The sequence below is a fragment of the Idiotropiscis lumnitzeri genome, chromosome 2 (genome assembly GCF_059441095.1).
Source record: "Idiotropiscis lumnitzeri isolate Australia: NSW breed Sydney's pygmy pipehorse chromosome 2, RoL_Ilum_1.0, whole genome shotgun sequence".
Lineage (NCBI taxonomy): Eukaryota > Metazoa > Chordata > Actinopteri > Syngnathiformes > Syngnathidae > Idiotropiscis > Idiotropiscis lumnitzeri.
Window position 1 is genome coordinate 31,612,267 of NC_142392.1, and position 288,358 is coordinate 31,900,624.

The 288,358-nt window shown below is 42.1% G+C and overlaps 7 protein-coding genes and 2 long non-coding RNA genes across 9 annotated transcripts; 5 read left to right on the plus strand and 4 right to left on the minus strand.

Annotated features, from left to right (window-relative positions):
• Nucleotides 1–2,524: 2,524 nt before the first annotated feature.
• Nucleotides 2,525–233,496, minus strand: LOC148342311 (uncharacterized). Its single transcript, XM_088288132.1, has 3 exons — nt 233,472–233,496; nt 232,449–232,628; nt 2,525–3,813 (listed from the first exon to the last, which is right to left on the minus strand). The coding sequence occupies exons 1-3, from the start codon at nt 233,494–233,496 to the stop codon at nt 2,945–2,947; spliced, it is 1,074 nt and encodes a 357-aa protein (XP_088144258.1). The 3' UTR covers nt 2,525–2,944.
• Nucleotides 20,704–160,164, minus strand: LOC148342312 (uncharacterized). Its single transcript, XM_088285934.1, has 4 exons — nt 160,124–160,164; nt 25,426–25,584; nt 25,206–25,346; nt 20,704–20,855 (listed from the first exon to the last, which is right to left on the minus strand). Exons 1-4 carry the CDS (start codon nt 160,137–160,139, stop codon nt 20,704–20,706), a joined length of 468 nt encoding a protein of 155 aa, XP_088142060.1. The 5' UTR covers nt 160,140–160,164.
• LOC148342313 (uncharacterized) lies at nt 32,559–34,630 on the plus strand. The gene is made up of 2 exons (XR_015842365.1): nt 32,559–32,626; nt 32,846–34,630. It is a non-coding gene; the product is annotated as an uncharacterized LOC148342313 (long non-coding RNA).
• Nucleotides 110,320–113,594, minus strand: LOC148342314 (uncharacterized). Its single transcript, XM_088285957.1, has 2 exons — nt 113,471–113,594; nt 110,320–112,021 (listed from the first exon to the last, which is right to left on the minus strand). Exons 1-2 carry the CDS (start codon nt 113,592–113,594, stop codon nt 110,373–110,375), a joined length of 1,773 nt encoding a protein of 590 aa, XP_088142083.1. The 3' UTR covers nt 110,320–110,372.
• LOC148342315 (uncharacterized) lies at nt 181,941–182,632 on the plus strand. Its single transcript, XR_015842310.1, has 2 exons — nt 181,941–182,183; nt 182,276–182,632. It is a non-coding gene; the product is annotated as an uncharacterized LOC148342315 (long non-coding RNA).
• LOC148342316 (uncharacterized) lies at nt 187,682–189,368 on the plus strand. The gene is made up of 2 exons (XM_088288365.1): nt 187,682–189,180; nt 189,273–189,368. The coding sequence occupies exon 1, from the start codon at nt 187,797–187,799 to the stop codon at nt 188,778–188,780; it is 984 nt and encodes a 327-aa protein (XP_088144491.1). The 5' UTR covers nt 187,682–187,796; the 3' UTR covers nt 188,781–189,180; nt 189,273–189,368.
• Nucleotides 207,055–220,952, minus strand: LOC148342317 (uncharacterized). Its single transcript, XM_088285982.1, has 3 exons — nt 220,942–220,952; nt 208,732–208,832; nt 207,055–208,646 (listed from the first exon to the last, which is right to left on the minus strand). The coding sequence occupies exons 1-3, from the start codon at nt 220,950–220,952 to the stop codon at nt 207,355–207,357; spliced, it is 1,404 nt and encodes a 467-aa protein (XP_088142108.1). The 3' UTR covers nt 207,055–207,354.
• Nucleotides 233,497–238,324: 4,828 nt separating the features above from the next.
• On the plus strand, nt 238,325–243,680 carry LOC148342318 (uncharacterized). Its single transcript, XM_088288133.1, has 2 exons — nt 238,325–238,448; nt 241,472–243,680. The coding sequence occupies exons 1-2, from the start codon at nt 238,325–238,327 to the stop codon at nt 243,472–243,474; spliced, it is 2,127 nt and encodes a 708-aa protein (XP_088144259.1). The 3' UTR covers nt 243,475–243,680.
• A 10,687-nt stretch (nt 243,681–254,367) lies between these two features.
• Nucleotides 254,368–271,975, plus strand: LOC148342319 (uncharacterized). Its single transcript, XM_088288135.1, has 3 exons — nt 254,368–254,404; nt 254,868–256,701; nt 271,144–271,975. The coding sequence occupies exons 1-3, from the start codon at nt 254,368–254,370 to the stop codon at nt 271,865–271,867; spliced, it is 2,595 nt and encodes an 864-aa protein (XP_088144261.1). The 3' UTR covers nt 271,868–271,975.
• The last annotated feature ends 16,383 nt before the right edge of the window (nt 271,976–288,358 follow it).

The following is a 288,358-nucleotide window of genomic DNA, read 5'->3' on the forward strand; positions in this document are numbered from 1 at the left end:
ACTATGTCTTTTCAAATGCACATTAAAAATATTACTCGAACTGCGTTTTTTCATCTGCGTATCATTGCTAAAATTCGCCCAATTCTATCAACGTGTGACGCGGAAATCTTAATCCATGCGTTTGTTACGTCTCGCCTCGACTATTGTAACGCTTTGCTCTCGGGTCTCCCCATGTCGAGTATTAAAAGTCTGCAGTTAGTTCAAAATGCAGCAGCTAGACTCTTAACTAAGACGAGAAAGTTTGATCATATTACCCCGATACTAGCCAATTTGCATTGGCTTCTGGTCCTCGGAAGTTGTGATTTTAAAGTTCTGCTACTTACTTTTAAAATATTGCACGGCTTAGCACCTTCCTATCTCGTTGACCTCGTGGTACCATATGTTCCGTCCCGAAACCTTCGCTCACAAAATGCTGGTCTTTTAGTGATACCGCGAGCCAAAAAGAAGTCCGCAGGTTCTAGAGCGTTCTCTATTCGGGCACCAATGCTTTGGAATGCACTACCCTCAGATATTAGAGGCGCCACCTCAGTAGAAATGTTCAAAACACTATTAAAGACGCATTTATACTCTTGTGCATTTAGCTGAAATATTTGTTGGCCTGTTTACTGCCGCTTTTTTTTCTTTTGTTTTCTTTTCTGCCCCCTTTTCCCCCGGCTGGGGGATTAGGTGACGGTGACCCACTAGGAAGTTTAAGGCATTGACCAACTGGGCATGCACCTGTTCCAGTGATGTCGTCTTCCTGCAGCGCGACATTTGATCCATTTATTTATATACTTTAGCATCTAATTTAATTATTTGTTGGCCTGTTTACTGCCGCTTCTTCTCTTTTCTGCCCCCTCCATCCCCTGCTTGGGAATTAGGTGATGGGGACATGCTTTGAAGATTACGGCACTGACGAACCGGGAAGGGACCTGCTCTGACGAAGTCGTCTTCATGCAGCGCCTTTTCTGATTTCCTTATATTTCAGCACTTCATTGAACTACTTGTTGGCCTGTTTACTATTTCTGTTCTTTCTTTTCTGTTCCCAATTCCCCGAATTAGGTGATGGCGATTCACTTGGAAGTGGCTGTACTGAATTTACACCAACTGACCGGTACAAGATCGAAGGCTCATCTTCGGATATGCTGCCATGGATATTACGGCCCTGGATGAGGACCCACTCCACTGAAGTCATCTTCCTGCAGCACTTCATTCAATTGACTCTTATATTATCTCATCTATTATTGCATAGCATCATTGTATGTGTCAAATGTTGCCCAGTTGGCATCCATTGCAGCCTGGTCATCCTGGAAGGGGGATTCCCCCATCTGTGGTCCCTTCTCAAGGTTTCTCACTTTTCCCCGAATGAGGTCTTGTGAGTTTTTCCTTGCCCTCCTGGGGGTTAAGATCAGTGGATGTCGATTGTGGTTATCTAAAGCCCTTTGAGACTGTCTGTGATTAAGAGCTATGCAAATAAAATTGACTTGACTTGTTGCATATGCATTCCCATCCCGCTAGTCTTCAGGATTTCCCTCCAAAAGTCCCCCAGAGGGAGAGCAGATGCGTCTCCCCGTTGATACGACCAGTCTACTCGTGACCACCTTAAAATACTTCCATCCCCTGGAAGGTCACTGACCCGGCGAGAGAATTGCCCCCACCATAAACAATGCTCAGGCCTATTTTCTCTCAGGGCAGTATCTGGTTACATCTGAACTTCAGAACCAAGACTGGTCACTTCTGTGAGCTCCAGTCCCTTCATAGTTTCATAAAGAGAATTACTTCCTATATCTATATTAGGCCATTTAAAAATACACTATTTAAAAAAATATATTTCAATGTATATTTAAGCTTGCTTCTGTAATAATACAATATTTATTCAATTATTTTAATATGCAAAATTATATCAATATAAATTTAAACCTTTTTATTTCACTCTTGATCATTTCTTAACATATTTGTTCATTTGAATATGTGTGCAATTTAAATTATTCCATCCATCCAGGCATTTTGTGCCGCTCATCCGGGGTCGGGTTATTGAATTAATTTAATACATGAGTATTTTTTATATTTCAATATTTATTTCAAGATTAGGACTCTTCTCAATGAGTTCAATATTTATAAAATGTTTCTATATTTCTTATGAATTGAACTAAGTCTGTGGTTGCCAATTTTAATATTTCCCCATTTCATTATATAACTAATCCAACGTATAAAAAATATAATATAGCATGAAAAAAAAATTTGGGTATATTTGACAAAATGATATTTTCTTTCGAAGTGAGATTCTGCTTAGCAACAAACCCCAAACGCTTGATAGAGCTCAACCTAGAAAGTGTATTTGGGCAGTCAGAAATTTATTCAGAAACCGTAATTATTAAATGTATCTGAGGGGATATTTGAAGAGTTTGAGTTTTGTTCAATGGACCATACATATACGAGCCAGCCAAACACAGCGAGAAAACCAGCGCTGACTCCAGTCGCCATCAAGTTGCCAACTCCTGACATTCCAAAACCTTTGAGAGAAACTGAGACTATTTGCGTTTCTTTCTTGTTCTTTTTATAGTTCAACTTCTACATCTGTTTTTCACCTTTTCACACAGCATAATGAAGGCCAGTTGAGCAAGTGGAACAAGTGATTTTATTGATGATTGTGGAAGGCACCGATTGCATAAGCACCGTTTCTCCTCACACCTTTTCCATTAGGTACGATTAAAAAGACAACTGAAAAGCATAACGTTAACAAATGTTGTTCCAGGCAAAGGCAATTAATTTCATTTATAATGTTTGATGTCAACACAAAAAAAACATCACTCAGACACATTGCTTCTTCTGGCACTGATCACATTGGCTTAGTGTCAATAACAAAGCTTTGCAAAATTCAATACATCATAATTTATTCAAAATCACATTTACATCTTACCACAAAGAGTCAGTTCCTTCAGTTTTTTTTGTCCTTTTTTAAGCTTCAAGGATCGCTGCTTTTCTCACCAGCACAATTGTGTCTCTCAGCTCCCTGTTTAGTGAAGAATTTTTTAGCACAAACGCTGCAACTGAATGGCTTGTCTCCATTGTGTGTTCTGGTGTGGCTTTGTAAATGCCACTTTTGAGAGAAACTCTTGGCACAAACTGAGCAAGAAAAAGGGTTTTCTCCAGTGTGTGTTCTTGTGTGACAAGTTAAATTTGACTTTACAGAGAAGCGTCTACCACAAACTGAACAGGAAAAAGGTTTTTCTTGACTGTGTGTTCTTGTGTGGATCGTTAAATGAAACTTTCGAGAGAAGCATTTTCCACAAACTGAGCATGAATAAGGTTTTTCTCCACTGTGCGTTCTTGTGTGGATCGTTAAATCAAACTTTCCAGAGAAGCTTTTGCCACAAACCGAGCAAGAAAAAGGTTTTTCTCCACTGTGGGTTCTTGTGTGCCTTACTAAATGAGACTTTCGAGAGAAGCATTTGCCACAAACTGAGCATGAAAAGGGTTTCTCTCCACTGTGTGTTCTTGTGTGCCTTACTAAATGAGTCTTTTGAGAGAAGCTTTTGCCACAAACTGAGCAGGAAAAAGGTTTTTCTCCACTGTGCGTTCTTGTGTGATATGTTAAACTTGGCTTTTGAGAGAAACTCTTGTCACAAACTGAGCAGGAAAAAGGTTTTTCTCCACTGTGTGTTCTTGTGTGGATTTGCAAATGTGACTTTTCAGAGAAGCATTTTCCACAAACTGAGCATGAAAAAGGTTTTTCTCCGTGTGTTCTTGTGTGCCGTTTCAAAGACAACTTTGAAGTTGTTGATTTCCCACACTGAGAACATACCCAACTGTCAGTGTGACATGCCCTTTCACCTTTGGCTTGCCCATCATCATCATCATCATCATCATCATCGTCATGAGCGTCTGATAATGTGTCCTCATTATGTGCTTGTGATGGCCCCCAGTGGTCTTTATCACCTTCTGTTGTTACGTGATGACTTGAGCTGCTGCTTGGAGGCTCCGCCCCTCTGTTGTCCTCACTCTCATCCTTGTTTTCATCTGCAGTCTTTATAGGGAGAACGTTCACTGGTGACTTGTTGATCTCCTCCTCCTCCTCCTCCTTTTTGATGTGAGTCAAGTCTGGCTCCTCTTTCACAGAACGGAGATCATTTTGTCTGACGTCTGCAGGACACAAAAAGACAAATTTGGTTTGTTCAAGTCAAAGCTCAGGCGGCGACTTTGTCTTATATTGTTTCTACCGTGCTACCTTGACTTGTGCCTGCCGCATACGGAGCAATGCGTGTGACCCCGATTTGGACCAGACCATGGGGGCATTTCACAAAATTACGTCCTACGATGTAAACCTCCCTTTCCTCGCAGCACAACAGTGATAAAAGAGCATTTAAAAAGGAAGCACGTTGCGGCTGATGCCCGATTTCATTCCTGAATTAGTCACAGACGTTTCTGGAAGCGAGCTGAAGTTAGCACACACAGGCTATTGTGTGCGTCTGATGGAACACCTGTTGTGGGACCCTAACTTATTGATGCAGACCACTGGGGGCCATCGCAACATAATGTCATCGATAATATAGGAATCCTTCAAGTGAAATATGTTTTCAAGTATTTCATTTTGCATTTAGAGATAGAACTAAATGTTCCCAGGCTTGTGGGTAGAAAAGGGGGTTGTGACGTTCTCCCTTTTTAAGCCAATTGTAAGCCAGTACAAAGTTCATAAATAAGACCAATACGTACTTGGTTTTTTTAAAAACTTAACCCTTTGGTTTTATCCACTAAAATTCAACCGCCATTGATACTTTTGCCGCAGTGTGCACAGTGTTTAGAGTCAGGTTGAATCATTCCATAAGGAATTGCTTGAACATGATGTGTCAGATATTTTTTGGTAAAAAATCAAGACAAGCCTGCACAAATGAATCACCCAGCCAAGATTGTCTTTGTCACTTGCGAGGAGCAGTCCGCCAAAGAGAAAAGCTTTCCCGCTGCTGTGCGGCGTTTTATTGAAGCACAGCAAAGCATTTTGAATATGCAAACTCATTAAGAACGGAAAAACATGAACACTTCGACTTTATCACACCCGTCCACACACTTCCTGTTGTTCGAACGGTTGCAGCTTACAAGACATGTTTGGGTCACACTTCTGTTCAATGCGAGCTAAACGGTTTCCTGTCAAACACGGTTCAAGACGTGCATCTGTTTTTGTGGCTTCCTGCTAAACTGCCAGCATAGACACAACTCTTTTACCACTGAACTCACGTTTTCCTGTTTAAGAACTCCATGTTTTTGTGACCTTCTATTAACCTGTGTGGTATATTTTGTTGTTGATGTGTGGGTCTGGCTCAGCTTCCCTCCGGACAGGTCGCCAAGCATGACAGATTTGGTGATGGAAAGAACCTCCCTGACACCGCCATTTTGGTTCGAAAGAGATTTTATTCTCGTCACATGCTGATGTCAAAAGAAGTCTCCCCAAAAAAGAGAAAGGGAAAGGGTGTCTCCTCCCTTTCCTTCTTATTGGGAATGGCCACACCGGACATGAATGTCTAACTTTACTTTGTTGCATATGCATTGTCATTGTACGATTTTGCCCCCAAATCCCCCTACGGCGAGAGCAGATGTGGTTGCTATTTCAAGTGACCTTCTGGTGCCATCCTGACTGCTTCTATCACCTCGAGTGCTCCACACCTAGAGCTTTTCAAGCCTTTTGGACAGTATCTCGTTTACAATGGAATTTCAACACAAAGACTGGTCACTTCTTTAGTCTCCAATTCCCTCATAGTTATTTAAGAGAATTAATAAAATGTTCATCAGAGTGAATATAAAAATACACTACATATTTCCCCCCTCGAGGCAATCTTGTCCTGATAAAGCAAAAACGACGCCAGCATGTCACCAAAAATCCCATTCCAACCTTTTATATGAATCCATTGTCTAAAATTTGGGAAACCTAATTGTCTAAAACCTACATCATGCTCAAGGCATGCTACATAAGGGTACTTTAACTTGGAAAACTAAGTATAATAAGGTCAAATTGCTCCCTGGCGTCACTCTAACACCTCCTGCAGGACCACACATAAATCCAGCTGTAAGAGCCATATTGAGGATTGTTTCTAATTTGGAATTCATTATTATTATTTAAACATTATTGATATTGATTGCCTAACAAGCCACACGTGAGAGGGTGGTCATGTGACATGCCGTATAAATTGTAGTCATGTGACGTGTCTAAAACGGACATTCAGAAGGTCGGGTTTAAGGTGACAAAGTTTTCTGACCGACGACAACCAGCGACATCAATGCACGACAACCAACAACGACGCTGATCAGCGAACTGTGACAGCCACACCACCGACGCTGGTCGATTGGAAGTTTCGTCGCGTCAGGCTAGTCATTACTCACCTGCTCCTACAGTGGCAAGTAAACCCCAAAGAGTTGCCACTACAGTGTGCGTCTGATGGAACACCTGTTGTGGGACCCTAACTTATTTATGGTGGCCACTGGGGGCCATCGCAACATAATGTCATTGATAAAATAGGAATCCTTCAAGCGAAATATGTTTACAAGTATTTCATTTTGCATTTGGAGATAGTTTCATCGTGGGTATTTTTGCTTCCATTATAATCTGGATCCCTAAAAGAATTAAAGGGGCCCTGGAATCAGATTCACTATTTATTGTATGATTTACGTTTGGGTTTTTTTTTACCCAAAATGACATTTATCCTGCGAGTAAGTTCCGACATTAGCCTTTATATTTTTATAAAATTTCTGTTTTGAAATAAATTTTAAAACAAAATTACGTTTGAAGAGTAAAAGTTCTTACACATAAGCATTAAGCAACAACACTTTCACTCTGACTTTCGTGTTGACATATTTGAATAATGACTGTATATTTTAAAGTTATCCGATATGTATTCAAATTTGACGAAGATACACCAAAATATTATGAGTTCACTGAATTATTTTGTACCTGCAATGATGTATAACAGCCAGACGGTGTCAGTAATGAGTAACAAAGTAACACAACACCTCCCATTGTTCCGTCATCATTGTCATTTGCAAAATGAGTTGCGGGGGAGATGCAAACCACCTGGGCCACAGGAACTTTATTACCAGGAACTAAATGTTCCTGGCCTTGTTGGTAGAAAAGGGGGTTGTGACGTTCTCCCTTTTTCAGCCCATAGTAAGCCAAAGATGCAGATGCATTCCTTAGAGCATGCGCTTGTTCACTGATGAGATCCGTGCAACTCTGGATGGATGCATTAAATGTATTTTAAATGTTTGGATGGGGTGAAACTACGCACATGTGCACAAAACAGTGCAGAGCCACCGGAGGTTCATTGACCGAGCCAGTAAAAATTTCATAAATAAGACCAATACGTACTTGATTTATTAAAAAAAAATAATCCTTTGTGCTTTATCCACTAAAATTCAACAACCGCCATTGATCTTTTTGCCGCAGTGTGCACAGTTTTTAGAGTCAGTTTGAATCATTCCAGAAGGAATTGCTTGAACAAGATATGTCAGAGAAGTTATTGTCAAAAACGAGACAAGCCTTCATAAATGAATCACCCAACCAAGATTGTCTTTGTCACTTGCAAGGAGCAGTCCGCCAAAGAGAAAAGCTTTCCCGCTGCTGTGCGGCGTTTTATTGAAGCACAGCATAGCAATTTGTATATGTCAACTCATAAATAATGGAAAAACATGAACACTTTGACTTTATACCACCCGTCCACACTCTTCCTGTTGTTCGAACGGTTTCAGCTTACAAGACATGTTAGGGTCACACTTCTGTTCAATGCGAGCTAAACGGTTTCCTGTCAAACACGGTTCAAGGCGTGCATCTGTTTTTGTGGCTTCCTGCTAAACTGCCAGCATAGACACAACCCTGTTACCACTGAACTAACGTTTTCCTGTTTAAGAGGTCCATGTTTTTGTGACCTTCTATTAACCTGTAAGCATAGTTTTGAAACATGATGACATGACAAACTTAATTTCTTTCACAATAATATAAAAACTTTCGCAGATATCGCAAAAACAAATTGGAGAAGCAGTGGAGCAGAGCACAACATCAGTCAGACCCCGGGTCCACAACCCCTCTGGCAGAGACGCAAACAGATTTCGCTTCAGAGTGACCCATTCACTGTCTACCATACTGTCAAGAAATTCGGAAAATGTTCCGTCACAGAAGAATTCGGAATGGGTGCTGAAACACCACACCCTGCTCGTGACATGGGGTATTTTACATCTGAAATTAACTCTGCCAAAAGTCTTCACCAATGGGCCGAAATCTTTAGTATGATGATGCGCACCGATAGTTAATGTGATTTGTGGCTCCGCGAACAGAGACAATTCATAGCGTTTCCTCTGCTCTGGGGCAAGGCACACATGCGAGGCAGCACCGGTAGACATCACAAATACACAATCCTAATGCAAGATGCACTTCTGACCCTCGGAATTGGGTGAATGCATCCTGACAAACCAAATAATCAGAACTCAGTGTTCAATGCAAAGGACCAATTGGTAGTTTGAATGGGTGGAGGCGGCTGCACCGCGCAGACCAGAGCAGGAACAGGACGTACCAGCTGCGGGAGGATGGAGACCCTGGTCTCAGAGCTGCCCAGTCGACTGGAACGGAGGACAACATATGCTTCCCCCGGCGGAAGCGCACAGTCATATTCAGTCCCTTCTGGAAATTCAGTCCCACTCGAATTCCAGTGTTTCACAGGTGCGGGTTCGGTCCTTGGCAGTGACTCAGCCAATCTCAAGAGTTCTACAAGCCTGACAGTATTGTTGCTCATTGGGATATGCAGAAGAAGCTTGCAAAGCGTGGAATATCTTGTTCCACCATCATAAACTGTTGTCCATCAATCGTGCGTCAAGTGTGCGTTTGGAAGCCATAGAAGCGTTGTCGGAGGAGGGGCTAGCGATGGCGCCCCTGTGCTAGTGGACCTCTTTGTGACTGGCGTGGCGCTGGACCACAGGATGGCACATTTCAGGAAGTGGCTCGGTTTGGACCGCTCATCACCCAGTGACCCCACAGCAAGAGCACGTCCCACTCACAACCCATGTCTATAACCACCCTACTTCTGTTACGTGACCTTGTTGACCGGCAGGTGCGGACAACAATCCTGCTGTGGCACTGCGTCACCAGAACCTGGCCAAGGAGCAGCGGAAACGGAAAGAGCAGACGCAATGGGAGCTGCATGCGTCGGATGCTGCATTAGCTGCTTCCCCCCGCTTTTATTTTATTTTTTTTCCCATATTCTTTTTTCCTTTCCCTGTGAATTAGCACTCTTGGCCCCTTGAACCCGCGAGTGTAACAATTCGTTTTCTACATCCAATACAATATTTTCTTTCATCGATGCAAAAACGGGGGTTCTACTCATTCTGATTAGCAGTTTCTCATTGACGGACTGTTACGCTTGATGTCAGTAACTGGGAGGCGCACGCCCTCGAGGACGGCCACTCGGCACAGCTGTGTGGTGGTGACACTATTGGACGGGTCACTGGCGGAAGCTTCAATCCATTCACGTCTCGCCCCGTCTCCCATAAGAGCTCACAAACTTAATATTTTACATATATTTTACAAATGCCAATTGGTTTTGTCTTCTGTTTATGATTCATATTCAATCCCCATGAACACGTCAACTATAATTTAGCTCCTCTTTTTTAACCAACTAATACAGTGATTCTCAAATAGTGGGGCGCGGTGCGATGCTGAGGGGGGCGCGTGGGACCCTGGGGAACATGATTTGCATGGTTTTGGGACCAAAAAATTCGATCTCAGGCAACAAGTTTGAGCTCGTCAATTTTGTTTGTGCCCCGAGTTCACGCAGTACTGGTTTTTAAAAAAATGTGTTGCCCTGTCACGCAGTACTGATTAAAAAAAAAAAAACGTCGCCCCATCGCTCGTTGACCCGGAAGTGATTTCTTTCGCCGCTCCTTAAATGCCCCGCGCCAAGCTATCTTGCGCCGCAGCAGAGCGAGCAAGGAGGCGCTAAGCGCGCTAATCGCTAAAATGAATTGCTTCGATGGACGCTCGACTTTGAAAAGAAGTCTGACTCAAACCGCGTTCGGGCGGAGAGCCAGCAGCTATGAACAGAAATGTTGTATTGCAACCATTACGTATCCAAACAAAATAAGACGATGGCTACGTGAGCAATTTAGCAGACGCTCTCAGGCTGGAACACGGAAATGGCTGACGTCATCACAACGAAGCCGTTTGACGTCAAACGGATTATAAAAATAAAAAAAAATGTATAGTCAACATATTCAAACTGGTGCTTTATGTTATTTATATAGAATTTTTGTTTGAAATCCCCCTGGCTCTTTTTGTCTTTTCTATATTATGTACGTATTAATAACTGTTTGGTTTGTTCATGTTAATAAAGTAAAAAAAACTAAACAAAAACGTATAGTAAATATTTATCATCCCATCAATATTCGCACCACAGAGTGCTGAGTTTCGAGAGCCTCACAATAGTCGTTCTCAAAATGATATTTTTTTTAATCAATTTATCTTTGTTAAGGGATATTTTATTGACAATCCAACATTAATATACAAAGAACATGTACATGAGTACGAAATGTAAAAAAACTGTAGTGGGGGGGGCGCAAATTTATTTTCTTCTTGGTATGGGGGGGCGTGACAGGAAATAATCGAGAACCACTGAACTAATATAACCCCGTTTTCCTCAACCAATGAGTCAGTATAATTTGAAGTGGAATATCCGCAGACTAAAAATTTCTAATTTAATTTATATTAATTAACTGTATATGAAAAGTCCCCTCATAACATGATAATTCATCATATTCCTGTCATTTCCATCTCAAAATGTCGTTTCATTAATTGAATTACCCTTGTACATCCGTCGCCAAACTGAAGTACGGAACATTAGATGTTTTTTTTTTTCGTTTTGCATGACCTTTAACCTTGCATGTTCTGTTTCAACAAAATTGTATCTTTTATCAGTTTCCCTGTTTCATGAGTTGCTGCCGGGGGCACAAAGGAGGAGTTCAGAGAGGAATTTCACCCTCAGGGGCAATCCCAAACTTTTGTTTCCAGGACATTGTAACACTCTGGGCTGGTTTATTGTTCTTCTTATTGCAATTTTACTGCGTTCAGTCTTCCTCGAGACTGAATACGTTCTCGTGTTTGCCAAAGAGTTAATCCTAGTTTCTCACTTTAGCTTTGCACAGTCAATATATGAACTTTTTCAACTGCACAATCACTTCATTGAGGTCTAATTATCAATTGTTTACCATAGTCAGACTTTTGCCGTCAAAGAGACCTGTTCCTTAACCATAAGTTCACGTTTTCATCACTCAGGGTTTTTCCGTGTTGACAAATCAGATTCCACGGAACATGCATTCATTCTTTTATGATCTTAGATTTCGCTATTTAAATGGTGACAAAATTATAATTATTTTTAACAGAATTTAATAAAAACGTCCACAAGCATAGAATGGATGTTTGGTTGGTGTTAGATGAACGGATATTAGGTGAGTTAATTTTTGAGACAAACATCTATTATGAATGAACATGTCCTTTCAATGTATTTAACTTTGCCACGTCTTACCTTCACCCTCACTGTTCATAACAAAAAATATTTTCTTGTCAAATAAATATGCTTCTATAAACTCAAGAAATTCCAAGTTTTGTTTTGAATTAAGTCACAAAATTATACATGCATGGTTTGACACATGTTGTTCATATGTAGTGTTGGGGCCGCAACTAATGATTGCCTGTTTGTCCTTTACAAAAATAGTTTATAATTTAATTGTTACCAATTATTTGATTAATCAGTTGTTGGAATTCATTCATAGTCATGTTGACCCTTGGCCTTGGAAACATATTTTGAGTGATCAGTGGATGATTGCCCAACAGGTGACACATACTTAATATTTAAAGTAGACCCAGCATGACACAAAATGGTGTGCTTGATCTACTTACTAAATGTAAGGTAACTTTTTGCATCACATTTTTATGTAGATAGTGCAAGGATTGTTTTGTAAAGGCTACTTCATTTCTTGTGTGGAAGAAATTAGATTTGCAAGTAAAATCCACTTAACTTTGCAAGTCAGGTTAGTTTTATTTTCGCAAGTAAAGTCTACTTAACTTTGCAAGCAAGTTAACTTGAATAGTTAGGTTGCATTTACTGAAGTAATGTAGTTAACAAACTTGCAGAATTAAGTTGACTTCACTTGCAAAATTTAAACTAACTTGACTTGTAAAATTAAGTAGACTTTACAAAACCGATTTCTTATGCACAAGAAATTAAGTAGATGAAACAAGCACTGTCCTTGCTTTATAAACATAAATGTGTGATGCAAAAGGTTACCTTACATTTTCTAAGTAGATCAGCCCCAAAATTTTTATCAGTGTGGATATAAAAATACACGACATCTGTCAGCATAGTTTTGAAACATGATGACATGACAAACTTAATTTCTTTAACAACATATAAATACCGGAATATGTAAAATGTTAAACAATCAGTTCGAATTTTAAAATGGGGAAAAAAAACACGGAGTTTACCCCCCCACTATTGGTTATTCTTTGGCATCCATTTTCTGCACTGATTTCGTTTGGCATAAACAAATGTTCAGCAGACCTGCAGGTAAAAGGCAATAATTAAAAATAAAACGGCAATAACCTTGAACGCATTCCCCCAAACAACTTAATGTTGTGATGCATATTTTTAACGATAGAAAGTCGTTCTTTACAAAGCAAATGAGAGTAAAACGTGTACAAACCTGCTTTGTGTGGCACAACACGAAGCTGGTTGCAAACTTCGTCCAGCAGTTGAAGATGTTGCTCGTTCTCTTCTTTTATTTCACAAAGTTCCTCTTTGTACTTGGGTGTCGTTCTAGCACACATTTTCAAACGCCAATCTCAACAAATCCGCACTTGGTCTTTGCTTGGCGATAACTCGTGAGCTTCTCTTTGTTCGACGAGACGAATGAAAGATGGCGTCGTTTTTTTCCTTCGAGAAAATGGCAGTCTGTTCGTCACGAAAGCGGAAGAACAGGACACACCCCGCTGTGATATGATTGGCTGCTGGCTGTGTGGAGCACTGTCACCAACTCACCGACAGATGTCGCCATTTGCGATGCAAATCATTGTTATCTTCTTCTAAACATAGAGAAAAACCTAAGATGCACATGAACAAACATTTTAGTTCCCAAATATGAACTTGAGAGATGTATTGAATTTTACTTTTGTTGCTGGTTTTGTTTTCACATCTGACACCATGTTGTTGGTTGGACAGTATTCCAAATGTATTTCTCTATTATTAACAGTTGACATGATAAAGTGATACTTTATGTCAACATATTTGCCTCTTTACAGGGTTTTTCGCCAGCGACGTGGTTGCGAATTTTAAATTAAAATACATCACTGTTTTATTCTCTAAATGTTAGAGTCTTAAAAAATGATTTCAATGTTTATAACTTAAATAACTTAAATATTTCATTATTCGTTTCAGTATTCATTAAACTACGGTGATTCATTATTTATTTCAAGATTCATTGAACTGTTTTAGTAATAATTTAGTATTCAATGTTTACTCGTGACTGTATTTACTTTTTCAATATTTGTGTCACTATTTTGTTCAATCTTAATATTATGGAAAATTATTTAGCAAGTAAGGTTTTTGCTATTTATTGTGGCCACCTGCTTTTGAAGAAAGTGCCTTTCGCTTCTTGTACGAGAGGATTCTTTGTGAAGCCAAAACAACACGACCTTGACTGATAAGTAGGCTCAACGCAGAAAAAGTATCTTTTTGTTTTAAGATTACACAGTTCCTGTCAAATAAATCTTCATCTTCCTGTGTGCATCAGTATCTTCCCACGCACTTCTCCCACTGAGATCACTCTGCAGACTGACTCAAAAGACAATTTATTTTCCAGACTATCTCATTGATCTTCCCTAACTGCTGAAAATTCCACAACAATTTGGGGTCAGACGTGGGATAGCTGAATATCCGCCGGTGAAATTCAGGGATGCTGGCAGGTGACCTCCAGGGTCCAATTCAGACAGCAGCAGCAACAAACAGCGTGATGCGAATCATCTCGTCCGTGGTGACAAATAAACGCTGACTCCAGTCGCCATCAAGTTGCCAACTCCTGACATACCAAAACCTTTGAGAGAAACTGAGACTATTTGCGTTTCTCTTTTTGTTCTTTTTATAGTTCAACTTTGAGTTCAGTTTTTCACCTTTTCACACAGCGTAATGAAGGCCAGTTGAGCAAGTGGAACAAGTGTTTTTATTGATGATTGTGGAAGATACCGATTTCATAAGCACCGTTTCTTCTCACACCTTTTCCATTAGGTACGATTTAAAAGACAACTGAAAAGCATAACGTTAACAAATGTTGTTCCAGGCAAAGGCAATTAATTTCATTTAAATGTTTGATGTAAACACAAAAAAATCATCATCACTCAGACACAATGCACTGATCACATTGGCCTTGTGTCAATAAAAGAGCTTTGAAAATTCAATATATCATATTTTCTAAATCACATTTACATCTTACCACGAAGAGTCGGTTCCTGGAGGTTTTTTTTTTGTCTTTTTTTAAGCTTCAAGGATCGCTGCTATTCTCGTAGGGCTGGGCAATAAACCGAAAATTTACCGTGATCGAAATTTAATAAAATCATTTTGCCCATGTCGGTTAATTCGGTGTTTTAAAAAAAAAAAAGAAGTCCTTTCTGTCTGCAGCTATGTTCATGCCCCTGAAAGACGGCTTGAGCGGCTGTAGTCACGTGACTCCACCCAGCTGAACAAGAAAGAAAACTGACGACGCGGTCGTAGCTGTCGATTCAAATCTAGAAGCAGCTGACACGGCTGAAGACGACGTAATGTTCGTTGAAATTGTTCCTGACTCGCTTGTCCCGAAAAGAAATTCCGACATCTGTCGTTAAGAAATGTTTTGGGTTCCAAAAAGACGATGTTTGAGCAAAAGAACACGAACTACAAAGTGCGTCGTCAGCACCTGAAACAGCGCGTCCAACCTTTTCTTTTTCACCACCCACAACACAACCATGCCGTTGACTTGGAGCTTGTGCTAAAAGTTCAAAGTGAGAAGCAAGGTTCGACAAGTGACAACAGCCCATAACGGAGGCGACACCATTCGAGAGAATGTCTCGGTGGTGGACGCGATAGCCTAGCACATAGCTAAAGATAGAGCTCCTCTTGTTACAGTGGAGCGCACAGGATTTAAACGCCTCATGAAAGTAGCCGACGAGAGGTACGAAAATATTTGTTGCAAACCGTACTTCCCGATCTGGACAACATCGGGACGGGAGCGGACACATGTCAAGCATTTTGCATCCACATCCGACTTATGGTCGGGTCACAACATGGATCCCTGTTTGAGCCTGAATGTGCATTACATAGATGACAAGTGACGACTGCGCACCGGAGTACTCGAGACGGCATTTTCCTAATGAAGCACACTTGTTTATTTGGCACTGGCATTGCATTGACATTTTTTTCCATTCTAATGAGCATTTTGTTTACGGGCGACTAGCTCCTTTGCACATGGCATTATTTATATTGTTTTCAACATACCTTTACATAAATCTAGGCCTTTGCAAATGGCATGACAGCATCTCGGCACAATCGATTTGCAGAAAAAGATTTTGTGAGAGTTACCCTTTTTCTCCTGTTCTTTGTGACATTGTTCAAATCATGCAAAGCAAGATATTTGGAATGTTTATACAAATGGTTTTTGTACTATTATTTTTCATTGAAAGTAATGTGTACCAGTTGGTTAAAAAAAAAAAAAAACAGTTAATATGCATTTCCTGCATTTATTTTGATTTTGGGGGGAATTTATCGTGCATCGATCATTACCAAGGTGAAATTGCTCAATTTATCGCAATATTGATTTTAGGTCATATCGCCCAGCCCTATATTCTCACCATCACAATCGTGTCTCGCAGCATGCTGTTTAGTGGCGAATTTTTTAGCACAAACGCTGCAACTGAATGGCTTGTCTCCATTGTGTGTTCTTGTGTGGCTTTGTAAATGTGACTTTTCAGAGAAGCATTTTCCACAAACTGAGCAGGAAAAAGGTTTTTCTCCACTGTGTGTTCTTGTGTGATTTCTTAAATAAGACTTTTGAGAGAAGCATTTTCCACAAAATGAGCAGGAAAAAGGTTTTTCTCCACTGTGAGTTCTTGTGTGCCTTGTTAAAGTTGACTTATGAGAGAAGCTTCTGCCACAAACTGAGCAGGAAAAAGATTTTTCCCCACTGTGTGTTCTTGTGTGGCTTGTTAAATGAGCCTTTTGGGAGAAGCTTTTACCACAAACTAAGCAAGAAGGAGGTTCTGCAGTGTGTGTTCTTGTATGTTCTGTGAATCGGGACTTTAGAGAAAATCTTTTACCACAAACTGAGCAAGAAAAAGGTTTTTCTCCACTATGTGTTGTTGCGTGTTTTCTTAAATTAGACTTTCCAGAGAAGCTTTTGCCACAAACTGAGCAGGAAAAGGGTTTTTCTCCAGTGTGTGTGCTTGTGTGTTCTGTTAAATTTCCCCTTTCAGAGAAGCATTTTCCACAAACTGAGCAGGAAAAAGGTTTTTCTCCAGTGTGTGTTCTTGTGTGGATTGTAAACGTTGACTTATGCATGAAGCTTTTGCCACAAACCGAGCAAGAAAACTGTTTTTCACCACTGTGTGTTTTTCTGTGCCCTTTTAAAGACGGCTTTGAAGTGAATGAGTCAGTGTGACATGCCCTTTCACCTTGAGCTTGCCCATCATCATCATCATCATCATCATCATCATTGTCATGAGCGTCTGATAATGTGTCCTCATTATGTGCTTGTGATGGTCCCCAGTGGTCTTCATCACCTTCTGTTGTCACGTGATGACTTGAGCTGCTGCTTGTCGGCTCCGCCCCTTTGTTGTCCTCACTCTCATCCTTGTTTACATCTTCGGTCTTTGTTGGGACAACTTTCACTGGTGACTTGTTGATCTCCTCCTCCTCTTCCTCCTTTTTTATGTGAGTCAAGTCTGGCTCCTCTTTCACAAAACGGAGATAGTTTTCACTGACCTCTGTCGGACACAAAAAGACAAACATACATTTGGTTTGGTCAAGTCAAACCTCGTGCATCGACTTTGTCTTCTTTTGTTTCTACCGTGCTACCTTGACTTGTGCCTGCCGCATTAATGTTGTGATGCATGCAATGCGTGTGACCCCGATTTGGACCAGACCATGGGGGCATTTCACAAAATTACGGCCAACGATGTTAACCTCCCTTTCCTAGCAGCACAACAGTGATAAACGAGCATTTAAAAAGGAAGCACTTTGCGGCCGATGCCCGATTTCATTCCTGACATAGTCACAGACGTTTCTGGAAGCGAGCTGAGGTTAGCACACACAGGCTATTGTGTGCGTCTGATGGAACACCTGTTGTGGGACCCTAACATATTGATGGGGGCCACTGGGGGCCATCGCAACATAATGTCATTGATAGAATAGAAATCCTTCAAGCGAAATATGTTACCAAGTATTTCATTTTGCATTTATGGATAGTTTCATCGTGGGTACTTTTTGCTTTCATTATAATCTGGATCCCTAAAAGAATTAAAGGGGCCCTGGCATCATAGTCGCTATTTATTGCATGATTTACGTTTGGTTTTTTTTTTGTTTGTTTTTTTTTTTGCCCAAAATGAAATTTAGCCTGCTAGTACGTTCCAACATTCCCCTTTTTACTTTTTTATAAAATTTTTGTTTCTAAATAAATTTTAAAACAAAATTAACGTTTGAAGAGTCAAAATCCCTACACATAAATTAAGCAACAACACTTTCACTTTGACATATTTGAATAACGTATATTTTAAAGTTATCCAATATGTATTAAAATTAGACTAAGATACACCATAATATTTTAAGAGTTCACTGAATTATTTTGTAACTGCAATGACGCTTAACAGCCATAGGGTGTCAGTAATGAGTAACAAAGTAACAACAACTCCCATTGTTCCGTCATCATTTTCATTTGCAAAAATTACCAGGAACTATGAGTTGCGGTGGAGATGCAAACCACCTGGGCCACAGGAACTTTATTACCAGGAACTAAATGCTCCTGGACTTGTTGGTAGAAAAGGGGGTTGTGACATTCTCCCTTTTTAAGCCCATTGTAAGCCAAAGATGCAGATGCATTCCTTGCAGCATGCGCTTGTTCACCGATGAGATCCGTGCAACCTTGGATGGATGCCTTAAACGTATTTTAAATGTTTGGATGAGGTGAAACGACGCACATGTGTACAAAACTGTGCAGGGCCACCCGAGGTTCTTTGACTCTCACCCGACCAAGCCAGTACAAAGTTCATAAACAAATAAGACCAATATGTACTTGATTTTTTTTTTAAAAACTTAATATTTTGTGTTTTATCCACTAAAATTGATCAACCGCCATTGATGTTTTCGCCGCAGTGTGCCCATTTTGTAGAGTTAGGCAGAATTCCTTCCGTAAGGAATTGCTTGAACAAGATATAAAAACCAGAAAATTGAAAATGTAAAATAATCAGTTCAAATTTTATTTTAAAAAAACATGGAGTTTACCCCCCACTATTGGTTATTCTTTGGCATTTATTTTCTGCACTGATTTTATTAGGAATAAACAAATGTTTAGCAAACCGACAAGCAATATTTAAAAATAAAACGGCAATAACCTTGAACGCATTTCCCCAAACAACTTAATGTTGTGATGCATATTTTTAACGATAGAAAGTCGTTCTTTACAAAGCAAATGAGAGTAAGACGTGTACAAACCTGCTTTGAGTGGCACAACACGAGGCAAGTTGCAAACTTCGTCCAGCAGTTGAAGATGTTGCTCGTTCTCTTCTTTTATTCCACAAAGTTCCTCTTTGTACTTGGGTGTCGTTCTTGCACACATTTTCAAATGATAATTCCAAAAAATCCGCACTTGATCTCTGCTTGGCGATGAGTCATGTGCCTCTTTTCGTTAGCGGCTAGCTAGCTAACAAGCTAAGCTAACTACGCCGAAAAGCATCAACGCGCGAAGATGAGGTTATCGGGACACAAAGACTTAATGAATTATGTCGTAGTCCTTTAGAGCAGCACTGGAAATCCTGTGAGAAAATTACAGTCAGTTCCACACTAAATCAGAAGAATTTAGCGGTGTTTGTTTTTATTTCGGCGTGGACGGGTCGGTGCATGTGGTCGAAGTCCTTTTTTTTTTTTTTAACTTTATTGAACACTTTGAATAGACAGTACTACAGTATCACAAGATCAGTTCAGGTATTGAACGAACATATACATTTTTCATCCTTAAATAGAATTCACAACAAAGGATAATGAATGTAGAAAAAAATTATATTATAAAATAAAAATACACAGTAAAACAGGAACAATGTCTCTGGATATGTAATTAAGGCTTTTAAAGGAAAAAGGCATTCAAAAATGTCAATATCTTGTTGCTTTTCTTGTTGTTAATTAATTTAATCGAATTAAATATGGATTTCAACTCTATCAGGAAAGGCATAAATCTGGGAGAGGATCTTGAGAATTTCTGTTTGTGGATAAAAAAAATTTGCATCAACAATGATTAAATTAATTAAGTATGCAAAATTGTTATCGTTTGGATTACTATAATCGCAAACAATATCCTTCAGATTAAGAACACAGGGGGTTTCAGATGGTTTAAAGAAATGAAACGTTAAATCAGCCCAAAATTGCTTTGTGATCATACAGTCAAAGAATAAATGAGATATTGTTTCAGTTTCATTCCCACAGAAAGAGCAAATATTGCTAATATCAATAAATTTGGAAATTAAGGAATTAACCGGATATATATTATGTAAGATATTAAAATGTATCAACTTGGCTTTATTAGTAATACAGTGGTCGAAGTCCTTCGGAAGCTGCGCGCTTGCTAATGACGTCATGCTTTAAGCACGTATTTTTTAAATATATTTCTTTGCCTCTGTGTTTTTTTTTAACCCTGGCTGGTCTATTTTAATATATATTTTATATAATATTTTAATTCGGTTGATTAAAAAAAACTAAATTAACGCCACATTGGCGAGTCAGCTCCGACGTCACTTCCGCCTATGCCCCGAGAAGCCGCTGCTGGAACAGCAGTGGGAAGGTTACGTTTCTCCTACCGAACTTGCAACAATGCTGTGGTTCAATTGGGCTGCAAGATAGTATGAATATAATGTCTGCATATACTAGCAGTGCTTCTCAAATATTTCACGCCCGCCCCTACCAAGAAAAAAAAGATTCGCGCCACCCCACCACCATTTTTTTCTGTCTTTTTATATTGATGTTAGATTGTCAATAAAATATCCCTTAACTAAGCTAAATTGACAAGAAATACAATTTTGAGAACGTTTATCGCAAGCATCTCGAAACTCAGTACTCTGTTGTCCAAATATTGATGAGATGATAAATATTTACGAATATTTGTTTATGTTAAAAAAACTTTATTAACATTAACAAACCAAACACAGTTATTAATACGTATAAAATAGAGAAAAGACAAAAAGAAGAGCAAGGGCGATTTTAAACAAAAATTCTACATAAATTACAAAGCAACAGCTTTAGTATGTGTACGCGACATTTTTATTTTTTTTTCATTTATGGTTACTATGTGGCAGTCGGATGAACACACACGTCTGACTGGAAACTCGCATTTATTTGAAGACTAGCAACAACAGAATAATGCACAATCATAAATTTGCACCAAAAAACATTTTCATGAACACGCCCCCAAGAACTATGCCTGCTGGGTGAGAGGCATAGTCCTAATGTCTGCCACACAGAGGACAGCAGGGCCGCCGCCACGCATCACTACTTCAAGTTTAAGAGCCATACTCACCGTCTTGAGGTTGCGGGTGTCATGATCATCGGACTGGTCGGCAGCCATTTCTGAAAAATCAACCCCGAGCTGGACTGGACATACGATCGCGCGCGATAGACAATCAGCTACAGGGTTACATTTACCAGCCATGTGCCCAATGTCTGTCGTAAACTCAGAAATGGCCGATAAGTGCTGTTGCTGGCGGGCCGACCATGGTTCAGTGACCTTCGACATTGCCAATGTAAGTGGCTTATGAGCCACATAAGCCTTGAAACGGCATCCCTCAAGAAGGAAACGAAAGCGGCGCGTCATAAGGTACAATAGCAACAACTTTCGGTCAAAAACGCTATACATATATATATATTTGTATATTGATGTTAGATTGTCAATAAAATATCCCTTAACTAAGCTAAATTCATAAGAAATAATATGATTTTGAGAACTACTATTGTGAGGATCTCGAAACTCAGTACACTGTTGTGCAAATATTGATGAGATGATAAATATTTACTCATACGTTTTTTTGTCAAAAAAAAACATTATTCACATTAGCAAACCAAACACAGTTATTAATACGTACATAATATAGAAATGACAAAAAGAAGAGCGAGGGGGATTTTAAACAAAAATTCTTTGTAAATACCATAAAGCAACAGCTTTAGTATGTTGACGATACGTTTTTTTAATATAATTTTATGGTTACTTTACGTTTTTTTAATGGTTACTGTAATGTTCCGTCTTCTATCTTAAGAAGTCATGCAGACAACGTGACGCTGCAAGCTTGTGTCTATTTATTGACTTGCATTCTCGTCTATGTGCGTACACACTTGTTCGTCTGGTAACCAAAACACACGTCAGGCAATACTGCTAACTAGTGGCCAATGATATAACTGCTATCATTACATCTCCCTTTCAAACGTTAAAGAATGCCTATGCCTTTTTTTTAATTATTATTATTGTTTATTATTATTATTTTGTTTTGTTATAAATTATTTTCACTTCTTATCAATATCCACACATTTTTATGACAACAAGCAGCTCTACAACAATTTTAGCAACAATCACACAACATTAAACATTTTCAATCAGCCTGTCCGGTTGTCGTCTAACTCTTGTTGATCTTCGAGGAGGTTCAGTAATCCCAGAAATTGCTGGTGGTTGAGGTCTGTGCTCCTTCGATGTATCCACCTGCTTTGCAGCCTCAGCCGCATCAGAAGATTTCTTCCAGTCCTCGGGAACCTTCAGAAGACTCCTGTTCCTCCTCACTCTTTGTCCATGCTTTGTTTCCACAATGTAAGATCTCGGTCCGGCTTCGATAAGGCAAAAGATGTATGCAGATTGTGCTCGATTGGACTTCATTATCATCACATTTCTCTCTTATTGGTGACCTATTATTATACTTCCTGCTTCCGCGACTTCCGATTTGATGACGTCATTTCCGGGTGCGAACTACGCTGCTTCATAACGAAACTAAAGTTGCGTTGTACAAAAAACATTTAGAAAAATATTTAACGTTACACTTAACAGTAATTTGAATGCAATAACAGGATTTAAATGAACTACAAATTGAAAATAGAACAGCAATACGTTTCTTGCCACTCAAAAGGTAAACAGTTTGCACACTAGTATTATGCAAAAACATTAACAGTAGGGACCCATATTGCTATTATTAAGGTTATTTCGTTAGAGCAGGGGTGTCAAACTCATTTTTGTGGACGGGCCACATCGTAGTTGTGGTTTCCCTCAGAGGGCCGGTATGACTGTGAACCCATATAAATTGAATGGAAAGCCAGTTTTGAAATCAGAAGCTCCTAAGTAATTGTTCAACAATTTTTCCATTTGTTTTAAAAGGGGAGGACTGCTAACAAATAAATGGCAATATCTCATATCTCAGTGTTGTTAAAAGTGAAGAAAATATGGTAGAAACAGGAAGTTGATGCAGATGATTTGCCCTTTGCGGGCCACATAAAATGAGGTTGCGGGCCAGATCTGGCCCCCCGGGCCTTGAATTTGACATGTGCGTTAGAGTGAATTGTATGTACCTTGTTGCTTTTCATGTGCAGAATGTCACCGTGAGGGACATCTCTTGACCGCAAGAAACGTTCCAAGTCACCCTCTAAGATTATTGCCGCATCTGACGTACTGTCGTCTCTCAAACAGCCGCGCAACAGAGGCTAGGCGAGCCAAACTGACTCGGAAGTACATAAACACGTATTAAAAAAATAAATAAACGAACATTCACTCAAAAAAAACAACTTTGCGTTTGCGAGGGAACGCAATCTTTGCAAGGGAAAGCAAAGATTTGTTGTTGTTGTTTTTTCTTCCATGTCCCCTAAGGGGCTCCGGAATTTCCGAACGCCGTCAGAGGAAAAGGAGAAATAAAAAAGGAAAATCTGGATATCAGTCTGAATCGTGGCCTTTTTGCTGGACTACACTCCTGCCATTCCAAAAACTTTGAGAGAAACTGAGACTACTTGCGTTTCTCTTTCTTGTTCTTTTTATAGTTCAACTTCTAGTTCTGTTTTTCACCTTTTCACACAGCGTAATGAAGGCCAGTTGAGCAAGTGGAACAAGTGATTTTATTAATAATTGTGGAAGGCACCGATTTCATAAGCACCGTTTCTTCTCACACCTTTTCCATTAACTACGATTAAAAAGACAACTGAAAAGCATAACGTTAACAAATGTTGTTCTAGGCAAAGGCAATTGATTTTATTTACATGTTTGATGTAAACACCAAATCAAATCATCATCACTCAGACACATTGCTTCTTCTGGCACTGATCACATTGGCCTAGTGTCAATAAAAGAGCTTTGCAAAATTAAATTTATCATATTTTATTCAAAATCACATTTACATCTTACCACAAAGAGTCGGTTCTTTCAATTTTTTTCCTTTTTTTAATCTTCAAGGATCGCTGCAATTCTCGCCAGCACAATTGTGTCTCTCAGCTCCCTGTTTAGTGAAGAATTTTTTAGAACAAACGCTGCAACTGAATGGCTTGTCTCCACTGTGTGTTCTTGTGTGGTTTCGTAAATGTGACTTTTGAGAGAAACTCTTGGCACAAACTGAGCAGGAAAAAGGTTTTTCTCCAGTGTGTGTTCTTGTGTGATCTTTTAAAATTGACTTTACATTAAAATTTTTGCCACAAACTGAGCAGGAAAAAGGTTTTTCACCACTGTGTGTTCTTGTGTGTTCTGTTAAATATGTCTTTTTCGAGAAGCATTTTCCACAAACTGAGCAGGAAAAAGATTTTTCACCACTGTGTGTTCTTGTGTGGCTTGTTAAATTAGACTTGTCAGAGAAACTCTTGCCACAAACTGAGCATGAAAAAGGTTTTTCTCCACTGTGCTTTCTTGTGTGATATGTTAAACCTGTCAGTTTCTTCAGTTTTTTTGTAGTCTATCTTTAAAGCTTCAAGGATCGCTGCTATTCTCACCAGCACAATTGTGACTCTCCGCATACTGTTTAGTGGAGAATTTTTTAGCACAAATGCTGCAACTGAATGGCTTGTCTCCACTGTGTGTTCTTGTATGGCTTGTTAAATGCGACTTTTGAGAGAAACTCTTGTCACAAACTAAGCAGGAAAAAGGTTTTTCTCCACTGTGTGTTCTTCTGTTTTGTTAAAGTTGATTTTAGAGAGAATCCTTTGGCACAAACTGAGCAGGCGAAGGTTTTTTCTCCACAGTGCGTTCTTATATGTTTTGTTAAACTTGACTTTTGAGAGAAACTCTTGCCACAAACTGAGCATGAAAAATGTTTTTCTCCAGTGTGTATTTTTATGTGACTTGTTAAATTTGACTTTACAGAAAAGCTTTTGCCACAAACTGAGCAGGAAAAGTTTTTTTCTCCAGTGTGTGTTTTTATGTGACTTGTTAAATTTGACTTTCCAGAAAAGCTTTTGCCACAAACTGAGCAGGAAAAAGGTTTTTCGCCACTGTGTGTTCTTGTGTGTGCTATTAAACTTGTCTTTTGAGAGAAGCATTTTCCACAAACTGAGCATGAAAAAGGTTTTTCTCCAGTGTGTAATCGTGTATGTGTTTTTAAATTTGCCTTTAAAGAAAAGCTTTTGCCACAAACTGACATCGAAAAGATGTTTCTCCACTGTGTGTTCTTGTGTGAATTGTCAAGTGAAACTTTCGAGGGAAAATTTTGCCACAAATAGAGCAAAATATAGTTTTTTCTTTACCGTGGTTTCTTGTGTGCCGTTTTAAAGACAGCTTTGAAGTTAATGATTCAGTGTGACATGCCCTTTCACCTTTAGCTTGCCCATTATCATCATCATCATCATCAGGAGAGTGTGATAATGTGTCCTCATTATGTGCTTGTGATGGCCCCCAATGGTCTTCATCACCATCTGTTGTCACGTGATGACTTGAACTGCTGCTTGGAGGCTCCGCCCCTCTCTTGTCCGCACTCTCATCCTTATTTTCATCTTCAGTCTTTATAGGGACAAAGTTCAGTGGTGACTTGTTGATCTCCTCCTCCTCCTCCTCCTTTTTGATGTGAGTCAAGTCTGGCTCCTCTTTCACAAAACGGAGATAGTTTTCACTGACGTCTGTAGGACACAAAAAGACAAACACACATTTGGTTTGGTCAAGTCATTCTGATTCAGATCAACCCACTCGTGTACAAACCTTCTTTGAGTGGCACAACACGAGGCTGGTTGCAAACTTCGTCCAGCAGTTGAAGATGTTGCACGTTCTCTTCTTTTATTCCACAAAGTTCCTCTTTGTACTTGGGTGTCGTTCTTTCACGCATTTTCAAATTCTTCAAAGTCGCACAGAAAGGATTTCCTGTTCGTCACGAAGGCGGAAGAACAGGACACACCCCGCTGTGATTTGATTGGCTGCTGGCTTTGTGGAGCACTGTCACCAACTCACCGACAGATGTCGCCATTGCGATGCAAATCATCGTTATCTTCTTCTAAACATTGGAAAAACGTCCGATTTGAACCGTATGCACATGAAGTAACATTTTAGTTCCCAAATATGAACTTGAGAGATGTATTGAATTTGACTTTTGTTGCTGGTTTTGTTTTCACATCTGACACCATGTTGTTGGTTGGATAGTATTCCAAATCTATTTCCCTATTATTAACAGTTGACATGATAAAGTGATACTTGATGTCAACATATTTGCCTTTTTACAGGGTTTTTCACCAGGTTGTGATGTGATTGCGAATTTTAAATTAAAATATGTCACTGTTCTATGACTTAACTGTTATTGTGTTCGAAAATGATTTCGGTATTTAAGTACTTTAATGTTTCATTATTCGTTTTAGTATTCATTAAACTACAATAATTCACAATTAATTATAAGATTTATTGAACTGTTTTAGGAATAATTTAGTATTCAAAGTTTAATTGTTACAAAATTTACTTTTAAAATTTTTGTTTCACCATTTTGTTCAATCTTAATCTTATGGAAAATTATTTAAGAAGCACCAACACAAGGTTTTTAAAGATAAAGATAAATATAAAGATGTCCTTTCATATTCCCACAATGGGGACATTTGCAGTGTTACAGCAGCAAAGGTATAGATCACACAGAGGCGGTGGTGCAATGCGGCCGTTAATGTATAACATTAGCAGCAGACATTCATAAAAATCATGCAAATATATACTGTATATACGTATATACACAATCCCCATGTATATACACGCTTACATCCCACAAAATATACAAGTGTAAGGAAACTCTCCGAATGTCTGTCTATGGTACAGAGGGGAAATTAATAAAAATGCTGCAATGATAAAAAATTCTGCAATGATAGAAAATACTGCAATGATAAAAGTGCTGTAATGGTAAAAGTACTGCAATGATAAGACGACTGCAATGGTAAATGAAGGATTGTATTATGATTTCTGGCATTATTTTAAACACTTACAGGACAGAAGGTCAATTATTTAATTTAGCAGGTTCATTTTTACTGAATATGTTAAACATTGATTAAACAAAAAGCATTTATCAAAAGAAACTAGAAGCACGGGTCACAAGAATGACTGGGATTGTAGTCATGATGTTTACTGATTTATTATATTATTCTCATATGCTAAATTTAGAGTAATTAGTTTAAATGTGTGAACTTTATTGAAATTCTCAATCGTGAGAATAGATTTGCGCACATAGCATTTCCATGACTTGCATTCACATTCACAGCACTTCATGGACAAATACGATGAAGCACATTCTCTACATTGGCTGTAGAAGATGCAAACATACCAAATTGGGCACTGGAGGACTCACACAGACGCTATCGCAAAAACACATTCCGAAAGACAGAACAATTGGAGATCGGAGCACACGCACAGACACACTTGCACATACACGTATACCTGCACACACATGCACTCCGACAAGATTCCAGCGAGGCGAGCGACGGAGAGACTGCCCGCCAGGGAAGGCCAGCCTTGGCGTGCCAGTCTTGGGGACCAGACGGGAATCAACTTATCCAGACGATGACTAACCTGGGAAGGACCATCCCTTGGACGTGGACCCGTGCCGTGGGAGGGAGCGAGGACGACCGATTCAACCGATTCAACCTACATGACCCTTGACATAAAAAACTCCTCTAAAAACTGAAGCTGGGCTGAAAGATGGTGCGCATTTGTCGACTGTGCTCGCCCAAGTGCAGTTTTCTCGTGAGATGAAGAAAAAGCCGCTCAGATATCTTTGTACTATTTCCTGAACGCCAGAAATTGAAGAAACTAAATATTGGAACTCTATTCAGTTGTTGTTGAGTCTTTATTTGACCCTATTCTTCTTGAGTACAAAAAACAAACACGCGTTGGAGTAAGTTTGGCTTTTAAAGGTTGATTTACTAACTACTTCTCATTTCCACGGTGACCCAACTCCATCAATGACATGACAAATATTTGTCCTCTCATCAATATTTGCAAAACAGAGTACTGAGTTTCGAGATCCTTACTATAATAGTTCTCAACATGATATTTCTTATCAATTTAGCTTAGTTAAGGGATATTTTATTGACAATCTAACATCAATATACAAAGACAGAAAAAAATTGGTGGTGGGGGGGCGCGAATCTTTTTCTTCTTGGTAGGGACGGGCGTGAAATAATTGAGAAGCACTGCTAGTATATGCAGACATTACCACAGCATTGTTGCAAGTTCGGTCGGAGAAACGTAAACGTCCCACTGCTGTTGCAGCAGCGGCTTCTCGGGGCAAAGGCGGAAGTGACGTAGGAGTTGACTCGCCAATGTGGCGTTAATTTAGTTATTTTGTTTTGTTTTTTTATCAACCGAATTTAAATATGATATAAAATATATATTAAAATAGAACAGCCAGGGGTAAAAAGAAAGACAGAGGCAAAGAAATATATTTGAAAAATACGCGCTTAAAGCATGACGTCATAAGCAAGCGCGCAGCTTGCGAAGGGCCTCGACCACATCCACCGACCCGTCCACACCGAAACAAAAACAACCACCGCTAAATTCTTCTGATTTAGTGTGATACTGACTGTAATTTTTTCACAGGATGTCCAGTGCTACTCTAAAGGACGTCAACATAATTCATTAAGTCTTTGTGTCCCGATAACCTCATTTTCGCGCGTTGATGCTTTTCGGCGTAGTTAGCTTACCTTGTTAGCTAGCTAGCCGCTAACGAAAAGAGGCACATGACTCATCGTCAAGCAGAGATCAAGTGCGGATTTTTTGCAATTATCATTTGAAAATGTGTGAAAAAACGACACCCAAGTACAAAGAGGAACTTTGTGGAAAAAAAAGAAGAGAACGAGCAACATCTTCAACTGCTGGACGAAGTTTGCAACCAGCCTCGTGTTGTGCCACACAAAGCAGGTTTATACCCGTTTTACTCTCATTTGCTTTGTAAAGAACGACTTTCTATCGTTAAAAATATGCATCACAACATTAAGTTGTTTGGGGAAATCGTTCAAGGTTATTGCCGCTTTATTTTTAAATATTACCTTTTACTTGCAGGTCTGCTGAGCAATTGTTTATGTCAAATGTAATCAGTGCAGAAAATAAATGCCAAAGAATAACCAATAGTGGGGGGTAAAATCCGTGTTTTTCCCGGTATAAACTTTGAACTGATTATTTAACATTTTACATTTTCTGTTTTTTATATCTTGTTCAAGCAATTCCTTACGGAAGGAATTCTGTTTGAATCTAAAATATGTGCACACTGCGGCGAAAACATTAATGGCGGTTGATCAATTTTAGTGGATAAAACACAAAATATTAAGTTTTTAAAAAAAAAAATCAAGTACGTAATGGTTTTATTTATTTATTTATTAACTTTGTACTGGCTTCGTCGGGTGAGAGTCAATGAACCTCGGGTGGCCCTGCACTGTTTTGTGCACATGTGCGTAGTTTCACCCCATCCAAACATTTAAAATACATTTAATGCATCCATCCAGGGTTGCACGGATCTCATCAGTGAAAAAGCGCATGCTGCAAGGAATGCATCTGCATCTTTGGCTTACTATGGGCTTAAAAAGGGAGAACGTCACAACCCCCTTTTCTACCAACAAGGCCAGGAACATTTTGTTCCTGGTAATAAAGTTCCTGTGGCCCAGGTGGTTTGCATCTCCCCCGCAACTCAAAGTTCTTGATAATTTATGCAAATGATAATGATGATGTATCAATGGGAGGTGTTGTGTTACTTTGTTACTCATTACTGACACCCTATGGCTGTTATACATCATTACGGTTACAAAATAATTCAGTGAACTCATAATATTTTGGTGTATCTTCGTCGAATTTGAATACATATTGGATAACTTTAAAATATACAGTCATTATTCAAATATGTCAACATGAAAGTCAGAGAGAAAGTGCTGTTGCTTAATGCTTATGTGTAAGAACTTTTACTCTTCAAACGTAATTTTGTTTTAAAATTTATTTCAAAACAGAAATTTTATAAAAATAAAAAGGGTAATGTCGGAACTTACTCGCAGGATAAATGTCATTTGGGGTAAAAAAAACAAACAAACGTAAATCATACAATAAATAGCGACTCCTTGAATTCTTTTAGGTATCCAGATTATCATGAAAGCAAAAAGTACCCACGATCAAACTATCTCTAAATGCAAAAACAAATACTTGTAAACATATTTCGCTTGAACGATTCCTATTCTATCAATGATATTATGTTGCGATGGCCCCCATCAATGTTAGGGTCACACAACAGGTGTTCCATCAGACGCACACAATAGCCTGTGTGTGCTAACTTCAGCTCGCTTCCAGAAACGTCTGTGACTATGTCAGGAATGAAATAGGGCATCGGCCGCAACGTGCTTCCTTTTTAAATGCCCGTTTATCACTGTTGTGCTGCTAGAAAATGGAGGTTTACATCGTAGGACGTAATTTTGTGAAATGCCCCCATGGTCCGGTCCAAATCGGGGTCGCACGCATTGATTCGTGTTCGGCAGGCACAAGTCAAGGTAGCACGGTAGAAACAATATAAGACAAAGTCGCCGCCTGACCTTTGACTTGGCCAAACCAAATTTGTCTTTTTGTGTCCTGCAGACGTCAGACAAAATGATCTCTGTTCTGTAAAAGAGGAGCCAGACTTGACTCACATCAAAAAGGAGGAGGAGGAAGAGATCAACAAGTCACCAGTGAACGTTCTCCCTATAAAGACTGAAGATGAAAACAAGGATGAGAGTGAGGACAACAGAGGGGCGGAGCCTACAAGCAGCAGCTCAAGTCATCACGTGACAACAGAAGGTGATGCAGACCACTGGGGGCCATCACAAGCACATAATGAGGACACATTATCAGATGCTCATGACGATGATGATGATACTAATGATGATGATAATGGGCAAGCTAAAGCTGAAAGGGCATGTCACACTGACTCAATAACTTCAAAGTTGTCTTTAAAAGGGCACAAAAAAACACACAGTGGTGAAAAACCTTTTTCCTGCTCGGTTTGTGGCAAAAGCTTCTCTCGAAAGACTAATTTAGTAAGGCACACAAGAACGCACAGTGGAGAAAAACCTTTTTCTTGCTCAGTTTGTGGAAAATGCTTCTCTCGAAAGGCAAATTTAACACAACATACAAGAACACACAGTGGAGAAAAACCTTTTTCCTGCTCAGTTTGTGGCAAAGGATTCTCTCTAAAATCAACTTTAACAAAACATAGAAGAATACACAGTGGAGAAAAACCTTTTTCCTGCTCAGTTTGTGGCAAGAGTTTCTCTCAAAGGTCTCATTTAATAATTCACACAAGAACACTCTGTTTGTGGAAAATGCTTCTCTCAAAAGACAGGTTTAACATATCACACAAGAAAGCACAGTGGAGAAAAACCTTTTTCATGCTCAGTTTGTGGCAAGAGTTTCTCTGACAAGTCTAATTTAACAAGCCACACAAGAACACACAGTGGTGAAAAACCTTTTTCTTGCTCGGTTTGTGGCAAAAGCTTCCTGCGTAAGTCGCATTTAACAAGCCACACAACAACACACAGTGGTGAAAAATCTTTTTCCTGCTCAGTTTGTGGAAAATGCTTCTCGAAAAAGACATATTTAACAGAACACACAAGAACACACAGTGGTGAAAAACCTTTTTCCTGCTCAGTTTGTGGCAAAAGCTTTAATGTAAAGTCAATTTTAAAAGATCACACAAGAACACACACTGGAGAAAAACCTTTTTCCTGCTCAGTTTGTGCCAAGAGTTTCTCTCAAAAGTCACATTTACGAAACCACACAAGAACACACAGTGGAGACAAGCCATTCAGTTGCAGCGTTTGTTCTAAAAAATTCTTCACTAAACAGGGAGCTGAGAGACACAATTGTGCTGGCGAGAATTGCAGCGATCCTTGAAGATTAAAAAAAGGAAAAAAATTGAAAGAACCGACTCTTTGTGGTAAGATGTAAATGTGATTTTCAATAAAATATGATGAAATTTAATTTTGCAAAGCTCTTTTATTGACACAAAGCCAATGTGATCAGTGCCAGAAGAACCATTGTGTCTGAGTGATGATTTGTTTTGGTGTTTACATCCAACATGTAAATAAAAAAATTAATTGCCTTTGCCTGGAATAACATTTGTTAACATTATGCTTTTCAGTTGTCGTTTTAATCGTACTTCATGGAAAAAGTGTGAGAAGAAACGGTGCTTATGAAATCTGTGCGTTCCACAATCATCAATAAAATCACTTGTTCCACTTGCTCACCTGGCCTTCATTACGCTGTGAAAAGGTGAAAAACTGAACTAGAAGTTGAACTATAAAAAGAACAAGAAAGAGAAACGCAAATAGTCTCAGTTTCTCTCAAAGGTTTTTGTATGTCAGGAGTTGGCAACTTGATGGCGACTGGAGTCAGCGCTGGTTTTCTCGTTGTTTGGCTGGCTCGTATATATATGGTCCATTGAACAAAACTCAAACTCTTCAAATATCCCCTCAGATACATTTAATATTTCGCTTTCTGAATAAATTTCTGACTAGCTAAAACCTCTTTCTAGGTTGAGCTCTATCAAGTGTTTGGGATGTGTTGCTAAGCAGAATCTCACTTCGGAAAAAAATATAATTTTGTCAAATATACCAAATATTTTTTTTCATGCTATATTATATTTTTTATACTTTGGATTGCTTATATAATGAAATCGGGAAATATTAATGTTCTGTTACGCAGTAAAAGTTGTGTTTGTTTCTGTGTGTCGGTGTTCTGAGACTGTTTGAAAATATTCAAATGCCTTTGGTGCTCTCTAGAGGAAATTACGGGTAACTACAACTAGTGTGCCTTTTTTTTTACAATGCGGAAGTGACGTGCCGTATTGCAAATAGACGACAACGACGCACGTTTCTCTGCGGTCCTGAGAGATCGCACATGTCTTTATTTCGAGGCATCGCCGGTGCGTATAATTCATTTGTGTTTAAAAGCGGAATTGTTTGGTTTGATGTATATTTGCCGGCTGTAATTTTCAAATGGCCCGTAGCAGTGTTGTTTGTAGCTTGCTACTCACGAACATGAGAGTGCTTAAGATGGTGTCTAGGATGCTTATATACAGCATAATGTGATGTACAATTTGTTTATACATTTTGTAATTGTATTTCATTTCTGATTTTCACAGTTTTACCCTTTTGAGTATCAGTAAACCTGCTTTGACAACAGCCACGTCTGCAGAGTCATTGATATAAGAAAGGTGTTCCTCGCTATAACGGCACAACGATGTTGAGAGCCCTTCTGAGGTACCGGGCGGTGTAGATGTCCGACAGTGAGGGGCGTTGGTAGAGACTCGGCAGTGGTTGCCTGTGGGGCTGCCGTTGCAGCCGTAGCAAGACACCGAACCTGCAGCCCCGCTTCTGCTTCCTCTCCCTGCGTCGCCTGCGCCGCCTCCCGGTCCCGATGACAAACCACAGTGAGCCGGGCGGCCTCGCCAGTTCGTCCGGAATTTTGCGATCATATAGCAACATTCCTCTGTGATGGTTATTTCGCATCGATATGCAATGTCCACGATGTCCTGGCGGGTTCAATCTTAATGTTATGGAAAAATATTGAGCAAGTAAGGTTTTTATTTATTGTGGCCACCTGCTTTTGAAGAAAGTGACTTTCGCTTCTTGTACTCGAGGATTCTTTGTGAAGCCAAAAGAACACGACCTTGACTGATAAGTAGGCTCAACGCAGAAAAAGTATCTGTAAGGAATTGCTTGAACAAGATATAAAAACCAGAAAATGTAAAATGTTAAATAATCAGTTCCAATTTTATCCTGGGAAAAACATGGAGTTCACCCCCCACTATTGGTTTTTCTTTGGCGTTTATTTTCTGCACTGATATCATTTGGCATAAACAAATGTTCAGCAAAAGGTGAAGGATTGTATTACAGTTACTGATATTATTTTGAACACATACGGGACAGAATGTCGATTATTAAAGTTAGCAGGTTCATATTTACTGAATATTTTTAACATGGATGAAACAAGAAGCATTTATCAAATGAAACTAGAAGCACTGGTCACAAGAAAGACTGGGATTTTAGGCCTGATGTTTACTGATTTCTTATATTATTCTCATATGCTAAATTTATTCTACTTAGTGTGTGAACTTTATTGAAATTCTCAGTCGTGGGAACAACTTTGCGCACATAGCATTTCCATGACTTGCATTCACATTCACAGCACTTCATGGTCAAATACGACGAAGCACATTCTCCACATTGGCTGTCGAGATGCAAACATACCAAATTGGGCACTGCAGGACTCACACAGACGCTATAAAAAAAACACATTCCGAAAGACGGAACAATTGGAGATTAGAGCACATGCACATACACACGCGCACACACAGACATATAATTACACCTGCACATACACTTGCATTTACACATACACGCACACACCGACAAGATTACAGAAGAATGCCAGCGGAGAGAGAGACGGAGGGACGGCCCGCCGGAGAAGGCCAGCCTTGGCGTGTCAGTCTTGGGGACCAGACGGGAATCAACTATCCAGACGATGACTAACCTGGGGAGGACCTTCCCTCGGACGTGGACCCGTGCCGTGGGAGGGAGCGAGGACGACCAATTCAACCTACATTACCCTTGACATAAAAAAACTCCTATAAAAACTGAAGCTGGGCTGAAAGATGGCGCGCATTTTTCGACTGTGCTCGCCCGAGTGCAGTTTCTCGTGAGATTAAGAAAAAGCCCCCCAGATATCTGTCATTGTACTATTTCCTGAACTCCAGAAATTGAAGAAACTAAATATCGGAACTCTAATTGTTATGTATTTGTGGTCTGTGTTGAATCACGTGGTTATGCGTGACGTCATCAAGCAGCGCGTGCGGTTGAGCAATGTAAATGAGAGCTCTTCAAGTCTTCCTGTTTTGCTTCGTTGTAATTAAAAAGTCATCCGTCTACACCTGAGCCTCCATTCATCCTTACCCGAATTAATAGTAGAGGATACAACAAAAGTGGCGACGAGGACGTCTGAACCTGCGACGTTTTTTTTTTTTCTCTCTCGGGGTGGACTTTGCGCTGAGTGCGGAGGAGAAGTGGCGGCACAAGGTTTTTGGAAGCCGCGGACATTAAAAGTTTTGAGGAAGACAGTCAAGTAAGTGGCAGGCTGATTAACCAGGCGCAGAATGGCGGGAGTTATCGGCTGTATTGGCCCCTTTGATGAGGACGTTGAGCAGTGGAGCTCGTACACGGAACGTTTTGGCTATTTCGTTCAAGCTAATGCTATTGAGGACGAAAGGAAAGTACCAACGTTTTTGAGTGTGATGGGCCCGAAGACATTTACTTTGCTTCGTAGTCTGGTACAACCAGCTGCTCCGGGGAGTAAAACATATGAAGAGATAGTGGGTGTTCTCACTGGACATTTTTCACCAAAACCTCTTGTAATTGCCGAGAGATATAGATTTCACAAGCGCTGTCAAGAGGAGGGGGAGTCCGTAACCATGTTTGTGGCAGCTTTGAGAAAGCTAGCTGAACATTGTGAGTTCAAAGAGGTGCTAAATGACACACTAAGGGACAGACTAGTGTGTGGATTAAGGAATGAAGCAGCACAGAAAAAGTTGCTGACTGAAAGTGACCTGACCCTGGAAAAGGCTATCAACATCAGTGTTACAATGGAAATGGCGTCCAGAGAGAGGCTCAGCAACTAAATGCTACAGGAAGAGTGCACAACGTTGCCGGCAGTCAGAGCAGCTCTCCGGGACCGTGCTATAGGTGTGGTAACACAGGTCATCTTGCATCTACCTGCTGGTGTAAAGAAATGGACTGTCGTCAATGTGGCAAGAAAGGACATGTGGAAAGAGCATGTCGGAACAGAAAAACTATGGAAAAGAGTAAGAAACGGGATTTAAAAGACAAATTCAGAAATAAAAAAAAAGTGTACACTGTAAAAAATGACAAAAGCTCATCTTCTGATGAAGAAATGAACGTCAACACAGTGCGTATAATGAATGCAGATGAAAGCTCAGATTGCTATTGGGCTCAGACTAACCTAGAAGGGCATCCAGTTAAAATGCAGATAGACACAGGGTCCAAGGCATCACTAGTGTCATATCAGATCTACAAACGGTGCATGAAACATGTTCCTTTACGCCCCTCTGACACTGTTTTCAAGGCATATACAGGACACAAAGTGCACATTAAAGGAATGACCGATATAACGGTTGAGTGTAACAGTCAAACTGCTAAGCTACCAGTGTATGTTACGAGAGGAAACTTTGCACCAATCATGGGGCGTGTGTGGCTGAAAGCATTACGTCTTGATTGGCAAGAAGTCAGACAGTTGTCAAACGAGAATTTACAACTGCAAACCATCCTTGACAAGAATGAGGAGGTTTTCCGACCAGAGTTGGGCAGCATGAAAAATATCACAGTGAAACTCCACATTAAGCAAGGAAGCAAACCAGTGTTTATGAAGGCTAGAACAGTGCCTTATGCCATTCGTGACAAAGTCGAGGCAGACTTGGAAGCATTGGTCAAAAGTGGAGTGCTGGAACCTGTTTCAACAAGTGAATGGGCAACTCCCATTGTGCCAGTACCCAAAAAGAATGGAGGAATACGCACATGTGGAGATTTTAAAGTGACTGTCAATCCGGTGTTGAGTGCGGAGCAATATCCACTCCCACTGATTGATGATTTGTTTGCTGGACTGAGCGGTGGACAAAAGTTCAGTAAGATTGACTTAAACCAAGCATATCTGCAAATGCATGTGGAGGAAGAGTCACGTGAAATACTAACCATAAACACTCAAAAAGGACTGTTTAGGTATTGCAGACTGCCATTTGGTATTACATCGGCTCCAGCAATATTTCAGCGTGCCATGGATCAAATTCTCAGTGGATTACGTGGTGTACAGTGTTATTTGGATGACATACTGTGCACCGGAGCAACCGATGAAGAACATCTTCAAAATTTGGATGCCACACTGCAAAGATTACGTGATTATGGACTCAGAGTTCGCAAGGAGAAATGTGACTTCCTGAAACCATCTGTGGAGTATCTAGGGCACGTCATCGATGGGAAAGGCCTGCATACGTCACCTTCAAAGATCACAGCCATTGTGGACGCCCCGCCACCTGAGAACGTGAGTCAGCTGCGATCTTTTCTCGGATTGTTGAATTATTATGGAAGGTTCATACCGAATTTAGCTTCACTGCTACGACCGCTACATGAACTGTTATGTCAAGACAAGAAATGGAAATGTACTAGTGAATGTCAACAAGCATTTCATGATGCTAAAAATGCATTAACCACGTCTAAGGTGTTAACACATTTCAATCCGTCATTACCAATCCAACTGGCATGCGACGCGTCACCCTATGGAGTGGGTGCTGTCATCTCTCATGTGTTTCCAAATGGTGAGGACAGACCTATTGCGTTTGCCTCCAGGACATTGAACAAGGCAGAGTCAAACTATGCTCAACTGGAACGAGAAGCACTGGGCATTGTTTTTGGCGTGAGAAAATTTCACCAATACTTATATGGAAGGAAGTTTACTCTGCTCACAGATCATCGACCTCTGACAACTATCTTGGGACCACGCACAGGAATACCATCTCTGGCAGCTTCGCGTCTCCAGCGATGGGCTTTACTGTTGTCGGCTCACTCCTACGACATTAAGTATCGGAAATCAGTCTCTCATGGCAACGCAGATGGACTTTCAAGGTTGCCACTCCCTGTCACGAAACATGAGTCGAACACCGTGGACATCTTCTACTTCAGGAGCGTTGAAAGAGCGCCTATAACTGCATCCCAAGTGAAAAAGGCGACACATACTGACCCTGACTTGTCAGTGGTTATGGACATGGTCATGAATGGACGTTCAGTAGGTGATAGTGCTACACTGAAACCTTACAGTAATAGGAGGTGGGAACTTACTGTCCAGTCCGGGTGTCTGCTGTGGGGAAGGAGGGTCATCATTCCACAGTCACTGCGTGCTAAAATGTTGGAGCAGCTTCATGCGGGACACAGTGGAATAGTGAAAATGAAGGAGATGGCCAGAAGCTACTTTTGGTGGCCAGGGCTAAACAAGGAAGTCGAGCATATGGCCATGAGTTGCCCATCCTGTCACAAAACCCGTAACAATCCTCCAGCAGCACCACTCCATCCATGGGATTTTCCTCAGGACCCTTGGTATCGGATTCATATCGATTTTGCGGGTCCATTTGAAGACAGAATGTTCCTGATTGCTGTTGATGCACACAGTAAGTGGCCAGAGGTGGCTATAATGAAATCCACAACTGCCGAAAAGACAGTTGAGGAATTGGGAGAAATCTTTAGTAGATTTGGTGCTCCTGCCCAACTTGTTTCAGATAATGGCCCTCAACTTGTGTCAAAAGAAATGTCAGACTTTCTGCATGTCAATGGAGTACAGCACATCAAGTCAGCTCCATACCACCCTGCAACGAATGGGTTAGCAGAGAGGTTCGTGCAAACACTAAAAAATGCACTTAAAACATCACAAGGACAAGGAACGCTCCACCAGAGACTACATGAGTTTCTTCTCAAATACCGGACCACTCCACATTCAACTACCAAGACATCACCCGCCAGCCTGATGTTCAACAGAGAACTACGGACCAACTTGGATCTCCTTAAGCCTGCAGCAGTGAAAGACATTGTTCGGGCAAGTCAAAGGAAACAAATAATGCAACGGGACATTCACGCAAAAGACAGAGTTTTCACACCAGGAGAGAAAGTGCTCGCAAGGAATTATCAAGGCAAAACTAAGTGGATTCCTGCTACTGTGATTGCCCAAACAGGACCTGTCTCCTACACAGTTCAGTCAGCTGATGGTGTTTGGCGCCGCCATGTGGACCAACTTTTAAGGGCGTCTCCAAGCACCCCTGAATTGTCTGTGATATCGATTGTGACAAAAATGTTGAGGAATGTTTACCTGAACCCTGTAATGTACCTTTACCTGTGGCAAATTCCGTTAGCCCTGCTGTTGTTCATGGTTCAGATAAATCTGTGGAAGAGAGCGCACCAGTACTAGAACCTAGTCATATGGAAAAGACTGCTGTAGCGCTAGAACGTCGCTATCCTACTCGGGAAAGGAAGGCACCTGATCGTTTGAATTTGTAGGTCAGAAAGGTGTTGGAAAAAAAAAAAAAATGTTCTGAGTTGTTGGTGTTTTCTTACCTAGTTAAAGAGTCTAAAGAAAAAAAACTGAAAAAGGGAATTTACTGCTTCTGATGTAAGAGGGGAGGAGATGTTATGTATTTGTGGTCTGTGTTGAATCACGTGGTTATGCGTGACGTCATCAAGCAGCGCGTGCGGTTGAGCAATGTAAATGAGAGCTCTTCAAGTCTTCCTGTTTTGCTTCCTTGTAATTAAAAAGTCATCCGTCTACACCTGAGCCTTCATTCATCCTTACCCGAATTAATAGTAGAGGATACAACACCGTGCGTCACCATTAACGTGAAAGGCTTATATTTTTCCGGTAGCCCTCTCATAATCATTGCCATCATCAACCCTTCGCTCGGCGCTTCACCCGCGCGTCTCAGTGCCGTGATAATCTGTTCAGCTCTGATGACATGTTCAGTCACGGTCTCTGTGTCCGCTTTCTTCAGCGCCGTCATCAATGTATAGGGAGACAATGCGGGGCCTACCTTTGCCGATATAGTGTTCTCTCAACACTGAGGGTTTCCGGGCCCTTGTCTTTTGTGTCTCTGAATATGAGTTGTTAGCGCCATTTCACAAATGTTTATATTTTTATGGATAATGATTGCAAATATTTGTTTTTTGCCATTTATATGTTTGTGAGAAGAAATTATACATTTCTTTGTCTTTTGTAATTATTTTGATTTGTGGAGTGAAATGTGTCAACGTTAGAGGGCGCAATTCTTTATTTACTGTAATGCACGAAGAAGAAAGTGTTTTTTGGTTGAAGAAGAAATAAAGATGATGGTGAAGGAGCAACACTGTCTTTTTGCCGTGCTTCGACCATCAGTGTTTGTTCACGCGTAAAAAGTTGTTTTTATTCGCCACCAAACGAAGAGGTTGAACAACGAAAATAAGAAGAAACTAATGGAATCTAAAATAACCTCTACACATAGCATTTCCATGAGCTGCCCTCACATTCACAGCACTTCATGGACAAATACGACGAAGCACATTCTCCACATGGGCTGTAGAGGGAAATATACCAAATTGGGCACTGGAGGACTCACACAGACGCGATCAAAAGAAAAACACATTCCAAAAGACAGAACAATTGGAGATCAGAGCACATGCACATACACATACACACACACAGACATATACATACACGCACATACACGCGCACACACCGACAAGATTACAGAAGAATGCCAGCGGAGAGAGAGACGGAGGGACTGCCCGCCGGAGAAGGCCAGCCTTGGCGTGTCAGTCTTGGGGACCAGACGGGAATCAACTTATCCAGACGATGACTAACCTGGGGAGGACCTTCCCTTGGACGTGGACCCGTGCCGTGGGAGGTAGCGAGGACGACTGATTCAACCTACATTACCCTTGACATAAAAAAACTCCTCTAAAAACTGAAGCTGGGCTGAAAGATGGCGCGCATTTTTCGACTGTGCTCGCCCGAGTGCAGTTTTCTCGTGAGATTAAGAAAAAGACGCCCAGATATCTATCTTTGTACTTCCTGAACTCCAGAAATGGAAGAAACTAAATATCGGACCTCTAATCAGTTGTTGAGTCTTTATTTGACCCTTTTCTTCTTGAGTACAAAAAAACGAAGACGCGTTGGAGGAAGTTTGGCTTTTAAAGGTTGATTTACTAACTACTTCTTATTTCCACGGTGACCCAACTCCAACAATAACATGACAAATATTTGTCATCTCATCAATATTTGCACAACAGAGTACTGAGTTTCGAGATCCTCACTATAATAGTTCTCAAAATTATATTTCTTGTCAATTTAGCTTAGTTAAGGGATATTTTATTGACAATCTAATCTCAATCTACAAAGACAGAAAAACAATTGGTGTTGGGGGGGCGCGAATCTTTTTCTTCTTGGTAGGGGCGGGCGTGAAATAATTGAGAAGCACTGCTATTATATGCAGACATTATATTCATACGATCTTGCAGCCCGAGTGAACCACAGCATTGTTGCCAATTCGGTAGGAGAAACGTAAACGTCCCACTGCTGTTCCAGCAGCGGCTTCTCGGGAAATAGGCGGAAGTGACGTCAGAGCTGACTCGCGAATGCGGCGTTAATTTAGTTATTTTGTTACATTTTTTCATCAACCGAATTAAAATGTTATATAAAATATATATCAAAACAGAACAAACACAGAGGCAAAGAAATATATTTGAAAAATACGTGCTTAAAGCATGACGTCATTAGCAAGCGCGCAGCTTCCGAAGGACCTCGACCACATCCACCGACCCGTCAACACCGGAACAAAAACACCCACCGCTAAATTCTTCTGATTTAGTGTGAAACTGACTGTAATTTTTTCACAGGATGTTCAGTGCTACTCTAAAGGACGTCGATATAATTCATTAAGTCTTTGTGTCCCGATAATCTCATTTTCGCGCGTTGATGCTTTTCGGCGTAGTTAGCATAGCTTGTTAGCTAGCTAGCCGCGAACGAAAAGAGGCACATGACTCATCGCCAAGCAGAGATCAAGTACGGATTTGTTGAGATTGGCGTTTGAAAATGTGTGAAAGAACGACACCCAAGTACAAAGAGGAACTTTGTGGAATAAAAGAAGAGAACGAGCAACATCTTCAATCGCTGGGCGAAGTTTGCAACCAACCTCGTGTTGTGCAACACAAAGCAGGTTTGTACCCGTCTTACTCTCATTTGCTTTGGAAAGAACGACTTTCTTTCATTAGAAATATGCATCACAACATTAAGTTGTTTGGGGAAATGCGTTCAAGGTTATTGCCGTTTTATTTTTAAATATTGACTTTTACTTGCAGGTCTGCTGAACATTTGTTTATGCCAAATTAAATCAGTGCACAAAATAATTGCCAAAGAATAACCAATAGTGGGGGGTGAACTCCATGTTTTTCCCAGTATAAAATTTGAACTGATTATTTAACATTTTACATTTTCTGTTTTTTATATCTTGTTCAAGCAATTCCTTACGGAAGGAATTCTGCTTGAATCTAAAATATGTGCACACTGCGGCGAAAACATTAATGGCGGTTGATCAATTTTAGTGGATAAAACACAAAATATTGTTTTTAAAAAAAAAATCAAGTACGTATTGGTCTTATTAATTTATTTATTAACTTTGTACTGGCTTCGTCGGGTGTAAGTCAAGTTTTGTGCACATGTGCGTAGATTCACCCCATCCAAACAATTAAAATACATTGAATGCATCCATCCAGGGTTGCACGGATCTCATCAGTGAACAAGCGCATGCTGCAAGGAATGCATCTGCATCTTTGGCTTACTATGGGCTTAAAAAGGGAGAACGTCACAATGCCCTTTTCTACCAACAAGCCCAGGAACATTTAGTTTGTGGTAATAAAGTTCCTGTGGCCCAGGTGGTTTGCATCTCCCCCACAACTCATAGTTCCTGGTAATTTATCCAAATGACAATGATGATGTATCAGTGGGAGGTCTTGTGTTACTTTGTTACTCATTACTGACACCCTATGGCTGTTAAGCATCATTGCAGTTCCAAAATAATTCATTGAACTCTAAAAAAATATTATGGTGTATCTTAGTTGAATTTGAATTCATATTCCAGAAACGTCTGTGACGATGTCAGGAATGAAATCGGGCATCAGCCGCAACGTGCTTCCTTTTTAAATGCTCGTTTATCACTGTTGTGCTGCTAGGAAAGGGAGGTTTACATCGTAGGATGTAATTTTGTGAAATGCCCGCATGGTCCGGTCCAAGTTGGGGTCCACGCATTGCTCCGTGTGCGGCAGGCACAAGTCAAGGTAGCACAGTAGAAACAATATAAGACAAAGTCACCGCATGAGCTTTGACGTGACCAAACCAAATTTGTCTTTTTGTGTCCTGCAGACGTCAATGAAAACGATCTCCGTTCTGTGAAAGAGGAGCCAGACTGGACTCACATCAAAAAGGAGGAGGAGGAGGAGGAGATCAACAAGTCACCACTGAACGTTGTCCCTATAAAGACTGAAGATGAAAACAAGGGTGAGGGTGAGGACAACAGAGGGGCGGAGCCGACAAGCATCAGCTCAAGTCATCACTTGACAACAGAAGGTGATGAAGACCACTGGGGGCCATCACAAGCACAAAATGAGGGCACATCAGACGCTCATGACGATGATGATGATACTAATGATGATGATGATGATGGGCAAGCCAAAGGTGAAAGGGCATGTCACACTGACTCATTAACTTCAAAGCTGTCGTTAAAACCGCACACGAGAACACAGAGTGGAGAAAAACCTTTATCCTGCTTGGTTTGTGGTAAAAGCTTTTCTCTAAAATCAAATTTAACATACCACACAAGAACACACAGTGGTGAAAAACCCTTTTCGTGCTCAGTTTGTGGTAAAAGCTTCTCTCGAAAGACTCATTTAGTAAGGCACACAAGAACACACAGTGGAGAAAAACCTTTTTCTTGCTCAATTTGTGGCAAGAGTTTCTCTCAAAATTCTCATTTAACAATCCACTCAAGAACACACAGTGGTGAAAAACCGTTTTCGTGCTCAGATTGTGGGAAAAGCTTCTCCCATAATTCTAATTTCACAAGGCACGCAAGAACACACAATGGAGAAAACCCTTTTTCCTGCTCAGTTTGTGCCAAGAGTTTCTCTCAAAAGTTGCATTTAACAAACCACATAAGAAAGCACAGTGGTGAAAAACCTTTTTCCTGCTCAGTTTGTGGCAAAAGCTTTAATGTAAAGTCATTTTTAACAAATCACACAAGAACACACACTGGAGAAAAACCTTTTTCCTGCTCAGTTTGTGCAAAGAGTTTCTCCCAAAAGTCGCATTTCACAAGCCACACAAGAACGCACACTGGAGAAAAACCTTTTTCCTGCCCAGTTTGTGCCAAGAGTTTCTCTCAAAAGTCGCATTTCACAAGCCACACAAGAACACACACTGGAGAAAAACCTTTTTCCTGCTCAGTTTGTGCCAAGAGTTTCTCTCAAAGGTCACATTTACGAAGCCACACAAGAACACACAGTGGAGACAAGCCATTCAGTTGCAGCGTTTGTGCAAAAACATTCTTCACTAAACAGCAAGCTGAGAGACACAATTGTGCTGGTGAGAATTGCAGCGATACTTGAAGATTAAAAAAAGAAATAAAAAATGAAAGAACCGACTCTTTGTGGTAAGATGTAAATGTGATTTTCAATATAATATGATGAAATTGAATTTTGCAAAGCTCTTTTATTGACACAAAGCCAATGTGATCAGTGCCAGAAGAACCATTGTGTCTGAGTGATGATGAGTTTTTTTGTGTGTTAACGTCAAACATGTAAATCAAATTTATTGCCTTTGCCTGGAATAACATTTGTTAACGTTATGCTTTTCAGTTGTCTGTTTAATCGTACTTAATGGAAAAGGTGTGAGAAGAAACGGTGCTTATGAAATCGTTGCCTTCCACAATCATCAATGAAATCACTTGTTCCACTTGCTCAACTGGCCTTCATTACGCTGTGTGAAAAGGTGAAAAACTGATCTCGAAGTTGAACTATAAAAAGAACCAGAAAGAGAAACGCAAATAGTCTCAATTTCTCTCAAAGGTTTTGGAATGTCAGGAGTTGGCGACTGGAGTCAGCGCTGGTTTTCTCGCTGTGTTTGGCTGGCTCGTATATGTATGGTCCATTGAACATAACTCAAACTCTTCAAATATCCCCTCACATACATTTAATATTTCGCTTTCTGAATAAATTTCTGACTAGCTAAAACCACTTTCTAGGTTGAGCTCTATCAAGTGTTTGGGGTTTGTTGCTCAGCAGAATATCACTTTGGAAAAACTATAATTTTGTCAAATATACCAAATATTTTTTTTTCATGCTATATTATATTTTTTATACATTGAATTATTTATATAATGAAATCGGGAAATAATAAAATGGGAAACGACATCCAGACTTAATGCAATTAATAAGAAATATAGAAACATTTTATAAATATTGAACTCATTGAGAAGAGTCCTAATCTCGAAATAAATATTGAAATATAAAAAATACTTATGTATTAAATTAATTCAATAACCCGACCCCGGATGAGCGGCACAAAATGGCTGGATGGATGGAATAATTTAAATTGCACACATATTCAAATGAACAAATATGTTAAGAAATAATCAAGAGTGAAATAAAAAGGTTTAAATTAATATTGATATAATTTTTCATATTAAAATAATTGAATAAATATTGTATTATTACATAAGCAAGCTTAAATATAAATGAAAAAAAAAGTCGTGTATTTTTAAATGGCCTAATATAGATATGGGAAGTAATTCTCTTTATAAGATAAGATAAGATGTCCTTTATTAGTCCCACAATGGGGAAATCTGAAGTGTTACAGCAGCAAAGATATAGATCACACAGAGTCGGCGGCGTAATGTAGCCGTTAATGTATAACATTAGCAGCAGACATTCATAAAAAGCATGCAAATATACACAGTATAAATGTATAGAAGTGTAAGGAAACACTCCTAATGCCTGTCTGTTAGAAAGGTTCCGAAGTTGAGTGTCGTCATTGTTTGTGTGCTTGTTGTGTGATTGAAGTCGCGTCGGTGCCAAGCTCTCGCGAGAAGCGCCCGCATACGGGTTACTGGCAAAAGCCTGTAGCGCAGCAATTGTCAGCCGACCACCACTAGTATGTGACGTGTTCGATGCCTCAGTGTCTGTGTGCGTTCCTGACCGCAAAACCACACACACACACACATACACGTGACCACTGCTTGGCACACACGTGCTCACTGCTTGCCACCCGCTCATTGCTTCATGAGCTCACTGCCACAAGCTCACTACCCCATGTGCGCTTGCACACTAGCCCACACGCTCGCGAGCTCACATGCATTCCTGCATGCCTGAGCCCATCACCTCATTCCCATCTGTGCCTATGTTTTGTCCGCCTGTTGCCTGTGCTGTTACATGTTATGTGAAGATACACTTATAAAGCTGCCAACCCACATCTTGGACTCATCCTTGTGTTCTGACCGACACCCAGGGGTGAAAAGAGCATACCCCCATTGAACCAAATCACCTATACAGTCCACCCCCTAGGCTCTCCAACACTGTCTATTATACAGAGGGGGAAACGCTGTAATGATAAAAACTACTGAATGATTGAAAATACTGCAATCATAAAAATATTGCAATGATAAAAGTACTGTAATGGTAAGAGTACTGACATGATAGAAAAGTACTGCATGATAGAAAATACTGCAATGATAAAAGTACTGTAATGTTAAAAAGTACTGCAATGATAAAATATACTGCAATGGTAAAAGTACTGTAATAGTAAAAGTACTGCAACGATAGAAAAATACTGCAATGATAAAAGTACTGCAATGATAAAAGTACTGTAATAGTGAACGTCCTGCAATGGTAGAAATGCTGCAGTGATAGAAGTACTGTTATAAGAATACTGTAATGGGAAAGAAAATACATCATTGGTCAATATTTAAGTACACCATTGGCTGAAAGTACAGTCGTAGTATATATTGCATCCTAGGACTGCACAATTGCACTAATGCCCTCCCGTTTGTAGGCCTGACCGAATGTTCTTGTTAAAAAGTCTGACAGCAGTCGGCAGGAAGGGTCGGCGAAATCTCTCTTTGGTACAGCGAGGGTGTAAAAGTCTATCACTGAAGAGGCTGTGGCGTGCTCCAATAGTGCCATTGAGTGGGTGGGCTGGGTTGTCCAGCATTTATGCCAGTTTCACCGTCATCCTCCTGCCCCCCACTGAGTCCACAGAGTCCAGGGAGCAGCCCAGGACAGAGCTGGCCCTCCTCACTAGTTTTTCCAGTCTCTTTTTGTCCCGGCCCGAGATGCCTCCTGCCCAGGAGACCACTCCATAGAAGATGACCGGTGAAACCACAGAGTCATAGAAGTTCCTGAGGAGTGTTCCCCGAACGCCAAAGGACCTCAGCCTCCTGAGTTGGAAGAGTCTGCTCTGACCCTTCCGATGGAGAGCGTCTGTGTTGTCGCTCCAGTCCAGTTTATTGTTCAGATGAACATCCAGGTACTCTTAAGTTGAGACCCTCTCAACGTCTGTTCCCAGGATATTCACTGGTGCAGGTGGAGAGTGCCGACGATTGCGGAAATCCACCACCAGCTCTTTGGATTTCCCAGCGTTGATTTGGAGGCGGTTCTGCTGACACCAGTCCACGAACCCCTGCGTAACCCCTCTGTACTCCAGATCGTCATTGTCAGTGATGAGGCAGACAATCGCAGAGTCATCAGAGAACTTCTGCAGGTGACAGGTTGTGGAATTGTATTTGTAGTCCTAGGTGTAGGGGGTGAACAGGAAGGGAGCCAGCACAGTTCCCTGCGGCGCTCCCGTGCTGCAGAGGAGCACGTCAGACACACAGTATTGTGTCCTCACGTACTGTGGCCGGTTTTTGAGGTAGTCGTAAATCCATGTGATGAGGTGGTGGGCCACTCCCGCCTTCTCCAGCTTGTCTCCCAATAAGGCGGGCTGGATGGTGTTGAAAGCACTTGAGAAATCAAAGAACATGATGCTCACCGTGCCCCCCGCCTTCTCCAGGTGGGAGAATGAAGTGTGGAGCAGGTAGATGATAGCATCATCCACACTGATGCCAGGCTGGTATGCAAACTGGAGTGGGTCCATTGAGGAGCTGACCAGAGGGCGCAGATGGACGAGGACCAGTCTCTCCAGGGTCTTCATCAGATGAGACGTCAGCGCCACTGGTCTGAAGTTGTTGAGCTCCTTCGGATGGGGGGTCTTTGGATCCGGAACCAGGAAGGATGTTTTCCACAGCTGGGGGACTCTGCCCAGCTTCAAGCTCAGGTTGAACATGTGCTGGACGATTCCACACAGCTGGTCTGCGCAGGATTTGAGGAGCTGGGAGCTGATCCCATCTGGGCCTGCTGCCTTCCTCGCCTTCATCTTCCTCAGCTGGTTCTTCACCTGAGACGTAGTGAGGAACAAGGCTGAGCAGGAGGAAGCGGTGGATGTCTGATGAGGCTGGGAACTGGAGCCTGTGGAGAGAGAGGGTGAAGAGAGGAGAGAGAGGGTCTCGTTCGCAGTGGCAGGAGGGGTTGGTGGGGGCTGCAGCAGGGAAGCCTGAGCAGGGTCAGGCATCTGATCAAACCTATTGAAAAATAGGTTCAACTCATTTGCCCACTGAAGCCCCCCCCACCCTTCTGGGTCTGACCTGGTTGTCCGTGGCCTGAGATGGTCTTCAGGCCCCTCCAGACATCCCTGGCATTGTTCCGCTGCAGTTGTTCTTCCATCCGCATCCTGTAAGACTTTTTCCCCCTCTCGGATCCTCCTTCTCAGCTGACGCTGCACTCTCTTCAGCTCGTCCTTGTCGCCTGAAACAAAAGCCCTCTTTTTCTCCTTCAGGAGAGCTTTAATGTCCCGTGTGATCCAGGGTTTGTTGTTGGAGAAACATCTTACAGTCCTGGTGGGAATGGTGTTCTCCATGCAGAAGTTAATATAGTCTGTAACTGTGTCTGTTAGACCATTAATGTCCTCACCGTGAGCTTCGCTGAATACCTCCCACACAGTTGTGTTGAAACAGTCCTTCAAGGCCTCCTCGGCTTCTCCGGACCATCTCTGAACTGTGCCTGTCACAGCTGGCTGCCTGCGGACGAGAGGTTTGTACACAGGCAGGAGAGCCACCAAGTTGTGATCATCTGTGCCCAGCGAGGGGAGGGGCAGTGACGTGTACGCCTCCTTGGTGTTGGCATAGAAAAGGTCCAATATTTTATTGTCTCTGGTGTGGCAGGTTACATATTGTGTGAATGAAGGCAGAGAGGAGGAAGGAGAAGCATGATTGAAGTCACCAGAGATAAGGAACAAGGCATTTGGGTGCTGTGTTTGTAGCCTGCTCACAGCTGCATTCAGTACATCACAGGCTGTCTCACCGTTAGCAGAGGGAGGCACGTACGCCGCCACCGCGATCACATGACTGAACTCTCGCGGTAAATAGAGCGGACGCATGCTAACAGCTATCATCTCAATGTCCCGACTGCAAAGTTGATCCTTAACAGTTATATGCCCAGGGTTACACCATCTATCATTAACAAACACAGCCAGCCCTCCCCCTTTTCTCTTACCGCTCTCCAGTGTCCTGTCCGCGCGTAGTATTTGGAAGCCGTCCAATTCCACGACGGCGTCCGGCGTTAGCTCTGTTAGCCACGACTCCGTGAACACCAGCAAGCTAGCCTCCCGGACAATCCTCTCGTGCCGGGTTAGCGCTGTTAGCTCGTCCATTTTGTTGGAGAGGGATCGAACATTCCCCATAATAACGGACGGGAGGACGGGGTGATATCGTCTCCTCCTTGCCTGGCGTTTAGCCCCCGCACGACATCCCCGTCTCTTCCTCCTCAGCTCGCGGGGAATATCGGGTCTCGCTCCGGGAGCCCACGCGGGGTTAGCACGGAGTGCTAACAGCTGATCTCTTGTGTACACGATCGATCCGAAACTCCGAGTTTCGTCTCCGGACACGATCGCGCAAAAAACAGCCCCCAACAGTAGTAAAACCACCGCAAGTTGGATGTCCATTGCTGAGGTGAGGTAAAAATAAAATAAAAAAGGGTAAAGGGAAAAAACACACGAAAAAGGCTCAATAGTGAGCCACGCTGCTGTAAACAGGCAGCCACTCGCGCGGCGCCGGAACCGGAAGATTTTACATTTTCTGGTTTTTATATCTTGTTCAAGCAATGACTTAGGGAAGGAATTCTGCCTGACTCTAAAAAATGTGCACACTGCGGCGAAAACATCAATGGCGGTTGATCAATTTTAGTTGATAAAACGCAAAATATTACGTTAAAAAAAAACTAGTACGTATTGGTCTTATTTATTTATTAACTTTTTACTGGATTGGTCGGGTGACAGTCAATGGACCTCGGGTGTGTAGTTTCACCCCATCCAAACATTTAAAATACATTTCATGCATCCATCCAGGGTTGCACGGATCTCATCAATGAACAAGCGCATGCTGCAAGGAATGCATCTGCATCTTTGGCTTACTATGGGCTTATAAAGGGAGTACGTCACAAACCCCTTTTCCACCAACAAGTCCAGGAACATTTAGTTCCTGGTAATAAAGTTCCTGTGGCCCAGGTGGTTTGCATCTCCCCCACAACTCATAGTTCTTGATAATTTATGCAAATGACAATGATGATGTATCAGTGCGAGGTCTTGTGTTACTTTGTTACTCATTATTGACATTCTATGGCTGTTCAGCATCATTGCAGTTACAAAATAATTCAGTGAACTCTAATAATATTATGGTGTATCTTAGTCTAATTTTAATTCATATTGGATAACTTTTAAATATACATTATTCAAATATGTCAACATGAAAGTCAGAGTGAAAGTGTTGTTGCTTAATTTATGTGTAGGGATTTTGATTCTTCACACGTAATTTTGTTTAAAAATGTATTTAGAAACAGAAATTTAACAAAAAATCAAAAGGGGAATGTTGGAACGTACTAGCAGGCTAAATGTCATTTTGGGAAAAAACAAAAAAAACAAAAAAACAAACATAAATCATGCAATAAATAGCGACTATGATGCCAGGGCCCCTTTAATTCTTTTAGGCATACAGATTAGAATGGAAGCAAAAAGTACCCACGATGAAACTATCTCTAAATGCAAAATGAAAAATTTGTAAACATATTTCACTTGAAGGATTTCTATTCTATTAATGACATAATGTTGCGATGGCCCCCAGTGGTCTCCATCAATATGTTAGGGTCCCACAACAGGTGTTCCATCAGACGCACACAATAGCCTGTGTGTGCTAACTTCAGCTCGCTTCCAGAAATGTCTGTGACTATGTCAGGAATTAAATCGGGCATCAGCCGCAATGTGCTTCCTTTTTAAATGCTCGTTTATCACTGTTGTGCTGCAAAAAGGAGGTTTACATCGTAGGACGTAATTTTGTGAAATGCCCCCATGGTCCGGTCCAAGTTGGGGTCGCACACATTGCTCTGTATGCGGCAGGAACAAGTCAAGGTAGCACGTTAGAAAATAGGACAGTCGCCGCATGAGCTTTGACATGACCAAACCAAATTTGTCTTTTTGTGTCCTGCAGACGTCAGTGAAAACGATCTCCGTTCTGTGAAAGAGGAGCCAGACTTGACTCACATCAAAAAGGAGGAGGAGGAGGAGATCAACAAGTCACCAGTGAACGTTGTCCCTATAAAGACTGAAGATGAAAACAAGGATGAGAGTGAGGACAAGAGAGGGGCGGAGCCTACAAGCATCAGCTCAAGTCATCACGTGACAACAGAAGGTGATGAAGACCACTGGGGGCCATCACAAGCACAAAATGAGGACACATTATCAGACGCTCATGACAATGATGATGATACTAATGATGATGATAATGGGCAAGCTAAAGGTGAAAGGGCATGTCACACTGACTCATTAACTTCAAAGCTGTCTTTAAAACCGCACACAAGAACACACAGTGGAGAAAAACAGTTTTCTTGCTCGGTTTGTGGCAAAAGCTTCCTGCATAAGTCAATGTTAACAATCCACACAAGAACACACAGTGGAGATAAACCTTTTTCATGCTCAGTTTGTGGAAAATGCTTCTCCCAAAAGGGAAATTTACCAGAACACACACGAACACACACTGGAGAAAAACCTTTTTCCTGCTCAGTTTGTGGCAAAAGCTTCTCTGGAAAGTCTAATTTAAGAAAACACACAACAACACATAGTGGAGAAAAACCTTTTTCATGCTCAGTTTGTGGAAAATGCTTCTCCCAAAAGGGAAATTTACCAGAACACACACGAACACACACTGGAGAAAAACCTTTTTCCTGCTCAGTTTGTGGCAAAAGCTTCTCTGGAAAGTCTAATTTAAGAAAACACACAACAACACATAGTGGAGAAAAACCTTTTTCCTGCTCAGTTTGTGGCAAAAGCTTCTCTGGAAAGTCTAATTTAAGAAAACACACAACAACACATAGTGGAGAAAAACCTTTTTCCTGCTCAGTTTGTGGAAAATGCTTCTCTGAAAGGGGAAATTTAACAGAACACACAAGAACACACACTGGAGAAAAACCCTTTTCCTGCTCAGTTTGTGGCAAAAGCTTCTCTGGAAAGTCTAATTTAAGAAAACACGCAACAACACATAGTGGAGAAAAACCTTTTTCTTGCTCAGTTTGTGGTAAAAGCTTTTCTCTAAAGTCACGATTAACAGAACATACAAAAACACACACTGCACCTCTTTCTTGCTTAGTTTGTGGTAAAAGCTTCTCCCAAAAGCCGCATGTAACAAGCCACACAAGAACACACAGTGGAGAAAAACCTTTTTCCTGCTCAGTTTGTGGAAAATGCTTCTCTGAAAAGTCTACTTTAATTAAACACATAACAACACATAGTGGTGGCAAGCCATTCAGTTGCAGCGTTTGTGCTAAAAAATTCGCCACTAAACGGCTTGCTGAGAGACACGATTGTGATGGCGAGAATATAGGGCTGGGCGATATGACCTAAAATCAATATCGCGATAAATTGGGCAATTTTACCTTGATAACGATAAATGCACGATAAATTCCCCCTGAGGACCAAAATCAAAATAAATGCAGGAAATGCATATTAACTGATTTTTTTATTGGCCAACTAGTTCACATTACTTTCAATGAAAAATAAAAGTACAAAAATCATTTGTATAAACATTCCAAATAGCTTGCTTTGCATGATTTGATCAATGTCACAAAGAACAGGGGAAAAAGGGTACCTCTCACAAAATCTTTTTCTGCAAATATATTGTGCCGAGATGCTGTAATGCCATTTGCAAAGGCCTAGATTTGTGTCAAGGTATCTTGTAAACAATATAAATAATGCCATGTGCAAAGGAGCTAGTCGCCTATAAACAAAATGCTAAATAGAATGAAAAAAATGTCAATGGAATGCTAGTGCCAAATAAACAAGTGTGCTTCATCAGGAAAATGCCGTCTCGAGTACTCCGGTGCGCAGTCGCCACTTGTCATCTATGTAATGCACATTCAGGCTCAAACAGGGATCCATGTTGTGACTCGACCACAAGTCGGATGTGGATGCAAAATGCTTGACATGTCTCCCGTCCCGATGTTGTCCATATTGGGAAGTGCTGTTTGCGGCAAATATTTTCGTACCTCTTGTCGGCTACGTTCCTGAGGCGTTTAAATCCTGTGCGCTCCACTGTAACTTCAGGAGCTCTATCTTTAGCTATGTGCTAGGCTATCGCGTCCAACACTGAGACGTTCTCTCGTATGGTGTCGCCTCCGTTATGAGCTGTTGTCACTTGTCCAACCTTGCTTCTCACTTTGAACTTTTAGCACAAGCTCCAAGTCAACAGCATGGTTGTGTTGTGGGTGGTGAAAAAGAAAAGGTTGGACGCGCTGTTTCAAGTGCTTACGACGCACTTTGTAGTTCATGTTCTTTTGCGCAAACATCGTCTTTATGGAACCCAAAACATTTCCAAACGACAGATGTCGAATTTCTTTTTGGGACAAGCGCGACAAGACCAATTTCAACTAACGTTACTTCGTCTTTAGCCGTGTCAGCCTCTTCTGAATTTGAATCGCCAGCTACGAACGCGTCTTGTTTACATTCTTCTACAGCGCCTGAGTCACGTGACTACATGCGCTGGAGCAGACTTAAAGAGGCATGAACATTGCCGCAGACAGAAAAGACTTTCCTTTTTCTTTTTTTTTTTTAGACACCGAATTTACCGACATGGGCAAAATGATGTCGGTCATTCTAATAAATTTCGGTAACGGTAAATTTTCGGTTAATCGCCCAGCCCTACTCAGAGCCTTCCCATGTAGCTTGGATGGTTTCTCTCGTGAGCTCCTCAGTGCATTCCCTGACATAGGAGTCGATGTTAAGCGGGATGCGAGAGAGGGCGTCTGCATCGATATTCACTTTTCCCGGCCTGTACTTTACTTCAAATCGGAAGTCTGCCAGCTCACCCACCCACCTATGGCCCACTCCATTCAATTTAGCTGTTCCATTTATATATGTGAGGGGATTATTGTCAGTATATACCGTGAAATGTGGTGCATAAAACAAATAATCCCGAAACATGTCTCACGTTGCCCACTTTAGAGCAAGGCACTCTAGGTTCCCAGAGTGTAAATTGTAATTTTTCTCAGCGGGAGACAGAGTTCTTGATGCATAAGCTATCACCCTTAGGTTTCCATGCTGTTGCTGATAGAACACGGCACCAAGTCCATTCTCAGAGGCACCAGTGTGAAGCACAAAGGGTAGTTCAAAGTCTGGACTGCACTTCATCTCCTATGACTGCTGTTACACTGAGATCTTCTTCCAAGAGCTCACAAAGAGGGAAAATATCTTGTCCCGGTAAATATTTTTCCTTCCAAGCACGGTCGACAATGCTGACAGTGGCTCCAGTATCTAATAGAGCAGTTATAGCGTGACCGTTCATACTACATTTTAAGAGGGATTTTCGCCCGATTAGTGGGGCTAACCTTTGAGGGGTTTGGTGTGTCTGAATAGCTGTGGCACTCATGTCCCATTTTTCTGCTGCAACACCTTCATGATGGGACGTATCATTTGGGGCGATCAGTGGATGTCCCGTTCCTCTGAGCGGCGTCCGTTTCCCGACTGCTTCTGTCTTTTCAATCAACTTATGGCACGATGACCCTCCTGCCCGCAAGGGAAGCAATGAGGACAATCTGGAAGGGCCTTGGCAATGCATTATGGGCATCCATACCGTCGAGCTGTCTTGCTCACTGGTCTGGTTTTGTCTGAGTCATCTCGGTAGGTTGTTTGACAGGGCCCTTTTGGTGCTTCAGCTGGTGTAACCATTCGTTTATGCGTCTCCATGGCTTGCGTCAAAGCCTCAACTTGAAAACTTAATTCTTGTATAACATTATCCTTACTTTTAACTTTAGTCTCTTCCACAGTGTGGAGTGCCTCAGCTGGTACAGCAGTCGTGCTGTGGGCTTGGTCACCTTGCGTTTGAAATTGGGTCCAAGTCTCCGTTTCCTTTCACTTTCCTCCATCGTGGTCTTGAGCACTTGTCTTCGGAGCGCGTCATCAGAGACAGTGGGGTAAGCGAGCAATGGTTTTAGCTCTCGCCTGACATCTTCGTGTTTCTCCCCAATGCCCTGATAGACTGCGTTCAAGAACACGCCCTGGAGTGTAGCCGCATCATATTTGATAAGTGTATTTGGCTGTTTTGACGCAAACATTTTTGTTTGTTCCAACCCATCAAACGGTAGAGGAATTGTTGTGGAACTTCACTTTCCAACTGTCTAGCACACATCAATTCTTGGAAGAGCTCAGTGCTGCCCTTCTCACCAAGGTGGGATTGTAGGAACCTTTTTAGCTCTATAAGAGTAAGATCTTCCTTATTGGTTAACATGTCTTTATAGTTTCCACTTTTTGTTACTCAAAGTATTCCCCGAATGATCTCTTCGTCAGTGTGCTGTTCTTTGGGTTCCCCCATCAATCTGTTTACATAAACTGTGATAGCTAATGTCTAATGTTGTAGCAGTTATTTGCCCTCCATGTATCTTAAAATCTTGTCTCTGTAGCAAAGAAAGATCTCTGAGGGAAATCATACCTTCTGGTAAGATAGCTCCTGTAGACGTGAAAGGTGAGTTGGAAATTGGTTGTGGAGTTGTGATGGTAAGAGTTGGGTGGGGCCTATCAGGCTGGCTCTGGATAGGCCGTAACCTAGACTAGATGTAGAAGCGCTCTGTCTAAATGTGTTCTGCACCTCTTCTAAGCTCCTGAGGAGTTGACGCATTTCAGTATCAGTATCATGAACCGCCGTCTCAATAGCAGCATCTAATGATTCATGTCTTCGACAAATTTTTGCAGCATCACCTGACGTGTGGTGACTTAACTGAAATATCGGTTCCAGTTTCTGGATCATTTTGTGTCCACAATACACCCCTACCCCAGTTTTCAAAGGTCATATCAACAATAGCTTGTAGGCACAACAAGTCCTGCGTGTTTTAAATTGTACATATAATCAGAAATATACTCAACACAAGCCTCCTCGTCGCCACTGCTCAGCTTGGTTGAGTCAAGTCCTTCCATCAGCTCGAGCTTGAGGGCGGTCCCATAGGCTTCTTCAGCTGTTAACAAGTGCAGTTTCCTCCTTATGGACCAGCTTAGTCCCTTCCTGGCGTCGTCAGACATCGTGTGTGTGTTGTGGTCGGCCTGGGCAAACAGTCCTGCTCTCTCTTGAGTCGTTCACTGGAAACCTCTCCACTCCAACAACACGCTGTCACGGTCTAAGTCCTCGGGTCCAATAGTCACTGGATCAGCATACAGTTGTTCATCAAGCGATGCAGATCCCGGACGAGCCCCCAAAAATCTGTTACAGGCCCCCAATGAACCAAACTGTGTCCACATATTTAGTGGGTCACACTTTGCTGTGCTTCAAATAAACACCGCACAGGAGTGGGAAAGCTTTTCTCTGGGCCTTCTCACTGAGAGGTTTGGCGGACCGCTCCTCGCAAGTGACCAAGACAATCTTGGCTGGGTGATTCATTTGTGCAGGCTTGTCTAGTTTTTTTACAAAAACATATCTGACATATATTGTTGAAGCAATTTCTGATGGAATGATTTAACCTGACGCTAAAAACCGTGCACACTGCGGCATTAACATCAATGGCGGTTGATCAATTTTAGTGGATAAAACACAAATTATTAAGTTTTTCCAAAAATCAAGTACGTATCGGTCTTATTTATTGATGAACTTTGTACTGTCTTGGTCGGGTGAGAGTCAAAGAACCTTGGGTTGGCCCTGCACTGTTTTGTGCACATGTGCATAGTTTCACCTCATCCAAACATTTAAAATACATTTAATGCATCCATCCAAGGGTGCACGGATCTCATCGGTGAACAAGCGCATGCTGCAAGGAATACATCTGCATCTTTGGCTTACTATGGGCTTAAAAAGGGAGAACGTCACAACCCCCTTTTCCACCAACAAGTCCAGGAACATTTAGTTCTATCTCTTAATGCAAAATGAAATACTTGTAAACATATTTCACTTGAAGGACTCCTATTTTATCAATGACATTATGTTGCGATGCCCCCCAGTGGTCTGCATCAATATTTTAGGGTCCCACAACAGGTGTTCCATCAGACGCACACAATAGCCTGTGTGTGCTAACTTCAGCTCGCTTCCAGAAACGTCTGTGACTATGTCAGGAATTAAATCGGGCATCAGCCGCAACATGCTTCCTTTTTAAATGCTCGTTTATCACTGTTGTGCTGCTAGGAAAGGGAGGTTTACATCGTAGGACGTAATTTTGTGAAATACCCCCCATGGTCCGGTCCAAATTGGGGTCGCACGCATTGCTCAGTGTGCGGCAGGCACAAGTCAAGGTAGCACTGTAGAAACAATATAAGACAAAGTCGCCGCATGAGCTTTGACTTGACCAAACCAAATGTGTGCTTGTCTTTTTGTGTCCTCCAGACGTCAGTGAAAACGATCTCCGTTCTGTGAAAGAGGAGCCAGACTTGACTCACATCAAAAAGGAGGAGGAGGAGGAGGAGATCAACAAGACACCAGTGAACGTTGTCCCTTTTAAGACTGAAGATGAAAACAAGGATGACGGTCAGGACAACAGAGGGGCGGAGCCTGCAAGCAGCAGTTCAAGTCATCACGTGACAACAGAAGGTGATGAAGACCACTGGGGGCCATCACAAGCACATAATGAGGACACATTATCACGCTCTCCTCCTGACGATGATGATGGGCAAGCCAAAGGTGAAAGGGAATGTCACACTGACAGTTGGGTATGTTCTCAGTGTGGGAAATCATTAACTTCAAAGTTGTCTTTAAAACGACACACAAGAACACACAGTGGAGAAAAAACTTTTGCTTGCTCAATTTCTGGCAAAAGCTTCTCTGATAAGTCAACTTTAACAAAACATAGAAGAACACATAGTGGAGAAAACCGCTTTTCCTGCCCAGTTTGTGGCAAGAGTTTCTCTCAAAAGTCACATTTAACAGGGCACACAAGAACACACAGTGGAGAAAAACCTTTTTCCTGCTCGGTTTGTGGCAAAAGTTTCTCTCAAAAGACTAATTTAGCAAGCCACACAAGAAAGCACAGTGGAGAAAAACCTTTTTCCGGCTCATTTTGTAGCAAAAGCTACTCTCAAAAGTCACATTTAACAACTCACACAAGAACACACAGTGGAGAAAAACCTTTTTCCTGCTCGGTTTGCGGTAAATGTTTCTCTCGAAAGCCAAATTTAACAATCCACACAAGAATACACAGTGGAGAAAAACCTTTTTCCTGCTCCGTTTGTGGAAAATGCTTCTCGCTAAATGCACCGTTAACAGAACATATAAGAACACACAGTGGAGAAAAAACTTTTTCCTGCTCCGTTTGTGGCAAAAGCTTCTCTCATAAGTCAACTTTAACAAGTCACACAAGAACACACAGTGGAGAAAAACCTTTTGCCTGCTCAGTTTGTGGCAAGAGTTTCTCTCTAAAGTCAAGTTTCATGAAACACACAAGAACACACACTGGAGAAAAACCTTTTTCCTGCTCCGTTTGTGGCAAAAGCTTCTCTCATAAGTCAACTTTAACAAAACATAGAAGAACACACAGTGGAGAAAAACCTTTTTCATGCCCAGTTTGTGGCAAGAGTTTCTCTCAAAAGTCTTATTTCACAAAACACACAAGAACACACAGTGGAGAAAAAACTTTTTCCTGCTCAGTTTGTGGAAAATGCTTCTCTGAAAAGTCACATTTCCGAAGCCACACAAGAACACACAGTGGAGACAAGCCATTCAGTTGCAGTGTTTGTGCTAAGAAATTCTCCACTATACAGAGTGCTGAAATACACAATTGTGCTGGTGACAATAGCAGTGATCCTTGAAGCTTAAAAAAAACTGAAGGAACTGACTCTTTGTGGTCAGATGTAGAATTAGAATTAGAAATCCCTTTATTGTCATTGTACTCAAGTGTGCAACGAGATTAGAGAAATGTGTAAATGTGATTTTGAATGAAATATGATAAATTGAATTTTGCAAAACTCTTTTATATACATTAAGCCAATGTAATCAGTGTCAGAAGAAGCAACGTGTCTGAGTGATGATCATTTTTTTTTGTGATTTTACATCAAGATGTAAATAAAATTAATTGCCTTTGCCTGGAACAACATTTGTTAACGTTATGCTTTTCAGTTGTCTTTTTAATCGTACCTAATGGAAAAGGTGTGAGAAGAAACTGTGCTTATGAAATCGGTGCCTTCCACAATCATCAATAAAAACACTTGTTCCACTTGCTCAAATGGCCTTCATTACGCTGTGTGAAAAGGTGAAAAACTGAACGAGAAGTTGAACTCTAAAAAGAACAAGAGAGAGAAACGCAAATAGTCTCAGTTTCTCTTAAGGTTTTGGTATGTCAGGAGTTGGCAACTTGATGGTGACTGGAGTCAGCGTTTATTTGTCACCACGGAGGAGATGATCCCCATCACGCAGTTCGTTGCTGCTGCTGTCTGAATTACCATAGTTTAATGAATACTGAAATGAATAATGAAATATTTAAGTCATTAAATAAACACTGAAATAATTTTTTAACACTCTAACATTTAAACAATAAAATAGTGAACATTTTCAATTTAAAATTCGCAACCATACAGAGTTAATTAAATTAAAAATATAGAATTATTTACTAAATCATGGACAAATTAAAGGCTTCAAATTTTGAAAGATAAAAAATAATGAATCAAATTTTATGTATTAATTAATTAAAAAAATAAATAAAATAATTCCACACATATTTAAATGAACAAATATGAAGACAAATATTCAAGATTGAAATAAAAAGTATTTAAAAATATTAAATATATTAATATATTAAAATCTTTGAATACATATTATAGTAATACATAAGCAAGCTTAAATAATTACATGAAAATCGAATTAAATACTGAAAGAGGTAAAAAAAAACTGAAAGAAAAAATACTTAAATATTGAAGTGGGTATACAATTAAATGAATAAACAACAAACAAATACCTCATGGAAAAGATAATTTATCAACACTTGTCAAACCACAATGTGAAATTTTGATCTGGGATATTTCTTTTTTGCATATTCTTAATCTTAATTATTTTTATGTAAAGCTCTTTGAGACTGTCTGTGATTAAGGGCTATACAAATAAAATTGACTTGACTTGACTTCAACAGCTCAATCTATGTGAAATATCCCCGTGGGCGAAAAAAAATATCTCATGCAAAAAATAAAGCAAGGCACCATAGCGCTGGCGAAAAAGCCTGTAAAAAGGCAAAGGTGCAAACTTGTTGACATAAATTATCACTTTATCACGTCAACTGTTAATAATGGGAAAATAGATTTGGGATAGTCACTGATGGTGTAGTGCAGAGGTATTCAATTAAAAGTTACAGAGGTCCACGACTAAAATTTCTTCCAATTAAAAGGTCCGAACCAAAGTCCAACTTCCCTTAATGTCTAGCCTATGTTTACATTTTTAGTTTCAATATTTAGTCATTTTCAACAGAGCGCACTTATATACTAAATATTTAGCAATGTTCACATTAAACACCTTTTCCAGTCAAACAAATATAAGGCGTGCATTTCACATTCAAGAAAATGTGGCTCCAGGAAGTTAAGTTTGCCACTTCCAGAAAGAAAATATCAAATATCTCCTGCAGAAATATATCAAGTGCTTAGCATTGAGTTAACATCTTTTACCTTTTTTTCCTCTCAAATCAAAGAGTTATCAGCCTAGAAAAAAACGGAAAGCCTAATTATCCAAGTAAAACAGGTCAACATGTTCAGTACACAATCAATAAAAATGGCTGTCCTCATGAAAAACTAATTCAAAATGAGCTTTGACACCACCTTTTCTTTTGAATATTTTTTTAACATCTCTTAATGAGAAAAATTAGTTTGTGACTGCCCTGCCAGTCATTTAAAATCTGGGTTGGAACGGAGTCAGGGCCATTGGGATTTGGTAGATTATTTCACACATCTGGCCTTTGTCTTTTCCTTTAAATAATGTTTGTGCAACCACATTTAAGCACTCCTTCACAACTTCCCCATCACTTGAACGTTTTTTATGTTTCCCCAAAATCCATGATACCTTTACTGAATATTCGTTTGCATGCTGGGATGTAAACGAAAATGTAAAAATCTGTTGTACTGCACTCGAAATTCGATGTTTTTGCCGGCGCTCACCTCAAACGTCAGCGGATAACTGTGCACAAAAGCGCGGTGCTTTGTTTCGTTGTGGGGCTTCGCAATGTTGCGACGGTTTCGGAGCATATGATGCACACTGGTTTTGAATTGGCTGCAGCCAGAACGAAACTAAATTTCTCCGTCCATTCATTTAAAACAAGACGCATCGACCTCGCTAACTTTTTAGCAAGGCATACTGTCAGCAGCACTCTCTTCCGGTCTGCTGCGCAATTGGCAGTGGATCGTAAACAAAAGATTTGATTGGCTCAAATCAGAGACGCCTTTTCCGTATTTACTAGAATTGCAGCGCCAACGTTTGCGAATGCGCCCTGAAAAAAAAAAAAATCATCATAGATTGGGCATGGGTCCGGTCCGAACCATTCCGCGGTCCGAATCCATTTGGTGATGCCTGATATATAACATTATAATATTCTAATATCTAATATTTCTTAGCTGTATAAACTACAAACATGGGGGTTGCCTAGCTGCATGCTCTTGACCTAGCTGTATGCTATTTTCTTAGCTGTATTCTATTTCTTAACCGTATGCTATTTCTTAGCTGTGTGGACTACAAACATGGGGGCTGCTGGAAGTAGGACGGATGTGACGTACAGGGAAATAGGAGGGTGCTAGTAGGGGCAGGAGGCGGGAGGGGTGGAGACATCACCCTACATTTATGACAGAAGCGTGATTCTGTAGGGCTGGGAAATGTTAGAGGGGCGTGAAAATATTTGATAAAAGCATGCTTCTGTAGGGTGGGTTTCAAATTTCAAAAAATTTTACAAGGCGCTAGCTCTACTAGACAACGTCAGGGGAGGGACTTTACTGGTCACCACACTACTAAAGGATAATGTAAATGGCAGTCAATTTAAAACTGAACAAAGGTTAGACTGCTCTGAGCCACTTTTGTGATCCTGGCATGGAAGTCCATTGTTTCAGAGGGGTCTCGTTCACACCTCCTGTGGTGCAGCTGTGATCTAATCTTCCTGCATTCCTCTCCTGAGTGTCTGGTCATTAGCATGGTCTAAACTTCGGTTACACTTAAAGGATTTCATACATTTGACTATTAAAGGAATATAAGAGTTTGAGCTTAACATAGTTCATTAGATGTTGGTGCATCCAATGTATGAAAATGTGATATTGTAAAATGCTGAGAGTGTGACTGGTGAAGCGCAACAGAATGGGGGTTGCAAGAGCGTGCACGAGTGGAATGTTTCAGGACAAAGGGTGATAGCAGCAAGGAGGGAGCGAGACGAGATGAAGGAGCAGCCATCGAAAGATCACAACCAGGAGGAGCCACCACGGGATTCGGCGGGAGGAGAAAGACCAATGAGAGCGAGCTAAAGTTAACTGCAACATCACATAGCCAATAGAATCATGCCAGAAGGCCTTTGTCTCTGTTACATTTACATATTGTACAGTATGAATGACTACTGGAAAAACTAAAAGTTCTGTTCTGTTGGTGGCACGAGAGGTGTAGACTTGTATTGAGAGGGATCCGAGATCTAGGTGCCATGTAGAAAATCTGTATTGGGAATAAATCCACTTTGTGCGTGAAAATGCCGGCTTCCTGATACCTTTCTATTGCAGAACGAGTGCGTATATTGTTGGATGAGTGAGAGTTGGTTAAGGTCGCAAATTGGAGTCAGATTACTAATTCGAGTTTACATTGGTTTAAAATTAAATTCTAACATTGATATAAAGATAAATTCCAACAATTTATGGTGACCTCGACGTGATGCATGAGAGGCAATAGAAGTCTGGGACTTCAAAGAGAGTCTGGGACTCTAAGAAAAGAAAAGAAGTTTGGAACTTCGAGGAAAACCACTGGAGACCGGGTCTCCCACGTCCACACCAGGTGACGACCTGATAAAGGATAAAAGAGCCACACATCCGACCGTCTTTCCTCTTGGGCCCACAGTCAAACAAGGTAAGCAGAACCCTTTCAAATTCTGCACATTGGCAACGCTAAATTATAAGAGGAAGGAGGAGCGGAACGTAGTAAGCGTAAAAGTGTTGGACGCTATTAGGGTGTAAAATCTGGGATTTACCTTCTAGCATAATTAATGGCGCAAAAGTAAAGTAGTATAGTTCAAAAAATGAAAGTGTAAAAGTGTAATAGTAGGGTATAAAATCTGGGATTTACCTACGAGTATAGTTAGTGTAAGAGTATAGTTATTGGCGCAAAAGTAAGTGTAACAGTGTGGACGTTAGTAGGGTGTAAAATCTGGGATTTACCTACTAGAATAGTTTGGAACTATTCGTGGTTAAGATACGGGATAAAATCTGGGATTTACGTATCGGGACACGGTTTAAAATCCGGGATTTACGTGTCTGTGTGGAAGCTGTGTGAATGTGAAGGCTAAAATTGTTCTGCGTAAAAGTGGTTGGGACACGCACGAGTGGATTTTGATTTCAAGATGGCGAAGGAGAGGAAGTATGATAGTGGTCTCGGGTCCCGGGTGTGGCACGGAGATTAAGGATAAATTCATAAAAATGAAACATAAAAAAAGAGAAGAAAAACATGAAGTAGGGATGAAATAAGAAAAGAGAAAGAAAGAAAGCTAGAGAAAAGAGAAGAAATTGTGTCAGTGTAGCGATTGGAAGTTCAATAAGAAAAGAAAAGGAATGTGAAAAAGATGCAGAATGTGTAGAAAAGAGAAAGGAACAATTAATGTTCCATTGAAAGGAGGATGGTGAAACAGGCAGTATTGAGAATGACAGAGTTTGGTGATTGAAGAAGGTGTGACTTGAACAAATGAAAAGGATAAGAATTAGGGTCTGCTGTAAGGAGGAATTGAAGAAATAAATATTTCATGTTTCATACTTGAGTTGATGGTCTTTCTATTAAGGTAACTGTAATTAGTAACTGGAATGAAATGCACAGATGGAAATGACACGAAGAAAAAGAAAAAGATTGGTGTTATGAAATCTTAATTGAAGGAAGCTTTGAGAGCATGCGAAACCTTTGCAAGAGCATAGGTGGTTCCTGTCTTTGTAGTTTGTGATTTGATACCTTGATTGGTTGAGTGGCTTTGGTAAGGCTACAGTGAATTTGGAAAATTAAAGGAAAAAAAATAAGAGTGAGAAAGATTTTAAAGAAGGCAATGAGTATAGGTGTAATCGTAAAATCATGAGTGTGCTCTAACAAAGAGTTAACAGCTCTTTGAAGTTAGATGCCCGTTCCAAAGTAGGGGGAGGAAGTCAGAGAAGGAGGATGAAGTGATTGAAAAAGTGGAAGAAAAGACGGAATGTCTGAGAGGCATTTCTCCACAGTTGCCAGACTCGCAACAGTATGTGTTTGAGCCGCCGCCCGATCCGACGGCGCCATTAATGGGGGGGGAGCAGAATGGTTTGAGATGCAAAAGATATAACGATTCACGGATGGCACCAGCGACCATACAATTGATCGAACAGGCTGTGAATAATGAGAGAGAGGGTGCGCGGAGAACAGCAGGGGAGTGTGGAGACGCCCGTGCTGGCCCCGGGGGGGGGAGCACCAGCAGGAACATGTAAACATTTCAGACACAAGAGGAAAAACAGGCATCAATGGCAGTCGTTAACTGATTGAAAAGGAAGATATGCCTTTTGGTGCTCTCGTAAGAAGGTCACAGTCCTTTTGTTTCAGAGGTGTGTCGCGGCACCCCCCCTCGATGTTGCAGACGTTGATCTAATCTTCAGGCATCTGCCTCTCATTGAGGTGTGGAGCAGTTTTTTTTTACAGTGCTAGTGTAGTAAGGTACGGGATAAAATATATGTATTCAACCTAACAATAAATACAAATTAGCAGGGAATTAGAACACAAGTTAAACACTGAAACATGCAGGGGATGCCTGAGGAACAGCAGGGCGGCGACAATCTTATTAAAATTTAAATTTTAAGCAAAGGGATTATGGTTTTGGGATAAGTTTTAAGTGAAGTATTCTATGAACATGTTGAAAGAAAATCTTTGGAAAGGGGAATATCTAGCCATTGGAGATTGGTTTACCAAATATAAAGTTGGACTAAATAGTTTTGTAGATGATTTATTAACTGATGTGTATTAAATGTGACAAAGGTGGAAGACAGATGTTTTTTTTTGACTGTACGACGCGAACGCTGACATGACAATTTTAGAGGATATGACATCATTCCATAAATACCAGACTGCTAACATTCGCATCTATGAGCTGTTTGATGTCACAGGTGCAGTTTCGTCAGCTGCGTCCAGGAGAGGAGAAACAACTTCACGGGGAGTGAATGGGAAAATCCAGAGACCCACAGTTGTAAATTTTGGCATACGCTGGCTAAATTAAGGCAAAATTATGGATCTGCCAGCACAAATCTCAGTGAAATCAAGGCGGACGCGCCAAGGGAGGGGTCTCTGTGTGGAATTGGAAAGTATCGTTTGGTGAATGACAGTGTGAAAGAAAAGTGTTTGTATGCATATGTGGTTTGAGTGAATGTTGTAGGGACGGGCCTCAGGACAGAAAATTGTTTGAGGTCACCGGCAAGCCCTTACAGTACTTAGGATGCGATGGGTGGACAGGCCTGATCAACCTGAATCCCTATTGCACTCCCTAGTATTGATTTTGAAATTGTTTTTGGAGATAGATTGGAGTAATTAAATTCAAGCATCAAGTGAATGATTGATTGACGTTATTACACAAAATTTATGCAAAACTGAAAGTTTTGGAAGGAAGATAATTTACCCCTTCTCATTCTCACTGGCAAGTGCCACTCGTCCAGTTCTGTCCACAGGTTTGAGGTGACATGTGACCAGTGTGACCAGAAGGCCAGAGACTGCTTCAAATAGCGCCTCACCACTACCATCCCAGAGGTTCTCCTCAACAAGGAGGGAGATATAAGATATATTCACATTGGATGCGCGACTAGATAACACACACCCAGTCCAGGATAGGGCAAAATTTTCTTGGATTGTTTAGACTTTTCCATATAATACAGCACCACAGCAGTGATACTTGAAGTTAATGTCGAATTAGTGGCACTGTTTTTATGGAAAATTACTCACTTAACGCAAGGGTAAGTTGTTGTAGAGGAGATATTTCAGACAAAAATGACCCTGAAGTGGTCTCAAGCACGTGTCTCATGTTGGATGTATGAATGTTATTCTGATATTTTCCATTGTAACGTAGTTCGTTGTATTTAGGACTAAGACATTGTAAAACACTGTTTGGAAGAACTTATAGAATACCTCAAATTTAAGAACAAATGGGAAATAGATGTTGAAGCAACTTTAGTTGACCATATGTGAAAAGTGTTAGGAAAACAAAAGACAGGCGCAAATTTAGAGTGACAAGGATCTTTCTGTCTCCCAGCAGGGGCAGTAATCTAGTAAAGCCAGGATACTGGGTGCTTGTAAGAAGTTTGAAGATAAGACATTCGTAATTACCCAAGGGGGAAGGAGGGGTTAGTAACAGCTCTCACAGCTGTAAAGATAGCAGAAAGGTCAACATTGGTTTATTCGACACGTTGTAAAGAGGTCACACGTTGTAAAGAGGTCACGTTGGTTGAAATCTCCTACAAAGGAGACACCAGACTAAGAGGTTTATACAGAGTTACAAGCGGGACAAAATTTATTTAAGAGGAACTGTCCTCACTTGAGGCCGAGGCCAGATCTGCTGACCAGCATGATGGTCACCAGCTAAATGGGGACACCTCAGGTGAGATTGGCCGTGCCGTGCATCAGATATTTCTGGCCCGTTGGGGTCGATGTTGCTGTGTCTTTCAGGTGTGGAAGGGGGAGACAGGCCTGGTCTATGTGGCCAGGGCGAGATGTGAATAGAGTGAGACTTCCGGCAGTGACCCATCCAATAATGTCGACATTACACAGCTGTTCCAGTTGGCCGTCCACAAGGGCGTGCCCCTCCCAGTGGCAGAAATCAGGCGAAATAGTCCATCAATGAGAAATGCTACTCGGGCTAAGTAGAACACATTTTGTACATAATTTTGCACGACATCAGAAAAGGAATATATGGGATTGGATTAAGGAGCGTGACTAAAATTGTTGTACTTGCAGGTTTAGAAGGCCAAGAGAGATATGAAAAAAGGAGGCAGCTGCTCCTTCCACTTCTGCTGCTTCTGGGCAAGGTTCGGGTGACGCAGCGCCACAGCAGACTGGCTGCTGTCCATAGCAGGCCAGTCAACGAGGTTGGGATTGCAGTAACAGAGGTACGGGTGGTTACAGACGGGGGTTGTGAGTGGGGTGTGCACTTGCTGCGGGGTGTGGGGTCACTGGGTGATGAGCTGTCCATGCCGAGCCACTTTCTGGAATGTGCCATCCTCCGGTGCCATATCTGTCACAAAGAGCTCCACCAGCGCAGGGGGCGCCACCGTTACCCACTCCCAACGCACTTGACACAAACCCGCTCGTACCCCATTCCATGACAGGGGGCCGCGGAGCTTCAGCATTCGAGGACTAGCAGGTCCTAGCATTCCGGGGACGGTGGATGGACAAGTTTTCGATGGTGCTGGATATTGGGGCGAGCTATGAGCTCCTTCCGCAACCCCCACTGAGCCATGTGGACTCTCAAGATTGCCTGAGTCACTGCCATTGACTGAACGAACACTGGAATTCGAGTGGCATTCCCGGATGGGACTGAACTTGACTCTGCACATCCGTCGGAGGGAGCATATGTCGTGCTCTCTTCCTTCCCAGTGGCTAAACTGAACTGAAACATTTGAGGGTAGCTCTGAAACCTGGTTCCCATCCTCCCGCAGTGGGTATGCCCTGTTCTTGCTCTGGTCTGAGTGGTTTAGCAACCGCCACCCTTTCAATTCACCAATTGACATATCACATTGTACATGTGATCACAAACATGATTTGGTTTATCAAAAATGCACTCATCCAAATTTAGTCATGAGTGCATCTTGCGTTAGAATTATATATTTGTTATGTCTACTGGCGTTGCCTCGCACGCGTGCCTTGTCCCTGAGCAGCGGAAATGGTATGAATTGTTTACTTTCGCCGAGCCACAAATCGCATTGAATATTGATGAGCGTCATCATACTAGAGGTCTAGACCCCATAGTTGTTGCACAATCGGGAGATCATATATCAGCACCGACTACAAATTCTTTGGTTTTGGGAACATTACTAAATTTCAAAATTTCCAGGGAAGGGTCGCTCGGAAATGGTAGTTCTGTGTGTGTCTCTGCTAGAGGTGTTGTGGACCCAGGGCCCGACTGATTTGGGGCTCGGCTCCACAGCTCCGCGATGTTTTTACTGTCTCTACCCCCTCCCCCAGTTGACAGAATCAGTGTGGGCACAGCCTGTAGGTGGATTGAGCCAATCATGAGACAATAGGAGGTGAAGACTGCGGCGGTCTTGGAGCTGTCTATGTCTTGTAGAGCACCTTTTCTTCCCATAAAAAAAAAAATAAAAATAATAAAATAAAAAATAGAGGTTTAATTCGGTATCTGCGTTATTATAGTTTTGGGATTTTTTATTTTAAGCATAAATGGTTACTATTTCATTTGTGTTGCTTTAAAATTTGTCAATTAACAGTCAAAATTGGAGCGTTAGCTCGAGGCTTAATTTGTAATCTCGGAACACAGTTAGATATTTGAACTCAGTGAACTCAGCATCACTGGAGTCGGACATCGCTCCGTACATCAACCTCCGGGTGCTTTCCCGGAGGTGGACTCATTCTCGCTGATAAGGACAGTTTAGAGTTCTGGCTAGACCCTGACACGCCATCCAATTGGGAACTACAGGACAAAAGTGGTGCCATAGCTCACAGTTGCGCCCGGCCCCAGTATTTGTGCCCGCCATGGTTGAGCTTAGAGGTTGACCGCCCGGACGGGCAGGTCAAGAGAGGGAATGTGTAGATGGCATGAATTGGATCAAAGTCAGACACTTTCGAGTCTGAACAAAGACGATGACGATGCAAATGTTTAACTTATTGACTATTTTACCTGCTGGCGTGTGCTTTGTGTGGACGATGTTTGCGTTTGAACATAGGATGCGGGATGACAGAAGTGATGGAGCGAAAGGAGCATGTAATGGAATGGTATGGTATGGAGCAGAGCGAGATGATGGTAAGACGCTGACACAGACACAACAACTACTGCTAAATCTGAAATGTAAACAACCGACACAGGTGAACACTTGGGTACAATTTTAATTGGACACACCCATGGAATGATGTGGGAATAAAAAAGAAAGAGCCTATTTTTGACACCCAAGTTGCAAAACAAAAATTCACCTGCCTAAAAGTTAAATGGGACTGGTCCTGGGATTGGAAATCTCCAGGAGTCATGGTGTAATGAAAATGTGTCTTTGCCAGTAGGAATCCCTCTCGCTCGTGATGATGTTTGGCTGTGGTGTGGAGAGAAAGTGCTGTACGATAGGCTTCCCACCAATGCCTCAGGTAAGTGCGCCCTGGTAACGCTGATCATGCCAGTTAGTGTGACAGCCTTAGATCTGGCCAAAATGGAGTGGGAAGGTGTTGGACAATGGGGAAGAATCCCCTTCCTTAACAGGAAGAGAAGGGACATGCAAGAATGGTTGAATGCAGGAGATCCCACGTATATAGATGCAATTGGAGTTCCAAGAGGGATCCCTGACGAGTATAAATTGGTGGATCAAATTGCAGCAGGATGGGAGAGTCTTTTCCTGTTCATTATAGTAAACAAAAATGTGGACCGGATTAATTATGTCCACTATAATGTCCAACGATTGGCGAATTTTACCACCTCAGCACTCCAGGCAGTGCATGAGCAATTGGCTGCCACGTCTCTTATGGCATTCCAGAACAGAATAAGCTTAGATATGTTGTTAGCCGAAAGAGGAGGGGTGTGTGGTATTTTTGGGGATCAGTGTTGTACTCTGATTCCCAACAATACATCTCCTGACGGTCGCCTTACCAAGGCATTGGAGGGTCTGCGCACGCTAAGTAACAAAATGAAGGAGCACTCAGGTGTGGACACCAGTTGGTATTCTGACTGGTTCAACATCTTTGGTAAATATAAAAGCCTGATTGCATCAGTACTGATTTCTATCGCTGTGTTTGCCGCTATTATGGTGGATTGCGGATGTTGCTGTATTCCATGTATCAGATCATTAACTGTTAAGACAATAGAACGCACGTTGGGGCCACTCCCTCCGGGTGGTCAGTACATGATGATCCCTCAAAAGGACCCCCAGGAGGCGGAGGTAGCCGTGGCCCTCCGGGAGTCCAGGATGTGAGTATGGAAAGATGGCCTCGGGGACCTGAGGCCATAAGGAGGGAAGGAAATTTTCTACTGATTCTTATTCTTTTACTAATTGTTTGATGTGTTTTAGTTTTATGGCAAGTGATGTCGAGCTCGTGTGCAGCAATGAAATAAGGTGTTCAAGTGATGACCTCAGATGTCTGAGGTCATGAGAGGGATTAAAGGATAATGTAAATGGCAGTCAATTTAAAACTGAACAAAGGTTGGACTGCTCGGAGCCACTTTTGTGATCCTGGCATGGAAGTCCATTGTTTCAGAGGAGTCTCGTTCACACCTCCTGTGGTGCAGCTGTGATCTAATCTTCCTGCATTCCTCTCCTGAATGTCTGGTCATTAGCATGGTCTAAACTTCAGTTACACTTAAAGGATTTCATACTTTTGACTATTAAAGGAATATAAGAGTTTGAGCTTAACATAGTTCATTAGATGTTGGTGCATCCAATGTATGAAAATGTGATATTGTAAAATGCTGAGAGTGTGACTGGTGGCGCGAAACTGGTTGCTGGGGTTGTGCAAGAATGGAATGTTTTAGAAGCAGAAGGCGCTGAGCGAGACGAGATGACTCCGGGAAGGAGCGGCCATCGGGGGATCGCACGCAGTAGGAGCCACGGGATTCGGCGGGAGGAGAAAGACCAATGAGAGCGAGCTAAAGTTAACTGCAATACACATAGCCAATAGAATCATGCCAGGATGCCTTTGTCTGTGCCATTTTGCATGTTGTATAGTATGAATCAGTACTGGGCAACTCGGGGGTAGAACACATTCGCTGGTGGCAAGAGAGGTGTAGACTTGTATTGAGAGGGATCCGAGATCTAGGTGCCATGTAGGAAATCTGTATTGGGAATAAATCCACTTCGTGTGTGAAAATGCCGGCTTCCTGATACCTTTCTATTGCAGAACGAGCGCGCATATTGTTGGATGTGTGGGAGTTGGGTAAGGTCGCAAATTGGAGTCAGATTACTTATTTGAGTTTACATTGGGTTAAAGTTAAATTCTAACATTGATATAAAGATAAATTCCAACAGGTTGTAGGGGGAAACATGGAACAAGAACACAATGAGAGATTCGAGGAACTGCTACAAAGAGTTAAAATGAATGGACTTAAACTAAAACGAGAGAAATGTCTAATCTCGTTGCACACTTGAGTACAATGTCAATAAAGGGATGTCTGATTTCTGAAATGTCTGTTTGGAGTTACAGAATTGACATTCTTGGGAGACAAGCTCACAGCAGATGGAGTGGTGCCTGACAGGGCCAAAGTGCAAGCAATACTGGACATGCCAGCTCCAACTGAGAAAAAAGGACTTCTGCGAGCAATGGGGATGATAAACTTCCGGGGCAAGTTCATTCCAAACCTCTCTTCAAGTCAAAGTCCCTAAGTTTGCTGCTGCATCACAACGTAGTCTTTGAGTGGACAACAAAACATGACAAAGAATGGCAAGATCTAAAGAGAACTGTGACAGCTGAGCCAGTCCTTGCCTACTTTGATCCATCAAAACCAACCAAAATTTCCACGGATGCGTCGACAGACGTGCTAGGTGCCGTACTGCTGCAAAAGGCGAGAGACACATGGCAACCTGTAGCCTATGCATCCAGGTCAATGTCAGAGACTGAAAAACGCTCTGCTCAGATCGAAAAGGAGTCACTGGGTTTAGTGTTTGGATGTGGCAAATTTCACACGTATGTTTATGGACTGCCCACATTCATAGCAGAGACTGATCATAAGCCACTGATTTCAATTAGAAAGAAAAATCTCAATGACATGACGCCCAGAATTCAACGCATGATGATGACATTGCAGCGCTATGATTTTGAGCTAATATACACGCCTGGAAAATACATAGTGCTTGCTGATGCGTTATCCCGAGCGCCGCACCCTAACAGTGACATCAAGGACTGCGTTACGGCGGAGGAGGCTGAGGCTCACATTAACAAGTGTCACAATGTATGAACAATGGATGGTCAAAAGGGAACTGCCCTCAGTTTTACCCGATGAGAGCGGAGTTGTGCATGGCGGACGGCCTCCTGCTGAGGAAGGACAGGATTGTAGTTCCACAAGCTATGCACAAGGACATGCTTCAGCGTCTTCACAAAGGACACCTGGGAGTGGAGAAATGTAAGAGAAGAGCACGAGAAGCCATCTACTGGCCGGGCATTAACAAAGACAGAGAAGAAATGATTAAAAAATGCCAAGTTTGCCAAAAACATGAACACAAACAAGTCAAAGAGCCAATGCTGGTAGCTGACCTTCCCACAACTCCCTGGCAGAAGGTAGGCACTGATTTGTTTCATTTACATGGCAAAGACATATTGTTATTGACTCTTACTCTATCCTGAGATTGCCCAACTCACCAGCGCCACTGCAAAGTCCATTATTGTGCACATGAAAGGGTTCTTTGCAAGACACGGAATTCCGAAGTGTGTTGTCAGTGACAACGATCCGCAATTTGACTGTGGAGAATTTCAACAATTTGCAAAGCAATATGGATTCAAGCACGTCACTTCAAGCCCTTTATTCCCACAGGCAAATGGCCAGGCTGAGAAGGGAGTGCAAATCATCAAGAGACTGCTAAGGAAGGCCAAGGATGATGCATCTGATCCTTACCTTGCCCTATTGAGTGACAGAGCTGCACATCTGGAGTGGGGAGCTTCGCCTGCTGACCTACTCATGTGCCGTAAGCTTCGCACCACAAATACCACAAGGACATGACAACAACATTTGGATTGAAAAGAAGAGAATGCTCAAACTCAAACAGAAAATTGCATATGACAGAGCTACAAAACATCTGGAACCTCTTTCTGAGAAAGACACTGTAAGGATCGAGGGACCTCATTGGGACAGAAAAGCGACTGTCCTCAGCGAAGCCGGACCGAGATCTTACATTGTGGAAACAAAGGATGGACAAAGAGTGAGGAGGAACAGGAGGAGTCTTCTGAAGGTTCCCGGGGACTAGTGATGGTTCCAGCGACACTGAGGCGTCGATGCGCGCGCCGAGCTTCCAGGGCAAACCCCGTGTCGGTGCGCGTACCGCTTTAAGAAAGTCACGTGACCACTACCGGAATCGTGTCGACACGGCGGTCGCGCACCAAACTGTGTTTATAAGGAAGCGTATCTGTCAACAGGATGGACGCTCAAAACAAGCATCGAGTTATTGGCGCGTTACTTTGCGTTAAATATCCGCAAGATGGAAGACGTCACTGGTAAACGCAAGTTTTCTGCCTTGTGCGCACTCAGAGGTGCAGCGCTATATGTCAGCAGGACACGTTGCACGTACGGACGACCCGCTCTTATACTGGAAGTCCAGGGAGGCAACGTTCCCTCACCTATTTATAGTAGCCACACAGGCGTTGTGCACACCGGCCTCTTCAGTGCCTTGTGAGAGGATCTTCTCAAAGGCGGGGGAAATTGCCTTAAAAAAAAAAGATATAAATAGACTGAATAACAAAACGCTGGAGAAACTAATTTTTTTGAATACAAATCTTTAATTCCAATGAGTCCATTGTCATTCACAACACTTTTACTTCGGCATTTAGACAGATTTTCACTTAATTTATCAACTGCGTCTCGAATATCAACGATTTTTTTTATGAAAGTATGTATATGTAAAAATAATGTGAATGGAAATGCCTAATCAATGGAATTGGATAAAATTAGTTTGACAGATCAGCGTCTGATGACCCTGTCAAAATTTTCCTGCAAGTCCACCAGGTGTCAGTATTCAGCAACACAGTGTCAATACAGTGTGTCACTGTGTCAAAACGATACAGGATGCCTCATCTACCCATCACTACCGAGGACTGCAAGAAATCTTATGATGCGGCTGAGGCTGCAAAGCAGGTGGATACATCGAAGGAGCACAGACCTCAACCACCAGCAATTTCTGGGATTACTGAACCTCTTCGAAGATCAACAAGAGTTAGACGACAACCGGACAGGCTGATTGAAAATGTTTAATGTTGTGTTATTGTTGCTAAAATGGTTGTAGAGCTGCTTGTTGTCATAATAAAATGGGTAGATATTGATCAGAAGTGAAAATAATTGATAACAAAACAAAATTATTATAATAATAATAAAATTTAAAAAAAATAATTTAAAAAAGTCATAGGCATTGTTTAACATTTGAAAGGGAGATGTAATGATAGCAGTTATATCATTAGTCACTAGTTGGCAGTATTGCCTGACGTGTGTTTGGTTACCAGACGCACTCGTGTGTACACACAGAGACGAGAATGCAAGTCAATAACTAAAGAGACACAAGCTTGCAGCATCACTGGACCTGCGTGACTTCTTAAGATAGAAGACAAAACTTTACAGTAACCATTAAAAAAACGGATAGTCACCATAATTTTTTTTGAAAAAAAAAAACTATCGTAAACATACTAAAGCTGTTGCTTTGTTATTTACAAAGAATTTTTGTTTAAAATCCCCCTGGCTCTTCTTTTTGTCTTTTCTATATTATGTATGAATTAATAACTGTGTTTGGTTGTTAATGTTAATAAAGGTTTTTTTTTTACAAAAAACGTATGAGTAAATATTTATCATCTCATCAATATTTGCACCATAGAGTACTGAGTTTACGATCCTTACGATAATAGTTCTCAAAATTATATTTCTTGTCAATTTAGCTTAGTTAAGAGAAAGCTAAGTTGCCAGGATGGCCGAGTGGTCTAAGGCGCCGCGTTCCGGACCCAGTCTCCCCAGGAGGCCGGGGTTCGAATCTCGAATTTCCCCATTGTGGGACTAATAAAGGGAATATTATTATTATTATTATTATTATTATTATTTTATTGACAATCTAACATCAATCTACAAAGACAGAAAACAAATTGGTGGTGGGGAGGCGCGAATCGTTTACTTCTTGGTAGGGGCGGGCGTGAAATAATTGAGAAGCACTACTAGTATATGCAGACATTATATTCATACAATCTTGCAGCCCGAGTGAACCACAGTATTGTTGCAAGTTCGGTAGGAGAAACGTAAACGTCCCACTGTTGTTCCAGCAGCGGCTACTCGTGGCATAGGCGGAAGTGACGTAGGAGCTGACGCGCAAATGTGGCGTTAATTTAGTTTGTTTTTTTTATCAACCGAATTAAAATATTATATAAAATGTATATTAAAATAGAACAGTCAGGGTCAAAAACAAACGCAGAGGCAAAGAAATATATTTGAAAAATTCGTGCTTAAAGCATGACGTCATTAGCAAGCGCGCAGCTTCCGAAGGCCCGTCCACACCGGAACAAAAACACCCACTGCTAAATTCTTCTGATTTAGTGTGGAACTGACTGTAATTTTCTCAAAGGATGTCCAGTGCTACTCTAAAGGACGTCGACATAATTCATTAAGTCTTTGTGTCCCGATAACCTCATCTTTGCGCGTTGATGCTTTTCGGCGTAGTTAGCTTAGCTTGTTAGCTAGCTAGCCGCTAACGAAAAGAGGCACATGACTCATCGCCAAGCAGAGATCGAGTGCGGATTTTTTGGAATTATCATTTGAAAATGTGTGCAAGAACGACGCCCAAGTACAAAGAGGAACTTTGTGGAATATAAGAAGAAGAGAACGAGCAACATCTTCAACTGCTGGGCGAAGGTTGCAACCATCTTCGTGTTGTGCCACTCAAAGCAGGTTTGTACACGTTTTACTCTCATTTGCTTTGTCAAGAACAACATTGCATGCATCACAACAATAAGTTGTTTGGGGAAATGCGTTCAAGGTTATTGTCGTTTTATTTTTAAATATTGCTTGTCGGCTTGCTAAATATTTGTTTATGCCAAATTAAATCAGTGCAGAAAATAAATGCCAAAGAATAACCAATAGTGGGGGGTGAACTCCATGTTTTTTTTCTCAGTTTAAAATTCGAACTGATTATTTAAGATTTTACATTTTCTGGTTTTTATATCTTGTTCAAGCAATGATTTAGGGAAGGAATTCTGCCTGACTCTAAAAAATGTGCACACTGCGGCGAAAACATCAATGGCGGTTGATCAATTTTAGTAGATAAAACGCAAAATATTACGTTTAAAAAAAACCAAGTACGTATTGGTCTTATTTATTTATTAACTTTTTACTGGATTGGTCGGGTGACAGTCAATGGACCTCGGGTGCGTAGTTTCACCTCATCCAAACATTTAAAATACATTGAATGCATCCATCCAAGGTTGCACGGTTCTCATCAGTGAACAAGCGCATGCTGCAAGGAATGCATCTGCATCTTTGGCATACGATGGGCTTAAAAGGGAGAACGTCACAACCCCCTTTTCTACCAACAAGGCCAGGAACATTTAGTTCCTGGTAATAAAGTTCCTGTGGCCCAGGTGGTTTGCATCTCCCCCTCAACTCATAGTTCTTGATAATTTATGCAAATGACAATGATGATGTATCAGTGCGAGGTCTTGTGTTACTTTGTTACTCATTATTGACACCCTATGGCTGTTCAGCATCATTGCAGTTACAAAATAATTCAGTGAACTCTAATAATATTATGGTGTATCTTAGTCTAATTTTAATTCATATTGGATAACTTTTAAATATACATTATTCAAATATGTCAACATGAAAGTCAGAGTGAAAGTGTTGTTGCTTAATTTATGTGTAGGGATTTTGATTCTTCACTCGTAATTTTGTTTAAAAATTTATTTAGAAACAGAAATTTTACAAAAAAAAAAATTAAAAAGGGGAATGTTGGAACGTACTAGCAGGCTAAATGTCATTTTGGGGAAAAAAAACCAAAACAAAAAACAAACATAAATCATGCAATAAATCGCGACTATGATGCCAGGGCCCCTTTAATTCTTTTAGGCATACAGATTAGAATGGAAGCAAAAAGTACCCACGATGAAACTATCTCTAAATGCAAAATGAAAAATTTGTAAACATATTTCACTTGAAGGATTTCTATTCTATTAATGACATTATGTTGCGATGGCCCCCAGTGGTCTGCATCAAGATGTTAGGGTCCCACAACAGGTGTTCCATCAGACGCACACAATAGCCTGTGTGTGCTAACTTCAGATCGCTTCCAGAAACGCCTGTGACTATGTCCGGAATGAAATCGGGCATCAGCCACAACATGCTTCCTTTTTAAATGCTCGTTTTTCACTGCTGTGCTGCAAAAAGGAGGTTTACATCGTAGGACGTAATTTTGTGAAATGCCCCCATGGTCCGGTCCAAGTTGGGGTCGCACGCATTGCTCCGTGTGCGGCAGGAACAAGTCAAGGTAGTACGGTAGAAAATAAGACAGTCGCCGCATGAGCTTTGACATGACCAAACCAAATTTGTCTTTTTGTGTCCTGCAGACGTCAGACAAAATGATCTCCGTTCTGTGAAAGAGGAGCCAGACTTGACTCACATCAAAAAGGAGGAGGAGGAGGAGGAGATCAACAAGTCACCAGTGAACGTTGTCCCAATAAAGACTGAAGATGTAAACAAGGATGAGAGTGAGGACAACAGAGGGGCGGAGCTTACAAGCAGCAGTTCAAGTCATCACGTGACAACAGAAGGTGATGAAGACCACTGGGCGCCATCACAAGCACATAATGAGGACACATTATCAGACGCTCATGACGATGATGATGATACTAATGATGATGATAATGGGCAAGCCAAAGGTGAAAGGGCATGTCACACTGACTCATTCACTTCAAAGCTGTCTTTAAAAGGGCACAGAAAAACACACAGTGGTGAAAAACAGTTTTCTTGCTCGGTTTGTGGCAAAAGCTTCGTGCATAAGTCAACGTTTACAATCCACACAAGAACACACACTGGAGAAAAACCTTTTTCCTGCTCAGTTTGTGGAAAATGCTTCTCTGAAAGGGGAAATTTAACAGAACACACAAGAACACACACTGGAGAAAAACCCTTTTCCTGCTCAGTTTGTGGCAAAAGCTTCTCTGGAAAGTCTAATTTAAGAAAACACACAACAATACATAGTGGAGAAAAACCTTTTTCTTGCTCAATTTGTGGTAAAAGCTTTTCTCTAAAGTCACGATTAACAGAACATACAAAAACACACACTGCACGTCTTTCTTGCTTAGTTTGTGGTAAAAGCTTCTCCCAAAAGCCGTATTTAACAAGCCACACAAGAACACACAGTGGAGAAAAACCTTTTTCCTGCTCAGTTTGTGGAAAATGCTTCTCTGAAAAGTCTACTTTAATTAAACACATAACAACACATAGTGGTGGCTAGCCATTCAGTTGCAGCGTTTGTGCTAAAAAATTCGCCACTAAACGGCATGCTGCGAGACACGATTGTGATGGCGAGAATATAGGGCTGGGCGATATGACCTAAAATCAATATCGCGATAAATTGGGCAATTTTACCTTGATAACGATAAATGCACGATAAATTCCCCCTGAGGACCAAAATCAAAATAAATGCAGGAAATGCATATTAACTGATTTTTTTATTGGCCAACTAGTTCACATTACTTTCAATGAAAAATAAAAGTACAAAAATCATTTGTATAAACATTTCAAATAGCTTGCTTTGCATGATTTGATCAATGTCACAAAGAACAGGAGAAAAAGGGTACCTCTCACAAAATCTTTTTCTGCAAATATATTGTGCTGAGATGCTGTAATGCCATTTGCATAGGCCTAGATTTGTGTAAAGGTATCTTGTAAACAATATAAATATTGCCATGTGCAAAGGAGCTAGTCGCCTGTAAACAAAATGCTAAATAAAATGAAAAAAATGTCAATGTAATGCCAATGCCAAATAAACGTGTGTGGTTCATCAGGAAAATGTGCCGTCTCGAGTACTCCGGTGTGCAGTCGCCACTTGTCGTCTATGTAATGCACATTCAGGCTCAAACCGGGATCCATGTTGCGACTCGACCACAAGTCGGATGTGGATGCAAAACGCTTGACATGTCTCCGCTCCCGTCCCGATGTTGTCCATATTGGGAAGTACAGTTTGTGACAAATATTTTCGTACCTCTTGTCGGCTACTTTCATGAGGCGTTTAAATCCTGTCCGCTCCACTGTAACTAGAGGAGCTCTATCTTTAGCTATGTGCTCGGCTATCGCGTCCACCACCGAGACGTTCTCCCGAATGGTGTCGCCTCCGTTATGGGCTGTTGTCACTTGTCGAACCTTGCTTCTCACTTTGAGCTTTTAGCACAAGCTCCAAGTCAACAGCATGGTTGTGTTGTGGGTGGTGAAAAAGAAAAGGTTGGACGCGCTGTTTTGGTGCTTACGATGCACTTTGTAGTTCATGTTTTTTTGCTTAAACATCGTCTTCATGGAACCCAAAACATTTCCTAACGACAGATGTCGAATTTCTTTTCGGGACAAGCGCGACAGGAACAATTTCAACTAACGTTACTTCGTCTTCAGCCGTGTCAGCTGCTTCTAGATTGGAATCGACAGCTACGACCGCGTCGTCAGTTTTGTTTCTTGTTCAGCTGGGTGGAGTCACATGACTACAGCCGCTCAAGCCGTTTTACAGGGGCATGAACAAAGCTGCAGACTTAAAGGACTTCTTTTTTTTTTTAAACACCGAATTAACCGACATGGGCAAAATGATTTTATTAAATTTCGATCACGGTAAATTTTCGGTTTATTGCCCAGCCCTACGAGAATAGCAGCGATCCTTGAAGCTTAAAAAGACAAAAAAAAAAAACCTGAAGGAACTGACTCTTTGTGGTAAGATGTAAATGTGATTTAGAAAATATGATATATTGAATTTTCAAAGCTCTTTTATTGACACAAGGCCAATGTGATCAGTGCATTGTGTCTGAGTGATGATGATTTTTTTTTGTGTTTACATCAAACATTTAAATGAAATTAATTGCCTTTGCCTGGAACAACATTTTTTAACGTTATGCTTTTCAGTTGTCTTTTAAATCGTACCTAATGGTAAAGGTGTGAGAAGAAACTGTGCTTATGAAATCGGTTCCTTCCACAATCATCAATAAAATCACTTGTTCCACTTGCTCAACTGGCCTTCATTACGCCGTGTGAAAAGGTGAAAAACTGAACTAGAAGTTGAACTATAAAAAGAACCAGACAGAGAAACGCAAATCGGCTCAGTTTCTCTCAAAGGTTTTGGTATGTCAGGAGTTGGCAACTTGATGGCGACTGGAGTCAGCGTTTGTCACCACGGAGGAGATGATCTGTATCACGCAGTTCGTTGCTGCTGCTGTCTGAATTGGACCACGGTGGCCACCCGCCAGCGTCCCTGAATTTCACCGGCGGATATTCAGCTATCCCACGTCTGGCCCCAGATTGTTGTGGAATTTTCAGCAGTAAGGGAAGATCAATGAGATAGTCTGGAAAATAAATAGTCTTTTGAGTCAGTCTGCAGAGTGATCTCAGTGGGAGAAGTGTGTGGTAAGATACTGATGCACACAGGAAGATGAAGATTTATTTGACAGGAACTGTGTAATCTTAAAACAAAAAGATACTTTTTCTGCGTTGAGCCTACTTATCAGTCAAGATCGTGTTGTTTTGGCTTCACAAAGAATCCTCGAGTACAAGAAGCGAAAGGCACTTTCTTCAAAAGCAGGTGGCCACAATAAATAACAAAAACCTTACTTGCAAAATAATTTTCCATAATATTAAGATTGAACAAAATAGTGACACAAATATTGAAAAAGTAAATTTAGTCACGATTAAACATTGAATACTAAATTATTACTAAAACAGTTCAATGAATCTTGAAATAAATAATGAATCACCGTAGTTTAATGAATACTGAAACGAATAATGACATTTTTAAGTTAGTTAAGTTATAAACACTGAAATAATTTTTTAAGACTCTAACATTTAGAGAATAAAACAGTGATGTATTTTAATTTAAAATTCGCAACCACGTCGCTGGCGAAAAACCCTGTAAAAAGGCAAATATGTTGACATAAAGTTTCACTTTATCATGTCAACTGTTAATAATAGAGAAATACATTTGGAATACTGTCCAACCAACAACATGGTGTCAGATGTGAAAACAAAACCAGCAACAAAAGTCAAATTCAATACATCTCTCAAGTTCGTATTTGGGAACTAAAATGTTTGTTCATGTGCATCTTAGGTTTTTCTCTATGTTTAGAAGAAGATAACAATGATTTGCATCGCAAATGGTGACATCTGTCGGTGAGTTGGTGACAGTGCTCCACAAAGCCAGCAGCCAATCATATCACAGCGGGGTGTGTCCTGTTCTTCCGCTTTCGTGCCGAACAGGAAATCCTTTCTGTGGGACTTTGAAAAACGACGCCATCTTTCATTCGTCTCGTCGAACAAAGAGAAGCTCACGAGTTATCGCCAAGCAAAGACCAAGTGCGGATTTGTTGAGATTGGCGTTTGAAAATGAGTGCTAGAACGACACCCAAGTACAAAGAGGAACTTTGTGGAATAAAAGAATTGGAAAGTATCTTTTTGGTGAATGAAAGTGTGACAGAAAAAGTGTTTGTACGTCTAAGTGGTTTGAGTGAATGTTTAAGGGACGGGCCTCAGGAAAGAAACCTGATTGAGGGCACCGGCAAGCCCTAACAGCACGAAGGAAGCAATGGGCGGACAGGTCTGATCAAACTGAATCCCTATTGCACTCCCAAGTACTGATTTTCAAATTGTTATTGGAGACAGATTGGACTAATCAAATTCAAGCATCAAGTGAATGATTGATTGACATTATTACACAAAATTTATGCAAAACTGAAATTTTCAGAAGGGAGGTAATTTACCCCTTCTCACTGGCAAGTGCCACTCCTCCAGTTCTCTCCACAGGTTCTAGGTGACATGTGACCTGTGTGACCACAAGGCCGGAGAACGCTTCAAATAGCGTCTCATCACGCCCATCCCGGAGTTTCTCCTCAACAAGGAGGGAGATATAAGATATTCTAAGTTAGGTTCCATGAAAACAGATTAAGATATAGTTGTTGCTTTAGCCTGCTCATGTGCTCCGCAGTTTTAATATTCACATTGGGTGCACGAATAGATAACACACACCTAGTCCAGGATAGAGCAGAATTTTGTTGTATTGTTAAGACTTTTCCATAATATACGGCACCACAGCGGTGATACTTGAGGTTAATTTCAGTTAAGTTGGCGGTGGCGCTGTTTTTATGAAAATTACTCACTTAACGCAAGGGTAGGTTCTTCGAAGAGGGGATTACAGAGTTACATGCGGGACAAAATTTACTTGTCAGGAACTGTCCTTACTTGAGGCCGAGGCCAGACCTACAGACCAGCATGACGGTCACCGGCTGAATGGGGACACCTCAGGTGAGATTGGCCGTGCCGTGCATCAGATATTTCTGGCCCCGTTGGGGCCGATGTTGCTGTATCTTTCAGGTGGGGAGCGGAGGAGACAGGCCTGGTCTATGTGGCCAGGGCGAGACGTGAATAGAGTGAGACTTCCGGCAGTGACCCATCCAATAATGTCGTCATTCCGCAGCTGTTCCAGTTGGCCGTCCTTAGGGCGTGTCCTTCCGGTTTCGGACATCATGTGAAACAGTCCATCAATGACAAAATGCTAATCAGTCTCAGGAGAACACATTTTTTTTTACATCATTTTGCACGACATCAGAAAAGGAAAATGTGGGATTGGATTAAGGAGTGTTACTAAAAATTGTTGTACTTGCAGGTTCAGGTGGCCAAGAGGAGTAAAAATGATAAAATAAAAAATAGGGAAAAAAGGGGTGGGGCAGCTAATGCATGCAGCTCCCATTGCACCTGCGCCTTCCGCTTCTGCTGCTCCTAGGCAAGGTTCGGTTGACGCGGCACCACAGCAGACTGGCTGTCCGTACCCGGCCGGTCAACGAGGTCGGGATTGCAGTAACAGAGGTAGGGGTGGTTATAGACGGGGGTTGTGAGTGGGGTGTGCTCTTGCTGCGGGGTCACTGGGTGATGAGCAGTCCATACCGAGCCACTTTCTGGAATGTGCCATCCTCTGGTCCGGTGCCATTCCTGTCGCCCAGAGCTCAACCAGCGCAGGGGGCGCCACCGTTACCCACTCCCAACGCACTCTTGACACCAACCCGCTGGTACCCCATTCCATGACAGGGGGCCGCGGAGCATATGTGGTGCTCTCCTCCATTCCACTGGCTGAACTGAAACATCTGAGGGCAGCTCTGAAACCTGGTTCTCCATCCTCCCGCGTGTGGTGTGATCTGTGTGTATATACCGGGTGGTGATGGTTTAACCCATACACCCCCTTTATGTTGTGGTATGGTCCATTGGCCTGAGCTGGGACAATGGGCGGGCGCTACGCAGTTCAGTGTGCGGTTGAGCGTATGTCAATAAAGCCGACAGTATCGGACCTCGCTGTAGTGGCATCCTTATTTGCAGGATTAAAAACACAACATGGTGTCAGAAGTGGCTACAGGCGAGTGTCCAGAGTAAGCTTGTAAAGTCCTGAGTTTATTGGAAACGGTGGACGTGATGGACGGAGAGCAAGACGAGCCGTGTTCGCGAAGCGGCCAACGTGCTTCTGAGTCGGGGATACATGAGGCAGCTGTGGTGGCGCCGGGTGCGACGTTCAGCATTCAACCGCCGGAGCAGTTCGACTTCAGCAAACACCAGGACTGGGAGAGATGGATTAGGAGGTTCGAGAGGTTTCGGCAGGCCAGCAACCTTCACTCATCTTCCCAGGAAAATCAAGTGAACACTCTAATATACTGTATGGGCGACGAGGCGGACGACATTTTGAAAGGACTGAACCTGTCTTACGCACGTGAGAGGCAGTATGACGCAGTAAGGAATGCTTTCCATGCCTTCTTCATTGTTTCAAAGAACGTGATATACGAAAGAGCACGCTTTAATATGAGGAAGCAAGGGGAAACCGAAAGTGTGGATTCCTTTTTGACTGCTTTGTACACATTGTCAGAACACTGTGAGTATGGTGCTCTGCATAACGAACTGATTAGGGACAGACTAGTGGTAGGACTAGTTGATTCCAAATTGTCTGAACGTATGCAGATGGATAAAGACCTAACGTTGGACAAAGCAATCAGCATGGCAAGGCAGAGTGAGGAAATAAAACGTCAGCAAACAAGTCTGCGAGGTGATGCGTCTGCTAAAGTTGACAGAGTTACATTCAGAGGCAAGCAACTGCACAAGAAGCCAAAGGCTCAGAAAGAGATGGGCAGTAACGCTACAGCTGAGAAAATCAAGCGGTGCCGCAAATGTGGAAAAAGTCAATCGCACCATCCTAGCCAATGTCCTGCTAATGATGTCATATGTCACGGCTGTGGAAAAAAAGGACATTTTAAACGAGTGTGCCTATCAGCCAAATCAGTCAATGAGGTTCAGGAGAACTCAGAGGATGAAAGCCTGTTTCTAGGTTCTGTGGCAGCAGGAAATGACCCATGGACTGTTAATCTCAAACTGAAAAATAAAAAAGTCCGGTTCAAAATTGACACTGGCGCAGATGTGACTGTGATTCCGAAATATGTGTTCGATGCAGTGTACACCAGCAACAAACCCTCCCTACACAAAGCACCTAAACCCCTGCTGGGTCCAGGCGGCTTTCCACTTGAAGTGCTGGGGGCCACGAACATCCTGCTGCGGAGGCGAGGAAGAGAGACTGTCGAGGAAGTGTTTGTGGTCAGGAGCCTGCACATAGCCCTGCTCGGTAGGTCAGCCAGTGTGAAGTTGGGCCTAGTAGCTCGTCTGGACAGCATTAGCATTCAGACCCTGAAAGACTGCTATCCGAAGCTATTCGACGGTCTGGGGGTGGTTGAGCAGCCTTACACCATCAAGCTGAAAGACGATGCAGTGCCATATTCGCTGAAGACTCCACGAAGGATCCCTCTTCCTTTAATGCCCAAAGTCAAAAAGGAGCTGGAGCGCATGGAGAGGATCGGGGTCATCAGTAGAGTGGAGGAGCCCACAGATTGGTGCTCGGGCATGGTGGTGGTGCCTAAAAAGAATGCTGATCCACGCATATGTGTCGACCTAACCAAGCTTAATGAGTCGGTGAGGCGAGAAAAGTACATCCTTCCGTCAGTTGAGCAGACGCTGGGCTCACTAGCAGGCGCTAAGATCTTCAGCAAGCTCGACGCCAACATGGGGTTCTGGCAGATTCCGTTGGCTGAGGAGTCAGCAAAATTGACTACCTTTATCACGCCCTTCGGGAGGTTCTACTTCAACCGACTGCCATTCGGAATTACTTCTGCGCCGGAGCATTTCCAAAACCGAATGGCCACACAAGTCACAGAAGGCCTGGAAGGAGTAGTGTGTCACATGGACGATATGCTTGTATGGGGGACCACACAGGAAGAGCATGATTCTCGACTTCATGCCGTTCTAAAAAAGATGGTGGATGCTGGAATGACACTCAACCTTGGGAAGTGTGAAATCTCAGTTCAAGAAGTGAAATTCCTGGGCCACATCATCTCAGACAAGGGAGTGAAGTCCGATCCAGCCAAAACGTCAGCTGTCAGAGAGATGGCTGAGCCAACTAATGTCAGTGAGTTGCGCAGCTTCCTAGGTATGGTGAACCAGCTGGGAAGGTTTTTGCCGCAGCTGGCAGAGAAGGATAAAGCGCTCAGGGACCTGCTCTCGAAGAAGAACTGTTGGGTCTGGGGAGCTGACCAAGTTCAAGCTTTCAATAGACTGAAAGAGGAGCTCTCTTCCACACCTGTGCTGGCACTATATGACCCGAACAAGGAGACTAAGGTGTCGGCTGACGCGTCTTCCTTTGGGTTGGGAGCAGTGCTTCTGCAAAAGTGGAGCGATGAATGGAGACCTGTCGCTTACGCATCGCGTTCCCTCACAGCGGTAGAACAGAGATACGCGCAGGTCGAAAAGGAGGCCCTTGCACTCACTTGGGCATGTGAACGCTTTAGAGATTTCCTGTTAGGACATCACTTTGGATTGGAGACCGATCACAAGCCTCTGCTGAGTCTCCTAGGTGCTCAAGCCTTGGACACTCTCCCACCACGCATACAGCGCTTCAGGATGAGGCTCATGGGATACTCCTACACAATGTCTCATGTTGCCGGAAAGAATCTGTGGACAGCCGACACTCTGTCACGTGCGCCATTGCATGCAGAAACAACACGCGCAGACAACGAGCTCATGGAGAGCACAAATATCTATGTAGACAGCGTCATCGACAATCTTCCAGTGAGCGCCACCTACATGGACGTTCTCAGAGAAAACCTTAAAGCTGACAGTGTGTGCTCTGCTGTCATGAAACTGTGCCAGGAGGGCTGGACTGACAACAATTCCTGTAGCGGGGTCCTGAAGCTGTACTGGGCAGAACGTGCCTTTCTTACCGTCCACGACGGTCTCCTGTTAAAGGGGACCAGGCTAGTAATTCCGTCAACGATGCGGAACGATGTCCTTGCTAAGTTACATGAGGGTCACCAGGGAGTAGTGAAGTGCAGGGAGCGCGCTAGACAAACTGTGTGGTGGCCAGGCCTAAGTCAACAACTCAACGAGCTAGTCCAGAAATGTAGAACGTGCATTAAAGAACGCACAAATCACATTGAACCACTCATGCCCTCAGAACTCCCGGAGAGACCTTGGCAAAAGCTTGGGGCGGACCTGTTCACTTTGGCAGGAAAATCATACTTGGTGGTCGTTGACTACTATTCCAGGTATGTGGAAGTAGCAAACGTTTCCCTCACAAAGTCTGCTGACATCACAGTGCATCTCAAGTCCATGTTTGCCCGTCATGGAGTGCCTGAGACTTTGATAACGGACAATGGACCTCAGTTTGCTGCGCATGGCTTCTCCACCTTTGCTGTGAGCTATGGATTTAAGCACGTCACGAGCAGTCCCAAGTTTCCACAAAGCAACGGTGAGGCTGAGCGCGCTGTTCAGACTGTAAAAGGCCTCCTCAAGAAGACTGAGGATCCCTATCTTGCTTTGCTGGCTTACCGATCCACTCCTCTCCAAAACGGACACAGCCCGGCGGAGCTGCTGATGGGACGTAGGCTCAGGACCACTGTCCCTACTCTCCCTTCACTGCTGATCCCGTCTCTTCCTCACGCCGCGATTGTCAACTCGAAGGAGAAGGAGATGCGACTGGCGGAACAGAATCACTTTAACAGGCGCCACAGGGTGCATGTTCTAGACAAGCTTGCACCTGGACAAGAGGTGTGGGTGACTGACTCAAAGATCACGGGGACTGTGGTTGGCGAGCACACAACACCACGATCCTACATGGTCGATGTGCCTGGTGGGACTGTGCGCAGAAACCGCCATCACTTGATTCCAACGGGGGAGCCTAGCATTGCGCCAGCAGCTGTACCCGCTCCAGTGTCAGCCCCCCCAGCACCCACGGCCAGCCCGCAATCCGGCGTTCCCAGAACAAGGTCGGGCAGACCTGTCAGGAAGCCCGTTAGACTGGATCTGTAAAAAAAAAAAAAAAAAAAAAAAAACAGATCCAAAGAAAAAAAAAAGAAAAGGTGGGGTAACATTGGGATGTACTGATTGGATTTTTGATGGGAATGTTGGTGTTTTGAAAAAAAAAAAGTATTTGATGTCATTGTTTAAATGTTGGTGTTTTGGAAAAAAAAAAGTATTTGATGTCATTGTTTAAGTTGTGCATGCTTTGGACTATTTAAGATCATTCATAGTTTTACTTAAAAGGGGAGATGTGGTGTGATCTGTGTGTATATACCGGGTGGTGATGGTTTAACCCATACACCCCCTTTATGTTGTGGTATGGTCCATTGGCCCGAGCTGGGACAATGGGCGGGCGCTACGCAGTTCAGTGTGGGGTTGAGCGTATGTCAATAAAGCCGACAGTATCGGACCTCGCTGTAGTGGCATCCTTATTTGCAGGATTAAAAACACAACAGTTGCCATACTGTCGTTATCACTTCTGACACCAGTGTAACGTTGTATAATAAATCATGCCGATTTGTCCATCAGCGATCACTTTTATTATTAAGCCAGAAACGGCTGCTGTTGGCCGCAACCACGCCGATCAGAAAACTAAAAAAACAACGACAACAACATAACCTTCACTCCTGTCGCTTCCCCGCTGCATTCACAGCCTCCCCAGAAAAGAGGAAGACACAGAACCCTTGAACTATTTACAAAGTCGCTACAATATCAGAAAGTGCCAAAGAACAAAAGACGACTTGACAAAACTAAGCTTGACTACAAGACAGGTCAGAAAACAGGGACGAGAACGTCGGAGAGCGACAGCGACAACGACAAGCGACAAGGGACCAACAAGAAATGAAAGCAACCAGGGAACGAAATACAAACACAGTGTAGCTGCCGTCAAAGGCCAATCTAATTTATTTAATTCCTTTATTTCATAGTTTAATGTGGTTCAAAAGTACACTGAATGAAGACATTATTTTGTGTTTAAAATGTTAAGTAAGGTATAATTGTCAGGTGTTTTGGTTTAAAATCGTAGTAAAGGGGGGAACTTGTTTTTTCTTCCACATGTATAAACTGTTGTTTAGGGACATGGGCATAGATGCACACAATGGCCAGAAGAGGCAATGTACCCTGAAGCGAAGGCAAGACGACAAGTCACGTTTGTGTGAAGATTTGTAAACCTTTATTCCTTTTGAGTGAATGTAGCCAATGAGGTGCTATTTACTTTAAGTTTCTTTATTGTTTTGTGAGCCATCCTTATTTGTGTGCTTTATCCGTTTATATCCAGGGGTGCGCATAACTGGTACGCAGGTACGCATGCGCAACAGAAATCAGGGATGCGGAACGTCAAGTGCGTCACGACGCGCCTTTGCGTACCTGTACACACTGCCATCAATCCACTATTTAATCAGAAGCACAACGAACGAGGTGAAAAATGCCCAAAAAAAACAACAGACTTGAAGCAAATTTTTGGGTCTTTCACCACCAAAAATGAAACAGCCAAGCGAGCCTGAGCCAAACTAGAGAGCATTTTCAAAAAAGTGGCTCCAAGATGTGCCGTGGCTTGAAGCTAATGATGAGCGTACTGAAATGTGGTGCAAGATTTGCCGCTCACATCCACATATGGCTGATAAAAGAGGTGCGTTTTATCAAGGCTCAAAGACCTGGGTCTGCTTTTTGATGGATCGGAGGACATCACAAAAACTGAGCAGGAGATCGTTTACGTCGTGTCGGTGTCCAGTGACGGCGAACTTACCTCAGACTTCGTTGGACTAATTGAACTGGGTGCTGATCGAACCGCACAAGCCATAACTGACGGACTAGTGAGACTTTTCGAGGACGCAGGCTTGAATAACTGGGCCGCTAAACTGGTCGCTGTGTGCACGTTAACGTTGGAGCGTATACAACGGCATTGTGCCAAAACTTAAGCAACTCGCTGCAGTTGGAGGCTCACTGGTGCACATTTTGTGCACCGCAGACACTGGAGAACTGAGCCAAGTCAGGTGATCACGGTGTGCCCTACTGTGTCACATTTAAAGCTGATGCAGTTTTATTTACAGAAAGGTGGTGCAAAAAAAACACTGAAACACTGAAGAAATTGTGCAAAGAAAATGGGATCTCTTTTGTGTAGTAAGTTTTATAACGTCAGGAGGACATCGAGGAAGAAAAAAAAAGACGTGAGTACCCCACACTATCTCCTGGTACTCATGTGAGTAACCCATGAAAAATATTATGTGCACCCCTGTTTATATCGCTGTTTTCTTAGTTCTGACGGCATTGTTGGGGTGTTGTTTTAACATGGAAAAAGACTTGTCGACAACATTAAATGTCTGTTGAAACCGAAGAACGAAGTTGAGCCTTGATTGAACTCGAAAGGAGTAACACCGAGTGCCTGTTGAAGTAACTATTCCAGACCACGCCCATAATGGCATAAAAATGATGTATGAGGTAGTGAAGGACGTGTTTGTTGAAAAGTAGTTATATTACATTTGGAAGCAGATATTAACAAAGGAAAAACAACTGGTTATTTGATTTTCATTTTAAAAAATAAATTCCCAAATTGAAATACAGCTTGTTTGTTTTCTGAAACAAGGAAGGAAACGTCTCAAAACAGTTTGAATTTAAAATTTTGTTTCGACTACGAAAATAGAATATAACACGAGCAAAAATGGAAAACCGGCTTTTCTATTTATTTGAGATTCCTGGAAGTGGTCGGAGAGGGACAAATTGAAAGACTGCAATTGCGTTTTCTCGCCCGCAGGTGGGAATATTTTCCACAGTTTTGAATGAGTGAAGACGGGTTTTATCGCCATCTACTGTTTAATAGACAACGACTTTTAACCTTTGTGGTATATTATTGTTGTTGATGTGGGGGTCTGGCCCAACTTCCCTCCGGACAGGTCGACAAGCAAGGCTGGAGTGGTGATATAAAAAAACTTCTGAGACACTCTGGTGGTTGGAAAAAGATTGTATTGGTGTCAAATTGGCTGATGCCAGAAGTTCCCCCAAGAAAGGGTGTGTGCCCCCCCCCCCCCCCCCGGACCCTCCTCGCGAGCCTTCCCTTCTTCTATGGAAAGCAAACAAAAGATATAAATATCCAGTTTTCCCCTGTTACATATGCATTCTCATCCTACTTGCCCTTACATAGCCATCCAAAACCCTCAAGACGAGAACAGATGTGGACTCCCCTTATGTTGCTCCTCGGCGCCATCTCGTCTAAACCGGGACCCATTCCTGTATATCCATCCCTTGATAAGTCGGGGACCCCTGTCGAAATCCCTGACCTGACATAAACTATGTTGAGGCCCACTGCAGTTCAGAATCGTAACTCATTGTAGTGGCGGCTCAACGCAAGATTATACATTCACCAGAGCAACAGTTGCGCTATGTTAGAAGTAGAAATGAAGAATTATTCCCGTCCATAAATTACAATGTATGGAAATACAAACATAAAATGTTGTTGGGTTTCTCACCTGTTTCACATTCTTCACTTTGCCAGCTTTCTTGTTTGTCACTTTTTCCTGTTTGCTTGTGTTTTGGGTTGCGATTTTTGATTGGCTCTCTTCATCATTGAGGTCAGCGTCGATCTGGAGGAACTCAATGTCGGTGTAATGTGTGCAAAAATATACTTTATTTCTAAAGCGCATTTCACGTATATGGGTTTAAACTTGAATTGCTGTCTGTTTTGTTTTTTCAGCGTTACCAGTTTACATTAAGTACACTAAATCCATCAAAGGCTATTAATTACATAAATCCTACAATAAAGATAACTTTAACTCTATTGATGAAAGTAAAGTTTAATTTAGGCTATTAAGTAACTCAGTGGTGGGCCTTCAATGCCTTCTCTGTTGGCCAAACATAATCAATAAAAAAAAATGATCAGAATCTTCACATTGATGTCATATTCTAGCTGAGCGTTGTATTTTTAGGTGAGAGTTTTGAATCTCATCAGAATTCCGCTCGCTCGTGTTGCCGGGCAGGTTTCACATACATTTCACATCTTTTCTGTCAAAGTCAATGAGCTTTCATATGTGTTCGATGGTTGCGATAGCCAATCAGATCACGAGTTGGTTACAGTGAGCCTTCTCGCTGGCCTTATGCTGAAGGTGATGAACGCGTTTTGTGATTGGATACTCACTCGTGAGGGGGCAGCGCTATGCCGAATCAACACACCAAAAAGTCGGAACTGGCGAACGTTCGAAAATCTGAAATATATTCTTGCTTTTTTTTAAACCACAATGGCCGAAGGAGGGAAAAGTGTGATTTTTATTGCAGATACACTTGCAAGGACATTTTCAAGTCGGACCTTTCAAGAGAAGCTATATCGTCCAACACTCACTCAGTGGTGCGTAAGTGTGTTTCTCCAAATTATTTATCCAGCCGTGGTGTCATAAATGATGGTATTTTAATGGGGATTCATTCAAGTAGGACGAAGTAGGACTTCTTTGAAGGCACAGGTGTGAAATGCACTGAAGTAACTTAAAAAGTAAAATAAAATTACGATTGTTTAAGAATGTGCAAGAAAGAAAAATGTTGACAAATGCTAAAAATAATGATATTTTCCAGGAGGTATATATTTCTTTGTTGTTTATTCATTCAATTCTATACTTATTTCAATATTTGAGTATTATTTTTCTTTCAATATGTCGTATATTTTGTCTTTGAAGTGTGGGTCCTTGCTGCCTTCCGGAGAGGCAGCCGAGCAAGGCTGGATTGGTGATGGAAAAGAACTGGTTCGAAAAAGATTTTATTCTCGTCACATGCTGATGTCAAAAGAAGTCTCCCCAAAAACGTGCGAGCCCCCTCTCAGACATTCCCTTCTTACAGGGAATGCCCAAATAGGACATGAATATCTAATTTTCCCTTGTTGCATATGCATTCCCATCCCACTAGTCTTCGGGATTTCCCTCCAAAAGTCCCCCAGAGGGAGAGCAGATGCGTCTCCCCTTTGATACGACCAGTCTACTCGTGACCACCTTAAATTACTTCCATACCCTGGAAGGTCACTGACCTGGCGAGAGAATTGCCCCCACCATAAACAATGCTCAGGCCTATTTTCTCTCAGGGCAGTATCTGGTTACATCGGAACTTCAGAACCAAGACTGGTCACGACTGTGAGCTCCAGTCCCTTCATAGTTTCATAAAGAGAATTACATCCCATATCTAAATTAGGCCGTTTAAAAATACACAACTTTTTTTTTCATTTATTTCAATGTATATTTAAGCTTTCTTATGTAATAATACAACATTTATTCAATTATCTTAGTGTGTAAAATTCTCAACAATTTAAACCTTTTTATTTCACACTTGAATATTTCTTAACATATTTGTTCTTTTGAATATGTGTGCAATTTAAATTATTCCATCCATCCAGCCATTTTCTGCCGCTCATCCAGGGTCGGGTTATTGAATTAATTTTTTTGTATTTTTTATAATTCAAGATTTATTTCAAGATCAGGATTCTTCTCAATGAGTTCAATATTTATAAAATGTTTCTATATTTGTTATTAATTGAATTAAGTCTGTATGTGATTTCCAATTTTACATTTTAATATTTACCTATTTCACTATATAAATAATCCAATCTATAAAAAATATAATAAAGCATGAACAAAAATATTTGGTATATTTGACAAAATGATAGTTTTCCCGAAGTGAGATTCTGCTTAGCAATAAACCCCAAACGCTTGATAGAGCTCAACCTAGAAAGTGTATTTAGCCAGTCAGAAATTTATTCAGAAAGCGAAATATTGAATGTATGTGAGGGGACATTTGAAGAGTTTGAGTTTTGTTCAATGGACCATACATATACGAGCCAGCCAAACACAGCGAGAAAACCAGCGCTGACTCCAGTCGCCATCAAGTTGCCAACTCCTGACATTCCAAAACCTTTGAGAGAAACTGAGACGATTTGCGTTTCTCTTTCTTGTTCTTTTTAGAGTTCAACTTCTAGTTCAGTTTTTCACCTTTTCACACAGCGTAATGAAGGCCAGTTGAACAAGTGGAACAAGTGATTTTATTGATGATTGTGGAAGGAACCGATTTCATAAGCACCGTTTCTTCTCACACTTTTTCCATTAAATACGATTAAAAAGACAACTGAAAAGCAGAACATTAACAAATGTTATTCCAGGCAAAGGCAATTAATTTATTTTACATGTTTGATGTAAACACACACAAAAAAAAATCATCATCACTCAGACACAATGGTTCTTCTGGCAATGATCACATTGGCTTAGTGTCAATAAAAGAGGTTTGCAAAATTCAATATATCATATTTTATTCAAAATCACATTTACATCTGACCACAAAGACTCAGTTCCTTCAGTTTTTTTGTCTTTTTTTAAGCTTCAAGTATCGCTGCTTATCTCACCAGCACAATTGTGACTCTCCGCATGCTGTTTAGTGGAGAATTTTTTAGCACAAACGCTGCAACTGAATGGCTTGTCTCCTCTGTGTGTTCTTGTGTGGCGTCGTAAATGTGACTTTACAGAGAACCCCTTGGCACAAACTGAGCATGAAAATGTTTTTTCTCCTGTGTGTAATCGTGTATGTGTTTTTAAATTTGGCTTAAAAGAAAAGCTTTTGCCACAAACTGAGCAAGAAAAAGGTTTTTCTCCAGTGTGTGTTCTTGTGTGACTTATTAAATCAGACTTTCGCGAGCAACTCTTGCCACAAACTGAGCAGGAAAAAGGGTTTTCTCCACTGTGTTTTCTTGTGTGTTCTGTTAAACTTTCCTTTCTCGAGAAGCATTTTCCACAAACTGAGCATGAAAAAGGGTTTTCTTCAGTGTGTAATTGTGTATGTCTTTTTAAATTTGACTTAAAAGAAAAGCTTGTGCCACAAACTGAGCAGGAAAAAGATTTTTCACCACTGTGTGTTCTTGAGTGATTTATTAAATGAGACCTTCGAGAGAAACTCTTGCCACAAACTGAGCAGGAAAAAGGTTTTTCTCCACTGTGTGTTCTTGCATGGCTTGTTAAACGTGCCTTTTGAGAGAAGCTTTTTCCACAAACTGAGCATGAAAAAGGTTTTTCTCCAGTGTGTAATCGTGTATGTGTTTTTAAATTCGGCTTAAAAGAAAAGCTTTTGCCACAAACTGAGCAAGAAAAAGGTTTTTCTCCACTGTGTGTTCTTGCGTGTTCTATTAAATTTGCCTTTTGAGAGAAGCATTTTCCACAAACTGAGCAGGAAAAAGATTTTTCACCACTGTGTGTTTTTCTGTGCCCTTTTAAAGACAACTTTGAAGATAATGAGTCAGTGTGACATGCCCTTTCACCTTTGGCTTGCCCATCATCATCATCATCTTCATCATCATCATAAGTATCATCATCGTGATGAGCATCTGATAATGTGTCCTCATTATGTGCTTGTGATGGCCCCCAGTGGTCTTCATCACCTTCTGTTGTCACGTGACGACTTGAACTGCTGCTTGGAGGCTCCGCCCCTCTCTTGTCCTCACTCTCATCCTTGTTTTCATCTTCACTCTTTATAGGGACAACGTTCACTGGTGACTTGTTGATCTCCTCCTCCTCCTCCTCCTTTTTGATGTGAGTCAAGTCTGGCTCCTCTTTCACAGAACAGAGATCATTTTGTCTGACGTCTGTAGGACACAAAAAGACAAATTTGGTTTGGTCAAGTCAAACCTCATGCGGCGACTTTGTCTTATTTTCTACCGCGCTATCTTGACTTGTGCCTGCCGAACACCAATCAATGCGTGCGACCCCAACTTGGACCGGACCATGGGGGCATTTCACAAAATTACGTCCTACGATGTAAACCTCCTTTTAGCAGCACAACAGTGATAAACGAGCATTTAAAAAGGAAGCACGTTGCGGCTGATGCCCGATATAATTCCTGAATTAGTCACAGACGTTTCTGGAAGCGAGCTGAAGTTAGCACACACAGGCTCTTGTGTGCGTCTGATGGAACACCTGTTGTGGGACCCTAACTTATTGATGCAGACCACTGGGGCCCATTGCAACATAACGTCATTGATAGAATAGAAATCATTCAAGTGAAAAATGTTTACAAGTATTTATTTTTGCATTTCGAGATAGTTTCATCGTGGGTATTTTTTTGCTTCCATTATAATCTGGATGCCTAAAAGAATTAAAGGGGCCCTGGAATCAGAGTCGCTATTTATTGCATGATTTACGTTTGGGTTTTTTTTGCCCAAAATGACATTTAGCCTGCAAGTACATTCCAACATTCCCCTTTTTATTTTTTATAAAATTTCTGTTTTTAAATAAATTTTAAAACAACATTATGTTTGAAGAGTCAAAATCCCTACACATAAGCATTAAGCAACAACACTTTCACTGTGACTTTCATGTTGACATATTTGAATAATGACTGTATATTTTAAAGTTATCCAATATGTATTCAAATTCGACTAAGATCCACCATAATATTTGAAGAGTTCACTGAATTATTTTGGAACTGCAACGATGCTTAACACCCATAGAGTGTCAGTAATGAGTGACAAAGTAACACAACATTGTCATTTGCATAAATTACCAGGAACTATGAGATGCAAACCACCTGGGCCACAGGAACTTTATTACCAGGAACGAAATGTTCCTGGACTTGTTGGTAGAAAAGGGGGTTGTGGCGTACTCCCTTTTTAAGCCCATAGTAAGCCAAAGATGCAGATGCATCCCTTGCAGCATGCGCTTGTTCACTGATGAGATCCGTGCAACCCTGGATGGATGCATTCAATGTATTTTAAATGTTTGGATGAGGTGAAACTACGCACATGTGCACAAAACAGTGCAGGGCCACCGGAGGTTCATTGACTCTCACCCGACGAAGCCAGTACAAAGTTAATAAATGAATAAGACCATTACGTTCTTGATTTTTTTTAAAAACTTAATATTTTGTGTTTTATCCACTAACATTGATCAACCGCCATTGATGTATTCGCCGCAGTGTGCACATTTTTTAGAGTCAGGCAGAATTCCTTCCGGAAGGAATTGCTTGAACAAGATATAAATACCAGAAAACGTAAAATGTTAAATAATCAGTTCAAATTTTATAAAAAAAAAAAAAAAACATGGAGTTCACCCCCCACTATTGGTTATTCTTTGGCATATATTTTCTGCACTGATTTCATTTGGCAAAAACAAATGTTCAGCAAACCGACAAGTAAAAGGCAATATTTAAAAATAAAACGGCAATAACCTTGAACGATTTCCCCAAACAACTTAATGTTGTGATGCATATTTTTAACGATAGAAAGTCGTTCTTTACAAAGCAAATAAGAGTAAGACGGGTACAAACCTGCTTTGTGTAGCACAACACGAAGCTGGTTGCAACCTTCGCCCAGCAGTTGAAGATGTTGCTCGTTCTCTTCTTTTATTCCACAAAGTACCTCTTTGTACTTGGGTGTCGTTCTTGCACACATTTTCAAACGCCAATCTCAACAAATCCGCACTTGGTCTTTGCTTGGCGATAACTCGTGAGCTTCTCTTAGTTCGACGAGACGAATGAAAGATGGCGTCGTTTTTTTCCTTCGAGAAAATGGCAGTCTGTTCGTCACGAAAGCGGAAGAACAGGACACACCCCTCTGTGATATGATTGGCTGCTGGCTGTGTGGAGCACTGTCACCAACTGACCGACAGATGTCACCATTTGCGATGCAAATCATTGTTATCTTCTTCGAAACATAGAGAAAAACGTAAGATGCACATGAACATTTTAGTTCCCAAATATGAACTTGACAGTTTCATAGAGAATTACTTCCCATATCTATAGGCCATTTAAAAATACACGACTTTTTTTTCATTTATTTCAATTTATATTTAAGCTTGTTTATGTAATAATACAATATTTATTCAATTATTTTAATATGTAAAATTATCAACAATTTAAACCTTTTTATTTCACACTTGAATATTTCTTAACAGATTTGTTCTTTTGAATATGTGTGCAATTTAAATTATTCCATCCATCCAGCCATTTTCTGCCGCTCATCCGGGGTCAGGTTATTGAATTAATTTGTTAGTATTTTTTAAAATTCAATATTTATTTCAAGATCAGGACTCTTCTCAATTAGTTCAATATTTATAAAATGTTTCTATTTTTATTAATTGAATTAAGTCTGAATGTGGTTTCTAATTTTACATTTTAATATTTTCCTCTTTCACTATGTAAATAATCCAATGTATAAAAAAATATAATAAAGCATGAAAAAAAATATTTGGTATAATTGACAAAATGATAGTTTCTTTCCGTAGTGAGATTCTGCTTAGCAACAAACCCCAAACACTTGATAGAGCTCAACCTAGAAAGAGAAACCGAGACTATTCGCGTTTCTCAATCTTGTACTTTTTATCGTTCAACTTCTTATGTTTTTCACCTTGTCACACAGCGTAATGAAGGCCCGTTGAGCAAGTGGAACAAGTGATTTTATTGATGATTGTCGAAGGCAACGATTTCATAAGCACAGTTTCTTCACACACCTTTTCCATTAAATACGATTAAAAAAACAACTGAAAAGCATAATGTTAAAACAAATGTTGTTCCAGGCAAAGGCAATTAATTTTATTTACACGTTTGATGTAAACACCAAAACAAATCATCACTCAGACACAATGATCACATTGGCTTAATGTCAATAAAAAAGCTTTGCAAAATTCAATATATCACATTTTATTCAAAATCACATTTACATCGTACTACGAAGAGTCAGTTCCTTCAGTTTTTTGTTTAATTTTTTTTTAAGCTTCAAGGATCGCTGCTTTTCTCACCAGCACAATCGTGTCTCGCAGCACCGTTTTTAGAAAGGAATTTTTTAGCACAAACGCTGCAACTGAATGGCTTGTCTCCAGTGTGTGTTCTTGTGTGGCTAGTTAAATTTCCCTTATGAGAGAAGCATTTTCCAAAAACTGAGCAGGAAAAGGGTTTTTCACCACTGTGCTTTCTTGTGTGATTTGTTAAATCTAACTTTTGGGAAAAGCTTTGACCACAAACCAAGCAGGAAAATGTTTTTTCTCCAGTGTGTGTTCTTGTGTGGCTAGTTAGATTTCCCTTATGAGAGAAGCATTTTCCACAAACTGAGCAGGAAAAAGGTTTTTCACCACTGTGTGTTCTTGTGTGAATTATTAAAACAAACCTTTGAGAGAAACTCTTGCAACAAACTGAGCAGGAAAAAGGTTTTTCTCCACTGTGTGTTTTTGTGTGTTCTGTTAAAAGAGACTTTCGAGAGAAGCTTTTTCCACAAACTGAGCATGAAAAAGGTTTTCCTCCAGTGTGTAATATTGCATGATTTTTTTAACTCGACTTAAAAGAAAAGCTTTTGCCACAAACTGAGCAAGAAAAAGGTTTTTCTCCAGTGTGTGTTCTTGTGTGGCTAGTTAAATTTCCCTTATGAGAGAAGCATTTTCCACAAACTGAGCAGGAAAAAGAGTTTTCAACACTGTGTGTTCTTGTGTGGCTCGTTAAAAGCGACTTACGATAGAAACTCTTTCCACAAACTGAGCAGGAAAAAGGGTTTTCTCCAGTGTGTGTTCTTTTGTGGTATGTTAAAACTGAATTTTGAGAGAAACTCTTGCCACAAACTGAGCAGGAAAAAGGTTTTTCTCCACTGTGTGTTCTTGCGTGGATTGTTAAATCAAACTTTTGAGAGAAGCTTTTGCCACAAACTGAGCAGGAAAAAGGTTTTTCTCCACTGTGCGTTCTTGTGTGCCTTACTAATTGAGACTTTCCAGAGAAGCTTTTGCCACAAACTGAGCAAGAAAAAGGTTTTTCTCCACTGTGCGTTCTTGTGTGGTATGTTAAACTTGAATTTTGAGAGAAACTCTTGCCACAAACTGAGCAGGAAAAAGGTTTTTCACCACCGTGTGTTTTTGTGTGCCTTTTTAAACTTGACTTTTGATAGAAGCTTTCGCCACAAACTGAGCATGAAAAAGGCTTCTCTCCACTGTGTGTTCTTGCGTGACTTGTTAAATTTGCCTTTTGAGAGAAGCTTTTGCCACAAACTGAGCAAGAAATAGGTTTTTCTCCACTGTGCGTTCTTGTGTGCCTAACTAAATGAGACTTTCGAGAGAAGCTTTTGCCACAAACCGAGCAGGAAAAAGGTTTTTCACCGCTGTGTGTTTTTCTGTGCCCTTTTAAAGACAGCTTTGAAGTGAATGAGTCAGTGTGACATGCCCTTTCACCTTTAGTTTGCTCATTATCATCATCATTAGTATCATCATCATCGTCATGAGCATCTGATAATGTGTCCTCATTATGTACTTGTGATGCTCCCCATTGGTCTTCATCACCTTCTGTTGTCACGTGATAACTTGAGCTGCTGCTTGGAGGCTCCGCCCCTCTGTTGTCCTCACTCTCATCCTTGTCTTCATCTTCAGTCTTTATAGGGACAAAGTTCAGTGGTGACTTGTTGATCTCCTCCTCCTCCTCCTTTTTGATGTGAGTCAAATCTGGCTCCCCTTTCACAGAACAGAGATCATTTTGTCTGACATCTGCAGGACACAAAAAGACAAATTTGGTTTGGTCAAGTCAAAGTTCAGGCGGCGACTTTGTCTTATATTGTTTCTACCGTACTACCTTGACTTGTACCTGCCGCACACGGAGCAATGCGTGCGACCCCAACTTGGACCGGACCATGGGGGCATTTCACAAAATTACGTCCTTCGATGTAAACCTCCCTTTGGCAGCACAGCTGTGATAAACGAGCATTTAAAAAGGAAGCACGTTGCGGCTGATGCCCGATTTCATTCCTGACATAGTCACAGACGTTTCTGGAAGCGAGCGGAAGTTAGCACACACAGGCTATTGTGTGCGTCTGATGGAACACTTGTTGTGGGACCCTAACTTATTAATGGGGGGCCACTGGGGGCCATCGCAACATGATGTCATTGATAAAATAGGAATCCAAGCGAAATACGTTTTCAAGTATTTCATTTTGCATTTAGAGATAGTTTCATCGTGGGTACTTTTTGCTTTAATGATAATCTGGATCCCTAAAACAATTAAAGGGGCCCTGGCATCAGAGTCGCTATTTATTGCATGATTTACGTTTCGTTTTTTTTTTACCCAAAATGACATTTATCCTGCGAGTAAGTTCCGACATTACCCTTTTTATTTTATAAAACTTCTGTTTTGAAATAAATTTAAATACAAAATTACGTTTGAAGAGTAAAAGTTCTTACACATAAGCATTAGGGCAACAACACTTTGACTCTGACTTTCGTGTTGACATATTTGAATAATGACTGTATATTTTAAAGTTATCCAATATGTGTTCAAATTTGACGAAGATACACCAAAATATTATGAGTTCACTGAATTATTTTGTAACCGCAATGATGTATAACAGCCAGAGGGTGTCAGTAATGAGTAACAAAGTAACACAACACCTCCCATTGTTCCGTCATCATTGTCATTTGCAAAAATTACCAGGAACTATGAGTTTCGGGGGAGATGCAAACCACCTGGGCCACAGGAACTTTATTACCACAAACTAAATGTTCCTGGGCTTGTTGGTAGAAAAGGGCATTGTGACGTTCTCCCTTTTAAAGCCCATAGTAAGCCAAAGATGCAGATACATTCCTTGCAGCATGCGTTTGTTCACTGATGAGATCCGTGCAACCCCCATAGGACGCGCTGCCTTAAAGGGCGCAACACCTGTTGAGGGTGCTATTTCTGTCTTCGAAGCACATACTGGGCGTGCCGCCTTACAAGGAGCTAGCTAGGCTGCTATAAGCTCAGCTGCAGTTCGGCTATTAGCTCAGCTACAGTTCGGCTGCTAGTTAGCCAATGGCATCTCACTTAGACTCAACACCATAAGGAATTGCCCCATTTCAATGACAGATGCCATGAAACCTTTGGGAATCAATGTTATTAACAATGACTCTAACCAATAATCGGTGTCTTGGCAATAGTCTATACTAGACAACGTCAGGGGAGGCACTTCACTGGTCACCACACTCCTTAGAGTCACGGTTTCAAATCAAAACAACAACAAAAAAAAACAGCATACAAGCAAACAGTGAAACAAAGAAATAAGATTAACACAAACCATGTATCTCTCATTCCATCAATATACCCAAAAGAAATAAAAATAACACAAAATGAATATAGCAATGGCTTCTTGGGAGCCATTAGAGCAATGCCTTCTGGGAGCCACTCAGACTCAGCCAAATCACATGGCTGTTTAGAGAGATTTGATGTTGTGATTTGGGCTTTTTGTCTGTTGTCTAAATCTGAGACGTTTCTTGCTTGCAATAACATAAATGATAAGACAGACTACAACATTGTGGACAGCTGCCCTTTTGTCCAGCTTTCTCCTTCACCATCACCCAAACACCATGGTCAAATAATGTATAGTCATGGTCAAATTGAAGCATAGACGACTCACACTTTGTCCAGCAGGGTGTGCTAAAATGCACTCCGAACAGCCCAATGAGTAAAAGGGTTGATGGTCGCGAGTGATACTTTGTCCATATAATGGGCGCGTCGACTTACAAGGCGCTTTGTTTGTTTTGGGGAAGATTTGGGACCAATTGGTAGTTTGAATGGGTGGAGGCGGCTGCACCGCGCAGACCAGAGCAGGAACAGGACGTACCAGCTGCGGGAGGATGGAGACCCTGGTCTCAGAGCTGCCCAGTCGACTGGAACGGAGGACAACATATGCTTCCCCCGCCGGATGTGCACAGTCAAATTCAGTCCCTTCTGGAAATTCAGTCCCACTCGAATTCCAGTGTTTCACAGATGCGGGTTCGGACCATGGCAGTGACTCGGCCAATCTCAAGAGTCCCACAAGGGTGACAGTATTTTTGCTCACTGGGATATGCAGAAGGAACTTGCAAAGCGTGGAATATCTTGTTCCACCATCAAAAACTGTTGTCCATCAATCGTCACCGGAATGCCAAGACCTGCCGGTCCTTGAATGCTGAGGCTCCGCGGGCACCCCTATCGTGGAATGGGGTCCCAATCGGGTTGAGGCATCAACTGTGCGTTTGGAAGCCATAGAAGCGTTGTCAGAAGAGGGGGTAGCGATGGCGCCCCGTGCTAGTGGAGCTCTTTGTGACTGGCATGGCGCTGGACCACAGGATGGTACATTTCAGGAAGTGGCTCGGTTTGGACCGCTCATCACCCAGTGACCCCACAGCAAAAGAACGTCCCACTCACAACCCATGTCTATAACCACCCCTTCTTCTGTTACGTGACCTTGTTGACCGGCAGGTGCGGACAACAAGCCTGCTGTGGCACTGCGTCACCAGAACCTGGCCCAGGAGCAACGGAAATGGAAAGAGCAGACGCAATGGGAGCTGCATGCGTCGGCTGCTGCATTAGCTGCTTACCCCCGGTTTTATTTGATTTTTTTCCCCCCAAAATCATTTTTCCTTTCCCGGTGAATTAGCACTCTTGGCCCCCTGAACCCGCAACTGTAACAATTCTTTTTCTACATCCAATACAATATTTTCTTTCATCGATGCAGAAACGGGGATTCTACTCATACTGATTAGCAGTTTCTCATTGACGGACTGTTTAGCATGATGTCAGTAACTGGGAGGCGCACGTCCTCGAGGACGGCCACCCGGCACAGCTGTGTGGTGGTGACACTATTGGACGGGTCACTGGCGGAAGCTTCAATCCATTCGCGTCTCCCCCCGTCTCCCATAAGAGCTCACAAACTTAATCCCTCATCATATCTTACAAATGCCGATGCCAATTGGTTTTGTCTTCTGTTTATGATTCATATTCAATCCCCATCAACATCTCAACTATAATTTAGCTATTCTTTTTTAACTAACTAATACAGTGATTCTCAAATAGTGGGGCGCGGTGCGATGCTGAGGGGGGCGCGTGGGTTGATGACAGTGCGCCACATAGCCAGCAGCCAATCATATCACAGCGGAGTGTGTCCTATTCTTCCGCTTTAGTGCAGAACAAACTGCAGTTTTCACGCAGGAAATCCGTTCAGCGCTGCTCTAAAAAACTATGCCATCTTTCATTCGTCTCGTCGAACAAATTGAAGCACACGAGTTATCGCCAAGTAGAGATCAAGTGCGGATTTGTTGGGATTGGCGTTTGAAAATGTGTGCTTGAACGACACCCAAGTACGAAGAGGAACTTTCTGGAATAAAAGAAGAGAACGAGCAACATCTTCAACTGCTGGGCGAAATTTGCAAGCAGCCTCGTGTTGTGCTACACCAGTGATTCGGCGCGCGGTGCGATGCTGGGGGGGGCGCGTGGGACCCTGGGGAACATAATTCTTTGCATGGTTTTGGGACCGAAAAAGGCGATCTCAGACAACGCGAGTTTGAGCTTGTCAAAGCTGTTTGTGCCCCGAATTCACGCAGTACTGATTAACAAAAAAAAAAAAGCGTCGCCCCGTCGCTCGTTGACCCGGAAGTGATTTCTTTCGCTGCTCCTTAAAAGCCCCCCGCCAAGCTATCTTGCGCTGCAGCTGAGCGAGCAAGGCGGCGCTAAGCGCGCTAATCGCTAAAATGAATTGCTTCGATGGACGCTCAACTTTGAAAAGAAGTCTGACTCAAACCGCGTTCGGGCGGAGAGCCAGCAGCTATGAACAGAAATGTTGTATTGCAACTGTTTGGTTTGTTCATGTTAATAAAGTTAAAAAAAACTAAACAAAAACGTATAGGAAATATTTATCATCCCATCAATATTCGCACCACAGAGTGCTGAGTTTCGAGATCCTCACAATAGTCGTTCTCAAAATGATATTTTTTTTAATCAATTTAGCTTTGTTAAGGGATATTTTATTGACAATCCAACATTAATATACAAAGAACATGTACATGAGTACGAAATGTAAAAAAACTGTAGTGGGGGGGCGCGAATTTATTTTCTTCTTGGTAGGGGGGGCGTGACAGGAAATAATTGAGAACCACTGAACTAATATAACCCCGTTTTCCTCAACCAATGAGTCAGTATAATTTGAAGTGGATTATCCGCAGACTAAAAATTTCTGATTTAATTCATAATCTAATTTAATCCATCACAACATGATAATTCATCATATTCCTGTCATTTCCATCTCAAAATGTCGTTTCATTAATTGAATTACCCTTGTACATCCGTCGCCAAACAGAAGTATGGAACATTAGATGTTTTTTTTTTTCATTTTGCATGACCTTTCACCTTGCATGTTCTTTTTCAACAAAATTGTATCTTTTTTCAGTGTTAACGTTTTCATCACTCAGGGTTTTTCCGTGTTGACAAATCACATTCCACGGAACATGCATTCATTCTTTTATCTTAGATTTCTCTATTTAAATCACCGCTTCTTGCAATGAAGATTAATTTCACCCCAATGATTATGTAGCCAATTATCTTTCTCATTCTAATTTTGCTTTAGTTATTATCCAAAATTTTAAACATATTTTTTATGCTGCATCTTTCAATGCACACTAGGACGCACACGCGTTAGTTGAACTGATAAAACGGAATATTAATGCAATAACATTTGGCTTTTAGAAGGGGCATTTCTTTCTACAAAGGAGGGACTGGCACTGGTTTATAACTATCACCCCTTATCTCCTGCGTGGGGGCTGCCTGACTTCCTGGTCCCACAGTAGATGGTAGCCAGGTTTTTGATTTTGTGAGGCCTTTACCAGAACACGAGTAATCACAGGGTACGTATCTGAACAGCGGAGTCGAACCGGCCCAGACTTAATGCATTACTCTTGCTACGTACCAGCAAAACCGTCGGCTCAGCCCCAGGTTCTCCACACAACGGTAGGCCTCGATCCTTACTGTGTTCCATGCCACAAAGTGCCCAATACGATACGTGGAAGCACGCTTCTCTTCATTATTTCTATTTTCAGCTCATCATTTTCCTGCTAAAATTTACACCCTGGCCAGGGTCTGTGCTCAAACTGAGCTTATTCACGACTATCTTGTCTATAGCTATAGTTTTACACTTCTTATTTCTCATCTCTTTAAGCACGAGACCTTTCTTTCCTTTATCTTCTGCACATTTCTCCCACACTCGTCCCCATTTACTTAGTTCCTATCATAATTTTTTTAATTAAATTTTTTTTTTAATACTTTTTCTAATGTTCTTTAAAAGTGCGGTTACTTTCACATCTTTTATGTCTTAATCATTATAGAGGCCTCTTGTTTAAACGATAATTGAAACTAACACAGGGACATTTTCCATGACCAACCAGCCAGCAGACCCACAAGCTTTCTTTAACGACCCCAAAAGCCCCGACCGCTTGGACACAGGCGCACAACACCCATTGTGAGTAAAAGCATCTTACTTGAAGTTCAGCCGGCCGGCTGTTGAACGCCTGCGCCCCAGCACCCTGAGGCCCTCAATGGAGCAAAATGCCAAAAATGTGGTATATTTTGTTGTTGATGTGTGGGTCTGGCTCTGCTTCCCTCCCGACAGGTCGCCGAGCATGACAGAATTGGTGATGGAAAAAAATTCTCTGACACAGCCATTTTGGTTAGAAAGAGATTTTATTCTCGTCACATGCTGATGTCAAAAGAAGTCTCCCCAAAAAGAAAAAAGGGAAAGGTGTCCCCTCTCTCCGGCCTTCCCTTCTTATAGGGAATGGCCACACCGGACATGAATATTGAAGGATTGTATTACGATTGCTGGCATTATTTTAAACACTTACGGGACAGAAGGTCAATTATTTAATTTAGCAGGTTCATATTTACTGAATATGTCCAACATTGATAAACAAAAAGCATTTATCAAATGAAAGTAGAAGTACAGTGCATCGATAAGATTGACTGGGATTGTAGTCATGGTGTTTACTGATGCATTCATATGCTAAATTTATATGACTTAGTTGAAATGTAAGACCTCAAACTTGCACACATAGTATTTTCACGACCCACACTCTCATTCAGAACAGATTCAGTCGGCTCAGGTCAAACTGATGACAAACCAGATAGCACTACATGGACAAATACGACTAAACACATTCTCCACATAGGCCATCGAAGATTCAAACATATCAAGTTGGGCCGGGGAGGACGACACAGGGACGCGATCAGGAACACCAAAAATACATAATTTGATCTGTGAAAACATACACCACACAATCTGTACACTGACGAGATTACAGGGGAATGTGAGCAGGAGAGACGGAGAGACTGCCGCCTGCCTGAGAGGGTCAGCCTTGGACCTGGAACGTGGGCCGGGCCGGGGGAAGGAGCAAGGACGACCGATTCAACCTACATGACCCTTGACATAGAAAACCTATAAAATGTGAGGCTGGGCTGAGATCAGGGCGCCATTTTTCGATTGTACTCAAGATGAGTACAGTTTCTCGTCAGATTAAGAAAAAGCCGCCAAGATATCTGTATTTGTACTATTTCCTGAACTCCAGAAATCGAAGAAACTAAAATATCGCAACTGTAATCAGTTGTTGTTGAGTCTTTATTTGACCCTATTGTTCTTGAGTACAAAAAACGAACACGCATTGGAGTAAGTTTGGCTTTTAAGATTCATTTACTAAATGTTTCTCATTTTCTCGGTGGCTAAACTCCAACAGTGGATATACAAATACACTACATCTGTCAGCATAGTTTTGAAACATGATGACATGACAAACTTAATTTCTTTCACACCATTTAAAAACCGGAATATGTAAAATGTTAAATAATCAGTTCAAATTTTATACTAGGGAAAAAACACGGAGTTTACCCCCACTATTGTTTTTTCTTTGGCATTTATTTTCTGCACTGATTTCATTTAGCATAAACAAATGTTCAGCAAACCGGCAAGTAAAAGGCAAGAATTAAAAATAAAACGGCAATACCCTCGAACGCATTTCCCCAAACAACTTGATGTTGTGATGCATATTTTTAACGATAGAAAGTCGTTCTTTACAAAGCAAATGAGAGTAAAACGTGTACAAACCTGCTTCGTTCTCTTCTTTTATTCCACAAAGTTCCACTTTGTACTTGGGTGTCGTTCTTGCACACATTTTCAAACGCCAATCTCAACAAATCCGCACTTGATCTCTGCTTGGCGATAACTCGCGTGCTTCTCTTTGTTCGACGAGACGAATGAAAGATGGCGTCGTTTTTTTCCTTCGAGAAAATGGCAGTCTGTTCGTCACGAAAGCGGAAGAACAGGACACACCCCGCTGTGATATGATTGGCTGCTGGCTGTGTGGAGCACTGTCACCAACTCACCGACAGATGTCGCCATTTGCGATGCAAATCATCCTTATCTTCTTTTAAACATAGAGAAAAACCTAAGATGCACATGACCAAACATTTTAGTTCCCAAATATGAACTTGAGAGATGTATTGAATTTTATTTTTGTTGCTGGTTTTGTTTTCACATCTGACACCATGTTGTTGGTTGGATAGTATTCCAAATGTATTTCTCTATTATTAACAGTTGACATGATAAAATGAAACTTTGTCAACATATTTGCCTTTTTACAGGGTTTTTCGCCAGCGACGTGGTTGCGAATTTTAAATTAAAATACGTCACTGTTTTATTCTCTAAATGTTAGAGTCTTAAAAAATGATTTCAGTGTTTATAACTTAACTAACTTAAATATTTCATTATTCATTTCAGTATTCATTAAACTACGGTGATTATTTATGTCAAGATTCATTGAACTGTTTTAGTAATAATTTAGTATTCAATGTTTAATCGCTACTGTTGTTACTTTTTAAATATTTGTGTCACTATTTTGTTCAATTCTTATGTGATGCAAAATTATTTAGCAAGTCAGGTTTTTGTTATTTATTGTGGCCACCTGCTTTTGAAGGAAGTGCCTTTCGCTTCTTGTACTCGAGGATTCTTTGTGAAGCCAAAACAACACGACCTTGACTGATAAGTGGGCTCAATGCAGAAAAAATATATTTTTGTTTTAAGATTACACAGTTCCTGTCAAATAAATCTTCATCTTCCTGTGTGCGTCAGTATCTTCCCACGCACTTCTCCCACTAAGATCACTCTGCAGACTGACTCAAAAGACAATTTATTTTCCAGACTATCTCATTGATCTTCCCTTACTGCTGAAAATTCTACAACAATCTGGGGTCAGATTATCCGCTGAATATGAATAATATGAATTATGATGAATATCCGCCGGTGAAATTCAGGGATGCTGGCAGGTGACCTCCAGTGTTCAATTAAGACAGCAGCAGCAACGAACAGCGTGATGCGAATCATCTCGTCCGTGGTGACAACCAGCGTTGACTCCAGTCGCCATCAAGTTGCCAACTCCTGACATACTAAAGCCATTGAGAGAAACTGAGACTATTTGCGTTTCTCTTTCTGGTTCTTTTTATAGTTCAACTTCTAGATCTGTTTTTCACCTTTTCACACAGCGTAATGAAGGCCAGTTGAGCAAGTGGAACAAGTGATTTTATTGATGATTGTGGAAGGCAGCAATTTCATAAGCACAGTTTCTTCTCACACCTTTTCCATTAAGTACGTTTAAAAAGACAACTGAAAAGCATAACGTTAACAAATGTTCTCGGCAAAGGCAATTAATTTTATTTACATCTTGATGTAAAATCACCAAAAAAATAATCATCACTCAGACATATAGGTTATTCTGGCACTGATCACATTGGCTTAATGTCAATAAAAAAGTTAGCAAAATTAAATTTATCATATTTTATTCAAAATCACATTTACATCTTACCACAAAGAGTCGGTTCCTTCAGGTATTTTTTGTCCTTTTTTTTAAGCTTCAAGGATCGCTGCTATTCTCGTAAGGCTGGACGATAAACCGAAAATTTACTGTTCCTGAAATTTTATACAATCATTTTGCCATGTCGGAAAATTCAGTGTTTAAAAAAAAAAAAAAAAAGTATTTTTAGTCACGTGACTCCACCCAGCTGAACTAGAAAGAAAACTGACGACCCGGTTGGTCGTTGCTGGCGATTCAAATCCAGAAGCGGCTGACACGCGAAGTAACGTTAGTTGAAGTTGTTCCTGTCGCGCTTGTCCCGAAAAGAAATTGGACATCTGTCGTTTGGAAATGTTTTGGGTTCCACAAAGACGATGTTTGAGCAAAAGAACACAAACTACAAAGTGCGTCGTAAGCATCCGAAACAGCGCGTCCAACCTTTTCTTTTTCACCACCCACAACACAACCATGCTGTTGACTTGGAGCTTACGCTAAAAGTTCAAAGTGAGAAGCAAGGTTGGACAAGTGACAACAGCCCATAACGGAGGCGACACCATACGAGAGAACGTCTCAGTGGTGGACGCGATGGCCGAGCACATAGCTCGAAAGCTAAAGCTGCTCTAGTTACAGTGGAGCGCACAGGATTTAAACGCCTCATGAAAGTTGTCGACAAGAGGTACGAAAATATTTGTCGCAAACCGCACTTCCCAATATGGACAACATCGGGACAGGAGCGCAGACATGACAAGCATTTTGCATCCTCATCCGACTTGTGGTCGAGACGCGACATGGACCCCTGTTTGAGCCCGACTGTGCATGACATTGACGACAAGTGGCAACTGCGCACCAGAGTACTCGAGACGGCGCATTTTCCTGATGAAGTACACTTTTTTTATTTGGCATTGGCATTCCATTGACTTTTTTTTTCTTCATTTTATTTAGCATTTTGTTGACAGGCGACTAGCGCCTTTGCACATGGCATTACAGCATCTTGGCACAATCTATTTGCAGAAAAAGATTTTGTGAGAGGTACCCTTTTTCACCTGTTCTTTGTGACATTGTTCAAATCATGCAAAGCAAGCTATTTGGAATGTTTATACACATGATTTTTGTACTTTTATTTTCCATTGAAAGTAATGTGTACCACTTGGTCAATAAAGAAAACAGTTATTATGTATTTCCTGCATTTATTTTGATTTTGGTCCATGGACGGAAATTTGTCGTGATTCATCGTTATTGAGGTAAAATTGATCATTTTATTGCAATATTGATTTTAGGTCATATTGCCCAGCCCTATATTCTCGCCATCACAATCGTGTCTCTCAGCCTGCTGTTTAGTGGTGAATTTTTTAGCACAAACGCTGCAACTGAATGGCTTATCTCCACTGTGTGTTCTTGTGTGACTTCGTAAATGTGACTTTTCAGAGAAGCATTTTCCACATACTGAGCAGGAAAAAGGTTTTTCTCCACTGTGTGTTCTTGTGTGTCTTGTGAACGTTGACTTTTCAGAGAAGCATTTTCCACAAACTGAGCAGGAAAAAGGTTTTTCTCCACTGTGAGTTCTTGTGTGTCTTGTTAAACTTGCCTTTTGAGAGAAACTTTTTCCGCAAACTGAGCAGGAAAAAGGACTTTCACCACTGTGTGTTCTTGTGTGTTCTGTTAAATGTGACTTATGGGGGAAGATTTTACCATAAAATGAGCAAGAAAGAGGTTCTTCAGTGTGTGTTCTTGCATGCTCTGTTAATCGGAACTTTAGAGAAAAGCTTTTGCCACAAACTGAGCAGGAAAAAGGCTTTTCTCCAGTGTGTGTTCTTGTGTGGATTGTAAACGTTGACTTATGCAGGAAGCTTTTGCCACAAACCGAGCAAGAAAATGGTTTTCCTCCACTGTGTATTCTTTTGTGTGCTATGAACCTTGCCTTTTGAGAGAAGCATTTTCCACAAACTGAGCAGGAAAAAGGTTTTTCTCCAGTGTGTGTTCTTGCGTGGATTGTTAAATGCGACTTACGCAGGAAGCTTTTGCCACAAACCGAGCAAGTAAAAGGTTTTTCACCAGTGTGTGTTCTTGCGTGGATTGTTAAATGCGACTTACGCAGGAAGCTTTTGCCACAAACCGAGCAAGTAAAAGGTTTTTCACCACTGTGTGTTCTTCTGTGGCTTGTGAAATTAGACTTGTCAGAGAAACCTTTTCCGCAAACTGAGCAGGAAAAATGTTTTTCTCCACTGTGCGTTCTTGTGTGCCTTGTTAAATGTGACTTTACAGAGAAGCTTTTGCCACAAACCGAGCAGGAAAAAGGTTTTTCTCCACTGTGCATTCTTGTGTGGATTGTGAAATCAAACTTTCGAGAGAAGCATTTTCCACAAACTGAGCAGGAAAAAGGTTTTTCTCCACTGTGAATTCTTGTGTGGATTGTTAAATCAAACTTTCGAGAGAAGCATTTCCCACAAACTGAGCAAGAAAAAGGTTTTTCTCCACTGTGCGTTCTTGTGTGCCTAACTAAATGAGACTTCCGAGAGAAGCTTTTGCCACAAACCGAGCAGGAAAAAGGTTTTTCACCACAGTGTGTTTTTCTGTGCCCTTTTAAAGACAGCTTTGAAGTTAATGAGTCAGTGTGACATGCCCTTTCACCTTTAGCTTGCCCATTATCATCATCATCGTCGTCATGAGCGTCTGATAATGTGTCCTCATGATGTGCTCGTGATGGCCCCCAGTGGTCTTCATCAACTTCTTTTGTCACGTGACGACTTGAACTGCTGCTTGTAGGCTCCGCCCCTCTGTTGTCCTCACTCTCATCCTCGTTTTCATCTTCAGTCTTTATAGGGACAACGTTCACTGGTGACTTGTTGATCTCCTCCTCCTCCTTTTTGATGTGAGTCAAGTCTGGCTCCTCTTTCAAAGAACAGAGATCATTTTGTCTGACGTCTGCAGGACACAAAAAGACAAACACACATTTGGTTTTGACAAGTCAAAGCTCATGCGGCGACTTTGTCTTATATTATTTCTACCGTGATACCTTGACTTGTGCCTGCCACACACGGAGCAATGCGTGCGACCCCAACTTTGACCGGACCATGGGGACATTTCACAAAATTACGTCCTACGATGTAAGCCTCCCGTTAGCCGCACAACAGTGATAAACGGGCATTTAAAAAGGAAGCACGTTGCGGCTGATGCCGGATTTCATTCCGGACATAGTCACAGACGTTTCTGGAAGCGAGCTGAAGTTAGCACACACAGGCTATCGTGTGCGTCTGATGGAACACCTGTTGTGGGACCCTAACATATTGATGCAGACCACTGGGGGACATCGCAACATAATGTCATTGATAAAATAGGAATCGTTCAAGTGAAATATGTTTACAATAATTTCATTTTGCATTTAGAGATAGTCTCATCGTGGGTACTTTTTGCTTCCATTATAATCTGGATCCCGAAAAGAATTAAAGGGGCCCTGGAATCAGAGTGGCTATTTATTGCATGATTTACGTTTGTTTGTTTTTTTAAATGATGCTTAACAGCCATAAGGTGTCAGTAATGAGTAACAAAGTAACACAAGACCTCCCACTAATACATCATAATTGTCATTTGGATAAATTACCAGGAACTACGAGTTGTGGGGGAGATGCAAACCACCTGAGCCACAGGAACTTTATTACCAGGAACTAAATGTTCCTGGACTTGTTGGTAGAAAAGGGGGTTGTGAGTTTCAGCCTTTTTGAGACCATAGTAAGACAAAGATGCAGCTGCATTCCTTGCAGCATGTGCTTGTTCACTGATGAGAACCGTGCAACCCTGGATGGATGGATTCAATGTATTTTAAATGATTGGATGGGGTGAAACTACGCACATATGCACAAAACAGTGCAGAGCCACCGGAGGTTCATTGACTCTCACCCGACGAAGCCAGTACAAAGTTAATAAATACATAAATAAGACCAATACGTACTTGATTTATTTTTTTAAAAACTTAATATTTTGTGTTTTATCCACTAAAATTGATCAACCGCCATTGATGTTATCGCCGCAGTGTGCACATTTTTTAGAGTCGGGCAGAATTCCTTCCGTAAGGAATTGCTTGAACAAGATATAAAAACCAGAAAATGTAAAATGTTAAATGAGTTCAAATTTTATACTGGGAAAAACATGGAGTTCACCCCCCAATATTACTTATTCTTTGGCATTTATTTTCTGCACTGATTTCATTTGGCATAAACAAATGTTCAGCAAACCGACAAGTAAAAGGCAACATTTAAAAATAAAATGGCAATAACCGTGAACGCATGTCCCCAAACAACTTAATGTTGTGATGCATATTTTTAACGATAGAAAGTCGTTCTTGACAAAGCAAATGAGAGTAAAACGTGGACAAACCTGCTTCGTGTAGCACAACACGAGGCTGGTTGCAAACTTCGCCCAGCAGTTGAAGATGTTGCTCGTTCTCTTCTTTTATTCCACAAAGTTCCTCTTTGTACTGGGGTGTAGATTTTTCACACATTTTCAAATGATAATTCCCAAAAATCCGCACTTGACCTCTGCTTGGCGATGAGTCATGTGCCTCTTTTCGTTAGCGGCTAGCTAGCTAACAAGCTAAGCTAACTACGCCGAAAAGGATCAACGAGCGAAGATGAGGTTATTGGGACACAAAGACTTAATGAATTATGTCGTAGTCCTTTAGAATATCAACGGACATCCTGTGAGAAAATTACAGTCAGTTCCACACTAAACCAGAAGAATTTAGCGGTGGACTGTTTTTGTTACGGTGTGGACGGGTCGGTGGATGTGGTCGGTGTCTTGCGGAAGCTGCGCGCTTGCAAATGACGTCATGCTTTAAGCGCGTATTTTTCAAATATATTTCTTTGCTTCTGTGTTTGTTTTTACACCTGGCTGTTCTATTTTAATATATATATTTTTTTAAATAATATTTTATTTCGGTTGATTAAAAAAATTAACAAAATAACTAAATTCACGCCACATTGGTGAGTCATCTCTCGCGTCACTTCCGCCTATGCCCCGAGAAGCCGCTGCTGCTCCTGCAGTGGGACGTTTACGATTCTCTGACCGATGCTGCGGTTCACTCGGGCTGCAAGATTGTATGGATATAATGTCTGCATATACTAGCAGTGCCTCTCAATTATTTCACGCCGGCCCCTACCAAGAAGAAAAAGATTCGCTCCCCCCCACCACCAATTTTTTTTCTGTCTTTGTATCGTGATGTTAGATTGTCAATAAAATATCCCTTAACTAAGCTAAATTGATAAGAAATATAATTTTGAGAATTATTATTGTGAGGATCTCGAAACTCAGTACTCTGTTGTGCAAATATTGATGAGATGATAAATATTTACTCATACGTTTTTTGTAAAATCTTTATTCACAAAAGCAAACCAAACACATTTATGAATACCAAAATCCATGCGATGCATCTAATTTGAAATACTTAGCACCTGCCATGTCACTCAGGATTTTTTCACGCTTTGGAATCTGATAATGTTCTCTTATATGAAACAAATAAGTGCCTACCTTCTGCCAGGGAGTTGTGGGAAGGTCAGCTACCAGCATTGGCTCTTTGACTTGTTTGTGTTGATGTTTTTGGCAAACTTGGCATTTTTTAATCATTTCTTCGATGTCTTTGTTAATGCCCGGCCAGTAGATGGCTTCTCGTGCTCTTCTCTTACATTTCTCCACTCCCAGGTGTCCTTCGTGAAGACGCTGAAGCATGTCCTTGTGCATAGTTTGTGGAACTACAATCCTGTCCAACCTCAGCAGGAGGCCGTCCGCCATGCACAACTCCGCTCTCATCGGGTAAAACTGAGGGCAGTTCCCTTTTGACCATCCATTGTTCATACATTGTGACACTTGTTAATGTGAGCCTCAGCCTCCTCCGCCGTAACGCAGTCCTTGATGTTACTGTTATGGTGCGGCGCTCGGGATAATGCATCAGCAAGCACGATGTATTTTCCAGGCGTGTATATTAGCTCAAAATCATAGCGCTGCAATGTCATCATCATGCGTTGAATTCTGGGCGTCATGTCATTGAGATTTTTCTTCCTAATTGAAATCAGTGGCTTATGATCAGTCTCTGCTATGAACGTGGGCAGTCCATAAACATACGTGTGAAATTTGCCAAATCCAAACACTAGACCCAGTGACTCCTTTTCGATCTGAGCAGAGCGTTTTTCAGTCTCTGACATTGACCTGGATGCATAGGCTACAGGTTGCCATGTGTCTCTCGCCTTTTGCAGCAGTACGGCACCTAGCCCATCTGTCGACGCATCCGTGGAAATTTTGGTTGGTTTTGATGGATCAAAGTAGGCAAGGACTGGCTCAGCTGTCACAGTTCTCTTTAGATCTTGCCATTTTTTGTCATGTTTTGTTGTCCACTCAAAGACTACGTTGTGATGCAGCAGCAAACTTTGGGACTTTGACTTGAAGAGATGTTTGGAATGAACTTGCCCCGGAAGTTTATCATCCCCATTGCTCGCAGAAGTCCTTTTTTCTCAGTTGGAACTGGCATGTCCGGCATTGCTTGCACTTTGGTTCTGTCTGGCACCACTCCATCTGCTGTGTCAATTCTGTAACTCCAAACAGACATTTAAGAAATCAGAAATCCCTTTATTGACATTGTACTCAAGTGTGCAACGAGATTAGAGATTTCTCTCGTTTTAGTTTAAGTCCATTCATTTTAACTCTTTGTAGCAGTTCCTCAAATCTCTCATTGTGTTCTTGTTCCGTGTTTCCCCAAACAACCAAATCATCAATGAACACACGGGTTCCTTCCAGACCTTCTATGATTGACTCCATAGCTCTGTGAAAGATCTCAGGCGCAGATTTTATGCCAAATGGCAGTCTCAGAAAACAGAAACGCCCAAATGGTGTGTTGAAGGTGGTGTACCTGCTGCTTTCGGTGTCCAGCTTCAGCTGCCAAAATCCATGCGTTGCATCTAATTTGCTAAAGTACTTCGCACCTGCCATGTCACTCAGGATTTCTTCACGCTTGAGAATCTGATAATGTTCTCTTTTAATGTTCTCATTCAGATCTTTGGGTCGAGGCAAACACGTAACACTGGGGAGTTCCTCTTTTTAACACACGTGATGGAATTTACCCAGTCGGTGGGTTCTTCCACTTTCTCTCTGACTCTTATTTGTGTCATTCTGCTCAGTTCCATTTTTAATCTATCTTTGAGAGGGGCTGGAACTCTTCTCGGGGCATCTACTACAGGTTTAGCATCTTCCTTGAGCTGTATTTTGTAAGTGTAAGGTAGCGTCCCTTGTCCTTTGAAGACAGAAAAGTATTTGTTCACTATACTCTTACTACCTTCACTGTTCAACATTTTGTTGTTCTTATTGACATCCTTGCTGGTGATTTGGTAAATTCTTTTTATCAATCCAAGATCTTCAGATGTCTTGTCTCCAAAAATTGACTCCAGTCTACTTGGCACAATTGTGAACGTTAATTTGTGTTGTCTTCCCTTTGCTGTCACTTTTAGCCTACAACATCCCTTTGTTTTTATTGGCTGATTGTTGTCGGTTTTCAATTTCACGGCCTTGTTTGACGGTTGCGACAGCCAATCAGATCACGAGTTGGTTACAGTGAGCCTTTTCGCTGGCCTTATGCTGAGGGTGAGGAACGCGTTTTGTGATTGGATACTCACTCGTGAGGGGGCAGCACGATGCCGAATCGACACACCCAAAAGTCGTAATTGGCGGCCGTTCGAAAATCTAAAATATATTTGTTAGGATATGTCACCAATTTTGTGTATTCATAATCATGTTTCATACACTATTTGTATCACTAATAACTGTATACACACAGACACTCATTTAGCACACATGAGCACAGCTTGAACACACACACACATTCGGTTTCAAGTTTCTGAATCTTCGAGCTGAAGTTTTAAACTGACTGTTGTGATTGGTTGTTTCCTGCCTGCCTGCTAGAATTCCAGAAGACAGCCCCCCTCTTTGTCTCTTTATGTCCGGAGGAGAGTCAGAGGAGGGGGTCAGATGAAGGGAGTGTGGGAGGCCGAACGGGCCTGTTCGGCCTCCGGCTCTCTCTCTCTCACCAACTCGCAAATTGGAAAATAAAACTTTGCTTGATTGACTTTGGACATTCAGCCATCATTATTTAAACAATTCCCAGTGTAAAAAAGGTGTCAGGGCCGTTTTAAACCTGACATTTATTTGGTGGAGAATGCGGGCAGCCGCACTCGGACGGGCGTCGTCGTTGGATCTTTTGGACGCCATCGAATCTGACGTCAGCGCTTCAACATTGAGAAAGCGAGGCCTCCAAGTTCCTGCGACGGCGCACCGCCCGGATGCCGGTTGCCGATAGGACAAGGCTGATCCAGAGGAAATCAGGTATTGTTTTTCAAATTATTTTGTGCCACCATTTTAAAATTTAAAATATTAAAATAATTGGAAGGGGAGTGAAAGAGGTGAGAGGGAGACAAGCGCGCGCAGAGGCCGGGCCTCGGCCGTTTAGTCAGTACGGTAACAAAAACTGCATCGTGCTAGTCCAAGGAGTTATGTAAAAATAATCGGTAGCGAATTAGGCCATAACTCATCGGTAGCGAATTGACCATAACTCGTTGAAACTGAGCAAATTTTAGACGAGGATAGCACGGTGAACAAATTGATTTGTTCCTCGGCGTCGATGGTAGCGAATTTGGCCATAAACTGAGCAAATTTTAGAGATTGATCCGCCTAGAGAAGGGAGACAAAGTTTCCGCGAAAATTAAAAGGTTCCCTCCGGTGTCGACAATGGAAAAGAGTGGCAATCAGGAGAAGGTCTTACTCACAATTTCACATTGAAATTCAGGGAATAATAAGGCATTATTTTCGGTGGTTTTTATTTGAAGTGTTTTGGGGGCTGTGCAGCTGTGTGTGTGTGAACAAAGGAACAAGTTTGAGTCAGTGAGAATGTGTGTGCGTGCGTGCGTGCGTGTGTGTGTGTGTGGGTTTGGAGAAGTAGCTGACCAGACAACAGCAAAAGAAGAGGTCTGGCTGGGCCAAGCCTGAAGGATCAGGTTTCAGGGTAGTGAGAGAAGAATTTGCAGAGAAGCTGAAGAGAAAAAAAAAAAAAGAAACCCGCACACACAACACCAGATGTGGAATGATCATTTTGCTGTATGCAAAGTGAGTGAATGGTGTGATTGGGGATTACAAATACCATTTGGTATTTTATCCTATGTACTGCAGTAAGGGTAATAAACAGGACCAGTATTTGAGAATGACAGAGAAAGTTGTTGGCTGCCAGGATGGCCGAGTGGTCTAAGGCGCCGCGTTCAGGACCCAGTCTCCCCAGGAGGCCTGGGTTCGAATCTCGAATTTCCCCATTGTGGGACTAATAAAGGGCATCTTAAGAAGGTAAAGAAGGGGGAGGGGGGTTGCAACTGCCCCCTGTATCCTGAGAAACCCCCCAAAAAAAGACAGATAAACCAATAAAGCGCTCACCTCAATGTGCTGCGTGTATAAGTGGCAGTGTGCATTTGTGGCAGAGGCTGCATTGGCCCTATAGGGCTGCACATACATAATTATGAGAGATATTAGTTGAATTAAAGGACTTATTATGGGCAAAAGATAAAGATGGATTGTGTTGCTGTTATACTAACATGTTATTGTTGTTTGTAGTTGTTCAGTGTTGAGAACTGTGTGTGTCGTTTTGTGGGCCCGTGTATATGTCTGTGTGTCTAAATGTCAGGGAGAGTGATCAAAGTGGTTGGAATTATGCTAAAAGGATTGATGAAGTAGAGATAAAATGGAATCAAGGATTAGTAACCAACAAAAGGCTACTTATGAGTGACGAGATCTTATTGAGAAAAATAATTCCCAAATTTACAAAAGAAATTAATAAAGAAGATGATTTGAGGAGATAAATTCATTTAAATTTGAAATTAAATAAAATAACTTATACAACGGGATAGGCTTAAAAGAAAAGAGAGAAATAGCCTGATGTGCGTTTTCTGAAAAATAAAAAAATTTAACCCAGATGCCTAGGATGGTTTAAAAAGATGAGTGAAGATAAGGAAGTTCATCAAAAAACAGGATCCTGATAAAATTCTGTATTTAGACAAATGGATAGCTGAACATGGTTTTAATGGTCAGTTAAAAACACGAAAAATAGCCGCATTGCAGAAATCAATCATAGCAAAGACAAAGAAAGACCCCAAAAAGATGAAGACAAATGGCTTTGAGGAAACAGAATATTGGATGAGGGTAGCCTTAAAAAGAGAAGAGGGTGACAAGAAACAGAAATGATGAGACATTTGGGCAATACAAAGTGAGAATGACAGCTGTGTTTTAAAACCACAGCGGGCTGCAGGAAGATGGTGATGTGGATGGGGCATTTCAACAGCAGTTGAAGAATGCTTTACATGCAGGATCAAGAGAGGAAATTCATAAGTGGGTAAATAAACATTACATTTGCCTGCCAACAGGTACCCTGGAGGAGTATGTAAATCACGCCCTCCATGCTGAGAAGATAGAAAATAAAGAGAAACAGAGGTCTATAGACATTTTTATCAAAATAAAGGTCAGAAGGTCTTTTATCAAGGTGGGAGAGGCTGAGACAAGGACGCCTTCCCACCGGAGATGATATTTGTTACAGTTGTGGCAGATCAGGACACTTTGCCAGAAACTGCCGTCAACCACACAGGAAGACCACACTAAAAGAAGGCCAGATAGCAAGAAATTGCCTTGAGAAGAAGCAGCCTTCAGCATGACTAAGTTTTTAAATGAAGAGGTTCTCCTAAATTTACAAAAGATATTGGCTTTTGATTAAATGATTGAGCTGAAATAACCGTATTGGTAATGGGACACCAATTACCCTTTTTATGTGACACTGGTGCAGATAGGATTGCTTATAATAAATCAATTTCAAATGATAGGGCAAGTGAGAAAGCCCATAGTCAGATTTGCAAGTGGAAAAATGGAACAGAGTAACAGAATTAGAACCTGTGTGGTTGAGGGACCCAGAAGGACACTGAGTTGGTTGCATGAATTGAAATTAGTTTTATTTTTACAGAATAATGAGAGCCCAAGTTGTGGGGATGTGATTAATTTACAGAAAAAGTTTAGTGATGAGACAATTTATACTTACATGATTCAATAGACAAGATATATCATTTTGATGATGGTTTTTACTTAATTGTATACTTGCGTCACCTTCAGAAAGGGAGAAGTAGGTGTTATGAAATTTTAACAATTGGATGAAGCTTTTGAAAGTGAACATGAGGAATTTTTGCAAAAACATAGGTGTTTCCTGATTTTTTAAATTTTGATTCGAGACATTGGTAGGTTTGAGTGGTTGTGGAAAAACTACAGTGAATTTGGAAATTAGGAGCAGACTGTGGAGAGGCTCCTGTGAGGAGGAGGATAGAAATTAGATTTTGCTTTTTGGTGAATTGAAGAAATAAATATTTTAGATTTCATATTCCAGTTGATGATGTTTATATTAAAGTAGGCCAGAGATGCAATGATACAGGAAAAATTTGGCTAGGGCTATAATTTTCATTAAAGCAGAGAAGATTATGTGAAAAAGGAAAAAGAGAATTACAGGCTTTTCAGATAAAACAACCTAATTTAAATTGGCCAACTTGTAAAATGGAAAAGAAGATTTTAAATTATGCACAAAAAAGGTTGAATGTGTTGAGCAGAAGGAACAAAAAGAGAAAACATTTAAAAAAAAGAAGGAAGCAGAGAGTCTTGTGATAAACAATAACTTTTCAGGACGAAGAGAGAAGCAACAGAGGATCACATGACGAAAGAAAAAAAACTACCATAAAAAGTGTGTGTAGAAGGACTTCTACATCAACATGCGTTTTGCTTATTAGGACAATTGGACTTTAATATCAGAATCAATAAGCAAGGGCGAATTTAAACAAAAGTCAAAACTTTAAAAGGACGCATTGTCAGTGATAAGCGGGAAGAAAAATAGTAATAAATCTTTGCCAGACCACTGTTGTGTAAACACCTTCCTTGGCACTTTCATGACCTCCATTAAGTCCCTGACCTTTCATAGATAAAGTTGGAGCCCAAAGTCTCTCAGGGCTGTAATTTATGCGGCAGAGAAAGAGCCCAACAGGTTTAGGGTGAGTTTAAAACAATAGTATCATGGCCATAAAATGGGTTGAGTATGTTGGAACTTGTGGAGATACACTGCAAGATTGTATTTACAAAGCATCTTAATGCACTACCAAATTATTATTATAAGCCATTTGGGCAAACAGTGACTGCAAAAAATGGCTTCATGGACTTGTGTTGCTGCAGAAACACAGGAAAGTGAATCCATTTGCATATTAGTCACAACAATTTGGATTTCGTGGCAGAGAACCACTTAAGAGTGTGATCAAGAGCTTTCACTGCTGCTTTAAGGAATGAAAAAATGACATTCCATCACACGACATTCACATTGCACGGCAATTTAATTGTAACATTACATTAATAAGGTGCGATGCATTTAAGCCCAGCGCCATTCTTTTTCCACGCACCATTTAGAAGGCGCCACACGACTGTGGAGCCGTCCAAATTTTCACCAAACCCATGACTTGACTTTTTGACATTTTTTCCTCCCGACTGGAGGAGTTAAGACGTGTAAAGATATGAAGACCAGGTGCACCTTCCAGACTGAAAAGAAAGTGTCTGAGAACCAAGGTTGTAGGAAGAAATCACGCTGACTTTTATGCGATGGGAGTATTAATAGTGCGATACCAACAGATAACTTGTAAAAGAGAGAAATTGTTAGGATAAGCAGGAAGAGCGTAGGCGGTTGTGAGCTAATTAAAATTTGGAGTTTCCCATCTTGTATGAGCTGTATGGTTACAATGTGAACTCACAGTCAAGATAAAATGTTCTTGTGTTCTGTTGATTTTGGGCGAACGGGTGCTTTAAAAATCACAAAAGATAAAAGAAAAGTTGCGCATAAAGTGTATTGTTGGTTCGTGAGTCTGGCCGAACTATATTGGCAGGAGGCGACAGGAGGGACGACACACACCGTGCAGTATTATTGCGTAACGTTTATTATTTGCCCCCAAGCCCACAGTACATACGTAAGGTTCCTACCTACATATGTCACCTAATACTACATCCCCCTTTCGAGGTTAAAGAATCTTTCTAGGGAAGATGCATATGCACTTATAGGCAAACACAACAACATGTATTATACCGAGTCAGTAAACAAACTCAAAACAGCATTCCAGTCATTAGCTGAGGAATGCCTTTTAGCATATAAACACCTACACTCAAGATATGATATTAACTATCAAACATTCATCAATGCACACCATTAATAACCCAAAAAAATAATCCACTCAAGGAAAACGGAAAGTCAATCACACATTCCTATATGTTCTATGAGGGATGGGGTAGACTGCCCAAACCCTCCAACTGAGTGTGAGGATTATTCTGCCTCATGCTCACTCAGCTCCTATAGCTATGTGCAAACAAAGTCTTTCAAGAATGTGGGAGGTGTCCTCACTCTTGTGGGAAACCGCCTCTCACACACCGGATTCTGCTGACCGCTTGGTTGTTGAAGAATGTCAGGTGTGCCAGGTGTACTCACCTCCTGACGATCAGCGTTTACCTGGGCCTCTGGCAAGTCTTTTGATGTCTCGGCTCCTCCAGAGGTCTGCGAGAGATGATAACGGTTCCTTCGCAGCCTACCGCCGGGTGTCTCGACAACATAGGACCTCGGTGTGCCCGCAGTAGACACAACTGTGCCACGTTCTCGCGTGTCCCTGACCCACACCTGATCTCCTGGTCGAAGGTGTGGCATATCACGCGCTCTGTGTCTGCGATCATAATTTTGACGCTGCATCTGTCGGTACCTCTGTTCTGTAGTCTTCAAATCCTCAATGTCCGCACATCTGGGATTAAGCTGAGATGAAATCACAGGAACAGGTGTCCTTATCCTCCTCCCCATGAGGAGTTCCGTGGGACTGTAGCCATTCGCCAAGGGAGCAGCACGGTAGGCCATAAGGGCAAGATACGGGTCTGCAGACTTTTTGAGAAGACCCTTTATGGTCCTCACCGCACGCTCAGCCTCACCATTACCCCGTGGAAAACGTGGGCTGGACGTCACATGCTTGAAACCCCATTCCGAGGCAAACTTGTTGAAGACCACAGAAGCAAACTGTGGCCCGTTGTCGGAGCACACTTCTTCGGGAATTCCATGACGAGCAAGGATAGACTTGAAGTGCTCGATCACAGCCTCCGATGTAGTAGAGGTCAGCCAAGCCACTTCGAAGAACCTTGAAAAATAGTCCACTACGACCAGATAATCTTTGTTATTTATCCGGAACAGATCAGCCCCGACCAAGGACCATGGCCTCGATGGGAACTCAGTAGGCATCATTGTTTCTCTGAGAGTCGTCCTCTCCTCGGCACACACATCACAGTCCGCAATCGTCCTGGACAGATCTGTACTGAGACCTGGCCACCACACAGACTGTTTCGCCCTCTCCCTGCATTTAGCAATCCCAAGGTGGCCCTCGTGAAGCTTGGACAGCACGTCTGCCCTAAGCGACGCTGGAATCACAATCCTGCAGCCATACAGCAGTAGTCCATCCTGAACTGTGAGCTCACCAGAAAACGGCAGATAGGGCTGGATTGTACGGTCCACAGAAAATTTGTCCGGCCATCCCTCCAGGCAGAACTTCTTCAGCTGCAGGAGAATGGCATCGTTGTCTTGACTTTCTTGTATTTCCACCAGCCTCGATTCAGTAGCAGGAAGGTTCGCAATGACAGAATCAACATACAAGTTGACCTCTTCTTCTTGCAACCCGTCCGACGTGGCGCTGACAGGGGCCCGTGACAGCACATCCGCAGTTGCAATGTTCTTACCAGCTACATGAGAGATAGTATAAGAAAACCTCATCAATCTCATACGAAGACGCTGGATGCGTGGCGGAAGCATCTCTAGACTCTTGGAGCCCAGCAGGGTAAAGGATAATGTAAATGGCAGTCAATTTAAAACTGAACAAAGGTTAGACGGCTCGGAGCCACTTTTGTGATCCTGGCATGGAAGTCCATTGTTTCAGAGGGGTCTCGTTCACACCTCCTGTGGTGCAGCTGTGATCTAATCTTCCTGCATTCCTCTCCTGAATGTCTGGTCATTAGCATGGTCTAAACTTCAGTTACACTTAAAGGATTTCATACTTTTGACTATTAAAGGAATATAAGAGTTTGAGCTTAACATAGTTCATTAGATGTTGGTGCATCCAATGTATGAAAATGTGATATTGTAAAATGCTGAGAGTGTGACTGGTGGCGAGAAACTGGTTGCGGGGGTTGTGCAAGAATGGAATGTTTTAGAAACAGAAGGTGCTGAGCGAGACGAGATGACTCCGGGAAGGAGCGGCCATCGGGGGAATCGCACGCAGGAGGAGCCACGGGATTCGGCGGGAGGAGAAAGACCAATGAGAGCGAGCTAAAGTTAACTGCAATACACATAGCCAATAGAATCATGCCAGGATGCCTTTGTCTGTGCCATTTTGCATGTTGTATAGTATGAATCAGGACTGGGCAACTCGGGGGTAGAACACATTCGCTGGTGGTATGAGAGGTGTAGAGCTGTATTGAGAGGGACCCAAACTCAAGTTGTAGATTTGTGTGTTAGGAATAAATCCACTCGTGTGTGAAAATGCCGGCTTCCTGATACCTTTCTATTGCAGAACGAGCGCGCATATTGTTGGATGTGTGAGAGTTGGGTAAGGTCGCAAATTGGAGTCAGATTACTTATTTGAGTTTACATTGGGTTAAAGTTAAATTCTAACATTGATATAAAGATAAATTCCAACAATTTATGGTGACCCCGACGTGATGCATGAGAGGTAATAGAAGTCTGGGACTTCAAAGAGAGTCTGGGACTCTAAGAAAAGAAGAGAAGCCTGGGGCTTCAAGAGCCTGGGGCTCAAAGGAAGCCTGGGGCTTCAGGAAAAACCACAAGAGTCTGGGACTCGGGCCTGGGGCCCACGTCCACACCAGGTGACGACCTGATAAAGATTAAAGGATAAAGGAGCCACACTTCTGACCGGCCTTCCTCTTGGGCCCACAGTGACATAAGGTAAGCAGATCCTTTTCAAATTCTGCATATTGGCAACGCTAAATTATAAGAGGAAGGCGGAGTGGAACGGCGTTAAAATGTATAAATAAATAAGTGTAAAAGTGTGGACGATAGTAGTGTAAAATCTGGGATTTACCTACTAGAATAGTTTGGAACTATTCGTGGTTAAGATACGGTATAAAATCTGGGATTTACGTATCGGGACACGGTTTAAAATCTGGGATTTACGTGTCTGTGTGGAAGCTGTGTGAATGTGAAGGCTAAAATTGTTCTGCGTAAGAAGTGGTTGGGACACACACGAGTGGATTTCAAGATGGCGAAGGAGAGTAAGTGTGATAGTGGTCTCGGGTGTGGCACGGAGATTAAGGATAAATTCATAAAAATGAAACATAAAAAAAGAGAAGAAAAACATGAAGTAGGGATGAAATAAGAAAAGAGAAAGAAAGAAAGCTAGAGAAAAGAGAAGAAATTGTGTCAGTGTAGAGATTGGAAGTTCAATAAGAAAAGAGAAAGGAACAATTAATGTTCCATTGAAAGGAGGATGATTAAACAGGCAGTATTGAAGAAGGTGTGACTTGAACAAATGAAAAGGATAAGAATTAGGGTCTGCTGTAAGGAGGAATTGAAGAAATAAATATTTTATGTTTCATACTTTAGTTGATGGTCTTTCTATTAAGGTAACTGTAATTAGTAACTGGAATGAAATGCACAGATGGAAATGACACAAAGAAAAAAGATTGGTGTTAAGAAATCATAATTGAATGAAGCTTTTGAGAGCATGAGAAAACTTTGCAAGAGCATAGGTGGTTCCTGACTTTGTAGTTTGTGATTTGATACCTTGATTGTTTGAGTGGCTTTGGTAAGGCTACAGTGAATTTGGAAAATTAAAGGAAAAAAAAATAAGAGTGAGAAAGATTTTACAGAAGGCAATGAGTATAGGTGTAATCGTAAAATCATGAGTGTGCTCTAACAAAGAGTTAACAGCTCTTTGAAGTTAGATGCTCGTTCCCAAGTAGGGGGAGGAAGTCAGAGAAAGAGGATGAAGTGATTGAAAAAGCGGAAGAAAAGACGGAATGTCTGAGAGGCATTCATCCACAGTTGCCAGACTCGCAACAGTATGTGTTTGAGCCGCCGCCCGATCCGACGGCGCCATTAATGGGGGGGGAGCAGAATGGTTTGAGATGCAAAAGATAAAACGATTCACGGATGGCACCAGCGACCATACAATTGATCGAACAGGCTGTGAATAATGAGAGAGAGGGTGCAAGGAGAACAGCAGGGGAGTGTGGAGACGCCCGTGCTGGCCCCGGGGGGGGGGAAGCACCAGCAGGAACATGTAAACATTTCAGACACAAGAGGAAAAACAGGCATCAATGGCAGTCGTTAACTGATTGAAAAGGAAGATATGCCTTTTGGTGCTCTCGAAAGAAGGTCACAGTCTTTTTGTTTCAGAGGTGTGTCTCGGCACCCCCTCGATGTTGCTGACGATCTAATCTTCAGGCATCTGCCTCTACTTGAGGTGTTCTCATGTGGTCGAGCATGGGTCGCACTGTGGAGCAGTTTTTTTTACAGTGCTAGTGTAGTATGGTACGGGATAAAATATATGTATTCAACCTAACAATAAATACAAATTAGCAGGGAATTAGAACACAAGTTAAACACTGAAACATGCAGGGGATGCCTGAGGAACAGCAGGGCGGCGACAATCTTATTAAAATTTAAATTTTAAGCAAAGGGATTATGGTTTTGGGATAAGTTTTAAGTGAAGTATTCTATGAACATGTTGAAAGAAAATCTTTGGAAAGGGGAATATCTAGCCATTGGAGATTGGTTTACCAAATTTAAAGTTGGACTAAATAGTTTTGTAGATGATTTATTAACTGATGTGTATTAAATGTGACAAAGGTGGAAGACAGATGTTTTTGTTTGACTGTACGACGCGAACGCTGACATGACAATTTTAGAGGATATGACATCATTCCATAAATACCAGACTGCTAACATTCGCATCTATGAGCTGTTTGATGTCACAGGTGCAGTTTCGTCAGCTGCGTCCAGGAGAGGAGAAACAACTTCACGGGGAGTGAATGGGAAAATCCAGAGACCCACAGTTGTAAATTTTGGCATACGCTGGCTAAATTAAGGCAAAATTATGGATCTGCCAGCACAAATCTCAGTGAAATCAAGGCGGACGCGCCAAGGGAGGGGTCTCTGTGTGGAATTGGAAAGTATCGTTTGGTGAATGACAGTGTGAAAGAAAAGTGTTTGTATGCATATGTGGTTTGAGTGAATGTTGTAGGGACGGGCCTCAGGACAGAAAATTGTTTGAGGTCACCGGCAAGCCCTTACAGTACTTAGGATGCGATGGGTGGACAGGCCTGATCAACCTGAATCCCTATTGCACTCCCGAGTATTGATTTTCAAATTGTTTTTGGAGATAGATTGGAGTAATTAAATTCAAGCATCAAGTGAATGATTGATTGACGTTATTACACAAAATTTATGCAAAACTGAAAGTTTTGGAAGGAAGATAATTTACCCCTTCTCATTCTCACTGGCAAGTGCCACTCGTCCAGTTCTGTCCACAGGTTTGAGGTGACATGTGACCAGTGTGACCAGAAGGCCAGAGACTGCTTCAAATAGCGCCTCACCACTACCATCCCAGAGGTTCTCCTCAACAAGGAGGGAGATATAAGACATATTCACATTGGATGCGCGACTAGATAACACACACCCAGTCCAGGATAGGGCAAAATTTTCTTGGATTGTTCAGACTTTTCCATATAATACAGCACCACAGCAGTGATACTTGAAGTTAATGTCGAATTAGTGGCACTGTTTTTATGGAAAATTACTCACTTAACGCAAGGGTAAGTTGTTGTAGAGGAGATATTTCAGACAAAAATGACCCTGAAGTGGTCACAAGCACGTGTCTCATGTTGGATGTATGAAATTTTATTCTGATATTTTCCATTGTAACGTATTTCATTGTATTTAGGACTAAGACATTGTAAAACACTGTTTGGAAGAACTTATAGAATACCTCAAATTTGAGAACAAATGGGAAATAGATGTTGAAGCAACTTTAGTTGACCATATGTGAAAAATGTTAGGAAAACAAAAGACAGGCGCAAATTTAGAGTGACAAAGCTCTTTCCGTCTCCCAGCAGGGGCAGTAATCTAGTAAAGCCAGGATACTGGGTGCTTGTAAGAAGTTTGAAGATAAGACATTTGTAATTACCCAAGGGGGAAGGAGGGGTTAGTAACAGCTCTCACAGCTGTAAAGATAGCAGAAAGGTCAACATTGGTTTATTCGACATGTTGTAAAGAGGTCACACGTTGTAAAGAGGTCACGTTGGTTGAAATCTCCTACAAAGGAGACACCAGACTAAGAGGTTTATACAGAGTTACAGGCGGGACAAAATTTATTTCAGAGGAACTATCCTCACTTGAGGCCGAGGCCAGATCTGCTGACCAGCATGATGGTCACCAGCTAAATGGGGACGCCTCAGGTGAGATTGGCTGTGCCGTGCATCAGATATTTCTGGCCCGTTGGGGTCGATGTTGCTGTGTCTTTCAGGTGGGGAAAAGGGAGACAGGCCTGGTCTATGTGGCCAGGGCGAGACATGAATGGAGTGAGACTTCCGGCAGTGACCCATCCAATAATGTCGACATTACACAGCTGTTCCAGTTGGCCGTCCACAAGGGCGTGCACCTTCCAGTGGCAGACATCAGGCGAAATAGTCCATGAATGAAATAATGCTAATCGGCCTAAGTAGAACACATTTTGTACCTAATTTTGCACGACATCAGAAAAGGAATATATGGGATTGGATTAAGGAGCGTGACTAAAATTGTTGTACTTGCAGGTTTAGAAGGCCAAGAGGGATAAGAAAAAAGGAGGCAGCTGCTCCTTCCACTTCTGCTGCTTCTGGGCAAGGTTCGGGTGACGCAGCGCCACAGCTGACTGGCTGCTGTCCATAGCAGGCCAGTCAACGAGGTTGGGATTGCAGTAACAGAGGTACGGGTGGTTACTGACGGGGGTTGTGAGTGGGGTGTGCACTTGCTGCGGGGTGTGGGGTCACTGGGTGATGAGCTGTCCATGCCGAGCCACTTTCTGGAATGTGCCATCCTCCGGTGCCATATCTGTCACAAAGAGCTCCACCAGCGCAGGGGGCGCCACCGTTACCCACTCCCAACGCACTTGACACAAACCCGCTCGTACCCCATTCCATGACAGGGGGCAGCGGAGCTTCAGCATTCGAGGACTAGCAGGTCCTAGCAGTCCGGGGACGGTGGATGGACAAGTTTTCGATGGTGCTGGATATTGGGGCGAGCTATGAGCTCCTTCCGCAACCCCCACTGAGCCATGTGGACTCTCAAGAGTGCCTGAGTCACTGCCATTGACTGAACGAACACTGGAATTCGAGTGGCATTCCCGGATGGGACTGAACTTGACTCTGCACATCCGTCGGAGGGAGCATATGTCGTGCTCTTTTCCTTCCCAGTGGCTAAACTGAACTGAAACATTTGAGGGCAGCTCTGAAACCTGGTTCCCATCCTCCCGCGGTGGGTATGCCCTGTTCTTGCTCTGGTCTGAGTGGTTTAGCAACCGCCACCCTTTCAATTCACCAATTGACATATCACATTGTACATGTGATCGCAAACATGATTTGGTTTATCAAAAATGCACTCATCCAAATTTAGTCATGAGTGCATCTTGCGTTAGAATTATATATTTGTTATGTCTACCGGTGTTGCCTCGCACGCGTGCCTTGTCCCTGGACAGCGGAAATGGTATGAATTGTTTACTTTCGCCGAGCCACAAATCACATTGTATATTGATGCGCGTCATCATACTAAAGATCTAGACCCCATCGTTGTTGAATACTCCGCGTCACAATCGGGAGATCATATTTCAGCACCGACTACAAATTCTTTGGTTTTGGGAACATTTCTAAATGTCGAAATTTCCAGAGAAGGGTCGCTCGGAAGTGGTAGTTCTGTGTGTGTCTCTGCTAGAGGTGTTGTGGACCCAGGGCCCGACTGATTTGGGGCTCGGCTCCACAGCTCCGCGATGTTTTTACTGTCTCTACCCCCTCCCCCAGTTGACAGAATCAGTGTGGGCACAGCCTGTAGGTGGATTGAACCAATCATGAGACAATAGGAGGTGAAGACTGCAGCGGTCTTGGAGCTGTCTATGTCTTGTAGAGCACCTTTTCTTCCCATAAAAAAAAAAAAAAAAAAAAGAAAAAATAGAGGTTTAATTCGGTATCTGCGTTATTATAGTTTTGGGATTTTTTATTTTAAGCATAAATGGTTACTATTTCATTTGTGTTGCTTTAAAATTTGTCAATTAACAGTCAAAATTGGAGCGTTAGCTCGAGGCTTAATTTGTAATCTCGGAACACAGTTAGATATTTGAACTCAGTGAACTCAGCATCACTGGAGTCGGACATCGCTCCGTACAGCAACCTCCGGGTGCTTTCCCGGAGGTGGACTCATTCTCGCTGATAAGGACAGTTTAGAGTTCTGGCTAGATCCTGACACGCCATCCAATTGGGAACTACAGGACAAAAGTGGTACCATAGCTCACAGTTGCGCCCGGCCCCAGTATTTGTGCCCGCCATGGTTGAGCTTAGAGGTTGACCGCCCGGACGGGCAGGTCAAGAGAGGGAATGTGTAGATGGCATGAATTGGATCAAAGTCAGACACTTTCGAGTCTGAACAAAGACGATGACGATGCAAATGTTTAACTTATTGACTATTTTACCTGCTGGCGTGTGCTTTGTGTGGACGATGTTGGCGTTTGAACATAGGATGCGGGATGACAGAAGTGATGGAGCGAAAGGAGCATGTAATGGAATGGTATGGTATGGAGCAGAGCGAGATGATGGTAAGACGCTGACACAGACACAACAACTACTGCTAAATCTGAAATGTAAACAACCGACACAGGTGAACACTTGGGTGACAATTTTAATTGGACACACCCATGGAATGATGTGGGAATAAAAAAGAAAGAGCCTATTTTTGACACCCAAGTTGCAAAACAAAAGTTCACCTGCCTAAAAGTTAAATGGGACGGGTCCTGGGATTGGAAATATCCAGGAGTCATGGTGTAATGAAAATGTGTCTTTGCCAGTAGGAATCCCTCTCGCTCGTGATGATGTTTGGCTGTGGTGTGGAGAGAAAGTGCTGTACGATAGCCTTCCCACCAATGCCTCAGGTAAGTGCGCCCTGGTAACGCTGATCATGCCAGTTAGTGTGACAGCCTTAGATCTGGCCAAAATGGAGTGGGAAGGTGTTGGACAATGACGAAGAATCCCCTTCCTTAACAGGAAGAGAAGGGACATGCAAGAATGGTTGAATGCAGGAGATCCCACGTATATAGATGCAATTGGAGTTCCAAGAGGGATCCCTGACGAGTATAAATTGGTGGATCAAATTGCGGCAGGATGGGAGAGCCTTTTCCTGTTCGTTACAGTAAACAAAAATGTGGACCGGATTAATTATGTCCACTATAATGTCCAACGATTGGCGAATTTTACCACCTCAGCACTCCAGGCAGTGCATGAGCAATTGGCTGTCACGTCTCTTATGGCATTCCAGAACAGAATAAGCTTAGATATGTTGTTAGCCGAAAGAGGAGGGGTGTGTAGTATTTTTGGGGATCAGTGTTGTACTCTGATTCCCAACAATACATCTCCTGACGGTCGCCTTACCAAGGCATTGGAGGGTCTGCGCACGTTAAGTGACAAAATGAAGGAGCACTCAGGTGTGGACACCAGTTGGTACTCTGACTGGTTAAACATCTTTGGCAAATATAAAAGCTTGATTGCATAAGTACTGATTTCTATCGCTGTGTTTGCCGCTATTATGGTGTTATGTGGATGTTGTTGTATTCCATGTATCAGATCATTAACTGTTAAGACAATTGAACGCACGTTGGGGCCACTCCCTCCTGGTGGCCAGTACATGATGATCCCTCAGAAGGACCCCCAGGAGGGGGGGGGGGACAGCTGTGGCCCTACGGGAGTCCGGGATGTGAGTATGTGTAGGTGGCCTCAGCGACCTGAGGCCATGAGGAGGAAATGAAATTTTCTACGGATTTTCTACTAGAATGACATTTTCTATTGATTTTTAAGTTTTACTAATTTTCTATTGATTTTTAATTTTTACTAATTTTCTATTGATTTTTAATTTTTACTAATTTTCTATTGAGCTTTACCTCACCTTCTATGGATTTATAGTTGTTACTAATTTTTCGTTGTTTGATTTTTAGCTCGTGTTTAACAATAAAATAAGGGGTTCGAGTGATGACCTCAGTTGTCTGAGGTCATGAGAGGGAATAAAGGAGTGGAAGAGTTTAAACCTGGCTAGTTTTATTCGATGTCCTGCATCTTGTGTCACTGTTATTCTGTGGAATGCTGAGTGTGTGGCTGGTGAAGTTGGAAAAAGAAAGTGAAAGAATGTGAGGTTTGGGAGGTTTTAGGTCGGTGCCTGGCGCAGACAGATACCTCGAGGGGGAAGGGATGCACAAGAAACTGGACCCTTCAGCCACAAGCAGGAGGGGCCACCACTTGAAGAAAGACCAAGAGAAGCAAGCTAAAGTTAACTGCAGCATACACATAGCCAATAGGATCATGCCAGGATGCCTTTGTCTCTGTGTCATTTGCATATTGTGTCTATAAATTAATGCTGAACAGCGAAGACAAAGAGAGCTGTATTGAGAGGGACCCAAACTCAAGTTGTAGATTTGTGTGTTAGGAATAAATCCACTCGTGTGTGAAAATGCCGGCTTCCTGATACCTTTCTATTGCAGAACGAGCGCGCATATTGTTGGATGAATGAGAGTTGGGTAAAGTCACAAATTGGAGTCAGATTATTAATTTGAGTTTACATTGGTTTAAAATTAAATTCTAACATTGATTTAAAGATAAATTCCAACACCAATCATAAAAGAACACACGGTGGCGAAAACCCCTTTTCCTGCTCAGTTTGTGGAAAGAGTTTCTATCGTAAGTCGCATTTAATAAAACACACAACAATACATAGTAGAGAAAAACCTTTTTCTTGCTCAGTTTGTAGCAAATGTTTCTAAAGTCTAATTTAACAAGCCACGCAAGAACACAGTGGAGAAAAACCTTTTTCCTGCTCAGTTTGTAGGAAAAGTTTCACTCAAAAATCAACTTTAACCAATCATAAGAGAACATACGGTGGCGAAAAACCCTTTTCCTGCTCAGTTTGTGGAAAGAGTTTCTCTCGTAAGTCGCTTTTAAAGAGCCACACAAGAACACACAATGGAGACAAGCCATTCAGTTGCAGTGTTTGTGCTAAAAAAATTCTTCACTAAACATGGTGCTGAGAGACATGATTGTGCTGGTGAGAAAAGCAACGATCCTTGAAGCTTAAAAAAACGACCAAAACAAAAACTGAAGGAACTGACGCTTTGTAGTAAGATGTAAATGTGATTTAGAATAAAATATGATATATTGAATTTTGCAAAGCTTTTTTATTGACATTAAGCCAATGTGATCAGTTTCAGAATAACCATTATGTCTGAGTGATAATTAATTTTTTTGTAAACTTGTAAAGGAAATTAATTGCCTTTGCCTGGAACAACATTTGCTAATATTATACTTTTCAGTTGTCTTTTTAATCGTACTTAATGGAAAAGGTGTGAGAAGAAACGGTGCCTTACACGGTCATCAATAAAATCACTTGTTCCACTTGCTCAACTGGCCTTCATTACGCTGTGTGAAAAGGTGAAAAACTGAACTAGAAGTTGAACTCTAAAAAGAACAAGAGAGAGAAACGCAAATAGTCTCAGTTTCTCTCAAAGGTTTTGGTATGTCAGGAGTTGGCAACTTGATGGTGACTGGAGTCAGCGTTTATTTGTCACCACGGAGGGGATGATCCGCATCACGCAGTTTGTTGCTGCTGCTGTCTGAATTGGAAAAGTACCGTAGTTTAATGAATATTGAAATGAATAATTAAATATTTAAGTAATAAAATAAACATTGAAATATTTTTGACAATTTAACATTTAAATAATAGTGAAAATTTTCAATTTAAAATTCGCAACAATATACGTCCATCCATCCATTATTTATACCGCTTCTCCTCACGAGGGTCGCGGGGGGTGCTGGAGCCTATCCCAGCTATCTTCGGGTAGTAGGCGGGGGACACCCTGAACAGGTTGCCAGCCAATTGCAGGGCACACAGATACGAACAACCATCCGCGCTCACACTCATACCTAGGGGCAATTTAGTGTGTTCAATCGACCTGCCATGCATGTTTTTTGGAATGTGGGAGGAAACCGGAGTACCCGGAGGAAACCCACGCAGGCACGAGGAGGAATTAAATTAATAATAAATATAGAAACATTTACTAAATATTCAACAAATTGAATAGTCCAAATTTTCAAAGATAAAAAATAATGAATCAAATTTTAAGTATTAATTAATTAAATAAATAATTAAAATAATTGCACTCATATTTAAATGAACAAATATGTTGCTAAATATTCAAGATTGCAATAGAAAGTATTTAAAAATATTTATAGAATTCTTACATATTAAAAATTTTGAATACATATTGTAGTCATACATAAGCAAGTTTAAATATTTACATGAAAATCGAATTAAATACTGAATACTGAGGTAAAAAATTGTAAAGGAAAAAATACTTAAATATTGGAGTGAGTATACAATTAAATGAATAAACAACAAATACAACATGGAAAATATAATTTATCAACATTTGTCAAACCACAACGTTCTTTTTTGCATATTCTTAAATAATCTTAGTTTTTTTTACTCTTTTCCTTTTTTAGTTACTCAACAGTTCATTCCACGTGAAATATCCCATTGGAAGAAAAAATATCTCATGCAAAAAATAAAGAGCGACCTATTGTTTTTGAGGACAATAAAAGGCACCACAGCACTGGCGAAAAAGTCTGTAAAAAGGCAAAGGTGCAAACATGTTGACATTAAGAAGCACTTAATCACGTCAACTGTGAATAATAGGAAAATAGATTTGCAATGCAGTCCAAAAGACAACATGGTGGCAGATAACAAAACCGGCAACAAGTTCATGTTACATTTTCCTGCTCAGTTTGTGGCAAAAGCTTTTCTGGAAAGTCAAATTTATTAAAACACACAACAACATATAACATATAACAAGTCACGCAAGAACACACAGTGGAGAGCAAAACCTTTTTCCTGCTCAATTTGTGGAAAATGTTTCTCTCAAAAGGCCAGTTTAACAGAACACACAAGAACACACACTGGAGAAAAGCCTTTTTCTTGCTCAGTTTGTGGAAAATGCTTCTCTCAAAAGGCAAATTTAATAAAACACACAACAATCCACAGTGGAGAAAAACCCTTTTCATGCTCAGTTTGTGAAAAATGCTTCTCTGTAAAGTCAAATTTAACAACCCACACAAGAACACACAGTGGAGACCAGCCATTCAGTTGCAGCGTTTGTGCTAAAAAATTCTTTTCTAAAAAGGGTGCTGAGAGACACGATTGTGATGGTGAGAATTGCAGCGATCCTTGAAGCTTCAAAAAAGACAAAAACCTGAAGGAACTGACTCTTCGTGGTACCATGTAAATGTGATTTTGAATAAAATATGCTAAATTTCATTTTGCACAGCTCTTTTATTGACACTAAGCCAATGTGATCAGTGCCAGAAGAACCAATGTGTCTGAGTGATGATGATCTTTTTTGTTTTTACATCAAACATTATCAATTAAATTAATTGCCTCTGCCTGGAACATTTGTTAACTTTGTGCTTTTTAGTTGTCTTTTTAATCGCACCTAATGGAAAATGTGTGAGAAGAAACGGTGCTGATGAAATCTGTACCTTCCACAATCATCAATAAAATCAGTTGTTAAACTGGCCTTTTTTTCTGAGCCTTTGTGTTAGTAGAGTCATATCAAAGTCTAATATCAAAAACAATGTCAGTGTGAAAATGTAAAAAGGTCGGTTTCTGATTGCCAAACTTACATTTATGAATAAAAACTTAGCCCTAAATATGAGCAAATAATTTATGAAAAACGCATCTTCAGCACCACTTTTCTAAAAGAAACAGAAAACAACATTTTCCCACTTTGAAGAAAAGTCTTGATAAAGAAATAAACTGACACATTTATTGAAGTCCTTCCAAAATGTCCTTGAGTATGAGCCGATCCAAAACGGGTGTTGAACTGTCTCTGCGTGGGTTCCACAAAATGAGCAACTCTTCCGGCTTCTCTCTCCTCTTGGGTACAAAACACAATTTTACGCTTACGATGCAAACTGTGCCACAATTATTAACCAATCAGGAGTCGGACACTCGGGCTGATTCTGATTGGCTGTTTACTGTCCAATCGCGTTTTACAACAGCTCGCCGTCCGGGAAGACTCAAAAACACAGTCGAAAGAAGGGTCTTCTGCAATCTAACATGCTGCTCTTATTGTTTTTGTAATAATTCATTTTTTTTGTTTTCGAATATATATATATATATATATATATTTTTTTTTTTTTTTAGAGCCCGGACTGTACGGGAATTTGGGGGGTTTCACCGGAGCGCGTCATCCAAACAGTCACTGGAATCAAAGAGTGTGAACCGACACAGGGATAGAAAACAAAGTAGCTTTAATAGCACTGCAATCAATTCAACAGAGCTCAATAACGCTCTTTCATTCTGGCGCATACACGATGACGAAAAGTGTAGCAATCGCGCATCCGCAGCTAACGGCTAACGGACTCGGTCTCTTTTAGAACCGCTTAGCTGTCGAACAATATGCCCGACATAAATTAATTAAATACAAGGACCCATTAGCTGCCTGAAAACAAGCCTGTTGTTAAATACGCAAATTAAACAGCAAACCAATATCTGTATAAACAGAGCAGTAATGAGGAATTTGAAATGAAAACAGGGAAAATGGCAGAATTTCAATTTGTTTTATTTTAAAATGTACAACGCACGCCGGCCTCCATTGAGACGGAAAAATTCTGGTGCTACGGGCCGTTTCGTCCAGTGCGTGTCCGCGGAGGGTGCTTGTTAGCGGCTTCACTGCTACGTACGCCCACTTCCCTTGCTGCTACTGGCCGTTTTGTCCCGATGGGTGCTTGGCCGCGGTGGGGGCGTGTCCACAGAGGGTGCTTGTTAGCGGCTTTACTGCTACGTACGCCCGCCTCCCATGCGACGGAGGTCTCATGTACAAGAGCTCCGGGCCATTTCGTCCCATGCGTGTCCGAGAGGGGGTGCTTGTCATCAGCTTTACTATTAAGCAAGCGTTTCCTCAAGTCGACCGGTCAGTACACTTTAGCCACCCGTTTTTTTTGTGTTTGTTTTGAATCACACTAGCTCAGCGGCGCATGTGTAAGCCTCGGGTTGTATTTCTCTTGGCCCTCAGAACCCGCGAGTGTAAAAATTCTTTTTCTACATCCAATACAATATTTTCTTTCATCAAGCAAAAACGGGGGTTCTACTCATACTGATTAGCAGTTTCTCATTGACGGACTGTTCTGCATGATGTCAGTAACTGGGAGGCGCACGCCCTCGAGGACGGCCACCCGGCACAGCTGTGTGGTGGTGACACTATTGGACGGGTGACTGGCGGAAGCTTCAATCCATTCGCGTCTCGCCCCGTCTCCCATAAAAGCTCACTAACTTAATCCCTCATCATATTTTACAAATGCCCCCCGCGAGCCGTCACCTTATTGTGGTGGAGGGGTTTGCGTGTCCCAATGATCCTAGGAGCTAAGTTGTCGGGGGCTTTTGCCCCTGGTAGGGTCACCCATGGCAAACAGGTCCTCGGTGAGGGTCCAGACAAAGCACGGCTCACCAAAACCCCTGATGAAGTTTAAAATAATTGGACCACGTTCTCCCTTGCCCGGACGCGGGTCACCGGGGCCCCCCTCTGGAGCCAGGCCTGGAAATGGGGCTCGTCGGCGAGCGCCTGGTGGCCGGGCCTACACCCATGGGGCTCGGCCGGGCACAGCCCGAAAAGGCAACGTGGGTCCCCCTTCCCATGGGCTCACCACTTGTGGGAGGGGCCAAAGGGGTCGGGTGCAGTGTGAGTCGGGCGGCAGCAAGAGGCAGGGACCTTGGCGCTCGGATCCCCGGCTACAGAAACTGGCTCTTGGGACATGGAATGTCACCTCTCTGGCGGGGAAGGAGCCTGAGCTGGTGTGCGAGGCAGAGAAATTCCGACTAGATATAGTCGGGCTCACCTCCACACACAGCTTAGGCTCTGGAACCAGTCCTCTTGAGAGGGGTTGGACACTCTTCCACTCTGGAGTTGCCCAAGGTGAGAGACGCCGAGCAGGTGTGGGCATACTTATTGCCCCCCGGCTTGGCGCCTGTACACTGGGGTTCACCCCGGTGGACGAGAGGGTAGCCTCCCTCTGCCTTAAGGTGGCGGGACGGGTGCTGACTGTTGTTTGCGCTTAGGCACCAAACAGCAGTTCAGAGTACCCACCCTTTTTGGAGTCTTTGGAGGGTGGGCTAGAGAGCGTTCCCCCTGGAGACTCCCTCGTTCTGCTGGGGGACTTCAATGCTCACGTGGGTAATGACAGTGAGACCTGGAAGGGCGTGATTGGGAGGAATGGCCCCCCCAATCTGAACCCGAGCGGTGTTCTGTTACTAGACTTCTGTGCTCGTCATGGATTGTCGATAACGAACACCATGTTCAAACATAAGGGTGTTCATATGTGCACTTGGCACCAGGACACCCTGGGCCGCAGTTCGATGATCGACTTTGTAGTCGTGTCATCGGATTTGCGGCCGCATGTTTTGGACACTCGGGTGAAGAGAGGGGCGGAGCTGTCAACTGATCACCACCTGGTGGTGAGTTGGCTCCGATGGTGGGGGAAGATGCCGGTCCGACCCGGCAGACCCAAACGTATTGTGAGGGTCCGCTGGGAACGCTTGGCAGAATCCCCCGTCAGAAAGAGTTTCAACTCCCACCTCCGGCAGAACTACGCCCACGTACCGGGGGAGGCGGGGGACATTGAGTCTGAGTGGACCATGTTTCGTGCCTCCATTGTTGAGGCAGCCGATCGGAGCTGTGGACGTAAGGTGGTCGGTGCCTGTCGTGGCGGCAACCCCCGAACCCGCTGGTGGACACCGGCGGTAAGGGATGCTGTCAGGCTGAAGAAGGAGTCTGTTGGAATTTATCTTTATATCAATGTTAGAATTTAACTTTAACCCAATGTAAACTCAAATTAGTAATCTGACTCCAATTTGCGACCTTACCCAACTCTCACTCATCCAACAATATGCGCGCTCGTTCTGCAATAGAAAGGTATCAGGAAGCCGGCATTTTCACGCACAAAGTGGATTTATTCCCAATACAGATTTTCTACATGGCACCTGGATCTCGAGTCCCTCTCAATACAACTCTACACCTCTCTTGCCACCAGCGAATGTGTTCTACCTCTGAGTTGCCCAGTACTGATTCATACTATACAACATGCAAATGGCACAGACAAAGGCATCCTGGCATGATTCTATTGGCTATGTGTATCCTGCAGTTAACTTTAGCTCGCTCTCATTGGTCTTTCTCCCCCACCGAATCCCGTGGCGACTCCTCCTGCTTGTGCTATCCCCCGATGGCCTCTCCTTCGTCCACTGGTCCCGGAGTCATCTCGTCTCGCTCAGCACCATCTGCTTCTAAAACATTCCATTCATGCACAACCCCCGCAACCAGTTTCGCGCCACCAGTCACACTCTCAGCATTTTACAATATCACATTTTCATACATTGGATGCACCAACATCTAATGAACTATGTTAAGCTCAAACTCTTATATTCCTTTAATAGTCAAAAGTATGAAATCCTTTAAGTGTAACCGAAGTTTAGACCATGCTAATGACCAGACATTCAGGAGAGGAATGCAGGAAGATTAGATCACAGCTGCACCACAGGAGGTGTGAACGAGACCCCTCTGAAACAATGGACTTCCATGCCAGGATCACAAAAGTGGCTCCGAGCAGTCTAACCTTTGTTCAGTTTTAAATTGACTGCCATTTACATTATCCTTTAATCCCTCTCATGACCTCAGACATCTGAGGTCATCACTTGAACACCTTATTTCATTGCTGCACACGAGCTCGACATCACTTGCCATAAAACTAAAACACATCAAACAATTAGTAAAAGAATAAGAATCAGTAGAAAATTTCCTTCCCTCCTTTTGGCCTCAGGTCCCCGAGGCCATCTTTCCATACTCACATCCTGGACTCCCGGAGGGCCACGGCTACCTCCGCCTCCTGGGGGTCCTTTTGAGGGATCATCATGTACTGACCCCCCGGAGGGAGTGGCCCCAACGTGCGTTCTATTGTCTTAACAGTTAATGATCTGATACATGGAATACAGCAACATCCGCATAACACCATACTAGCGGCAAACACAGCGATAGAAATCAGTACTGATGCAATCAGGCTTTTATATTTACCAAAGATGTTTAACCAGTCAGAATACCAACTGGTGTCCACACCTGAGTGCTCCTTCATTTTGTTACTTAGCGTGCGCAGACCCTCCAATGCCTTGGTAAGGCGACCGTCAGGAGATGTATTGTTGGGAATCAGAGTACAACACTGATCCCCAAAAATACCACACACCCCTCCTCTTTCGGCTAACAACATATCTAAGCTTATTCTGTTCTGGAATGCCATAAGAGACGTAGCAGCCAATTGCTCATGCACTGCCTGGAGTGCTGAGGTGGTAAAATTCGCCAATCGTTGGACATTATAGTGGACATAATTAATCCGGTCCACATTTTTGTTTACTGTAACGAACAGGAAAAGGCTCTCCCATCCTGCCGCAATTTGATCCACCAATTTATACTCGTCAGGGATCCCTCTTGGAACTCCAATTGCATCTATATACGTGGGATCTCCTGCATTCAACCATTCTTGCATGTCCCTTCTCTTCCTGTTAAGGAAGGGGATTCTTCCCCATTGTCCAACACCTTCCCACTCCATTTTGGCCAGATCTAAGGCTGTCACACTAACTGGCATGATCAGCGTTACCAGGGCGCACTTACCTGAGGCATTGGTGGGACGCCTATCGTACAGCACTTTCTCTCCACACCACAGCCAAACATCATCACGAGCGAGAGGGATTCCTACTGGCAAAGACACATTTTCATTACACCATGACTCCTGGAGATCTCCAATCCCAGGACCCGTCCCATTTAACTTTTAGGCAGGTGAACTTTTGTTTTGCAACTTGGGTGTCAAAAATAGGCTCTTTCTTTTTTATTCCCACATCATTCCATGGGTGTGTCCAATTAAAATTGTCACCCAAGTGTTCACCTGTGTCGGTTGTTTACATTTCAGATTTAGCAGTAGTTGTTGTGTTTGTGTCAGCGTCTTACCATCATCTCGCTCTGCTCCATACCATACCATTCCATTACATGCTCCTTTCGCTCCATCACTTCTGTCATCCCGCATCCTATGTTCAAACGCAAACATCGTCCACACAAAGCACACGCCAGCAGGTAAAATAGTCAATAAGTTAAACATTTGCATCGTCATCGTCTTTGTTCAGACTCGAAAGTGTCTGACTTTGATCCAATTCATGCCATCTACACATTCCCTCTCTTGACCTGCCCGTCCGGGCGGTCAACCTCTAAGCTCAACCATGGCGGGCACAAATACTGGGGCCGGGCGCAACTGTGAGCTATGGTACCACTTTTGTCCTGTAGTTCCCAATTGGATGGCGTGTCAGGTTCTAGCCAGAACTCTAAACTGTCCTTATCAGCGAGATCGAGTCCACCTCCGGGAAAGCACCCGGAGGTTGATGTACGGAGCGATGTCCGACTCCAGTGATGCTGAGTTCACTGAGTTCAAATATCTAACTGTGTTCCGAGATTACAAATTAAGCCTCGAGCTAACGCTCCAATTTTGACTGTTAATTGACAAATTTTAAAGCAACACAAATGAAATAGTAACCATTTATGCTTAAAATAAAAAATCCCAAAACTATAATAACGCAGATACCGAATTAAACCTCTATTTTTTATTTTATTATTATTTTTTTTTTTTTATGGGAAGAAAAGGTGCTCTACAAGACATAGACAGCTCCAAGACCGCCGCAGTCTTCACCTCCTATTGTCTCATGATTGACTCAATCCACCTACAGGCTGTGCCCACACTGATTCTGTCAACTGGGGGAGGGGGTAGAGACAGTAAAAACATCGCGGAGCTGTGGAGCCGAGCCCCAACTCAGTCGGGCCCTGGGTCCACAACACCTCTAGCAGAGACACACACAGAACTACCATTTCCGAGCGACCCTTCCCTGGAAATTTTGAAATTTAGTAATGTTCCCAAAACCAAAGAATTTGTAGTCGGTGCTGATATATGATCTCCCGATTGTGCAACAACTATGGGGTCTAGATCTCTAGTATGATGACGCTCATCAATATTCAATGCGATTTGTGGCTCGGCGAAAGTAAACAATTCATACCATTTCCGCTGCTCAGGGACAAGGCACGCGTGCGAGGCAACGCCAGTAGACATAACAAATATATAATTCTAACGCAAGATGCACTCATGACTAAATTTGGATGAGTGCATTTTTGATAAACCAAATCATGTTTGTGATCACATGTACAATGTGATATGTCAATTGGTGAATTGAAAGGGTGGCGGTTGCTAAACCACTCAGACCAGAGCAAGAACAGGGCATACCCACCGCGGGAGGATGGGAACCAGGTTTCAGAGCTGCCCTCAAATGTTTCAGTTCAGTTTAGCCACTGGGAAGGAAGAGAGCACGACATATGCTCCCTCCGACGGATGTGCAGAGTCAAGTTCAGTCCCATCCGGGAATGCCACTCGAATTCCAGTGTTCGTTCAGTCAATGGCAGTGACTCAGGCACTCTTGAGAGTCCACATGGCTCAGTGGGGGTTGCGGAAGGAGCTCATAGCTCGCCCCAATATCCAGCACCATCGAAAACTTGTCCATCCACCGTCCCCGGACTGCTAGGACCTGCTAGTCCTCGAATGCTGAAGCTCCGCTGCCCCCTGTCATGGAATGGGGTACGAGCGGGTTTGTGTCAAGTGCGTTGGGAGTGGGTAACGGTGGCGCCCCCTGCGCTGGTGGAGCTCTTTGTGACAGATATGGCACCGGAGGATGGCACATTCCAGAAAGTGGCTCGGCATGGACAGCTCATCACCCAGTGACCCCACACCCCGCAGCAAGAGCACACCCCACTCACAACCCCCGTCTGTAACCACCCATACCTCTGTTCCCGCGGTCCCGACCTCGTTGACCGGCCTGCTATGGACAGCAGCCAGTCTGCTGTGGCGCTGCGTCACCCGAACCTTGCCCAGAAGCAGCAGAAGTGGAAGGAGCAGCTGCCTCCTTTTTTCTTATCTCTCTTGGCCTTCTAAACCTGCAAGTACAACAATTTTAGTCACACTCCTTAATCCAATCCCATATTTTCCTTTTCTGATGTTGTGCAAAATTAGGTACAAAATGTGTTCTACTTAGGCCGATTGGCATTTTTTCATTCATGGACTATTTCGCCTGATGTCTGCCACTGGAAGGTGCACGCCCTTGTGGACGGCCAACTGGAACAGCTGTGTAGTAATGTCGACATTATTGGATGGGTCACTGCCGGAAGTCTCACTCCATTCATGTCTCGCCCTGGCCACATAGACCAGGCCTGTCTCCCCCTTCCCCACCTGAAAGACACAGCAACATCGACCCCAACGGGCCAGAAATATCTGATACACGGCACGGCCAATCTCACCTGAGGTGTCCCCATTTAGCTGGTGACCATCATGCTGGTCAGCAGATCTGGCCTCGGCCTCAAGTGAGGACAGTTCCTCTTAAATAAATTTTGTCCCGCTTGTAACTCTGTATAAACCTCTTAGTCTGGTGTCTCCTTTGTAGGAGATTTCAACCAACGTGACCTCTTTACAACGTGTGACCTCTTTACAACGTGTCGAATAAACCAATGTTGACCTTTCTGCTATCTTTACAGCTGTGAGAGCTGTTACTAACCCCTCCTTCCCCCTTGGGTAATTACAAATGTCTTATCTTCAAACTTCATACAAGCACCCAGTATCCTGGCTTTACTAGATTACTGCCCCTGCTGGGAGACAGAAAGATCCTTGTCACTCTAAATTTGCGCCTGTCTTTTGTTTTCCTAACACTTCTCACATATGGTCAGCTAAAGTTGCCTTAACAACTATTTCCCATTTGTTCTTAAATTTGAGGTATTCTATAAGTTCTTCCAAACAGTGTTTTACAATGTCTTAGTCCTAAATACAATGAAATACGTTACAATGGAAAATATCAGAATAAAATTTCATACATCCAACATGAGACACGTGCTTGTGACCACTTCAGGGTCATTTTTGTCTGAAATATCTCCTCTACAACAACTTACCCTTGCGTTAAGTGAGTAATTTTCCATAAAAACAGTGCCACTAATTCGACATTAATTTCAAGTATCACTGCTGAGGTGCTGTATTATATGGAAAGGTCTAAACAATCCAAGAAAATTTTGCCCTATCCTGGACTGGGTGTGTGTTATCTAGTCGCGCATCCAATGTGAATAATAATAACTCCTGTGGAGCACATGAGCAGGCTAAAGCAACAACTATATCTTAATCTGTACCGTGGACCCTAAATTAGAATATCTTATTTCTCCCTCCTTGTTGAGGAGAACCTCCGGGATGGGCGTGGTGAGGCGCTATTTGAAGCGTTCTCCGGCCTTCTGGTCACACTGGTCACATGTCACCTCAAACCTGTGGACAGAACTGGACGAGTGGCACTTGCCAGTGAGAATGAGAAGGGGTAAATTATCTTCCTTCCAAAACTTTCAGTTTTGCATAAATTTTGTGTAATAACGTCAATCAACCATTCACTTGATGTTTGAATTTAATTACTCCAATCTTTCTCCAATAACACTTTGAAAATCAATACTTGGGAGTGCAATAGGGATTCAGGGTGATCAGGCCTGTCCACCCATCGCATCCTAAGTACTGTAAGGGCTTGCCGGTGACCTCAAACAATTTTCTGTCCTGAGGCCCGTCCCTTAAACATTCACTCAAACCACAAATGCATCCAAACACTTTTTCTTTCACACTTTCATTCACCAAACGATACTTTCCAATTCCACACAGAGACCCCTCCCTTGGCGCGTCCGCCTTGGTTCCACTGTGATTTGTGCTGGCAGTTCCTTAATTTTGCCTCAATTTAGCCAGCGTATGCCAAAATTTACAACTGTGGGTCTCTGGATTTTCCCATTCACTCCCCGTGAAGTTGTTTCTCCTCTCCTGGACGCAGCTGACGAAACTGCACCTGTGACATCAAACAGCTCATAGATGCGAATGTTAGCAGTCTGGTATTTATGGAATGATGTCATGTCCTCTAAAATTGTCATGTCAGCGTTCGCGTCGTACAGTCAAAAAAACATCTGTCTTCCACCTTTGTCACATTTAATACACATCAGTTAATAAATCATCTACAAAACTATTTAGTCCAACTTTATATTTGGTAAACCAATCTCCAATGGCTAGATATTCCCCTTTCCAAAGATTTTCTTTCAACATGTTCATAGAATACTTCACTTAAAACTTATCCCAAAACCATAATCCCTTTGCTTAAAAATGTAAATTTTAATAAGATTGTCGCCGCCCTGCTGTTCCTCAGGTGTCCTCTGCATGTTTCAGTGTTCAACTTGCGTTCTAATTCCCTATTTCAGTTGAATATATACTTTATCCCGTACCTTACTACACTAGCACTGCAAAAAATTGCTCCACAGTGCGACCCATGCTCGACCACATGAGAACACCTCAAGGAGAGGCAGATGCCTGAAGATTAGATCGTCTGCAACATCGAGGGGGGTGCCGAGACACACCTCTGAAACAAAAGGACTGTGACCTTCTTTCGAGAGCACCAAAAGGCATATCTTCCTTTTCAATCAGTTAACGACTGCCATTGATGCCTGTTTTTCCTCTTGTGTCTGAAATGTTTACATGTTCCTGCTGGTGCTTCCCCCCCGGGGCCAGCACGGGCGTCTCCACACTCCCCTGCTGTTCTCCGCGCACCCTCTCTCTCATTATTCACAGCCTGTTCGATCAATTGTATGGTCGCTGGTGCCATCCGTGAATCGTTATCTTTTGCATCTCAAACCATTCTGCCCCCCCAAGGTGACTACGGGGCCATTAATTGCGCCGTCGGAACGGGCGGCGGCTCAAACACATACTGTTGCGAGTCTGGCAACTGTGGATAAATGCCTCTCAGACATTCCGTCTTTTCTTCCACTTTTTCAATCACTTCCTCCCCCTACTTGGGAACGAGCATCTAACTTCAAAGAGCTGTTAACTCTTTGTTAGAGCACACTCATGATTTTACGATTACACCTATACTCATTGCCTTCTGTAAAATCTTTCTCACTCTTATTTTTTAACACCAATCTCTTCTTTTTCCTCGTGTCATTTCCATCTGTACATTTCATTCCAGTTGCTAATTACAGTTACCTTAATATAAAGACCATCAACTCGAGTATGAAACATAAAATATTTATTTCTTCAATTCCTCCTTACAGCAGACCCTAATTCTTATCCTTTTCATTTGTTCAAGTCACCCCTTCTTCAATACTGCCTGTTTCATCATCCTCCTTTCAATGGAACATTAATTGTTCCTTTCTCTTTTCTTATTGAACTTCCAATCTCTACACTGACACAATTTCTTCTCTTTACTCTAGCTTTCTTTCTTTCTCTTTTCTTATTTCATCCCTACTTCATGTTTTTCTTCTCTTTTTTATGTTTAATTTTTTTGAATTTATCCTTAATCTCCGTGCCACACCCGGGACCCGAGACCACTATCACCCTTGCAACTCTCCTTCGCCATCTTGAAATCAAAATCCACTCGTGTGTGTCCCAACCACTTCTTACGCAGAACAATTTTAGCCTTCATATTCACACAGCTTCCACACAGACACGTAAATCCCAGATTTTAAACCGTGTCCCGATACGTAAATCCCAGATTTTATACCGTATCTTAACCATGAATAGTTCCAAACTATTCTAGTAGGTAAATCCCAGATTTCAGACCCTACTAACGTCCACACTGTTACACTTTTTATTTTTTTTTAACTATACTACTTTACTTTTGCGCCATTAATTATGCTAGAAGGTAAATCCCAGATTTTACACCCTAATAGCGTCCAACACTTTTACGCTTACTACGTTCCGCTCCTCCTTCCTCTTATAATTTAGCGTTGCCAATGTACAGAATTTGAAAGGGTTCTGCTTACATTGTTTCACTGTGGGCCCAAGAGGAAAGATGGTCGGATGTGTGGCTCTTTTATACGTTATCCTTTCTCAGGTCGTCACCTGGTGTGGACGTGCGAGACCCAGTCTCATGTGGTTTTACTCGAAGTTCCAAACTTCTTTTACCTCTCATGCATCGCGTCGGCGTCACCATAAATTGTTGGAATTTATCTTTATATCAATGTTAGAATTTAACTTTAACCCAATGTAAACTCAAATAAGTAATCTGACTCCAATTTGCGACCTTACCCAACTCCCACACATCCAACAATATGCGCGCTCGTTCTGCAATAGAAAGGTATCAGGAAGCCGGCATTTTCACACACGAGTGGATTTATTCCTAACACACAAATCTACAACTTGAGTTTGGGTCCCTCTCAATACAGCTCTCTCTGTCTTCGCTGTTCAGCATTAATTTATAGACACAATATGCAAATGACACAGAGACAAAGGCATCCTGGCATGATTCTATTGGCTATGTGTATTGCAGTTAACTTTAGCTCGCTCTCATTGGTCTTTCTCCTCCCGCCGAATCCCGTGGCTCCTCCTGCGTGCGATCCCCCGATGGCCGCTCCTTCAGCCAATGCTCCCGGAGTCATCTCGTCTCGCTCAGCACCATCTGCTTCTAAAACATTCCATTCATGCACAACCCCCGCAACCAGTTTTGCGCCACCAGTCACACTCTCAGCATTTTACAATATCACATTTTCATACATTGGATGCACCAACATCTAATGAACTATGTTAAGCTCAAACTCTTATATTCCTTTAATAGTCAAAAGTATGAAATCCTTTAAGTGTAACCGAAGTTTAGACCATGCTAATGACCAGACACTCAGGAGAGGAATGCAGGAAGATTGGATCACAGCTGCACCACAGGAGGTGTGAACGAGACCCCTCTGAAACAATGGACTTCCATGCCAGGATCACAAAAGTGACTCCTAGCAGTCTACCCCTTGTTCTGTTTCAGGTTGACTGCCATTTACATTATCCTTTAGTATTTATTTAAATACTTTGACTTTTACCTGCTGGTACGCCGTCCGGTGTGCCCTGTGAATGTTATGATCCTCCAGCTCACGGGAAAAAAGGTGGTGATACAAAGATATTTATTATAATCACAATATAGTCAGTATCCATTTACAATCTAGGACTATGAGGCTATGATATATATAATACCAATCTATCGGCGGAAAGAACGTAAAGCGCTGGTGGAACACTCGCACCAGGAAAAGGGAATAACTGTAGAACGAAAAACGCTTGCAAAAGGCAAGGAATGACTGACGAAGATTGCTTACCACGGAAGGATAAGAGGAGACCAATCATCGACAGAAAAAGAGAACAGAAAACGAGCCGAGCTGTAGCTGATAACGAAATGAAAGAAAAACGCGACAACAAGAAACACTTGAACAAGATAACGATCGAAGTACGGGAGCATGAGCAAGTAGGATAACAATCCGACGCCAGGTAGTCAGTGTAGGTGGATTATATAGTGAGTGTAATCAGTGAGTGAATGGGAATCCGGTGCGGGGCTGGTGGGCGCGTCTCGCAGCAGCTGACGGCATGGCTCGGGACGATCGCTGCAGGAACGCCCACACAGCTGAAAAAACAAAAACACACGCTGCACGGATCATGACAGTGAAATGAAAGGTGGCATTCTTCATTTATTTATTTATTCATTCATAACTGACAGCCTCGCGCTCCGCTCGTGCCCGGGCGGAAGAGGTGCTCCTCTTCGGCTTAATTGTCACGCACGCCGGACCTGCTCCCCTGAAGCGTGTCTCCGTTCGGTTGAACTCGGTTTCATTTCGCCCCGCTCGTGCCCCGGGCGGAAGGTGCTCCTCTTCGGCGTAATTGCCACGCACGCCGGCCGGCCTCCTCCGGAGCTCTCGGAGCTCTCGTACGGTCCCGAACGGAGCGAAATGTCGCCCCGCTCGTGCCCAGGCGGAAGGTGCTCCTATTCGGCTTAACTGTGACGCACGCCCGCCCTCCTCCTCCGGAGCTTCCATTCGGTTAAACTTAGGGGCCGCTTGGCACCGCCCGTGCTCGGGGAAGGTGCTCCTCTACGGCTTAACTGCCACGCACGCCGGCCGGAGCTCTGGTACGGTCCGAACCTCGCGAAACGTCGCCCCAAATCGTGCCCGGGGGAACTTGCTCTTCTTCGTCCACTCTCTTCTTCGTCCACTCTCCTCTTCTGCGCACGCCGGCCGTCTAACCGCTCCAGCGCCCCCTCGTGCCGCTCGGCGAAACTACAATGCCCCCGAATATTTTTTAGACCCGCGAAGCACTGAACCCGCGAAAGGTGAACCGCAAAGTAGCGGGGTATTACTGTATTTGACAAAATGATAGTTTTTCCAAAGTGAGATTCTGCTTAGCAACAAACCCCAAACACTTGATAGAGCTCAACCTAGAAAGTGTTTTTAGCAAGTCAGAAATTTATTCAGAAAGTGAAATATTAAATGTATGTGAGGGGATATTTGAAGAGTTTGAGTTTTGTTCAATGGACCATACATATACGAGCCAGCCAAACACAGCGAGAAAATCAGCGCTGACTCCAGTCGCCAACTCCTGACATACCAAAACCTTTGAGAGAAACTGAGACTGCTTGCGTTTCTCTTTCTGGTTCTTTTTCGAGTTCATTTTCGAGTTCAGTTTTTCACCTTTTCACAGCGTAATGAAGGCCAGTTGAGCAAGTGGAACAAGTGATTTTATTGATGATTGTGGAAGGCACCGATTTCATAAGCACCGTTTCTTCTCACACCTTTTCCATTAAGTACGATTAAAAAGACAACTGAAAAGCATAACGTTAACAAATGTTGTTCTAGGCAAAGGCAATTAATTTAATTTATAATGTTTGATGTTGACGCACAAAAAAAACTCATCCTCACTCAGACACAATGGTTCTTCTGGCACTGATCACATTGGCTTTGTGTCAATAAAAGATCTTTGCAAAATTCAATTTTATCATATTTTATTGAATATCACATTCACATCTTACCACAAAGAGTCGGTTCCTTCAGTTTTTTTTGTCATTTTTTAAGCTTCAAGCATCGCTGCTTTTGTCACCAACACAATTGTGTCTCTCAGCACTATGTTTAGTGGAGAATGTTTTAGCACAAACGCTGCAACTGAATGGCTTGTCTCGACTGTGTGTTCTTGTATGGCTTGTTAAATTCGACTTTTGAGAGAAACTCTTGCCACAAACTGAGCATGAAAAAGGTTTTTCTCCACTGTGTGTTCTTGTGTGCATTTGTAAATGTGACTTTACAGAGAAGCGTCTACCACAAACTGAGCAGGAAAAAGGTTTTTCTCCAGTGTGCTTTCTTGTGTGAATTGTCAAATGAAACTTTCGAGAGAAAATTTTGCAACAAATTGAGCAAAAAAGAGTTTTTTCTTGACCGTGGTTTCTTGTGTGTCGTTTTAAAGACAACTTTGAGGTTAATGAGTCAGTGTGACATGCCCTTTCAGTTTTGGCTTGCCCATCATCATCATCATCATCATCGTCATGAGCATCTGATAATGTGTCCTCATTTTGTGCTTGTGATGGCCCCCAGTGGTCTTCATCACCTTCTGTTGTCACGTGATGTCTTGAGCTGCTGCTTGGAGGCTCCGCCCCTCTGTTGTCCTCACTCTCATCCTTGTTTTCATCTTCAGTCTTGATAGGGACAACGTTCACTGGTGACTTGTTGATCTCCTCCTCCTCCTCCTCCTTTTTGATATGAGTCAAGTCTGGCTCCTCTTTCACAGAACGGAGATCGTTTTCACTGACGTCTGTAGGACACAAAAAGACAAATTTGGTTTGGTCAAGTCAAAGCTCAGGCAACGACTTTGTCTTGTTTTCTACCGTGCTACCTTGACTTGTGCCTGCCGCATACGGAGCAATGTGTGGACCCCAACTTGGACTGGACCATGGGGGCATTTCACAGAATTACGTCCTACGATGTAAACCTCCCTTTAGCAGCACAACAGTGATAAACGAGCATCTAAAAAGGAAGCACGTTGCGGCTGATGCTCGATTTCATTCCGGACAAAGTCACAGGCGTTTCTGGAAGCGATCTGAAGGCTATTGTGTGCGTCTGATGGAACACCTGTTGTGGTACCTTAACATATTGATGCAGACCACTGGGGGCCATCGCAACATAATGTCATTGATAAAATAGGAATCCTTCAAGCGAAATATGTTTTCAAGTATTTCATTTTGCATTTATAGATAATTTCATCGTGGGTACTTTTTGCTTCCATTATAATCTGGATCCCTAAAAGAATTAAAGGGGCCCTGGAATCAGAGTGGCTATTTATTGCATGATTTACGTTTGTTTTGTTTTTTTACCCAAAATGACATTTAGCCTGCTAGTACGTTCCGACATTCCCCTTTTTATATTTATAAAATTTCTGTTTCTAAATAAATTTTAAAACAAGATTATGTTTGAAGAGTAAAAGTTCTTACACATAATCATTAAGCAAAAACACTTTCACTCTGACTTTCGTGTTGACATATTTGAATAATGACTGTATATTTTAAAGTTATCCAATATGTATTCAAATTCGACGAAGATACACCAAAATATTTTAAAGGTTCACTGAATTATTTTGGAACTGCAATGATGCTTAACAGCCAAAGGGTGTCAGTAATGAGTAACAAAGTAACACCTCCCATTGTTCCGTCATCATTGTCATTTGCAAAAATTACCAGGAACTATGAGATGCAAACCACCTGGGCCACAGGAACTTTATTACCAGGAACTAAATGTTCCTGGACTTGTAGGTAGAAAAGGGGGTTGTGACGTTCTCCCTTTTTAAGCCCATAGTAAGCCAAAGATGCAGATGCATTCCTTGCAGCATGCGCTTGATCACTGATGAGATCCATGCAACCCTGGATGGATGCATTCAATGTATTTTAAATGTTTGGATGAGGTGAAACTATGCACACGTGCACAAAACTGTGCAGGGCCACCCGAGGTTCATTGACCGAGGCAGTACAAAGTTAATAAATAAGACCAATACGTACTTGATTTAAAAAAAAAAAAAAACAACTTTGTGTTTTATCGACTAAAATTCATCAACCGCCATTGATATTTTTGCCGCAGTGTGCACAGTTTTTAGATTCAGGTTGAATCATTCCATAAGGAATTGCTTGAACTAGTTATGTCAGATAAGTTATAGTAAAAAACGAGACAAGCCTTCATAAATGAATCACCCAGCCAAGATTGTCTTTGTCACTTGCGAGGAGTCTGCCAAAGAGAAAAGCTTTCCCGCTCCTGTGCGGCGTTTTATTGAAGCACAGCAAAGCAATTTGAATATGCAAACTCATAAAGAATGGAAAAACACGAACACTTTGACTTTATCACACCCGTCCACACGCTTCCTGTTGTTCGAACGGTTTCAGCTTACAAGACATGTTAGGGTCACACTTCTGTTCAATGCGAGCTAAACGGTTTCCTGTCAAACACAGTTCAAGACGTGCATCTGTTTTTGTGGCTTCCTGCTAAACTGCCAGCATAGACACAACTCTGTTACCACTGAACTCACGTTTTCCTGTTTAAGAGGTCCATGTTTTTGTGACCTTCTATTAACCTGTAAGCATAGTTTTGAAACATGATGACATGACAAACTTAATTTCTTTCACAATAAAATAAAAACTTTCGCAGATATAGCAAAAACAAATTGGAGAAGCTGTGGAGCAGAGCACAACATCAGTCAGACCCCGGGTCCACAACCCCTCAGGCAGAGACGCAAACAGAGCTTTCGCTTCAGAGTGACCCATTCACTGTCTACCATAGTGTCGAAATTCGGAAAATGTTCCAGAACAGAGGAATTCGTAATGGGTGATGAAACACCACACCCTTCTTGTGACGGAGTATTCGACATCTGAAATTAACTCTGCCAACCGTCTTCACCAATGGGCCGAAATCTTTAGTATGATGATGCGCACCGATAGTTAATGTGATTTGTGGCTCCGCGAACAGAGACAATTCATACCGTTTCCTCTGCTCTGGGGCAAGGCACACATGCGAGGCAGCACCGGTAGACATCACAAATACATAATCCTAATGCAAGATGCACTTCTGACCCTCGGAATTGGGTGAATGCATCCTGACAAACCAAATCATCATAACTCAGTGTTCAATGCAAAGGACCAATTGGTGGTTTGAATGGGTGGAGGCGGCTACACCGCGCAGACCAGAGCAGGAACAGGACGTACCAGCTGCGGGAAGATGGAGACCCTGGTCTCAGAGCTGCCCAGTCTACCGGAACGGAGGACAACATATGCTTCCCCCGGCGGAAGCGCACAGTCATATTCAGTCCCTTCTGGAAATTCAGTCCCACTCGAATTCCAGTGTTTGTTTCACAGGTGCGGGTTCTGTCCACGGCAGTGACTCGGCCAATCTCAAGTGTCCCACAAGGGTGACAGTGTTGTTGCTCACTGGGATATGCAGAAGGAGCTTGCAAAGCGTGGAATATCTTGTTCCACCATCAAAAACTGTTGTCCATCAATCATCACCGGAATGCCAAGACCTGCCGGTCCTTGAATGCTGAGGCTCCACGGGCACCCCTATCGTGGAATGGGGTCCCAATCGGGTTGAGGCATCAACTGTGCGTTTGGAAGCCATAGAAGCGTTGTCAGAGGAGGGGGTAGCGATGGCGCCCCGTGCTAGTGGAGCTCTTTGTGACTGGCAAGGCGCTGGACCACAGGATGGCACATTTCAGGAAGTGGCTCGGTTTGGACCGCTCATCACCCAGTGACCCCACAACCCACAGCAAGAGCACGTCCCACTCACAACCCATGTCTATAACCACCCCTACTTCTGTTACGTGACCTTGTTGACCGGCAGGTGCGGACAACAAGCCTGCTGTGGGCACTGCGTCACCAGAACCTGGCCCAGGAGCAGCGGAAACGGAAAGAGCAGACGCAATGGGAGCTGCATGCGTCGGCTGCTGCATTAGCTGCTTCCCCCCGGTTTTATTTGATTTTTTTTCCCCAAAATCATTTTTCCTTTCCCGGTGAATTAGCACTCTTGGCCCCCTGAACCCGCAACTGTAACAATTCTTTTTCTACATCCAATACAATATTTTCTTTCATCGATGCAAAAACGGGGGTTCTACTCATTCTGATTAGCAGTTTCTCATGGACGGACTGTTTCGCTTGATGTCAGTAACTGGGAGGCGCACGCCCTTGAGGACGGCCACCCGGCACAGCTGAGTGGTGGTGACACTATTGGACGGGTCACTGGCGGAAGCTTCAATCCATTCGTGTCTCGCCCCGTCTCCCATAAGAGCTCACCAACTTAATCCCTCATCATATTTTACAAATGCCAATGCCAATTGGTTTTGTCTTCTGTTTATGATTCATTTTCAATCCCCATGAACACGTCAATTATAATTTAGCTATTCTTTTTTAACTAACTAATATAACCCCGTTTTCCTCAACCCATGAGTCAGTATTCTTTGAAGTGGATTATCCGCAGACTAAAAATTTCTAATTTAATTTATATCAATTAACTGTAAATCAAAAGTCCCCTCATAACATGATAATTCATGACATTCCTGTCATTTCCATCTCAAAATGTCGTTCCATTAATTGAATTACCGTAGTACATCGGTCGCAAAACTGAAGTATGGAACATTAGATGGGGTTTTTTTTGTTTTGCATGACCTTTAACCTTGCATGTTCTGTTTCAACAAAATTGTATCTCTTATCTGTGTTAACGATTTCATCACTCAGGGCTTTTCCGTGTTGACAAATCCCATTCCACGGAACATGCATTCATTCTTTTATGATCTTATATTTCTGTATTTAATTCACCGCTTCTTGCAATGAAGATTAATTTCACCCCAATGATTATGTAGCCAATTATCTTTCTCATTCTAATTTTGCTTTAGTTATAATCCAAAATTTTAAACATTTTTTATGCTGCATCTTTCAATGCACACTAGGACGCACACGCGTTCGTTGAACTGATAAAACGGAATATTAATGCAATCACATACGGCTTTTAGAAGGGGCAATTCGGCACTGGTTTATAACTATCACCCCTTATCTCCTGCGTGGGGGCTGCCTGACTTCTTGGTCCCACAGTAGATGGTAGCCAGGTTTTTGATTTTGCGTGGCCTTGACCAGAACACGAGTAATCACAGGGTACATATCTGAACAGCGGAGTCGAACCGGCCCAGACTTAATGCATTATTCTTGCTACGTACCAGCGAAACTGTCGGCTCAGCCCCAGGCTCTCCACACAACGGTACGTCTCGATCCTTACTGTGTTCCATGCCACAAAGTGCCCAATACGATACGTGGAAGCACGCTTCTCTTCATTATTTCTATTTTCAGCTCATAATTTTCCTGCTAAAATTTACACCCTGGCCAGGGTCTGTGCTCAAACTGAGCTTATTCACGACTATGTTGTCTATAGCTATAGTTTTACACTTATTTCTCATCTCTTTAAGCACTAGACCTTTCTTTTCTTTATCTTCTGCACATTTCTCCCGCACTAGTCCCCATTTACTTAGTTCCTATTATATTTTTTTCATTTATTTATTTTTTCTAAATACTTTTTCTAATGTTCTTTCATAGTGTGGTTACTTTGACACAGTTTAATGTCTTAATCAATCATTATAGAGGCCTCTTGTTTAACAAGGACATTTTCCATGACCAATCAGCCAGCAGACCCACACGCACAAGCTCTCTTTCACGACCCCAAAAGCCCCGACCGCTTGGACACAGGCGCACAACACCCATTGTGAGTAAAAGCATCTCACCGAAAGTTCAGCCGGCCGGCTGTTGAACGCCTGCGCCCCAGCACCCTGAGACCCTCAATGGAGCAAAATGCCAAAACGGTGGTATATTTTGTTGTTGATGTGTGGGTCTGTCTCAGCTTCCCTCTGAATAGGTGGCGGAGCATGGCAGAATTGGTGATGGAAAAAAATTCTCTGACACAGCCAATTTGGTTAGAAAGAGATTTTATTCTCGTCACATGCTGATGTCAAAAGAAGTCTCCCCAAAAAGAAAAAAGGGAAAGGTGTCCCCTCTCTCCGGCCTTCCCTTCTTATAGGGAGTGGCCACACCGGACATGAATATTGAAGGTTTGTACAGTGAAACCCCGCTACTTCGCGGTTCACCTTTCGCGGGTTCAGTGCTTCGCGGGTCTAAAAATATTCGGGGGCATTGTAGTTTCACCGAGCGGCACGACGGGGCGCTGGAGCGGTTAGACGGCCGGCGTGCGCCGAAGAAGAGCGTGGGAGAAGAAGAGAGTGGACAGAGAAGAGCGACATTTCGCCTCGCTCGGGGCCTTGCGAGAGTTCCGGAGGAGACCGGCCGGCGTGCGTGCGTGGCAGTCAAGCCGTAGAGGAACAACCTCCGCCCGTTTCGTTCGGGACCGGTGTCGTGCCAAAGTACTTATTACCCCTGCCAAAATCTGCATCCCCTGTCGCGGGAGCGCGCACGCATTGACTGAAGGCGGCGCGATGTTACTACGTTTGTTTTCATTGAAAGGCACGAAGAATGTATGAGTTTGTGTTTTTGATTTGCTTTCATTTAAACTAGGGTTTCCATCAGTGGTAGTCTTAGTCGGTGCGGTTTTCAGCACACCATTCGCTACAATTCAACACGTCAAGTAAGCGTTAGACTGCGCCAAAATCGGGTGGGGGGGGGGGGATTCCCTCCATTTGCATTCGTTAGACCAAAGAAATTTCGCAATCAATGAAGCTACCATACGGGAATTTCAGTGATTAAAACACGATGAAAAGGGGAGAGGATTAGTGACGTGGGCTATATCGTGATTCCAGCGAGATCAAATTAAGTGTCAACATACACATAGGTGGTATCCTGTTAGAGAACACGTAATTGTATTCCAATTGACTGATTTGTTTATTTTTTATAACCACCGATAGCTGCGTCAAGAGTAGCAAAAGAATAAAAAAATAAAGTCACTCGCGTTCTGCGTCGGACTCGAGGTGCATTCACTGACCACTTACGCAGTAGGAAAGTTACCAGGGGTGACTGATTCTGGCACCCCCCCCCCCCTGATAACTTTGCCTAGAAAAGAGGGATCCTGCTCAAATTTGCCACACATACTCAAAATGACCCAATAGGTACACAGAATAAGTCACTTGATGGTTGGGGTCAATTTTTGTGATTAGAGGGGGGGTACTTATTGTGGCAGAGGCTGCCAGAATCAGTCCCCCCCGGTAACTTTCCTACTGCGTAAGTGGTCAATGAATGCACCTCGAGTCCGACGCAGAACGCGAGTGACTTTATTTATTTTTTTATTCTTTTGCTACTCTTGACGCGGCTATCGGTGGTTATAAAAAATAAACAAATCAGTCAATTGAAATACAATTACATGTTCTCTAACAGGATACCACCTATGTGTATGTTGACACTTAATTTGATCTCGCTGGAAACACGATCGCCCACTTAACTCATCCTCTCCCCTATTCATCGTGTTTTGATCACTGAAATTCCTTTATGGTAGCTTCATTGATTGCGAAATTTCTTTGGATTAACTAATGCAAATGCAGGTAATTCCCCCCGAGCCAAACGCTTACTCTACGTGTTGAATTGTAGCGAATGGTGTGCTGAAAACCGCACCGACTAAGACTACCACTGATGGAAACCCTAGTTTAAATGACAGCAAATCAAAAACACAAACTCATACATTCTTCGTGCCTTTCAATGAAAACAAACGTAGTAACATCGCGCCGCCTTCAGTCAATGCGTGCGCGCTCCCGCGACAGGGGATACAGATTTTGGCAGGGGGTAAGTACTTTGGCACGACACCGGCGTGCGTGAGCGGAGCGCGAGGCTGTCAGTTATGAATGAATAAATGAATAAATAAATAAATGAAAAATGCCACCTTTCATTTCACAGGGCACACCGGACTGCGTACCAGCAGGTAAAAGTCGAAGTAATTAAATAAATACAAAAAGAAGTAATTGAATAAATACAAAAATAATGGCTGGGGAATAAAAAAATAATACGTTTTAATAATATTTTTTTGTTATAACATGAATTTCACTCTCTCTCTCTTTCTCTCTACCCGTGTATATGTATGTATATATATATATATATATATATATATATATATATATATATATATATATATATATATATATATATAACCGGGGGTTCACTGTATTTCGATTGCTGGCATTATTTTAAACACTTACGGGACCGAAGGTCAATTATTTAATTTAGCAGGTTCATATTTACTGAATATGTTCAACATTGATTAAACAAAAAGCATTCATCAAATGTATGTAGAAGTACAGTGCATCGATAAGATTGACTGGGATTGTAGTCATGGTGTTTACTGATGCATTCATATGCTAAATTTGTATGACTAAGTTTAAATGCAAGACCTCAAAATTACACACATAGTATTTTCATGACCCACACTCTCATTCAGAACAAACAGATTCAGTCTGCTCAGGTTAAACTGATGACAAACCAGATCGCACTTCATGGACAAATACGACTAAACACATTCTCCATATAGGCCATCGAAGATTCAAACATATCAAGTTGGGCCGGGGAGGACGTCACAGGGACGCGATCAAGAACACCAAAAATACATAATTTGAACTGTGAAAATTTACACCACACAATCTGAACACTGACAAGATTACAGGGGAATGTAAGCAGGAGAGACGGAGAGACTGCCTGAGAAGGTCAGCCTTGGACGTGGAACGTGGGAAGGAGCAAGGACGACCGATTCAACCTACATGTCCCTTGACAAAGAAAACCTCCTAGAAAATGTCAGACTGGGCTGAGATCAGCGCAACATTTTTCGATTGGGCTCGTCCGAGTACAGTTTCTCGTCAGATTAAGAAAAAGCCGCCCAGATACTATTTCCTGAACTCCAGAAATCGAAGAAACTAAAATATCGCAACCCTAATCAGCTGTTGTTGAGTCTTTATTTGGCCCTTTTCTTCTTGAGTACAAAAAACGAACACGCATTGGTGTAAGTTTGGCTTTGAAGATTCATTTACTAAATGTTTCTCATTTTCTCAGTGGCTCAACTCCAACAGTGGATATAAAAATACACTACATCTGTCAGCATAGTTTTGAAACATAATGACATGACAAACTTAATTTCTTTAGCAACATATAAATACCGGAATATGTAAAATGTTAAATAATCAGTTCGAATTTTAAAATGGGGAAAAAAAACACGGAGTTTACCCCCCACAAATGGTTATTCTTTGGCATATATTTTCGGCACTGATTTCATTTGGCATAAACAAATGTTAAGCAGACCTGCAAGTAAACGGCAATATTCAAAAATAAAACGGCAATAACCTTGAACGATTTACCCAAACAACTTAATGTTGTGATGCATATTTTTAACGATAGAAAGTCGTTCTTTACAAAGCAAATGCGAGTAAGACGTGTACAAACCTGCTTCGTTCTCTTCTTTTATTCCACAAAGTTCCACTTTGTACTTGGGTGTCGTTCTTTCACACATTTTCAAACGTCAATCTCAACAAATCCGCACTTGGTCTCTGCTTGGCGATAACTCGTGTGTTTCTCTTTGTTCGACGAGACGAATGAAAGAGAGACCGTCTTCAAAGTCCCACTGAAAGGATTTCCTGTTCGTCACGAAAGCGGAAGAGCAGGCCACACCCCGCTGTGATATGATTGGCTGCTGGCTGTGTGGAGCACTGTCACCAACTCACCGACAGATGTCGCCATTTGCGATGCAAATCATTGTTATCTTCTTCTAAACATAGAGAAAAACCTAAGATGCACATGAACAAACATTTTAGTTCCCAAATACGAACTTGAGAGATGTATTGAATTTTACTTTTGTTGCTGGTTTTGTTTTCACATCTGACACCATGTTGTTGGTTGGACAGTATTCCAAATGTATTTCTCTATTATTAACAGTTGACATGATAAAGTGAAACTTTATGTCAACATATTTGCCTTTTTACAGGGTTTTTCGCCAGCGACGTGGTTGTGAATATTAAATTAAAATACATCACTGTTTTATTCTCTAAATGTTAGAGTCTTAAAAAATGGTTTCAGTGTTTATAACTTAACTAACTTAAATATTTCATTATTCGTTTCAGTATTCATTAAACTACGGTGATTCATTATTTATTTCAAGATTCATTGAACTGTTTTGGTAATAATTTAGTATTCAATGTTTACTCGTTACTGTAGTTACTTTTTCAATATTTGTGTCACTATTTTGTTCAATCTTAATATTAATATTAATAAGGCCTTGGCCTGTGAGAGTATGTAAATAGTTTGTGTATTTTTAATCATGTTTTTTATACACTATTTGTAACAATGATAATTACACACACACTCACAGACACGCACATCATTGCTTCAGCACACATGCGCACACCCACACGCTTGTTTGGGTTTCACTTTCCATAGGTTTCGTTTTTCTTTGAATAAAGTCCAGAGGGATGGGTGAAGAAGCCAGTGAGAGTGCGGGAGAGTGAACTGGCAAGACGTCTACTTCACTTCCTGGCTTCTCCTCCCATCGCGATGGAGAAAAGACAAAACCTTCCCTGGTTATTCCTCTGGTTCTCTGCATTTAATTCAGTCTAATGAAGGCGTCAGGACCTTTTAAACCTGACATTTATTGGTGCCGGTCAACCCGGGAGCCACACCCGGACGGACGAACGTCGCTGGATATTTTGGGGGCTAACGAATCTGACGTCAGCGCTTCACCATTTGAAAGCGGGTCTCTGAACTCCGGCGCGACCGTCCGCCCGGATGTCGGTTCCCTGTCGGACCAGGCGGATCCGGAGGAAGCCAGGTATTGTTTCTCAAATTATTTTGTGCCACCATTTCAAATTTTAAAATATTAAAATAATTGGAAGGGGAGTGAAAGAGGTGAGAGGGAGACAAGCGCGCGCAGAGGCCGGGCCTCGACCGTTTAGTCAGTACGGTAACAAAAACTGCATCGTGCTAGTCCAAGGAGTTATGTAAAAATAATCGGTAGCGAATTAGGCCATAACTCATCGGTAGCGAATTGACCATTGCTCGTTGAAACTGAGCAAATTTTAGAGATACGAATAGCACGGTGAACAAATTGAGTAGAGTTTCCTCGGCGTCGATGGTAGCGAATTGGCCATAGCTCGTTGAAACTGAGCAAATTTTAGAGATAATCCGCCAGAGAAGGGAAACAAGGTTTCCGCGAAAATTAGAAGGCTCCCTCCGGTGTCGATAAATAGAAATCGGCCTGGAGAAGATCGCACTGGGGAAGGTCTCCTCACAATTTCACATTTAAAATTTAGGGAATAATAAGGCATTATTTTTGGTGGTTTTCATTATTTTTATTTGAATTTCTTTATAGCTGCGCAGCTGCGTGTGTGTGTGTGTATGAGGACAAAAAACAGGGTTGAGTCAGTGAGAAAGAGCGTACGTGCGTGAGTGTGCGTGTGTGTGTGTGTGTGTGTGTGGGTTTGGAGAAGTAGCTGACCAGACAACAGCAAAAGAAGAGGTCTGGCTGGGCCAAGCCTGAAGGATCAGGTTTCAGGGTAGTGAGAGAAGAATTTGCAGAGAAGCTGAAGGAAAAAAAAAAAAAAAAACCCGCACACACAACACCAGATGTGGAATGATCATTTTGCTGTATGCAAAGTGAGTGAATGGTGTGATTGGGGATTACAAATACCATTTGGTATTTTATCCCGTATAATGCAATAAGGGTTATAAACAGGAATAGTATTTGAGGATGACAGAGAAGGTTGTAAAAGAAGGTAAAGGGGGAGGGGGTGCAAATGCCCCCTGCATCCTGACTTACCCCCACCTCCACATTATCAGGTAACGCCACATAGAATGACAACTAGATCAGACAGAATTGCATCGATAAGACAAAAACCCCCAGAAAAGATAGACAAACCAAAAAAGCGCTCACCTCAATGTGTTGCGTGTATAAGTGGCAGTGTGCATTTGTGGCAGAGGCTGCACTCGCCCTACAGGGCTGCACATACATAATTATGAGCGATATTAGATAAATTAAAGTATTTATTATGGGCAAAAGATAAAGATGGATTGTGTTGCTGTTATTACTAACATGTTATTCTTGTTTGAAGTTGTTCAGTGTTGAGAACTGTGTGTGTCGTTTTGTGGGCCCGTGTGTCTGTCTGAGTGTCTGTCTGTGTGTCTAAATGTCAGGGAGAGTGATAAAAGTGGTTGGAATTATGCTAAAAGGATTGATGAAGTAGAGATAAAATGGAATCAAGAATTAGTAACCAACAAAAGGCTACTTATGAGTGACGAGATCTTATTGAGAAAAATAATTCCCAAATTTACAAAAGAAATTAATAAAGATGATTTGAGGAGATAAATTCATTTAAATTTGAAATTAAATAAAATAACTTATACAACGGGATAGGCTTAAAAGAAAAGAGAGAAATAGCCTGATGTGCGTTTTCTGAAAAATAAAGAAATTGAACCCAGACGCCTAGGCTGGTTTAAAAAGATGAGTGAAGATAAGGAAGTTCATAAAAAAAACAGGATCTTGATAAAATTCAGTATTTAGACTCATGGAAAGCTGAACATGGTTTTAATGGTCAGTTAAAAACACGAAAAATAGCCGCATTGCAGAAATCAATCATAGCAAAGACAAAGAAAGACCACAAAAAGATTAAGAAAAATGGCTTTGAGGAAACAGAATATTGGATGAGGGTAGCCTTAAAAAGAGAAGAGGGTGACAATAAACAGAAAAGAAAGGATGAAAACAAAATAAGCAAGGGAAAGAAATGTGAAAAGTCAGATGGAGCAAATTAGGCTGAAATAGGAAGAGTAAAACAAGAGGAAGATGAGACATTTGGGCAATACAAAGTGAGAATGACAGCTGTGTTTCAAAACCACAGCGGGCCGCAGGAAGATGGTGATGTGGATGGGGCATTTCAACAGCAGTTGAAGAATGCTTTACATGCAGGATCAAGAGAGGAAATTCATAAGTGGGTAAATAAACATTACATTTGCCTGCCAACAGGTACCCTGGAGGAGTATGTAAATCACGCCCTCCATGCTGAGAAGATAGAAAATAAAAAGAAACAGAGGTCTATAGACACTTTTTATCAGAATAAAGGTCAGAAAGTCTTTTATCAAGGTGGAAGAGGCTGAGACAAGGACGCCTTCCCACCGGAGATGATATTTGTTACAATTGTGGCAGATCAGGACACTTTGCCAGAAACTGCCGTCAACCACACAGGAAGACCACACTAAAAGAAGGCCAGATAGCAAGAAATTGCCTTGAGAAGAAGCAGTCTTCAGCATGACTAAGATAGAAAGATTAAAGAACAGATGAGTTTTTAAATGAAGAGGTTTTCCTAAATTTACAAAAGATATTGGCTTTTGATTAAATGATTGAGCTGAAATAACCGTATTGGTAATGGGACACCAATTACCCTTTTTTATGTGACATTGGTGCAGATAGGATTGCTTATAATAAATCAATTTCAAATGATAGGGCAAGTGAGAAAGGGGCCATAGTCAGATTTACAAGTGGAAAAATGCAATAGAGTAACAGAATTAGAACCTGTGTGGTTGAGGGACCCAGAAGGCCACTGAGTTGGTTGCATGAATTGAAATTAGTTTTATTTTTACAGAATAATGAGAGCCCAAGTTGTGGGGATGTGATTAATTTACAGAAAAAGTTTAGTGATGAGATAATTTATATTTACATGATTTAATAGACAAGATATATCATTTTGATGATGGTTTTTACTTAATTGTATATTTGCGTCTCCTTCAGAAAGGGAGAAGTAGGTGTTATGAAATTTTAACAATTGGATGAAGCTTCTGAAAGTGAACATGAGGAATTTTTGCAAAAACATAGGTGTTTCTTGATTTTTTAAATTTTGATTCGAGACATTGGTAGGTTTGAGTGGTTGTGGAAAAACTACAGTGAATTTGGAAATTAGGAGCAGACTGTGGAGAGGCTCCTGTGAGGAGGAGGAAGAGAGAGAGTTCAGTGAGAGAAAGAGGATAGAAATTAGATTTTGCTTTTTGGTGAATTGAAGAAATAAATATTTTAGATTTCATATTCCAGTTGATGATGTTTATATTAAAGTAGGCCAGAGATGCAATGAAATGCAGAAATATAAATGATACAGGAAAAATTTGGCAAGGGCTATAATTTTCATTAAAGCAGAGAAGAAATTAGAAATTGCAAATAACATTGATGTGTACTTGTCCACTTTGAAGTAGAATTAACATGTTCATTTTGTGATAAGAAATTTGTGATTATGTGAAAAAGGAAAAAGAGAATTACAGGCTTTTCAAATAAAACAACCTAATTTAAATTGGCCAACTTGTAAAATGGAAAAGAAGATTCTAAATTATGCACAAAAAGCTTGAACGTGTTGAGCAGAAGGAAGGAAAAGAGAAAACATTTTAAAAAAAGAAGGAAGCAGAGAGTCTTGTGATAAACAATAACTTTTCAGGACGAAGAGAGAAGCAATAGAAGATCACATGGCGAAAGAAAAAAACTAACATAAAAAGTGTGTGTAGAAGGACTTCTACATCAACATGCGTTTTGCTTATTAGGCCGTGATACACTGACAATTGGACTTTAATATCAGAATCAATAAGCAAGGGCGAATTTAACCAAAAGTCAAAACTTTAAAAGGACGCATTGTCAGTGATAAGCGGGAAGAAAATTAGTAATAAAACTTTGCCAGACCACTTTTGTGTAAACACTTTCCTTGGGACTTTCATGACCTCCATTAAGTCCCTGACCTTTCATAGATAAAGTTGGAGCCCAAAGTCTCTCAGGGCTGTAATTTATGCGGCAGAAAAAGAGCCCAACAGGCTTGGGGTGAGTTTAAAACAACAGTATCATGGCCATAAAATGGGTTGTGTATGTTGGAACTTGTGGAGATACACTGCAAGATTGTATTTACAAAGCATCTTAATGCACTACCAAATTATTATTATAAGCCATTTGGGCAAACAGTGACTGCAAAAAATGGCTTCATGGACTTGTGTTGCTGCAGAAACACAGGAAAGTGAATCCATTTGCATATTAGTCACAACAATTTGGATTTCGTGGCAGAGAACCATTTAAGAGTGTGATCAAGAGCTTTCACTGCTGCTTTAAGGAATGAAAAAATGACATTCCATCACACGACATTCACATTGCACGGCGATTTAATTGTAACATTACATTAATAAGGTGCGATGCATTTAAGCCCAGCGCCATTCTTTTTCCACGCACCATTTAGAAGGCGCCACACGACTGTGGAGCCGTCCAAATTTTCACCAAACCCATGACTTGACTTTTTGACATTTTTTCCTCCCGACTGGAGGAGTTAAGACGTGTAAAGACATGAAGACCAGGTGCACCTTCCAGACTGATAAGAAAGTGTCTGAGAACCAAGGTTGTAGGAAGAAATCACGCTGACTTTTATGCGATGGGAGTATTAGTAGTGTGATACCAACAGATAACTTGTAAAAGAGAGAAATTGTTAGGATAAGCAGGAAGAGCGTAGGCGGTTGTGAGCTAATTAAAATTTGGAGTTTCCCATTTTGTATGAGCTGTATGGTTACAATGTGAACTCACAGTCAAGATAAAATGTTCTTGTGTTCTGTTGATTTTGGGCGAACGGGTGCTTTAAAAATCACAAAAGATAAAAGAAAAGTTGCGCATAAAGCACGTCTAAGTAAGTATTTGTAAATAAAAAAATTTTCTGAACAGAAAATGACACGATTACGATTGAATAAAGGCAGGAGCCAAGCCATAACCCCAGAGTCAACAAAGCACAAGAGGTTTCATGAAAGCACACACACCCCCACCCCCACCCACACCCCCACACACACACACACAGTAAATCAACTTGACAAGTTGATCTCAGGCCAGGGAAAAAGGCACCACTAATTGAACATGCATATTGGGTGGACAATGATGCAAACATTGAGTGACACACGAGCAGATAGTCGTGTGTCAACAGGGGGAAGTATGATATGAAATTGTTCCCACATACAGACTTTTCAACAAAAAAAAAATTTTTTTTTGGACACTGTTATTTGTTTGGGTTGCAATATTGTTTGACTATGATTGATATGTTTTCAAAATGGATCAAGCTGTTTCCAACAACACATGCTGATGCTAAAAACGATTGGGAAAAGTGTTGTGTAATCAAATTATCCTGACATTTGGAATTTCAAGAAGTGATTTGAAGTGAAAATGATGCATTTTGTGAATGATGTTGTAACAAGTGGGACAGTTGTTAAAAAATGGACTCAAAGCGTCACTGTGCATACAGTCTGCAGGACTTGTGGAACGCACTAATGAAAAAAAAAAAAAAAAAAAAGGAGACAATGGCCAGACTGTGTTTCAATCACAGCAATGAGGACAATGCCAGCCGAAGGAAGGACACTATCCCCTATCGACTCTCAGGTTCATCAGAACCACCAACAAAAAACATGTTTGACCGAAAAAGATGCAAAAGACGCAAATACTGGTCAAGTGTTTTTCTGATTTACAGAGAATTCACGTCCGTGTGGGAGACCAACTCTTCTTCAAGGTGTTGAAACGACTTCGTTGGGGGGAAGTGAATGCTGAGATGGCCCTCGCCAGATGATGGCGGTGACCCCGACGCTGCAAAGGTCGCGGGGCGTGGCAGCTGGATCCACCAGTTGCAGTACAAACTTCACCGGTTTCCAGCGAAAGGCCTAGCAACGCGAATCCCTCCCCGAGTCACAATCTCGGACCACACGCACATCAGAACCACACCACCAGCCACAGATACGAATGTTGAAGCCACAGAATAAAAAGATTAGATATGGTTTGGAAATTAATGACGTACATAAAGAAATTTGAGACTTGATTGAAGAACATAATTGCATTTAAAGTTTTAAAAATGAAACAATTATTAATGTTATGACCACTATGAAGAATTTGAAAGACAATATATCGGGATAATTATGGTTTTCATTTTTGTTATGTGTAGACTGTTCATGTTGCATTATTTTTATAACAAAAATGATGATTAACTGCATGTTTGTTGCACAAAAATAACATTACAATCTGATTGATGTTGAGAATGACAAACTCGAACTGGACAATGACGAACTCGAACTGGACACTGAAACGTAAAATGAATATGGACTTGTCGCCCAAGCCCCTGCCCACACATACACCACACACGAAGATCCGGGAGGTAAGGACGGCTGTTCTCCTCCTACAGCGAGGCAAGGGGCCTGCATCGAGTCCCCCAGAGACAAGCTCTGCGTGGAGACAGTTTTGTTATTTTTCACTAGGCACATTGAAATGTATTTTTATATGTTTTATTCCCTGATGACTCATCTTAAAGCCGTATGGACATGATTTAAATCCGACAAACGGGGGAAATGTGAGAGTATGTAAATAGTTTGTGTATTTTTAATCATGTTTTTTTATACACTATTTGTATCAATGATAATTACACACACACTCACCGACACGCACATCATTGCTTCAGCACACATGCGCACAACTGCCACACCCACACGCTTGTATAAGTTTCACTTTCCATAAGTTTCGTTTTTCCTTGAATAAAGTCCAGAGGGATGGGCGAAGAAGTCAGTGAGAGTGCGGGAGAGTGAACTGGCAAGACGTCTGCTTCACTTCCTGGCTTCTCCTCCCATCGCGATGGAGAAAAGACAAAACCTTCCCTGGTTATTCCTCTGGTTCTCTGCATTTAATTCAGTCTAATGAAGGCGTCAGGACCTTTTTAAACCTGACAGTCAAACAAAGATGAGACATGCCTTTTCACTTTTTAATCTCGAGGTGGCCGGCCTGGAAAGCTCTCAGTTCCATCCACTGCCGGAAGTGCTTACACAGGCGCAAATGCCAGTCACTACAGACGATATGGTAACATCTCAAGACCTCCGTAAATGGCCGTATTTGTCAGGTATACAGGTACCGTCCATTCAAGCCAAGGTTGACCTGTTGATCGGGATCAATGCACCCAAGCTATTGGAGCCATGGGAAGTTATTAATAGTCAAGATAATGGTCCGTATGCTGTCAAAACTGCGCTCGGCTGGGTGGTTAATGGCCCATTGGATGGGAATAGTAGGATGGAAGCCTCTGTCGTATCTGTGAATAGAATTGGTGTCAGCAGGCTGGAGGAGCTGCTAATGAACCAGTATAATCATGATTTCTGCGAGAAGCTCATGGAAAGCCAGGAAATGTCAAGAGAAGACCAGCAGTCTCTCAATATAATGGAAACATCTGCCAAGTTACAGGATGGAAAGTATACTATAAACTTACCTTTCAAGAAGAAAGATGTCTTCTTGCCAAACAATTTTGCTGTGGCCCAACAACGGTTACAAGAACAAGTACCTGATGATCAAAGAGACCTTGATTCAGGAAGAGTTTGGGATATTCCCCATCATGGTGTCCATCATCCCAGAAAGGGAACACTGCGTGTCGTGTCTGACTACGGTGCCACGTTTAAAGGCTTGTCCCTGAATACGGAGCTGCTGCAAGGGTCCCTTCTCACAAGCACGTTGATGGGCGTCCTCATGAGGTTTAGACAACAGCCAACAGCCTTCATGGGAGACATTCAAGCTATGTTCCATCAAGTCTGTGTGCCAGAGGAGGATCGGGACTTTCTACGTTTTTTGTGGTGGCCTAATGGTGACACAACACAACAACCAGTCCCTTACAGAATGATGGTGCATTTATTTGGAGCCATCTCATCACCAAGTTGCGCAGCTTATGCTCTGAGAAGAATGGCTCAAGACAATCAGTCTAAGTGCCTACCGGTTGTTATAGAAGCTGTTCAACAGAACTTTTATGTTGATGATTGTATGAAGAGCACAGCCACTGTCACCGAAGCTATCCAGCTGATACAGGGCCTCATTGGTCTCTGTCAACAAGGAGGCTTTGCTTTGGAAAAGTGGATTTGCAACAGTCATGTTGTTTTGCAAGCCATCTCTGAGGAATGGAGAGCCAAAGAGCTGAAGATGTTGGATTTGGACCATGACAAGCTTCTAGGAGAAAGAGCGCTTGGTCTTCAGTGGTGTGTGGAGACGGATGCTTTCGTCTTTGGATCGGAAATAAAGCATCGGGCTCTGACCAGACGTGGGATGCTATCAGTCAACAGTTCTGTTTACGACCCATTGGGTTCCTGGCGCCAGTGACCCTTCAGGCCAAAATAATGCAACAGGAGCTGTGTAGAAGGGGCTGCAGTTAGGATGATCCTTTGCCACAAGACATTTTAAAGCGATGGAGAAGGTGGTTGGAGGACTTGGGCCAGCTAGCTACATTTAAAGTTGACCGGTGTATTAGACCAGCTGGGTTTGGAGCTGTAAAGCAGGCACAATTACATAATTTTTCTGACGCCAGCGAAGGAGGCTATGGAACTGTCACATATGTTCGTTTAGTGAGTGACGAAAACCAAATTCACATCTCTTTTCTCCTAGGTAGTGATTGGTCCAACGACACTGAGGAGTCGATGCGCGCGCCGAGCTTCCAGGGCAAACCCCGTGTCGGTGCGCGTACCGCTTTAAGAAAGTCACGTGACCACTGCCGGAATGGTGTCGACACAGCGGTCGCGCGCCAAACTGTGTTCATAAGGAAGCGCTTCTGTCAACAGGATGGACGCTCAAAACAAGCATCGAGTTATTGGCGCGTTACTTTGCATTAAATATCCGCAAGATGGCAGACGTCACTGTTGATGCGCACTCAGAGGTGCAGTGCTATATGTCAGCAGGACACGTTGCACGTACGGAAGACCCGCTCTTATACTGGAAGCCCAGGGAGGCAACGTTCCCTCACCTATTTCTATTAGCCACACAGGCGTTGTGCACACCGGCCTCTTCAGTGTCTTGTGAGAGGATCTTCTCAAAGGCGGGGGAAATTGCCTCAAAAAAAGAAATAGACTGAATAACAAAACGCTGGAGAAACTAATTTCTTTTTAATAAAAATCTTTAATTACAATGAGTCCATTGTCATTCACAACACTTTTACTTGGGCATTCAGACAGATGTTCACTTAATTTATCAACTGCGTCTCGAATATCAAAGATTTTTTGATGAAATTGCGTGTATGTAAAAATAATGTGAAAGCAAATGCCTAATCAGAATCAGAAATCCCTTTGTCATTGTGCTCAAGTGTGCAACGAGATTAGAGAGCTCACCTCTCCAGTGCAATACAACAATAATTCAGTTAAATATATAAATTAGATAAATGAGAGAATAATTAGTGTGATGGAAAGTAATACGAAATAGGATATATAAAAACACATCACGTCGCTAATCAATGGAATTGGATAAAATTAGTTTGACAGATCAGTGTCAGATGACCCTGTCAAATGTTTCCTGCAAGTCCACCAGGTGTCAGTATTCAGCAACACAGTGTCAACACAGTGTCAATACATTGTGTCACTGTGTCGAAACGATACAGGATACCTCATCTACCCATCACTATTGGTGAGAGTCATTGTTAATGATAGCGATTGTCAATGGTATCATGGCAACTCTCTTTGAAATGTGGCGATTGCTTATGGTATTGAGGCAAGGTGAATTGCCATGGGCTGAGTCAGTGCGAGCAGCCGAGCTATTGCTATGCTAAAAGCAGCTGAGCTAGCGCCTTGTAAGGCGGTGCGCCCAGTGTGTGTTTCAAAGACAGAAATAGCACCTTCAACAGGTGTTGCGCCCTTTGAAGCAGCGCGTCCTATGACTGCGAAAATATGGTAACTTAAAAATTAAAAGTAAAAAAATTACGATTAAGAATGTGCAAGCAAGAACTCAATCTGATCGAAATGTTGTGCTTTGACAAATGTTGAAAATAATTATATTTTCCAGGAGGTATTTATTTCTTTGTTGTTAATTCATTCAATTCTATACTTATTTCAATATTTGAGTATTATTTTTCTTTCAATATGTAGTATATTTTGTCTTTGAAGTGTGGGTCCTTGCTGCCTTCCGGACAGGCAGCCGAGGAAGGCTGGATTGGTGATGGAAAAGAACTGGTTCAAAAAAGATTTTATTCTCGTCACATGCTGATGTCAAAAGAAGTCTCCCCAAAATCATGTGCGTGTGTGTGCTCCGCACACGTGCGAGCCCCCTCTCAGACATTACCTTCTTACAAGGAATGCCCAAATAGGACATGAATATCTAATTTTCCCTTGTTGCATATGCATTCCCATCCCGCTAGTCTTCGGGATTTCCGTCCAAAAGTCCCCCAGAGGGAGAGCAGGTGCGTCTCCCCGTTGATACGACCAGTCTACTCGTGACCACCTCAAATTACTCTCACACCCTGGAAGGTCACTGACCTGGCGAGAGAATTGCCCCCACCATAAACAATGCTCAGGCCTATTTTCTCTCAGGGCAGTATCTGGTTACATCGGAACTTCAGAACCAAGACTGGTCACTTCTGTGAGCTCCAGTCCCTTCATAGTTTTATAAAGAGAATTACTTCCCATATCTATATTAGGCCATTTAAAAATACACGACTTTTTTTTCATTTATTTCAATTTATATTTAAGCTTGCTTATGTAATAATACAATATTTATTCAATTATTTTAATATGTAAAATTCTCAACAATTTAAACCTTTTTATTTCACACTTGAATATTTCTTAACAAATTTGTTCTTTTGAATATGTGTGCAATTTAAATTATTCCATCCATCCAGCCATTTTCTGCCACTCATCCAGGGTCGGGTTATTGAATTAATTTTTTTGTATTTTTTATAATTCAATATTTATTTCAAGATCAGGACTCTTCTCAATGAGTTCAATATTTATAAAATGTTTCTATATTTGTTATTAATTGAATTAAGTCTGTATGTGATTTCCAATTTTACATTTTAATATTTCCCTTTTCACTATAAAAATAATCCAATGTATAAAAAATATAATAAAGCATGAAAAAAAATATTTGGTATATTTTTCCGAAGTGAGATTCTGCTTAGCAACAAATGCCAAACGCTTGATGGAGCTCAACCTAGAAAGTGTATTTAGCCAGTCAGAAATTTATTCAGAAAGCGAAATATTAAATGTATGTGAGGGGATATTTGAAGAGTTTGAGTTATGTTCAATGGACCATACATATACGAGCCAGCCTAACACAGCGAGAAAACCAGCGCTGACTCCAGTCGCCATCAAGTTGCCAACTCCTGACATTCCAAGACCTTTGAGAGAAATTGAGATGATTTGCGTTTCTCTTTCTTGTTCTTTTTATAGTTCAACTTCTAGTTACGTTTTTCACCTTTTCACACAGCGTAATGAAAGCCAGTTGAGCAAGTGGAACGAGTGATTTAATTGATGATTGTAGAAGATACCGATTTCATAAGCACCGTTTCTTCTCACACCTTTTCCATTAGGTACGATTAAAAAGACAACTGAAAAGCATAACGTTAACAAATGTTGTTCCAGGCAAAGACAATTAATTTCATTAATAATGTTTGATATGAAAACAAAAAAAAGATCATCACTCAGACACGTTGCTTCTTCTGACACTGATCACATTGGCTTTGTGTCAATAAAAAAGCTTTGCAAAATTCAATTTATCATATTTTATTCAAAATCAAAATGTACATCTTACCACAAAGAGTCAGTTCCTTCAGTTTTTTGTTTTATTTTTTTAAGCTTCAAGGATCGCTGCTATTCTCACCAGCACAATTGTGTCTCGCAGCACCCTTTTTAGAAAAGAATTTTTTAGCACAAACGCTGCAACTGAATGGCTTTTCTCCACTGTGTGTTCTTGTGTAGCTTCGTAAATGCGACTTTTGAGAGAACCTCTTGGCACAAACTGAGCAGGAAAAAGGGTTTTCTCCACTGTGCATTCTTGTGTGGATTGTTAAATTTCTCTTTTGAGAGAAACTCTTGCCACAAACTGAACAGGAAAAAGGTTTTTCTCCACTGTGCGCTCTTGTGTGGATTGTTAAATTTCTCTTTTGAGAGAAACTCTTGCCACAAACTGAGCAGGAAAAAGGTTTTTCTCCACTGTGTGTTCTTGTGTGGGTTGTTAAATTTGTCTTTTGAGAGAAACTCTTGCCACAAACTGAGCAGGAAAAAGGTTTTTCTCCACTGTGTGTTCTTGTGTGTTCTGTTAAATTTCCCTTTTGAGAGAAGCATTTTCCACAAACTGAACAAGAAAAAGGTTTTTCTCCACTGTGTTTTCTTGTGTGTTCTGTTAAACTTGCCTTTTCAGAGAAGCATTTTCCACAAACTGAGCAGGAAAAAGGGTTTTCTCCACTGTGCATTTTTGTGTGACTTGTTAAATTTGACTTTTGAGAATAGCTTTTACCACAAACTGAGCAAGAAAAAGGGTTTTCACCACTGTGTGTTCTTGTGTGTGCTTTTAAACTTGGCTTTTGAGAGAAGCATTTTCCACAAACTGAGCAGGAAAAAGGTTTTTCTCCACTGTGCGCTCTTGTGTGGATTGTTAAATTTCTCTTTTGAGAGAAACTCTTGCCACAAACTGAGCAGGAAAAAGGTTTTTCTCCACTGTGTGTTCTTGTGTGGGTTGTTAAATTTGTCTTTTGAGAGAAACTCTTGCCACAAACTGAGCAGGAAAAAGGTTTTTCTCCACTGTGTGTTCTTGTGTGTTCTGTTAAATTTCCCTTTTGAGAGAAGCATTTTCCACAAACTGAACAAGAAAAAGGTTTTTCACCACTGTGTGTTTTTCTGTGTCCTTTTAAAGACAGCTTTGAAGTGAATGAGTCAGTGTGACGTGCCCTTTCACCTTTAGCTTGCCCATCATCATCATCATCATCATCGTCATGAGCGTCTGATAATGTGTCCTTATTATGTGCTTGTGATGGCCCCCAGTGGTCTTCATCACCTTCTGTTGTCACGTGATGACTTGAACGATTGCTTGGAGGCTCCGCCCCTCTCTTGTCCTCACTCTCATCCTTGTTTTCATCGTCAGTCTCTATACGGACAACGTTCACTGGTGACTTGTTGATCTCCTCCTCCTCCTCCTCCTTTTTGATGCGAGTCAGGTCTGGCACCTCTTTCACAGAACGGAGATATTTTTCACTGACGTCTGCAGGACACAAAAAGACAAACACACATTTGGTTTGATCATGTCAAAGCTCATGCAGCGACTTTGTCTTATATTGTTTCTACAGTGCGGCACGGTGGCCGACTGGTTAGCGCGATGGCCTCACAGTGAGAGACATCATCGGGCGTGGGTTCAATCCCGGCTCCGGCCATCCTGTGTGGAGTTTGCATGTCCTCCCCGTGCCTGCGTGGGTTTCCTCCGGGTACTCCGGTTTTCTCCCACATTCCAAAAACATGCATGGCAGGCCGATTGAACACTCTAAATTGCCCCTATAAAATCCTCGCTCTTCCTCTACGCCGTTCTACACTCGCAAGATGCAAACTACCAAAGCCACGTGTTCCGCCTCATCCGAGTGCACTCATAATTTACTCATGTGATAACTCAATTAATAGGCTCTCCTGGATTTAAAATTGATAATCTGGATTGCTGTAATATCGTTTTCCCAATTTATTTTAATTATTAAAACTACAATTAACATTTTCAATAACTGCACAGGATGATACATGCTGTTGTGAGTTGTGAGGGGCGCTTCCCAGCCGGGGCTGGGAAGCGGTGTGGGTGGACTCTAAAATCGCAGGCAAGGGAAAATAGGGTGGAGACAATATTTATTGTGGCCGGCAAAAAACAATTGACAGTCGATAGGCAAGGGGAGTTGCTATCAGAGACAATAGTGGAACTATACTTATAGACGCCGGGCGACGTGAACGAAAAACGCTGGGGGAACAACCTTCCCCCAGGAAAAGAAGAACGATTAACAAAAGGAGCTTGCAACGCAAGAAAACCGAAAACAAGAATGTCCTTCCTCCAACGGGTAAGGTTTAATCCAATCATCGAAAAACACAAAGCGAGCCGAAACGTAGCTGAAGACATAAACAAGGGAACAATAAGCACGATCAAGACACGGAGCAAAGGTTGGCAAAGACTATAGCAAAGGCACAAGGCGAGAGCAAGTTGGTCAATAATCCGACACGCTCACTCGCGTGTCGGAGGCTTAAATAGTCCACAATCAAGAGGTGATGGGTTGCAGCTGCGGAGTCTCGTAACGCGTCGCCGGGCAACGCGCCATTGACCACGCCCACTCTACTGCAACACAAGGCATGATCGTGACAGTGAGTAGGGTTTCATGGTTGATGATGAAAACAAGATTAATTTATGTTTATCAGATTATATGTTTATTTACATTTGTGGCGCACATTTTACAACCATAAACATTTTATTCTTAGAGAAAAAAAATTGTCACTTGCCCAAGTCAGGCAAGTAATTTGGCCACTCGGGCAAGGCAAATTTTAGTGGCACTTGCCCTATGGGCAAGCAGTTTTTAAAGTTAACCACGAACCCTGCATATATACACTTTACGCAAGTGTCCAAATTCACGCGGCCTCCGAGAACTAGCCTTATAATCGGTCCTCGTTTCCATGGAGTTTCCATGGAGACGGGCCCTGAGTGAAGGCCTACGAGAATGCAACCTTCGCAGCCTTAAAATCCTCGCTCGTCCTCTACGCCGTTCTACACTCGCAAGATGCAAACTACCAAAGCCACGTGTTCCGCCTCATCCGAGTGCACTTTCAGATGTAAGTATAAGTTATTTATATGTAATATTAAGACAGCACTCATGAGAAATATTGGGCAGCAATGTTTGGATAATTAGCTCCAGATTAAGATAATTTTATTAGTAGCGATATCGGCCAAATATAACTAAGGTAGCTCTAAGAACTATTGCATAGGAGGTACGGCTGAAACATTTGAATTGTCTTATTTCTGCATGTTAGCATTATTTTATTTAATCTTTTCCTTATGTTTTAGGGAGCAAGGAGATGACAGCGCTGATCAAGCTGTGCGGGGAGTACGACAGCCTCTTTACAGGGGCCAAGTTCTCCGCAGCCACAGCATGGAGGCAAAAATACAATTTCTATCGGGAAAAATATTTGACGGGTTATTGTCTTATTTATTTCCATCCATTTAAACTCAAAATATCAAGAAGAAAACGCATAAAAATGGTGAGACCCACGATAGCAATTTTATTCCATTCATCAGCCATTTGTGTTTGAATTAGATTTGCGCTAACACGCAGCTGTTTATCCTAGCACAGAATGTGCCCTGTATAAATTCCATGTACCTCCTGCAATATGCTCCCCAATTACTGATATTAATGAATAATATACGAATCACCCTCCACATTAACATGATAAAACGCACTGAAAAGGTCAAGAACTAATGTACTGAAGTACACAAATCTGCATGTTACCCATAACACCAGGATTTCTGACTAATATTTGCATCTTTTTTACCCATTTTTTCTTCCTTTATTTTTGCATGCATTTTTATTTATTTAATACAGGATCATCGTTGAAAAGCTCGAGCTGCAGGGCAAAGTGACGCCCCTGCAGGCAAAAAAAAAATGGGATAATTTAAAAATGAAGTATAAAGTATGGAAGTCCACATTTCTTTTTCTTGTGTGTGAAAATGAAGATATAATTGTTTTATCTTTTTGCTTCTTTTCATATAAAGGATTGCAAAAACCCAGGGACCGGCGAAGGGGTGGCAGGGAGAGCTACTGCCGATACTTGGCCCTGGTTCGAACTTATGGATGGAGTGCTCGGACAGAGTCCATCACCCCCCCTGTCCTAATTGCCTCCATCCCTGAGGAAAGACCAGGGCCAAGTCAGGCCATCCCTGAAGAACTCCCAGGGCCAAGTCGGGCCAGGGCGACGCAAGAGGAGGAGGAGGAGGAGGAGGAAGAAGAAGAAGTCGTAGAAGAAGAAGAAGAAGAGCGAGGCCAACAGCCGGAGCAACGACCGAGAGGGAGAAAGCGAAGGAGAGAGGATGAAATGATCAAACTATACAGACTTGACTAAGCAATGCGGAGACAGGAATTAGAGAGACAGAGGTTGGCAGAGGAGGGAAGGGCAACTGAGAGGAGGGAGTCTTTTGAAAGGTTTTTTACTTTGATGGAAAAGATGATAGATCAAAATAAAAAATGAGTGAAATATGCTTGGTGTTCAAGACAGAAATTTAGATAACATTCATTAAAAAGTAAACAAAAACCGGGGTACTTTCAAAACAGATGAACTAGTTCGTATCCCAGTCACATCTTGAGATCAGCTTCTTCAGACAAAAGTGAAAAAGCCCAGGTTTGTGAAAGACCAAAACATTTACAATAATATGAAGACTCCATGTCCATTTTGCTTACAAACTTAATTTATTGAAAAACTGGTGGACAAACAAGGCATAAATTAAGTACATTATAATTCACAGTAACTATTCACAGTAAATAAAAAGCATTCCCCAGTTCATAACTGTTGCAGGATAAACCTGAGTGTGTCAGTGCTGTTTTGCCAATTTTCGCCTGAGCAGGGACTCATTTGGAGCATGGATGGAATCCTTGTTCCAGGACCCATGACATGGATGGGGCACGAGCAAGAGTCCCGATCTTCCTCTCGTGACTTGAAGTGGGGCATCATACCGGTTGCAGTGTCCACTACATCATCCATTACGTGGGGGTTTGCAGGGATGGTTGGGGCAATAGATGGCTGCCATGTCACTCCAAAAGATGGGATAGATTTATTAACCATTCATTACATTGTATATTAATCTATTTTTCCATCTTCTCATATTTTGCCATGTTTGTGTGTCTGTGCTCTTTGATGATTCAGTTAAAGATTATTTTGTGCCAAAGGTGTGGTGCACCTCCAGGGTGCGGAAAAAGATGGCCCGGAATCTCACCTTCATCATTCCAAAGGCACGCTCAATAATAGAGCGTGCCTTGGAATGATGAATGTTGAAGCCCCGGGCCCCCACGCCCTGCACCGGCCGCTTGTAAGGAGTGATGAGGGGGAGTGGTCGCTGGAGGCACGGATACCCTCCATCTGCCAAGATGAAGTGCCCTGGAGGAGGATACAGCCCTCTTTGGTAAAGAGGGCTGTGCCGGAGGACCCTGGAGTCGTGGACTGATCCAGGCCAACCCAAGAATATGTCCAGAAAGCGACCCTGATGGTCACACACAGCTTGCATAATTATGCTGCTGAAAAGCTCGCGGTTCTTATAAGTCGTGACCATCAAGGTCACTTGGAGGCTTGATTCGGACATGACAACCATCTATTGCTCCAGCAACTTTTGCAAATGCATGGTGCCTCGCCAGCCCTGCAAATGCCTGGGTCACTGCCTGAAGGTCTCCTGCAGTGTTGGGGAAGTGGATGACTCTGTGGCGAAGAGCCACCACTTCCCCAGTGACCCGGTGGATGATGTAGTGGACGGTGGACCGCGGCATCCCAAATGCTCGTGCCTGCGTTAAATGAGTTTTTTTTTTCATAAAAACAGCGCCACCGCCCCCTTAACTGAAATTAACTTCAAGTATCACCGCTGTGGTGCCGTATATTATGGAAAAGTCTAAACAATACACCAAAATTTTGCCCTATCCTGGACTGGGTGTGTGTTATCTAGTCGCGCACCCAATGTGAATCATAAAACCTGCGAGGCACATGAGCAGGCTAAAGCGACAACTATATCTTAATCTGTTTTTGTGGACCCTAAATTACAATATCTTATATCTCCTTCCTTGTTGAGGAGAACCTCCGGGATGGGCGTGATGCGGCGCTTTTTGAAGCGTTCTCTGGCCTTCTGGTCACACAGGTCACATGTCACCTCAAACCTGTGGAGAGAACTGGAGGAGTGGCACTTGCAAGCGAGAAGGGGTGAATTACCTCCATTCTGACACTTTCAGTTTTGCATAAATTTTGTGTATTAACGTCAATCAATCATTCACTTGATGCTTGAATTTAATTAGTCCAATCTGTCTCCAATAGCAATTTGAAAATCAGTACTTGGGAGTGCAATAGGGATTCAGGTTGATCAGGCCTGTCCGTCCATTGCATCCTACGTGCTGTTAGGGCTTGCCGGTGCCCTCAATCAGGTTTCTTTCCTGAGGCCCGTCCCTTAAACATTCACTCAAACCACATAGACATGCAAACCCTTTTTCTTTCACACTTTCATTCACCAAAAATGTACTTTCCAATTCCACACAAAGACCCCTCCCTCGGCGCGTCCGCCTTGATTACACTGAGATTTGTGCTGGCAGAACCATAATTTTGCCTCAATTTAGCCAGCGTATGCCAAAGTTTACCACTGTGCGTTTGTGGATTTTCCCATTCAGTCCCCGCGATGTAGTTTCTCCTGTTCCTCCTGGACGTGGCTGACGATCCTGCACCTGTGACGTCAAACAGCTCATAGATGTGGACGTTAGCATTCTGGTATTTATGGAATGCTGTCTTGGCCCTTAAAAGTTGTCATGTCAGGGCTGGTGTCGCATAGTCATAAAACATCTGTCGTCCACCTTTGTTACATTTGATACACATCAGTTAATAAATCAGCTGCCGAACTATTTAATCCAACTTTATACTTGGCAAACCTCTCATCAATTGCGAGACATCTCCTGTTCTAAAGACTTTCTTTAAACATGATCAGAAAATGTTTCAATTAAAACCTGTCCCAAAAACCTAATCCTTTTGTGTCATGGTCCGTTTTGTCCTGTCATGTTTTTGTTTTGTGTTTGCCCAGCTGGAGTGGGGGCGTTTCCTTCCAGCGCTTGTTCCTGTTCATGTCGTCATGGCTGGAGAGATGCGCCCACCAGCCACGCACCTGTCACTCGTCAAGTCATTGATTACTGCACTATTTAAACACTCCACGCTGACTACTCAGCGTCGGAATATTCCTCTTGCTCATGCTCATGTCCCAAGTTGTGAATTCTAGACACCTCGTTATTGCATTCCGTGTAACTTGTTCCCGTTCATTGTTAGTGTTTCCGTTTTCTTTTATTGATTTTCTCGGTTGAGCTCGCTCATCAATTGGTTTTCCTTGCCCTTCTGTGGTAAGCGATTTTTGTTCATTTTGTTCCTTGCCTTTTGCAAGCCTTTTTCTAGTGATGGGTAGATGAGGCATCCTGTATCGTTTCGACACAGTGACACAATGTATTGACACTGTGTTGACACTGTGTTGCTGAATACTGACACCTGGTGGACTTGCAGGAAACATTTGACAGGGTCATCTGACACTGATCTGTCAAACTAACTTTATCCAATTCCATTGATTAGCGACGTGATGTGTTTTTATATATCCTATTTCGTATTACTTTCCATCGCACTAATTATTCTCTTATCTAATTTATATATTTAACTGAATTATTGTTGTATTGCACTGGAGAGGGGAGCTCTCTAATCTCGTTGCACACTTGAGCACAATGACAAAGGGATTTCTGATTCTGATTAGGCATTTCCTTTTACATTATTTTTACATACATGCAATTTAATAAAGAAAATCTTTGATATTTGAGACGCAGTTGATAAATTAAGTGAAAATCTGTCTGAATGCCCAAGTAAAAGTGTTGTGAATGACAATGGACTCATTGTAATTAAATATTTTTATTCCAAAAAATTTGTTTCTCCAGCGTTTTGTTATTCAGTCTATTTCTTTTTTTGAGGCAATTTCCCCCGCCTTTGAGAAAATCCTCTCACAAGGCACTGAAGAGGCCGGTGTGCACAACGCCTGTGTGGCTAATATAATTAGGTGAGGGAACGTTGCCTGCATGGACTTCCAGTATAAGAGCGGGTCTTCCGTACGTGCAACGTGTCCTGCTGACATATAGCGCTGCACCTCTGAGTGCGCATCAACAGTGACGTCTTCCATCTTGCGGATATTTAACGCAAAGTAATGCGCCAATAACTCGATGCTTGTTTTGAGCGTCCATCCTGTTGACAGATGCGCTTCCTTATGAACACAGTTTGGCGCGCGACCGCTGTGTCGACACGATTCTGGTAGTGGTCACGTGACTTTCTCAAAGCAGTACGCGCACCGACACGGGGTTTGCCCTGGAAGCTCGGCGCGCGCATCGACGCCTCGGTGTCCCTGGACCCATCACTACCTTTTTCGTTCCCGTCGCTATTCCCCTGGTGTCAGTTTTTCCACTCGCGTCTTTAGTTGCACTTTGTCGGTATTGCGTATGATTTTATATATATATAGTGTTCCTGTTTTTGTAAAAATAAATATCTTTGTTAAAATTAATCTCTCTGTGTCTGCGCTTGAAGAGTCCTGATCCTATTTTCCAGCTGTGATGGAAAATACCATAACAAAATATTCCGACCATGGACTCTGCGGACACAGAGAAGATTTACAAGGCTCTGGCCAGCCAAGGACGATTGGTGGGACAGCAGGAGACTGAGCTTGCGGACCCCCGCAACGCAGTTGGCCAGCTGGCCCACCGTTTTGAGAATTTCGATGCCCGCATAGGTAGCCTGCTGTCACGCACTGTCTCGGGTTCCGACCCGATTGCCTTTGCGACCGGAGCTCTCCCGCCCGGCTACCACAGTCGCGAGCCAAATTTACCTCACCCCTCCCATTATGGGGGGGAACCTGGCCTTTGTGGGGAGTTTATTCATTAATTTAGGTTAAATTTCGATCAAGAGCCCCTCACGAATGTTCATGACAGCACCAAGGTAGCATTTATGATGAGTCTCTTTGTAAATGCCCGATAAGGTGCATTGCTGTTGTTTTGTTTATGTGTGTGGATGGGAGGTCGTGGACCTGCAGTGCCACCTAGTGGCGTTTCCGTGTTTGTTTAAGGGGGTTCATTTCTTCTTCGTTTTGTCTATTTAACTTCCGGGTCACGACGTCACAAATCGTGTCCTGATACGTTACCGGTGGCGCGCTCAGTGTATCAACGTCTGCCCAGGCAAAGACAACAGTTTATTAGCGCCCTTGGAAAGCGTAACGAGGTATGACAATGCAATAAAATACAAAATTTACTAAAATGTGAATTACTTTATATACTACTGTTACAGTTTGTGTTTGTTTTTCTGCTTAATAGTTTTCACGGTGCAGTATATGTGACCATTGCTCAGCAATAAAAGTTTCTCGACACCAGTTGAAACTCTCCGCCATTATTTCAAGACCAAGGGGCCGCTACAGTGAAAACTCGACGCAACACAAAGCCTTGCCATCCCTGGTGAAGAGTTAATCACCATCAACCAAAGACACCCATCAACCCGGTACCAACCAGTCTACACTGCCATGAATCAGCTCTCATAACCTGGCAAGAATTCAAATGGACATGCAAATTTAGCAGATTTGAACTTTCCTGATAATAACTTGCTGTTGTAAGGTAAATGTTGTGAACTAATTCACAACTGCTCATGTTTCTAAAATTGGTGATGAGTTCAAGGTACATGTGCTTTTGCATAATTAATGTTACACCTCTTCATCTCTTTCCGTTAATCTGCACACCCTTTATTTCTGACATCCTGCTTGTATGCTAAGAATCCTTTGGGTTGTGCATTATTTGTTAATGCTTGATGTAAATGTTACTCTGTAGTAAGGTGTAACTACAGCTTAAATGTGTTAATTCAGGCATAGCACAATCAAAGGCTACTTGACTTAGAGCAGACGAACAAACAAACAGTATGTCGCTTCCAGCAGAGGGTGCAGTCAGTCCTACCGACACACAGCTCAGATCCAGCTCTCGCGAAAGAAAGTTAACAGAGAAAGGCCAAGAGATGAATGAACAAGGTACTAAAAAACGTGAGAAGGCTTTTAACAAGGCCTTTGATCATTGGAAGCTGGCCGCAAAGGAGACAAGGACAAAACTAAAAACCCTCTGTTCATCGGAAGACCTTCTCATCTTCAAGCAACACATTCAAGCAAAGCATAATGATGTAAGCCAGCAGTATGAACCCATCCTACGTAATTGTAACACTACGCCCGAGATTGTCAAAAAAATGGATGCCTGCGTGATGCTAACAGGGGAAATATGTGATCTTCTTACGAAACGTCTCGAGACTGTTAACCAAGAATTTAATGACCAGCTTGAGAAGGAAAGGGTGAGAGAAATATTAAGCAAAGATGAGTATGGATCTATTTTTGGCCACACCCAAACCGAAACAATCGTCTCAGAGTCATCAGGCTGCTCGAACAACTCCAGCTCAACAGCTACTCACAGCAGTAGAGCAGACGCACAAGCAGAGCTTCTTGCAAAGGTAGAGCAAGCGAAGGCGATGAAAGAAATTCAAGCACAACAAGCACATCTCCACAAGCTAGAGTGTGAATGGAAACTTAAAGAGGCAAAGATGTTTTCAGAAATGAAACAAAAGGAGGTGGAAATGCAACAACAGTTGGAACAAGAGAGAGCAAAATTGCAGCAGTTGCAAACAGAAAAGGATGTAGCTATAGCAGCAGCTCGTATGAAAGCATATGACAGTTTCGGAGGTTTTGAGAAACACGAAGAGTTTCATGACCAAACTTACCCCGCTTACTATGGAACAGAAACTAAACCTCAATTGAATCCAGATGCTGTGTCATTCCATCCTCATCAAGCAGCTCCCCCTGAAATCTCAATAACTCGGGAATCTGGCAGCCTAGCCCAAGCAATCGCAAGTTCAATAAGCATGAGTCGCTTGCCAACACCTGAACCAACTGTGTTCAGTGGTGACCCTTTAAGGTTTACAGAGTGGAAGATGTCATTCATTGCTCTTATTGATAGGAAACCCCTCCCACCGAGTGAAAAAATGTTTTATTTAAAAAATTATCTCACAGGAGAGGCGCTCACAGCTGTAGAAAGTTTCTTTTATCGAGATTCAGAGAATGCATACAAAGGAGCCTGGAAAGTCTTACAGGACAGATATGGGAACCCATTCATCATACAAAGGGCTTTCCGAGATAAGCTTGCGAGATGGCCAAAGATCGGTGCTAACAATTCACAAGCACTACGGGAGTTTGCAGACTTCCTCCAAGGCTGCACAGAGGCAATCCCACATGTTAAAGGACTAGCTATTCTTAATGATTGCGAAGAAAACCACAAGTTGCTCCAAAAATTACCAGAATGGATTGTGCGCAGGTGGAGTCGAATAGTTGTCGCAGAACTTGACACCTCTGGAGACTATCCAGATCTCGCATGCTTCACTGAGTTCCTGAACACAGAAGCACGGATTGCTTGTAACCCCATTGCTTCTCCGTTGTTGATAAATTTCAAATCTACAGAAGAAAAATCGCAGAAGAAAGCCAGCGCTCTAAACACAAATATACAAGTAAGTACATATGCTCAAGAGAATCAAGAAGCAAACAGCACTAAAGCAAAGCCGCCCTGCACAGTCTGTGATAGTGAAGAGCATGGGATCGCAAAATGTCCCGTCTTTGCAGCAAAAAGTGGCGAAGAAAAAAGGGCAGTCATTTATGAAAATCACCTCTGCTTTGGATGCTTAAGAAAAGGTCACATTACCAAAGATTGTAAGAAACGGCATACTTGTAAGATATGCAGTCGTCGTCACCCTACCTGTTTGCACGAAGACAGAAACCAAAGACCTGTGGAAGCAATAAGCAATAACTCCACTTCCGCAAATGAACCTCTGAACCAGGAATTGCACAATGTTGTGTCTCATACATCAACACGACATGCTTCTGCCACCTCGAGTATTGTCCCCGTCTTTGTATCTTCAGTACTAGAACCACACAGAGAAGTTCTCACATATGCAATACTGGACACACAGAGTGACTCAACGTTTGTTTTAAGGGATGTACTGGACAAACTGAAGGTGGATGCACGACCAATAAAATTGAAACTTAGTACTATGACAGCTATTGACACAATCATACCAAGCAAAAACGTCCAAGGTCTTCAAGTTAGAGGACTGCACTCCAAGAATCACATCTCACTGCAAAAGGCTTACAGCCGAGACTTCATCCCAGTGGATAAGTCCTATGTACCAACACAAGAAACAGCATTATTGTGGCCTCATCTCAGACACTTGGCAGATAAGCTACCACCACTTCAAGACTGTGATGTGGGACTCCTGATTGGACATGACTGTCCATCTGCACTAGCTCCTCTTGAAGTTGTTATTGGTGACAAAATGCAACCGTATGCACAGAGATCAGAACTAGGATGGAGTATTGTTGGCTCATCAAACCCCCACCTAGACAGACAAGGAAGTCAAAGTTTTGTGCATCGGCTGACAGTAAAGGAAATCCCAAGTCCATCAACTACAGATGTTCTGAAGGCTCTCGAATCAGACTTCATCGACAGAAATTCTGAAGATAAATATGTTTCGCAGGATGATGTCTATTTCATACAGTTCCTCAGTGATCGCATCACACAAAAGAAAGACGGACATTATGAGTTTCCCCTTCCTTTCAAAGGTAACGGTCCACCGAACCTACCAAACAATAAGAGACTAGCTACAATTCGACTACAGTGTCTTAAGAAGAAGTTAAAGGCCAATAAACAATATTGTGATCAATACGTCAAATCAATGGAAGAAACTATTAACAAAGGTGAAGCGGAGCCTGCCCCGGCAGCATCTGAGGGAGAGAGTGAGTGGTACCTTCCGCACCATGGCGTCTTTCATCCCCGAAAACCGGACAAATTAAGAGTCGTATTTGATTGTTCAGCCAAATTCCATGGTATTTCTTTAAACGACACGCTGTTAACCGGCCCTGACTTAATTAATCCCTTGGTAGGTGTCCTTTGTCGTTTCAGGAAGGAAGCAGTAGCAATCATATGCGATATCGAAAGAATGTTCTATCAGTTCTCTGTTACTCCTGAATCACGAAATTATTTGAAATTTCTCTGGTGGAAAGGTGGAGATTTGGAGAAGGAACCACAGGAGTACAGGATGACAGTTCATCTCTTCGGAGCCTCCTCCTCTCCAGGATGCGCCAACTTTGGTTTGAAACATCTGGCACGACAACACAAATCCCTCTTTCCACTAGCTTCGACATTTGTGGAGAAAGGTTTTTACGTTGATGACGGTTTAGTCAGCGTTCCATCAGTCGCAGAAGCCAAGAAACTGATCATTGAGTCACAAGAATTGTGCAGTAGAGGAGGCCTGCGCCTTTGTAAATTCAACTCGAATAAGGAAGCAGCCCTCACGTTCTTAAATTCTTCGGAAAGAGCAGCAACCATCGAACCCCTTGGATTAGATCCATCCCCTTCAGAGCGTGCACTCGGAATTCAATGGTGCATTAAAACGGACGCTTTCTGCTTCAATATTAGTTTGCAAGATCAGCCTTCAACCCGACGCGGTTGCCTGTCCATCATTGCCTCTCTCTATGATCCGCTTGGATTCATCGCACCATTCAGTCTGAAGGGAAAGCTTATCCTTCAAGAACTTTGTCACAGAGGCATCGGATGGGACGATCCTCTCCCAGAAGATGTTACCCCACGGTGGGAGGGGTGGTTAAATGGTTTTCACAAGTTGAAAGAAATTTCAATTCCACGGTGTTACCATCCATGTGACCTGCATAACATTGTGAAAGTAGAGTTGCACCATTTTTCGGATGCCAGCTGCGTCGGTTACGGTGCATGTTCTTACCTAAGGTACACAAACGACAAGAATGATGTACACTGCAGTCTTGTGTTTGCAAAGGCAAGGGTTGCCCCATCAAAGGTGACAAGTATTCCTAGGCTAGAACTTGCCGCAGCAGTGGTTTCTACAAAAATCAGTGCCATGTTAAAATGTGAGCTTGACATGAAAATTGATGCAGAGGTATTTTGGACAGATTCTCAAGTCGTGCTTGGATACATTAACAACGATGCTCGTAGGTTCCACATATTTGTTGCGAATCGAGTGCAAGTGATAAGGGATAACGCTGATCCCAGTCAGTGGCATTATGTGGATACTGCTGAAAATCCTGCTGATCATGCATCTCGAGGTCTTTGTGCCTCAGATATACATTCAACAAACTGGCTGCGAGGGCCGAAGTTTCTCTGGGAGCGTGAATTGCATCTAACGGCCAGCAGCCCACCAGAATTGCTTGTTGGCGATCCAGAGGTGAAGATTATTCAAGTACTTGCAACTGAAACGAAGAACTATAGTGACATCCTCAGACGTCTGGATCAGTTTTCTTCTTGGACAATGATTCTTAAGGTAGTTGCAAGAATCAAGAGACTAGGATCTAAGCAGAAACTGCACAGCGAACATGTGACGGTTGATGAGCGTGAAAGGGCTGCAAAAGGATTGATTAAGATTGTTCAGCAACAAGCCTTTGCCTCTGAGATCAAGATACTTCAGGATGGACAATATCTTCCAAACACAAACACTCTTTTCAGTCTCAACCCCATCTGGTCTGACGAACTTCTCTGTGTTGGTGGAAGATTAAAAGGCTCCTCGCTCTGTCACAAAGTCAAGCACCCAGTCATCTTACCAGCTAACAGCCACGTTGTCAAGCTGATTGTGTCCCATTTCCATGCTAAAACATGCCATCAGGGTCGGAGCCAGACGCTAAATGAGCTTCGGGCAAACGGATTCTGGGTAATTGGAGGAGGCAAGCTGGTTTCCAAGCTAATACATGCCTGCGTGTTATGTAGGAAACTTAGGCGGCCAACAGAGACCCAACAAATGGCAGAACTACCTAAAGAACGAGTTGAAGCCTCAGCACCATTCACGTACAGCGGCATGGACTGTTTTGGTCCTTTCATTGTGAAGAAAGCCCGGAAGGAACACAAAAGATACGGCTTGATTTTCACATGTTTGTACTCGAGGGCTGTTCATATCGAAATGCTTGAAGATTTGTCAACAGACTCTTTCATCAACTCATTGAGATGCTTCATTAGTCTTAGGGGAACTGTTCGACAACTCCACTGTGACCAAGGTTCTAATTTTGTAGGTGCCAGAAACGAACTCAAGGAAGGGCTGAAACAATGTGACGCTAAGCTGCTGGAAATCTTCCTGGCTGAGAAGCAGTGTGAGTTTGTGTTTAATGCCCCCTCTGCCAGTCATGCAGGTGGTGTCTGGGAACGCCAGATCAGGACTGTCAGGAATGTGTTGGACAGCACCTTTGCACAATGCCCAGGTCGACTTGATGATCCCTCCCTCCGAACACTATTTTATGAGGCCATGGCTATTGTGAACAGCCGCCCATTGTCAGTAGACGGAATTAATGATCCAAATGCACTTGAACCAATAACACCGAATCACCTCATTATGATGAAATCCAAAGTAGCTCTTCCTCCCCCTGGGATGTTTGTTAAGGAAGACCTGTATGCCAATAAGAGATGGAGAAGAGTCCAATATCTTATCGAACAGTTCTGGAGCCGCTGGAAAAAGGAATACTTGATGAACATATCGACAAGACAGAAATGGCACTCACCTCGTCGCAACCTCCGAGTAGATGACATTGTCATTGTTAAGGATGATAACCTCCCAAGGAATCTGTGGCAACTTGGACGAGTGATTGAGACGGTTCAAAGTAGTGATGGCTTGGTGCGTCGCGTTAAATTGCAAGTTGGAGAGCGAAAATCTCAAAAGCAAACAGACCCTTCTTTTAGACCTTCAATTATTGAGAGACCTATCCAAAAATTAGTGCTTCTTTTAGGTGACTAAATGAGACATTTTGTTTGTTGGTTCGTCTGTTCGATAACCCACACACATAGTTAACCAGACAGGTTTAATAGATGTAAGAAAATCCTGTACAACTCATTCACGCTTTGTATATTGTTCATTCATTGTATTAGGATTTGGTGGGAGTGTAAATGCCCGATAAGGTGCATTGCTGTTGTTTTGTTTATGTGTGTGGATGGGAGGTCGTGGACCTGCAGTGCCACCTAGTGGCGTTTCCGTGTTTGTTTAAGGGGGTTCATTTCTTCTTCGTTTTGTCTATTTAACTTCCGGGTCACGACGTCACAAATCGTGTCCTGATACGTTACCGGTGGCGCGCTCAGTGTATCAACGTCTGCCCAGGCAAAGACAACAGTTTATTAGCGCCCTTGGAAAGCGTAACGAGGTATGACAATGCAATAAAATACAAAATTTACTAAAATGTGAATTACTTTATATACTACTGTTACAGTTTGTGTTTGTTTTTCTGCTTAATAGTTTTCACGGTGCAGTATATGTGACCATTGCTCAGCAATAAAAGTTTCTCGACACCAGTTGAAACTCTCCGCCATTATTTCAAGACCAAGGGGCCGCTACACAATCCTTCACTATTAATTACATAACGCCTACAATAAAGCATAACTTTAACTCTATTGATGAAAGTAAAGTTTAATTTAGGCTATTAAGTAACTCAGTGTTGGGCCTTCAATGCCTTCTCTGCTGGCCAAACATAATCAATAAAAAAAAAATATCATAATCGTCGCATTGATGTAATATTATAGCTGAGCGTTGTATTTTTAGGTGAGGGTTTTGAATCCAATCGGAATTCCGCTCGCTCGTGTTGCCAGGCAGGTTTCACAATACGGGGAGCGGGCATTATGCATTCCGAGGCCTTAAGATGCAATTGTGCGAGCATCTCTTCTGTCAAAGTCAATGAGCTTTCATATTTGTTCGACGGTTGCGATAGCCAATCAGATCACGAGTTGGTTACAGTGAGCCTTTTCGCTGGCCTTATGCTGAGGGTGATGAACGCGTTTTGTGATTGGATACTCACTCGTGAGGGGGCAGCGTTCTGCCGAATCAACACACCAAAAAGTCGTAACTGGCAACCGTTCGAAAATCTGAAATATATTCTTGCTTTTTTTTAAACCACAATGGCCGAAGGAGGGATAAGCGTGGATTTAATTGCAGATACACTTGCAAGGACATTTTCAAGTCGGACCTTTCAAGAGAAGCTATATCGTCCAACACTCACTCAGTGGTGCGTAAGTGTGTTTCTGGATATTATTTGTCCAGCCGTGGTGTCATAAATGATGGTATTTTGATGGGGATTTATTCAAGTAGAACAAAGTAGGAATTCCCCGAAGGCTAAGGTGTGAAATGCACTGAAGTAACTTAAAAAGTAAAAGTAAAAAAAAAAAAAAATTACGACTGTTTAAGAATGTGCAAGAAAGAAAAATGTTGACAAATGTTGCAAATAATGATATTTTCCAGGAGGTATTTATTTCTTTGTTGTTTATTCATTCAATTCTATACTTATTTCAATATTTGAGTATTATTTTTCTTTCAATATGTAGTATATTTTGTCTTTGAAGTGTGGGTCCTTGCTGCCTTCCGGAGAGGCAGCCGAGCAAGGCTGGATTGGTGATGGAAAAGAACCAAAGAAAGAAGAAAGATTTTATTCTCGTCACATGCTGATGTCAAAAGAAGTCTCCCCAAAAACGTGTGAGCCCCCTCTCAGACATTCCCTTCTTATACGGAATGCCCAAATAGGACATGAATATCTAATTTTCCCTTGTTGCATATGCATTCCCATCCCGCTAGTCTTTGGGATTTCCCTCCAAAAGTCCCCCAGAGGGAGAGCAGGTGCGTCTCCCCGTTGATATGACCAGTCTACTCGTGACCACCTTAAATTACTCTCATACCCTGGAAGGTCACTGACCTGGCGAGAGAATTGCCCCCACCATAAACAATGCTCAGGCCTATTTTCTCTCAGGGCAGTATCTGGTTACATCGGAACTTCAGAACCAAGACTGGTCACTTCTGTGAGCTCCAGTCCCTTCATAGTTCCATAAAGAGAATTACTTCCCATATCTAAATTAGGCCATTTAAAAATACACAACTTATTTTTTCATTTATTTCAATGTATATTTAAGCTTGCTTATGTAATACTACAATATTTATTCAATTATTTTAATATGTGAAATTATATAAATATTAATTTAAACCTTTTTATTTCACACTTGAATATTTCTTAACATATTTGTTCATTTGAATATGTATGCAATTTAAATTATTCCATCCATCCAGCCATTTTCTGCCGCTCATCCGGGGTCGGGTTATTGAATTAATTTTTTAGTATTTTTTTATAATTCAATATTTATTTCAAGATCAGGACTCTTCTCAATGAGTTCAATATTTATAAAATGTTTCTATATTTGTTATTAATTGAATTAAGTCTGTATGTGATTTCCAATTTTACATTTTAATATTTCCCTATTTCACTATATAAATAATCCAATCTATAAAAAATATAATAAAGCATGAAAAAAAATATTTGGTATATTTTTCCGAAGTGAGATTCTGCTTAGCAACAAATGCCAAACGCTTGATGGAGCTCAACCTAGAAAGTGTATTTAGCCAGTCAGAAATTTATTCAGAAAGCGAAATATTAAATGTATGTGAGGGGATATTTGAAGAGTTTGAGTTATGTTCAATGGACCATTCATATACGAGCCAGCCAAACACAGCGAGAAAACCAGCGCTGACTCCAGTCGCCATCAGGTTGCCAACTCCTGACATTCCAAAACCTTTGAGAGAAACTGAGACTGCTTGCGTTTCTCTTTCTTGTTCTTTTTATAGTTCAACTTCTAGTTACGTTTTTCACCTTTTCACAAAGCGTAATGAAGGCCAGTTGAGCAAGTGGAACACGTGATTTTATTGATGACTGTGGAAGGCAACGATTTCATAAGCACAGTTTCTTCTCACACCTTTTCCATTAAGTACGGCTAAAAAGACAACTGAAAAGCATAATGTGAACAAATGTTCCAGGCAAAGGCAATTAATTTCATTAACAATGTTTGATATGAAAACAAAAAAAAGATCATCATCACTCAGGGACAACGGATGCAAATTAGCCATTGGCTATAATTTGGCATATTTACAGGAAACTGTTTGATTAATATGCACTGTCCCTGTATACTTTCAAAAATAAAAACAAATACAAATACAAATACTCAGACACAATGGTTCTTCTGGCACGGATCACACGCTTAATGTCAATAAAAAAGCTTTGCAAAATTCAATATATCGTATTTTATTCAAAATCACATTTACATCTTACCACAAAGAGTCAGTTCCTTCAGTTTTTTGTTTTCTTTTTTTTAAGCTTCAAGGATCGCTGCTTTTCTCACCAGCACAATTGTGACTCTCCGCATGCTGTTTAGTGGAGAATTTTTTAGCACAAACGCTGCAACTGAATGTCTTGTCTTCACTGTGTGTTCTTGTGTGGCGTCGTAAATACGACTTTTGAGAGAAACTCTTGGCACAAACTGAGCAGGAAAAATGTTTTTCTCCAGTGTGTGTTCTTGTGTGATCTGTTAAACTTGACTTTACAGAGAAGCTTTTGCCACAAACTGAGCAGGAAAATGGTTTTTCACCACTGTGTGTTCTTGTATGTTGTGTTAAATGTGCCTTTTGAGAGAAGCATTTTCCACAAACTGAGCAGGAAAAAGGTTTTTCTCCACTGTGCATTCTTGTGTGTTCTGTTAAATGTGCCTTTTGAGAGAAGCATTTTCCACAAACTGAGCAAGAAAAAGGTTTTTCTCCACTGTGTGTTCTTGTGTGTTCTGTTAAACTTGACTTTTGAGAGAAGCTTTTGCCACAAACCAAGCAGGAAAATGTTTTTTCTCCAGTGTGTGTACTTGTGTGATTTATCAAATGAGACTTTCGAGAGCAACTCTTGCCACAAACTGAGCAGGAAAAAGGGTTTTCTCCAGTGTGTGTTCTTGTGTGCCTTTTTAAATTTGACTTATAAGAAAAGCTTTTGCCACAAACTGAGCAGGAAAAGGGTTTTTCTCCACTGTGTGTTCTTGTGTGACTTGTTAAATTTGATTTTTGAGAAAAGCTTTTACCACAAACCAAGCAGGAAAATGGTTTTTCTCCAGTGTGTGTTCTTGTGTGACAAGTTAAATTTGGCTTATAAGCAAAGCTTTTGCCACAAACTGAGCAGGAAAAAGGTTTATCTCCACTGTGTTTTCTTGTGTGAATTATTAAATGCGACTTTTGAGAGAAACTCTTGCCACAAACTGAGCAGGAAAAAGGTTTTTCTCCAGTGTGTGTTCTTGTGTGACAAGTTAAATTTGACTTTACAGAGAAGCGTCTCCCACAAACTGAGCAGGAAAAAGGTTTTTCTCCACTGTGCATTCTTTTGTGTGCTATTAACCTTGCCTTTTGAGAGAAACCTTTTCCGCAAACTGAGCAGGAAAAATGTTTTTCTCCACTGTGCGTTCTTGTGTGCCTTACAAAATGAGACTTTCGAGAGAAGCTTTTGCCACAAACCGAGCAGGAAAAAGGTTTTTCACCACTGTGTGTTTTTCTGTGCCCTTTTAAAGACAGTTTTGAAGTGAATGAGTCAGAGTGACATGCCCTTTCACCTTTGGCTTGCCCATCATCATCATCATCATTGTCATGAGCGTCTGATAATGTGTCCTCATTATGTGTTTGTGATGGCCCCCAGTGGTCTTCATCACCTTCTGTTGTCACGTGATGACTTGAACTGCTGCTTGTAGGCTCCGCCCCTCTGTTGTCCTCACTCTCATCCTTGTTTTCATCTTCAATCTTTATAGGGACAACGTTCACTGGTGACTTGTTGATCTCCGCCTCCTCCTCCTCCTCCTTTTTGATGTGAGTCAAATCTGGCTCCCCTTTCACAGAACAGAGATCATTTTGTCTGACGTCTGCAGGACACAAAAAGACAAATTTGGTTTGGTCAAGTCAAACCTCAGGCGGCGACTTCGACTTATATTGTTTCTACCATGCTACCTTGACTTGTGCTCGCCGCACACGGAGCAATGCGTGCGACCCCGATTTGGACCGGACCATGGGGGCATTTCACAAAATTACGTCCTACGATGTAAACCTCCCTTTAGCAGCACAACTGTGATAAACGAGCATTTAAAAAGGAAGCACGTTGCGGCTGATGCCAGATTTAATTCCTGACAGAGTCACAGACGTTTCTGGAAGCGAGCTGAAGTTAGCACACACAGGCTATTGTGTGCGTCTGATGGAACACCTGTTGTGGGACCCTAACATATAATTGGGGGCCACTGGGGGCCATCGCAACATAATGTCATTGATAAAATAGGAATCCTTCAAGTGAAATATGTTTCCAAGTATTTCTGTTAGGTTCGCCGGTCGGCGAGGAGGGGGTGGACCCAAAATGCGAGGAAGCCGGGATTAGGGTAACCTAAAGGGAATTTATTCAACAAAACGAAACCAAAAGGCAACAAGGTACTAGGGACAAAATAACAAAACAATGAGGACGAACAAGGGCGCGACAGGACAGAACTGAACTAGACTGTGAAACGGGGACAATAACAAGTGACTACGAGCTATGATCAGGAATGACAGCAAAGAGTAACGGTGGCATGAGGAAAGGGCAAAGCAATGGCAGTGCTGTCCGCAAATGGGGCAATGCGCCGACGCTGAGCTGTCGGCACGGGGTGGTTAAGTAGTCCATTGATTAGGGGAGCAGATGGGAGTCAGGTGTGCGGGGCTAAGGGGGAACAGGTGCGTGGCTGGAGGGAACGGAGAGCTGAGGGGAAACGCCCCTACTCAGCTGACCGGGGTAAACAAAAACAAGGACAAGGCATGGGACGTGAAAAATGACAACAAAGCCCTGCCATGACCGACACGGATCATGACAATTTATTTTTGCATTTAGAGATAGAACTAAATGTTCCTGGGCTTTTTGGTAGAAAAGGGGGTTGTGGCGTACTCCCTTTTTAAGCCCATAGTAAGCCAAAGATGCAGATGCATTCCTTGCAGCATGCGCTTGTTCACTGATCGAGATCCGTGCAACCCTGGGTGGATGCATTAAATGTATTTTAAATGTTTGGATGAGGTGAAACTATGCACACGAGCACAAAACAGTGCAGAGCCACCGGAGGTTCATTGACCGAGCCAGTAAAATTTTCATAAATAAGACCAATACGTACTTGATTTATTTAAAAAAAAAAAAAAATCCTTTGTGCTTTATCCACTAAAATTCATCAACCGCCATTGATCTTTTTGCCGCAGTGTGCACAGTTTTTGTCAAAAACGAGACAAGTGTGCACAAATGAATCACCCAGCCAAGATTGTCTTTGTCACTCGCGAGGAGCAGTCCGCCAAAGAGAAAAGCGTTCCCGCTCCTGTGCGGCGTTTTATTGAAGCGCAGCAAAGCAATTTGTAGATGTCAACTCATAAAGAATGGAAAAACATGAACACTTTGACTTTATCACACTTCTGTTCAATGCGAGCTAAACGGTTTTCTGTCAAACACGGTTCAAGACGTGCATCTGTTTTTGTGGCTTCCTGCTAAACTGCCAGCATAGACACAACTCTGTTACCACTGAACTCATGTTTAAGAGGTCCATGTTTTTGTGACCTTCTATTAACCCGTAAGCATAGTTTTGAAACATGATGACATGACAAACTTAATTTCTTTCACAATAATATAAAAACTTTCGCAGATATTGCAAAAACAAATTGGAGAAGCTGTGGAGCAGAGCACAACATCAGTCAGACCCCGGGTCCACCATAGTGTCGAAATTCTGAAGATGTTCCATAACAGAGGAATTCGCAATGGGTGCTGAAACACCACACCCTGCAAGTCACATGGAGTATTCTACATCTGAAATTAACTCCGCCAACCGTCTTCACCAATGGGCCTAAATCTTTAGTATGATGATGCGCACCGATAGTGAATGTGATTTGTGGCTCAGTGAACAGAGACAATTCAGAGACCAGAGCAGGAACAGGACGTACGACCCGCGGGAGGATGGAGACCCTGGTCTCAGAGCTGCCCAGTCGACTGGAACGGAGGACAACATATGCTTCCCCGCCGGATGTGCACAGTCAAATTCAGTCCACGGCAGTGACTTGGCCAATCTCAAGAGTCCCACAAGCATGACAGTATTGTTGCTCATTGGGATATGCTGAAGAAGCTTGCAAAGCGTGGAATATCTTGTTCCACCATCTAAAACTGTTGTCCATCAATCGTCACCTGAATGCCAAGACTTGCCGGTCGTTGAATGCTGAGGCTCCGCGGGCACCCCTATCGTGGAATGTGGTCCCAATCGGGCTGAGGCGTCAAGTGTGCGTTTGGAAGCCATAGAAGCGTTGTCGGAGGAGGGGGTAGCGATGGCGCCCCGGTGCTAGTGGACCTCTTTGTGACTGGCATGGCGCTGGACCACAGGATGGCACATTTCAGGAAGTGGCTCGGTTTGGACCACTCATCACCCAGTGACCCCACAGCAAAAGAACGTCCCACTCACAACCCATGTCTAAAACCACCCCTACTTCTGTTACGTGACCTTGTTGACCGGCCGGTGCGGACAACAAGCCTGCGGTGGCAGCGGAAACGGAAAGAGCAGACGCAATGGGAGCTGCATGCGTCGGCTGCTGCATTAACTGCTTCCCCCTGTTTTATTTTATTTATTTTTCCCATATTCTTTTTTCCTTTCCCAGTGAATTAGCACTCTTGGCCCTCTGAACCCGCAGGTGTAACAATTCTTTTTCTCCATCCAATCCAATATTTTCTTTCATCGATGCAAAAACGGGGGTTCTACTCATACTGATGAGCAGTTTCTCATTGACGGACTGTTTCGCATGATGTCAGTAACTGGGAGGCGCACGCCCTCGAGGACGGCCACCCGGCACAGCTGAGTGGTGGTGACACTATTGGACGGGTCACTGGCGGAAGCTTCAATCCATTCGCGTCTCGCGCCGTCTCCCATAAGAGCTCACAAACTTAATCCCTCATCATATTTTACAAATGCCAATGCCAATTGGTTTTGTCTTCTGTTTATGATTCATATTCAATCCCCATGAACACGTCAATTATAATTTAGCTCTTCTTTTTTGAACTTTTTCAACTGCACAATCACTTCATTGAGGTCTAATTATCAATTGTTTACCATAGTCAGACTTTTGCCGTCAAAGAGACCTGTTCCTTAACCATATCTTAACATTTTCATCACTCAGGGCGTTTCCGTGTTGACAAACCACATTCCACAGAACATGCATTCATCCTTTTATGATCTTAGATTTCTCTATTTATATGACCGCTTCTTGCAAAGAAGATTAATTTCACCCCAATTATTATGTAGCCAATTATCTTTCTCATTCTAATTTTGCTTTAGTTATTATCCAAAATTTTAAAAAATTTTTATGCTGCATCTTTCAATGCACACTTGGACGCACACGCGTTAGTTGAACTGATAAAACGGAATATTAATGCAATCACATTTGGGTTTTAGAAGGGGCAATTCTTTCTACAAAGGAGGGACTGGCACTGGTTGATAACTATCACCCCTTATCTCCTGCGTGGGGGCTGCCTGACTTCTTGGTCCCACAGTAGATGGTAGCCAGGTTTTTGATTTTGTGTGGCCTTTACCAGAACAAGAGTAATCACAGTGTACGTATCTGAACAGCGGAGTCAAACCGGCCCAAACTTAATTCATTACTCTTGCTACGTACCAGCGAAACCGTCAGGCCCTCCACACAACGGTACGCCTCGATCCTTACTGAGTTCCATGCCACAAAGTGCCCAATACGATTCGTGGAAGTGTGCTTCTCTTCATTATTTCTATTTTCAGTACATAGTTTTCCTGCTAAAATTTACACCCTGGCCAGGGTCTGTGCTGAAACTGAGCTTATTCACGACTATGTTGTCTAGAGGTATAGTTTTACACTTCTTATTTCTCATCTCTTTAAACACTAGACCTTTCTTTTCTTTATCTTCTGCACATTTCTCCCACACTAGTCCCAATTTACTTAGTTCCTATCATCATTTTTTTTTCATTTATTTATTTATTTTTTTTATACTTTTTCTAATGTTCTTTCATAGTGCGGTTACTTTGACATCTTTTAATGTCTTAATCATTATAGAGGCCTCTTGTTTAAACAATAATTGAAACTAACACAGGGACATTTTCCATGACCAATCAGCCAGCAGACCCACACGCACAAGCTCTCTTTAACGACCCCAAAAGCCCCGACTGCTTGGACACAGGCGCACAACACCCATTGTGAGTAAAAGCATCTCACCGAAAGTTCAGCCGGCCGGCTGTTGAACGCCTGCGCCCCAGCACCCTGAGACCCTCAATGGAGCAAAATGCCAAAAATGAGGTATATTTTGTTGTTGATGTGTGGGTCTGGCTCAGCTTCCCTCCGGACAGGTCGCCGAGCATGGCAGAATTGGTGATGGTAAAAAATTTTCTGACCCAGTCATTTTGGTTAGAAAGAGATTTTATTCTCGTCCCATGCTGATGTCAAAAGAAGACTCCACAAAAAGAAAAAAGGGAAAGGTGTCCCCTCTCTCCGGCCTTCCCTTCTTATAGGGAATGGCCACACCGGACATGAATATTGAAGGTTTGTATTACGATTGCTGGCATTATTTTAAACACTTACGGGACAGAAGGTCAATTATTTAATTTAGCCGGTTCATATTTACTGAATATGTTCAACATTGATTGAACAAAAAGCATTTATCAAATGAAAGTAGAAGTACAGTGCATCGATAAGATTGACTGGGATTGTAGTCATGGTGTTTACTGATGCATTCATATGCTAAATTTATATAACTTAGTTTAAATGGAAGACCTCAAACTTGCACACATAGAATTTTATGACCCACACTCTCATTCAGAACAAACAGATTCAGTCTGCTCAGGTCAAACTGATGACAAACCAGATCGCACTTCATGGACAAATACAATAAAACACATTCTCCACATAGGCCATAGAAGATACAAACATATCAAGTTGGGCAGGGGAGGACGTCACAGGGACGCTATCAAGAACACCCAAAAACACACAATTTGATCTGTGAAAACATACACCACACAATCTGTACACTGACAAGATTACAGGGGAATGTGAGCAGGAGAGACGGAGAGACTGCCGCCTGCCTGAGAAGGTCAGCCTTGGACCTGGAACGTGGGCCGGGCCGGGGGAAGGGAGCAAGGACGACCGATTCAACCTACATGACCCTTGACAATGTGAGGCTGGGCTGAGATCAGCGCGCCATTTTTCGATTGTACTCGTATGAGTACAGTTTCTCGTCAGATTAAGAAAAAGCCGCCCATATATCTGTCTTTGTACTATTTCCTGAACTCCAGAAATCAAAGAAACTAAAATATCGGAACTCTAATCAGTTGTTGTTGAGTCTTTATTTGACCCTATTCTTGAGTACAAAAAACGAACACGCATTGGAGTAAGTTTGGCTTTTAAGATTCATTTACTAAATGTTTCTCTTTTTCTCGGTGGCTCAACTCCAACAGTGGATATAAAAATACACTACATCTGTCAGCATAGTTTTGAAACATGATGACATGACAAACTTAATTTCTTTAACAACATATAACAACTGGAATATGTAAAATGTTAAATAATCAGTTCAAACTTTAAACTGGGAAAAAAACACGGAGTTTACCCCCCACAAATGGTTATTCTTTGGCATATATTTTCGGTACTGATTTCATTTGGCATAAACAAATGTTAAGCAGACCTGCAAGTAAACGGCAATATTTAAAAATAAAACGGCAATAACCTTGAACGATTTCCCCAAACAACTTAATGTTGTGATGCATATTTTTAACGATAGAAAGTCGTTCTTTACAAAGCAAATGAGAGTAAGACGTGTACAAACCTGCTTCGTTCTCTTCTTTTATTCCACAAAGTTGTCACGATCCGTCTGCGGCGTCTCCAGCAAGTGGGCGTGGCCCGGCGGCTCCGCTCCGGGAAGCGGCCACGAGCGAGACGCGCTCCCGATCGCCACAGCTGAATGTCATTTAGACACTAATCATTGGACTACTTAAGCAGCCGACGCGGACATACCCGCGTCGGATTATTGTCCCACGTTGCTCATGCTATTGCTCATGCTCTCGTTCACAGATTTTCTGCTCGCGATTTGCTCTCGTTCTGTTGTTTGCGTTTTCATGTTTTGAATTTCACCAGCTACTCTTTGGCTCGCTTTAAGTTTATCGTCTCAATTGGATTTTGTCTTCACCCTTTCGTGGTAAGCATTGTTTTTCGGTTTCTTGCGTTGCAAGCGTTTTCTGTTGATTCCTTATTTTTTCCTGGAGTGACTCGGTCTCCCAGCGTTTTGTGTTTCGCCTCTCCGGCGGCTGTACTCATAGAACCCTTGCGGTTACTAAATTTATAGATACTGCATCATAGTGATTATTGTGTATTGCTTGACGGCTTCCAATAAACATCCTGTCAATCAATTCCTCCTGAGTCTGCGATTAAGGATCCACCTTCCACCGCTTCCCAGCCGAGGCTGGAAAGCGGTCCTGAGAGAATAATCCGACCATGGATCCCGCTGACTCAGCGAAGGTATTTTCAGCTATAGCCAGTCAAGGACGCATGATAGGGCAGCAGGCGTCCGAACTCGCGACGCTCCGCGATGCGGTCGGCCAGCTGACCCACCAGCTCACGAGCCTCGGTGCCCATCTGGGCACCTTGGCAGCCCCTGTAGCCCCGACCCCCGTGGCGGTCCCGACCGGGCAACCGGTCGCGGGCATGCCATTCCGAGAGCCCAGTTTGTCCCATCCCAACCGCTACGGCGGAGAACCCGGCCTATGCGGTCCCTTTATCCATCATTGCCGGCTGATCTTTGACCAGCAGCCCCTTACTTACGCTCACGATAATGCGAAGGTAGCGTTCATGATGAGCCTCCTGACTGGCCAAGCTAGCGCCTGGGCAATGGCTGTGAGCAACGCGCGCCCGGAAGTCCGCTCTTCGTTCCCCGCGTTCATTGCGGAGTTCGAGAGGGTGTTTTACCACCCGATCCGGGGAAAGGAAGCAGGAGCGGAACTTTTGGACTGCACGCAAGGCTCCCGTTCGGTAGCGGATTACTCAATCGCCTTCCGGGTCCGCGCCGCCGAGAGTGGCTTCGACGACTGCGCCCTGCGGACGGTGTTCCGGAGAGGGCTGAGTCCCGCCCTCAAGGACGAGCTGGCGGCGCGAGACGACGCCGAGACCTTGGAGGAGCTCATCACCCTGGCCATCCGGCTCGACAATCGTCTGCGAGAGCGCCGCCGCGAGCGAGGGTTGGAGCTGCGACGCCACGAGCCGCCACGCTACCTGGTGCCCGAGCCGCTGCCAGCCGACGAGCCGATGCAGCTGGGAGCCAGCCGCCTCGACGACCGGGAGCGAGAGAGACGCCGTGGTTCCGGGGCGTGCTTCTACTGCGGTCTCCAGGGTCACCGAGCGGTCGCCTGCCCCCGTCGGGCCAACCGTCGAGGGTCGCCCGCGCGCCGCGAGGAGTGCTGCGAGTCCGCGGACGCTTCCACCGCGAGCTCCAACCCCCGAGAGGAGCAGCCTGAGGTCCCAGAGAACGGGCCGGTCCAGACCGGCAACACTCGGAGGTTGGAGGTGGAGGCGGAACTCATAGGTCGAAACACCACCATTAAAATCCGGGCGTTAATCGATTCGGGCGCGGATGACTGCTTCATAGATGCAGGGTTAGTCGGCCAACTCGAGTGCACCGTCACGGACCTCGACCGGTCCGAGAAGCTGTGCGACCTCGACGGTCGCTTGTTAGCCGACATTCGGCGGTTAACCGAGCCCCTAACGCTAAAACTTTCCGGTAACCACCTAGAGAGGCGCTCGTTTTTTGTTATGCCGGCTAGAGCAGCCCCGGTCGTCCTAGGGATTCCGTGGCTGAAGGCGCATAACCCGGACATCGACTGGGGTCGGCTAGCGGTCCAAAGCTGGAGCCCTTTCTGTTACGCTCATTGCCTACGGTCGGCCGAAGAGGGCCGCCAAATTAATGTAGTTCCGAACAAAGCGGTCAATCTCGAAAACGTGCCGGCAATTTACCATGACCTCCGCGCCGTGTTCAGCAAGGAGCGCGCCAAATCCTTGCCTCCACACCGCCCGTACGACTGCGCGATCGATCTCCTTCCGAATCCGGTACTTCCCTCAGTTCGCCTTTACAAGATCTCCCAGCCCGAGCAAGGCGCCATGAAAGACTACATCACCGAATCGCTGGCCGCGGGTCTGATTCGCCCCTCCACGTCCCCGGTCGGGGCGGGTATGTTTTTTGTGGAGAAAAAGGATAAGAGCTTGCGACCATGCGTCGATTACAAGGAGTTAAATGCAATCACGATCAAGAATAGATACCCGCTGCCGTTACTGGACTCCGCGTTCGCCCCCTTACAGTCCGCTACCATCTTTTCGAAACTAGACCTGCGAAGCGCCTATCACTTGGTCCGGATCAGGGAGGGCGACGAGTGGAAGACCGCGTTCAAAACCCCCCTAGGGCACTTTGAATATTTAGTTATGCCTTTTGGCTTGTCCAACGCCCCAGCCGTATTCCAAGCGCTCATAAACGACGTCCTGAGGGACATGCTAAACACATGTTGCTTCGTTTACCTGGACGACATCCTGATTTTTTCCCGCACCGTTGGCGAGCACCAACGGCACGTTCGCGCCATTCTGCAGCGGCTGCTCGAAAATAAGCTCTTTGTAAAAGCCGAAAAATGCGAATTCCACCAAGCCTCCGTCCCCTTCCTGGGGTTCATAGTAGAAAATGGACAGCTCAAGGCCGACCCGGCCAAGACTCGTGCGGTGGTGGACTGGCCGGTGCCAGCCATCCGCAAACAACTCCAACGCTTCCTGGGCTTCGCGAACTTTTTCAGACGATTTATTAAAGATTATAGCCGCCAGGCCCTGCCGCTCACCCGCCTCACGTCCACAAAGACTCGCTTCACAGGGGACGGTATCGCCGAAGCAGCGTTTACGAGCCTGAAAGAGGCTTTCACTAACCCGCCTGTGCTTCACCACCCTGACTCTGATCTTCCCTTTGTCGTAGAAGTGGACGCCTCTGATTCAGGAGTGGGGGCTGTCCTCTCCCAACGGTCTCCGGTCGACCAGCGACTCCACCCCTGCGCCTTCTTCTCTCGCCGACTCACGCCTGCGGAGGCGAACTACGACGTGGGCAACCGGGAGCTTCTGGCCGTGGTTCTGGCTCTCCAGGAGTGGCGGCACTGGCTGGAGGGCACCAAGGAACCGTTTACCATCTTCACCGATCACAAGAACTTATCCTACATCCGCTTCATGAAGAGACTCAACCCCCGACTAGCGCGCTGGGCGCTTCTCCTCAGTCGCTTCAACTACACCATGACCTACCGCCCCGGCGTCCGGAACACCAAACCCGACGCGTTGTCCCGCATCCACGACCCCTGGGAGGAAGAGGAAGGTCCTCCAAGCGTGGTGCCAGCCCACCGATTGGTGGGGGGCGTGCAGTGGGCAATGGAGCAGAGGATCCAGGAGGCGCAGGAGGACGGCGGCGCTCCAGCGGGATGCCCCTCTGGAAGACTGTACGTGCCCACGCAACACGGTCGGAGGTGATCGAGTGGGGACACGCTTCCAAGCTGGCTTGCCATCCGGGAGTTCGCCGCACTCTAGGACTGATCGGGCAGCGGTTCTGGTGGCCGTCCCTCAAGACCGATGTCACCCAGTACATCCAGGCCTGCCCCGCATGTGCCGCCAGCAAAGCGTCCCACCAGCCACCGGCGGGCCTGCTCCGGCCGCTCCCCGTCCCGGCGCGTCCATGGGCAAACATCGCGCTGGACTTCGTAACGGGACTGCCCGCCTCCAAGGGCCACACGGTCGTTCTCACCGTGGTGGACCGATTCTCCAAGGCTGCCCACTTCATCGCCCTGCCCAAGCTGCCGTCCGCCTTGGAGACCGCCCACCTTCTGGTTCAGCACGTGGTCCGCCTACACGGGATTCCGGACGACCTGGTGTCCGACCGCGGGCCACAGTTCATTTCCCGCGTCTGGAAGCTCTTTTGCCGGTCCCTGGGGGCCACCCCGAGCCTGTCTTCCGGCTATCACCCCCAGACCAACGGGCAGTCAGAGCGGGCCAACCAGGACCTGGAGTCAGCCCTCCGGTGCGTGTGCTGCGACCAGCCGGCATCCTGGGTCGACCACCTCCCGTGGATCGAGTACGCCCACAACACCTTGGTGTCGTCCGCAACCGGTAGGTCACCGTTTATGACCGCGTACGGCTATCAACCCCCCCTGTTCCCGACGCAGGCCAGCGCCGAGGAAGTCCCCTCGGTTCAGCATCACCTCAAGCGGGCCCACCGGGTCTGGAGGGAGGCGCGGGCGGCGCTGACCCGAACAGCCGAGCGCAACCAGAAGATCGCTGATCGCCGCCGGCGCGCGGCCCCGGCTTACAAGGTCGGTGACCAAGTGTGGCTGTCCGCCCGTGACTTAAATTTGGCAGGAGCATCCCGCAAACTGGGGCCGCGATTCGTGGGTCCCTTCCCGATCGACAAGTTGATCAACCCGGTCTCCGTCCGGTTAAAGCTGCCCCCCACCATGAGGATTCACCCGGTGTTCCACGTCTCGCTCCTCAAGCCTGCACCTACCTGCCCGCTCGTGCCGCCCTCCGCCCCGCCGCCACCTCCTAGGATCGTCGACGGCGACCCGGTCTACACCGTCCGAGAGATTTTGGACTCCAGGCGCAGGGGCAGAGGGTTCCAGTACCTGGTTGACTGGGAAGGCTACGGTCCAGAGGAGCGGCAATGGATCCCCCGCTCCTGGATCATGTGTCCAGACCTGCTCCGCGACTACCACAACGCCAACCCGTCAAAGCCAGGTGGTCCGCCAAGGGGCGTCCTTTGAGGGGGGGGTACTGTCACGATCCGTCTGCGGCGTCTCCAGCAAGTGGGCGTGGCCCGGCGGCTCCGCTCCGGGAAGCGGCCACGAGCGAGACGCGCTCCCGATCGCCACAGCTGAATGTCATTTAGACACTAATCATTGTACTACTTAAGCAGCCGACGCGGACATACCCGCGTCGGATTATTGTCCCACGTTGCTCATGCTATTGCTCATGCTCTCGTTCACAGATTGTTCTGCTCGCGATTTGCTCTCGTTCTGTTGTTTGCGTTTTCATGTTTTGAATTTCACCAGCTACTCTTCGGCTCGCTTTAAGTTTATCGTCTCAATTGGATTTTGTCTTCACCCTTTCGTGGTAAGCATTGTTTTTCGGTTTCTTGCGTTGCAAGCGTTTTCTGTTGATTCCTTATTTTTTCCTGGAGTGACTCGGTCTCCCAGCGTTTTGTGTTTCGCCTCTCCGGCGGCTGTACTCATAGAACCCTTGCGGTTACTAAATTTATAGATACTGCATCATAGTGATTATTGTGTATTGCTTGACGGCTTCCAATAAACATCCTGTCAATCAATTCCTCCTGAGTCTGCGATTAAGGATCCACCTTCCACCGCTTTCCAGCCTCGGCTGGGAAGCGGTCCTGACAAAAGTTCCACTTTGTACTTGGGTGTCATTCCTGCACTCATTTTCAAACGCCAATCTCAACAAATCCGCACTTGATCTGTGCTTGGCGATAACTCGTGTGCTTCTCTTTGTTCGACGAGATGAAAGAAAGATGGCATCGTTTTTCAAAGTCGCACTGAAAGGATTTCCTTCGAGAAAACCGCAGTCTGTTCGGCACTAAAGCGGAAGAGCAGGCCACACCCCGCTGTGATATGATTGGCTGCTGGCTTTGTAGAGCACTGTCACCAACTCACCGACAGATGTCACCATTTGCGATGCAAATCATTGTTATCTTCTTCTAAACATTGGAAAAACGTACGATTTGAACCGTATGCACATGAAGAAACATTTTTGTCAGGTTCATCAATCAATTTATTTTTAAAGTTTATCTTACCCCTGGTGTTCCGTGTTGTCCCTGCTGGTTCAGTCGGACGGTGACCGAGCCGCGCGTCGGGATGTTCTAGAGAGGCTGACCTCGAGATGAGGGTTTTAATACGAGTTGCTGTGCACAGTCTTTCTCCAGCCATCACTGTTCCCTCCGCTCAATCCAGTCACCATCCAGCCCGAACTTTGAAATGTCGCGGGAGAATCACATCAAATGTGGTGAAGTGATGCTTACCATGACAAGTAGGAAATTCAGAGACAAAATAGACACGGACACCAAGTGGCAAGAGTCTGGCAGCCAGGAGAGATGATACCCCAGTGATCCTGTCGAATCTCTGAAGCTTACTGCACCTCCCTGGGCCTTTTATTGAAAATCACGAGTTATATCACAATACAGGTTTACACAACAGATCAAGGGTATGTTTATTCTGGTCGCAGCTGTTGTTGATCCTGCTCACGTCCGCACTTCTTTCATGTTGATTTGGAGTCGACTTAACCTGGGTGCAGGTGGCTGTTCCCAGAGTTGTGAGTTAATGTGTGAACCAAAATTAGCAACAAAACCTATACCGTGTAGTTAATGTTGTGCCGTGTGATATCAACTTCTCTTGATTACATTTGTTAATAATTGTTCTTATGTTATTTCTCTGTAGCCACTTCATAAGAATTTCTTTATTATTCTCGACATTCTTTTTTAGCATAGGTGTCGTCGTAGTAGCAGCAGACTTCAGCAAACATCTCTTATCAGGATTCAGCACGATGCTGCTTGCATCAGCTTTTCTCCTGCATTTCCACTCAAACTGCAAACACTCAAGCATAATCTACTTCACTAGATTGCAACATGTTATATGCTTATATGCACTACGTATTAAAATAAAGCTGTGTCACGACAAATGTATACCTCTTAATATTATTCTAACAGGTATAATTGACAAAATGATATTTTTTTTCCGAAGTGAGATTCTGCTTTGCAACAAACCCCAAACGCTTGATAGAGCTCAACCTAGAAAGTGTATTTAGCCAGTCAGAAATGTATTCAGAAAGTGTAATATTAAATGTATGTGAGGGGATATTTGAAGAGTTTGAGTTTTGTTCAATGGACCATACATATACGAGCCAGCCTAACACAGCGAGAAAACCAGCGCTGACTCCAGTCACCATCAAGTTGCCAACTCCTGACATACCAAAACCTTTGAGAGAAACTGAGCCGATTTGCGTTTCTCTTTCTGGTTCTTTTTATAGTTCAACTTCTACATCAGTTTTTAACCTTTTCACACAGCGTAATGAAGGCCAGTTGAGCAAGTGGAACAAGTGATTTTATTGATGATAGTGAAAGGCACCGATTGCATAAGCACTGTTTCTTCTCACACCTTTTCCATTAGGTACGATTAAAAAGACAACTGAAAAGCATAACGTTAACAAATGTTCCAGGCAAAGGCAATTAATTTCCTTTACATGTTTGATGTAAACACACCAAAAAAAATCATCATCACTCAGACACAATGGTTCTTCTGGCAATGATCACATTGGCTTGGTGTCAATAAAAGAGCTTTGCAAAATTCAACGTTTCATGTTTTATTCAAAATCAAAATTTACACAAAGAGTCAGTTCCTTCAGTTTTTTGTTTTCTTTTTTTTAAGCTTCAAGGATCGCTGCTTTTCTCACCAGCACAATTGTGACTCTCCGCATGCTGTTTAGCGGAGAATTTTTTAGCACAAACGCTGCAACTGAATGTCTTGTCTCCACTGTGTGTTCTTGTGTGGCGTCGTAAATGAGACCTTCGAGAGAAACTCTTGCCACAAACTGAGCAGGAAAAAGGTTTTTCTCCAGTGTGTGTTCTTGTGTGCCTTGTTAAATGAGAATTTCGAGAGAAACTCTTGCCACAAACTGAGCAGGAAAAAGGTTTTTCACCACTGTGCGTTCTTGTGTGGATTGTTATATCAAACTTTTGAGAGAAGCTTTTACCACAAACCAAGCAGGAAAATGGTTTTTCTCCAGTGTGTGTTCTTGTGTGAATTATTAAATGAGACTTTTGAGAGAAGCTTTTGCCACAAACTGAGCAGGAAAAAGGTTTTTCTCCACTGTGTATTCTTGTGTGGTATTTTAAACTTGATTTTAGAGAAAAGGTTTTACCACAAACCAAGCAGGAAAATGGCTTTTCTCCAGTGTGTATTCTTTTGTGGTATGTTAAACTTGAATTTCGAGAGAAGCTTATGCCACAAACTGAGCAAGAAAAAGGTTTTTCTCCAGTGTGTGTTCTTGTGTGGTATTTTAAACTTGATTTTAGAGAAAAGGTTTTACCACAAACCAAGCAGGAAAATGGCTTTTCTCCAGTGTGTATTCTTTTGTGGTATGTTAAACTTGAATTTCGAGAGAAGCTTATGCCACAAACTGAGCAAGAAAAAGGTTTTTCTCCACTGTGCGTTCTCGTGTGCCTTACTAAATGAGACTTTTGAGAGAAGCTTTTGCCACAAACCGAGCAGGAAAAAGGTTTTACTCCACTGTGTGTTCTTGTGTGCCTTACTAAATAAGACTTTCGAGAGAAGCTTTTGCCACAAACTGAGCAGGAAAAAGGTTTTTCACCACTGTGTGTTTTTCTGTGCCCTTTTAAAGACAACTTTGAAGATAATGAGTCAGTGTGACATGCCCTTTCACCTTTGGCTTGCCCATCATCATCATCATCGTCATGAGTGTCTGATAATGTGTCCTCATTATGTACTTGTGATGGTCCCCAGTGGTCTTCATCACCTTCTTTTGTCCCGTGATGACTTGAGCTGCTGCTTGTAGGCTCCGCCCCTCTGTTGTCCTTGTTTTCATCTTCAGTCTTTATAGGGACAACGTTCACTGGTGACTTGTTGATCTCCTCCTCCTCCTTTTTGATGTTAGTCAAATCTGGCTCCTCTTTCACAGAACAGAGATCATTTTGTCTGACGTCTGCAGGACACAAAAAGACAAATTTGGTTTGGTCAAGTCAAAGCTCAGGCGGCGACTTTGTCTTATATTGTTTCTCCCGTGCTACCTTGACTTGTGCCTTCCTCATACGGAGCAATGCGTGCGACCCCAACTTGGACCGGACCATGGGGGCATTTCACAAAATTACATCCTCCGATGTAAACCTCCCTATCGCAGCACAACAGTGATAAACGAGTATTTAAAAAGGAAGCACGTTGCGGCTGATGCCCGATTTCATTCTGGACAAAGTCACAGACGTTTCTGGAAGCAAGCTGAAGTTAGCACACACAGGCTATTGTGTGCGTCTGATGGAACACCTGTTGTGGGACCCGAACATATTGATGCAGACCACTGGGGGCCATCGCAACATAATGTCATCGATAAAATAAACCTCCCTTTTGATGCCCGATTTCATTCCTGACATGGTCACAGACATCCTACGATGTAAACCTCCTTTTAGCAGCACAACAGTGATAAACGAGTATTGAAAAGGGAAGCACGTTGCGGCTGATGCCCGATTTAATTCCTGACATAGTCACAGACGTTTCTGGAAGCGAGCTGAAGTTAGCACACACAGGCTATTGTGTGCGTCTGATGGAACACCTGTTGTGGGACCCTAACTTATTAATGGGGGCCATCGCAACTAAAGGAGTGGAAGAGTTTAAACCTGGCTAGTTTTATTCAATGTCCTGCATCTTGTGTCACTGTTATTCTGTGGAATGCTGTGTGTGTGGCTGGTGAAGCTGGACAAAGAAAGTGAAAGAATGTGAAGGTTTGGGAGGTTTTAGGTTGGTGCCTGGCGGAGACAGATACCTCGAGGGGGAAGGGGTCGACAAGAAACTGGACCCTTCAACTACAAGCAGGAGGAGCCACCACTTGAAGAAAGACCAAGAAAAGCAAGCAAAAGTTAACTGCAGCGTACACATAGCCAATAGAATCATGCCAGGATGCCTTAGTCTCTGTGTCATTTGCATATTGTGTCTATAAATTAATGCTGAACAGCGAAGACAGAGAGAGCTGTATTGAGAGGGACCCAAGCCCAAAGTGTAGACTTGTGTGTTAGGAATAAATCCACTCGTGTGTGAAAATGCCGGCTTCCTGATACCTTTCTATTGCAGAACGAGCGCGCATATTGTTGGATGAGTGAGAGTTGGGTAAAGTCACAAATTGGAGTCAGATTATTAATTTGAGTTTACATTGGTTTAAAATTAAATTCTAAAATTGATTTAAAGATAAATTCCAACACAACATTATGTCATTGATAGAATAGGAATCCTTCAAGCGAAATATGTTTTCAAGTATTTCATTTTGCATTGATAGATAGTTTCATCGTGGGTACTTTTTGCTTCCATTATAATCTGGATCCCTAAAAGAATTAAAGGGGCCCTGGAATCAGAGTCGTGATTTATTGTATGATTTACGTTTGGTTTTTTTTTTTTACCCAAAATGACATTTATCCTGCGAGTAAGTTATGACATTACCCTTTTTATTTTTATAAAATTTCTGTTTTGAAATAAATTTTAAAACAAAATTACGTTTGAAGAGTAAAAGTTCTTACACATAAGTATTAAGCAACAACACTTTCACTCTGACTTTCATGTTGACATATTTGAATAATGACTGTATATTTTAAAGTTATCCAATATGTATTAAAATTAGACTAAGAAACACCATAATATTATTCGAGTTCATTGAATTATTTTGTACCTGCAATGATGTATAACAGCCATAGGGTGTCAGTAATGAGTAACAAAGTAACACAAAACCTCCCATTGTTCCGTCATCATTGTCATTTGCAAAAATTACCAGGAACTATGAGTTGTGAGGGAGATGCAAACCACCTGGGCCACACGAACTTTATTACCAGGAACTAAATGTTCCTGGGCTTGTTGGTAGAAAAGGGGGATGTGACGTTTTCCCTTTTTAAGCCCATAGCAAGCCAAAGATGCAGATGCATTCCTTAGAGCATGCGCTTGTTCACTGATGAGATCCGTGCAACCTTGGATGGATGAATTAAATGTATTTTAAATGTTTGGATGAGGTGAAACGATGCACATGTGCACAAAACAATGCAGAGCCACCGGAGTTTCATTGACAGAGCCAGTAAAAGTTTCATAAATAAATAAGACCAATACGTACTTGATTTATTAAAAAAAACGTAATCCTTTGTGCTTTATCCACTAAAATTAATCAACCGCCTTTGATCTTTTTGCCGCAGTGTGCACAGTTTTGAGAGTCAGGTCGAATCATTCCATAAGGAATTGCTTGAACTAGATATGTCAGAGAAGTTATTGTCAAAAACGAGACAAGCCTTCATAAATGAATCACCCAGCCAAGATTGTCTTTGTCACTTGCGAGGAGCAGTCCGCCAAAGAGAAAAGCGTTCCCGCTCCTGTGCTGCGTTTCATTGAAGCACAGGAAAGCAATTTGAATATGCAAACTCATAAAGAATGGAAAAACATGAACACTTTGACTTTATACCACCCGTCCACACGCTTCCTGTTGTTCGAACGGTTTCAGCTTACAAGACATGTTTGGGTCACACTTCTGTTCAATGCGAGCGAAACGGTTTCCTGTCAAACACTGTTCAAGACGTGCATCTGTTTTTGTGGCTTCCTGCTAAACTGCCAGCATGGACACAACTCTGTTACCACTGAACTCACGTTTTCCTGTTTAAGAGGTCCATGTTTTTGTGACCTTCTATTAACCCGTAAGCATAGTTTTGAAACATGATGACATGACAAACTTAATTTCTTTCACAATAAAATAAAAACTTTCGCAGATAAAGCAAAAACAAATTGGAGAAGCAGTGGAGCAGAGCACAACATCAGTCAGACCCCGGGTCCACAAGCCCTCTGGCAGAGACGCAAACAGAGCTTTCGCTTCAGAGTGACCCATTCACTGTCTACCATACTGTCGAGAAATTCGGAAAATGTTCCATAAGAGAAGAATTCGGAATGGGTGCTGAAACACCACACCCTGCTAGTGACATGGAGTATTCTACATCTTAAATTAACTCTGCCAAAAGTCTTCACCAATGGGCCGAAATCTTTAGTATGATGATGCGCACCCATAGTTAATGTGATTTGTGGCTCAGCGAACATAGACAATTCATACCGTTTCCTCTGCTCTGGGGCAAGGCACACATGCGAGGCAGCACCGGTAGACATCACAAATACATAATCCTAATGCAAGACGCACTTCTGACACTCGAAATTGGGTGAATGCATCCTGAAAAACCAAATCATCAGAACTCAGTGTTCAATGCAAAGGACCAATTGGTGGTTTGAAAGGGTGGAGGCGGCTACACCGCGCAGACCAGAGCAGGAACAGGACGTACCACCCGCGGGAGGATGGAGACCCTGGTCTCAGAGCTGCCCAGTCTACTGGAACGGAGGACAACATATGCTTCCCCCGGCGGACGTGCACAGTCAAATTCAGTCCCTTCTTGAAATTCAGTCCCACTCGAATTCCAGTGTTTGTTTCACAGGTGCGGTTTCGGTGCATGGCAGTGACTCGCCAATCTCAAGAGGCCTACAAGCGTAACAGTGTTGTTGTTCACTGGGATATGCAGAAGGAACTTGCAAAGCGTGGAATATCTTGTTCCACCATCAAAAACTGTTGTCCATCAATCGTCACCGGAATGCCAAGAATTGCCGGTCCTTGAATGCTGAGGCTCCGCGGGCACCCCTATCGTGGAATGTGGTCCCAATCGGGTTGAGGCGTCAACTGTGCGTTTGGAAGCCATAGAAGCGTTGTCGGAGGAGGGGGTAGCGATGGCGCCCCGGTGCTAGTGGAGCTCTTTGTGACTGGCATGGTGCTGGACCACAGGATGGCACATTTCAGGAAGTGGCTCGGTTTGGACCGCTCATCACCCAGTGACCCCACAGCAAGAGCACGTCCCACTCACAACCCATGTCTATAACCACCCCTACTTCTGTTACGTGACCTTGTTGACTGGCCGGTGCGGACAACAATCCTGCTGTGGCACTGCGTCACCAGAATCTGGCCAAGGAGCAGCGGAAACGGAAAGAGCAGAAGCAATGGGAGCTGTGTGCGTCGGCTGCAGCATGAGCTGCTTCCGCCCCGTTTTATTAAATTTTTTTCCCCCCATATTCTTTTTTCCTTTCCCGGTGAATTAGCACTCTTGGCCCCCTGAACCCGCGAGTGTAACAATTCTTTTTCTCCATCCAATCCAATATTTTCTTTCATCGATGCAAAAACGGGGGTTCTACTCATACTGATTAGCAGTTTCTCATTGACGGACTGTTCCGCATGATGTCAGTAACTGGGAGGCGCACGCCCTCGAGGACGACCACCCGGCACAGCTGAGTGGTGGTGACACTATTGGACGTGTCACTGGCGGAAGCTTCAATCCATTCGCGTCTCGCCCCGTCTCCCATAAGAGCTCACCAACTTAATCCCTCATCATATTTTACAAATGCCAATTTGTTTTGTCTTCTGTTTATGATTCATATTCAATCCCCATGAACACGTCAACTATAATTTAGCTCCTCTTTTTTAACCAACTAATACAGTGATTCTCAAATAATGGGGCGCGGTGTGATGCTGAGGGGGGCGCGTGGGTTGATGACAGTGCGCCACATAGCCAGCAGCCAATCATATCACAGCGGGGTGTGTCCTGTTCTTCCGCTTTAGTGCAGAACAGACTGCAGTTTTCACAAAGGAAATCCATTCCACGCTACTTTAAAAAAAAAACGACGCCATCTTTCATTCGTCTCGTCGAACAAATAGAAGCACACGAGTTATCGCCAAGCAGAGGTCAAGTGCGGATTTGTTGGGATTGGCGTTTGAAAATGTGTGCTCGAACGACACCCAAGTACAAAGAGGAACTTTGTAGAATAAAAGAAGAGAACGAGCAACATCTTCAACTGCTGGGCAAAATTTGCAAGCAGCCTCGTGTTGTGCTACACCAGTGATTCGGCGCGCGGTGCGATGCTGGGGGGGGCGCGTGGGACCCTGGGGAACATAATTTTTTGCATGGTTTTGGGACCGAAAAAGGCGATCTCAGACAACGCGAGTTTGAGCTCGTCTAAGCTGTTTTTACCCCGAGTTCACGCAGTACTGGTTTTAAAAAAAAAAAACGTGTCGCCCTGTCACGCAGTACTGATTAACAAAAACAAAAAGCGTCGCCCCGTCGCTCGTTGACCCGGAAGTGATTTCTTTCGCCGCTCTTTAAATGCCAAGCTATCTTGCGGCGCAGCAGAGCGAGCAAGGAGGCGCGAAGCGCGCTAATCGCTAAAATGAATTGCTTCGATGGACGCTCAACTTTGAAAAGAAGTCTGACTCAAACCGCGTTCGGGCGGAGAGCCAGCAGCTATGAACAGAAATGTTGGATTGCAACCATTACGTATCCAAAAAAATAAGACGATGGCTACGTGAGCACTTTAGCAGACGCTCTCAGGCTGGAACACGGAAATGGCTGACGTCATCACAACGAAGCGGTTCGACGTCAAACAGATTGTGAACATAAAAAAAAATGTATAGTCAACAAATTGCTTTATGTTATTTATATAGAATTTTTGTTTCAAATCCCCATGGCTCTTTTTGTCTTTTCTATATTAGGTACGTATTAATAACTGTTTGGGATATTTTATTGACAATCTAACATTAATATACAAAGAACATGTACATGAGTACGAAATGTAAAAAAAACTGTAGTGGGGGGGCGCAAATTTATTTTCTTCTTGGTAGGGGGGGCGTGACAGGAAATAATCGAGAACCACTGAACTAATATAACCCCGTTTTCCTCAACCAATGAGTCAGTATAATTTGAAGTGGATTATGCGCAGACTAAAAATTTCCAATTTAATTTACATCAATTTACTGTATATCAAAAGTCCCCTCATAACATGATAATTCATGACATTCCTGTCATTTCCATCTGAAAATGTCGTTCCATTAATTGAATTACTGTAGTACATCCGTCGCCAAACTGAAGTATGTTTTTTTTTTTGTTTTACATGACCTTTAACCTTGCATGTTCTGTTTCAACAAAATTGTATCTCTTATCAGTATCCCTGTTTCATGAGTTGCTGCCGGGGGCAAAAAGAAGGGGTTCAGAGAGGAATTTCACCCTCAGGGGCAATCCCAAACTTTTGTTTCCAGGACATTGTAACACTCTGGGCTGGTTTGTTGTTCTTCTTATTGCAATTTTACTGCATTCAATCTTCCTCGAGACTGAATACGTTCTCGTGTTTGCCAAATAGTTAATCCTAGTTTCTCACTTTAGCTTTTCACAGTCAAGATATGAACTTTTTCAACTGCACAATCACTTCATTGAGGTCTAATTATCAATTGTTTACCATAGTCAGACTTTTGCCGTCAAACAGACCTGTTCCTTAACCATATGTTAACGTTTTCATCAGTCAGAGCTTTTCCATGTTGACAAATCACATTCCACAGAACATGCATTCATCCTTTTATGATCTTAGATTTCTCTATTTAAATCACCGCTTCTTGCAGTGAAGAATAATTTCACCCCAATGATTATGTAGCCAATTATCTTTCTCATTCTAATTTTGCTTTAGTTATTATCCAAAATTTTTAAAATTTTTTATGCTGGATCTTTCAATGCACACTAAGACGCACACGCGTTAGTTGAACTGATAAAACGGAATATTAATGCAATAACATTTGGGTTTTAGAAGGGGCAATTCTTTCTACAAAGGAGGGACTGGCACTGGTTTATAACTATCACCCCTTATCTCCTGCGTGGGGGCTGCCTGACTTCCTGGTCCCACAGTAGATGGAGGTGAGACCACAGCGCTCTGCTTGCATTCTTCCTGCTGGGCCCAATCTTCAACTCTTTCACCTCTGCATGATCATTGTTGACATGTCATATTAAAAATCCTTACATGCAAAAAACAATTATGAAAACAAAATACTGCACCTATCTCCCCCCTTTGACACATGCCCCACATGTGTGAACACAAATAACAATAAAAACAAACGAAGCAGCAACCCCCCTAATTAGGCCGAACTTCCACGTACTTTCATCTCATCTCTTCACAAACCCCTGCGTACATCCTGTGCCAATACAGGGCGGACCGCAGCCAGGTTTTTGATTTTGCGTGGCCTTGACCAGAACACGAGTAATCACAGGGTACGTATCTGAACAGCGTATCTCTTGCTACGTAGCAGCGAAACCGTCGGGACCTCCACACAACGGTACGCCTCGATCCTTACTGTGTTCCATGCCACAAAGTGCCCAATACGATACGTGGAAGCGCGCTTCTCTTCATTATTTCTATTTCCAGCTCATAATTTTCCTGCTAAAATTTACACCATGGCCAGGGTTTGTGCTCAAACTGAGCTTATTCACGACTATGTTGTCTATAGCTATAATTGTACACTTCTTATTTCTCATCTCTTTAACCACAAGACCTTTCTTTTCTTTATCTTCTGCACATTTCTCCCACACTCGTCCCCATTTACTGAGTTCCCATCATCATTTTTTTAATCATTTATAGAGGCCTCTTGTTTAAACAATAATTGAAACTAACACAGGGACATTTTCCATGACCAATCAGCCAGCAGACCCACACGCACAAGCTCTCTTAAACGACCCCAAAAGCCCCGACCGCTTGGACACAGGCGCACAACACCCATTGTGAGTAAAAGCATCTCACCTAAAGTTCAGCCGGTCGGCTGTTGAACGCCTGCGCCCCAGCACCCTGAGACCCTCAATGGAGCAAAATGCCAAAAATGAGGTATATTTTGTTGTTGATGTGTGGGTCTGGCTCAGCTTCCCTCCGGACAGGTCGCCCAGCATGGCAGAATTGGTGATGGAAAAAAATTCTCTGACACAGCCATTTTGGTTAGAAAGAGATTTTATTCTCGTCACATGCTGATGTCAAAAGAAGTCTCCCCAAAAAGAAAAAAGGGAAAGGTGTACCCTTCTCTCCGACGTTCCCTTCTTATTGGGCAGGGGTCTCAAACTAAATTTACCTGGGGGCCACTAGAGGCAGACTCTGGGTGAGGCTGGGCCGCATCAGGTTTTCCGCAAGAAAAAAAAAAAAAAAAATCTAATCTTCTCAAATGTCTTTATTTTTATTTTTTAACACAAAATAGGATTTAAAAATAAATAAGCAATTAATAAGAAAATAAATAAGAAATTAATAAGAAAATTAATCCGTAATAAATAATAATAATGAGTCAAATGTCTGTCTTCACAGTTCTTTAATCTTCTTCTGAACATGAATTGTCATGAACATGAGTGGAACATTGAACATGAACTGATCTTCTGAACATGGCTTCTCATGCCTACATCTTGCTGCTAGAGACCTGGCAGCGCTTCCTTTCGCATAGCTGAGCCACGAACAAAAGTAAATAATAAAAACTCAGTTTATATTTCGATAAAGTTTTCAACCAGCCTGCTCACTAAATAAAAACCGGAAGTAATTTTCAGACGCCACAAAATCCGAACATTCATCAATCAAACCCCTACTAAAACATGGAAAAAAAAATTACAATCCTACCCTCGTTTTAAAGCTGAAGATGTGGTAGGTTCGTTCAGCTCCGCACAAAACACTGTAAAGTGCCAGTCATATCAAATTCGCGGGCCGCACGAACATTAAACTTTCATAATAAGGTGGGGGCCGCAAACTATCATCGCGCGGGCCGCAAATGGCCCGCGAGTTTGAGACCCCTGTTATAGGGAATGGCCACACCTGACATGAATATTGAAGGATTGTATTATGATTGCTGGCATTATTTTAAACACTTACGGGACAGAAGGTCAATTATTTAATTGAGCAGGTTCATATTTACTGAATATGTTCAACATTGATTAAGCAAAAAGCATTTATCAAATGAAAGTAGAAGTACAGTGCATCGATAAGATTGACTGGGATTGTAGTCATGGTGTTCACTGATGCATTCATATGCTAAATTGATATGACTTAGTTTAAATGTAAGACCTCAAAATTGCACACAGAGTATTTTCATGACCCACACTCTCATTCAGAACAAACAGATTCAGTCTGCTCAGGTCAAACTGATGACAAACCAGATCGCACTTCATGGACAAATACAATAAAACACATTCTCCACATAGGCCATAGAAGATACAAACATATCAAGTTGGGCCGGGGAGGACGTCACAGGGACACGATCAAGAACACCAAAAACACACAATTTGATCTGTGAAAACATACACCACACAATCTGTACACTGACAAGATTACAGGGGAATGTGAGCAGGAGAGACGGAGAGACTGCCGCCTGCCTGAGAAGGTCAGCCTTGGACGTGGAATGTGGGCCGGGCCGGGGGAAGGAGCAAGGACGACCGATTCAACCTACATGACCCTTGACATAGAAAACCTCCTAGAAAATGTGAGGCTGGGCTGAGATCAGCGCGCCATTTTTCGATTGTGCTCGTCCGAGTACAGTTTCTCGTCAGATTGAGAAAAAAACGCCCAGATATCTGTCTTTGTACTATTTCCTGAACTCCAGAAATCGAAGAAACTAAAATATCGCAACTGTAATCAGTTGTTGTTGAGTCTTTATTTGACCCTATTCTTCTTGAGTACAAAAAACGAACACGCATTGGAGCAATGTGGCCGTTAATGTATAACATTAGCAGCAGACATTCAGAAAAAGCAAACCTATGCGAATATACACAGTATATACGTAAACACACAAATCCCCATGTGTATATACACACTTACATCCCACAACATTTACAAGTGTAAGGAAACACTCAGAGAGAGAAAATTAATAAAATGCTGCAATGATAAAAAATACTGCTGTCATAACCCGTGTCGGTCATGTCAGTGTTTTTGTTATTATTTTCTTCACCTTCCTGCCATGTGCTCATTCTGTTTATTTAGTCAGCTGAGTGGGGCGTTCCCTCCAGCACTCGTTCCCCACCAGCCACGCACCTGTTCCCCGTTACCCTCACACACCTGATGCCCATCTGCTCCCCTAATTACTGGACTATATGAACACCTCACTCCGACAACTCATTTTCAGTGCATTGCTCCGTTACAGACTGTAACGACCGCTCTCTGATCTCGTTCATGCTCTTGTCCTCGCCCCCGCTCTCACCCCCGCTCTCGCCCCCGCTCTCGCCCCCGCTCTCGCCCCCTAGCATTTGTCCCTGTCCTTGCTCCTCACTCTTGTGATCCAGTTTGCCACGTTAAGTTCGCCTTTCTTATTTTGCACCCTGCCCCGTTGTCTGTCATTATTTTGGTCCCCTAATAAATTGCTTAAGTTACACCTTCTCCAGCTTCCTCGCATTCTGGGTCCACCTCCTCCTCGCCGACCGGCGACCCTGACAACTGCAATGATAAGACGACTGCAATAAATGAAGGATTGTATTATGATTGCTGGCATTATTTTAAACACTTACGGGACAGAAGGTCAATTATTTAATTTAGCAGGTTCATATTTACGGAATATGTTAAACATTGATGAAACAAAAAGCATTTATCAGATGAAAGTAGAAGCACGGGTCACAAGAATAACTGGGATTGTAGTCCTGTTTTCTGATTTATTATATTTTTCTCATCTGCTAAATTTATAGTACTTAGTTTAAATGTGTGAAATTTATTGAAATTGTGGGTAGTGAGAACAAATTTGCACACATAGCATTTCCATGAGCTGCATTCAGAGCACTTCATGGTCTAATACGACAAAGCACATTCTCCACATTGGCTGTAGAGATGCAAACATACCAAATTGGGCACTGGAGGACTCACGCAGACGCTATAAAAAAACACATTCTGAAAGACGGAACAATTGGAGATCAGAGCACATACGCATGCATAAACACAGACACACCCTTACACCTGCACATACATGTATACCTGCATATACATGTGCCCATACACACGCACACATGCACACCGACAAGATTCCAGAGCAATGCCAGCTGGAGAGACGGAGAGACTGCCCGCCGGAGAAGGCCAGCCTTGGCGTGCCAGTCTTGGGGACCAGACAGGAATCAACTATCCAGACGATGACTAACATGGGGAGGACCTTCCCTTGGACGTGGACCCGTGCCGTGGGAGGGAGCGAGGACGACCGATTCAACCTACATTACTCTTGACATAAAAAACTCCTATAAAAACTGAAGCTGGGCTGAAAGATGGTGCACATTTTTTGACTGTGCTCGCCCGAGTGCAGTTTCTCGTCAGATTAAGAAAAAGCCGCCCAGATATCTGTCTTTGTACTATTTCCTGAACTTCAGAAATGGAAGAAACTAAATATCGGAACTCTAATCAGTTGTTGAGTCTTTATTTGACCCTTTTCTTCTTGAGTACAAAAACCGAACACGCATTGGCGTAAGTTTGGCTTTTAAAAGTTGATTTACTAAATACTTCTCATTTCCACGGTGACTCAACTCCAACAATACTAAAGCTGTTGCTTTATGTTATTCTCTTTGTCTTTTCTATATTATGTACGTATTAATAACTGTGTTTGTTAATGTTAATAACGTTTTTGGCAAAAAACGTATTAGTAAATATTTATCATGTCACTGATGGTGTAGTGGTACACTCCCCTGAGTTGTGTGCAGGCAACGTGGGTTCAGTTCCCACTCAGTGACGGTGTCTATGTCTGCCCTGTGACTGGCTGGCGACCAGTTCAGGGTGTCGTGTGCCTTTCGCCCCGAAGTCAGCTGGGATTGGCTCCAGCACTCTCCCGCGACCCTGTTCAGGATAAGCGGTGAGGATAATGACATGACATGACAAATATTTGTCATCTCATCAATATTTGCACAACAGAGTACTGAGCTTCGAGATCCTCACGATAATAGTTCTCGAAACTATATTTCTTATCAATGTAGGTTCGTGAAGGGATATTTTATTGACAATCTAATCTCAATATACAAAGACAGAAAACAAATTGGTGGTGGGGGGGCGCGAATCTTTTTCTTCTTGGTAGGGGCGGGCGTGAAATAATTGAGAAGCACTGCTAGAATATGCAGACATTATATTCATACAATCTTGCAGCCCGAGTGAACCACAGCATTGTTGCAAGTTCGGTAGGAGAAACTTGAACGTCCCACTGCTGTTCCAGCAGCGGCTTCTCCGGGCATAGGCGGAAGTGACGTCGGAGCTGACTCGCTTTTGTGGCGTTATTTTAATTATTTTGTTACATTTTTTTAATCAACCGAATTAAAATATTACATAGAATATATATTAAAAGAGAACAGCCAGGTGTAAAAACAAACACAGAGGCAAAGAAATATATTTGAAAAATACGTGCTTAAAGCATGACGTCATTAGCAAGCGCGCAGCTTCCGAAGGACCTCGACCACATGGGGCTCCTAAGATGGCGGCTTGAAGAGACGGTGAATGTCGAGCTCTCAGCATAAAACGGATTTATAAGACATTCCCGGGTAAAACTAAGGTATACAATAGAGCCAGTCCGACGTCAATTGAACCCGATTTGAATTATTGAACCGCTGAAAATGCCAAAGTCGGGGAGAAGAAGTGAAAAAAGCGGGGAATGTGGAGAACAAGCCTCTGCTAATGCTAGCGACCACATCTTTAGCAACGTGATGGACGACGCTGTACATTTGACGAATGATGACTTTCCGCTGCTGCCTGTTACTCCAAGTAAGCCTCCGCTTGCCAAGAGACCTATTTTGTCCTACACCCTCGCTCAAGAAAGTGCTCTTTCTTCCGACGATGCTGTCCGCACTTTGGCCAACTTGATTAACTCAAGATGTGATGCTATTGAAAAAATGGTGGACACTGTTCGCTCAGAAATAAAAGAGATGAATGGAAAAATAACCCTCGTTGAAAAACGTCTTGACAAAAATGAGGAGGCTGTCTTGACATACATGACGCGTGTTGTTGACTTGGATAGCTACGGGCGACGATGGAACTTGAGGCTACACGGACTACCAGAAGCAGAGAAGGAAGATGTACGCGCAGAGGTTATCGCTGTTTGCCAACACGTACTACCATCTGAAAAAGAGAAGTTTCCCGATGTTGTTGATGTGACTCATCGAGCAGGAAGAAAATTTCAAGACAATGCAAAGCCTCGCAATATCATCATCAGGTTCATCTCTCGTCGGATCAAAGAGGAACTCTGGAAAGCGGCAAAGAACAATGCATTTCTTCAGGCAAAGGGACTGCGCTTCACTGAGGACCTGACAAAGGAGGACCGCGATAATAGACAACGACTGTGGCCCAGAATTAAAAAGGCTCGAGAAGAGGGCAAGATGGCCTACTTTGTGGGTGGAAAGGGATACATCAATGGTTCAGAAGTTCGCATATAGAAGGGTTGGGTCATTGTTTCCTCAAAAGAGGAGACCTGGACTCTCTCAGGTGTATTGCAGTACTTTTCTCTTTTTTCTCAATCTTCTTGGGATCAAGTTTGAGTTGAAACCATGCTCCTAACCATTCTTATTTTCTTGAAATACTTTTCTAACTCAGGGTTCATTTAAAAAAAAAAAAAAAAAAGGGACTGTTCTTTTGGTATTATTAAACGGTTACATACTTAGTGTTTATAGCAACGCTATATTTATTTAATATGTAGCTATTATTACCTGGTCTTTATGACATGTTTACAAGTGCTGATCTCGACAATATACTTGATCTATCTTCAGGTTTACTTAAAGGTTTATCTTTAGCTCTAATTGTTTTCAACTGTTTGTTTAATGTTATTGAATCTTTCTTTTCTTTCTCTAAATGCTAGGGGTTTACGAAATTCTACAAAACGCAAAGCCTTGTTTCTTTTTGCCAAACAATTCAAAACAGACCTGGTCTATTTACAGGAAACTCACTCAGTCACAAATGATAAAAAATTCTGGAAATCACAATGGGGCAATAGTATGTGGCTTGCTCATGGCACTGAACATTCTGCTGGAGTTGCTACCTTAAAGAACAGATTTAACGGGGAAGTTTTGCTTACTGAATATGATCCAGCTGGTCACTGTGTTTGCCAAGCTATCCAAGTTAATGATCAAGTATACATAATAAGTAATATATATGGTTATAATAAAAAAACGGAAAATGATAATCTTATTAGGTCAATTGATGATTTATTGATTAACTGGTTAACTAAATTTCCTAATGCTGTGTTACTTATAGGGGGTGATTTTAATGTTATATTAGATAATAAATGGCCGCCTAGCTCGTCTAATCGGACAAACTCTAACTTAATTTCCTTTATGGATAAATTTGACCTTGATGATATATGGAGAGTAAAATATCCCATGAACAGAACATTTACATGGAGTAATAAAACAAGATCGAGCCAATCAAGAATTGACTTTTGGCTAATATCAAAGAGTGTTAATAAAAACAATATTGAGGTGGGCATACATCCTACCCCTCTCACAGATCATAAGGCTATATACATTAAGATTAACTTGTCGACATCTCAACTTGGTAATGCACGCTCGGCATATTGGAAACTTAATAGCTCATTACTCACAGATGATATTGTTAAAAAGGAGGTAAAAAAATTAATTTCTCACTTCATGTCTAAAGCTATAAATGAAAAACAATTCTGCACTAATTGGGAACTTTTGAAATTTGAACTTGGTAAGTTTTTCAGGAAATTTAGTAGTGAGTTGGCTAAATCCAGAAGGGGTGAAGAATCGAATGTGATATCAAGAATCACCTGCTTATCCTCCAAACCCTTTGATAATTTGACAGCGGCAGAAAAAGTGGAACTATCTACTCTGCAAACGAAATTAGATGAACTTTACGTTCAAAAAGCTAAAGGAGCATTTATTAGGTCCAGAACAAGATGGCTGGAGGAAGGGGAACAGAACTCGCATTACTTTTTTAATTTAGAAAAACGTCATGCCACTATTAATAAAATAAATAAATTAAATGTTGATGGAACACTTACAGAAGACCACAATCTTATAGCGAAATACTGTTGCCGTTTTTATACAAATTTATACAGTTCTAAATTTTGTCAGGCGTCAACCGAGGCCCTTTTGAATCCTTTAATTGTTAAAACAATTACGGAAGCTGATATGGTCTTATGTGATAAACCTATTACACCAGAAGAAGTAAAAGAAGCAATTACTCTCCTAAAGAATAACAAATCTCCAGGTAGTGATGGATTAGTTTCAGAACTGTACAAATCCTTTGAATCTGAGTTGACTCCATTCCTTTTTGAAGTTTATGTAGAAAGTCTAAAAAGAGGAACACTTCCTATAACAATGACTCAAGGTTTAACGACATTAATTCCCAAACCAAACAAAGATAATACTCTGATTGATAATTGGCGTCCGATTTCGTTGCTTAATAATGATTACAAAATCTTTGCTCTGATATTTGCCAGAAGACTGAAAAGAATTTTGAACTTTCTTATTGATGAGACTCAGTCAGGATTTATGCCCAAACGACACATAACAAACAACATAAGACTAGTTATGGACATACTAGATTACTCTGATATTTTGGACCTTAATGGCTTTATTTTATTTCTTGACTTTTATAAAGCCTTCGATACAGTTGAACATCAGTTCATAATTCATTCATTAATTAAATTTGGCTTTGGTAATTATTTTTGCTCAGCTATGAAAACTCTCTATGAAAACGGTAATAGCTCCATTAAACTATCAGGTGGCACGTCCCCTCGATTTAAAATCTCTAGAGGTATACGGCAGGGCTGTCCTGCCTCTCCATATCTGTTTTTAATCGTGGCACAAATGATGGCTTATCATATCCAAAGTAGTGCTGTTGAAGGCATTTCTCTCCTCGGCAAAGAATTAATACTGACACAACTAGCAGACGATTCAACACTTTTTTTGAAAAATGAAAACCAAATTCCTATTGCTATCAAAACCATCGGGGAATTCTCAAGGGCCTCCGGTTTATGCCTGAACATTAAAAAATGTGAACTTATTGCTATTAAAAACTGTGATAATTCTGAGCTGTATAACATTCCCATAAGAAATGAAGTGAGATATTTAGGTATCTTGATAACAAAAGATCAAAAAATGAGATGCGCTACAAATTTCTCTCCAATTATTAAAAGTACCCATAACAAATTAAACCAATGGCTTCTTCGTGATCTGTCGTTGAGAGGTAGGATCTTGCTTGCCAAGTCAGAAGGACTCTCTCGTCTTATATATGCGGCGATGGCATTACATGTCAATAAGGAGATCCTTAAAGACATTGACAGAATACTATATAACTTTATTTGGAAAAACAGACATCATCATCTAAAAAAGACTGTCGTTATGAATTCTTATGAAACTGGTGGCCTTAACTTTTTGGATTTTCTTACACTGAATAATACTTTTAAGATCAATTGGATCAAGCAAATGTATCAAAACCCCGACTCAATATGGAATCTTATTCCTCTCCATATGTTATCAAAGCTGGGTGGTATTGATTTATTTCTTGTCAGCAATTATAACATTGATAAAATCCCTGTTAAGTTGTCAGCTTTTCACCGCCAGGCATTTCTTTCTTGGTCACTTATCTACAAACACAATTTTTCACCCCATAAGTATTTGATCTGGAATAACAAGGATATTCTTTATAAGCATAAGTCACTCTTTCTGGAGTACTGGTTCCAAAACAAAATCATCTGGGTCGATCAGCTGTTTAATAATGAAGGACTTCTGTTTACATATGAGGAATTTCTTAGGAAATATCGTATCCCTGTGACACCTGGTGATTTTGCCAAAGTCTTTGGAGCCATCCCCACTGGTGTTTGCATGCTTTTCAAAGGTCAGAAGCGTTTGGATTTTTACAAAACCGATTATCTCTCCCCAACTACCATAACCGTGGGGAAGGTGTGTTTACTTAGCGGCTCCATTAATAACAATAGGCTCATAAGGAACATGCTCCAGAAAGACGTTACAACATTACCCAATGTTATTCCACGCTGGAATACGTTTGTTAATGATATACCGTGGAAAAAAGTCTGGCTCCAATCAAGCAAATATCTAATCACAAACAAAATTAAAGAAATATCTTTTAAATTGATACATAAATTCTACCCATCCAAAATGTATATAAACAAACTATTTAAGATCGGTATTAACACGGACTGTAGTTTTTGTAACAAGTGCCCTGAATCTGTTACTCACTTATTTTGGTATTGCCCTTATGTTCATTTGTTATGGCAGAAATTATGTGATTTTATACATAATAATATTGAAAGTGATATAAGAATTGCTTGGAAAAATGTGTTGTTTGGTTTCTTTGAGGATAACATGGACAAAAGAAATGTATTTTATTTGATAAATCTTTTGATTATAATGGTAAAATACCATATTCACTCCTGTAAATTTCGTGGAAAGAAACCATGCTTTATTGTTTTTTACAACGATTTTCAACAGTACATCCATTCCATCAAATATTCTTTTAAACAAAAGGCTCATAAAACAATAGAGATCTGCAAAAACTTGAAGGTGTTTATATAGTCCTATTTTTTCTGCCCCAAGCAAGTTGTTCCCTAATATCTTTATTTATTCTTTATTTATTTATTTTATTTGTTTCTATTTCTCCGTTAATCTATCTGTATTTTTACTTAATAGTTATTGTTAAAAAGGTCAGGTTGTTTTGTAGTATGCCGTTTGTAAGAGCCATATTGAGGAATGTTTTCTAATTTGGAATTCATTATTATTATTTAAATATTACTGAGATGCATAATTGTATTTTATGAAGGAAGAAAATTTAGTTTAGCATTGCGTGTCTTAGAAACGGTATTGATTACCTAACGAGCCACACGTGAGAAGGTAGTCATGTGACATGCCGTATAAATAGTAGTCATGTGACGTGCCTAAAAGACACATTCAGAAGGTCGGGTGGTGGTGACAAAGTTTTTCCTCGACGCCAAGCAGCGACTTCAATCCTCGACGCCAAGCAGCGACTTCATTCCTCGACGCCAAGCAGCGACTTCCATCCTCGACGCCAAGCAGCGACTTCAAACCTCGACGCCAAGCAGCGACTTCAAACCTCGACGCCAAGCAGCGACTCCAACAACGACGCCGATCAGCGAACTCTGACAGCCACACCACCGACGCTGGTCAACGAGCGCCGACAGCGGCAACCACGATCAGCGACCTCAAGCCACATCGATCGACGACCTCGACCACGTCATGTTTGAGTTATGGAAATATTAGTAAACTTGTGAAACGAAGATCCTGAGTTGGAAGTTTTGTCGCGTCAGGCTAGTTATTATTCACCCGCTCCTACAGTGGCAAGTAAACCCGAAAGAGTTGCCACTACACCGTTGTAGCACCCTCTGGTGGCTCGCCTGTTCATACAATTGAATTTTAGATGGGCATGTTTTTTAGCCACCTATTTTAGGACCCACGAAAGGTAACAGACAAGGGATGTACAGTCATTCTCTCCGAAGCCATCCAACCACAAGGTGTGCGTGCATTAGCATAAACCACACACATACACACATCCATATCGAAACAAATTAAACTTTACATGGACCAAACTGGTTTGATTATTCCTCATCTGGACAATATTGTGTTCTAACTGGACATACTGCAGCGGTTATCAACTCCTGAAAATCAGTCCTACAAGCAAATATTTTACAGTTATATTATTCTTTTCCACTATATTCATGATCGTTTTCTTGTCCAATTGTTCGATTTACTAAAATGACTTTTACATTTGTCTAATTGTTGTATTTTCTGCAGTTTGCAATAAAGAAAAAATAAATAAATAAAAATAAATAACGAATGCAGGGAGAGAGCCAAGATGGCTGCGACGTAAGAGAACGTATGTTGTTCAGATAGTCAAGGGGTTTTGTGATTAACACCAAGTTATGTAAGTACAAGTTGATTTTTTTAAGCTTTCACGCATCCAACCTTGTATTTTGAAGTGAGACACGTTTTCTTTGGATGGGAAAGGGAGTTAAAGGGAAGAAAAGGAAGAAAAGCAATAACTTGTCGACAGCGGAGTCCTCAGTCATGCCCAGCGACGACACAACTGCCGCGGTAACAATGGAAGAAGTTGATGGAAATATGGAACTTTCAAGCTTTAAAATGCCCCAGAACGGTACTCCAAAAAAAAACGGCACCGAAAAGAGCAAAGCGAAGATGAAGGTGGTATACTAGCGGCAATTGAGGCTCTATCTGCTAAACACGATGAGAATTTTCTGAAAATTTCAACCATTGAGAAAACAACGGAGGCCACTTCACAAGAGCTTTCAAAACTAACTGCGACAGTCCAACAACTAACGTTAGATGTTGGACAACAAAAAGAAAAAGCAGTACAAATGGAGAAGGACATTAAAAAACTCCAGGCTGAAAATAAACTCCTGAAAGCAAGTATTGCAGAGAGCCATCGCTACAGCCGTCGCTGGTCATTGAAGATTCACGGAATAAAGGAAGAAGACAACGAGAATATCAGGTCCAAAGTTATCACCATCCTGGAGGGAACTGCACCATCCACCCGAGGTTGCTTGAAGGAGGGGATTGACATCGTTCACCGCATTGGACAGAGACGTCCAGACGGCTCGACTCGCTCAACTATAGTCCTGTTTGCTTTGCGACGACACCGGGATGCTGTTTGGAAGGAGGCGAGAGGTTCCAAGTTTCTTCTTGACAACAAGCTGAGGATCACCGAAGCTTTGTCCCCAGAGGATAAAGCTGCAAGAGAAAAGCTTTGGCCTTTGGTTCAGAAAGCAAGAGAAAGAGGGGAAAAAGCTGTTTTCCGTGGTCCTTTCGTCTTCATAAATGGGAAGAAGATGGACTTTCCACAGGTAACTTAAAATAAATTGATCTTTTTGACTAAAGTGGGCTAAATCGGAACAAAACTGTAGAATGTTTGAGACTGTGCAGACTTTCATGGGACCCCTTTTGGAGACAATTATTATTTAATGTGAACTTGATTTTAAATAATTTGTTATTTTAATTATTTGGTTGTTTAATAGTTTATTTATAATTTATTTAATTTCTACACTAGTATATTTCGAATACAAGGTTGTTTTGAATTTTATAGAAAAGATTCGTTTTGATTACAAAAGGTTCCTTATATTTATGTGCGTGTGTGGGGGTGTGCGTGTATGTGTGTTTGTGTTTGTTTGTTGTTTTTTTTTTATATATCTTCTGTCTTACTTATTTATATATATTAATATGCACATTTTATTTAATTATTATTCATTTATTTATTATTTATTTATTTTCTTTTTATATATTTATTTATTATTACGAAACTCTTTTTTTTCTACAAACCATTCCTATACTTTGTTGCACTAATCACTCGTCCTACAACTGTCTGACATCTTCAATCACTAAATAGTCTACACATACTTTAGATCCTTTATTCTTCAAATTTGTTTAACTCACGATTGTGCTGTGAGAGCAACATGTTCTTTTACTAAATGCTTAGATAATTTAAACCTCTTAAGATCTTTATTTTCTAAAAGCGCATTTCTTGTCTGGTATTTCAAAATTTCAAGTGTTCTACTCTGTTTTCATGGATCATTTGTTTAAGTCTCTTAATGTTGTGTCCTTAAATGTTAAAGGTCTGATGGATATTACTAAGCGTAAGGCAATTTTTTTGTTTTGTAAAAAATCAGAAGCTGATTTAATTTTACTTCAGGAAACACATTCTAGTGAGTCAGACGTTAATTTTTGGAAAACACAATGGGGGAATCTATCTTATTTTAGCCACGGCACTAATCATTCTGCAGGGGTCTTGATTTTCTTGCATAAATTCAAGGGAGAGGTTCTTGAGACAATATCTGCTAGTGATGGTAGATGGATTCTGTTGATAGTTAAACAAGACAATGCTAAATTTATCATTTGCAACATATACGGATTTAACTCTCACAGTCTTAATAAAATATTATTTGAATTAATAAATTTAAAATTAAAGGACCTCAACAAAAAATATCAAGGAGCTGTCACTATTCTCTGTGGAGATTTTAACGAGTGCCCAGACGACACAAAGGATCGATATCCTCCTAGATTATCCCAGAGATCAACAAATAACCTTCTGTCATTACTTTGCTCTAATCTCTCCCTGACTGATGCTTGGCGATTTTTTAACCCCAATGTGGTGGAATTCACTTGGTGTAATAGAAATGCAACACTGAAATCTAGAATAGATTTATTTTTAATATCATCATCTATTCTTCAATTTGTAAAAGAAGTTCATCATCAATATGCCCCATTAACAGATCACATGCAAATAATTTTAAAATTGGGTAAAACCCAAGAAAACTGTTAGGTTGAAGATATATTTTATCCCAGATTTTACTCTATTAGTATTGCAAAAGAATTGTTCCACAGCGTGACCTATGTTTGACCATATGGATGAGAAGACTTCACAGAGAAGCGGATGCCTGAGGACTGGATCAACGTCTGCAACATCAAAAGAGGTGTGCAGAGACACACCTCTGAAACAAAAGGACTGAGACTTTAGTACCAGAGCACTAAAAGGCATATCTGCCTTTTCAATCAGTGGATGACTGCCATTGATGTCTGTCTTTCCTCTTGTGTCTGAGATGTTTACATATTCCTGCTGGTGCTCCCCCCTTCACCCCTTAGTGCAAATACGTTGTATTGTTAGGGACTTCCCTAATAAAATAGAGGGCTCAGCGGAGTGTGCTCCAGAACAAAGTTGGAGATGTAACTGAGCACACCTCCGTTCGTTCTCCTCGCGAGTAAAAGATCAACTCTTGTCTTCCTTCCATTCATTTAGCCTTTGTTCAGTGAATGCTTCGGTGATTGAACCTGACAGTAATTATTAAATGCATTTGAGGGGATATTTGAAGAGTTTGAGTTTTGTTCAATGGACCATACATATACGAGCCAGCCAAACACAGCGAGAAAACCAGCGCTGACTCCAGTCGCCATCAAGTTGCCAACTCCTGACATTCCAGAACCTTTGAGAGAAACTGAGACTGCTTGCGTTTCTCTTTCTTGTTCTTTTTCGAGTTCAACTTCTAGATCTGTTTTTCACCTTTTCACACAGCGTAATGAAGGCCAGTTGAGCAAGTGGAACAAGTAATTTTATTGATAGTGGAAGGCACCGATTTCATAAGCACCGTTTCTTCTCACACCTTTTCCATTAGGTACGATTAAAAAGACGACTGAAAAGCATAACGTTAACAAATGTTGCTCTAGGCAAATGCAATTAATTTCATTTACATGTTGGATGTAAACACACAAAAAAAAACCTCATCATCACTCAGACACAATGGTTCTTCTGGCACAGATCACATTGGCTTAATGTCAATAAAAAAGCTTTGCAAAATTCAATACATCATATTTTATTCAAAATCACATTTACATCTTACCACAAAGAGTCAGTTCCTTCAGTTTTTTTTGTCTTTTTTTTAAGCTTGAACGATCGCTGCAATTCTCACCAGCACAATTGTGTCTCTCAGCACTATGTTTAGTGGAGAATGTTTTAGCACAAACGCTGCAACTGAATGGCTTGTCTCCACTGTGCGTTCTTGTGTGGCTTTTTAAATTTCCCTTTTGAGAGAAGCATTTTCCACAAGCAGAGCAGGAAAAGGGTTTTTCTCCATTGTGCTTTCTTGTGTGGTTTGTTAAATGCGGCTTTTGAGAGAAACTCTTGCCACAAACTAAGCAGGAAAAACGTTTTTCACCACTGTGTGTTTTTCTATGTTTTGTTAAAGCAGAGTTGTCAGAGAAGCATTTTCCACAAACGGAGCATGAAAAAGGTTTTTCTCCACTGTGCATTCTTGTGTGGCTTCGTAAATGCGACTTTCGAGAGAACCTTTTGGCACAAACTGAGCAGGAAAAAGGTTTTTCTCCACTGTGTGTTCTTGTGTGCCTTTTTAAATTTGACTTTTCAACGAAACTCATGCCACAAACTGAGCAGGAAAAAGGTTTTTCTCCAGTGTGTGTTCTTGTGTGGATTCCTAAATATGACTTTTCAGAGAAGCTTTTACCGCAAACCGAGCAGGAAAAAGGTTTTTCTCCACCGTGTGTACATGTGTGCCTTTTTAAATTTGACTTTTCAACGAAACTCATGCCACAAACTGAGCAGGAAAAAGGTTTTTCTCCAGTGTGTGTTCTTGTGTGGATTCCTAAATATGACTTTTCATAGAAGCTTTTACCGCAAACCGAGCAGGAAAAAGGTTTTTCTCCACCGTGTGTACTTGTGTGGATTCGTAAATGCGACTTTTGAGAGAAACTCTTGCCACAAACTAAGCAGGAAAAACATTTTTCACCACTGTGTGTTTTTCTATGTTTTGTTAAAGCCGAGTTGTCAGAGAAGCATTTTCCACAAACGGAGCATGAAAAAGGTTTTTCTCCACTGTGCGTTCTTGTGTGGCTTCGTAAATGCGACTTTCGAAAGAACCTCTTGGCACAAACTGAGCAGGAAAAAGGTTTTTCTCCACTGTGTGTTCTTGTGTGCCTTTTTAAATTTGACTTTTCAACGAAACTCATGCCACAAACTGAGCAGGAAAAAGGTTTTTCTCCTGTGTGTGTTCTTGTGTGGATTCCTAAATATGACTTTTCAGAGAAGCTTTTACCGCAAACCGAGCATGAAAAAGGTTTTTCTCCAGTGTGCGTTCTTGTGTGATTTATTAAATCAGACTTTCGAGAGAAACATTTACCGCAAACCAAGCAGGAAAAAGGTTTTTCTCCACTGTGTGTCCTTGTGTGCCTTGTTAATCGTGACTTTAGAGAAAAGCTTTTACTGCAAACTGAGCAAGAAAAAGGTTTTTCACCACTGTGTGTTCTTGTGTGACTTGTGAAATGCGACTTTTGGGAGAAGCTTTTACCACAAACTGAGCAAGAAAAGGGGGTTTCTCCACTATGTGTTCTTGTGTGCGGTTTTAAAGACAGCTTTGAAGTTAATGAGTCAGTGTGACATGCCCTTTCACCTTTGGCTTGCCCATCATCATCATCATCATCATCGTCATGAGCGTCTGATAATGTGTCCTCATTATGTGCTTGTGATGGCGCCCAGTGGTCTTCGTCACCTTCTGTTGTCACGTGATAACTTGAAGTGCTGCTTGGAGGCTCCGCCCCTCTGTTGTCCTCACTCTCATCCTTGTTTGCATCTTCACTCTTTATAGGGACAACTTTCAGTGGTGACTTGTTGACCTCCTCCTCCTCCTCCTTTTTGATGTGAGTCAAGTCTGGCTCCTCTTTTACAGAACGGAGATCGTTTTCACTGACGTCTGCAGGACACAAAAAGACAAATTTGGTTTGGTCAAGTCAAACCTCATGTGGCGACTTTGTCTTATATTGTTTCTACATGACTTGTGCCTGCCGCACACGGAGCAATGCGTGCGACCCGGTGTTAAAGAAATTTAATTTGTGATGTCATCATGTTTCAAAACTATGCTTACAGGTTAATAGAAGGTCACAAAAACATGGACCTCTTAAACCGGAAATACGTTAGTTCAGTCGGAACAGAAGTGTCTATGCTGGCAGTTTAGCAGGAAGCCACAAAATCAAATGCACGTCTTGAACCGTGTTCGACGGGAAACCGTTTAGCAGAAGTGTGACCCAAAGATGTTTTGGAAGCTGAAACCGTTAGATCAAAAGGAAGCGTGTGGACGGGTGTGATAAAGTCAAAATGTGTCCATTCTGTTTGAGTTTGCATATTCAAATCTGCTTCAATAAAAAGCCACATGAGAGAAGAAATCTTTGGCTTTCACTCTGGGAACTAAATGTTCCTGGGCTTGTTGGTAGAAAAGGGGGTTGTGATGTTCTCACTTTTTAAGCCCATAGTAAGCCAAAGATGCAGATGCATTCCTTCCAGCATGCGCTTTTTCAATGATGAGATCCGACCAACCCTGGATGGATGCATTTAATGCATTTTAAATGTTTGGATGAGGTGAAACTATGCACACGTGCACAAAACAGTGCAGGGCCATCCGAGGTTCATTGACTCTCACCCAACCAAGCCAGTACAAAATTCATAAATAGGACCAATACGTACTTGATTTTTTTTTTTTTAAACTTAATATTTTGTGTTTTATCCACTAAAATTGATCAACCGCCATTGATGTTTTCGCCGCAGTGTGCACATTTTTTAGAGTGAGGCAGAATTCCTCCAGGAAGGAATTGTTTGAACAAGATATAAATACCAGAAAATGTAAAATGTTAAATAATCAGTTCAAATTTTATTAAAAAAAAACATGGAATTCACCCCCCCCTTATTGGTTATTCTTTGGCATTTATTTTCTGAACTGATTTCATTTGGCAAAAACAAATGTTCAGCAGACCTGCAAGTAAAAGGCAATATTTAAAAATAAAGCGGCAATAACCTTGGACGCATTTCCCCAAACAACTTAATGTTGTGATGCATATGTTTAACGACAGAAAGTCGTTCTTTAGAAAGCAAATGAGAGTAAGACGGGTACAAACCTGCTTTGATTGGCACAACACGAGGCTGGTTGCAAACTTCGCCCAGCAGTGGAAGATGTTGCTCGGACTCTTCTTTTATTCCACAAAGTTCCTCTTTGTACTTGGGTGTCGTTCTTGCACACATTTTTCAAACGCCAATCTCAACAAATCCGCACTCGATCTCTGCTTGGCGATGAGTCATGTGCCTCTTTTCGTTAGCGGCTAGCTAGCTAACAAGCTAAGCTAACTACGCCGAAAAGCATCAACGCGCGAAGATGAGGTTATCGGGACACAAAGACTTAATGAATTATGTCGTAGTCCTTTAGAGTAGCACTGGACATTCTGTCAGAAAATTACAGTCAGTTCCACACTAAATCAGAAGAATTTAGCGGTGGGATTTTTTGTTCCGGTGTGGACGGGTCGGTGGATGTGGTCGAGGTCCTTCGGTAGCTGCGCGCTTGCTAATGACGTCATGCTTTAAGCACGTATTTTTCAAATATCTTTCTTTGCCTCTGTGTTTGTTTTTACCCCTGTTCTATTTTAATATATATTTTATATAATATTTGAAATCGGTTGATAAAAAAAATTAACAAAATAACTAAATTAACGCCACATTGGCGAGTCAGCTCCTACGTCACTTCCGCCGATGCCTCGAGAAGCCGCTGCTGCAACAGCACTGGGACGTTTACGTTTCTCCTACCGAACTTGCAACAATGCTGTGGTTCAGTCGGGCTGCAAGATTGTATGAATATAATGTCTGCATATACTAGCAGTGCTTCTCAATTATTTCACGCCCGCCCCTACCAAGAAGAAAAAGATTCGCGCCCCTTCACCACCAATTTTTTTTCTGTCTTTGTAGATTGATATTAGATTGTCAATAAAATATCCATTAACTAACCTAAATTGATAAGAAATATAATTTTGAGAACTATTATAGTGAGGATCTCGAAACTCAGTACTCTGTTGTGCAAATATTTATGAGATGACAAATATTTGTCACGTCATGTCATTATCCTCACCGCTTATTCTGAACAGGGTCGCGGGAGGGTCCTGGAGCCTATCCCAGCTGACTTCGGGCGAAAGGCGCACTACACCCTGAACTGGTCGCCAGCCAGTCACAGGGCAGACATAGACACCGTCACTGAGTGGGAACTGAACCCACGCTGCCTGCACACAACTCAGGCGAGTGTACAGCTCCACCATCAGTGGTGATATTAGGGCTGGGCGATATGACCTAAAATCAATATCGCGATAAATTGGGCAATTTGACCTCAATAACGATAAATGTGCGATAAATTCCCCCTGAGGACCAAAATCAAAATAAATGCAGGAAATGCATATTAACTGCTTTTTTTATTGACCAACTGGTACACATTAGTTTCAATGAAAAATAAAAGTACAAAAATCATTTGAATAAAGATTCAAAATAGCTTGCTTTGCATGACTTGAACAATGTCACAAAGAACAGGACAAAAAGGGTACCTCTCACAAAATCTTTTTCTGCAAATATATTGTGCTGAGATGCTGTAATGCCATTTGCATAGGCCTAAATTTGTGTAAAGGTATCTTGTAAACAATATAAATAATGCCATGTGCAAAGGAGCTAGTCGCCTGTAAACAAAATGCGAACTAAAATGAAAAAAATGTCAATGGAATGCCAATGCCAAATAAACAAGTGTGCTTCATCAGGAAAATGTGCCGTCTCGAGTGGTGCGCGGTCGCTACTTGTCGTCTACGTCATGCACAGTCAGGCTCAAACAGGGATCCATGTTGCGACTCGACCACAAGTCGGATGTGGATGCAAAATGCTCGACATGTCTACGCTCCCGTCCCGATGTTGTCCATAGAAGGAAGTGCTGTTTGCGACAAATATTTCCGTGCCTCTTGTTAGCTACGTTCATGAGGCGTTTAAATCCTGTGCGCTCCACTGTAGCTCGAGGAGCTCTATCTTAAGCTATATGCTAGGCTATCGCGTCCACCTCTGAGACGTTCTCTCGTATGGTGTCGCCTCCGTTATGGGCTGTTGTTACTTGTCCAACCTTGCTCCTCACTTTGAACTTTTAGCACAAGCTCCAAGTCAACAACATGGTTGTGTTGTGGGTGGTGAAAAAGAAAAGGTTGGGCGCGCTGTTTCGGGTGCTTACGACGCACTTTGTAGTTTATGTTCTTTTGCTCAAACATCGTCTTTTTGGAACCCAAAACATTTCCAAACGACAGATGTCGAATTTCTTTTCGGGACAAGCGAGTCAGGAACAATTTCAACGAACATTACGTCGTCTTCAGCCGTGTCAGCTGCTTCTAGATTTGAATCGACAGCTACGACCGCGTCGTCAGTTTTCTTTCTTGTTCAGCTGGGTGGAGTCACGTGACTACAATCGCTCAAGCCGTCTTACAGGGGCATGAACATAGCTGCAGACTAAAAGGACTTCTTTTTTTTTAAAACACCGAATTAACCGACATGGGCAAAATGATTTTATTAAATTTCGATCACGGTAAATTTTCGGTTTATTGCCCAGCCCTACGAGTATAGCAGCGATCCTTGAAGCTTAAAAAGACAAAAAAAAAAACCTGAAGGAACTGACTCTTCGTGGTAAGATGTAAATGTGATTTAGAAAATATGATATATTGAATTTTCAAAGCTCTTTTATTGACACAAGGCCAATGTGATCAGTGCATTGTGTCTGAGTGATGATGATTTTTTTTGTGTTTACATCAAACACTTAAATGAAATTTATTGCCTTTGCCTGGAACAACATTTTTTAACGTTATGCTTTTCAGTTGTCTTTTAAATCGTACCTAATGGAAAAAGTGTGAGAAGAAACGGTGCTTATGAAATCGTTGCCTTCCACAATCATCAATAAAATGACTTGTTCCACTTGCTCAACTGGCCTTCATTGCGCTGTGAAAAGGTGAAAAACTGAACTAGAAGTTGAACTATAAAAAGAACCAGAAAGAGAAACGCAAATAGTCTCAGTTTCTCTCAAAGGTTTTGGTATGTCAGGAGTTGGCAACTTGATGGCGACTGGAGTCAACGCTGGTTGTCACCACGGACGAGATGATTCGCATCACGCTGTTCGTTGCTGCTGCTGTCTTAATTGAACACTGGAGGTCAACTGCCAGCATCCCTGAATTTCACCGGCGGATATTCAGCTATCCCACGTCTGACCCCAGATTGTTGTGGAATTTTCAGCAGTTAGGGAAGATCAATGAGATAGTCTGGAAAATAAATTGTTTTTTGGGTCAGTATGCAGAGTGATCTCAGTGGGAGAAGTGCGTGGGAAGATACTGATGCACACAGGAAGATGAAGATTTATTTGACAGGAACTGTGTAATCTTAAAACAAAAATATATTTTTTCTGCATTGAGCCCACTTATCAGTCAAGGTCCTGTTGTTTTGGCTTCACAAAGAATCCTCGAGTACAAGAAGCGAAAGGCACTTCCTTCAAAAGCAGGTGGCCACAATAAATAACAAAAACCTTACTTGCAAAATAATTGTCCATAATATTAAAATTGAACAAAATAGTGACACAAATATTGAAAAAGTAAATCATGTCACGATTAAACATTGAATACTAAATTATTACTAAAACAGTTCAATGAATCTTGAAATAAATAATGAATCACCGTAGTTTAATGAATACTGAAACGAATAATGAAATATTTAAGTTTGTTAAGTTATAAACACTTAAATCATTTTTTAAGACTCTAACATTTCGAGAATAAAACAGTGATGTATTTTAATTTAAAATTCGCAACCACGTCGCTGGCGAAAAACCCTGTAAAAAGGCAAATATGTTGATATAAAGTTTCACTTTATCATGTCAACTGTTAATAATAGAGAAATACATTTGGAATACTGTCCAACCAACAACATGGTGTCAGATGTGAAAACAAAACCAGTGTGGCAGTTGAAATGAGCACACACGACTGACTGTGAACACGTCTTTATTCCAAGACTGCCAACAACAGAATAACGCACAATCACAAATTCGCGCCAACAAACATTCACATGAATACGCCCCCAAACGGGATGCCTGCTGGGTGAGAGGCATGGTCCTAATGTCCGCCACACCAGCAACAAAAGTAAAATTCAATACATGTCTCAAGTTCATATTTGGGAACTAAAATGTTTGTTCATGTGCATCTTAGGTTTTTCTCTATGTTTAGAAGATAACAATGATTTGCATCGCAAATGGCGACATCTGTCGGTGAGTTGGTGACAGTGCTCCACACAGCCAGCAGCCAATCATATCACAGCGGGGTGTGTCCTGATCTTCCGCTTTCGTGAGGAACAGGAAATCCTTTCAGTGGGACTTTCTTTCATCTCGTCGAACAAAGAGAAGCACACGAGTTATCGCCAAGCAAAGACCAAGTGCGGATTTTTTGGAATTATCATTTGAAAATGTGTGCTAGAACGACATCCAAGTGCAAAGAAGAACTTTGTGGAATAAAAGAAGAGAACGAGCAACATCTTCAACTGCTGGGCGAAGTTAGGAAGCAGCTTCGTGTTGTGCCACACAAAGCAGGTTTGTACACGTTTTACTCTCATTTGCTTTGTAAAGAACGACTTTCTATCGTTAGAAATATGCATCCCAACATTAAGTTGTTTGGGGAAATGTGTTCAAGGTTATTGCCGTTATATTTTTAAATGTTGCCTTTTATTTGCCAGTTGGCTGAACATTTGTTTATGCCAAATGAAATCAGTGCAGAAAATAAATGCCAAAGAAAAAACAATAGTGGGGGGTGAACTCCATGTTTTTTTCCCAGTTTAAAATTTGAACTGATTATTTAACATTTTACATATTCCGGTTTTTAAATGGTGTGAAACAAATTAAGTTTGTCCACTGTTGGAGTTGAGCCACCGAGAAAATGAGAAACATTTAGTAAATGAATCTTCAAAGCCAAATTACTCCAATGCCTGTTCGTTTTTGTACTCAAGAAGAATAGGGTCAAATAAAGACTCAACAACAGCTGATTAGGGTTGCGATATTTTAGTTTCTTCGATTTCTGGAGTTCAGGAAATAGTATCTGGGCGGCTTTTTCTTAATCTGACGAGAAACTGTACTCAGACGAGTACAATCAAAAAATGGCGCTCTGATCTCAGCCCAGCCTCAGATTTTATAGGAGGTTTTCTATGTCAAGGGTCATGTAGGTTGAATCGGTCATCCTTGCTCCTTCCACGTCCAAGGCTGACCTTCTCAGGCAGGCGGCAGTCTCTCCGTCTCTCCTGCTCACATTCCCCTGTAATCTTGTCAGTGTACAGATTGTGTGGTGTATTTTTTCCCAGATCAGATTATGTTTTTGGTGTTCTTGATCGCGTCCCTGTGACGTCCTCCCCTGCCCAACTTGATATGTTTGTATCTTCTATGGCCTATGTGGAGAATGTGTTTTATTGTATTTGTCCACGAAGTGCGATCTGGTTTGTCATCAGTTTGACCTGAGCAGACTGAATCTGTTTGTTCTGAATGAGAGTGTGGGTCATGAAAATACTATGTGTGCAATTTTGAGGTCTTACATTTAAACTTAGTCATATAAATTTAGCATATGAATGCATCAGTAAACACCATGACTACAATCCCAGTCAATCTCATCTATGCACTGCACTTCTACTTTCATTTGATAAATGCTTTTTGTTTAATCAATGTTGAACATATTCAATAAATATGAAGCTGCTCAATTAAATAATTGACCTTCTGTCCCGTAAGTAGGCCTGGGCGATAAACCGAAAATTTACCGTTACCGAAATTTATTAGAATGACCGACATCATTTTGCCCATGTCGGTAAATTCGGTGTCTAAAAAAAAAAGAAAGAAAACAAAGTCTTTTCTGTCTGCGGCGAAGCTCATGCCCCTTTAAGACGGCTCTAGCGCGTGTCGTCACGTGACTCCTCCCTTCTGAACAAGAATGTAAACAAGACGCGTTCGTAGCTGGCAATTCAAATCCTGAAGCGGCTGACACGGCTGCGGACGAATTAACGTTAGTTGAAGTTGTTCCAGTTGTGCTTGTCCCGAAAAGAAATTCGACATCTGTCGTTTGGAAATGTTTTGGGTTCCATAAAGACGATGTTTGAGCAAAAGAACATGAACTACAAAGTGCGTCGTAAGCACCTGAAACAGCGCGTCCAACCTTTTCTTTTTCACCACCCACAACACAACCATGCTTTGACTTGGAGCTTGTGCTAAAAGTTCAAAGTGAGGAGCAAGTTTGGACAAGTGACAACAGCCCATAACGGAGGCGACACCATACGAGAGAACGTCTCAGAGGTGGACGCGATAGTCTAGCATATAGCTAAAGATAGAGCTCCTCTTGTTACAATGGAGCGGACAGGATTCAAACGCCTCATGAAAGTAGCCGACAAGAGGTACGAAAATATTTGCCGCAAACAGCACTTCCGATATGGACAACATCGGGACGGGAGCGGAGACATGTCAAGCATTTTGCATCCACATCCGACTTGTAGTCAAGTCGCAACATGGATCCCTGTTTGCGCCTGAATGTGCATTACATAGACGACAAGTGGCAATTGCGCACCAGGGTAATCGAGACGGCACATTTTCCTGATGAAGCACATGCGTTTATTTGGCATTGGCATTCCATTGACATTTTTTTCCATTTTATTTAGCATTTTGTTTACAGGCGACTAGCGCCTTTGCACATGGCATTATTTAGATTGTTTACACGATACCTTCACACAAATCTAGGCCTTTGCAAATGGAATTACAGCATCTCGGCACAATATATTTACATAAAAAGATTTTGTGAGAGGTACCCTTTTTCTCCTGTTCTTTGTGACATTGTTCAAGGCACGCAAAGCAAGCTAGTTTGAATGTTTATTCAAATGATTATTGTACTTCTATTTTTCATTGAAAGTAATGCGTACCAGTTGGTCAATAAAAAAAGCAGTCAATATGCATTTCCTGCATTTATTTAGATCTTGGTCCTCAGGGGGAATTTATCGCGCATTTATCGTTATCGAGGTAAAACTGCCTAATTTATCGCGATATTGATTTTAGGTCATCTCGCCCAGCCCTACCAGGGCCCCTTTAATTCTTTTAGGTATACAGATTATAATGGAAGCAAAAAGTACCGACGATGAAACTATCTCTAAATGCAAAATGAAAAACCTGTAAACATATTTCACTTGAAGGATTTCTATTCCATCAATGACATAATGTTGCGATGGCCCCCATCAATATGTTAGGGTCCCACAACAGGTGTTCCATCAGACGTACACAATAGCCTGTGTGTGCTTACTTCAGCTCGCTTCCAGAAACGTCTGTGAGTATGTCAGGAATGAAATAGGGCATCAGCCGCAACATGCTTCCTTTTTAAATGCTCGTTTATCACCGTTGTGCTGCGAAAGGGAGGTTTACATCGTAGGACGGAATTTTGTGAAATGCCCCCATGGTCCGGTCCAAGTTGGGGTCGTACGCATTGCTCCGTGTGCGGCGGGCACAAGTCAAGGTAGCATGGTAGAAACAATATAAGACAAAGTCGCCGCCTGACCTTTGACTTGACCAAACCAAATTTGTCTTTTTGGGTCATGCAGACGTCTGTGAAAACGATCTCCGTTCTGTGAAAGAGGAGCCAAACTTGACTCACATCAAAAAGGAGGAGGAGGAAGAGGAGATCAACAAGTCACCAGTGAACGTTCTCCCTATAAAGACTGAAGATGAAAACAAGGATGTGAGTGAGGACAACAGAGGGGCGGAGCCTGCAAGCAGCAGTTCAAGTCATCACGTGACAACAGAAGGTGATGAAGACCACTGGGGGCCATCACAAGCACATAATGAGGACACATTATCAGACGCTCATGACGATGATGATGATGATGATGATGATGATGACGATGATGGGCAAGTCAAAGGTGAAAGGGCACGTCACACTGACTCATTAACTTCAAAGTTGTCTTTAAAACCACACACAAGAACACACAGTGGAGAAAAAACATTTTCATGCTCATTTTGTCGCAAAAGCTTCTCACAAAAGGCACAATTTACAAGGCACACAAGAACACACAGTGGAGAGAAGCCTTTTTCATGCTCGGTTTGTGGCAAAGGATTCTCTCAAAAGGCACATTTAACAGAACACACAAGAATACACAGTGGAGAGAAGCCTTTTTCCTGCTCAGTTTGTGGCAAAAGCTTTTCTTTAAAGTCATATTTAATAAAACACACAACAATACACAGTGGAGAAAAACATTTTTGCTGCTCAGTTTGCGGAAAAAGTTTCTCTCAAAAGTCACATTTAACAGAACACACAAGAACACACAGTGGAGAGAAGCCTTTTTCCTGCTCAGTTTGTGGCAAAAGCTTTTCTTTAAAGTCATATTTAAGAAAACACACAACAATACACAGTGGAGAAAAACCTTTTTCCTGCTCAGTTTGTGGAAAACACTTCTCCAGGAACTCAAGTTTAACAGAACACACAAGAACACACAGTGGAGAAAAACCTTTTTTCTGCTCAATTTGTAGGAAAAGTTTCTCTCAAAAGTCACGATTAACAGAACATACAAGAACACACAGTGGTGAAAAACCTTTTTCCTGCTCAATTTGTGGAAATAATTTCTATCGTAAGTCGCATTTAATAAAACACACAACAATACATAGTGGAGAAAAACCTTTTTCTTGCTCAGTTTGTGGCAAAAGCTTCTCTCAAAAGTCTAATTTAACAATCCACACAAGAAAACACAGTGGAGAAAAGCCTTTTTCCTGCTCAGTTTGTGGAAAATGCTTCTCTCAAAAGTATAATTTAACAAGCCACTTAAGAAGACACAGTGGAGAAAAGCCTTTTTCCTGCTCAGTTTGTGGAAAACACTTCTCCAGGAACTCAAGTTTAACAGAACACACAAGAACACACAGTGGTGAAAAACCTTTTTCCTGCTCAATTTGTGGAAATAATTTCTATCGTAAGTCGCATTTAATAAAACACACAACAATACATAGTGGAGAAAAACCTTTTTCTTGCTCAGTTTGTGGCAAAAGCTTCTCTCAAAAGTCTAATTTAACAATCCACACAAGAAAACACAGTGGAGAAAAGCCTTTTTCCTGCTCAGTTTGTGGAAAATGCTTCTCTCAAAAGTATAATTTAACAAGCCACTTAAGAAGACACAGTGGAGAAAAGCCTTTTTCCTGCTCAGTTTGTGGCAAAAGCTTCTCCGGAAAGTTTAATTTAATAGAACACACAACAACACACAGTGGAGAAAAACCCTTTTCATGCTCAGTTTGTGGCAAAAGCTTCTCTGGAAAGTCAACTTTAACAAAACATAAAAGAATACACAGTGGTGAAAAACCTTTTTCCTGCTCAGTTTGTAGGAAAGGTTTCACTCAAAAATCAACTTTAACAAATCATAGAAGAACACACGGTGGCGAAAAACCCTTTTCCTGCTCAGTTTGTGGAAAGAGTTTCTATCGTAAGTCGCTTTTAACGAACCACACAAGAACACACAGTGGAGAAAAGCCATTCAGTTGCAGTGTTTGTGCTAAAAAATTCTTCACTAAACAGGGTGCTGAGAGTCACAATTGTGCTGGTGAGAATTGCAGCAATCCTTGAAGCTTAAAAAAAAAAAAACGGAAGGAATTGACTCTTTGTGGTAAGATGTAAATGTGATTTTGAATAAAATATGATAAATTTAATTTTGAAAAGCTTTTTTTATTGACATTAAGCCAATGTGATCAGTGCCAGAATAACCATTGTCTCTGAGTGATGATGAGTTGTTTTGTTTTTATATCAAACATTATCAATAAAATTAATTACCTTTTCCTGGAACAACATTTTTTAACGTTATGCTTTTCAGTTGTCTTTTTAATTGTACCTAACGGAAAAGGTGTGAGAAGAAACGGTGCTTATGAAATTGGTTCCTTCCACAATCATCAATAAAATCACTTGTTCCACTTGCTCAACTGGCCTTCATTACGCTGTGTGAAAAGGTGAAAAACTGAACAAGTTGAACTATAAAAAGAACCAGAAAGAGAAACGCAAGTAGTCTCAGTTTCTCTCAAAGGATTTGGAATGTCAGGAGTTGGCAACTTGATGGTGACTGGAGTCAACGTTTATTTGTCACCACGGAGGAGATGATCCGCATCACGCAGTTCGTTGCTGCTGCTGTCTGAATTGGACCCTGGAGGTCACCCGCCAGCGTCCCTGAATTTCACCGGCGGATATTCAGCTATCCCACGTCTGACCCCAGATTGTTGTGGAATTTTTAGCAGTAAGGGATGATCAATGAGATAGTCTGCAAAATAAATTGTCTTTTGGGTCAGTCTGCAGAGTGATCTCAGTGGGAGAAGTGCGTGGGAAGATACTGATGCACACAGGAAGATGAAGATTTATTTGACAGTGGAATCTTAAAACAGAGATATTTTTTCTGCATTGAGCATACTTATCAGTCAAAGTTGTGTTGTACAAGAAGCGAAAGGCACTTTCTGAAAAGCAGGTGGCCACAATAAATAACACAAACCTTACTTGCTAAATAGTTTTCCATAACATTAAGATTGAACAAAATAGTGACACGAATAGTTAAAAAGAAACGATTAAACATTGAATACTAAATTATTACTAAAACAGTTGAATGAATCTTGAAATAATAGTGAATCGGCGTAGTTTAATGAATACTGAGACGAATAATGAAATATTTAAGTGCTTATATCAACACTGAAATCATTTTTAACATTAATATTTAGATATTTAGATAATAAAACAGTGACGTATTTTAATTTAAAATTCGCAATAACGTCACTGGCGAAAAACCCTGTAAAAAGGCAAAGGTGCAAACATGTTGACATAAAGTATCATTTTATCATATCAACTGATAATAATAGGGAAATACATTTGGAATACTGTCCAACCGACGACATGGTGGCAGATGTATAAACAAAACCAGCAACAAAAGTAAAATTCAATACATCTCTCAAGTTCATATTTGGGAACTAAAATGTTTCTTCATGTGCATACGGTTCAAATCGTACGTTTTTCCAATGTTTAGAAGAAGATAACGATGATTTGCATCGCAAATGGTGACATCTGTCGGTGAGCGGTGACAGTGCTCCACATGGCCAGCAGCCAATCATATCACAGCGGGGTGTGTCCTGTTCTTCGGATTTCGTGCGGAACAGACTGCAGTTTTCACGCAGGAAATCCATTCAGCGCTACTTTAAAAATCGACGCCATCTTTAATTCGTCTCGTCGAACAAAGAGAAGCTCACGAGTTATCGCCAAGCAGAGATCAAGTGCGGATTTGTTGGGATTGGCGTTTGAAAATGTGTGAAAGAACGACACCCAAGTTCAAAGAGGAACTTTGTGGAATAAAAGAAGAGAACGACCAACATCTTCAACTGCTGGGCGAAGTTTGCAAGCAGCCTCGTGTTGTGCTACACAAAGCAGGTTTGTACACGTTTTACTCTCATTTGCTTTGTAAAGAACGACTTTCTATCGTTAAAAATATGCATCACAACATTAAGTTGTTTGGGGAAATGCGTTCAAGGTTAATTGCCTCTCTCATGTCTTGAATAGACATTAATGTTTCACAAGTTTGTTTAAGTCAAAGATTTTGAATTTGTTTACCTTTCCTCCTAAGCAAGTATATTATTTTTGTTCTCTTGGTGCCGTTGGAATTTAACTCTAAGACTGTAGAATAACTTTTACCAAATTATTCGAATTAATTATCTGATTCCATTAATGATTAACCAAACATGACCGACATTCATCCAACAATTATGCGCGCTCGTTTTGAGAGAAAGATGACCAGGAAGCCGGCAACTTCACACAGGAGCCGATTTATTCCTCACAGGAGATCTAGTACAAAAGCCCTCTCAACACAGTTCTGCGCGCCTCTGTACCCAACAGAAGACAAAGTTTTGTTACCTCTTTTGGATTTCACCTGGACAGGTAGTATTGATAACACATAGTCCTGTTTACTGGTCCCAGTCAAGCCATTGGATTGAATTGACACCACAGCACCGTCTCTGACACTTTCTAAATCAACATCGGCCTGTGTTGAACTTATTTGCTTCGTTTGGGAATAAATATGCAACAAGGTAGGGTGCTTCTTATTGCATACTCTACACACCAAACGTCCTTTGCATTCTCTGCTTCTGTGCCCAAAGCACATTCCTTTTTCCTTCAAAAAAGACATCTTTTCAACTTGCGTCTTTTTATCCAATAGAAGGCAAACATCCAAAGAATGTCCAGCTCCACAAAACAAGCATGCGTTTACAGGTAAGTTCTTCTCCATTTTATTTACAGGCTCCATTTTCTTTTCCACAGGTGCTATTGTAGTGGCAAAGCTACTCCCTTTAGCTTTCGTACCAGTCCGAAAAGTCACAGCTCTAAACTCTTTTTCCTGTTGCAGGCAAATCTTGTATATCTCCAAAGAGAGGATAACTTGCAATCTTAACTTGCTTCTCCACAAACTCCACAATGTCATGAAATGTGGCTCTGCGATGGTACGTTTCTTGCAGATGGCAGACCACACTTCTCCACTTATCTCTAAGCTCATAAGGCAGTTTTTTAACCATATTTTGCATATTGGTGGGCACGTTTAGGTCACCTACAGAATCTCCCATTGAATTACAGCATTCACGAAGCAATAAACTGTAGGCCTGCATCGCCTTGAGATTTTCTCCCTTTATCAAAGGCCATGAAAGTACCTTGTCCATGTATGCAGAAGCTACTTTAAATGGATCTCAAAAATGTTCTTGTAGCAAAGCCTTCGCTTTAATGAATCCACGAGAAGGTGGCAGATGTTGACAGCTTCGGACCAGATCCAGGGACTGGCCTCTGGTATAATGCTCGAGGTAGTACAAACAGTCCTTGTGTTTAGGAGTTCTTTCTTCGATGTTGTGTTCAAAGGCTCTTATGAAACTTAGGTATTGTCATGGATCTCCATCAAAAACTTGCAAATCTCATTTGGGTAACAGCAAAAGTGATTGTTTGAAAAGTGAAGATGTTATTTCATTTTGCTTCTCCAGTGCTGTAAGCAAACGATCAGATGTACTATCGGTTGTTGGTGAAGCTTGGTCACTCTGTATTGTTGGAATAGTTTCACGTTGTACACCTGATGGTAGTGATGACAGACCGGCCCCAGTTAAGACAGAATGAAGCTCAGGTTGAGGATACACTTTGGGTCTGACAGTAGCACCTCCTGTTGAAATTATGTACGGCTTTCAAGCAACAATTCCAGCTCTCCCTTGCTGCCGTGGGAGTCGGAAACAGAACGGACGAAAGAAAAATAGCCCTTTTGCGAACCAATGCCGGAGCCGAGGCCATCGAGGTATTCAATGAACCCGAAGATAAAGACAAGTTTGAAAAGGTCCTACAAACATTTGATGAACACTGTCTAGCTAAGAAAAACGAAACTTATGAGAGATACGTGTTTCGTTCAAGACTCCCAACAGCCCGGTGAGTCCTTTGACAATTTCCCCACTGATCTCAAAATTAAAGCTAAGTCTTGTAACTTTGGTGATCTGAAAAACTCAATGATAAGGGATCAGATTGTGTTCGGGACGAACGAAAAGAAACTAAGAGAGAGGCTGTTGAGGGAGGCGGACCTAACATTGGAAAATGCAATAAAGACTTGCCAAGCTAACGAGCTAGCAAAGCAGCACGTGCTAACTTCCCAAGCAGCACCATCTTATGAAAAAACAGAGTCCGTGAAGGCAGTGACGAGGAAAGGTAAACTGCAATTCAAGAAAAAGACCAAAAACAATGAAAATGATCAAGCTCCATTCAGTTGTAAAAAGTGTGGAGAAATGCACGAGCCAAAACGGTGTCCTGCATTTGGGAGAACATGTGCTAAGTGTAAAAAGCAAAATCACTATGCTAAGATGTGCAACACCAAGAAGAAAGTGCACACCGTGCAGGAAGACACAGATGATAGTGATGACCTAAGTGACACTTTTTTCATCAAAATCGTGTCATATGACGAAGGCGATGTGCAACAACAAACTAGAGGAGACCCAGAACGTGCTGTTAATGCAGTAAAAGAAGATAAATGGATTGCACCACTGCTTGTCAATGGGACTGAAGTTACTTTTAAAATTGACACAGGAGCAAAAGCAAACATAATTAACGAAAAAGACTTGAAATCACTTGAAGAGAAACCGGCACAGACAAGGCCGTGAAATTGAAAACCGACAACAATCAGCCAATAAAAACAAAGGGATGTTGTAGGCTAAAAGTGACAGCAAAGGGAAGACAAGACAAGTTAACGTTCACAATTGTGCCAAGTGGACTGGAGTCAATCCTTGGAGACAAGACATCTGAAGAGCTTGGACTGGTAAAAGGAATTTACCAAATCAACAGCAAGGATGTCAATAAGAACAACAAAATGTTGAAGAGTGAAGGTAGTAAGAGTATTGTGAACAAATACTTTTCTGTCTTCAAAGGACAAGGTACGCTACCTTACACTTACAAAATACAGCTCAAGGAAGATGCTAAACCTGTAGTACATGCCCCGAGAAGAGTTCCAGCCCCTCTCAAAGAGAGATTAAAAAAGGAACTGAGCAGAATGACACCGATCGGAGTCATAGAGAAAGTGGAAGAAAATTCCATCACGTGTGTTAAAAAGAGGAACTTCCCAGAGTTATGTGTTTGCCTCGACCCCAAAGATCTGAATGAAAACATGATAAGAGAACATTATCAGATTCCCAAGCGTGAAAAAACCCTGAGTGACATGGCAGGAGCCTAGTACTTTAGCAAATTAGATGCATCACATGGATTTTGGCATTAATAACTGTGTTTGGTTTGCTGATGTTAATAAAGTTTTTTACAAAAACCGTATGAGTATATATTTAGCATCTCATCAATATTTGCACAACAGAGTACTGAGTTTTGAGATCCTCACAATAATAGTTCTCAAAATTATATGTATTTTCAATTTAGGTGAGTTAAGGGATATTTTATTGACAATCTAACATCACTATACAAAGACAGAAACAAATTGGTGGTGGGGTGGAGCAAATCTTTTTCTTCTTGGTAGGGATGGGCGTGAAATAATTGAGAAGCACTGCTAGTATATGCCGACATTATATTCATACAATCTTGCAGCCCGAGTGAACCACAGCATTGTTGCAAGTTCGGTCGGAGAAACGTAAACGTCCCACTGCTGTTGCAGCAGCGGCTTCTCGAGGCATCGGCGGAAGTGACGTAGGAGCTGACTCGCCAATGTGGCGTTAATTTAGTTATTTTGTTAATTTTTTTATCAACCGATTTAAAACATTATATAAAATATATATTAAAATAGAACAGCCAGAGGTAAAAACAAACACAGAGGCAAAGAAAGATATTTGAAAAATACGTGCTTAAAGCATGACGTCATTAGCAAGCGCGCATCTTCGACCTCGACCACATCCACCGACCCGTCCACACCGAATTAAAAACAACCACCGCTAATTTTTTCTGATTTAGTGTAGAACTGACTGTAATTTTTTCACAGGATGTCCAGTGCTACTCTAAAGGACGTCGACATAATTCATTAAGTCTTTGTGTCCCGATAACCTCATCTTCGCGCGTTGATGCTTTTCGGCGTAGTTAGCTTAGCTTGTTAGCTAGCTAGCCGCTAACGAAAAGAGGCACATGACTCATCGCCAAGCAGAGATCAAGTGCGGATTTTTTGGAGTTATCATTTGAAAATGAGTGAAAGAACGACACCCAAGTACAAAGATGAACTTTCTGGAATAAAAGAAGAGAACGAGCAACATCTTCAACTGCTGGACGAAGTTTGCAACCAGCCTCGTGTTGTGCCACTCAAAGCAGGTTTGTACACGTCTTACTCTCATTTGCGTTGTAAAGAACGACATTGCATGCATCACAACATTAAGTTGTTTGGGGAAATGCGTTCAAGGTTATTGCCGTTTTATTTTTAAATATTGCCTTTTACTTGTCGGTTTGCTGAACATTTGTTTATGCCAAATGAAATCAGTGCAGAAAATGGATGCCAAAGAATAACCAATAGTGGGGGGTGAACTCCATGTTTTCCCAGTATAAAATTTGAACTGAGTATTTTACATTTTCAAATTTCTGGTTTTTATATCTTGTTCAAGCAATTCCTTCCGGAAGGAATTCTGCCTGACTCTACAAAATGTGCACACTGCGGCGAAAACATCAATGGCGGTTGATCAATTTTAGTGGATACAACACAAAATATTACGTTTTGTTTTTTTAAAAGTCAAGTACGTATCGGTCTTTTTTTATTTATGAACTTTGTACTGGCTTGGTCGTATGAGAGTCAATGAACCTCGGGTGGCCCTGCACTGTTTTGTGCACGTGTGCGTAGTTTCACCCCATCCAAACATTTAAAATACATTGAATGCATCCATCCAAGGTTGCACGGATCTCATCGGTGAACAAGCGCATGCTGCAAGGAATGCATCTGCATCTTTGGCTTACAATGGGCTTAAAAAGGGAGACCGTCACAACCCCCTTTTCCACCAACAAGTCCAGGAACATTTAGTTCCTGGTCATAAAGTTCCTGTGGCCCAGGTGGTTTGCATCTCCCCCACAACTCGTAGTTCCTGGTAATTTATCCAAATCACAATGACGTTGTATCAGTGGGATGTCTTGTGTTACTTTGTTACTCATTACTGACACCCTTTGGCTGTTAAGCATCATTGCAGTTACAAAATAATTCAGGGAACTCTAATAATATTATGGCGTATCTTAGTCTAATTTTAATACATATTGGATAACTTTAAAATATACATTCATTATTCAAATATGTCAACATGAAAGTCAGAGCGAAAGTATTGTTGCTTAATTTATGTGTAGGGATTTTGATTCTTCACACGTAATTTTGTTTTAAAATTTATTTAGAAACAAAAATTTTATCAAAAAAAAGGGGAATGTTGGAACGTACTAGCAGGCGAAATGTCAGTTTGGGAAAAAAAACAAACAAAACACAAACATAAATCATGCAATAAATAGCGACTATGATGCCAGGGCCTAGGGCTGGGCGATAAACCGAAAATTTACCGTTACCGGAATTTATTACTATGACCGAAATCATTTTGCCCATGTCGGTAAATTCAGTGTTTAAAAAAAAGAAAAGCCTTTTCTGTCTGCGGCAATGTTCATGCCCCTTTAAAACCGCTACAGCGCCTCTAGTCACGTGACTCCACCCGCCTGATCGAGAAAGAAAACAGACGTCGCTGTCGTAGCTGGCGATTCACATCCAGAAGCTTTTTCACCACCCACAACACAACCATGCTGTGCTGAAAGTTCAAAGTGAGAAGCAAGGTTCGACAAGTGACAACAGCCCGTTAACGGAGGCAACACCATACGAGAGAACGTCTCAGAGGAGGACGCAATAGCCTAGCACATAGCTAAAGATAAAGCTCCTCTAGTTCCAGTGGCGCGCACAGGATTTAAACGCTCCATGGAAGCCATATTTCCCGATATGGACAACATCGGGCTGGAAGCTTAGACATGTCAAGCATTTTGCATGTACATCCGACTTGTGGTCGGGTCGCAACATGGATCCCTGATTGAGCCTGAATGTGCATTACATAGATGACAAGTGGCGACTGCGCACCAGAGTACTCAAGACGGCACATTTTCCTGATGAAGCACACTTGTTTATTTGGCACTGGCATTCCATTGACATTTTTTTCATTTTATTTACCATTTTTTTGTTTGGCATTATTTGCACCATGACAGCATCTTGGCGCAAGCTAATTGCAGAAAAAGATTTTGCAAGAGGTACCCTTTTTCTTTGTGACATTGTTCAAGTCATGCAAAGCAAGCTATTTCGAATGTTTATACAAAGGATTTTTGGACATTTATTTTTCATTGAAAGTAATGTGTACCAGTTGGTCAATAAAAAAAACAGTCAGTACGCATTTCCTGCATTTATTTTGATTTTAGTCCACGGGGAATTTATCGTGCATTTATCGTTATCGAGGTAAAATTGCTCAATTAATCGCAATATTGATTTTAGGTCATATCGTCCAGCCCTACCAGGGCCTCTTTAATTCTTTTAGGTATACAGATTATAATGGAAGCAAAAAGTACCCACGATGAAACTATCTCTAAATGCAAAATGAAAAACTTGTAAACATATTTCACTTGAAGAATTCCTATTCTATCAATGACATTATGTTGCGATGGCCCCCAGTGGTCTGCATCAATATGTTGGGGTCCCACAACAGGTGTTCCATCAGACGCACACAAAAGCCTGTGTGTGCTAACTTCAGCTCGCTTCCAGAAACGTCTGTGAGTATGTCAGGAATTAAATCGGCATCAGCCGCAACGTGCTTCCTTTTTAATTGCTCGTTTATCACTGTTGTGCTGCTAAAAGGAGGTTTACATCGTCGGACGTAATTTTGTGAAATGTCCCCATGGTCCGGTCCAAATCGGGGTCGCACGCATTAATCCGTGTGCGGCAGGCATAAGTCAAGGTAGCACGGTAGAAACAATATAAGACAAAGTCGCCGCCTGACCTTTGACTTGACCAAATTAAATGTGTGTTTGTCTTTTTGTGTCCTGCAGACGTCAGTGAAAACGATCTCCGTTCTGTGAAAGAGGAGCCAGACTTGACTCACATCAAAAAGGAGGAGGAGGAGGAGGAGGAGGAGATCAACAAGTCATCAGTGAACGTTCTCCCGATAAAGACTGAAGATGAAAACAAGGATGAGAGTGAGGACAACAGAGGGGCGGAGCCTACAAGCAGCAGTTCAAGTCGTCACGTGGCAACAGAAGGTGATGAAGACCACTGGGGGCCATCACAAGTACATAATGAGGACACATTATCAGACGCTCATGACAATGATGATGATAATGGGCAAGAAAACCCTTTTTCTTGCTCAGTTTGTGGTAAAAGCTTGTCTCAAAATTCAAGTTTTACAATCCACACAAGAATGCACATTGGAATGCATCTGCATCTTTGGCTTACTATGGGCTTAAAAAGGGAGACCGTCACAACCCCCTTTTCTACAAACAAGTCCAGGAACATTTAGTTCCTGGTAATAAAGTTCCTGTGGCCCAGGTGGTTTGCATCTCCCCGCAACTCAAAGTTCTTGATAATTTATGCAAATGACAATGATGATGTATCAGTGGGAGGTCTTGTGTTACTTTGTTACTCATTACTGACACCCTATGGCTGTTAAGCATCATTGCAGTTCCAAAATAATTCAGTGAACTCTAATAATATTATGGCGTATCTTAGTCTAATTTTAATACATATTGGATAACTTTAAAATATACATTCATTATTCAAATATGTCAACATGAAAGTCAGAGCGAAAGTATTGTTGCTTAATTTATGTGTAGGGATTTTGATTCTTCACACGTAATTTTGTTTTAAAATTTATTTAGAAACAAAAATTTTATCAAAAAAAAGGGGAATGTTGGAACGTACTAGCAGGCGAAATGTCAGTTTGGGAAAAAAAACAAACAAAACACAAACATAAAGCATGCAATAAATAGCGACTATGATGCCAGGGCCTAGGGCTGGGCGATAAACCGAAAATTTACCGTTACCGGAATTTATTACTATGACCGAAATCATTTTGCCCATGTCGGTAAATTCGGTGTTTAAAAAAAAGAAAAGCCTTTTCTGTCTGCGGCAATGTTCATGCCCCTTTAAAACCGCTACAGCGCCTCTAGTCACGTGACTCCACCCGCCTGATCGAGAAAGAAAACAGACGTCGCTGTCGTAGCTGGCGATTCACATCCAGAAGCTTTTTCACCACCCACAACACAACCATGCTGTGCTGAAAGTTCAAAGTGAGAAGCAAGGTTCGACAAGTGACAACAGCCCGTTAACGGAGGCAACACCATACGAGAGAACGTCTCAGAGGAGGACGCAATAGCCTAGCACATAGCTAAAGATAAAGCTCCTCTAGTTCCAGTGGCGCGCACAGGATTTAAACGCTCCATGGAAGCCATATTTCCCGATATGGACAACATCGGGCCGGAAGCTTAGACATGTCAAGCATTTTGCATCTACATCCGACTTGTGGTCGGGTCGCAACATGGATCCCTGATTGAGCCTAACTGTGCATCTGCATCTTTGTCTTACGATGGTCTCAAAAAGGCTGAACGTCACAACCCCCTTTTCTACCTACAAGTCCAGGAACATTTAGTTCCTGGTAATAAAGTTCCTGTGGCCCAGGTGGTTTGCATCACTCCCGCAACTCATAGTTCCTGGTAATTTATCCAAATGACAATCATGATGTATCAGTGGGAGGTCTTGTGTTACTTTGTTACTCATTACTGACACCCTATGGCTGTTAAGCATCATTGCAATTCCAAAATGATTCAGTGAACTCTTAAAATATTATGGTGTATCTTAGTTGAATTAGAATACATATTCCAGAAACGTCTGTGACTATGTCAGGAATGAAATCGGGCATCAGCCGCAGCGTGCTTCCTTTTTAAATGCTCGTTTATCACTGTTGTGCTGCTAAAAGGAGGTTTACATCGTAGGACGTAATTTTGTGAAATGCCCCCATGGTCGAGTCCAAGTTGAGGTCGCACGCATTGCTCCGTATGCGGCAGGCACAAGTCAAGATAGCACGGTAGAAAATAAGACAAAGTCGCCGCCTGAGGTTTGACTTGACCAAACCAAATTTGTCTTTCTCCAGACGTCAGTGAAAACGGTCTCCGTTCCGTGAAAGAGGAGCCAGACTTGACTCACATCAAAAAGGAGGAGGAGGAGGAGGAGATCAACAAGTCTCCAGTGAACGTTGTCCCTATAAAGACTGACGATGAAAACAAGGATGAGAGTGAGGACAAGAGAGGGGCGGAGCCTACAAGCAGCAGATCAAGTCATCACGTGACAACAGAAGGTGATGAAGACCACTGGGGGCCATCACAAGCACATAATGAGGACACATTATCAGACGCTCATGACCATGATGATACTAATGATGATGATGATGATGATGGGCAAGCCAAAGGTGAAAGGGCATGTCACACTGACTCATTCACTTCAAAGCTGTCTTTAAAAGGGCACAGAAAAACACACAGTGGTGAAAAACCTTTTTCCTGCTCAGTTTGTGGCAAAAGCTTCTCTCGAAAGTTTTATTTAACAATCCACACAAGAACGCACAGTGGAGAAAAACCTTTTTCTTGCTCAGTTTGTGGCAAAAGCTTCTCTTTTAAGTCAAATTTAACAAGTCACACAAGAATACATAGTGGCGAAAACCCTTTTTCCTGCTCAGTTTGTGGAAAATGCTTCTCTCAAAAGGCAAATTTAATAGAGCACGCAAGAACACACACTGGAGAAAAACCTTTTACTTGCTCAGTTTGTGGTAAAAGCTTCTCTCAAAATTCAAGTTTAAAAATCCACACAAGAAAGCACAGTGGAGAAAAACCTTTTTCCTGCTCAGTTTGTGGTAGACGCTTCTCTGAAAAGTCAAATTTAACTTGTCACACAAGAACACACACTGGAGAAAACCCTTTTTCTTGCTCAGTTTGTGGTAAAAGCTTCTCTCAAAATTCAAGTTTAACAATCCACACAAGAATGCACAGTGGAGAAAAACCTTTTTCCTGCTCAGTTTGTGGAAGACGCTTCTCTGTAAAGTCAAATTTAACATGTCACACAAGAACACACACTGGAGAAAAACCTTTTTCTTGCTCGGTTTGTGGCAAGAGTTTCTCACAAAATTCCCATTTAACAATCCACACAACAACACACACTGGAGAAAAACCTTTTTCCTGCTCAGTTTGTGGCAAAAGCTTCTCTGGAAAGTCTAATTTAAGAAAACACACAGCAACACATAGTGGAGAAAAACCTTTTTCTTGCTCAGTTTGTGGCAAAAGCTTCTCTTTTAAGTCAAATTTAACAAGTCACACAAGAATACATAGTGGAGAAAACCCTTTTTCTTGCTCAGTTTGTGGAAAATGCTTCTCTCAAAAGGCAAATTTAACAGAACACGCAAGAACACACACTGGAGAAAAACCTTTTACTTGCTCAGTTTGTGGTAAAAGCTTCTCTCAAAATTCAAGTTTAACAATCCACACAAGAACGCACAGTGGAGAAAAACCTTTTTCCTGCTCAGTTTGTGGTAGACGCTTCTCTGAAAAGTCAAATTTAACTTGTCACACAAGAACACACACTGGAGAAAACCCTTTTTCTTGCTCAGTTTGTGGTAAATGCTTCTCTAAAAATTCAAGTTTAACAATCCACACAAGAACGCACAGTGGAGAAAAACCTTTTACCTGCTCAGTTTGTGGAAGACGCTTCTCTGTAAAGTCAAATTTAACTTGTCACGCAAGAACACACACTGGAGAAAAACCTTTTTCTTGCTCAGTTTGTGGCAAGAGTTTCTCCCAAAATTATCATTTAACAATCCACACAACAACACACACTGGAGAAAACCCTTTTTCCTGCTCAGTTTGTGGCAAAAGCTTCTCTGGAAAGTCTAATTTAAGAAAACACACAGCAACACATAGTGGAGAAAAACCTTTTTCTTGCTCAGTTTGTGGCAAAATCTTCTCTTTTAAGTCAAATTTAACAAGTCACACAAGAATACATAGTCGAGAAAACCCTTTTTCTTGCTCAGTTTGTGGAAAATGCTTCTCTCAAAAGTCAAATTTAACAGAACACGCAAGAACACACACTGGAGAAAAACCTTTTACTTGCTCAGTTTGTGGTAAAAGCTTCTCTCAAAATTCAAGTTTAACAATCCACACAAGAACGCACAGTGGAGAAAAACCTTTTTCCTGCTCAGTTTGTGGAAGACGCTTCTCTGTAAAGTCAAATTTAACTTGTCACACAAGAACACACACTGGAGAAAAAACTTTTTCTTGCTCAGTTTGTGGCAAAGGCTTTTCTGTGAGGTCAAGTTTACGAAGCCACACAAGAACACACAATGGAGTCAAGCCATTCAGTTGCAGCGTTTGTTCTAAAAAATTTGCCACGAAACCGGAAACTGAGAGACACGATTGTGCTGGCGAGAATTGATGCGATCCGTGAAGCTTAAAAAAAGACAAAAAAAACTGAAGGAACTGACTCTTTGTGGTAAGATGTAAATTTTGATTTTGAATAAAATATGAAAAATTTAATTTTTCAAAGCTCTTTTATTGACTTAAAGCCAATGTCATCAGTGCCAGAAGAACCATTGTGTCTGAGTGATGATGATCGTTTTTTTTGTTTTCATATCAAACATTATAAATGAAATTAATTTCCTTTGCCTGGAACAACATTTGTTAACATTATGCTTTTCAGTTGTCTTTTTAATCGTACTTAATGGAAAAGGTGTGAGAAGAAACTGTGCTTATGAAATCATTGCCTTCCACAATCATCAATAAAATCACGTGTTCCACTTGCTCAACTGGCCTTCATTACGTTGTGTGAAAAGGTGAAAAACAGATCTCGAAGTTGGAACTAAAAAAAGAACCAGAAAGAGAAACGCAAATAGTCTCAGTTTCTCTTCAAGGTTTTGGTATGTCAGGAGTTGGCAATCTGATGGCAACTGGAGTCAGCGCTGGTTTTCTCGTTGTGTTTGGCTGGCTCGTATATGAATGGTCCATTGAACAAAACTCAAACTCTTCAAATATCCCCTCACATAAATTTAATATTTCGCTTTCTGAATAAATATCTGACTTGCTAAAACCTCTTTCTAGGTTGAGCTCTATCAAGTGTTTGGGGTGAATTGCTAAGCAGAATCTCACTTCGGAAAAACTATAATTTTGTAAAATATACCAAATATTTTTGTTCATGCTCTATTATATTTTTTATACTTTGGATTGCTTATATAATGAAATCGGGAAATATTAAAATGTAAAATTGGCAACGGCATACAGACTTAATGCAATTAATAAATATAGAAACATTTTATAAATATTGAACTAATTGAGAAGAGTCCTTGAAATAAATATTGAATTATAAAAAATACTTACGTATTAAATTAATTCAACTACCCGACCCCAGATGAGCGGCAGAAAATGGCTGGATGGATGGAATAATTTAAATTGCATACATATTCAAATGAACAAATTTGTTCAGAAATATTCAAGAGTGAAATAAAAAGGTTTAAATTAATATTTATATAATTTCACATTAAAATAATTCAATAAATATTGTAGTATTACATAAGCAAGCTTAAATATACATTGAAATGAATAAAAAAAAAGTCGTATATTTTTAAATGGCCTAATTTAGATCTGGGAAGTAATTCTCTTTATGAAACTATGAAGGGACTGGAGCTCACAGAAGTGACCAGTCTTGGTTCTGAAGTTCCGATGTAACCAGATACTGCCCTGAGAGAAAATAGGCCTGAGCATTGTTTATGGTGGGGGCAATTCTCTCGCCAGGTCAGTGACCTTCCAGGGTATGGAAGTAATTTAAGGTGGTCACGAGTAGACTGGTCGTATCAAAGGGGAGACGCATCTGCTCTCCCTCTGGGGGACTTTTGGAGGGAAATCCCGAAGACTAGCGTGATGGGAATTGCATATGAAACAAGGGAAATTAGATATTCATGTCCTATTTGGGCATTCCCTATAAGAAGGGAATGTCTGAGAGGGGGCTCACACGTTTTTGGGGAGACTTCTTTTGACATCAGCATGTGACGAGAATAAAATCTTTCTTTCTTTTGTTCTTTTCCCATCACCAATCCAGCCTTGCTGGGCTGCCTCTCCGGAAGGCAGCAAGGACCCACACTTCAAAGACAAAATATACTACATATTGAAAGAAAAATAATACTCAAATATTGAAATAAGTATAGAATTGAAAGAATAAACAACAAAGAAATAAATACCTCCTGGAAAATATCATTATTTTCAACATTTGTCAAAGCACAAAATTTCGATCAGATTGAGTTCTTTCTTGCACATTCTTAAACAATCGTATTTTTTTTTTACTTTTACTTTTAAAGTTACTTCAGTGCATTTCATACCTGTGCCTTCAGTGAAGTCCTACTTCGTCCTACTTGAATAAATACCCATCAAAATATCATCATTTATGACACCACGGCTGGACAAATAATATCCAGAAACACACTTACGCACCACTGAGTGAGTGTTGGACGATATAGCTTCTCTTGAAAGGTCCGACTTGAAAATGTCCTTGCAAGTGTATCTGCAATTAAATCCACACTTTTCCCTCCTTCGACCATTGTGGTTTAAAAAAAAGCAAGAATATATTTCAGATTTTCGAACGGTCGCCAGTTACGACTTTCAATGTGTTGATTCGGCATAGTGCTGCCCCCTCACAAGTGAGTATCCAATCACAAAACGCGTTCATCACCCTCAGCATAAGGCCAGCGAGAAGGCTCACTGTAACCAACTCGTGATCTGATTGGCTATCGCAACCATCGAACAAATATGAAAGCTCATTGACTTTGACAGAAAAGATGTGAAATATATGTGAAACCTGCCCGGCAACACGAGCGAGCGGAATTCTGATGAGATTCAAAACTCTCACCTAAAAATAAAACGCTCAGCTATAATATGACACCAATGCGATGATTATGATAATTTTTTTATTATTGATTGTTTGGCCAACAGAGAAGGCCTTGAAGGCCCACCACTGAGTTACTTAATAGCCTAAATTAAACTTTACTTTCATCAATAGAGTTAAAGTTATGCTTTATTGTAGGATTTATGTAATTAATAGCCTTTGATGGATTTAGTGTACTTATTGTAAACTGGTAACGCTGAAAAAACAAAACAGACAGCAATTCAAGTTTAAACCCATATACGTAAAATGCGCTTTAGAAATAAAGTATATTTTTGCACACATTACACCGACATTGAGTTCCTCCAGATCGACGCTGACCTCAATGATGAAGAGAGCCAATCAAAAATCGCAACCCAAAACACAAGCAAACAGGAAAAAGTGACAAACAAGAAAGCTGGCAAAGTGAAGAATGTGAAACAGGTGAGAAACCGAACAACATTTTATGTTTGTATTTCCATACATTGTAATTTACGGACGGGAATAATTCTTAATTTCTACTTCTAACATAGCGCAACTGTTGGTCTGGTGAATGTATAGTCTTGCGTTGAGCCGCCACTACAATGAGTTACGATTCTGAACTGCAGTGGGCCTCAACATAGTTTATGTCAGGTCAGGGATTTCGACAGGGGTCCCCGACTTATCAAGGGATGGATATACAGGAATGGGTCCCGGGTTTGACGAGATGGCGCCGAGGAGCAACATAAGGGGAGTCCACATCTGTTCTCGTCCTTGAGGGTTTTACCAATACAATCTTTTTCCAACCACCGGAGTGTCTCAGAAGTTTTTTTATATCACCACTCCAGCCTTGCTTGTCGACCTGTCCGGAGGGAAGCTGGGCCAGACCCGCACATCTCCAACAATAATATTCCACAAAGGTTAAAAGTCGTTGTTTATTAAACAGTAGATGGCGATAAAACCAGTCTTCACTCATTCAAAACTGTGGAAAACATTGCCACCTACAGGCGAGAAAACGCAATTGCAGTCTTTCAAGTTGTCCCTCTCTGACCACTTCCGGGAATCTCAAATAAATAGAAAAGCCGTTTTTCCATTTTTGCTCGTGTTATATTCTATTTTTGTAGTCGAAACAAAATTTTAAATTCAAGCTGTTTTGAGACGTTTCCTTCCTTGTTGCAGAAAACAAACAAGCTGTATTTCAATTTTGGAATTTATTATTTAAAATGAAAATCAAATAACCAGTTGTTTTTCCTTTATTAATATCTGCTTCCAAATGTAATATAACTACTTTTCAACAAACACGTCCTTCACTACCTCATACATCATTTTTATGCCATTATGGGCGTGGTCTGGAATAGTTACTTCAACAGGCACTCGGTGTTACTCCTTTCGAGTTCAATCAAAGCTCAACTTCGTTCTTCGGTTTCAACAGACATTTAATGTTATCGACAAGTCTTTTTACATGTTAAAACAACACCCCAACAATGCCGTCAGAACTAAGAAACAGCGATATAAACAGGGGTGCACATAATATTTTTCATGGGTTACTCACATGAGTACCAGGAGATAGTGTGGGGTACTCACGTCTTTTTTTTTCTTCCTCAATGTCCTCCTGACGTTATAAAACTTACTACACAAAAGAGATCCCATTTTCTTTGCACAATTTCTTCAGTGTTTCAGTGTTTTTTTTGCACCACCTTTCTGTAAATAAAACTGCAACAGCTTTAAATGTGACACAGTAAGGCACACCGTGATCACCTGACTTGGCTCAGTTCTCCAGTGTCTGCGGTGCACAAAATGTGCACCACGGAGCCTCCAACTGCAGCGAGTTGCTTAAGTTTCGGCACAATTACGTTGTACGCTCCAACGTTAACGTGCACACAGCGACCAGTTTAGCGGCCCAGTTATTCAAGCCTGCGTCCTCGAAAAGTCTCACTAGTCCGTCACTTATGGCTTGTGCGGTTCGATCAGCACCCAGTTCAATTAGTCCAACGAAGTCTGAGGTAAGTTCGCCGTCACTGGACACCGACACGACGTAAACGATCTCCTGCTCAGTTTTTGTGATGTCCTCGGATCCATCAAAAAGCAGACCCAGGTCTTTGAGCAAAACGCACCTCTTTTATCAGCTATATGTGGATGTGAGTGGCAAATCTTGCACCACATTTCAGTACGCTCATCATTAGCTTCAAGCCACGGCAGATCTTGGAGCCACTTTTTCGAAAATGCTCTCTAGTTTGGCTCAGGCTCGCTTGGCTGTTTCTTTTTTGGTGGTGAAAGACCCAAAAATTTGCTTCAAGTCTGTTGTTTTTTTTTTGGCATTTTTCACCTCGTTCGTTGTGCTTCTGATGAAATAGTGGATTGATGGCAGTGTGTACAGGTACGCAAGGGCGCATCGTGACGCACTTGACGTTACGCATCCCTGATTTCTGTTGCGCATGCGTACCTGCGTACCAGTTTTGTGCACCCCTGGATATAAACGGATAGAGCACACAAATAAGGATGGCTCACAAAACAATAAAGAAACTTAAAGTAAATAGCACAATATTCACCTCATTGGCCACATTCACTCAAAAGGAATAAAGGTTTACAAATCTTCACACAAACGTGACTTGTCCTCTTGCCTTCTCTTCAGGGTACATTGCCTCTTCTTGCCATTGTGTGCATCTATGCCCATGTCCCGAAACAACAATTTATACATGTAGAAGAAAAAACAAGTTCCCCCCTTTACTACGATTTTAAACCAAAACACCTGACAATTATACCTTACTGAACATTTTAAACACAAAATAATGTCTTTATTCAGTGTACTTTTGAACCGCATTAAACTATGAAATAAAGGTGTTGAGTTTTCAGCTTCGTATTCCATATTTCCTTTCGGCTCACCGCACCAACACAACACCACGACAAGTTTAGGATGTTTCCATCTTGCTGTTTATTTTTCAGTCACTCGACACAACATGTCTTCCCACAGCCAACATCCATAAAAGGCATTTTAACAAACGTAAAACGTCATCACGTAAACCACGCGAGATTTACGACAGTAACGAAAATATATGTGACATTCAACAAAATACACACATACCCAAATTTACATAATGACATATAATTAAATATATCATTACTTAAACTAAAGAATACCATGAGAGCATATAACTCAACACCCTCCCTTGCTCTCATCAGCTCAAAACAATGACCTTTAATTTCCAAAGTACCAAGTTTTAAATTTTTCAATCCTAATCCTAGATGCTGCTTTTGTTAATATGTCTGCAATCATGTTTTCTGACGGACAGTATGCAATGTCTATTTTTCCATTTTGAAGTGCTTCACGGATGAAGTGAAACCTAACATCAATGTGTTTAGATCTCTGTCTATTCACTGGGTTTTTGGTCAAAGCAATGGCCCCTTGATTGTCTCCATAAATCCTGGTGCAACTGTATGTTGTATGATCCATACCATTTAACAACTGAATTAAATACATGCTTTCTTGTGTCGTGGTTGCCAAAGCAATGTATTCGGCTTCACAAGTCGAAAGAGCCACTATAGGCTGCTTCTTCGACTTCCATGAGATTGCAGGGCCTTGTTTTGTCATGCTGAAGCAGTAGCCCGTAGTGCTACGTCTGTCTTCTACAGATGATGCCCAATCAGAGTCACTGAACGCCACCAGGTTTAAATCTTCATCATTTTTCTTGTATATTAATTCGTAATCCATGGTACCTTTTAGATATCTCAAAACATGTTGAGCAGTCACTAAATTGCATGCTTTTGGGTTTGCAAGTGTTTGTGACAATTTGCTCACTATCCAGCTGATATCTGGTCTTGTACACGTCATGGCATAAATCAGGCTACCTACAATCTCACGGTACTCTTTAGGGTTGGCCATCTCATTTTTATTACTTTCTTCATTCACCCCCAGTATTGGTTCACTTGGTGTGTATCTGGGTTTACAGTCTGACATTCCAAATCTTTCAAGCACTTTGACGATATACCTTTTCTGACTCATTTTGATTTCTTCACCCTTTTGCTCAAACTGAATGCCCAAGAAGTACGATATTTTGCCCAAATCTTTCATATTGAACCTGGATTTCATGGTGTCTTTGAATTTATTAAGTAGATCACTGTTGCTTGCTGCCACTATTAGATCATCTACCCAAATGATAATAATGATCACCTCATTTTCTATCTGTTTCCTGTATACGCAGTGATCAGATAGATTTCTCACAAAATTTCCTTGCTCTAGGTGATCATTTAGAAGCTTGTACCAGTTCCTTCCAGATTGTTTAAGGCCATAGAGGGATTTCTTTAGCCTATATACCAACTTCTCGCCTTTTTCTGATGTCTTTTCAAAACCCTCAGGCTGCTCTAAGAAGATTTCTTCATCTATCGGCGCATGCAAATAAGCTGTTTTTACATCCATTTGGTGGACGATGAGATTGTTTTGGACTGCTATCTGCATCAAAACCCGTACAGATGTGATGTTAGCTGTTGGAGCAAACGTCTCATGGTAGTCTATGCCTTCTGTTTGACTGTAGCCCTTAGCAACGTATCTAGCTTTATATACTTTTCCTCTTTCTGAATTTTCCTTCAAGGCATATACCCATTTCCCCCCTATTAAGTTCCTGCTTTCGGGTAAAGAAACCAGTTCAAATGTTTCATTTTCTTGGAGTGATTGAATTTCTTCCTTCATTGCTTGTATCCATCCGGGTGCCTCGACCGACATCCGGGCTTCACTATACGTTTGTGGAACGTCACATATGGCTCTGTAACAATGATCAACATTTGTGTTAGCAATATCGTTGTCATTGAGGTCTGTCAGATAATCATTTAAGTATTTTGGAGGATTCTTTTCTCTTTTTGGATAACGGTGGTTTATACCGTAATCAGGACTTGCATTTTTCGTTTTGTCAACTCGTGTTTCTGACGCCTCATCATACTGTGACACATCTGTATTTATCATGCCCTCGTTCTCATTAAAGTCATGACTTTCACTACCAACTTCATCGTGTGGTTTATCTTCAAAACCCTCAGTGTTAGAAAATGTACTCCTGCTTCCCATGATTTCTGAATCCAATTCATCTGTTTGTGTCTCTCTTTCCATGCACTTATTTTTGATGAATTTTACCAGTCTGTGTTTCGATACTTTTTCAGTTTGTGGGTTATACACCAGATATGCAGGGCTGTTTTTACTGTACCCCACAAAAATCCCCTTTTCATCTCTTGCATCTAATTTCTTGTGATTGTGCTTGTATACATAACATTCTGATCCAAACACCCACAGTTTGGAAAGATCTGGTTTTCTTCCTGTCATCATGAAATATGGAGTGTTTTTAACCCTGTCATTGTAACATCTGTTACGGATATGAGCAGCATTTTGGACAGCATAAGGCCACAGCACTTTTGGTAACCCCTTTTCTAATAACAGGCACCGTCCCATTTCAAAGAGTGTTCTCCATTGTCTTTCGGCTGTACCATTTTGGTGTGGAGAGTATGGGGATGAAGTTTCATATCTATTGCCTTTATCCCTCAAGAGCGACTGAAAGGCATTGTTGGTGTATTCTGTACCATTATCCGATCTAATGCATTTGACACTGCCGTATGGGGCACTGTCAGCAAGGAATTTTTCTGTTGCTAATAGTGTCACTTTTGCTTTTGAGAAAATAAACAGACACGGCCCCTGAAAAATCGTCTATGAATGAAACTGCATACTTGTAACCATCCTGACTAGTTGGTTCAATGGGGCCTGCCAAGTCAGTGTGCACCATCTCAAGAGGTGCATTAGCTTTTGCATTCAATGTCCTATTTCTACTATTGATGAATTTTCCCTCTGTGCACACATTGCATTCTACTTTAGAGTTACCTGTAATCGTCATGCCCTTTACCACATTTGGCAATTTTAACACATCATCCATATTACAGTGTCCCAAAATTTCATGCCACGTTTTGACATCACAAGTCAGATTCGCATTGTCCTTTGACTTCATGTCAGTAAATGACTCATCATAGTTTTGTTCGTTGTGATTTACCGTTCTCACAAAGTACAGTCTTTCATGTTCCTCGATGTCGAAAACTGTTCCATCTTTGGTTATGAGTTCATTTTGTCCTTCCTTGAATGTTACTATGGCTCCATCCGACGTAGCTGCTTTCACTGACATGATGCTTTGAGGGCACGTTGGTATATACAAGGCTTTCTTCAACGTGACACCGACACATCTTCCTTTCGCGTCCTGGAGGAAGACCTTGGCATCTCCTCTTTTCAATGCAACATTGTTTTTCCTGGTTCCGTCTGCTAGTTCCATATAATGTCTTGCTGGGTTGAAAGTCTCATCAAACGTTGTGAATTTGTGTTCCTCATTTACAACATGTGATGTGGCTCCACAGTCCACCATTAATGCATTCCTTTTAGCATTGTATGAGAGATATTTGTGGTTGACCTTGAACACAAATGTCTCTTCCTCCTCATGATCCTGTTGTCTTTCTGCCGTTTGTTTTGCTTCATCTTTCATCTTGGTTTTTCTCCTGCATGTCTCATCACCGTGTGTAGCACTCCTGTGGTAGTTGCACCACTTCGTCACCCCTCTTTGGCGGCAATCTCTCACAAGATGTCCACGGTTTCCACATCCGTAGCAGACGACCGATGATATGTCTACTTTCATTACATTGTCTGTCTTTGTGTTAGAGTCAAACTTTTCCGTCTCCTCGTAGCTTCGTAGCCGACTTTTAAACTGTGCAAACGTTAAGTCATCGCTGCTTTGTGTAGTGTGGACGCAGAAAGGCTTGTATGTTTCTGGGAGGCCCTTCAGAATCATAGCTATTATCAGTCCATCACTTATTATCTCCTTTGCATTTCTCAAGGAGGTTACTGCCTTCTCAGCACGAATGACATAGTCGGTTATAGTTTCCTCAGTTTCTTTCTTTCAGGAAGTTAATTCCGTATACAGGGCAATAATTCTGGGCTTACCCTGACTCGCGTAATGGCCACGTAGTATTTCCAACGCCTATTTGCCGTCGTCTGCCGCTTCTCTCATCACCAATGACAGGCTTGTGTCGTCGAGAAACTGAATTAGCTCCGCGTAGCATTCTTCATTCTTTTGTGGATCGGGTGCGGCGGTAGACAGTATAGTGTCTTTCAATCCGAGTATCCTCAAATGGCCGAGGAACTTTACCTCCCAAAGTTCGTAGTTGTTTTCATTCCCGTCGAAAACTAACCGTTGCCATCTTCCTCCTCCTGTGCCGCGCCTGGGCCCATAACCTGTTGCGTTTGCAGCTTCGTATTCCATATTTCCTTTCGGCTCACCGCACCAACACAACACCACGACAAGTTTAGGATGTTTCCATCTTGCTGTTTATTTTTCAGTCACTCGACACAACATGTCTTCCCACAGCCAACATCCATAAAAGGCATTTCAACAAACGTAAAACGTCATCACGTAAACCACGCGAGATTTACGACAGTAACGAAAATATATGTGACATTCAACAAAATACACACATACCCAAATTTACATAATGACATATAATTAAATATATCATTACTTAAACTAAAGAATACCATGAGAGCATATAATTCAACATGGGCAATAAACCGAAAATTTACCGTGATCGAAATTTAATAAAATCATTTTGCCCATGTCGGTTAATTCGGTGTTTAAAAAAAAAAAGAAGTCCTTTTAGTCTGCAGCTTTGTTCATGCCCCTGTAAGACGGCTTGAGCGGCTGTAGTCACGTGACTCCACCCAGCTGAACAAGAAAGAAAACTGACGACGCGGTCGTAGCTGTCGATTCAAATCTAGAAGCAGCTGACACGGCTGAAGACGACGTAATGTTCGTTGAAATTGTTCCTGTCTCGCTTGTCCCGAAAAGAAATTCCGACATCTGTCGTTAAGAAATGTTTTGGGTTCCAAAAAGACGATGTTTGAGCAAAAGAACACGAACTACAAAGTGCGTCGTAAGCACCTGAAACAGCGCGTCCAACCTTTTCTTTTTCACCACCCACAACACAACCACGCTGTTGACTTGGAGCTTGTGCTAAAAATTCAGAGTGAGAAGCAAGGTTGGACCAGTGACAACAGCCCATAACGGAGGCGACACCATACGAGAGAACGTCTAAGAGGTGGACGCGATAGCCTAGCACAGTGTTTTTCAACCACTGTGCCGCGGCACACCAGTGTGCCGTGAGATATTGTCAGGTGTGCCGTGGGAAATTATTCAATTTGTGTACCTGTGCGGTCTAGCGCCTGCAGAGTTGAGTAGTAAAATGTAGTACTCTTCCAAACCAGTAGGCGGCGGCAGCAGGTAGTGAATTGCCTTGTGCTTGGAGACAAGCGAGAAGTGGATAGCAGAATAAAAAAAGTGGATAACAGAACGACGGTGAAAGTAATGGATATGTTTTTGAAGAGAAAAAAATGCTGACTCTGAACTGGACCCTGGACAAAACCCAGACCTAGATGAAGGCCCTAGTATGAGTGGAGGTAAATAAAAAAAAAAGCAAAGGCGACCTGCAAAGTTTCTGCCGTGAGGCAATACAGCGAAAGCTATCTTTCATCTGGATTTACTTTTACCGGAGATGCAACGACACCGACTCCGTTGTGCTTGGTATGTGGTGAAAAGCTCTCCAACGGCGCTCTGGTCCCAAGCACGCTTATACGCCATCTCCAAACGAAACGCCCTTTACTTCAAAACAAAAATGTGGCGTATTTTGTTGGCCTGAGTGAACACACGGAGAAACAAGCAACTTTCATGAGAAAAACCGCAAAGGTAAGCGAGAGAGCCCTTAAAGCTAGCTACCACGTCGCTGAACTTGTGGCTAAATCAAAAAAAGTCTCACTCGTGGCAGAGGAATTAATACTTTGATTCCTGCCAATATATCAGCTCTGTCTTATCCAAACAGGCACAGGTTTCACACTGAGTATAAATGTGAAAGATTTTACGATACTTTATTCTTTGTTGATTTGATTCATATTCAAGACTTTTAATAGGTCATTTTTCAATGTTAAAAAAACACTTTTTTTCACATTTTCAGCTGGTAGTGTGCCGCGGGATTTTTTCAATGAAAAAAATGTGCCTTGGCTCAAAAAAGGTTGAAAAACACTGGCCTAGCACATTGCTAAAGATGTAGCTCCTCGAGCGACAGTGGAGCGCACAGGATTTAAATGCCTCATAAAAGTAGTCGACAAGAGGTACGAAAATATTTGTTGCAAACCGTACTTCCCGATATGGACAACATCGGGACGGGAGCGGAGACATGTCAAGCGTTTTGCATCCACATCCGACTTGTGGTCGAGACGCGACATGGACCCCTGTTTGACCCCGACTGTGCATGACATTGTCGACCAGTGGCAACTGCGCACCAGAGTACTCGAGACGGCGCATGTTCCTGATGAAGTACACTTGTTGATTTGGCATTGGCATTCCATTGACATTTTTTTTCATTTTATTTCGCATTTTGTTGACAGGCGACTAGCGCCATTGCACGTGGCATTACAGCTGTCATGATCCGCGTCGGGCATGACAGGGGTTTTGTTGTGGAGGCTATGTCGATAGCAGTGTGTGTCAGTCTTGACTGTTAATCGGGTGGTTCAGATTTTTTATCTTACCGGAGCCGGGGGCGCCGGCCAGAGCGCCACTTCGCGGCGGGTTGTTTGGAAGGGCAAATGGTGCAGGATGGCGGAATAAGGAGGAGGCAGGTGGCTGCTTTAAGCAATTTATCCAACAGTTTGGCAAAAAACATCCAAATTCACAACAGTGTCCATTAAAGTCCATTACAATGTGTCCTTTTGGTTTGGTTTCCTGCCGTGGAGGCCACTAGGTGAAACGTCGAGTGGTTGGATGAGTCTTGTGTGTTTGGGTGTCCGTAGTTATGGATATATGTCAAACAGGGCTGGCCATAAGGATTATATATGGCCTGGAGATGTGTATGTGTGGTCTCTAAACAGGGAGAAATAAACCAAAATAAGCAACTACACATAGAAAGTTAAATATGCTTATCCATTTGACATCAAGCAGGTAAACAAGCCGAAATAACATACGCGAGCATACAACGTAGCGCCAGCTAATGCTAACCGCATTCACTCGTTGGTAGCAGGAGGAAGTCTTAAGCTTCGCCGTCAGAAGAAAGATAAACACTGAAAGGCAACGCGACTCACCTCACATGGACGCACACTCGAGATTGGCACATTTTCAGCTCAGAGGAAAACACACGGATCAAATCACGAACGTCTATCGGCGGCACACTTTAACTTCGCCGTAACTGCTCCGACTGGTCGCACTCTCCCGCTCTCGCCCTGTCCCCCTCTCTCTCTCTCTCTCTCTCTCTCTCTCGACCGCGGCGCCAGAGCGATGAAGGACCCCGCCTAGCTGCCCGAACACTGCCTGCATAAAAATAAGGAAATATGAGTCTTTTGTACATCCTGGTAATAAAGTTCCTGTGGCCCAGGTGGTTTGCATCTCGACTGCAACTCATAGTTCTTGATAATGTATGCAAAAGACAATGATGACGGAACAGTGGGAGGTCTTGTGTTACTTTGTTACTCATTACTGACACCCTTTGGCAGTTAAGCATCATTGCGGTTACAAAATAATTCAGTGAACTCATCATATTTTGGTGTATCTTCGTCGAATTTGAATACATATTGGATAACTTTAAAATATACAGTCATTATTCAAATATGTCAACATGAAAATCAGAGTGAAAGTGTTTGTGCTTAATGCTTATGTGTAAGAACTTTTACTCTTCAAACGCAATTTTGTTTTAAAATTTATTTAGAAACAGAAATTTTCTAAATATAAAAAGAGTAATGTCGGAACGTACTCTCAGGATAAATGTCATTTTGGGCAAAAAAAAACCAAACAAAAAAAACCCAAACGTAAATCATACAATAAATAGCGACTCTGATTCAAGGGCCCCTTTAATTCTTTTAGGGATCCAGATTATAATGGAAGCAAAAAGTACCCACGATGAAACTATCTGTAAATGCAAAATGAAATAATTGTAAACATATTTCACTTGAAGGATTCCTATTTTATCAATGACATAATGTTGCAATGGCCCCCAGTGGTCTGCATCATTATGTTAGGGTCCCACAACAGGCGTTCCATCAGACGCACACAATAGCCTGTGTGTGCTAACTTCAGCTCGCTTCCAGAAACGTCTGTGACTATGTCAGGAATGAAATCGGCATCAGCCGCAACGTGCTTCCTTTTTAGATGCTCGTTTATCACTGTTGTGCGGCTAACGGGAGGCTTACATCGTAGGACGTAATTTTGTGAAATGTCCCCTATGGTCCGGTCCAAGTTGGGGTCGCACGCATTGCTCCGTGTGCGGCATGAGCTTTGACTTGACCAAACCAAATGTGTGTTTGTCTTTTTGTGTCCTACAGACATCAGACAAAATGATCTCTGTTCTGTGAAAGAGGAGCCAGACTTGACTCGCATCAAAAAGGAGGAGGAGGAGGAGGAGATCAACAAGTCACCACTGAACGTTTTCCCTATAAAGACTGAAGATGAAAACAAGGGTGAGGGTGAGGACAAAAGTGGGGCGGAGCCTACAAGCAGCCGCTCAAGTCATCATGTGACAACAGAAGTTGATGAAGACCACTGGGGGCCATCACAAGCACATAATGAGGACACATTATCAGACGCTCATGACGATGATAATGGGCACGCTAAAGATGGAATGGCATGTCACACTGACTCATTAACTTCCAAGCTGTCATTAAAACGGCACACAAGAACCCACGGTAAAGAAAAACCATTTTCTTGCTCGGTTTGTGGCAAAAGCTTCCTGCATAAGTCAATGTTAACAATCCACACAAGAACACACACTGGAGAAAACCCTTTTTCCTGCTCAGTTTGTGGCAAGAGTTTCTCTCAAAGGTCTCATTTAATAATTCACACAAGAACACACAGTGGTGTAAAACCTTTTTCCTGCTCAGTTTGTGGTAAAAGCTTCTCTCTAAAGGCACATTTAACACAACATACAAGAACACACAGTGGTGAAAAACCATTTTCCTGCTCAGTTTGTGGCAAAAGCTTTTCTGTAAAGTCAATTTTAATGAAACACACAAGAACACACACTGGTGAAAAACCCTTTTCCTGCTCAGTTTGTGGGAAAAGCTTTTCTCTAAAGTCAAATTTAATAAAACACACAACAACACATAGTGGAGAAAAAACTTTTTCCTGCTCAGTTTGTGGCAAGAGTTTCTCTCAAAAGTCAAGTTTAAAAAGGCACACAACAACACACAGTGGTGAAAAACCATTTTCCTGCTCAGTTTGTGGCAAAAGCTTTTCTGTAAAGTCACATTTAACAATCCACACAAGAACACACACCGGTGAAAAACCTTTTTCATGCTCCATTTGTGGAAAATGCTTCTCTCAAAAGGCAAATTTAACAATACACACAAGAACACACAGTGGTGAAAAACTTTTTTCCTGCTTGGTTTGTGGAAAAAGCTTTAATGTAAAGTCATTTTTAACAAATCTCACAAGAACACACAGTGGAGACAAGCCATTTAGATGCAGCGTTTGTGCTAAAAAATTCTTCACTAAACGTAGTGCTGAGAAACACGATTGTGATGGCGAGAATAGCAGCAATCCTTGAAGCTTAAAAAAAGACCAAAAAACTGAAGGAACTGACTCTTTGTGGTAAGATGCCCACAAATGTTTTGAATAAAATATGATAAATTTAATTTTGCAAAGCTCTTTTATTGACACTATGCCAATGTGATCAGTGCCAGAAGAAGCAACGTGTCTGAGTGATGTAAATTCTTTTTTGTTTTGTTTTTATGTGAAACATTTTAAATTAAATTAATTGCTTTTGTCTGGAACATGTTTTAATATGCTTTTCAGATGTCTTTTTAATCATACCTAATGGAAAAAGTGTGAGAAGAAACTGTGCTTATGAAATCGTTGCCTTCCACAATCATCAATAAAATCACTTGTTCCACTTGCTCAACTGGCCTTCATTTCGCTGTGTGAAAAGGTGAAAAACAGATCTAGAAGTTGAACTATAAAAAGAACAAAAAAGAGAAACGCAAATCGTCTCAGTTTCTCTCAAAGGTTTTGGAATGTCAGGAGTTGGCAACTTGATGGCACTGGAGTCAGCGTTTATTTGTCACCACGAAGGAGATGATCTGCATCACACAGTTGGTTGCTGCTGCTGTTGCTGCGCGTCTGAAATGAAATGAAATATTTAAGTACAGACGCTCCCCTACATACGAACATTCGAGTTACGTTATCGTTTTCGGTGCGACGCCACCGCACATGGTGTCCAAATTCACGCTGTCATGTACGGCCTTCGAATCCAGCCTTGAAATCGGTATTCGTTTCCGTGGAGACGGCCCCAGAGCCAATGCCGCTTGGTGCAACATTTACATTATGCCCACATACATTGCTCCGCTGTTCGACGCCGATGTGGCGCATTTACGGTGGATTTATATGAATGGATAATCGGCGCAAAAAGAATATTTGTATTAAGATTTCATTTTGAACAATGGAACCTGAACTTTTCTTCATTTTATTTCACTTTTTAGTTAACTTACATTTTGTTCTTGAGAGGAGAATCATGCTTTGCCATCGAAAAGTTGTCTTTTATCGAACAAATGAAGTAAGTTACAAATACGTCTACAAGCATTTTCACACTGGAACCAACATTGACAGGAAAATAAGTATATAACGTGATTGTTACAGAGAAACTAAAAATATAGCGAGTAAGATAACTTCAGTAGTACATGTGTTTGCTTCATAATAGAACGAACATCCATCGATCCATCTATCCATTATCCGCCGCTTATCCGGGATCGGGTTGCGGGGGCAGCAGCTTCAGCAGGGAAGCCCAGACTTCCCGCTCCCCAGCCACATCTTCCAGCTCTGCCGGAGGGATGCCCAGGCGCTCCCAGACCAGCCGGGAGACGTAGTCTCTCCAGCGTGTCCTGGGTCGTCCCCTGGGCCTCCTGCAGGTGGGACATGCCCGGAACACCTCACCAAGGAGTCGTCCAGGAGGCATCCAAAACAGATGCCCGAGCCACCTCATCTGGCTCCTCTCTACGTGGAGGAACAGCGGCTCGACACAGAGTCCCTCCCGGATGGCGAGCTTCTCACCCTATCTCTAAGGGAGAGCCCAGACACCCTGCGGAGGAAACTCATTTCGGTCGCTTGTATCCGAGATCTTGTTCTTTCGGTCGCGACCCACAGCTCGTGACCATAGGTGAGGGTAGGAACGTAGATCGACCGGTAAATCGAGAGCTTCGCCTTTTGGCTCAGCTCCCTCTTCACTACGACAGACGGATACAGTGTCCGCATCACAGCGGAGGCTGCACCGATCCGCCTGTCGATCTCTCGCTCCATCCTCCCCTCACTCGTAAACAAGACCCCAAGATACTTAAACTCCTCCATTTGGGGCAGGATCTCCTCCCCGACCTGGAGAGGGCATTCCACCCTTTTCCGACTGAGAACCATGGTCTCAGATTTGGAGGCGCTGATCTTCATCTCAACCGCTTCACACTCAGCTGCGAACCGCTCCAATGAGAGTTGGAGATCACGCCTTGACGAAGCCAACAGTACCACATATTCTGCAAAAAGCAGAGATGAAATACTGAGGTCACCAAACCGGATCCTCTCTTCGCCTCGACTGCGCCTAGAAATTCTGTCCATAAAAGTTATGAACAGAATCTGTGACAAAGGGCAGCCTTGGCGGAGTCCAACCCTCACTGGAAACGAATCCGACTTACTGCCGGTAATGCGGACCAAACTCTGACATCGGTAGTACAGGGACCCAACTGCCCGTATCAAGGGGCTCGGTACCCCGTACTCCCGAAGCACGCTCCACAGAACTCCCCGTGGGACATGGTCGAACGCCTTCTCCAAGTCCACAAAACACATGTAGACTGGCTGGGCGAACTCCCATGAACCCCCAAGGACCCTGTAGAGAGTGTATAGCTGGTCCACTGTTCGACGGCCAGGACGAAAACCGCACTGCTTCTCTTGGATCTGAGATTCAACCTCCCGATGGACCCTCCTCTCCAGTACCCCTGAGTAGACCTTACCAGGGAGGCTGAGAAGTGTGATTCCTCTATAATTGGAACACACCCTCCAGTCCCCCTTCCTAAAAAGGGGGACCACCACCCCGGTCTGCCAATCCAGAGGCACTGTCCCCGATGTCCACGCAATGTCGTAAAGGCGTGTCAACCATGACAGCCCCACAACATCCAGAGCCCTAAGGAACTCCGGGCGGATCTCATCTTGTTAACCACCTCGGTTACTTCAGCCCCCGAGATAGGTGAGTCCACCATGGAGTCTTCAGGCTCTGCTTCCTCAAAGGAAGGTGTGTCGGTAGAGTTGAGGAGGTCTTCGAACTATTCTCCCTCACAACGTCCTGAGTCGAGGTCAGCAGCACCCCATCTCCCCTATAAATAGTGTTGATGGTGCACTGCTTCCCTCTCGTGAGACGACGGATGATGGACCAGAATTTCTTCTGGAAGTCGTTTTCCATGTCCTCACTGAACTCCTCCCACGCCCAAGTTTTTGCTTCGGCAACCATCGAAGCCGTATTCCGCTTGGCCAGTCGGCACCTGTCAGCTGCCTCCGGAGTCCACAGGCCAGAAAGGCCCGATAGGACTCTTTCTTCAGCCTGACAGCATCCCTTACCGCCGGTGTCCACCAGCAGGTTCGGAAGTTGCCGCTGTTTAAGAATCACACGAGACACGGCGAGTACTTGTTAATTCATCAGTTTTTCCATCCAACGCAGTTGCAATACGAAACCTTTCAAATCTTCTGATCCACTTTGGCCAACTTGACGGACAGGAAAAATCAAATGGCTCCGGGGGGGATAACTGCACTGTTGTCGCCATCCCGGCTGATGAATCCCTGGTTTCTTAACGTTCAGGACATCCGCTTGAAGTTCCTCTCTTTACTTTTTCTTTTCGCGCCGTGCCGTGCCGTATCCTAGCAACGCGGCAAAAATAGCAGCTAACGCCGAAGCTACCTGCCGTCGTCTTCCACGCCGGTCATTTACGTTGCAACTGCCCGAAAAACGTCTTCCGGCAGCCAACTACACTTTACTGACCCGACAATAATTGTGAAGACTTGCAGTTCGCCACTTCTGACACCATGTATAAGAATCACACGAGACACGGCGAGTACTTGTTAACACACTGTTTAGTCATTCCCCGGAAGTCCCTTCCACACCACACTTCAATACAAAGCATTATGGGACATGTAGTCCTAAATACCTATTACTACACCTCCTCCTTTTAGTTGAACGTAATCCTACAAGTAAACAGGCATAATTTGCATAACCATTAAAGTAATGTAAACATTTTCTTTCTGTTCTAAACATTGACAGAAACACCATATTATTTTTTTCTTGTTATTCTTCTTAACAGCATTTTAAACTACTTGCTTTCCATTTAAATGAACAATCAGCATCATTCACAAATCCAATCTATCACGAGGCCTCACGACACGACCGAACCTCGTAATAGTCCCTGTAGGTCGAAGGTGACTTCGGTTTCTCCTGAGAATCCCCCTGTCAGTCTCTACCATGTAGGATCTGGGAGTGTTGGCAGGTCCAAGTACTTCGCCTGAAGATGCTTCCGATGTAATCCAAACTTTCTGTCCCGTTGTTAGTTGTGAGAGTGGTCGTGTCCGGTGTCTCCGATTGTAGTGTTTTTCCTGCTCACGCCTCCGCTCTTCCTCCTTCTTCCGAAAAGCCAGCCAGTCCGGCCACTTGGGATCCAGTTTGGTAGTAAATTGAGGCAAGGTCGTGCGCAGGTTTCTTCCCATTAACAGCTGAGCAGGCGAGAACCCGTGTTCCAGAGGGCTGGCCCTGTATGCCAGCAGCGCCCTGTGAAGATCCATATCTTTTTTCCACAGCTCCTTGACTGTGCGGACTGCACGTTCGGCCTCTCCATTGGCTTGGGGGTAATGGGGGCTGCTCGTGACATGGGTGAACTGGAACTCTTTCGCGAACTGTTTAAACTGCTCAGATGAAAACTGTGGTCCGTTATCCGATATCACCGTCTCTGGAGTTCCGTGTCGAGCAAAGGCCTCCTTGACAGCCTTGATAGTGACATCTGCGGTCATATGTTTGAGTTGTGCAACTTCAATGTACCTCGAGAAAAAGTCAACAATCAAAACATAATGCTTCTTTGACCATTCGAACAGATCCATTCCAACCTTCTGCCACGGGCGGTCCGGAAGTGGAGTGGTTAACAATGGTTCCCGGTTCTGTATTCTGTATTTTCTGCATGTATCACAATCACCCACCACTTTGTCTATCTGTACCGAGATGCCGGGCCACCATACAGATTCCTTGGCTCTTGCTCTGCATTTGGAAATTCCTTGATGGCCTACATGCAGACGTTGCAGAATGTCCGCTCTCAAAAGTGGTGGGATCCAAAGTCTTTCTCCTTTCATGAGAAGACTGCGACACACATTTAAGTCCATCCTGTGTTGCCAGTACACTTTCAGCTCTGGGTCTAGCTTGCATTTCTCTGGCCAACCGACACCGCAATAGTCCCTTATTTTCCGGCACAGCTCATCTTTTTCCTGTGCGGACCTTATCTCTTCCAGCCTTTTGTCCGTAGCTGGAAGACAGCTAACAAGAGTGTCCACGAAAACCTCCACGTCCTTTTCCAACTGTAGATCTCCTGCAGAGGGCGGACCTCCAACTGGAGCGCGTGACAGCGCGTCAGCTGTGACTAGGGTTTTTCCCGGAACATGGATGATCTTGAAGGTAAAGCGCAGCAATCTAAGCCTGAATCGTAAGATGCGCGGTGGAAGGTCATCCAATCCTCTTGTGCTCAAAAGAGGGACCAGGGGTTTGTGGTCTGTTACCAGAGTGAATTGTAGCCCCATAAGATAAGATGAAAGTCTTTCACACGCCCACGTGACAGCAAGCGCTTCTTTTTCAATCTGCGCATAGCGCCTCTCAGTGTCTGTTAGTCCTCTTGAAATGTATGTCACTGGACGCCATGTGTCGTCTGACTGTTTTTGTGTGAGTACAGCTCCAATACCAAAAGGTGATGCATCTGCAGCAACTCTTGTTTCTGCTGTATTGGAGTACTGAGCGAGCACCTCAGGAGAGCTTAGAATCTCCTTAAGCTTCTGGAACGCCGTTTCCTGTGGCTCAGCCCAAATCCATTCATTTCTCCCCTTTTGCAGCTCCTTAAGCGGTGTAGTTGTGGTAGCCAACTGTGGCATGAACTTAGCGAGGTAGTTTGCCATGCCCATGAGACGTCGCACATCTTCCACACATTTTGGCTGTGGGAGCTGCTGGATAGCCTTCACCTTTTGCGGGTCAGCCTCGATGCCTTTATGTGAAACCTTGTGTCCAACAAACAAGATCTCGCTTTTAGCGAACTCACACTTCTCATTAAGAGTGAGGCCCTCCTTCTGGAAGGTTTGGAGCACACGATGCAATCTCTGGTCATGCTCTTGCCTATCTCTGCCATATACAAGCACATCATCAGCATGACAGATTACTCCATCCAACTCTTCCAGCATCTGCGACATCCTCCTTTGGAAATGCTCTGGTGCCGATGCTATGCCAAAAGGAAGGCGGTTAAAATGGTACCTCCCAAACGGCGTGATGAAAGTTGTGAGTGGCCGTGACTCCAAAGCGAGCGGGACTTGCCAAAATCCAGAGCGAGCATCCAACTTTGTAAACACTCTGGCATCTTTCATCATAGCAAGAGACTGATCCACTGCAGGAAGAATATGCCGTTCTCTTTTCACAAAGTTATTCAGGGGGGTAAGATCCACGCATATTCTGGGTGACTTGTTTCCTGGTCTGGGGACAACAACAATGCCAGAACACCATTCTGTAGGCTCAGTTATTTTTGAAATAACTCCCATTTCTTCCATCCTCATTATTTCTTCCCTGACTGCATCCCGGAGGGGAAGAGGAACACGCCGTGGGGCGGAAAGAGCAACAGGTATGGCTCCCTGCTCTAGCTCAATGCGATAAGGCTCCTTCAACTTGCCCAAACCCCTAAACACTGTTGGGTATGCTGCCCTAAAATCTATCTCAGTGTCTTTGACTGTGTCCACTCTGTAAACTAACCCCAATGCCTCACAAGCTGGTCTACCTAACAGTGGCTGGACTAAACCTGAAACTAGGTAGACGTCTTGAGATGTGCAACAACCTTTTGCTGCCAACTGTGCCCTAAAGCAGCCCTTCGCTTCAAGTGGGTAACGAGCTGGCCCAAGAAGTTTCTTTTTAGATGGGAGTAGTTTACCATCCCTCTCACGTTTGTACAGTCTCACTGGCATGGTAGTAACATCTGCCCCTGTGTCAAGTTTAAACTGAATATTTTCCCCATTTAACTTGACCTTTTCAACCCAGGGCTTTGACTTCACTGCATCAATCTCGCCCAAGAACACACATTCCTCGCTGTCTGCATAATCTTGGTTTTCTGTGACTTCCCTGAGCCCTACAGCTTCACTACTGCGACAAACTACAGCAAAATGTCCTTTTTTCTGACATTTTCTGCACTGTACTTCTCGGGCTGGACAATCTTTCCAAGAGTGTTTGTTCTTGCGACCACACCTGCTGCACTCCTTCTTTGGAACTTGCTTAGTTTGAATTTTTCCTTTCTTTGTGTTTATCTTTATAGCGTCCACGTTCAGTCTATTGTCCTCTGCAGAGCTGCTGTGTAAAATCGTTTGCTGCATCTTCACAGTTTCACTCTGCCTGACTTTTTGTATAGCTTTGGACAGTGTTAACTCTGAGTCCATTTGTAGCTGTTCTGACAGTCTTTTGTCCTTAATTCCAACTACAATCCGGTCCCGTATAAGTTCCTCTTTAAGCACTCCAAATCCACAATTTTCTGCTAGTTTGTGTACTGCTGTGATAAATGACTCAGCCTGCTCGCCATCTTGTTGACGTCTGGAGTTGAATTGTGCTCGTTCAAAAATGACGTTGTGTTTTCCCACGTAGTGGTTTTCAAATGCTGCTTTAACAGCTTCATAGTGCTTCTTATCTTCAGAATTTAACAGCAAAACCGCTAAAACGTCATCAGCTGCGTCTCCCATCGCATACAGGAGTGAGTTTACTTGATATTCATCAGTTTTTCCATCCAACGCAGTTGCAATACGAAACCTTTCAAATCTTCTGATCCACTTTGGCCAACTTGACGGACAGGAAAAGTCAAATGGCTCCGGGGGGGATAACTGCACTGTTGTCGCCATCCCAGCTGATGAATCCCTGGTTTCTTAACGTTCAGGACATCCGCTTGAAGTTCCTCTCTTTACTTTTTCTTTTCGCGCCGTGCCGAGCCGTATCCTAGCAACGCGGCAAAAATAGCAGCTAACGCCGAAGCTACCTGCCGTCGTCTTCCACGCCGGTCATTTACGTTGCAACTGCCCGAAAAACGTCTTCCGGCAGCCAACTACACTTTACTGACCCGACAATAATTGTGAAGACTTGCAGTTCGCCACTTCTGACACCATGTATAATAATCACACGAGACACGGCGAGTACTTGTTAACATACTGTTTAGTCATTTCCCCGGAAGTCCTTTCCACACCACACTTCAATACAAAGCATTATGGGACATGTAGTCCTAAATACCTATTACTACATATACTGTGTATATTCGCATAGGTTTGCATTTTCTGAATGTCTGCTGCTAATGTTATACATTAACGGCCACATTGCACCGCCGCCTCGGTGTGATCTATACCTTTGCTGCTGTAACACTGCAAATTTCCCCATTGTGGGACTATTAAAGGACATCTTTATCGTTATCTTTAAAAACCTTGTGTTGGTGCTTGCAAAATAATTTTCCATAAGATGAAGATTGAACAAAATGGTGAAACAAAAATTTAAAAAGTAAATATTGTAACTATTCAACATTGAATACTAAATTATTCCTAAAACAGATCAATGAATCTTGAAATTAATAGTGAATTATTGTAGTTTAATAAATACTGAAACGAATAATGAAATATTACAGTACTTTAAGTAAATACCGAAATCATTTTCGAACACAATAACAGTTAAGTAATAAAAGAGTGACATATTTTAATTTAAAATTCGCAATCACATCACAACCTGGTGAAAAACCCTGTAAAAAGGCAAATATGTTGACATAAAGTATCACTTTATCATGTCAACTGTTAATAATAGGGAAATACATTTGGAATACTATACAACCAACAACATGGTGTCAGATGTGAAAACAAAACCGGCAACAAAAGTAAAATTCAATACATCTCTCAAGTTCATATTTGGGAACTAAAATGTTTGTTCATGCGCATCTTAGGTTTTTCTCGTTGTTTAGAAGAAGATAACAATGATTTGCATCGTAAATGGTGACATCTGTCGGTGAGTTGGTGACAGTGCTCCACACAGCCGGCAGCCAATCATATCACAGCGGGGTGTGTCCTGTTCTTCCGCTTTCGTGACGAACAGGAAGTCCTTTCAGTGGGACTTTGAAAAACGACGCCATCTTTCATTCGTCTCGTCGAACAAAGAGAAGCACACGAGTTATCGCCAAGCAGAGATCAAGTGCGGATTTGTTGAGATTGGCGTTTGAAAATGTGTGCAAGAACGACACCCAAGTACAAAGAGGAACTTTGTGGAATAAAAGAAGAGAACGAGCAACATCTTCAACTGCTGGGCGAAGGTTGGAAGCAGCCTCGTGTTGTGCTACACGAAGCAGGTTTGTAGACGTCTTACTCTCATTTGCTTTGTAAAGAACGACTTTCTATCGTTAAAAATATGCATCACAACATTAAGTTGTTTGGGGAAATGCGTTCAAGGTTATTGCCGTTTTATTTTTAAATATTGCCTTTTACTTGCCGGTTTGCTGAACATTTGTTTATGCCAAATGAAATCAGTGCAGAAAATAAATGCCAAAGAATAACCATCAGTGGGGGGTAAACTCCGTGTTTTTTTTTCCCAGTTTAAAATTTGAACTGATTATTTAACATTTTACATATTCCAGTTGTTATATGTTGTTCAAGAAATTAAGTTTGTCATGTCATCATGTTTCAAAACTATGCTGACAGAAGTAGTGTATTTTTATATCCACACTGATAAAAATTTTGGGGCTGATCTACTTAGAAAATGTAAGGTAACCTTTTGCATCACACATTTATGTTTATAAAGCAAGGACAGTGCTTTTTTCATCTACTTAATTTCTTGTGCATAAGAAATCGGTTTTGTAAAGTCTACTTAATTTTACTTGTCAAGTTAGTTTAAATTTTGCAAGTGAAGTCAACTGAATTCTGCAAGTTTGTTAACTACATTACTTCAGTAAATGCAACCTAACTATTCAAGTTAACTTGCTTGCAAAGTTAAGTGGATTTTACTTGCAAATCTAATTTCTTCCACACAAGAAATGAAGTAGCCTTTACAAAACAATCCTTGCACTATCTACATAAAAATGTGATGCAAAAAGTTACCTTACATTTAGTAAGTAGATCAAGCACACCATTTTGTGTCATGCTGGGTCTACTTTAAATATTAAGTATGTGTCACCTGTTGGGCAATCATCCACTGATCACTCAAAATATGTTTCCAAGGCCAAGGGTCAACATGACTATGAATGAATTCCAACAACTGATTAATCAAATAATTGGTAACAATTAAATTATAAACTATTTTTGTAAAGGACAAACAAACAATCATTAGTTGCGGCCCCAACACTATACATATGAACAACATGTGTCAAACCATGCATGTATAATTATGTGACTTAATTCAAAACAAAACTTGGAATTTCTTGAGTTTATATAAGCATATTTATTTGACAAGAAAATATTTTTTGTTATGAACAGTGAGGGTGAAGGTAAGACGTGGCAAAGTTAAATACATTGAAAGGACATGTTCATTCATAATCGATGTTTGTCTCAAAAATTAACTCACCTAATATCCGTTCATCTAACACCAACCAAACATCCATCCTATGCTTGTGGACGTTTTTATTAAATTCTGTTAAAAATAATTATAATTTTGTCACCATTTAAATAGAGAAATCTAAGATCATAAAAGAATGAATGCATGTTCCGTGGAATCTGATTTGTCAACACGGAAAAGCTCTGAGTGATGAAAACGTGAACATATGGTTAAGGAACAGGTCTGTTTGACGGCAAAAGTCTGACTATGGTAAACAATTGATAATTAGACCTCAATGAAGTGATTGTGCAGTTAAAAAGTTCATATCTTGACTGTGAAAAGCTAAAGTGAGAAACTAGGATTAACTATTTGGCAAACACTAGAACGTATTCAGTCTCGAGGAAGACTGAACGCAGTAAAATTGCAATAAGAAGAACAATAAACCAGCCCAGAGTGTTACAATGTCCTGCAAACAAAAGTTTGGGATTGCCCCTGAGGGTGAAATTCCTCTCTGAACTCCTTCTTTTTGCACCTGGCAGAAACTCATGAAACAGGGAAACTGATAAGAGATACAATTTTGTTGAAACAGAACATGCAAGGTTAAAGGTCATGTAAAACGGAAAAAAAAAAAAAACATCTTACGATAATTCAATTAATGGAACGACATTTTGAGATGGAAATGACAGGAATATGATGAATTATCATGTTATGAGGGGACTTTTGATATACAGTAAATTGATATAAATTAAATTAGAAATTTTTAGTCTGCGCATATTCCACTTCAAAGAATACTGACTCATGGGTTGAGGAAAACGGGGTTATATTAGTTCAGTGGTTCTCAATTATTTCCTGTCACGCCCCCTCTACCAAGAAGAAAATAAATTAGCTCCCCCCACCACAATATTTTTACATTTCGTACTCATGTACATGTTCTTTGTATATTAATGTTGGATTGTCAATAAAATATCCCTTAACAAAGCTAAATTGATAAAAAAAAAACACCATTTTGAGAACGACTATTGTGAGGATCTCGAAACTCAGCACTCTGTGGTGCGAATATTGACTGGATGATAAATATTTACTATACGTTTTTGTTTAGTTTTTTTTAACTTTATTAACATGAACAAACCAAACAGTTATTAATACATACATAATATAGAAAAGACAAAAAGAGCCAGGGGGGTTTCAAACAAAAATTCTATATAAATAACAAAGCAACAGTTTTAATATGTTGACTATACATTTTTTTTTTTATGTTCACAATCTGATTGACGTCAAACCGCTTCGTTGTGATGACGTCAGCCATTTCCGTGTTCCAGCCTGAGAGCGTCTGCTAAATTGCTAACGTAGCCATCGTCTTATTTTGTTCGGATACGTAATGGTTGCAATACAACATTTCTGTTGATAGCTGCTGGCTCTCCGCCCGAACGCGGTTTGAGTCAGACTTCTTTTAAAAGTTGAGCGTCCATCGAAGCAATTAATTTTAGCGCTTAGCGCGCTTAGCGTCTTCTTGCTCGCTCTGCTGCGGCGCAAGATAGCTTGGCGCGGGGCATTTAAGGAGCGGCGAAAGAAATCAGTTCAACGAGCGACGGGGCGACGCTTTTTTTTTTTGTTAATCAGGACTGGGCGACACGTTTTTTTAAAAACCAGTACTGCGTAAACTCTGGGCACAAATAGCTTTGACGAGCTCAAACTCGCATTGTCTGAGATCGCCTTTTTCGGTCCCAAAACCATGCAAAAAAGCATGTTCGCCAGGGTCCCACGCGCCCCCCTCAGCATCACACCGCGCCCCACTATTTGAGAATCACTGTATTAGTTAGTTAGTTAGTTGGCTGCCAGGATGGCCGAGTGGTCTAAGGCGCCGCGTTCAGGACCCAGTCTCCCCAGGAGGCCTGGGTTCGAATCTCGAATTTCCCCATTGTGGGACTAATAAAGGGAATATTATTATTATTATTAAAAAAGAATAGCTAAATTATAGTTGACGTGTTCATGGGGATTGAATATGAATCATAAACAGAAGACAAAACCAATTGGCATTGGCATTTGTAAAATATGATGAGGGATTAAGTTTGTGAGCTCTTATGGGAGACGGGGCGAGACGCGAATGGATTGAAGCTTCCGCCAGTGACACGTCCAATACTGTCACCACCACATAGCTGTGCGTCTTCGAGGGCGCGCGCCTCCCAGTTATTGACATCAAGCGAAACAGTCCGTCAATGAGAAACTGCTAATCAGTATGAGAAGAACCCCCGTTTCTGCATCGATGAAAGAAAATATTGTATTGGATGTAGAAAAAGAATTGTTACACTCGTGGGTTCAGAGGGCCAAGAGTGCTAATTCACCGGGAACGGAAAAAAGAATATGGGAAAAATAAATAAATAAAACCGGGGGGAAGCAGCTAATGCAGCAGCCGACGCATGCAGCTCCCATTGCGTCTGCTCTTTCCGTTTCCGCTGCTCCTGGGCCAGGTTCTGGTGACGCAGTGCCACAGCAGACTTGTTGTCCGCACCGGCCGGTCAACAAGGTCACGTAACAGAAGTAGGGGTGGTTATAGACATGGGTTGTGAGTGGAACGTGCTTTTGCTGTGGGGTCACTGGGTGATGAGCGGTCCAAACCGAGCCACTTCCTGAAATGTGTCAGCCTGTGGACCAGCGCCATGCCTGACACAAAGAGCTCCTCTAGCACGGGGGCGCCATCGCTACCCCCTCCTCTGACAACGCTTCTATGGCTTCCAAACGCACAGTTGATGCCTCAACCCGATTGGGACCCCATTCCACGATAGGGGTGCCCGTGGAGCCTCAGCATTCAAGGACCGGCAGGTCTTGGCATTCCGGGGACGATTGATGGACAACAGTTTTTGATGGTGGAACAAGATATTCCACGCTTTGCAAGCTCCTTCTGCATATCCCAGTGAGCAACAACACTGTCACCCTTGTGGGACACTTGAGATTGGCCGAGTCACTGCCGTGGACCGAACCCGCACCTGTGAAACAAACACTGGAATTCGAGTGGGACTGAATTTCCAGAAGGGACTGAATTTGACTGTGCACGTCCGCCGGGGGAAGCATATGTTGTCCTCCGTTCCAGTCGACTGGGCAGCTCTGAGACCAGGGTCTCCATCCTCCTGCAGGTGGTACGTCCTGTTCCTGCTCTGGTCTGCGCGGTGTAGCCGCCTCCACCCATTCAAACCACCAATTGGTCCTTTGCATTGAACACTGAGTTCTGATTATTTGGTTTGTCAGGATACATTCACCCAAAATCGAGGGTCAAAAGTGCATCTTGCATTAGGATTATGTATTTGTGATGTCTACCGGTGCTGCCTCGCATGTGTGCCTTGCCCCAGAGCATAGGAAACGGTATGAATTGTCTCTGTTTGCTGAGCCACAAATCACATTAACTATCGGTGCGCATCATCATACTAAAGATTTCGGCCCATTGGTGAAGACTTTTGGCAGAATTAATTTCAGATGTTGAATACTCCATGTCACTAGCAGGGTGTGGTGTTTCACCACCCATTCCGAATTCTTCTGTTATGGTACATTTTCCGAGTTTCTCGACACGAGGGTAGACAGTGAATGGGTCACTCTGAAGCGAAAGCTCTGTTTGCGTCTCTGCCAGAGGGCTTGTGGACCCGGGGTCTGACTGATGTTGTGCTCTGCTCCACTGCTTCTCCAATTTGTTTTTGCTATATCTGCGAAAGTTTTTATATTATTGTGAATGAAATTAAGTTTGTCATGTCATCATGTTTCAAAACTATGCTTACGGGTTAATAGGTCACAAAAACATGGACCTCTTACACAGGAAAACGTGAGTTCAGTGGTAACAGAGTTGTGTCTATGCTGGCAGTTTAGCAGGAAGCCACAAAAACAGATGCACGTCTTGAACCGTGTTCGACAGGAAACCGTTCGCGTTTAACAGAAGTGTGACACAAACATGTCTTGTAAGCTGAAACCGTTCGAACAACAGGAAGAGTGTGGACGGGTGTGATAAAGTCAAAGTATTCGTGTTTTTCCGTTCTTTATGAGTTTGCATATTCAAAATGCTTTGCTGTGCTTCAATAAAACGCTGCACAGGAGTGGGAAAGCTTTTCTCTTTGGCGGACTGCTCCTCGCAAGTGACAAAGACAATCTTGGCTGGGTGATACATTTGTGCAGGCTTGTCTCGTTTTTTACAATAACTTCTCTGACATAACTAGTTCAAGCAATTCCTTATGGAATGATTCAACCTGACTCTAAAAAATGTGCACACTGCGGCAATAAGATCAATGGCGGTTGATGAATTTTAGTGGATAAAGCACAAAGGATTAATTTTTTTTAATAAATCAAGTACGTATTGGTCTTATTTATGAAACTTTTACTGGCTCTGTCAATGAACCTCCGGTGGCTCTGCACAGTTTTGTGCACGTGTGCGTAGTTTCACCTCATCCAAACATTTAAAATACATTTAATGCATTCATCCAGGGTTGCACGGATCTCATCAGAGAACAAGCGCATGCTGCAAGGAATGCATCTGCATCTTTGGCTTACTATGGGCTTAAAAGGGAGAACGTCTGTAAGATGGGCTGAGGATAGTTAATCAGTTTGTGTATTTATAATCATGTTTTTATACACTCATTCATGTTTAAACACACACACATAGACACTTACTTGTTATTTTAGCACACACGCACACAGACACTGTATCCTGATGATGTGTATAGTTAAATTGACCTTTACACTGTGAGTTGTGATTCTCTGCCTGCTAGAGTTACTGATGATTAGTTATTGATGTTTTCTGTCTTCTGCTGATTAGTTTAGTCTAAAACAGACCACCATTGTTAATTAATCTCCTGTATTCTGGTGATTTAGTTTAGGCTAAACAGACCTTCATTGTATTCTAATTTCATGTGATTCTTGAGTCAAACTAATAAAAGCCGAGCCGGTGAGAAGAGGAGGAAGAGGAGTTGCATGGGGCGGCCGCGAGCAGGCTGCTCGCGGCCTCTCTGTCCCACTCTTTTCCCCCGCCGGCGGTGAAAATGAACAACGGTGTCTGGTTCCTCCTGGCCGTTCAGCTAGCGTTTTATTTCGGCCGTTACATTTAGTAAATTATTTCAGTAAGCCCTCCCAAAATGGGCATTTAAACCTGACATTTATTTGGTGGAGAATGCGGGCAACCGCACTCGGACGGGCGTCGTCTCGGATCCTTGGACGCCATAGAATCTGACGTCAGCGCTTCAACATTGAGAAAGCGAGGCCTCCAAGTTCCTGCGACGGCGCACCGCCCGGATGCCGGTTGCCGATCGGACAAGGCTGACCCAGGAGCAACCAGGTATTGTTTTTCAAATTATTTTGTGCCACCATTTTAAAATTTAAAATAACAAGGAATTCGTAAGGGGTGATTTTTGTGAGTAAGGAAGCGCGCGCCGGCCGTTTTGCGTAGTTCGGTCGAAAAGAAAAGAAACGGCATCGTGCTAGTCCAAGGAGTTATATAAAAATAATCGGTAGCGAATTAGGCCATAACTCATTGGTAGCGAATTGACCATAACTCGTTGAAACTGAGCTGTGACTTGTTGAAACTGAGCAAATTTTAGACACGGATAGCACGGTGAACAAATTGATTAGTTCCTCGGCGTCGATGGTAGCGAATTGGGCCATAAATTGAGCAAATCTTAGAGAAAAATCCGCCTGGAGAAGGGAAATGTTTTCCGCAAATTAAACGTCTCTCGGTACGTTGAAAACCTCGAGGTCTACTCACAATTTCACATTGAAATTTAGGGAATAATAAGGCATTATTTTCGGTGGTTTTTATTTGAATTTTTATTTTGGTAAGCAGACTGCTTGTTTGACTGAGACGTGTGTGCGTGAATTGTGGCATTGCGCAGCTGTGTGTGTGTGAGAACGAAAAGCGTGTGTGTGTGAGGTGAGTGAAAGTAACAAACGTCATACAATCAAAGATGGATCAAAAGGTAGAAAAAGAGTGGTAAGCAAAGTAGTGAGAAAAGAATTTGCAGAGAAAGAAAGTCAGACATGGAATGATAAGTTCGCTTGTGAATGTTTGCGAAAAACTATGCAAAGTGAGTGAATGGTGTGATTGGGGATTAGAAATACCATTTGGTATTTTATCCCATGTAATACAGTAAGTGTTATAAACAGGAAATTTGAGTTGCTGTCCTACTGATGAGAAACCAGTTTTTAGAACACCCTAGGTGTTGACAAACTGGACCAAATTTTCTAAAACGGGGATACTAGGTAGTAAAATAAAACCCAGGA

Coding starts and splice junctions, on each gene's coding strand:
- LOC148342314 (XM_088285957.1), bottom strand. CDS start 113,594: ATGTGTGAAAAATCTACACCCCAGTACAAAGAGGAACTTTGTGGAATA. Junction 112,022..113,470: donor TGTTGTGCTACACGAAGCAG/GTTTGTCCACGT, acceptor TGTGTCCTGCAG/ACGTCAGACAAAATGATCTC.
- LOC148342312 (XM_088285934.1), bottom strand. Junction 25,347..25,425: donor TGTTGTGCCACTCAAAGAAG/GTTTGTACACGA, acceptor TGTGTCCTACAG/ACGTCAGTGAAAACTATCTC. Junction 20,856..25,205: donor AGATGAAAATAAGGATGAGA/GTGCGGACAAGA, acceptor TTGATTTTTCAG/AAATGGCTGCCGACCAGTCC.
- LOC148342316 (XM_088288365.1), top strand. CDS start 187,797: ATGGCAGAACTACCTAAAGAACGAGTTGAAGCCTCAGCACCATTCACG.
- LOC148342318 (XM_088288133.1), top strand. CDS start 238,325: ATGTGTGCTAGAACGACATCCAAGTGCAAAGAAGAACTTTGTGGAATA. Junction 238,449..241,471: donor TGTTGTGCCACACAAAGCAG/GTTTGTACACGT, acceptor TGGGTCATGCAG/ACGTCTGTGAAAACGATCTC.
- LOC148342311 (XM_088288132.1), bottom strand. CDS start 233,496: ATGAATTTTGTACTGGCTTGGTTGG. Junction 232,629..233,471: donor TTTTGTACTGGCTTGGTTGG/GTGAGAGTCAAT, acceptor TAAAGAGTGAAG/ATGCAAACAAGGATGAGAGT. Junction 3,814..232,448: donor TGATGATGGGCAAGCCAAAG/GTGAAAGGGCAT, acceptor GGCAAGCCAAAG/GTGAAAGGGCATGTCACACT.
- LOC148342319 (XM_088288135.1), top strand. CDS start 254,368: ATGGTCGAGTCCAAGTTGAGGTCGCACGCATTGCTCC. Junction 254,405..254,867: donor GAGGTCGCACGCATTGCTCC/GTATGCGGCAGG, acceptor TGTCTTTAAAAG/GGCACAGAAAAACACACAGT. Junction 256,702..271,143: donor GGCAAAGGCTTTTCTGTGAG/GTCAAGTTTACG, acceptor TTTCTCTCAAAG/GTCTCATTTAATAATTCACA.
- LOC148342317 (XM_088285982.1), bottom strand. Junction 208,647..208,731: donor TGAGGAAGGCACAAGTCAAG/GTAGCACGGGAG, acceptor TGTGTCCTGCAG/ACGTCAGACAAAATGATCTC.